We start from the raw sequence: 288358 nt of genomic DNA, 5'->3' as shown, positions 1-288358 counted from the left end.
CATAGTAGTTAAGGGTTAGAGTTGAAGCTGGTTTGGGGGGAGAAATGATGATGGGTTTTATTCTCTCACATTGAGTTTGACTTGCCAGTGGCGTATCTGAGAAGAGGTGTTTAACCACTGGAGACTGCTGAGCAGTCTAGGTCCTAGACACAGATTTGGGACTCAGTACAATTAAGATGAAGCCTCATAGGAGTAGAAACCATCACTCAGAAAAAGAGTGGGAGGTAAGGAAAGATGATTGCACATGAAATTCAGGGGAACTTCAGTGGTAGGCAAAGGGAGAGGAAGAGACCCTAAAGGATTTGAGCAGAAGCAAAACAGGAAGAGAGAAGGGAGCCATGTCCCTAAAACCCAGGGGACTGAGGGTTCAGCAGTGTTGAATGCTGCCAAAGGTCAGGAGGACCAATTTATCAGATTTAGCAACTAAGAAGCCACCTAGCCCGGTGACAGCAATTTCAACTACTTAGTACTGGTACAAATTAGCCCTGAAATTAAATCATAAAGATTATCTCTTGACAAAATTATCAAGAGAAAATAAATGAAGAGTCTGAGAAAGGAAAAGAAGAAATAAAGTATTTAAGAAAAACACTGACATCAAAGATAACGGGGCTGAAATTAATACTTCATAAATGCGAATATTATACTTTTTCTATATAGAGTCTATTTTTTTCTAAATTCAACAGTACTGAATATTAGTCCAGTGCATAGGATCCATTCCTTCAGACAGCCAAGACAATTAAACAACTCACTTAAAGCATATTAACAGGTATTAAGGTAATCACAACTACAAATTGACTGCCTGCTCTGTGCCAGGCGCTGCGCTAGTTGATTCACACAGATTACCTTATTTGACCTCCACTAAAATACTATGTAGTGAATATATAGTAAAGTATAAATCTGTACTTTTTTTTTTCAGATGAGCATATCATGGCTCAGAAAAAGTCACACAACGACACACCATTTCAGGAAGGAGCAAGAAGAGCAAGGGGCTCGGGAAATGGAAGGGGATCGAAGCCGACATGTGTTGAGTGCTTCCTCCGTGAAAGTATTTATTTAAGAATTTTACATACTTTGGCTTATTTAAATCTCACAACAACCTATGTAGAAGAGATGGTAAGGACATGAACTTAAGAGGTTTGATACAGTATCAAAGGTCAAAATTGAGTGAAAAACTTCTTGGTTTTCCAGAGAAGTCCTTCAGAAATCAGAAATAAATTACATATTGCGCTATTTGAAGGTCAGAACAGTCTGAGTTAATGATAAAATAATGCAAAATAACTCCAGGTGCCTTCTAAGACCTTTCTGAAAGACTCCTCTGACTACGAATGAAGAATAACAGAACCACCCCCCCACTCCCGCAGCCCCGCCCCTAGGAAGAGGAAATGCACAGAAGGAGTAGAGTGGCTTCAAGCTCCTCCCCCTGGAAATAAGGTTGGAGGCCAGATGACCTGAAAGTTCCTTCCAGCGTTGAAAGTCGATAGTTCCAAGCACATGGTAGAGTCTGGCAGGTAAAAGGTGTTCAGTAAATGTTTATTGAATTATTTAACTGACACTAAGAAAGACCCTAGCAAAGAATGTTTGGAAAACCGTCCAATTGTCAAAAATGACTGTCCTGCAAGGTTTTCACTCACCTGCTTTGCTCAGCTCCCAGTGCAGTACAAGGTTGCTGGTCCACACTCTCTCCATGCTCTCTCATTCATACATTCATGCCGCAGACAAAAAAAAAAAAAAAAAAATCCTTCTCTAAAATGCAGGTGGTCCAGTTTAGTCAATACTAAAAAGACGATCTGGAAATAATTGAGCATGCTAAGAACAAAAGGAAAGCTTTTGCCTTAAGGACATGGAGGTTCATAATGCCTGATAGAAGACAGGGAAATAGATTATTCTTTATCATGATTCTAAGGACTTGGGTCCTTGGTTTTTAGCTATGGTAAAATAAAATCCTCATATGCTGCTGGTGGAAGTGCTCACTGCTACTGGAGAATGATCTGGCAATTTTTTCATGAGCTTTAGAGTAAATCCAGTCCTTTGACTTTGGAGTTTTGCTTTTAAGAATATAAACAGGAAAAAAACCAGGAAAGTAGGCTGAGCGAAGGAGTATATTGCTCAATCTCTGGATTATAGGGCCTGTATTCTAATGCTTACTAGTTGTGGAATCTGAGCTACTTAATCTTTCAGTGCCTTGGGTTCTTCATCTGCAAAATGGAGATGATAATAGTCCCTGCATTATGGAGTTGTTAAGAGGATTAATTGAGTTATTACATGTGATATTCTTTACGAACATTTTCTCATTTATTCCTCATAAAAACTCCACGAGGAATGCAAGAAAAGTATTGGCCTGACCTCATCAATACAAAGCACTCATTTAATTGTAGGCTCGCTTTTATTATTACTACATACATTACAAAGACACAAAGATGTTCATCACAATATTATTTATAATAATACAAATTTGTCAAAAATTAAATATTCAACAATAAGAAAATGGTTAAATATTTCCATATGACAAAACAAGCAGCTATTTAAAATGTTTCTAAAGAGAAGTTAATGAAATGGGGGAAATTCAGCAAATGTTAAGTGAAAAGATAGGCCATGAATTTGTATGTATAGTATTACCCCAGTTTCGACATCACATTGTAGTGGATAATGCAGTCTTCGCCAAAATCCCTTCTTTGGAGCACAGATCCCTCCCCAGCTGCTCGGAATATCTCTGCTGATAGCTCACAGCTGCATCCCTCACTGGGAATTGTTCTCAGCCCTAGGAAACAGGCTCCAAAATTAGCCCCCTCCAGGGGGCCAATGACTTGCTGATGTAGGGATACAAAAGAGCACCCACTTATCTTAATTTGGAACCACTCTGAAAGGCCAACCCAGCTTCAGCTCCCCCCACATCGTCAGCTAAGTCTCAGTTGCAACTGCATCTGGAGTCAGATTCTCCCTCTGCATGGTTCCCCCTCACTTCTTACAGGGTGTCTCCAGGGAGAACTCACCCAATAAACATTCAGTCTTCCGCTCTCCTCCCAGAGAACCCAAACTAAGATATTTTACAATGATATATTATGAGGGAATATCTCTGCGTGACGAAATTCCCGGATTTCCAAATGCTTTATAATAAGTCTATACTGCTTATCTCATACTCGACTTTTCCTTTAAGAATATGTAATATTTTAATTTAATCGATATCACTAATAAGTGATGAGCTTCAGTTAAATATATTTATGCACACATTCAAGTATATAATGCCTTGACCTTGCTATCAACATGGTTGATTCATATGTTCCAAGGATGCTGCTGCAGCTTAAAACGTAACTCCATTCTCTTTGAGAACTGTCTTTATACCCAGTGCTATTTGCTAGTCTCTCTCTCTCTCTCTCTCTCTCTCTCTCTCTCTCTCTCTCTCTCTCACACACACACACACACACGCGTGCGCGCACACCCCAGACGCATAGCTTTATAACAGTACATTGGTGTTTTATTTTTATTAAACTTGTCCATCTGCCCACTCACCCCACTGTTCACACAGATTTGATTCTGAACACCACAGAAGGACTCAAAACATCCAATTCTTCCTCAAAGGGTTAAGATTTTTTTCTTCATTGAGGATATTCAAAAGAATCTGCCAGAAACTCTGATAGCAGTTTCAAAAGAAGAGGTCTTAAAACATCCTGAGTGATGATACATAATTGGAATAAGTACTCAGCCATCTATAGAGTAGCTGCTTGGAGAAGACAATGCTTCAAATGTATCAGCTTTAAGTTTTTGTTTAAAAGAAAATCTAACACATAAGTTTTATGTTCAACATAATCCTCTAGTTCTAATGCTGCAGGTTGTCTATCAACAGCTTATGTTAAAAAACAATAATAAAACTTTAAAAGTATCTGAGTCAGGCTTTGTACTTGCAGGTACAGCCCATCTATTCCTGTGAATAAATGGAAAGTTGTTGTAATGAAGCCAGAAAAAGCCATCAAGATTCATAGAAACCGAAGATGAAAGAAAGAAGCGTGTGGAAAACTCTCAAACGGTATAGACTACGATCAGATAAGTGTTACTACAACCAATACATGGGGAAAGAACGAGCAAAGCTTTTGGCTCTACATTTTTGTATCATCAGTTTTACTCTCATGAAGATGTATAATGTTCTTGAATCAGTAGCAATCTGATATTTTCCACCAGAAACATCGTTACAGTCTGATATAATATAAGACATCCAAGCAAAAAGACTCCATAGTTGGAGGGTAGATACTGCGTGAAGTCTAGGGAAATAGCTTGTTTTTTTAAATAATAGTCTTTCTAGTGATCCCAATTCTGGGAATCTATCTCAAGAAAATAATCAGACTAGTAGGAAAATCTTCATGTACAAAGATGTCATCACAATGTTATAATTTATTTATAATGACAGTTGGAATAATTTAAATGCTCAGCACTGTGAAAATGGTTGAGTAAATTACCACATTTAACAAATGTTTCCGAAGAGTTTAGAGTTTATAATGATAAGGAAAAATATTAGTCATAGTGTGGAATGAACAAAGCAGGATATATGGTTTTATGTCTGATGCAATGCTAACTACAAACACATACTATGTAAACAGTAAAAACCAAATAGAAAAAACAACAATATGTCATCAACCAGTAGATGCGTTAGAGTAGTGAGATTGTACATGACTTTTTTCCCTTCTAACTTGTTTGCATGTTACTGACTTCCTATAATGGAACAAAAATTATAAACTTTACATTATAAAAATAGAAGGAAGAGGAGGAGAAAGAAAGTAGCTATTGCTTCACTCTGGTTTCTGAGGGGATGGGGTAAAATAAAGCTGAGGGATCATTTAAGCCAGGCACTGGGGCTACTAAGATAGAGGGCAGAAATCCAGCGATGTAAGAAATAGACCTAAAAGAACATGACAAAATAGGGTGAAGCTGTAACCACAGTGAGAATTCGTGTAGGATAATATTTTTTAAATGTTAGCCAATGTAATTTTATTGTCTTTATCTTCACCAAACCCTTCTTGCATTCAGTCAGCTGTGTATCCTGAGACACTTGTTCAGAAAGTTGGGAAAACCATGAGTCTGTTCTTGGCTTCAGTTTCACAGCCCATAGCCTCTGAGGAGCTAGAAGAATTTGGAGCACGAAGTAAGGGGGAGATTTGCTGCCCCTCCAGATTAGAAAGTATCGCACAGACTAGGATGAAGGGGAGAGTTGGAGAGGAAGCTAGGAGAGGTCGGACACACTGGTGGGTCTCTAGCAGTGGGTCCTGCAGCCCAGCCACCTCCTCTGACTGTGTGGGAATGGTAGGGGAAAGGGGCGCATATACCTTCACAGGCAGAGTGGTTCCAAAATAAAGTTATCCTCATTTCACAGGTGTAAGGCTGTCCCCATGCACCAAAGGAGAGTACACTTGCAGTGCAGAGACATCCAGCTCAGTGCATAAGCAGCCTGGCCACAAGGTAACGTCCCAAGTTTCCAGTCTAATGTGGCCTCGTGATTTCTGGCAGGAATCAGTTAAGCAGGAACAGAAGCCCCAAGCTGCTGACGTGAAGAGGAGCATTTTATGGTTTAAAGGAGGAAGTGTCATAGCATCCATTTTTCTGCCCCTTCAAATAATTCATTTTTTAGTCTGTCCCTTAATCAGGCAGTGAGTCTTCCTGACAAAGAGCAGATTATAACCTTCTGTTCATGGTATGGCTATAGTGCAGTATACAAAAACAAAAACTGATGGGTAAAAGGGGTAAAAGGAAATAGAGACATATGGTTAACGGCTTGGCCTTGGAGTCCAACTGACATCCCAGAATCCCAGATCTGCACTTATTTATTGTCTTTATAAGTCACATAACCTCTGTGTGGCAGAAACTAGCTAGATACTCGCTGAAACCATTTTCCCTTCTTCCTGGTATGTAACAAGACTATATTTCTCAGCCCCTTTGCATTTAGATGAGGCCACGTAATTGATTCCTGGCCTTGGAGTTTGAGCAGAAGGGATCTACCGTTTCTATGCCTGGACTCTAAACCTTTCTATTTGATCCTCAACATTGTCTTTTTTTTCTTATCATCTGCCACCAGATTCAAAGGACCTACTTGAAGGTTATGACACGCAAGAGGATGGTGGCACCTTCATATAAAAGAAGCCTGAATCCCTGAAAAATTGTGTGCAGTAAACACCCTTAACCACCTAACTACATGGACAGTAACGTAAGCAAAAAAATAAGGCTTTGCATAATACAGTAGTTATTTCATTCTATTTAGTATGTTGCATGCCTCAGCTTCCTCATCCATGGCAAAAATTAAATGAGTTACTTAAAGTATTAGAGCAATGTCTGCCACACAGTAAGTACTAAGTAAATAGTGGCTCTGCTATTATTGTGGCTGATATTGTCATTGCTATTGCTGAGGCCAAGAATACAGAGATAGAATTCTAACAGGCAGGAGATTTTTTGCAGCAGATAGTAGGGGGAAGTAAAACTTCTATAAATATCAACTGATACAGGCTGCATATAAAGTGAAATTTGAGTAATCACATTTTCAGGGACAGAATAATTTGCAAATAGTAAGAAAGACCCCAAAACAAGGAAGTGACTGATTCCCAAGCAGTCAGAGTAAGTTAGAGACTAGTGTCAGATTCAGAAAGAGGTCATCAGAAGCAGGGAGAAGAGGAATCTGGATGAGCCACACTGGGCAATGGTTCTCAGCAGTTCCTCAGGGAAGAGGAAGTGGCCATTGTCATCAAAATTCCACCCTCTAATGATATAACAGCAAAGTTATACACAATAGAATATATATAATTCTTTCTTAATAGTGTATCAGTCATCCTTACTGATTCCTTTATTGTTTCCCTGCAGTTCTCAGTTAGGAGACTCTTTGGGGGGATGCCATAGAGACGCACCCCTTCCTGCAGTTTAGAGTCAATTCTGGTAAATAAAATGACTCTTCTTTCTCAAACGTTGCTTTGACAGCTCTTCCGAGCTGTGTGTGCAATGCATTCTGCTGGCGTCTAAAACTTTCCCTGGTCAATCTTGTCCATTTTTTATTCATTCAAATAACACTTACTGAGCAGCTACTCTGTGCCAGGCACTCTGATAGCTAGTGAACATATAGCAATAGCAAAACAAATACAGCCCCAGCCCTTCTGTTTCCTACAACCCAATGCAGGAAAATAGAAAGCAACAGGTGAACAAAAATATATGTAAAATCAAATATGCAAAAAGTGCTCTGAAAGTGAAAAAAGAAAAAAATGAGGGAAAACATGATGTTCCCTAATGAGGAAGAACAAGAGGGACTCCATTTAGAGAGAACGCCCAGGAAAACCTGCCAAGGAGATGGTACTATTAGCCCTGTCTCCTCAACAGACAGTAAATGCCTTTAGACAGGGATTCCCACAGTATTTGGCAATGTCCTCATGCATAATAAGTGCTGATTAAATTCACCGATGAGCCTTTTCCTCTTCTAGAGAGAGCATCGGCCTAAATCTGAGTTTTGACCTTTCTTCTTCTGCCCATCTTTTGCTTTCCCTTTCACCAGCAGTGCCAGCTTCAAGGAGATGACCATATTTTTCTACTTTCTTATCCTCCTCTAAGATTTGCCCCAGCGGCCTCTCAGGCAGGCCTGATTGTTCTGTTTTCAAAAGAGATAGGGGGTGTTTGGGAATAATCTCAACTCCCATTTCTTGCACATCCATCTATAATGGTGGTTCAAACATTCCAGGATGGTTTTCAGGACTGTCTCCTCTTCAGAAGCACTGTCTATAGCTTAATCTTTTTTATCTACTCTCTTAAAATAATGAAATACAACAGTTGGAGTCATTATTAAACGGAAAAAATCAAACAGTAATAATACTCCAGAGACACTAGAAGTATTATGAAAAGGAAGTGTTTAAGTGGAAAATACCCAGCTTTGGAAATAAAACTGCAGGCATCAGGACTTAAGTATGAAACCTAGTTAAGGGATGTGAGAAATGGTAGGAAGCTCTTTTGCCATTGAGTCAAGTCTCTGGCAAATGATCCTTGATGAATCTAAATTTGCACTGGGATTTGAAACTTTCCATGCTGTTGTATTTCATCAGCTGCTTTGAGTTACTTTTAAAGAAACACGTTTTTAATGAGAATTTTTTGACAAAGAATGCAGTGCAGATGTAATTCTTTGGAACAATTATTTTCTTTGTTGATGGTGTTCTTTTTTTCACAGTACCCACTTGCAATTAAATAAAACTATAATTAAAATTAAATTCACTTGACATTACTGTCCCATCAGTCACCTCCAGAGAGTCTTCAAATCCCATTGTTCAAAGAATGCCTTACCATAAAAGCAATGTGCCTACAACAGAAGGTCTTATATTTTTCTAATTTTGAGTCATAAATTGGTAATATGCAGGGAACTTTTAAGTGATTTGAAAATTCTCACAATGAAATAAAAATCCAAGGCTATAGAACATAGTATAGTTTAACTTTCTTGGCTTGGGGTAAAGGGAAGAAGGGGAGAGATTAGGGTTTTTGTTTTGGGTTTTTCTTTACATTTTTATGCAAATTACAAACACATTGAAGAATTTAGTGACATATATAGGACAGACATAGACCGACACACTTCCTGCAGTGCAGACATGAAACATGCAGTCTAATTTAGCCGTGACATAAGTGTACCTTCCTGAGTCTTTCTCTAACTGAGACAGGGTGTGTTAACTCATCAACTGAGTCTTTGAAGCTTCTTGAAGTGATTCAAGAATGGCCTCCCCTTCCCCATTACTTCTTCCTCTCCCCATTTACTCCTCCTCCTCTAGCATTCCGCACTTTTCTAAAAGGCACGTCATCCTTCCAACAACACAAGCAAGCAACTTTCAGAAGTAACTCAGACCGCTTCTTTTCTTGTGCCACCTGAGCCATTCATCTGTAATGTCTTTCTCATCTGCTCCCTTCTTGTCCACCTTTTGTTACTACACTGTCCTCTCATTGTCATTCATCATTTCTCCTGATTTCTGTTCCCTCCTTACTCTCGTCCTCACAACACATTGCTTCCAAGTCAATATTTCTAAGTGCAGCTGAAGAATCACTCTCTTGTTAATGAAACTCTGATGCCCATTTTTCCTGCCTGGGGGAATTTGCAGGATTTACTTTTAATTTACCTTATAACATGCATCTTCCTCTTTCCCTTCCCCTTAGCACTCCAGTCAAATTGAGTTGTCCTAGTTTTCTGTATAGACAGCACACTTGACCCTCCCCACATCTTCAATCACACTATTTTCTCCACCAGGACTGCCATTCCTCTCATGTCTACACATCCAAATCCTGTCCATCCTTCAAGTCCCAAATTGAGCAAAGTTGCTTCATGAACTGGGCCTCGAAGAATGACTGCACGTGCCATTGGAATCCTAAAGTATTCAGAAAATTCCTGGCGCTGACTTGTATCACATTCAAGCCTTCTCTTCTCTACTAAGCTGAAATTAGAAATATTTTCCTAATATGCTCACTCCCTACAATTAATTCTCAACTTTTGTTCTATTGCTTTTTCTTTATCGAAAAATTGAGTGGCATGATCATCATAAACAATTCTGAGGTGTAAGTGGTGGAGATGGGGAAATAGTCTACCCAGCATTATTTGTAGATAGTCCCTCATGCCTTGAAAGCATTAGAGAAAACCTCTTTGAAGGGACAGAAGATCACCAAGGGATAGAAGATGAGACCTCAGACCTGCCAGCAAACCTTAAATCCTCAAGCTTTAGACATTCTCAGCTTGCACCAAGAAATTCCTACAGATTTCCTACAAAAATCCCACACATTGGCTTCTAGGCAAATTAGATTCCACTGCCGACCTAAAGGTGGACTTCCCATATTATCAGTGTTTCGCACCAGGTCCTTTAGTCGCAAGAACTTTTAAGCTAACACATATAAAAGGTTGCTATGATGAGAATATATAGGGATCTCACAGAAACCCAAAACAGGATACCATAGCACATCCTGGTGCTTTGTGAGAACTACAGCTTGGGAACCATCAGAAACTAAGGTCACTTTATTTTTTAAAATTCCTCTGCTTTTCCTAGTGCATCTTTTCTTTTCCTCCATTTTTGCCATTTGTTGTCCTCTGCTTCCTCAGAGTCTTTCCTCCCTCATAATTTTAATTTGTATTTGGCTCTCTAAGACTTCTTTTGCCCCAACTTAACCTGTGATCTTCATGTCCATTTCCTAACTGGCTCAGTCTCTCAATACCCCAGTTCTGCCTTACTGGGAGAACAATGCGATTCACCCAAAAACATTTTAAGCAAGGTCACTGACTAGCCGAAGTTAGGTGCCCACCCAGCCTGTTATATACATATGTGATGAGGCAGTGGTAATGGGGACAAATGACATAATAGCTATGACCACTTCCCATGAGAAGCTTCTCCTCTTAGAAAAGAGCTGTGGTGAGAGCTGGCAATGAGACCCTTCGCTGCTTCAATGAACAAGAGTGCTGCTGCCTACGGATCATATTAGAGTTTCCTACCTCTTCCTTCATCAAGCATATTTTGGGGTAGCGAGAACACCCCGAATACTCTTTCACAATTTGAGAACCTAGTCTATTGGCTCATCACCAAAGCCTTAAAATGTTTTAGCCTGTTAACTCACACTGTAGTGAAACACTAAGAAATGTCTTTACAATCCCATGCTCATGGAAAGATGGTTCACTTTCCATGACTCTGTGGAATACTTAAAAAAAAAAAAAATCTCCCCCACACATAATTCATTAGCCTTCCATTTAGTTAGATGTACCTGGTGGAAATAATTGTGAGCATAGGAGATAATTGGGCACATTTGCTTAACAGTGTTCACAAGAAAAGCATTTACTTACAGCCATTAGAAAGCCCAAGACTTAGTTTTTAATTTAGCATTAAGGGAAATTGCCAAATATGAAACATTTCAAAATTAAATCCCCTACTTAAAACAAACAAACAAACAAACAAATAACTAAATAAAAATGGGGAGGGGGAAAGAGAAGGTACATTGGAGAGAATCTTAATGAAATCAGCCCCTGCGTGCCCTTTTGGCATGTCAAACTGGCAAGGAGAAAACCTGTGATGTCTGCACCTGGTTATTTAGTTGGTAAAGAGCCAGGGTCATGATTTCTATACTGTTGGCTTCATCTTGTTCAATGGCTACAGCATGTACCTGGCACCCTGGCCAGGAAACTAGCTCTGCAGGAACATTATTCTCTTTGGGGATCAGTTAGGTTTTGGGAGAGTGATGAAAATTTATTGCCATGACTGAAAAAAAAAACAACTAGAAAAGCAGACATCAGCCCGTTCATCTTGCCAACCTTACTGGCAGGAGACATCCTATCATTTCTCAGGGTCTTGATGATCATCTTGCTCGGAAAACCTAGGAGGAAAAGATGACAGTGACCTTTCTCAATTAGGAAATGCATTCATTTCATTAAGTCAAAGAGGAAAACATTGACCTTCTGAATAAAGGTCAAAAGAATTTGATTAAAATTCAACATTGATACTTAATTTTTAAAAAATAGCTCAATAATCTGGAAATAGATGAAACAAAAATGTATAATTTAAACAAGATATGTCTATATAAAACCAACAACAAATTTATGCATGGTGAAAAAATGAGTCCTCAAGCCCGATCCTATCTGATCTCGGAAGCTAAGCAGGGTCGGGCCTGATTAGTACTTGGATGGGAGACCACCTAGGAAGCCAGGTGCTGTAGTCATAAAATAAAATATAAGGGATTATAAACTGACAAGGTCCTTTCTATCTGTGAGGTCAACCAAGGGTTGCCTCGCCTAAAAAAAAAAGAAAAAGAAAAAGAAAAATGACTCCTGTTAACAGAAGAAATAAAACAAACATTCCCTCTTACCATGAGCAATTGACATGTTCTGGAATTTCCAGTCAATGAAATAAGACAATGGAAAGAAAAGTGAGCTGTAGCTTTTGGTAAGGAGGTAAAATTGTTGTTTGCATATAATGTCATTGTTTATCTAAAAAACATGAAACAATTAATTAACAAACAGCCTAAAACACAGAATTTAATACAGCAGGAAGTTACAAAATAGGCATTTAATTTTTTCTAAATACAACAGCAATTATATCGGAATTGGATCAAGATGATAGACTGAACACAGATGACTGTGGAGCCTCCCACCCACATTTTTGTAACATAACAAGGATAAACCCAATGAGCACTGGAAAAAATGGAGGAAAATCTATTTAGTGACTAGAAATCATGAGTAATTCTTTGAGAGTAGAAACATACACAAGAGAAAAAAAAAAAACTGTAAAGAGTAGAACAGAACACAAGAACCTCAACTCAGATTGAATAAACACAAATTGCAGAGGGGCCTTGGCTCAATCAATACACGATTAATAGTTCATAGGCAAATTTCACTTATGAACTAATACAAAGAGAGTATTTGAAAATTTAATCCAGTAGAATATTAGAATAGTATTATGACCAAACAGAATGTATTCTATATTCTATGTAGAACATATTCCTGAAATTCACTACAATAATAGATTAAAGGAAAATCAGAGTTTTAATAGACTTTAAAAAGCATTTAGTAAAATTTTAAAACATATTCCAATTTAGAAAGAAAAAAAACCTTAGAAAAGGAATAAAAGGAAATTTCTTTAACTTAACAAAGATTATAACGGTATATAGTGGAAGCCTGTAGAAAGCACTATATTGATGCAGAAATACTGAAATAATTCTCATTAAATCAAAAAATAGCAGAAAATATACTATCATGGCAATTATTAAATATTTTACCAGTACTAACAAATTAAATAACAACAAAATTAAAGAAACATAAATATGGGAAAGAAAAAGACATATAATCATTATTTGCAGATAATATAATTGTTTACATAAAACCTAGGGGAATAAACTAAGAAGTTTCTGGAACTCATATGAAAGTAGATAAACACTAGTGTAAAATCAATACACAAAAATTAACATTATTTCCAATCACCTGTAAAAATCGTTTAGAAAATTAAAAGAAAAAGGACGCTATTCTAACAGCAGCAAACACTGAAAATCCCAACAGGAAACATTGAAGAATTACATGAATAAGATTAAAAAAAAAACTTAAATGAAGAGAAATATACCATTGTTTTAAATGAAAACATACAATATTTTTAAAAAGTTAATCAAAATTTCAACAAAAACTTTTCTGGACTATGACAGACTGATTCTAAATTTCATATGAAAAAAAAAATGAATGAGAAGCCAAAACATTTTTTTAAATAACAGTAAGGAGTAACCTAACAAGCACTAAAAAACTAAGGGAAAAGATGCTAGTATTAGCCCATGAATAGAGAGAAGGCTTACTGAAACAAAACATTCAAAAATGCTATGTGTAGACGGGAATTTAAAATATTATAGAGGTAGTATTTCTGATCATTGGAGAAAGAATAGTATGATATTATAAAAAAAAAAAACAGGTATTCATTAGATTGCTACCACGTACCATACTAAAAATAAATTCCAGTTAAAGAACAAAATATTTAAAAACAAAATTTAAGTTCACAAAGCAGAAAGTATCTTTTTATAATATTATAAATGTTCACTGTGGGACAGAAAACCCAGAAGCTGAAAACAATATTTGATTGTATAAAAAATTTAACATGTATATATTAATAGCATAACAATGTTAAAAAATATTCAATAGACTGAGAGAATATATGGCTAACAATACTTTATTATTTATAATTCAGAAAAAGCAATTACAAATAAGTAGAGAAAAGATAGATAACTCACTTGAAAATAAGCACAATATTTGAACAAGCAGCCACATAAAAAATACAAATGGACAATAAACATTGATATTTACTTAACCACACTAAGAGTCAGAACAAAGCGACTTAAAAAATATATATATATATATTTTTTTGCCTAAGATAGAAAGAACTAAAATGATTAATAACATCCAATATTAGCAAAGCTATAAAGAAACCTTATTACTGGAAGTAAAATTTTAAAACCATGAAAAAACCTTTTGCAGAGCAATTTGGAAACGTGAGTAGCATTTCCACAATTTGTGAAAACACAAGGAAGCTTAGATAAAGATTTTAAATGAATTTTTCTATTATGATTATTGTAGTACATCCATTTGATAGACTCAAGCCCTCTGACTTCATGGGCACTGTACTTTCCCATTCTTCACTGCTGGAAATGGATAGAGTTCACCCAAGCCCAGGGAGTCAATTTTTTTAGCTTCCATCGCTGAGAGTCCAGGATCTAAGAGGCACAGAGAAGAATAAGAGCAGAATTCACCACCCCCACCACTGCTGAGATTCAGCAGCAGTTTAAATATTCCAAGAGTCAGATCAGAGGGCCTGTACCAACCAGATGGCCTCAACATAAACACCACTATGACCGGATAGTTATGTCCACCCTACTTTCAGTGGATGGCAAGAAATTGGAAAGTGAAGTGAAGAGCTGCACTGTTTATTGAAATTCCTGGCTGTGAATGCAACTCAATTTAATAAACATTTACCTAGACACTACATGGGGACACATGGTCGAGGAAGACACAGTTGGTGATGTCTAGGAATTTATGTCTTTGTTTCCATTTTATGCTTTAGATACTTACTAATAATTATGAGTCCCTGGGCAAAAGCTAGTTACTCCAAACTAGTGTTTCTCAGTGTAAGGTCCTGGGACCAGTAGCATCAGCCTCTCCTAGAAGCTTGTCAGAAATGCAGATCCTCAGGCCCCACTCCAAACCTACTGAATCAGAATCTCTTGGGGTGGGGTCCTCCAGGTGATTCTGATGTGCATTTATGTTTGAGACCCATCACTCACAACTCTATGTTAAGCATTAAGCAATGCCTGTATTACTTTCATTGTAAAAATTTTGCTTAAGATCACTTATGAATACCAAAAAAACTACAATATAATTTTTATATGCTATTTGATTATAAAGTGGTAGGACGCATTTTGCACATAGGGCTTCTGGAAACATCTCACTGTCATAGAACTGTCTTATATGGAATGTTCCTGTAGCTAAAACATATTCATTTACTACTAAATCAATGCATGGTTATTTCCTGAGCTCCTGTGATTTATCTGACACTATAGATAATGTTGCAATGAACAAGTTTATGCATGTAGCATTTTTATCCCTGAATGAATTCCATGGGATAAATTTTTAAGCATGGGATAACTGTATAGGGAATAAAAATTAGGAACATCTTTATAGCTCTTGATCCATGTTGCCATGCTGCTTTCCAGATGGGTTTGTCCTCAAATGATGCCAGCTGTCTTGTGAATGTAAATTTCATCACCAACTTCCTCACACAGAGCATGATCATTCCATTTTTATGTGTTTAAAATGTTGCTTCTAGGCTGCTCTCTATTCTACTTTTTTTGTTTTCTAATGAGGCCATAGATTTTTCCCATGTGTTTCTTGAATATTCACATTGCCTTTTGTGTGACTCATCTGTGGATGGTTTATGGTTATTAGAGATATCAGTGCAGAAAATATTCACTTGAGAAGTTCCTACTAGATTCTGGGAACAGACTTGTGTTCAGGCATATGGAAATGTGGAATTAAGCATTTAAAAGGTAAGAAATCCCTCACCTGAGCCATTGATAGAACTTCCATAAAAATATCTTTCAGAGTTTTTTCCAGGGCTGCTTCTAGTCCATATGGAGTCTGTGAGAATTAGAAAAAGAAAAAAGAAAAAAAAAATGTTTCTTCCTGGGGTTATTGGGCTTGGGGCTTGAGGAACAGAGAGTTTTGGTCTCCATTCGCCTCTAGCCCAGGTGTCCTTGAACAGTAAACAGTAAATCTACTTGCCCTTATCCTACTGCTCTGAGTCTGTCACTCTAAGTTCCTATGCAGAACTCCTGATTTTCTGAAAACCAGAACAAAGCAGAGGGAATCCTGTCATTTCCCCATTTCTATGGCCTACGTTGCTTTCGTGGTGGCTTCAGGTTTCAGGGTGGCCCCACAACTTCTGGTTGTCTTTTTTGTGGCTTGGAAAGAAGCCCTGTGCTTAAACAAGTTGGACACTAATAAAGACTTAGAAGTCAGAGGGCATATCTTGCCTGGGCTCTTGAAATAAGTGCTATGTGTCACTGTGTCCTATTAGTGAGAAGGGAGAGCATATTGCTCAGATCATATCTGTATAGTCTAAGGAGGCTCCCTGCAGCTTTCCTTCCTGTCCACTGTGGTATGTTCAAAGAACTCTGAATCTCTACCTCGCCTGGTTCCTGACCACTGACTCCTCACTAATTCAACTTATTCTTCCAAATGTTGACACTCATTTATACCATCAGCCAAACAAGCTCAAGCCTTTCCTAGTTTAAAAGAAAAATCCTTTCTTCCATTCAGCCGCTCCCTCTAGCTACTGCCCTTTCTCCTTCCCTTGAAAGCTAAACTTCCAAAGGGATCCCATACAAAAGCCTTCTTCTCCACCTCCCACTCATTACTCACTCTGCATAATCTGGCCTCCAACCCAGCAATTTCTCTAGAACTGTTCTCATCATGGATATTTGCTTAACTCTTTAAGTGCCAAGCACAAGTGGCATTTTTCAGTTCGTATTCAAATTAGCCTAGATAAAATATTGATCCTTGAAACTCTCTCCTCAGATTTCTTGATCTCATCAAGAGAGTGAATATGCTCCATAAAGACAGGGGTCTGTCTTATTTTATTAATGTGTCTCAAGTCCCCAGAACGAGGTTTGGTCTATAATAAGCTCTCAATAAATATTTGCTGAGTTAATTTTTCTTTCCTGGTTCTCCTCCTGCTTATCTGGACATACTCTCTCAGAGTTTTCCACCTGAGTCCTCAGCTTATATTTGGATATAACTTGGAGTGAAAAATCTAGAGTGCTGTATATGCAAAAACTCTATCAGCTAATTAAAATATATATCATTACAAGAATAAAATCCCGGAATAATTAACAATAATTGTGAAAGCTGTCTATTTCATGCATAAAAATAGTTTAATAAGGAAATTATTATATAAACATAAACAGTATGTTTACTAAGTATCTCTATTAAGAATATAATGTCCTTTGAATAAAAAAAGTTTATAAAATGTTAAAGAATAATACAGGTCAAAATAGTAAAGATATCATGATTATAGTGTTTGTGGCATTTCTTGGTATACTGGCATTCATGGAAATAAATAAAATTACTTTTAAGAACTATATTTAATGCTCAGTTATTCAATTGTACTAGGCCATGAGTCTTTCAAGAAAAAGTCCTATTTGAGAATCCTTTCATGTCTTGTGAGGATAAATTAAAAGGAAAATGTCACCTTTGCCACCTCCAACTTTCACAGGCAGGAGATTCTCTAAAATCTGGACACAACAACAATCAGTTATCTTTGGTGCAAACACAATAGAGAATATAAAGGAAATAAAGTAAAGAAGGAAGTATTAGAGAACAATGGGGTACCCCAAAATGTCTTGCTTCCCTGCTGACGTCATCTGAAAGTGAATAGCAGTTCAATATTGTAAATGTGCAGAAGCCTTACAATAGAAGTCCAGGAAGAAATAGCACTGGGAATAAAGTTTCTGTGCTAGAATATCAAAGTTTTCAAGTTTGACCACTCAGTTTCAAGTAACCAAATAGTAATAACAATTGCGATGCAAAATACAAATTAAAATTTATTCTTATATGCCAGAATTCCATTCTGTGATAGTATGTTAGTTTTGGCCAAATACTGATCCTAACACTAAGCCATTCCACAATGTTATCTATTTATAAGCCCTCTTTCTCTAAAAACTCCTTAAATATTGATGTCTCTATGAGAAACACAGTCAAGAAAGAGAAGTATTAAGTAATATTGCAATCATCAAAAAGCAGATCGTGGGACAAAATAAATAACCCGTTTTCTTTAGCAAATAAATGTAAACCTTAAAAAAAAAAGAGTGAACCCACAGATTGAGATCTAATAATGACATCAACTACTTGTAATATATACACCTTAGTGGGTTCATTACTCAGAAAAAAATTGTAAAATAAAGATATATATATATATAAAGATATATATATAAAGATATATATATAAAATATATATAATATATATATATTTCCTTGACTATTATATATATATATATATAATAGTCAAGGAAATTTGACTATATATATATATATATATATATATATAATAGTCAAGGAAATTTGAATGTTGACTGGATATTTGACTCTATTAAGAAAGCACCGGTAACTTTTTAGGCATGAAAATGGCATGAGTCCTTTTTTTTTCAGAGATATCAAAAAAACATTTATCAATAAAATAATACAATGTTGGGGATTTATTTCAAAACAATCTAGGCAGTAGGGAATGGGTAGGGGTATAGACAAAACAAAATTAGCTATATGTGCTAAGGTAACCAGCCCCTAATACGGCTCCAATAACCCCCACCTCTTGGTATTCATATTCTTGAGTAATCTCCTCCCACATGGAATAGCGTTGACCTTGTATAGCCACAGATATGTGGAAATGAAGGTATTTGACTTCCAAGAATAGGTCACAATATAGTTCTTGCCTTGTTATCTCTCTAAGATCACTCATTTTAGGAGAAGCCACTTCATTACCTGTCATGAAGACAATTGAGCAACTCTGTAGAAAGATCTACATGAAGAAAACTAAGACCTCCTGCCGACAACCAGCCTTGACTTGCCAGGCACGTGAGGGAGCCATCTTAGAAACAGATCTTCAAGCCGCAGTCAGGCCTTCAGATGGCCATGATTCCAGTCTAAGCCAGATCCACACAGCTAAGCAACTCCTGGATTTATGACTCACTAAAAAAAAAAATACAAGAATAAATGTTTATTGCATTAAGTCTCAAAGTTTTAGGGTAATTTGTTATACACAATAGATAGCTAGTTAAAGTGAAATTATTGAAGTATGGTGAGGGGTCCTCAAGGAGTTCATTATACCACTCTTTCAATCTTATACATGTTTGAAATTTTATAATAAAAATCTTAAGGCCAATATTAAAATATAGAATATTAGGATTTCATAGAAGTCCATTGTCTATCCTATTCTCGACATGTTTTTATGCTTAATGATTTCATACTGTCATCATTCTTACCATCTCCCAAATATTTATCTAAATCCCAGAGTTCTGAACTAAGCCATATTCATGGAGCTAACATTTATGACAAATCTAACATCTTAAAAAAAAAAAAATCTCTTCTCTCAAACCTGCTCTTCTAATGGTATGTCCTATTGTCACAAATGTCAAGTTGTTGTTACCCAAGTCAGACACCTGAAAGCCATGCTGGACCTGGTCTTTTCTCTCTTGGCATACCATTTTCCGGGTCTTGTTTGTTTCATGCTCTAAATAGTTATTTATTAGATTCCCCCCTCCTCTTTCGTTATTCCTACTTCCACCGTTCCTAGCTAATACTTTTATTTTCTCACACCAATCTCTTATCTCACTCTGTATTATTAGGGTAAGCTAACCTATAGTAATCAACCCAAATGTACAATAATTCAACATCATAAATGTTTATTTCTGGCTCATGTAACAGTTCAGGGTATGTTTCAAGACAGTAGGGAGGCCTATAGTGATGGCAGAACTAGTATCTTCATGACCTGGTTTTGAAGGTCTCAACCCAGTCAGCTAGGAGGGGGAAGCGTGTAAAACCTAGCACATGTGAGGTTTTAATAAGCCTGTAGCACAATTCACTTTTGCACACATTCCGTAGAGAGGAATAAGGATACATGGCCACACCTAAGGGCGAGAGGGACTGAGAACTGTGGTCCCCGTGTGCCCCCAGTCAGACAAAGGACATTCTGGAAAACAGCTGCTGTTCTTTGCCAAATATCTTTCATGTTCAATCCTTCACATTGCTACTAGAGTGATTCACCATAGAACTTAAGTAATATTTGTGGAGCGAGCGGCAGTTATGAAGAGTGTCCTCGAAATTCTTCAATGGCTTCCCATCGATTATAGGGTAAAAATGGTAACTTCTTATCATTGTATCAAGGCCCCTGTTGCTCTGCTCCTGATACCTTCCCACCTCGTTTCATGTCATTCTTTCCCTCTCACTCTAGTATTCGACTAGACTGGACCATTTGCCATTGCCTAAATAATCCACGTTCTTTCATGTGTTATGTCTTTACACATTTTTCTTCTCTCTGTTTCACCCATAAACTCTGACTCATCCCTCAAGCCTCAGTTCGAGTCACTTCCTCTAGGAAACCTTCACAAGTGCCCACCGCCACTTCCACTGCCTCTCCCCTCCCCCATAGAATTAGAGGCTAGCTTCTCCTTCAGCTCTTTAGCACCTTGCACTAACCTCTATTCAGTAATTATCACTTTACCTTGTTATTCTGTGCTCGCATAACCCTGTCTCTCCTCCAGGAAGTAAGGCGGTTAATGAGGAAAGCAGTAGGTATGCTATCTATTCTCTCTCTATTATTAAAGGGGCAGCAACCATTCAGGCAGTTTTAACATTCTCCATTTCAAGTTCCACTAGCCCATACAAGTTTAGCCAGAAATAAAAATCAACACAATAGCAGAAACATTCTTCCTCCTGTTGAGTAAATGGCATAACCACCATCACTCTCAGTTATTATATATATAATAGTAACTTTGTATTACTATATATAAAGTAGTAACTTCATATTAATATATATATAATCTTTGAGGATATGAATGGCTCCCACAGGCAGGTGGTCAAATGAAACACAGCAAGCAGAAAGGCCAAGAAAGAGGGGCCCTCCATAGGGGCTTATACAGAAGAGGCAGAAAATTCTTCTAAACTGACCCTGACCTCTGACCTTTTTCACTAAGATCAACCAGTATTTCATTAAAAAATTTTAGCCACAAAATAGGGCATTCTTTTCTTGTGATTCACATTACCCAGAAGCCTCTGGTTCCCAGAGTTTGAGTAGTAGCTTTCAAAGATGATAATATTTGCCAACAATCCCTAGGACTATTTTATATTTCCTGAAACAAAAAGGGGATTATTTTGTCCATATTTTTCATTTCTACAGGATTTTGCATATATTAGTTCTTCCTCTGGCATTATAGCAATATGTTTCTGTTAAAATATGAGAATTATGCTATTGTCTTTTAAACATCAGTTGTCCTTTAAGGTTGACAATCTCCCTGACATTCTGATAAACATCTTACTCAGCATGTGGATACTAATTTCTCATTCATTATGAGGAATACTGGTCACAGGCAGGCAGAAGTAAATACTTGAGAAATTGATTTTTACCAACTTCCCATAATTACCTGCTCGATTCTATACGACTGCATTGTCACTCCAAGCAATAACCTTTCAAACTATGCAGAAAAAAATATCACTGTGATTATTGTTGAGCTAATTGTATCAAATCACTCTCCGTTGACAACATTTTCTTTTTTCTTCTCTGGCATGTTTTCATCCATTTTCATAACCCAGGAGGGTGCTTTATCATACTTCCTCTTGTCCATGGATTAGTATGTCTACATTCTAGCTTTCCTTTAAGGTCCAGTTTAAATACCAACACCTCCTCTATGAAACTTCGATGAGGCTATCTTGAATCATCTATCTGTCCTGTACAGTACCTATCTTAACTCTCCCATTGCATTACAAAGTACTTAATTTAAAAAATGCACATGTTCTTACTACGTTATCCTTTTTTTTTTCATTCTTTTTTTTTTTTTTTTTGAATATGTTATCCTTAAAGTACCAATGGGAGTATTGGATTACAGATGATTCTCATCAAGTGTTCATTGAATGAACACATTTTTTTTCTTTGATATAAATTGCTATCTTAGTGAATTGTTACTTTAAAGGTTTTAGTGAATAATTAAGAGAGATTTGGGGTAAGATTTTTATACGTTTTTGTACAGTATTTGGTATATATAATATAATCTAAGTTTCGCTCAGGGAGTCACCTTCGTTGCCCTTCATCGCTAGAATGTGAATGATCTTCACTTTCATAAGGGCAGAGACGAGGTCTATTGTTTTCCTCTAAGCCCTGGTGCCTGGTATGCCGTAAGTACGCAAATACATATACAACAAATCCATCCTTCGAGGTCCACTTCAATTTCTTTCAAAAGCTTTTCAAACCAGCCCTGGATTCATTTATGCCTGATGCTATATGATTGTGTGTAATATATATTTATACATACATACATACATAATCTATGTGCATATATTTTCTTTGAATAATTCAACATAGCAATCATCCAAAGAAAGTATTATTATCCCGGTTTTATAGATGAGACAACCGAGGGTCAGAGGCCTTTAAGTAATCAGATGACAGACGGATTGTCAGTGCTCGAATTCTAATTCGAAGACGCTTAACTCCACAGGGCTCTTTTTACTACACCACAGTATCTCTTGTAATTTCGAGGCTTGACATTTTCTTCACTTTCCAAAATCAACTGCATAGTAATATAAGCCTTCTAGAGTTAGCATTAATGTTAATATCCATGTTCCTTTGCGATCTATTTTTCTTTCTGTTCTTTACTTCACGGTATGCTCTGCTCATGAAAACATTCTGACAATGATGAGAGCTTTCATTCTAGTTGTGTTCTGACGTGGCTTCCTTTTCTATATATAAGCTAATAGTGTATTTTTCTTGGATATCTCTCAATTCTTGTAGTTTAATAAAGCTTTCCAAAACACACTGAAGTTTTACGTGCATGTTTGTGTTTTTTTTTTTTTTAATCTTGGTGCACACTTCCCACTTCCTCCTGCTAATCACATCGCTCTTATGATGGTCTATCTTTTATCTAATAATTTTTCACTTTACCATAAATTAGCTAGTTCTTTTCTCCATTTTTTAATTATACAAGCAATACATCTTCATTGTAGAAATGTTAGAAAAATACATATAAATAAAAGGAAAATATTAATAATTGGAAATCCCACTACCCAGAGAAAACTCTATTACTACAACAGTCTCTGTATTGTTTTATTTTTATTTATATAAATATATTTGTATAGATGTATACAGATTTTTAAAAATAAAATTACATTATACACAAGAGTTATTTTTAATTAAAATTTTGTCATTTAATGTTTCATAGATATTAAAAAGAAGAGTTTATTTTTTTGCAAAGAATAAAATCTATAATATATTTAAATAAATTTGTTAAGTTTGAGATGCGTTTAAAAATAGACAAGATTGAGACTCTAAGGAGAAATCTGGGATAGAAATATAAATTTGGGAGTCATCAGGATACTGACGATATTTAACATCACATGAGTGAATTAGAGCACCTTGGGTAAAAGTGTAGATACTGTACATATCAGTACACTGTTGACAAAAGCAGAGAGTAATATTTATTTAGTCCAGTGATGCAAATACTTAATAGTAATATAACTAAAAACCATGACATAACTGTACCAGAAAGATCGGAAAAAGATAAGAATTAAGGGATGGAGGGCATGCAAACAAATGGCATCTACCAAAATCAAAAGTCAATCTCTAAAATTAAAAAATAAAAAGATTGATATATTATTTAGAAACACGGAGGTAAATACCAGACCAGGTAATTGACCCAAATAGTGTACCTGGGTTCATCTTGAGTTTCCTTACTGATTCTGGGCACCCCTTAAACTTCCTCTTAGATCAAGCTGGAAGGTTGATAATACATGTCTTCATAAGCATTCCAAAAGAAGTCTACAGAAGGCTGGAGAGAACTGAAGCCAGAGTCTACCCGGGGTCTGTTGGGCTGGGGGAATTTGAGTTTGTTGTTTGACTTCTATATTTCATTCTCTGTCACAGGAAGGCAATTTTCCATGTTTAGCTTATTGTTCGGCTTGGTAGCCACACTTGGTACATCCACTTATTTGGAACAGTCTCTCATTCTCTTGCTGAGAAAGTATGCATTTATACCACTCCTGTTTGGGAAAGTCCTTATCTGCCTTGATGTGAAGCCCTATGTTACTAAAAAGATGAATCAAAGTAAATTCCCAGCTTGCCTTTCACTGCTATAATCTGTGCTTCATATTCTTATTACAGCTACATCTCCCACCCTCACTCTTAGCCTTGATCACTGTAACTTAAGAGGTGCCAATAGGGTTTCCAACATTTTTCCTTTCTTCTCTGTCGCTTCAATTTGTCCCTATTGCACCATACCTAATAGAAATTCTTTGAATTTTGCGGAATTTCATTGGCACTATTCCCTGGTTTTGAAACAAATTAGTTGGAGTATTTTGTTTTTGTTTCTTTAATGCCTCTTGGCCATTTACAATTCTGAGAAAAACTTCAGAAACTTATACATAAGCTATGATCTTTCCCAGAAGTTTGTGGCAACTGGCAAGGTTTCTTGATTCTCCTAAATTTGCTTAATTCATATCTAAATATTCTTGTAAAATGTGTTAAATATAGATCTTTTCAAATTCACAGCCCAAACAAGACTTATATTTTAATGTATACTAGGTCACACTACCTGGTCCTGTATTGACTCAGGAATCATAGCAGAATTAAAAGATGGGCAGGAAAACAGTAAAGCAGACACTTAAAGTCATCCCTGAAGAACAGATGATCAGGAAAGTACAACAAGAAGGCGTATTGGATTATAAAATCTAACAGCATAAACTTCAGATGAGGTGGAGATGTGAGGGGTGTGTGTGTGTGTGTGTGTGTGTGTGTGTGTGTGTGTGTGTGTTCTTTTGGACAAGAGGGGTAACAACGAAGAGCAAGATCCCTACATATTCCATTACCCCACCCTACCAAACCTTGAGTTACCTAAAATGTAAAAGTAAAACCAGCTTCCACTTGGGAGGGCTACAGGGGAAGCGGTGCGTTTTGGGGTCAGCCAGATATCAGTTATAGAGTACTAATCATAGTGAATATCATGAAATAGAAGAAATCACTCAAATAGTTTGTTGATGTAGAAGAAGGAAGAAGAAGGAGGTTAGAATCCTGGAGAACACTGACGTCGAAATCTTATGCCTACTTTATAATTATTTTGTATTAAAACAACACATGTACCTAATTTAAAAATTCATATAAAACTAAAAGGTTTATAATGACAAAGAGCAGAGTTCTACCTGTACCCCTCTCCATGCGGTGGCCCTGCACTCCAAAGGCAGTCTCAAATCCACTCTCAACTATTCTTGTTTTCCTTGATATTTACCCTTTCATATTTAACTGAACATTATTTTTCAAAGCCGTTATTCATCAACTTTAGGTTTTAGGTATTAGCTATTGACTTCCTATTTTGGTGGATGAGAACTTAGCTCTGCCATAACATCACCTTTCTCCTCACCCTACCACTCCACCCCAACCAACATCCCAACGATTTGGCATAAAATCACTAATCGGTGTTTACATTATAATAATGTATGATAATGCTTCTAAAGAACCAAACAGTCCTTTGTAATCATGCATCCTGTCTTGTTCGACCCTTCATTTTTCCTAGAGTTGATAATTATCCCATATTTTTATTTGTTTAATTTTCAATGTACCTCTAACACTCTAACATGTTTTTCCTAATATTCCCCAACATATCTGTCACCTATCTAATGAAAACTTTTTGCATACACGCAAACTCATCGATTCCATTTTTCCTCCCTGAAGATCTTTTTCCTGAGGACTCCACGTTTCTGCTTCAATCTTGATTAGTTTTTCTCTAGGCCTGCTACATAGCTTTTATTTTTAGAACTTCCCTCTGCTGTTCTCCCTCCCCTTTCCCAGATCCCATGTCTTCCTCTTTCTTGGTTTACTTCTGCATTTTGCTAGAACATACCTTCCCAAGAAAGGTTGCATAGGAAATAAGTTTTCTTAATCTTTAAATATCTGAAAATTTGTATATTCTACCTTTATACCGATTGATAATTTGATGAGTTCTAGAATATTTCTAAATTGATATATTATTTTACATATGTGATTTTGAATATGCATTTGTAACTAAATTTACATTGTAAAAGTTACAAATAGAAAAATGACTGCATGAGATGAACAAGGAAGTAGAAACAAGGGTAGATTTTCTTTTAACTTGATTTTAAAAAGAGAGAGGAGAGTGATAACTAAATAATAACTAAATAGAATGAAAGATAGAGAAGGCTTTCTTTTTCCCCCTCTCTTTACTAAAAAAAGCAAGGATTTATGAATATAGACTCTAGAAATAAGAGTAAATGTTGAAAATAAGCAAAAGAGATAATCCAATAAAACATGATCTTGGTCCTTGAAAAGAGAACAAGAGCACAGTAGAAAAGTTAGCTTTAAATAAGAGGAGAAATATTTTTCCTTTAAAATATTTTTCCTTTAAAGTTAGCTTTAAATAAGAGGAAAAATATTTTTCCTTTAAAATCAGATTGAAGGAGGGAAGAAGCAGCTTGGTTGATGATAGAGATAAGGATAGGAGGTTGAAGCAGTTCATGCAGTAGGATAACCTTACTTTTTCTATTCATTAGGAGAGTAATTAGATTCTGAGAGAGCGAAAAGAGGAGGCAGAAGGGATGAACTGAGCAGGGCAATGAAGGTCTGGGGGATGGGAGAGAGCTGGACAGGGAAGTTTATTAATAGGTTTGCCCAAAAGTTCTGGCTTACAAAAATTATCACTATTCACCATCCAGTCCTAAGTTTTAGACTCCTCAGAGTCAGATAATAGGCATGTGAGATAAACACTTTACTTCCCCTTTCCATGTTGCCAGGATGGTCAGGGTCAAGTTTGGATGGGAAATGCAGAAATACAGAAAGAACACCTTGGATTGCTTTGCACCTAGCTGGTCTTTACTGAATATGAAGTTTCTGCTTCCCCCAAAATTGCTCTCCCACGAGAAGATCAGGTTCCTAAGGGTGTCCAGGCGGTGTACAAATCCACTTTAATCACAAGCACTATGGAATTGCTTCTAAAACGTGCTGCACAGGTGGCGACAGAGGCAAGGAAGTGAGAACATGTTTAACAACTTGTTTACAGGCAAGATATTTTTAAAGGGTGTTTTGTTGTTGTGTGTAGTTTTCCCTTGCAAGATGTAATTTACACAATAGCATTGCCAAACACATTTAGTAGCATGTTATGCTCCTAGGGAAATCTACTGTACTCTATTCAAATTTACACATGTAAAACTCATGTTTCACATATGGAGAAACTGAGGCATAGAGTGGATAAATAAGGTCACAGAGCTAGGGAACAATAACATTGAGAATCAAACTGGTGGCCTAACCTGATCCAAAGCCTGAACCCTAAGCCATCATCTGCTTTACCTGAAATACATACGTTATTTGGTACACTCATTCATTCACTCAATTAATACATAGTGAACAATTCTTGGCTTGAATAAAGGAAGGAGAGAGAAAGTCCCCCATGCCCTACATCGGGCATTCCTCTCAGTCCTTTCCCTCACCCCCACTGACAAATCCTGGGAGCAAAGCCAACGTAGCCTTGGCATTCATCTGGACGCAGACTGAGAACACAATATAGACCAAATGCATAGGAAATGGAGTCTTCTGTGAGGCCCTCTTGTCAAAGCTGTGGCTTACTTACCTCCACTTATGTACATCAAAAGGTAAAATTAAAAATAAAATTAAGTTGTTATTCAGGTTATTCTTTGTTGGAAACTCTTAGCTGGAACAGTACTGTCCAGTAGAAATATAATACAAGCCACATATATAATTTTAAATTCTTCAATAGCCATATATTTTAAAATGTACAAAGATACATGTGAAATTAATTTTAAAATAATTTAACCCATTCTACCTCAAAATTATCATTTTAACATGTAATCAATATAAAAATTATTGATGAGATATTTCACATTCTTTTTCATTCTAAGTCTTCAATATCGGGTATGTAATTTATAATTACAGCACGTCTCAATTTAGACTAGTCACATTTCATGCACTCAATAGCCACCTGGGACTAGTGGCTACAATATTAGAAAGCACAGAGCTAGAAAGTTACTTATTGTGAGGCAAACTCGGCCTCTCCAAACTTCCACTCATGAACTCTGGTTATGCTCCACGGAGTGAGAAAGTACAACTACATCTCTTTCAGGGACCTTGGCTTGTGTGATATTATGAAATATAGGTCGAGAATTGAAGTAACTTGCCTAAGGTCATCCATTAAGTCAATGGTAAAGCCAGGATGAGCACTCAGATGTTCTAACTCCTATGCTATGCTCTTCCCATAATGCCACGCTACTCTCTCTCACAAGGCAGACTTCAAATATTTTACATTCGAAAATACCCTTGTGCTTCTGTTTTCAAGGCAAACCCTTTTAGTATTCCTCATATGTGCCTCTCAGACCTGCTGGTTGCCTAACACCGCACTTTACATATGGCAAGTACCCTATAAATGATTTTTAATCAAATGAGTTTGTGTAGTTTGTATAAACAGTACCCATACAAATGATTATTCAGTTGTCTTTGTATAGTTATTCAAACATTTCAGTACATACACGATGTAAAGCATTGTGTCAGATGATCATAAAGGAAAAATGAACCTTGAGATGACCTACCTAGCCTTCATGACATATGGCAATTGCTGAATTACTTTTTAATGTTCTTAAACTACCTGGTACAGGACATCATGTAGTCTTTTTCTGGGAGTCAGTGTTAAACATATTGGCCTTCGTTACCCAGAATATATCCTTTTGGAGAATTAAGGCAATCTTTTCTCATTTCTCTATGTCTGAACTTTCTCCTATTTCCCCTAATTTATCATATAGATCATTATTACTGATTCTGAGATATCATTCTCAAGTGCCTTCAGCACATTGAAAATTAATTTGTTTGGACCTTTTAAGTAAATGTTCTCTTACTTGCTTCTTCCCTATTGAAGCTTGTGTACCAGTGATCGTCAAAGTGTGGCTCTTGTGGAACATTGAGACCCTTTCAGGAAAACAACTACAAATATTTGTTGTTAGTAATAAAATTCAAACTTTTAAGTAAAAATTAATATTTGTAAAAACTTGTATCTGCTGCTAGAAACTTGACAGCTTCCCAATATTTAAAAACTTTTCCATGCAGCTCAGGGTAATACTAACAAATGTGATTTTTTTTTAACATTGTATAATGAAATATGTCAACATTTGGAAGATCTACACAAGTCAAGGAACCAATATTTTCCAAATAACCCATGTGTGATGTTGCAAAATCATGCATGGGTAGAAAACTCATTCAAAGAACAAGATAAACCAACTCAATGAACCCAAGATAAAACAGAATACAAAAAGTTCATTGAGGGTTTCCAATTCCACATTCCAACTAATCTTTAAGAAATTACAACTTGATGAGTTTGGTAGTATCAAATAATATTACCTACAATTATCTGAAAAGGCTGTTAAAACACATCCCTTTTCTAACTGCATATCTGTACAACACCATATTTTCTTCATATACTACAACCAAAACAACATGCCACGACAGATTAAATGCGGAAGTATATGTGAAAATTCACTGTTTTCTATTAAGCCAAGTGTTAAAGAGATATGAAAAAAACGTTAAAAAGCCACCCAAATCACTAAAGTTTCTGTTTTGGAAAGTATAGTTTTTTTGTTTATTAAAAATGTTATTTATGTTATACCCTTTCCAGTTTGAAGACTACGCTCTTTCAAGAAGATGAAAAGTCTCATTCAGTTGTCACAGGAAGTAACATATATAACGCAGTAGTACATGGCTCAGGCTTGGCAATCAGATTGCCAAGATGGGTTTAAGTTCTGGCTCTACCACTTATTAGTTTTGCTATGTTCAACAATTATTCAACCTTTCTATGCCTCAATTCCTCACATATCAGATAGATATTGTACTTCCTACCTTATGAGAATTAAATGGCAACACTTGTTAAACTCTTAAATCCAGAATTATCATTGCCACTACAAGAATGTATATTACCTTTAAGAATAATGTGGTGCTAACATAACAATAAGAGGTATTCTAAAATAATGAATTTCTCTTCTTTCATCAGAAAGTCATTTCTCCAAATATAATACCAGCTTAGTTTTTCTCCAAACTCAACTCAATGATTTCTCACAACATATTTCTTGGTACTAGAAGTACTAAACATTGTATTTTTTTTCTGTTATAAAATTGAAAAGCATGCATTACGCTTACATGAAAGGTTGATTTTCGTATGGCATATCTCTAATAACATTACATTTGAGCTGGATTGCAAAGGCTGAATCAAAAAGTTAACATGAGCAGGTAAACAAAGCAATGATCAGGCACTGACTTTGAGAATGAGCTTGGTAATCACCTAGTGATGTCTGTTATGTTTCGAAATTGCTTTTACTACAGGCACACAACTTAATGAACCCAATCAGAAAATTTTCTTCAACAATGCATACCTCACCTTGGATATTATAAATCACAGAGCATTTGAAATATATTTTTACATATTAAGCCTGTATAAAACACTGTAATAGAAAATCCTCATAATCATCATGGTTGGATCTATGATAATGCTAATTCTTTACTCAATGTAATTAACAAACGGCAGAAACCTCATGAGTATCTGAGGGAGCCATATGAATGTACTTGGACTAATACCTTATTAGGGTTCCCTATAGCTAATTATAATCAAATGTGTTTTGATTGTCAAAGCCTCATCCTGTTTTGACTTTAAAGTCATCATTAAAGTTGGACATTTATTAATCATAAAGTTTGCTGACTCTTTTCTGTCATCTCTATTTTTCTATTGCCTATGCATGGATTTTTATTTTAAATTTCAGATATCATACTCTTTGTTATAAAATTTCCATGTCATTCTTTTTTATAATTTCTGTTTCTCTGCTGATAACTTCTGTTTTCATTCAATTCAAGTGTATTTACCTTCATCTCATGAAGTATAATTATAATAACTACTTTTACGTTTGATAATTCTGCATCTAGGTTATCTCTTGTTTTTTTCTTTGTGAATTAGTCACATTTTCCTAGTTCTTCCTAGTTAAGTAATTTTGGATACAGAATTGTATCAATTCTGGGTCTCGTTAAAATTTTCTGGGAAATATTTGGGGTTTTTTGTTTGTTTTTTCCTTTAAGGAGGCAATCAACCCAGTCAATCTCAGGCTTCAAGTTCTATCTCATCTTCTCTGAGTAGTGGTTATAGTCCATTTCATTTTCTAGGGCTTTGCTATGTTTCTTTGAGTCTGTCCTGTGCATGCCTGCTCAGGAGTAAGCCCAGGACTTGGGGAAGTTTATACACAGAATTAGAGGATCCCTCTTGTCAGCTCTTTCCTCTTCATTCTCACCAAACCCCTCTTCTCTGGCCCACAGGAAACTTTTTCTGGTTCTTCTGGCCAGAAAGCTGGACTTCTCTCAGGGTTTCAGTTATTTATGTTCTCTACCGCTATGTAGCTGCACAAGTGGAGCCCATCCTTGAGGCAAAACCATAAGTGAAAAGAGAAAAAAATGGGGAACATCCTCATACGTTTTTTCAAGTTTTGACTCTTTTTCATGATCTACCTGCTTCTGTTTACATTTCAGAGTTCTTAGGCACTTGCTTTTTGTATTTGGTCCAGATTTTTAGTTGTCATCGGCAAAAGAACCTGGCTTGAGTGGCTTTATTCCACTTTGGCTAGAATCAGAGTTCCCCTGCCTACTTCATGTTTTATCTTCCACCACTCTCCCATCACTTAACTGTGCTCTAGCCTTTTCTTCGGATGGTTTACTAAATGGCCAACTTTATTCCAATATCATGCCATTGCACTTGCTCTCTCCTCTGTGTAAAATCTGTTTCCCCATTCTAAAATGTAAATGCTATGACCTTTTCTGACTTCTACATTACTGTAATTCCAACTGGACATGATAGGTAGACAAAAACATACTTGCTGGGTGGCTGGTTGGCCTGCTTAACTAAGAACCAATTGCTTAAAATTGGGTATTCTAGTTCAAGCAAAAATAAAGTACAAGTTTATTCAATGAATTTAACTAAACTAGCAAAGAAAAGCGTTCTCATGCTAAGTCTTAATATAAACATATGTGCCAACATGTTATCATCTTACCTGTCAAGAACTTTGCAAGGCACATAGAGTCGTTTGTTTTCTCTTTTATAGCTTGAACAATCGTTAAATACTTCTCTTTGATTTCATTTTGCAGGATTTATACCTCATACTAAAGTTTGCTTTTCTTCTGTCACTAACAACGAATACCCATATTACTTCATTACTCATTAATTGTTTAGGCTTTTGTTTTTTTGTTAGCTTTGTAAATTTGATTCTGTTTAAGAGGTAGCAGACTGCCCTGGGTTCAAATCCAGTTCTCTACTTACTAGTTGTTGAGATATGGGTAATTTAAGTACTCTTGCAGTTTTTGTGCATTAGATAAAATCACCTACGTTGAAGGAGGTAGGTAAAGCATGTGAAATGTCTATCACAGAGTCTAGCACAAACTGCAGGCTCAAAAACAATTGTTTTTATTACTTTCCTATCCTTCTAGTATTGAGTTAGCTTGAGCTCTCCCAATGCTTCTTTTCTTACTCCAGCTTTCTCTGTGCACTCCTTTATTTTTATCTCTAGGTAGCTAAATGATCACAGAATTTTTATGAATCTTAATTATGGGTCTTCAGGTTTTCTGACGTAGAACTATTTAATTTTCTTGAGAAAGATTCAAGTTGCTTGAGGTTTTCAAACACCTCCTACCCAAGATTTTACCTCAGTAAATCATGTTCATAGTGTTTTTTTTAATAGAAACAATGACTTCAGTCTTCTCCAAGGACAGCTAAACACATGGTGTCACTGAGTCTAGCAAAAGAGAAATTTTACTTTACGTCTACTCTTTTACTGTAGACAAAAGTTATTTTACCTTTCATTAATTTAATATACAGTAATATTAATCCTAAGAAGCTCACACATTATTCTTATGAATTACGATGACTGTACACAGTAAACAAAGTATTAGCTAATTAATTACTTAAAGAATAGAGTTTCCTTGTTGAGAATTAACAATCTAAAATGTTGGACTTTCTTGCCAATAATATCATCAGGAAATATCAACAATCTAAAATGTTGGACTTTCTTGCCAATAATATCATCAGGAAATAAAACTGAAAAGTTTGCTAATTTTCACATCTACTCGTGAAATTTAAGTACGTTTCTCTTCCTCATACATAAGAATTAGAAAATTAAGAGATCTTTAATTAAAAAAAAAAAACATTAAAATTGAAGAGAAGCATAAACACGACTCTAATTTGCTAATATTTCCTCCAATTTGCATGTTACAAAGTGTTCTAATGTCAGTTAATTGAATTAGTTAGCTCTCTACAAGTTTTACTACATAGATAGTATTGTCATACTTAAGAGAGCATTTTACAGATTATATTTTTGATAAGTGTCATTATAAGTACAGGTCACATCTAACTGTGAATACTAAATAAAAAAATAATTTTTTTCTAAGTGTCAGGTATTTTGAGAAAACACTACAGTAAAAACGTGGCTTATTCCTTTAAAAATTAGATGTGAGGCTCATTTATCAATGTTTAAAGGAGCAATCACAATACTATTGGAAAATACTTTCAAATTCCAATGAGGTAGGTTCAGGAGACACTCCCAGTAACCCTTAGGCCAAGAACAAAAGAAATATACAATATTTGTTTCTAACTTTACATGACAATTTTTGTCACATTAGGGAAATTCACTGAGCTACCTTAAAGTCTTCCTAAAGCCAAGTAAAATTATTTTTAAAAAAGCTTCATTAAACTTAGAAAAAAAAAATGCAAGATTGCCAAGGAAAATGACTATCTTAAAGTTAAGAACTAAAAGAAAAGCTAATAGTTAACATTTCTTTCAAAATTTCACGCCCAATTATATGTACCTGCCCTGATGGGAGGAAGAAACTGATTACTAGTAAATATCAATTAATAATGTCCTGATATATAGTTGTAAATTTCTTATATCGAATTAATTAAATTGTACTATTTTCTTTTGATCACAAAGTTGAACATCTTATATCTTAAAACAAGGTAGAAGAGAGGAGTCCCTCTTTCAAAAAAAAATATTTCTTTTACTATTTAGATATTGGTACTTTTCCAGAGATTTTTGCTTATGAGTTAAGAATTAAAACATACAGCAGTAGGTCATAAATTTCACCCTCTCTTGTTTTTCAAATAACTCAAAATTTATAACTTGTTTCCCATTAATAAATCATAAATGACATTTCCTTTCAGCTTTACAGAAATATTTAAGGCCATAATAGAACTTTAACTTCTACTGAAAAGCAATATCAAGTATTTTCAAAACACAAAGACATACTAAGATTGTTATAAAAACTAAAAAAAAATGAACTTAACTCTGAGGAGAAATAGACTGTTTATATAGATTTCACCAACCCATTTAGAAAAAAGATTTAGAACATTGTGACTATTTTGAGTGCTATTCTTAATAATTCCTCCTAGATAGTCCCAATAATAATCTTATAAAGTCAGGAATTAATATAGAGTTGTAAAAGGTGAGAATAAAATTTTATAAAGGATAATGTGTTTCTTGCTGATTGAAAAGATGAAAGAATTCGAGCAACACTGTTTCAGGGGCCCGTTTAATTCTCACCTGCCCAGTGAGGCCTGTTCCAACTACCCTACTCAACACTGCAATCTCTCGACTTTGCAAACTTGATCTTCCTTACCCTCTTCCATATTTTCTCCCCCATAGCACACATTACCTTATGTATGTATATTATCATCTATTATCCTTCACTAGAATGTAAGCTCCTGGCCAAGGATCTGTCATTTACCCAGTTGTATCCTAGGCATCTAGGATAGAGCCCGACATATATAAATAACTTTTGGGTAATGTGTAATTTGGTTTCTTTATTATATCATGTTGTTTACAGATGTCACTTTTTCTTTTGCTTCATTCTTATCTTCCTGTTGGTTGCTCAAGAAATCCTTCCCTGATTCTTCCAAAGCATTGTCAGATATAATTAATCATGCTATGGCAACAAACTGTTCCAAAATCTGTGTAAATTAATATAATTGTTTCTTGCTCATGCTAAAGTCTAACACATTCAATGTGGGGGAAAGAAGAATTTGAGGGACTATGCTCCACATATACCCAGGCTGACAGAGCTGTATTATCTAGAACATGTAGTCTTTAGTCATTCCAGTAGGGAAAAAGAGAAGCTAGGAGGATGGTACAAGGAATTTTTAGTGCCTTTACTTGAAAATGCACTTTAACTTTCACTGCTATTTCATCGGAATAAACTAGTTATAGTGGTCCCATTTAACCTCAAGGGGATAGAAATTTAAGGGAGCATATGGAATGTTTGGTGACAATGACTGTAATACATGCATAATTGACAGCATGTATCAGTTTATAATTATTTTAATGAAGTCCATTTTCTTTACTAGAGTGGAAACTCCTCAAAAGCAAGAGGTGTCTGTTTTGGTCATTAATATATTTCAAGCATCTGTTATATATAGCAGGGACTTGAGGAACACTTATTGAAGAAAAAGTTTAAAACCAATTATTCAAAATAGTTATCCTTTTTAAGTTTTTAGAGAAGTGCTCCCCATAGGAAAACATTTCTATTTTTAGGTTCATCAGCAGCCAAATGGAATTTAATATAAACATTTCCAATACGCCAATTTTGGCTAAATGCAAATCTCTGAAAATAACTCATTAATGGACACATCAAAATGTTACCAACGGATTCATTACTATCCAAGACTCATTGCTTTATGTTAAAGGTCATCTGGGGTTAACATTTTCATTAAATAAACTGTGAAATTCCAGGGAAGTTTGCCTGAATCAAACTATTTTAATATCTAAAGGCAAAGTCTAGCACTCTCAAAAATCTAATTCTCCTCCCCCTTCCCCCACAACACACTTACAAACTGCCCATTATGGCAATTTAATGATAAAAGAAAATAGAAACTGAAAGGGGATTTGTAAACATGGGTTATCATTTGGACAACTGTAGAGAGTAGGCAGAAAATCATAAAGGTGCACATAAGTAAAAGCCAATAAATGATAGGCTACAGAGAGCCATGCCTAAACATTTTAAGAATTTTCACTACAGTAAACAGATTTCACGAACTGAAACAGGAGGCCATGACAAGTCTTGCTCTATTCCACACAAACAAAATCTCTAACCATTTTAAGGACAGATGAAAATTCACATGCAACAAAGGAGATATAACTTATTTTTAATTAAAAAAATATAAATCCTTGTTAAACATTTCATTTAAAAATATGCTTTATTTTAAAATGTGTTAATGCTCAAAGATGGCAGTTGACTTCACTCATATGTAAAAAATATTCTTAAAATATCAATACATTGGTTTATAAGTTATGTACTGCCCTCTGGCTAAATCGTCACCAAAATTCTCAAATAACTGTCAAGAGTTGTATGTTCTTAGCCCATCATTATGCTAAACATGGTAAGTTCCAGAGCTAAAGGTAAAACATTTATGAAATATTACTTTTTATGTGATGGAAGTCACATGAGCACAAATTTAAAGACAACTAAGTGATAAACCAGCAGTAGTTTTTTGTTTTGTTTTGTTTTTGATGTTAAACTCACTCTAAACTAATCAACTGGGAATTATAAAGTGAAAATCTCATCCTTCTTTTCCAACCTGTAAGAGAAATAAAAAGGTGAACTACTAATAGTGTTTCTCACATTGTTTAACTAACATGTAATTCCAAAATACAAATGTTTAAAATGCTGTTTGAAGAGAAATATCTACAATTTTAAGCTTTCCTATGCTAAGTAAATGTAATTGTTTTATTTACTTAGACATATATTATTTTGATGCCAACAGTATTTAAACCCATGACTAACCCACTTATTTGGAAAGGGCTCTCAATAACTACAGTTGGCATCTGTAGCATTATAAAGAAATCAAATCGCTGTCCACTTTCTGCACGACAGAAATACTAAGCTTGAAAGCTTTGAGAGTATGCACAGTGCAAAATTCCTTTTTAAAGAAAATATATACATGAATACTGAAAAAAATGATTGTACAGTCACTAAATTATTAAGAATGGCTGTTTCCAGGTGATGGGATTACGAGTGATTATTTTGTTATGGGAAAGTATTCTCAAAATTACTTAAGAACCAAAGTTTCACTGCCATGAAACTATTTTGTCCTTACTGTCCTCACATGACAAACTTTTAAAGTTACCAACCAATGTGAATTTGTCAGCGTGGCTACCTACATTCTGATATACTTCTAAGAAAAAGCTCTAAAATGATGGAAAGATAGCAAGATCATGGCCATAAAATAATAAATTTGCTATAAAATTGAAAACTAGTAAGCAATTTAATCATTAGGCTTCCTAAAATCAGTCCCTAACATCTCATCGTCAAAAGTTTTAAAATATATATATATATTTATTTATTTAGCTAGTTTTTAGGTACTATCCTTATACCAGTTTAGACTAAATATTTTTTCCTTTCATAAACATTTCCCTCTGGACTAGTAAGAACACTGCTAACCAAAACTTATACTTAAGCCATTTAAGACTAAGTTTTAGACGTGTGTTTAATTATCTGGAAATAAAAGAACAAAAAAGTTTCACGTTAGCAGCAAATTAGCTAGATTTAAGGGTCTTGATTTTTTTGTATGTCTTCCGAAGCCTGCATGATTAACACTGGTGATTTTTAAATTCTCAGTGGAAATGGTGATGGCATTCACTTATCCAAGCTAGCTCAAATTAAAATGTAGTAAGAACATGAATAAAAACAAAATTGCCAGTAAATTCCTATTTTTCAGAAATTACCAAGATCAAAATAATTTTAAACTCGTTTTCGACCACAATTAAAAACATGTATACACTTTTCATACTTATGTTATTATAGCATTCACATTTACTTTTAAAAAGCCACAAGAAAATGTAAACTTGAAATAACATTAAATTCCACTGTTATATAAATGGTCTACTTTATTTTTAAAACATTTGTACAGCTACACTTTCACTTATTATCTTCCTATGCTTTGTTGAAAGGATATGCCTTAGTCTTTAAACTTTTAATATTAGAAGTAACAAGGTTGAATTCAAGTATACAAAGTCCTCTAAACTATTCTGAAATATCAAAATTTAAATGGCACAAGTCACAATGAGTATATGAAACTTCTCATATGTTGACAGCAGACTACAGAATCATAAAGAATGGAAAAGCCACAAAATTGAAATCTGAAGTATCAAATCCATTCTGGTGAATCATCTTTAGACATTTGGGTTAGTTTAAAAAAATGCACAATTTTTCAAGAATCTAGAATGCTATGTAATATGCCTGGTACAATTTATTAAGCATTGGTTAAAGTCCTAAAGAGTGCCTTTTTCAAAAGTGAGCAGACTGATACTCTATTCCCAAGCTGATAAAGGCCCACGTTTTTATAATTGTAGGCTTTGAAGGACAGCAAGAAAAAAAAAGCATAGACAATATTAAAATATTTGGCTGCCCATTATTTAAAATTTCAGCAAATTTAAACAAGTTGAATGATAAATACTCTCATTTAATAAAACACCCACACAATGACAAGAATGAGACTTTAATCAGTTTTAAGTGGAGTTTATAACACTAAGAGATAAAGGGTTGTTAACAAACACAATAACAAATGGACATCTGATTGGTATGAGGCATTATCCTGTACACATATTTTTTTTTTGTGTATCCTCAGTGCATAGCATTTACACACAGAGCCACTGCTGCACAGCACAAGAGTATCTGAAGAGGCTGAATCAGAGTAAGGCTGTTTAACAGACTGAAATTTTTTAGTATATATAGTCTATATGAAAACAGATTGAACTTTTGAACTGGCAGGGTAGAAGGCAACTCTGCCAAACACTGCAGTTAAAGCCCCCACTTTAGTGCACAGTTCCACCCCTTCCATCTGCATGCATGACACATTAACAGTATTTAAAGGTAAACGAGGCACTTTGTGGCAACCACAGCCATCGTTATGAACATATTGCACAAATTTTCTAGAACTAAACAAGTAACTTGTACCCTACTTTTATTTTTTAAAGCTGAAACATTTGATGCTGCCGGTAAACTCCACTTAAGTTTACAACCTGTGCCACAGCAAAGAATGGTGATGCTATTTATTCAACTACCCTTTAATAATTATGGCAAAAAATGTTCAAGAGGAGCTACAGAGGACTTGGGATGGTACAGGGCCCAATTGTAAGCTTTCTTAAAAGTGATGCCTTCAAGTAACTTCAGACATGTAAGCGGCTGCACATCCAAAAAGTCTAAGAAAACATTCCAGAAACTCAGAGAGATTACCTACAGGATTCATTTCAGGCTAATTATGAATACTGTCATAAATAAAGTTTTACTTAGGACTCGAAAACTTTCAGTCATAGCAATTCTTGTCAAATTCTATGGGGATGGTAACTGAAATAAAGGATAGTAGTATGTATAATATATATTTATATATATAATATATATATAATGCCATTTTTCCATTTCCAATGACTACACCATAAAATGTAAGCAAGGCTTCTCAAAAATATTGTAACATTCAAAATCAAAACCCTCATTCAGACCTTCACATTCCAAAGGAAAAATAACAGTGCAAAAGCCCATTACAATGTCATTACTTATGACCTGGCCCTCCATGTTACATATTGGAACAATACAAGTTATGTTTTAATATACTGTGCCCAAAACTGTAACAAATGACTATTAATAACTATCTTTAATACGTGAATAGTTGATTTTAATTTTAGTCAACAAATTTCAGCTTTTATGAAAGACAAGGTGGCATATAAATTTCATTGGTGAGATCTGAGGAATAGTTGTCTTTAACTTTACTAATTTATGAGCAGTCAATCAATTCTCTACATATCAATGCTTAAATATAAATGTGTAAATCCTAAGAGCATTGTTAAAAATATTTTATTTGTTGAATGAAACTGACGAGGTATGGAAAACATGTCAACATTATTTACTAAGAATATTTCAGATGAAGTTGTGCCTAACCTATTTACCACCAAACTCTTTAAATGCTGCTCAAATAGGTCCTATGCAATCTGTATTTGTAAATTAACTAGGTCAGACCACAGCTAGTGAACAATTTCAGCACCAATAAGTTATTGAAAATTAGATTTTACACCATTATAAGAAACAAATTGGCCAGAGAGTCAAATGTTTCAAGGTCAAGGTATAATTTGAAAGACACCAAATTTCTGGGAAAAAAAATTCTTTTTAATAATATCTTCACATTAACTCTACAATAGTAGTTGTACTCTGCTTAAAAATCATATGCAGTCTGGGCATAGCAAATATATGATATTTAAGAAGTGAAACTGAAGCCCTAGTCTTAACTCTAGTACTAAAAAGAAATAATTCAACACTGCACATTAAAAAAAAAAAATCTATTCTTTCAATAGCAAATTGATAAAAGCATTATGTGGGACAATTTCTACTGAAAAAGTAAATGCCTTATTATTTGTGCAGTGTTGAAAATTTACTGCAAGTCTAATTTCCTTTTTAACACAAATAATGTCCTTTTAAATATAAACATTATATGTATTCGGTATTCAAGTAAAATTCCCTAACAGTTAATGACATTTAAAAAATGTGCAAAACTGCAAAACTCATTGTAATAGAATGTGTAAGGTCAAAAGGGTGGAACGGCTGACAGCTATTGGGTTGAGTAAGTGCATCATAAATCTTTAAAGAAAAAAAACTGCTTACTGTAGAATCTCAAATTGAAATTTCCTGTGCAGCATTACAAAATATTTTAAGTTTAATGAGAAAAAAAGAAGCTTGTAGGCAGCACATGAAGCATCCACAGCAGGTATATGATTGAAAACTAATAAAATATGTGTAAGTTGTTGACTGATGTAGGTACTAATAGCATCTGACTTTTAGCACTGGCCTTGATTACAAAGGAGATGGAGCAGTCATTACAATTGAGAAAACATATTTAATAAATCATTGTCAATTTTTATAATATTTCAAGCCCATTCTTTGTTGATAGCCTCCACATTTATATGGTTAAGTCATTGTTGCTGTGTTTCTTATCTATGACCACATTATTTTATATCCCTTCATTTGTGGATTCTTAAGATGTTGTGGAAGGTTCATTCCTGTACCCCAATACAGATTCACTCCCTCTAGCTGCCTTTTCTAGCACCAATATGCTTAAAAAAAAATAAAATGCACAAACAACAAGCAGTGACAGCGGCCAATTCCTCAATATCCAGATTAATAACTGTAGCATGCTAAAGAAAGGTGCATGTAAATAGCTGGAGATGGTATATGGTCCAGAGTCCAGCATAAAATATATTCCTTTCTGAGCATTCCCTCCATTCCCCTAACCCAAATACATGCATTAGAATGTAGCGAAACCCTTTAGAAACTCCTCCAGCCAACTGCAAACTTATCTGTTGCCACAAGTGCAAAGGGGTAGGATGTGAACCTGTATATCATCACAAAGGTCTTTAACCATTTCAGTTGGTGACAGAACACAAAATGAGAAATTCCTACGTATACACATCAGTCTGTCTCCACTTTTTATAAAACTGGAATAAAATGGGAAAGTGCCATCTTTATTTATCCTAATTGAATTTTAAATGTCCTTTTGACACAAAAAGGTATATACATAACACAGCTACACAACCTTTTTTCAACTGGACAACAAGTGTCAAAACCCTGTGGATGTATAGGGTAAAACAGATTGGTCAGGAAAAGAGAATTGTTCCTATAACTGGTAATCTGACACAATGTCCTATTGCCATTAAAAAAAAAGGTCCATTTTCAGTTTATTCAAGTTTGTTTTCATGGTATTTTATCCCTCTTGATAGAAAAAAAAAATTCAGACTTTTGTAATTTGTGTATGCTGATCTTCATCAAAAGGTTCATTCTCTGGATCAGAGTCAGTGGTGTCAGAATATCTATAATGATCAGGTTCATTGTCACTAACATCTGGTGTTACAGAAGTTGAACTGCTAGCCTCTGGATTTGATGGCTCTTCTACTGTTTTTGTGAAGTACAGCTTTACCTATAGAAAAAAAGAGAAAGTTTAAATGGAAAATCCATAAATCTGACTAATCTTAAATTACTTAGCATAGACACACACACACACACACGTTTAGCATTTGTTTTAAGTATACTATGACAAACATGATTGTTAAAAAGCAGCTACCTTTTAAAACCCCCTTCTTAAGATTTCCTACATTGTCTTGTTATATAATGAAAAGATAAATTAGAATATTAATACATTTTTTAAAAAGCAAAAGTTCCAAGCATTAACTAAATATACAGAAGAAATAGGGGCTGAAGTTTATCAATAGTTCATATATTTTCAATTACAAAATTCAATTCATAAATAGTTGTGTTCCAAAAGAATGTTCACTTACTACCTATCTGAAACCGAATATATTTTCTGATACAAACAATACTAAACAAATACAAATGCTATACTACATGAAATACTATTAATAATGATATTTAGGATCCCAAAAGCCCTAAAAACTTCACCTGAAGGGAAGAAAAAGAAGAAAGTTAACATCATACAGTGGTCTAAACAGTGGACCAAGGGCCTTCACAGGCTTAGCTAAAATAATTGTCAAAACAGCTCAACAAGGCAGGTAACTCCATTTTAAAGAAAAGGAAACTAAGGCCCAGAAAGGTTAGGAAACTTGCTTAAGGCCACATACCTAGTAGGTAGTTGTGGAATTCAAATCAGATCTGATTTAAAATCCCTTGTTCATGCTATTATATCTACAGTCCCTGCCCCCTTATCCAAAAGTCATTATCAATTCTTCTTATATCCAACACCTACTCCATTAGTATATCCTTCTAGTCCTACTTTCAAAATACCATAAACAGCTGACCCTAGAATAACGCAGGGTCCAGTTGATCCTGGAACAAAGCCCCACACAGTCAAAAATCTATGTATAAAACTTTTGATTTCCCAAGTACTTAACAATAGCTGTTCCCTGGTATCTGTGGAGGACTGTTCAAGGAACCCCTGGTGAATACCAAAATCTGTGGATGTTCAAGTCTCTTAAACACAGGATACAAAGAGCTGACTACATATGTACTGAAAAACCACCCACATGTAAGTGGACCTTTGCAGTTTGCTCAGGAATCAACCGTATACCTAATCTGACAGGTTCTCATTACCCTTCACTGCCCCTACTCTAGTCCAAGCAACCACCATTTCTCATTTGAACTAAAGCACTGTAACAGCCTCTTAACTAATCTCCCAGCTTCCATTCTTATCTTCTCCCTACTTCGCTCTCAAGTCTAAATTTTAAAGGAGTGGACAGAGTGAACTTTTAAAGACAAAATCCAAACTACATCTTTCCTATGCTGAAAACATTCTAATGTCCTCACACTTGGACTGGTGTGCTTTAGTCAAAATAACTTCCTATCTACCACTCTTCATTCTTGTCTCAGAGCTTTTCCAACTGTTCTTCCCTCTTTTTCCAGATATTTGTATTGCTCACTCTTTCCATTTAGTTCTCTAAATAAATGTCACCTGCTTGGCGAGGCCATCTCTAACCATCCAGGTAAAAAACACACCAAGATCATTATCCTGTCTCTGCTTTATTTTTTCATAGCACTTACTATTATATATTGTATTTGTTTACTGATAATTAAAATAGTTTTTATTCGTAATCACAAATATAAAGCCTCTTGTAATGTTGAAATCGAAAACAATAAAACTAATGGAAGTCACACTAAAAGCTAGTGATCAAGAAAAATGCAGACATGGAGATAAGAAAGGAAATGGAAACCTCTGGGTTCTAAAGGACACTTGTTAACACTTAAATATAAGATCTAAAGGTACTTAATATTGGATCTATTTTCACTTAAAACATATAGCCCACCCCCCTCTATTTTTATTATTACTGGTAATATACTTATAAGCTATGGTTAGGTATGTTGCGTTATAAAAATGTAATGAAGCAAAAAAGAGAGAATTTTTAAAAAGAGAAAGGAGAAGGGTATGGTGAAAGCAAGGAAGCAAATCAAGCAGAGCAAGAAATAAGAAAAGGGGAAAAAAATTGCAACCCTCCAGTCAGATTTTTAAACCTGAAGAAATCTTACCTACACACAGAAACAGAAACATGTACACATGCGATGTGAGTGCACACACATGAAATTAAAACGAACTAAATCATTCCATAATGGGGAAAACAGAGTTTTTAGAAAGGCAATAATAGGGAGGATAATCAGAGAAGACCTTCTAGACCACATGAAATTGAAGCTAACGCTAGAATATGAGAAAGGTATTCATACGAAGGGTATGGGAAAGGCTGAGGGTGAAGAGGTACAGGGAGAAGGAAAAGAATTGGAAAGACCAGAGGGAGAAGTGCTTAGCATTCTGAAGAAACGAAGAGACCAGTATGGGTGAATCTCAGGGAATAGGGAGAGAATGTGGCTAGAGTTGATATAGAAGATAAGCCTGTGCTAAATTATGCAGGTCTTTGTAGGTCATATTAAAACCAAAAAATCTTTAAAAAGTATAAACAGAATGATACAATCAAGTCTATTTTTAAGAACATCCTGAGGAGCTGAGAATAAATTGGATGGGTATGAAAGTAAAACCAGTGAGAACATTCGATATGAATCATCCTCAAAAGACTTACTTCTCGTCCACCTCTTTCTGCCCCCATTTCAAATTCATTTCCTACTTAACTTTCCTCCCCAATGCCTGCCCCAAATTTCACATAACTACAACAAAGAATAAAGAAAGGAAAATTCAACTTTCATGACTTTTGTACATCTGGAATTTCATTAGAAACTTTCAGATTGCTGCTATATAAATATTACTTCTAAATAATACTTAATTTAAAAATTAGTTAAGCAAGTCCTTCACCACCTATATACCTAGAATAAAACACACACACACAGTCACCCACCAACTCCTCAAAATGTTTTTAACTGACCTTAAAATTTGGAGAAAAGTATCGATTTGCCTTGTCTTTATTTGCTTTGTCCAGATCATTTTTTGTTAAAGTGAGTACTAGATATTCCTTGTCATTATCTGCACGCTCTATACTGCAAATACTATCAATTTCTTGATCACATAGACTTCCATTTTCTACTTTTTCTGAGGTTTCCTCTGGTCCTGGTATGAAGAATGTATTTACCCAAAAATGAAACATTTTGTCCTAAAAAATAAAAATAACATTTAAAATATTTTAATAAAAAAAAAATGTTACCTATAATTAAACATCTGCCACAAAAAGTCAACAAAATAAGCCATGTATAATTTGATATTGTGAATAAAGGTAAACACAAAGACTAATACTTGGCAATCTGTTGGTTATCTGTTGCATCTAATTCACATGTGATTTTTTCTTTTATTCAAATATTAAACGAAAAATGTAATTCCACAAGTTCTCACATAACTTACTTTTGTTTTAAAACTTTAAGAAAAAAATCTCCTTTCTAGTCTAACATTAGCTTTAAAATGTTTTGAGTTTTGATGTATTGAGTTTGTATGTATGTATGTATGTATTTAAAAATTCAGAGATGGATTTAATTGTTTCAACAAGCTATTACAAAATTTATTTTAATGGAAGTTTTTGAATGTCAGTACAATTTCTTGATGTACCAAGACATACATTTTTACTGCTACAGCAATACGAGAATTAAGCGGCTCTAGCTTATTAAATGATATGTTCGAAAGTATTCATAATAAGATATGGGGGGAAATAGTAAGTATTTCTGACTTTACATTATAAACACCTATTTTTAAGGAATCATTTCTACTAATAAAATTAGGTCTTGTTTATCAAAAACATCAGAAGTTCATCACTTCAAATCTTGTCTTGACCAAACAAAGAAAACGTTTTCTCTGTTAAATAGAATTTGGTCTGTATAGATCATATGACACCTTATCCTAGGGAAGACGTTAAGACCCTTAAGGAGCTTATATCTTAAATGTCTTTTAACAGTACCTAGCAAAGCAAGCTTATATATGTCTTTTTAAAAATACTTATTAATTTTAATTATTTTATCAAAGTCACTGAATTAGTAACTACACATATATTTTACCTAGAGTCAGAAGAAAATAAGCTAGTAATATTTTAATTTCCAAAAATATGTATTCCATATATATACTGAGTATAGTAAAACTTTAATCAATGTTTTTGTTTAAATCATAGCAAACAGAAAGGAAAATCACATAAAATAGAAATATATGTAAAGTAATCTAAGACATACAAATATAAGTATTTATTCTAACCTTCAATTTTACATGTGTTAAGGCAATGTACAGATGGCAATAACTGAAATGATAAGAATTAGTACACTCCTAAAGGTATAGGGAAATAATGATTCAGGTACCTCTTTTTAAAAGCAATATATAAAATTTTATGTGTACCAGGCTTACAACGAATAGAAGAAAACTAGTTACTCTAATTTTAGAACATTTGCTAACATTTCTTGGACTACTGAAAAATAATTTTTCAAAGTTATTGAGACATTTATACAGAACAGGTAGGAAATGGGTTTCTGGTGAAAAAAAAATCGGTTTAACATTTTGTGATTTTTCTAGCTACTTGGATTCTATATAGAGGAAATTACAGTTCTTCTAATAAGTCGAAGTAGAGTTTAAAATTTTTGTATTAAATGAACCTTGTTTTCTTTCAAAAATAAAAGCTAAAAATCAGGAAAACTAAGCCAATCCTATTACTGAGAATGTCTAAAGATTGGCAGCATGCTATCTAGTATGTTTAACGAGGCAGTAACAACATAACAAAAGCTAGTGTTTTTGTTCACTATCACCTAAAAATTTTGTACATTAGGTTCATCTAAAATATTCACTTAATAGTTTAAAACAAGATTGTTTTAAAATGAGCTCTTGCATTTTCTAAATATAGCTCAGTAAGATGCAAACTTCACTAACTTTTCTAAACCTACATATTTAAATACCACACTTTTTCATTCTTTAATTACTTCCTCTTCATACCTATATCTTTCCTAGCTAAAAAGTGAAATACTCAGTAAACTATCTGAGGAAGCTAAATATAGAATAACCTAGTCAGAAGAAACATAAACCAAAATGGGGAAAGGTGTTTTGTGCCATCACACAAGACAATGAAACAGATCTTATACATATAGATCAAAGTTTTTTGAAACTCATAGTCCCATGCTAACTTCTCAGTTAATCATCCCTTCTAAGAGGATTATAATTGATTTCATAGAGTATGTATACAACCTTTAATTTTACAAAATTTCTTTACATAAACCAATTTAAAAAAAATTCATCTCAAATTACAGTGCTGTATGACCTTTCCCTTCTAATAGGATTATTGACCATCATAATGGCTCATCAATGTAAAAATCTAATAGAAAACCAATTATAATTCATTAGATATCAGTCATAAAATATACCTTTAATCTCTCCTTACTGACTGATTTCTGCTTAACTAATTACTTTAAGGAAAAGATCTGAGGTTACTATTCAAGGTATGGCCATTTTGGATATTATTCCCAATAATAGTAAAGTGCAAACCTTTTTAAGCATCTTGTTCTGTTTGTGGAAGAATTCTACTTTGATGTCGCCACACACAGGCAATGGCTGAGGGAACTCAAAGTACATGAACTTGTCTTCCCGTCGTGTGGGTCCTGAATTGGAGGAATATATCTTCACCTTTAGCTGGCAGACCACAAAATGAGGATCTGCATGGTTAAATACATGTAAGTATCACTTCACATGGTTAAATACATGTAAGTATCACTTCTTTAACTGTCAAACTGTCAAAAACTATTTTAACAATTAATATTAGCAATATATACAAAATAGTAATTCTGCTTTTGTAACCCTGATCTAAAACAAATCAATGGAAATCACTTAGGATGAAAATATAATCAATACAAGATTTTCCCTAATTTGAACCTTCAACATAAGGTTCTATTATTAGTATGAAAGTCAATTCTATTTCATAAATAAGTTCTAAGATTAGACTTCTAGCAATACTGTAACATAAAAACTTTAACATTAATATGATGTTAAAAATCTAAGTATTTTAAGCATTGAAATGCTAAAACAATTTTTTGGCACATCTATGAACTGCAAAAAAGGTAGCTTTTAAAACAGTTATTTGCTGTAGTTACTTTAAAGTCTCTACTGTGTAACAAAATCCACAAAATACAAATTACACATTCACAAGAAGAAAATATCTATAACAAAGTTAAACTGAATTCTACAAACACAAGTCTCAATATTTTTAAAAATATTAACCAACTTTATCTATAGCTCAAATTTTATTTTTAAAGGTACAGAAAGCCACCATGAGAAACAGGAAGAAAGAGATTTGAAATGTCTGCAAAAAAAAAAAAAAAAAAAAAAGGCAACAAGCCTCAAGTACAAATTGCAGCGCTACCCCCACACCTCCCCCCAAAAATCATACTCCTTATTTTAGCTTTGGCCTATATCTGTTTTAAAATAACTGGTAAAATATGATCTCTCAAAATGTATCATGCTTATATATTAGCAATGTAACCAAAAAGTAGTAAAATGTGCAAGAGAAGGATTACATGTTTTATTTTTTAAGTCGACTCATAAATACATTTATACCTAATGACATCAGTGGTGGAAATTAATTTAAAGGCATGTTTAAGATCCTAGGACTTTAAAAACTTTAAATTACCTAAATAATTTGACAAAGTATAATTAATTTGTAGTACACTGAGTTCAAAAACAAGAGTTCTTTCAAAAGAAAGTGATTAACCTTAGCAGAGTTAGAAGTAGGTCCTGAAGGAAACATGCCAAGGCAATCAAGAAATAAAAACAAGCTTGCATAAAGTACATGAGGAATATATATATAATACACACACACACACACACACTCTCTCTCTCTCTCTCTCTCACACACACACACAAAGTTCTCAACACCAGCATCCTTAAAGATAAAAAAAGGATCACATCCTTTACTAATGTGACCAACAACTGAGCAACAACTAAGAACAAGGCAAAAAGCTTATCCAAACTAAATGAATTTTCCAATTTAATAAACACCTACTGTCTCATCTATGAAATATCTAAAGCAATACAGCAATTACATAATAAATAGTAGATTTGATAAAAGCATGTGGGGTTATTCTAATATGAATTTGTGTGGCATATATCACGAGGAAAAGACTCTTTAAAAAAGGGAAATATTACACTAACAATCTGTTAATCATTTTCACTTCCTTGATTAAAGATTCAAAGTACAATGAGCCATTTTACAAGATAAAGATTATGTGATACCAAAAATTTTACTGGGAAGTCTGACTTGAAGAAACAAACAAACAAGGTATGATTTTGAAGCTGTGATAAAAATCAATCAGAATGAAAATGCTTTGTAATGTGGTATTAATTCAAACTGCAATTATTCAGAATCTGATGATCTTGATTTTAGAACTTTAAAAAGCAAATTAGCTATGTAAGCCAGATTTCAATTTAACTACATCAAAAATGTGTGTCTTCAAGAATTTTAGAATTATATAAATAATCCATAAGCTAATATAAATCAGTGTTACTTAGGATTTCCCTCAAACTAAACAAAAAGTTTTAATAAAAATGGAAAAGATTTCCTCAAATCATTAAATAATTTTCTTTACAATATGAATTTCACATTTTGGATAAGACAAGTCCAACATCAGTATGGTTCTGTTCACATGTAAGACATAATTCTGACATATATTCTTTGATATGACCGACCATGTTCTAAAGATACCTAGTACAAAAAATGAGAATTAAGTTTTCTTAGTTATATGCATCCTGAGATAGTTCTGAGACAGTGATCATCTTTTATTAACATTTTTAACCCTTTACGATGTATAGAATTAAGTAACTTTTTCGTTATTTAGAAATATTAAGACAATAATCAAATAAGTTGTTAACCACTGACAACTTTGCAGAAGATACATTACTTTCACAAGTTTCATTTTCTTCACTGATTCTTCTTATTCCTTCTGAAACCAAACTGTTGCAACAACTCTTGTCTCAGTCCTCACCCTGCTTCCCTCTGAGCTTTCTCATCTCACAGTTTCACACCGCATTCACATGAAAGGCTTAACTATGATGCCCCTTTTCTGATGCTTCCCATAATATCTGATATAACTCTCACCCAAAGATTCAAACTCATACTTTCAAGTACTCACTGAATAGCTCCATGTAAATAGCTCACCGCACCTGATTTAAAACATGTTTAAAACCAAAATATCAATATTCATGTCTCCAAATCTCAATTTGATTCACTTTTCTTTCCTCCCTTTTCTGTGAATTAGTTGCCTGATCAGGATCGAAACCTTGACAAAATCTTCAGATAAAATAACAAAAGAAAAACTCATCTAATCCCATTTGATCGCCTTAGCAAAGAACATCTGACACAGACCAAGTCAAATAACTGGTTTCCTTTCCACCATTTTTCCCGTCTTGCAATCATCACTTTCTTCACATCTGTACTTAAAAGACAGCTTAAGTCTCCCGTATTATCAGTGACACATACTATTTATCAAATCAAGTCTGATACCTTCATTTGGGGTCCTCTGACAGTCAGCTACACATTCCACTCTATTCTATTCTCTGTCTCTACATTTCTTGTCCGGCTCATATTCTTCTGTTATGCTGAGTTATTTCCTATAATATCTCCCTCTGTTTTAATGCCAATCTAAACTGCATGCTTTCCCCAGAGTTCAATAAAGAGCTGGACTTCCTTCATGAAACTATTTGACAGTACCTCAAAACTTTTTCTTTTTCTGAACATACCATTTATAATTTATACGTACGACATATTTAATTACATATTACTTATATATAGCTTCACTACATGGTATTAAATCGCAGTGCACAGACAATTAGTAAAGATTAAAACGGTATCAGTAGTCAGTTTAAATGTAATACTGAGACCAAAACAAAAACAAAACAACACAACGTTTAAATGTAGGCAAGCAGAACAATCAATGAGATTTTTACTAAAGGCCAACATGAAAAAACTTATACAAGATTGCTGAACTGAATGTTCTCTTTTCCTAATATTTTATATCTTTCTTTTGGCTCTTATACCGATAGCTATACTATAGGAAGAGCATAAGTTTTTTTTTTCCTTTTTCCTTTCCTCCATGAATCTGTTAAGTTCCATGTCAATCACCTCTGACAGGCAAGTGCCTTGCACGCAGCAGTTTTTAAAATTGTACTGAGATGATGAAAGCATTAGGTCTCTTAGAAGCCTTTATTAATGCTACATTAATAAATCTGTGGTCACTGATAAAGCTGCTTTGGTCTAAGAATACAGGAAATATCTGATGAAGGTGATCACATATATCTGATAAAGATAAACATCATGATATTAACTATCTAGGAATAAATTAGTTTAGTGATAGAAATATTTTTAAATTACATAAATATTTCCAAGAAGCAAAACTTAAAGCTAAAACTAAAACCACTAATGAGTTGCAAAATATCACTGAAAAGTTATTAGAGGTATTAAAAGAAATAATGTAGTGGTATCTTATCTAGAAACTACAATATTGCCCTCTAAATACATGCATCTAAATTCAGGTTTTCTCTGATACTCCACACTTGGACTCAACCCTATTTAGTCAATATACTTCAGCTTGTTGCATGTCCTATCATTTTTTCCTTTTCTTTTTATTGTCCCCGTCACCATTACTATCAACATCTATCTAGTCTTCCTAGATATAAAGGAATTGGTCCCTATCTGGCCCCAGTAAACTGATGATATCCACTGCTACTCTCAAACTAGATCTGATGGAACAGGTATTTCGGTCATCTGGTCAGAATTTAGGCTGCATTTAGTAGTTGCAACACATAATATTTCTTTCATAAATATAATTTGGCTTCGAAGACATTAAAACCCATTGCTCTTGACTTTCTTAGCCTAATGCACTGAACAACTAAGCTAATTAATTCATCTGGATGCTTCAAATATATATATATACTCCTGCATAAACTTTATGTGTGGTCAATTTCTTTCTAGACTTTTATATAAACCTCCAAATACGTTAAGAAGAGTGTTCCTACACGTGGAAGAATGAAAACTTAGAGCACTTACTGCAAGTTCCGCCACTGAACATTGGAATAGTTTCAAACATCATCTTGTGAAACAACAGTGCCACTGGTCTATAGTCCAGATGATTCTTTAACAGGTAGCTATAATAATACACATAGCGTCTCTGACTGGGAATAGTTACTCCCTGGTGAACAGAAAAAAAGAAAAGCCAAATTCAAAAGAAAAGTTCCATTATAGTTATTTCACTAAATTGTTAAGGTAGTTGGGTTGTACCCATTGAAAAACATGTATACATTAGAAATTTGATCTTTAATGATTAATATTTAAATCAAATTCAATAATAGAGTAAGTCAGAGCACCAACATTACAAAGGAAAATATGAGAATAATTTTTTCCCTTAAAATACAATTATCATAACACCATAATACCCCCATTTATTCAATGATCACAATGCTCTGATCCATGAACGCAACAAGCAAAGGCCACTACATATCCAAAATAATTGTCAGAGGCCTCTGCACTACCGCTGTGCTCTTTACATGTAGGGTTACCCACAAGGATTTAAAGACTCTGATTATTAAACATACAATTCCTCACAAACTTAGTTACCTATTTTCCAGGGAAAAGCATATCAGAATAAGCAAACTAGATAAAGGCATATTGCCTTTAAGAGGCAAAAACAACAGCAGCAAAAAGTAATGCTGGCCTTAGAGCACAACAAAAACAGGAGTATGTGGCTGACATAAATGTATGCAATAGTCCACTAACACAGGTACTTAGAGATGTCCCTGATCTACACACACCTCTCTGTGAAGAAATCAGAAAATACATGCTTAAAAAATTTAAGTATTATAAAATATAATACTAAAAATATATATACATAATTCATGTGGTATTTAAAAGGTGACCTTGACTTATCTAAAAATTTCTTATGTGTGCAGAAATGCATTAACTAATGATGCTGAATAAATGAGGTATTAAGGCATTTATCTAAGGTTTCTTTTCCTATTATACAATTTAACTTCAGAATAATTCAAGCATTTAACCTAGAAATATAAGGCAAATAATACCATTAAGAAATCTGACAGTGAAAGTGACTTGCAGAAAACTTAAAAGTATACTCAAGAGAAAAAAGAATTTGCAATATTTCTTTAAGTTATTATTGGAATCTAAATCTCCCAGTGTTAAAGACTCTGAATACAAATACTTTTCTTCCCTTTAGTGAAAAGTACAAAGTACATTTATGTAAATTTCAAGACAGGTATGTTGAATGACAGGTATGTACGTATTCGCTGAAGTAGTCTCAGTATGTTTTTAAAGGGTTAGCATGATTTTTTTATTAAAGACCATTTAAAAATATAGTAATGTCAGAAAGTAGAGAAAAGCCATTTTAAATCAAGATAAATGATTTAAAATTTGGCAATGGTCTAAAGACCTCACAATCATAAGATTTGGATTTGAATGCTAATGGTCAAAACACAAATAAAAATAAGATGTACCCCACTTTCTTCAGAAGATTCTTATCAGGCTCAAACACTAACTGCAGTTACACAAAAGCACACTAAAACCACAAAATATTACATAAATCCTAATTAATAGTTTTAGAAATTTTACTCATATTTAAGGAATAATTTTGGAATTGTTGGCATTTTAGTTCTGTGTGTTTTCTTACTGTTAAATTATTAACATAAAAATATCATTAAAGTTTAAAAAGTATTTACACTTAAAATGGTTTGCTATACAAAATTATTTAATGCCACTTCAGTCAATAATTTAACATTCATACTTACCAAGATAAAATACAGAATTGCAAAGAAGGTTGGGGAATATAGCAGATGGAAGATGGATGGGTGAGAGTGAATCTTTTTGAACCATAAAAATTTATTATCTAGTCTAAAAATTAAGTAAAATTTTTGAAGAATTAACCCAATGGAAGTCTATAAGAAGATAAAAGTTATTTTGGGAAGTTTAGTGAAATGCTATTTGTCTCTTAATCTCCACTCTTGATATAAGTTTGTATTCAAGAATCAAAAGGTTTTCAAAGCTTCAATTTTTTTCTCAAGCAGCAAATGACTGGTAGCATATCTATAATGCAGGGTTATGCACCTAGCTAATCCTTACCAGAGTAAGAATATATAAATCTACTAGCTGTCTACACTGGATGAAGAATTTATATGTAAGTACAAGCTGAACCAAAATTACGGGCACAATTCAAAAAAACTCTGAAAAGCCACAACTGTAAATTTAATTCATTTAGTATTTTACTATCATATTATGCTTAGACTTTCTATGATCTCAAATTCAATGTGTCCAGATTAAAGAGAATAAAAAGTTGGAGAGTCGAAATATGTAAGGACCAGACCTTAATGTCCTCCTCACTCTTCTCTCTCATAGCCACAATGCACTTATTAGTATTTAATTAATATAATGAATCATGCTGTAATCTAGGATTTGAAATAAGTAAAGCCTCCACACTAAATCCACAATATAATTTATAACACTTCAAATATATATTTCCTGAATGTATAAACTGAAAACAATGTTTTATGTGTTTTACTTACAGTATCTTGAATATGAAGATTTAATTAAAAATATGTATATCTTTTTAAGAATCTAAGATATCCACATTTTCCTAATCCTTCAAAAATTTGTTTTATACATATGAAAAGAGAGCTGACCTTTAAAGCTCCTTGAGATTAAAAAAACTACATGTTTTCAAAATTTCCATTTTCATTTAAATCAAGACTAATAAAAATCTGTTTTATTTTCTAACCAAGAACTTTTTAAGCTAAACTGGTCTATATATATATATTCCGAAAGTACAGTTCAACTCACTAATGACTTTCGCTTTTCATTCTAATTGTAAAGAAAATTACTTATATTCTTGAAACCTTTTTTTCTCAAATACACCTTTCAAAACATTCTGATTTTAGCTAAACTTAGCATTCTTCGGATTGACTTTGCACCATATTCCTGGGCATCTCAAAAAGCAGCTGCTGCTTCTTTAATTCCCTTATGTTCACAGACCAGGAGGGAGGACTCAAGAAGATATAGTCAGCCCTCCATAATCATGAATACAGGACTTGAGGATACAGAGGCCTGACTAAGGGACCTGAGCATTTGAGGATTTTAGTATCACAGGGGTTTATAAAACTAATCCCCCATGGATACCAAGAGACAACTGCATTTGGTGTTACTCCCACTATCCCTTTCCAGTCCATTTTTCTACCTCCTTTACTCACTCTCACCTATCCCAAATCTCTATGATTCACTAACTCTTTCTTTTGGTATGTACTTATTAAACTCTTGGATATAATGATTTTAGCACTTTGCTCACCCCGCCTCTCTGCCCTGTCTCAGATCATTCTCAATGAATTCAACTCCTGCTTCACCAGGAACCCTGAAGTCGTTCAATGTTAGCACTCTTAAAATTCTCTTCTCTCATCTTAAAAAATTTTAATTCCTGTTATTTTATATAAGTGTCTCTTCACATTTACCTAAGTTCCGTTTTGGCAAGTGCTCTACTAAATTACCTCCTCTCTGGCATTTGCCTTTATTTTCCCCACCTGCTCTCTCCTCCTAATAAGAAGCTCAGGTGAGCCTTTTACTTTACTCCAAACAAGCCAAAAATTCAAAGACAAAAACCCCACATTCTCACTATATCTTGTATCTCTCTTAAACTATCATCCTCCTCTATATATAAACTCTTGAGAAGCCTCTACTCCTTACCTCATAGAAATCTGTTATTATGGGGCTGATTTCTTAATAGTCATCAATGATCATCGCCTACTATTTTCTTAGTCCGGGCCTTTTTTTGCTGCCATTTTGAAAATCCCCTGCTTCTGTCATAGGATATACTCTCTAAAGCTTTTCTCCTATCCTTACTGGCTATGTTTTCTTGTCCCTAAATGTAGTTATATCTCAAAAATTTGACCTTAACTATTCCTTCTTTATGTCAATCCTACCTATTGCAGTTTAATTATCTATCTTAGACATTAATTCCAAAACCTGTGTCTCTCAATATGGCTTTATTCCCAACTCCCAGTCCAGAATTTCCAACACTTGGCTGGACATTTCTAGCTGGAAATCTCAGAAGCACTTAAAACATAACATATCCAAAAATTGAAGCTTTCATATTCTTGCATGGACCAACTTCTGTCAACAATACTCACTACTGTCTCCAGCACGTGAGCCTGAAACCTCTTCTAATATCACTGCCACCGTTGCCCTTACCTCAATCCTTCGCATTATTCTAAAAGCTTTCATAAATATATAATTTAATACTCATCAAGTGGGTATCATTGGTAATACTGGTGAGGTCATACATCTTGTAAGTAATGAAACTGGATTTCATCCTAGCACTCCAGAGTTTACACTCAAATGCTACACTGTTATGCCGCCTTCTCCCTGCTAGAATGAAAGAATCTGAGAACAGCAGTGACATAAAGAGAGCTACAGAAAAGAAAAGTGAGGAGAATCCTTGCAGTATGGCAAGGGTCTGAGCAGAGTGGAGGCAGAGATTGCTATGTCACTCAGCACAACAACTACCTGTTGTGTGTAGACACACACGCACACACGCACGCACGCACACACACACACAGTACACACAAAATGGAAGACAAACCAGAGGTTAAGCTTATTTAAAATATTCATTTTTGATTCCTATTCATCTATTAAGATGTTAAAATCCAGATTTTGACTCTGGAATACCTCTCAAAATACCAGTTTGGGTTTTCTGTGGCCATTCTACTTCACTCACCCCCTGCAATTTTGTAACAGCCAAATAATTATCAGCTTTTGATCTATCCTCCAATCTATTATTTATACCACTTGGATTAATTCTACAAAAGTATGAGATTAATCACATCACAGTTAATTCAAAATGTTAAATGGTTTCCCAGAGTCTACCCAAATAAGAACAATTTTTTAAACATGGTAATTCCATCACAACATAAAAACACAGCCCAACCTCTTTTTCCACTCTTACCTCTCACAACCCCTTTGTGTGTACTCTTACTTTTGGCTAAACTGTAGTATTCGATTTCTACTATATTGTACTTTCTGTTTTTTTAAACATGCCATCTCTATCAGATTAAGGTAGAAGGACTACCGAAGCAGTCATCTGGGAAGTTTTACATATTTCTCACCTCTGGACCAATTTAGATATTATAATTATTTGAAGCTTCTAGGTCTGATAGCAGCCACATAAAATGCAATTCAGACAAGGTACTTGAGGGCTTCTACACATATTCATTTTCATTCTTGGATGGTCTATTCAGATTTTGTATTTCATCTTCAAGCATTTAAGAAAACAACTGAAAATTGCCCATTTACTGCTGAAATTTTCAAATTCATTAGCATCGGCTTGAATGTTTTTAATTTCATCTCTGCACTATAGTTATAGCTCCTTTCTCAAATTTAACATCTAATTTTTGTTTTCCGTCTCTATACTTTTTCCCTTGATTGGCTTTAAAAGAGATGTATTGATTTTATTGGCATTTTCATATGTGTTTAGATTTATTACTTGTTATGATTTACCATTTACTAATGTACACATTTATATTTTCATCTTTATTAATCTCTCTCCTGTTATCTTAATAATCTCTAATATGAATTTGTATTTCTTCATTGACCCAAAATTATTTAAGTGGTTTAAAATTTTCAAATGGTTGATTTAGTTTGATTACACTTAAAAAAAAAAATCTCGTTTTATTGAATTGTAATTAAGAAATGGGTTTCATAAATTTCTACTTGGAGGTGAGATTTTCTTTGTGGTTGGCCTAATAAGCTATTAATCTTGGTTACTATTTTATGGATGATGAAAAATATATATATTATGAGCTATATTTTAGATCTTAATTTGTAACTTCTTGATCTTAAAGTATATTAAAGATTCCTATTACAGTTGCTTTTCTATTAACTTTTTCCCCATTTATTCTAGTTTTTGCTTAATGTATTTTGATGTTATGCTTAACTCAGAATTCTTCTAAATCTTCATCATGGACTGTAACTTACATTGATATAAAATTACTTTCTTGATCCAGTTTTATGCACTTTGGCTGTAAATGTACTCTGATACTAATATCCTGTCATCTACATTTGAAATTTACATTTGCCTGATATATCTTAAATGAACTATTTATTTTTTTAACCTGAGTTGTTTTATGTAAATCTCTTGTATATGATTAATCTCTTAAAAATCAAAGATTTAAAAGTATAGGTTATATACATCTTTCAAACCTAGAATAGTCATAATACTGCTGGACCAGAATACTACCGAGAAACCAATCACAACAGAAGATATGTAATGTACTGTTCATAATCTGTGCATCAATACTCTCAGATCACCTTCTCTAAGATAAATTCACAATCTAGATTCCTTAGTTAAAAAAGTAATTTTCTACTTCAGTAAACTTCACCAACACTTCTCAACTGAGAAATAATGTAGATTGTTTTTACATAATAGTTTTTGCTTAAAGCTTGAAAATCCATATTTCAGAATGATCTCAACACAATTATTAACAAAGAAAGAAAGAAATATGGCTCTTAGAAATGGCTATTATTACAGTGACAACAAATAATAGTAGTTGTATATTAAGTTACGTGCCATTTTACATGTATCCCTAACACTACTGTAACTTTACAAGATAAATACCGTCGTCTTTATTTTAAGGATAAAAAAACAGTCCCATAATTATCCTGTTCAAAACCAGGATCTGAACCTCAATGTGAATCTGACCCCAAAACTTTTTACTCCCGTGTCCTGGGGTTTTACTAACAGCACATCTACTAATTATGTGATCTAAAATAAGACCTCTTTGAGCTCTTATTTTTCCTATCTATGAAGAATCTCCAAAGTTTAGAGTGTTATAGCACTTCAATTCTATGAAACTAATAAAAGCAATGTATTAAATAATGGTATATGAATCATATTGAGAATATGAAGCAGATAACTGGTATTTTTCTCTCCACACAGCTTCCTTTTGGAAAGCTATCATTCCCCCTGTGGTTTGGTGGGGGAAGCTATTCTCCAGCTTCAGATATATGCCCCAAGTCTCTGGCCAGAATGTTTGGTTGAGGGATGGGTACATGCCCTAATCCACGTAAATCAGAACCCAATCTAGGAATTTCTGCACGAACTATAGCTCTCTTCCAATTGTGGTTGCCAAAGCAGAGAGAATACTTTGCCATTACATTACAGAGAGTCTACATGAAAATAAAGTATATAAAGACAGAAAGAAGAGAGTTGAGAAACATTCTTAACATTTGTTAAGCATATAGATCCAGGCCAGAGCTTTTCTAGGGTTATATAAGCCAATAAACATCTCCTTTAGTTTAAGCTATTTTACATTGGGTTTCTGTGTCTGAAAACTGAAAGATTTCTAACATTATAATACAGCTGCTTTTTTTCTTTTTCCTTTTTTAAGTTTCTATTCCTACTTCAAGGATCAAAATAATAGAGAAAAATAATTTGGGCAGGGAAACAGTACAGTAGATGGAATACTAGATTTGAGGTTAGAAGGTTATACCTTTATGCAAGGTGTAAAATCTTACAATTTTGTAAATATAGAGATTGGATCAAAGGCTTACATACTGTGTATTAGAGGTACACAATTTAGTCTATAAGAATTAAAAGTCAGAAAAAATAAAATGTTGAGTTTTTTAAAGTTGGAAAAAAGATAATTATAGCTTATTTTGTTTTAAATAAAGAGAAAATGAGAAAATTTCATTAGGTTACTAACATGGGGTAAACTTAGTAAATAGGTTAGAAAAAAAGTAATCTGATTACACATGATATGACAAAAATTCGTTCCTCAGAGAAAGTAGAAAATTCCATTTTCTTGGGATCACTTAGAATAAAGTTAGTATTTATTATTACTAGAAGATTTAAGTCTCCATTAAAGATAAGCTAATAAACTCACAGTGATCATAATATATAGGAACTTTATTTCTAATAGTTGCTTTGAAAAGAAATCAAAAGCTCAAATGTTTTTCCTAAAAGTTTAATCAAAGAAAATAAATGTTAATATTTACATTACCTGCCACTATCTGGAAGGGGAAAGGCAAGGAAGAGAGAGGATTAGCAGACATTCTGGGTAAGTTTATCATGCAATAAAAGTTTGCCTCTTTAAATACAGAAAATATGGAAATATTTCCAAAATTCATAATTACCAGCACTCATAGGATGTTTTAACTCTTTATTCACACCCTACAATAAATATTATGACTTATGGATTATAATTCTGAAACTAAGTACAAATGCAGATAGTGTGAGGCATAGGACTAACTGGGAACTAACCCTAGGAGTTGCTACCTTGTACCATGCTTTCACGTGAGGGTAGCCAGTGGAATAACTATTGGCAACTTGTTTTGGAATAATTTGCTACAAGCTCATCGAGCAAAAGGATAAAACAGCAAAGAAGTGTGACATAGTTGCCTTCTTATAAATTATTGAATAAAAGATAAGAGTCTTCCTTCCCTCAAGAAGTTAGCTCACACTCAGAAAACATTTCATTTTTCTTTATAGAAGGTATCAGTTTTCTTTGACTTCTACAAAACATTCAAAACCTGACATATTATTTGGGTATTACTAACACAATGGCACATTTTATGATAAGCTGGCACCCACTACTCTGCAATCTAATTTGCACCAAGTCTGCTGAGAAAATGTCAAGTCTGCACTAGATTATTCTGAGGAGAGTCTCTGCAAAGTCTACAAATTCTTCACCGAAACATGACAACTGGCTCCTCTTTCTTCAAACAAGGGAGAGGGGGAGAAAGGGATGAGGGAGAGGAAGAGAAAGAGAAGAAACTTTCTGCTCCTATATGTCACCAGAACAAAATTTTCTTCAGCCTAATTTTTCTCTATAATTAAAATTAAGGATACTAGCAAAATAACATAAAAGATAGTTTAAATAAAATTAATCGCACGAACTGAAAATCGATAAAATGTATGTAATCTCCTATAATGGGTCATAATTAGAAAGATGTAATTATATAACCTAAAAGGAAATACTGGCAAGAGGATAAATCCATTAGCAGATATATCAAAAATAAAACTACTTTGGATAATCAATTATATTTATTACAAGACACTTTACCAGAAAAATTCCATAGTGATATAATAACAGTGCTACCATGCTCAGCTACATTTTCTTATTTATGATGAGCTCAGTTACAATCTTTAAAGGTTAAAAATACATTATTTCTCTAGTACTCCAACCATTAAGTAAACATGTAATATATTTGAATGTTTTTAACTACTTAAATCAGGGGCCATTAAGTGCCCTAGCATCTGTAAAGAAGGTATAAACTGAGGAGACTTCAAAATAGGCCAATTCAATCAGCATGACATGACCTTTCAGGAGAGACCGACCCCGCACAGATTAATTCTGAGCTCTCAAAATTATTTTGCAGTTCTAGGGTTTGTGGACTTAATAGTGTAGAAAGAAGAACAACAGTGTGCCTGGGGACTCAAATTTTACTCTGAATGCTGTCATTAATGGGATAATCTTATCGAAGCACTTCATCCTTCTCGGCCTCAGTTATATCATCTATAAAATGAGAAACATTTCGTGGGGGGGGGGGGAGAGAATCACATGCCTTTTATCCACTGTGTATCTAGCTTTTTAATGCTGTTTCAACCAAAAATGCAAATGACATGATTTAATAAAATATAGCTTCGTCAACAGCATCTGTTCATAAATTTCTCTTGGCCTTTTTAAATAAACACAGAGATAAAAGGTAGGAGCACATTAGGATACTCCTTTAGACCCTGTGAATAATTCATCCAAAAGATGGTCTTGATATATTAATCAGTCATAAGCTAAACACAGATCTCAATGATTTGATTCCAAGATACTAAAAGTGGTCAATTTTGGCTAAATTACTTAACTATGAATCTTAATACCATGTAACAGTTAAACATAACAATTTTACTGAGTACATCCTTAACAGTTACGTACAAACTTCATCTTCTAGCACATCACCTTTTACTTGGGGAGAGTCCAACCTGCACAAGGATAAAGAACATGCTGTGCCTACAGTAGTTCTGATGATGTAGGTACTACTATGTTCTGCCACATGACACTACAACTTTACACTTATTCTCTTCCTATCATTTCACTCTGGCCCCTATTTCACAATCCCATGAGGCCTGCCATTTCATCGAATCTCTCCCCGTCTCTACAGAGAAACAGAATTGACACAATTACCACCAGATTGTAATGACTAAAATATCTCAAACTAACGAATTAAAATATGTCCTCACTTTTTGATTACGGAGACTTCTCTCGGGTCTAAGTTACACTAGAAACAGAGAAATTAAAGCATAATAAAGTTTAGGTATACTTGGGTTTTACTTTTTTATTCCTGGCTGTGATAGGATGGAATATCCCAAGTACTTCTTATATGGTTAGTTCTTACTATCAGAAACATTTAATCAACTCTTCTGAAGAAATACCTACATCAGATAGGGTTTATATGCCTATGTGTAGGGGCGAGTGGGTGTGTATAAGAGGGAGGAACAGGGGGAAAAACAGAGAACATGTGGGAGCACAGCTTAGTCAGAAAAGGCTAGACCATTATAAAACCTTTATGTGTTCCCAACTCAAAATCCCTGTAAAGCACTCTACAAGGCTGTTGGCTGTAATGCCAAACAAGTCACACAGTTGAATGTGGCGAAGACAAATACCTTAGAGATGGTCAAACACATTTGTAGCTTACAAGAAAAAAGTACAACTGTTGCAGTTTCTCTATCAATTTTATCCATTCCAAAGGAAAAAAAAAAAAAAAAAACTGACATTTTTTTCTACAACTATGAAGCAGGTCATCAGAGGATTGGAAATACCATTTTCCTTCTGCATATGACTTCTCAGCTTAGCCAGCCAATAGTTTTCATCAAATATGTGCATGGTGACACAATCAAATAATAATTCCTATTGCAGAATCCTTTTTGGAAACTTTAAGGGACACTAACATTTAAAAAATGGTGAAATTTCTTTGCCAACAACAACAACAACAACGAAACACTTCTAAAGAAATTTCGGTGGTCTATAGACAGTGTATCTTAATGCCTGAAGAAACATCTGGTTTTCCTGCTTTGGTAAAGACAGAAGTTCATGTCACTGAGATTCAGTGCTTTGTTCATTAGCATGCACTGCAGTGCAAGACCCTACTTACTATCGATACTAAGGGAAATCTTATCTAAAGTATTCTACTGCTTCATGAGCCCTGAATAACAGCCTATGCACAGGGATTTGTCATGAAAAATCTACTGTTGTGAATGCTGTCTAAGTCACAAATGCCAAGACTTTCAATCAGGGGCGTCTCAAGAGGTGTCATCAAGAAGTGGGAGCAACTATGATATTCTTTGATGTATAAGTTCACTGGCCTTCAGAAGACAAATTCTACAGCCAGGATTTTAACAGCCATTAACTAGATATAATATGAACTCATTTATAAAGTTTAAGTCTTCAATCTTAAAACTAAAATGTTTTTTGTTAACCAATGTCACCATAATAAAAATTAAAAAAGAAAAAAAACTAAAATGTGGAGTCATAATCTTTCATTTTTAACATAGCATTAGGTCAGGATCAAGCCAAAGATGACCTCATTAGCTAAAGAAAAAAAAAAAAGACGCAACATAAATTTATCTTAAAAGTCTTATTAGAGAACTCTTATTTCTTGACATAAGCCTATTTCTCATCTGGCAAAAGAATCTACAGATTCCATTTGCTCCTTCATTCTTTTGTGAGATAGGATTTTCAGCACTCATTTTCACCAAAAACAAAGTAAAAATTGATTGCATATCAAAGATGATATAAAGGTTGCTAAGACAATGGAATAGTTTTAACATGTTATTTAAAAACTAAATAATAGTAGCTCTTTCATTAAAATTTACCACGCAGCAGAACTAAATTAGATGGTTAAATTGTACCATCTAAATTTATTCATCATTCTAAAGAAGTAGGCACTGACTTTTGCATGAAAAAAAAAAAAGACAATTCTTATGAAGGTTTTTTTACATTCTGTTGAAAATGTTTACAATGCAATTAAAAACTTTAAGAACAATTTTATCTTCTTGTACATGATGTATTTTTATGAAAATATGTATAGCTTTCATCATATTTTTTAAAGTATGTAACATAAATAGTTTAAGAGCCTCTTGCTTAAATCTAGTGATCTGGCTCCGTACCACATACACAATTTTTCTATTTTTCTCTTTTTACCTGATTTCTTTCCCACCAACAAAATGTCTGCCAATCATTAACCTCATTTTAAATTTCTACCACTGCTTCTGCAACTATATTTTAATTTGACCATTTCTATATAGTTTTCTTCCCATTCAGTTTCTTTTCCCATGCTTCACTGCCTTTATTCACTTAAGTGTTAAACAATTCATTTTCTGTATTTTTAATCAGCAAAAGTAATTGTTTCCCTCTAGATGACGAAAGGATGAACCAAAGTAACTATCTCAGGTCCTCTGCTCTGGAACTCATACCAGTGCTATCAACAGAGGGTGCATCCCATATATATAACAGTAAGGCAATCGATCACAATCAACAGTCACCACAATCATTCACTAACATAAGATTCAATTTTTTAAACCATCAATAAGTACTTTGACATCCTAGATAGAATTCAAAAAAAGACACAAAGACAAATAAAACAAGAAACAAGGAAGGAGTAAAGGAAATTGGAATCAATGTGGCTGCCCAGTTCGAAATGATGGATATGATCACTTATGTTTCTGTTTTGAAGTTGAATTAAAAAAAAAAAAAATGAGATTAAACTGAAAGAGAATCTTCTTGACTATAAAAATTATTAAAACTAGAATAAATTTCTCACATAAGTTATGATGCCTCCCTTAAAAGAGTTCTTTAAATGAGTTTTTCCATCTATCTGGAATGGTTTGGGTTTTTCCTTCTTGGAGGCAAAGAAAATTATGAAATTGCTGTAAGAAATGTAAACATGTTTTGCCATACTTACCATCCAAAGAAATGAATCTCTTAAAAATTACTGTAAAAGTTCTTCCAAGAGTTCAATTTCTGCTTTCGAATGTACTATACAAATAAAATGTCACTAAATTTCTACATAGTCTTTACTCTTCTGAATAAGAAGAAACTTTAACTAATCTTAACTACATATATTACTATTCATATCAAAGAATAATCTTTATGTATTATAAAAGTAAAGATGCTACTTTACTAAGTAATAGCAGCCAAGTTATTATCCAAAGACATTTTATTCTCAATCGAGCTTCAGAAATATCAAGCTTATTTCTGATAAATATGCTGACTTTTAAAATGTTTTGTTAAGTATTTTATAAGACCAAATATGCAATATAGTTAATAGGTAAGATATGCTAGCATGACATAAAAATGTTAGCACGAACAGAAAAAGTTAATCAGCCATTTGCTCATATAAAAGTTAAGATAGTAACTGATTTAAATATTTAGAATAAAAAAATAATGGTTACCAACTTTCTTTCTAAAAATCTGTTTTCCATTAAATTCTTAGATCTAGGAGGAGGAAAGAAAAACATCAAATATAACCTACCTTTTTGTCTCTGGTCCTTACTTCCCCATAGAAATCTAGGGCCTCTTGTGCCTTTAAAAATTTGCCCCGATGTAACAAATATGCACAAATCATTACACCAGTTCGTCCCTTTCCAGCTTTACAGTGAATTGCTGCAACATGATTGTCATCTTCACTTAGCCATTGGTCAAGATCTTCACAAAAGGGTTTGATAAGTTCTAGCTGTGGTGGATTATGGTCTTCAAAAGGATACTGTGCAACTGTGGTAAAAAGATAATCTCAGAATAAGAGGAAAATCACTTCTGAATTGTTTATTAAAAGTAAGTTAACTTTAGAAATGCTGCATATAAGCTCAACAGATGTTTAAAAGAAAAACTGAATTTCAGAGAAAAATCAAATTATTGTCTGCAAATTTTCAAATTTTTGAACAGAAATAGCCTCTCATTAAGACATGGAGGCCACATATTTTTTCCCCATACTTTATGAAGGAGGAAACTTTGCTCTGGATGGAGAGGTAGCACAGGTTATAACATATCAAAATGAAATGTCACACAAGCCTCTTGTCAGGACTCTCAATGAATTTACTAATAAAAGGGGTAATAACACTTGTAATATTGCATCACCATAAAACATATTGAAAAGAAAGCATAGATTACTAATAAATCAACAATGGAAAAAACTGCATTTAACATTTCATATATCAAAAATGCTAATATGCTATTTCTTGCAAATGTTATTGTTGTATACACATGACTTCAAAAGGCATTTACAAAAGAACTGAAAAAATTACTTATAAAAAGTATACAACTGTAGTAAAGTTTATCAAATGAAGTTTCAGGTCTTTTCATATAAGTTATTAAGAACCCCAAACTTCTCCATTCCCTATGATTAGAGTTGAGGTTTTGAAAATTGGTCCAGAAATAGGATTTTACATATATCACTGTTAAATTTTATCTTAATAGTCTCTGCCTCAGTTCCACTCTATTAAGGTCCTAAAAATTCTGACAAGCTAATTATCCTCTGTGTCATCTAAATATATAAAACATATGTCTTATATTTTCAATCAAGTCATTCATAATGTGGTATAGGACACAATCAATTTAAGCCCTTTGCTATGACAGGAGAGCTCTTCTGATAGACAATGGCTAATATTAAAGGGAGTCGTCAGCAGGACAGTTTTCACTTAGACCATCTTCATTTCCAGTGGCACAGAAAAACATCTATAAAAACGTGTTAAACAACTATTTAAAGCAGGATAAACCTTGAATAAAACACGGTTTGCTTAATAAGCAGTAGCCTAAATTCACTCAAAAAGAAACATTCTTAGTGAATCTATACTGACTTTCATTCTTAGTGCTTCTGAATTCTCAAACCATCTGTTTGAAAGTCCATCCTAGATTTTCAGGCGGGATCAATGGCAAATACATTAATCTGTAGGTCATGGCGCCAACTTTCTATGAACAGCATATGCCAAATTTCTCAACTCTCCAGTGGTTCAAGGGGTTCCACGAATACAAATCAAAGCTTTTGTGGGCTCTGAGATAAAACTAACTATGCTTGAACAATATCCTATTTAAAACAGTTCCCTGTTCTCACCTATCAGGCTCCTCTTATCCATATTTGGTTATATACCCTTTTTCACCTTTTAAGTCACGCTCCTTCTGCTTTCTCCCCATAATCTCTTACTATTGCATCAAATGCTTTAAAAAGTAGATATAATCCTTCTTTATTCTATTGTTCATCTAGGAATTTTTCCTAATTCTGAGTCCGTTCTGCAATTTAGTTTCCCTAACGTTATTGGCAGGTTTCTATGGAACCTGCTTCCTGAAACGTGACAGCAAAATTATATTTTTCAAATATTCTAAGACCATCTTTAAGATAAACATTTATCACACTTAATAATCGAGATTATTCATTATTGCTATGACAGTAAGACTTAGTTTTCAGTTATATAACACAATACAATATTTTTATATACCTACCTCTGCAGTTAAATTTGGCAGTATCATAATGTCTTTCAGCACATCTAAAAGAAAAGTTTAAATGTGATATGAAGTTATCTTTTACAATTGGGAAAAAAAATAATAGTAACAAACATTTTCTGAAAACCTTTCTAATTCACCATGTATTATGCTAAGTGTTTGATATTATTTCTTTTAATCCTAAGAATCCTATGAAGTAGGTTTTATTTATTATCCCCATTTTACAATTAAGGAAACCAAAGCCTTATGTTAAGTGTATGCGATTAGAACTTATGCATTTGCTTATACAACTTGTGATGCAACTAATATATAACTCTGCAAATTCAGCAGCACCTATACCCTCAAATTTCCTTTATGGAAATTCTACATGCTAACAGAATTTAATAACTAACTACTTTCAATATTATCTTTACCTCATAGTTAGCATATAGTTTTCTTACACTATTATCTTTAAAAATATGTTGAAAATAGTGAAATTATAAGAGCAAAGAAAAAGTAAAGAAAGATACTAAATGGTGCTAATCTACTCAGATACAACATTTACTAAACTTTAAAGCCAGACCTTTCCCTCTTTAGATAAGCTAAAGGTCATCTTTTCAATAATCTCTCAGGTTACAAATTTTAATTAATGTCTTAATGAGAGTAACAAACAAAATCAATACAGAATATTAAAATGTTGACTTAGCACTACATAGAGCATGCTAAAATTTGTCTTTTGAAAAGAGACACATTTGTTATCATGCAATGCCTTATTCGTGATTAAGAAGCCATGATATCATGTTTATAAACATGAGAAACAACAGCCTAGGAAAGAGATTCCATATATCGGTTTGTGGCCAGCAGCATCCTGGTAACTCTAACCACTAACCAAACCAGATTTTAAAAAATTATTTAAAATAAAAACATTTTAAAACAAAAAAAAGTCCATTGCCCCTTAATCCACAATTCTAAAATCCCCAAAGTTTGAAACATTTAACATTTTTTCTTAAATTTATGGCAAACTCAATTGCAACAGAACTCGATTCTAATTCAGGAGATTGTACGTAGTCTTTAATAAATACACTTGGGTACTGTTCCAAACCCCACTGGAGTGTTATAATACAAGAATGTGCTTCCATGGTTCCCTTTCTGAAAACTTAAAAATTCTGAATGCTGAAACATGACTGGCCCCAAAAGTTTCAAATAATTATCAACCTATATTTATGTTTAGAAATCCTGAAAACATCTGTATAGTTCCTCTACTTTAAAGAGTTTTACAGTCAAAGCCACATGATGATTAAACTAATTAAAACAAACTGCAATTCACTAATTTCTAATTTGTCAGACCTGAAACAAATCAACTTTCATTATTACTGCTCAGAACAAAGCTTTTCCATTTTAGCATATTATAACTTAGTATGAGTTGCTAGAAAGAAAATTTATTCAGTAATGATATATGCACATATACGCATCCTTGCTGAATAATTTCATACTCACTAATATAAAAAAAAAAACCATGACAGGTAGAAAAAAGAGGACTGGTGAAGAAAATAATCACATTATATATTTTCTTTGGTACAGGATAAAGAAGCAACCTGGTCAATAGTGAAAAATCCATAATGAAATATTTTATAAGGAATCATGTAAAGACAGAGGTTAGGAGCTAAGGGGGTTAGGTATAGGCTAGGAACGAATTCTAAGAAACTGATCTCATGACAATACAATAATAAACATTTTGAGTTTTATGTAGATTCAGTTCTCTAAAATTCCTATGCTTTCTCAGGAACTCAAAATGTTTCCTTTGACAAATAGTGCTTAAGACTACTTTCATAAACTGATTCTCCAATACTACTGTTAAGAGGAGGAAATGGAAGGTAAGTAGAAATAGTGAGCTACAAAATATCCACTAGATGTACACACCCTACAAAGGAGTTTTCATGTTTTCTGATTCATCCTCACCACCATATAATAATAAATATTATCTCCATTTTATATATGAAAAAGCTTAGATTCAGAAGAGCGTGGAAAAACTTGCTCCAAACTATAATATGCAACATGTAAATTAAAGAGCCAGGACTGAATGAAGCTCTTATACCTCTGATTACAAGTCAAACTTTTTCTAGCATTGTTTCATACTGTCACTAATAATAAAAAACCAAAAACGGTTTTAAAAACAAAAACTATAACAAAATTTAGTCAAAGCCACCCTTCCTATAAGAACAACACTTGGCACAACAGAACTGACAGATAGTGATAAGGAAAACACAATAAAGTTATGAAAATCTCTGCAGGTATGGATAGGGAATGTATGAGAACATATCCTGGGACCAGTAGTGATGAAAGTGATCTGGGGAGGGGCTGACAGAGTAAGAATAAAGATTCTCTTCTTAATTAAAACCTTCTCTGATACCTGCGTGCATGTATACACAATGTTTCTTATAAATTTTTTGCAGTATGTTATTAAGTCTCTCAACAAACCATAATTGAAGGTATAGAAGTAATAGCAGATGGGATTTAACTAAGACAAGGTTAGACAGATTTAACCATTTATACTTTATAATTAAAACTGAACTTGGATTTTTTAAAATCATCATCTCATATTGGCTTATATAAGACGAGAAATGAAAGCAGCATTGAAAGAGTTTTTATATAGTAGACAGAAAGTGAAGAAAGAGGTTACGATTAATAGGAAAAGTTTCCAGTGAAGTGAGATTTGCCATGGAATCAGCTAGGCATGCAGTTTCTTTTTTATTTTTGACAATGAATTTATCCTTATCTCACAAAAGAAAACTTAATAGGTAAAAATTAACAACAGCTAAATTTTTACCACAAAATGATGGAGAGTTGTATGTCAAACAGAATATACAATAAAATACAGTATCCAGTGAACATTTAAGTTCCTCAAAGGCAAGAACTATATTATGCCTTTATTCACTATCTTCCCCACTTCACCTCTTATCTCCACCAGAGTATAAATTATACAGAGGAACATACAAAAATAAAATACATTTGCACAAAACAAACTGAGTAATTTACTAGTACCAGTATACTAATAAGCTAATTTTATCTGTTTTTCAAATAACTTACTGAATGCCTGTTATATAGAGATATAAACAGATTCACTTACTGGAAAGCCTACATTAAAAACTCTTCTTCATCCATATATGTTATAACTGCCATGACAAGTTTAATACACTATTAAATACAGGTATGTCTAATGCAAATATTTTAAGATCTTTCAATTTATATATGTTTGCAAAGATATATAGCACATGTAATTAATATCTTAAAAATAAAAGAAATAAAATAGAAACATCTGCTGCTTGTCAGACTCATTTAACCAGAGCCAAATCAGAGTAGAAAGAAGGTGAAGATTAAAAAACGGACATGAGAAATCAAAACATACTACAACTTGGTAGTTCTATAAACTTCTGAAGTAAAATTTGAGGAGGTTAAAAAAACAAATGAACAAACAAAATGAAAATGGGAAGATTGGCATAAAGAGTGGACGGTCTGCTACAGTAAGTACCTGTGTGACCTTGTTCAACTCACTTAACTTCTCTAGGCCTCAGATTCCCCATCTGTAAAATGAGAAGGTTGGACTAAATGTTCTCTTTCAGGTACTTTCCAGTTCTGAAAACCTATGATTCCACTAAATGAGTAGAGAAGGGGAGTTAAAATATATGCACCAAAAGTTACTCTCAACTAATAATGAGTCAGTCCATTAACTTGGGAGTTCAATGTTTAGAAATTTAAAAAAAAAAAAAAAAAAAAATGGGTAGTCAAGTTCCCAGGCTAGTTTCAATGCCAACTTTAACCATAATAATGTAAGTGACCTACAATACTGACAGTAAGCCTAAATCCTAATCCGTAAGCAGGAAGCCTCTGCATACAGGAATGAAAAGAATTTCCTTCCCTTTCTCTGGATATAACATTAAACTTGCATAAAATTTTGAAAACAGCAGAATTTGTCCTTAGTATCTTTCTACTTTCCTTCTGGGACTCTTTTTAAATGCCCAATCCTGAAAATCTAAGCCTGAAGTAATTTGTTTTATGAACTCCGGCTTTTGACAGTTCTTGTCCTGGTTGTTGGTTTTTATTTTATTTTTATTTTTTTTAAACTTAATGTCTAAATCCAGTTGTTCAAGAAGTACAAAGCTTTGTGGTTTTTATTTGCCTCTGCAGAAACACCCTGGCATCTGAAACCAGGCTTGCTGTAGGAAAAATTAATCAGGAAAAGAGGAAGATAATATGCACAGGTCATTTGTAAGCTTGGGCCCACTAACCTAAGTGTCTACAGCACCTTTTACTTTCCTTCGCCTTTTTATCTATTTCTACCACAGCATGCATGCAATACTCCCCCCACCCATAATCTGACCATAATGAATTTTCTGCTATAGTCTGAACACTTATGCCAACAATCTTCTTACACGCCATTCTCTCTTGTCTTCAATGCCATTCCCCTCCTACTAGGTCTGCGGGTCAACCTCTACTGATTCTTTTCATACCAGCTCAAATATCCTTTTTTTGTGTGTGACACCTTCCCTTTGGGGTATCATTACTGTTTCCACTGTTCTCTACACAGCTCTCTTCTATACAATAATTCTCTTTTCTGCAGTACTTTGTTTACCTCTCACATTACACTATAAATTACCTGAGGACTAGAACTATACCATATTCACCTCTGTACTGACATGTTTTATAATGTCTAACATGTGCTAAGCACAAGATAAATGTACGCTTCTTTGTGAATCTGAGGAAAATAGTTAAAACTCACTAGAGAAACAATATTGGTGTCTACTTCACCCTCAGGTCTTCTGAGGTCTTATTAGAACAGAAAGATCACTAAGTTAAAGATTTAAAAGCAATATCTCAAAAGCCAACAAGGCACAGACATTCTTTCCTACTTTTTGGTAAAGATTTAAATGTCACTGAAGGTAGCAAAGAATCTTGTTCTTACATTTGATAAATAAAACTCTACAGAAATTATAACAGCGGCTTAGTATAAATTTAATTAAAACTCTTCCTGTTGCATAATTTATCAATATCACATGGAGAAAATAAAAACCAGGTAGAAAAATAACACATTTTGTATTCCATCTTCTAAAAATTAGGAAACGACCAATATTGGGGAAAAGAAAAAATAGTCTTCAAGGGCAAAAATAGTTAAACATTTTCTTCCCATTTTTCTTTTGTTCCTTTTTTTCCATTTCATGTCTCTACCCACCAAGTCAAAAGAAAAAACAAAAGGTTAAAGATAAGGTCAGCTATCTGCATCAATCAGGCAATACTTACATCCCTGCCCCAGACAAGGGTAACCACCCAATTCAACAATTTTAGTTAACTTATTCATGTTATATACAGTTAAGAAATACCCTAATAGCTGTTTTAACCAATTGACCTAGAGACACAGAATAAACAAAATTATATCCATTCTGGAGCATATCACCATAGATGTCATTAATGCTTTCACAGAACCTCTGCTGTGAATTACACTTCAAGTTACCATATGGTTATGGGCTCAAAGATGGGCTAGATGCCAAGGCATTTAAAGCCAATCAGGTAACATGAATGTGGGCCAACATTGGTTTACCTCATCACTACACTTTCTAAATGACCTAACAATGCTCTCAATCAGACTTCTTGAACTAATTGTTTTAGGAATACAATTCTGTTCAAATATATCTTTAACTCTACCTCATTTTAACAAGGAAATAACTTTCACTTAATAGTTATTTTAGAAGTATTTGGAAGCATACAAATAAGAAAACATACTTACAGATTGTATATCTTGTAATGGTTTTTATGCTTTGAATCCAAAAACCTTAAAACAAAACAAACAAACAAAAAGCCACCATTAACAAAAATGAGCTAACATTTGAAATAACATTAATACTATTGAGAAAAACCAAAAGACAGATTCAATTTTTCCTAGTCTCAAATATCATTTAAGAAAAATAAAGAAACTCCAATAAATGTTCCCTCTATGAGTTTAAACTAGTAATCATGTCATTCTTAAATAATTATTACATTACACAGATTTATACAATCTGAAGTAAAGCCAGAGCTTTTCATAGAATGAGTATTTTCATCTTTTCTCTTCAGCCTCACATGAGGTTGAGTATTAAGAAACAACTTCTTTAAAAGGCAGTTTTAGTATTTAGCTAAAGTTCACCTAGCAGCTCATAGATTTGCGAGAAAGTCACATGCAATCAAATATCTTAAAAATAACCCTGAAGTCAGCCATCATTTTCTTTCAAACTAAAAACTTGTGATATTTAAATATATAAATAGTAACTATTAACTCTGTACAAAGTTTAAGTATTTACACAAACATATTCTCATTTGATGCTCACAAACGTCACATTTTACAGATGAGCAAAACAGAACTCAAAGAAATAACAGGACTTGCCCAAGGTCATACAGCTACTAAGTCAAAGAATCAAGACCAAAGATTTATCCCTCAAAACAATTAGTTAAGAAACCACACAACAATTACAGCCAACACCACCATGTACTATATGCCAGTTACTACTTTAAGTACTTTATGTACATAGATTTATTTAATCTTATAAGGTAAGTTAATAGAAGAGTCAGAAAAGTAAGGCTGAACAAATAGAATAAATAAAATAAGACAAACTGAAAACAGAAGGGAAGATTTCTAAAAATTTAAAGTTCATAGGCTCAACATATGAATATGAGGAGTTCCAGAGAAAAGAATAGAAAACACAGAAGAAAATTCAAGAAAAATAGCCAAAACTGAAGGATATGAATTTCCAAATTGAAAAGGACACAATGACTATCCAGCAAAAATGATGAAAATAGGCCTAAATAAAGGCATACCTATCGTAGTGAAATTTCTAAATACTGGTAAGATAAACATAAGACCCTAGAAGCTGCCTGAGAGAAACAGGTTTCATAAAAAGAATCTGAATTATGACATCACCCTTCTTAATGGCAACACTAGTAGCTAAGAACAATTGGGCAAAACTTTCTGACTATAAGGGAAAATTATTCCATTCCAAGACAGACTATATAAATCGAGTGTAAATATATAATAAAGGTATTTTAAAATAAACAAAGTCTCAAATTTTGCTTCCCATATACTCTTGGGAATATATATGAGGAAGGTATCAGAAGGTGTGCTTCACTTAAAAAAGGGTGGGGAACCATGAAAGAAAATGAGTTCCAGGAACTAAAGAATCTAACTCATGAGAAGGGAAAATAGAGTTTCCAGAATGGTGAAGGAACATCTCAGGCAGACAGCTTAGAGAACAACTAATCCATATTAGGGCAGGCCGGAAAACTCCTGGAGAAAAGAAATTTAATACCAAATGTGCTCAAAAATGTTGAGAGATTTATAAAACTGAGGGCAAGTGTAGAGATGAATTAGTTAAGAACAGAGAAACTAAAAATTTAAAAAGGGGGAGGGGCTGGTAGGAGATGAATTATAAATCCAGGGAAAAGAAAATGCAGGGAAAATCAGTCATAATATACCACATCACTTAACTGTGAATGGCATTTATCTAGTCAATCATATAAAAACCTAACACAAATATAACCAAAATTGCAACATAATTACTGGCAGGAAGGAGAAAGGGGGAGGAAGAAGTCTGAATATATGTGTGTGGTTGGGGTAGGGGGAAAAAAAAGCATCCATAAACTTGGATGTGAACAATTAACTATGTTACACAATAATACAAGAAGTACTTGTAAATATGTCACTAATTGAAATGATATATTTTTATGTCATACTGCAGTTGCAGGTATTTAAATATTTACAATCAACACTTCAAAATTGTCATTAGACCTGCCAAAGTTTTTTCTAAACATGTTAATAACTATATTATTATATCAGATATTTGGTTTTAAAGTATTTTCATAAATACTATAATCAAAACCAGTATTTGTAATCCTATGAATTTTATTTTATGGATTTAAAGTCACTCTCAGAAGAGGTCCATAAACTTTACCAGACTGCCAAAAAGTTACATGGCATAAAATAGGATTTAAGAACTCTTGCCAAGGGCAGAGAGAAACAAAGAAGTATTTTCTTTCTTGCTATGATGGTTGTTAATAAACCCTGTAGAACTATTTAATTCTAGTATTTCATTTGTACAAATTTTTTTTAATGAAAATATTTAAAGTATGAGTCACTTTTTATAATTCATTTTTAAAATTTATTTTCTTAAGTATTTATTTTTCAATTACAATTGACATATATTAGTTTCAAGTGTACTACATAGTGATTACACATTTATATAACTTACGAAGTGATCACTCCAATAAATCTAGTGTCCATCTGACAACATACATGGTTGTAACAATATTAATTGACTATATTCCCTATGCTGAACTTTACATCCCTGTGACAGTTTTTATAACTGGCAATTTGCACATCTTAATCCCTTCCCCTTTTTCACGAATCCCCCTTCCATCTGGTAACCATGAAAATGTTCTCTGTTACCTGAGTTTGTTTCTGCTTTGTTTGTTTATTTATTTTGTTTATAGAGTACACACATAAGTGAAATCATATGTACTTGTCTGACTTATTTCACTCAGCATAATACCCTCCAGGTCCATCTATGTTTGTCACAAACAGCAAGATTTCATTCTTGTTTATGCCTGAATATTCCATTGTGTATATGTACCACTTCTTTATCTGTTCTGTGTATCAATGGGCACTTACACTGTTATTGTAAATAATGAACATAAAATGAATGTAGAGATGCTTATGTCTTTTCAAATTAGTTTGTGTTTCTTTGGATAAATATCAGAAAATGAAATTTCTGAGTCTTTGTTTTAAAATCTATTTTGTCTGATATAAGTATTGCTACCCCAGCTTTTTCTTCATTTCCATTTGCATAAAATTTCTTTCCATCCCTTTACTTTCGGCCCAAGTGTCTTTCAATCTGAAGTGCGTCTCTAATAAGCAGTATATGCCTTACTCTTGTGTTCTTATCTGTTTGACTACCCTATGTCTTTTGATTGGTATATTTAATCTATTAACATTTAAAGTAATTGTTGACAGATATGAATTTATATTTTTGATCCTTTTTTCCCTTTATTCTTAAAGATGTCCCTTTAACATCTTGTAATACTGCTTTGGCAGTGATGAACTCCTTCAGCTTTTTCTTGTCTGGGAAGCTCTTTATCACGTCTTCAATTCTAAATGATAGCCTTACTGGGTAGAGTAATCTTGTTCGTAGGTCCTTCATGCCAATCCCTTCTGGCCTGCAAAGTTTCTTTTGAGAAATCAGCTGACAGTCTTATGGGAGCTCTCTTGGAGTTAAGTTTTTTTTTGTCTTGCTGCTTTTAAGATTCTCTTTGTCTTTAACCTCTGGCATTTTAATTACATGTCTTGACGTGTATCTCTTTGTGTTCCTTTTTTGGGACTCTGAGCTTCCTGAACTTGTATGTCTCCTTCCTTTGACAGGTTAGGAAAGTTTTCAATCATTACTTCTTTAAATAGGTTTCCAATTACTTGCTTTCTTTTCTTTTCTGGTACCTCTATGGTATGAATATTGGCACTCTTGACGTTGTCCCAAAGGCCCCTTAAACTATACCCATCTTTCTTTTGCTGTTCTGATTGCATGGTTTCTGCTAACTTGTCTTCCAAATCACTGATTCAATTCTCTGCTTTCTCTAATCTACTGCTGATTACCTCTAATGTATCATTCCATTTCAGCTACTGTATTCTTCATTTCTGACTGGTTATGTTTCCTATCTCTTTTGCCGAACATCCTTATAACCAGTGTCTCAAACTTTTCATGTTGTACATTACTTGCCTCCATTTTGTTTAGTTCTTTTTCTAGAGCTCTGTTCTGTTCTTTAATTTGGGATATACTTCTTTATCTCATTTCGGCTGCCTCCTGTGTTTATTTCTATGTACTAGGTAGATCTGTGATGTCTCTCAGTCTTGGTAGAGTGGCCTTAGGTAGTCCTTAGGTGTCCTGTGGACCCCAGTGGCACAGTCTCCCTGTTGACCTGAACCAGGTGCTCTAGGTGTGTCCCTTGGGGTGGGGGGAGGCTATGTGTGCCCTCCTATTGTAGTTGAGCCTTGATTGCTTTTGTAACTTCAATGGGAGGGACTGACCCTACAATGTAAATGTGAGCAGAAAAGAATGGTATTTTGGAGATTAATCATTAATTTAAATGCCTGCTAAAATAAAATTCAGGTATTACAGAAAGTTAACAATCAAGAACCCTTAAGGAAAGTAACAATCCAGACTCTCTAAAACATATCATCCACAACAGTCAACATACAATTAAAATTCCCTAGACATGCTAAACAGAAAAACATGACCCAAGTGGAGGGGAAAAAAAAAATAGTCAATAGAAATGGACTCCAAGACAAACCAAATGTTAGAATTAGCAGACATGGACTTTAAAGTAGTTACTATAAATAAATACAAGAATGTAAAGGAAAATAGTTACAGTAAGTGAAAAACTGAGAAGTCTCAGCAAGGATACAGAAACTGTAAAAGACAGAAATTCAAGGTCTCAAAAGTCAATATCTAAAAAAGAAAAATCTGCTACATGGTCTTAGCAGAAGATTGAAGACTGCACAAGAAAGATGAGGCAGATTCTATTTTCCAAGAATGACTGCATCACCCATCCTACATGCTCTTCATACGACATAACATTAACTGTTTTCCCATCAAGTGGTGGAGTCTATGGTTCCACCTCCTTGAACTTGGGCACACGTTTGTGATTTGCCTCAACCAACAGAGTATGGCAGAGGTGACATTAAGTGATTTCTAAAGCTAGTTCATAAAGATGCCATGCACTTCCACCTTGGACTCTGGATCTTCACTCTTGGCACTAAACTGCCATGCTATGAGAAAGGCTAAACTAGTCTATAGGGAGAGACCACTTAGAAAGGCTAAGTACAGGGATTCTGGACAACAACTCAAATGAAGACTCAGATAATAGCCAGCATTTACCAAACATGAGTGAAAACACCTTCAATGATTCAACCCCCAACTTCCTAACTCAGCTCTAGTCACTGAGTCTTCCTAACGAAAGTCTGAGACACATGAAGCAGAGACAAGTCACTTCCACGATGCCTGTCTAAATTCCTGACTCACTGAATATATGTGTGTGTATGTGTGTGTATATCCTCTAAAACACACACACACTCATAGAGGCATAGCTAAAAATTCAATAGAAGAATTAAAATGGAATACCCAAAAATATTCATTAACTCTAAAGAGGAAAGAAAAAGAGGAATGAGCATGAATGAATGGAGTGAATATCAGACAACTAAACATAAATAGAAAGATGGTAGACTTAAACAAAACATATCAATAATTAAATATAAATGAACTAACACTCCAATTAAGAAAGTCAGTGATTACAAAGCAACTTCAAAACTGACCTTCATATTCTTTTATGAAATGTAGTACATTTTATATGTTTACATATACTTCTATATAAATTGGAGCACTCTACAAGCAAACTAATATACTACGCAATATTCAACTCTAAAAATGACATAAATCAAATATAAAACTCAATCTGGCTGCTCTATGCATTAATATCATGCCACTGAACTCACTCTAAGAGAAAGAGTAGTTACAAGATAAGCTTTATACTGACTCTGAAAAGGCCTCAGAAATTCAGTCATTACTTTGGTGAAGTTACTGTGGTAACTGATCCTCTACCTTTTTAGACCTCATCCTGTCAGTGCACTGAGTTGTGCTTTTCTTAAGGGACAAATTCAAACTCCTATCATATGACTGATTTATAAATATCTTAATAACTATTATTATGGCCATATATTTACTTGAAAATCCCAATTGCCACAAGAACTAAATTATTCATATCTTTATGACCTATTCAATATCTCACCACAAGCAGACCTCTGAGGAGTGAAATCAGAATGCTGCTGATTAAATTAAATGTGGAATCAAACAAGAGAAGTTAGTTAAATGAGGCGATTTTTACCAGACTATGACATTTTGATATTTCCATCTCCACAACAGGAATGGTCTTGCCAAAAATAACTGACGTTCAGTGGCTAAGGCTTTCTTTCTCTTGGCTGTGTTTTTTCCATGTTTCAATAGCTAATCAATCCTTCTTTCCAATGAAGGGCTTTATGTAGACAAACTAGATATATTCCACTGAATTAAATCTAAATCTTACTGTAAAGGGCCTAGAGTTGTTCTGTTTCTCAAAGGTGAATTGGTCTATCTTTGCTTGGTGTCAGTATATACTGATGCTACTACAGTTTATATTTTTAGAGCATTGTATCATTTTCAATTATTTGGGGGATTGATATTCATCTAACAAATGTTTATTGAGCACCTGCTATGTGGCAAGTACTACTGTAGATACAGCAGTAATAAAACTGAAAGCACTCACAAACACAATCATAACAACAAATGCTGGCAGCTTGAGAGAAACTCTAAGTAGCAAACCCCTTTTTTTAAGGTATCCAGTTCAGAAAACAGCCTGAGAACATTGGACAGCTCCTACTAATCCAAAAATAGGTGGAGGGAAAAAATTAGCATCTGAAAAGAAAGCAAAATAATTCCTTATCCGCTACATTTTTCTGTAGCTAATTCACTATTTGGTAACCATATTTATTTTCTCTGTTGTATTCATGTTAAATCAACATTAGCTCTTAGAATCCTAATATTATACTTATTGTTGCTACTGCTACTACTAAAAACATGAAATTGGATCATTTTTCTTTTTAATATTCACATCATCTCTGCCTTAACACCATCAACATGTACAAGCACCAAATATTCTAGTCCTTAACTATTTTCTCCTCGTCATCTTCAGGTTGTCAGAATTAATATTGATTATATAGTCAATAGAAGAAAAGTATCTGGTTGAAAACATACTTTTTTTTTGAAAATGTACTTTTAATTAACACTTGCTTGAACAGTACTGCTTTCTCCTACATTACCTCAAGTTAAAGAGAAAAGCAAAATTAAAGCTTAATACTAAATTCTGATCAAAGATAGTGATCCTCAGGACTACAGAAAATCTCTCTTTTAAACAGGTATAAAACTAGAAGGAAGAGAAATAAACAGTGGAGAAAGTGACCCACTGAAAAAAATGGAAGCTATTAAAAATAATATGTATAAGAAACTGCCAAACATTTCTCCAAAGAACTTGTATCATTTTCACTTTACCAATGTGGGTGAGAGTTCCAATTCATCTACGTCTTTCCCAACCCTTTAGCCCTTTAAGCTTTAGCCATCACAGGAACTATAAAACAGCATCTCACTGAGTTTTCATTTTCATTTCCCCGATGGCTGACTTTTAATCTTTTCATATGCTTATTGATCATTTATATCTTTTTTTGTAAAGCTTCTGTTCATATCTTTTGCATTTTCTTTAAGGGGGAGTGTCTTCATGAATTTGTAGGAGCATCTTTATACTTTGTTTAATTCAAGTCCTTCATCAGATATATGCATTGTGAATGTTTCTCCCAGGCTGTGGTTGCCTTTTCATTTCATTAATGTTGTCTTTCAAGGAAAGAAAATTTTAAATACTGATGATGTATTTTTTCCTATACAGCTAATTTTATATGTACTGTATATGAAATTTTGACTAAACCAAAGATCATAAAGATTTTCTGTGTTTTTACCTAGAAATTTTATAGTTTTACATTTTACTTTAACATTTCTATCCATAATTCATTTTAAGTTAATTTTTGTCTGTTATGAGAAGCATAAGTCAAGATTCATTTTATTTTCCACATTGACATTTAGTTGTTTCAGCATCATTTGCTAATAAGAGTATCCCTTCCTCAATAAATTATCTTGGTACCTTTGTCAAAAAGTGTATATGTGTTTTTCTGGAATCGCTATGCTGTTCCACTGATCTATTATCATATGAACTGGCAATTTTACTCATAGGTACTTAACTTACAGAAATGAAAATATATGTCCACAAAACTCTTGCACATGAATGTTCATAGCAACTCTGCTCATAACAGATGTCCATCAGAGGTAAATGAATAAATTATATCATCTATACAATGAAATACTTGGCAAAAAAAGATTACTGATACAAGTAATGACAGGGATGAATTTCAAACATATTATGCTAGGAGAAGCCAAACACAAAAGAGTAAATACTATATGACTGCATTTATATGAAATTCCAGTACAGGCAAAACTTATGTATAGCAAGAGAAAGTAGATTTAGAGATTGCCTGAAACCGGAGTTGGGGACTGATTACAAAGGAGCAAGAGGAAATTTTTTATGGTAATACAAATGTTCTAAATCTTGATTTGGGTGATGTTTACATGGGTATATATATGCCCATTATATTTGGCATATACATATATATGGCATATATGTTATAACTCACTGAACTGTACACTTAAAATGGGTACATTTTACTGCATATAAATTATACCTCAATAAAGTTTAAGAGCAACATGATTATAACAATTTGTTAAAAGCAACCCATCTCAAAGAATCTCAAATTTCCTCTGATTAATACTAGAAAAAGCAGCAGAAGAGCACATCATCTTTACAAATTAGAGCTTTTTAGAATGAAAAGCAAAATGGCACTGTCTAGAAGAGCACTTTCTAATAGAGCTTTCCACAATGATGAAAATGTTCTATATCTGTGCTTTCAAAAACAGTAGCCACTAGCCACATGTAGCTATTGAGCATATGAAATATGACTAGTACAAATAAGAATGAAAGAGTAAATTTATTTTTTTATCCCTATTTATCTCTTAGACCTCGGCTATTGGGTAGCCGAAGTCTAAGAGATAAATAGAGATAAAAAAATCCACTGGAACACAATATATAAGCCTCTTAGTAAGGTAATAGAAACAAGTATATTTTTGGAAAAAGAGAATAAAATTGAAACAGAGGAAAGATACAGTAATAACTGGGGACTTCACAACTGTAAAAATATCTACTGAAAAACTATTTTCAACTATATGCAGTTTTCTAATAAATTCTTGATAAGCCAGATTAATTTTCTTTTATCAGTAGATTAATAAAGAAGAGAACTATAACTCTGGATGTATTTCTAACTAAGAATGAAGAACAGGTTTGAGTGGAAATGCCAGGAAACAGGGAGAAAGTGTTCATATAATTTTAGAGTTCACGTCAGACAAGAGAGGAAATACTGGCACAGTCAGATATGATACAGATCAGCAAAACGGATTTCAAAAGCTTCATTTAAATAACAGGCTCTGAATTCATAACTCAAAAGTGAAAAAGGAAAAAGCTATAGACTTTAAAAAAATAAAATTTGTATAAACAATTACAAATAATCTACAAAACAGGAAAAACAAAAATTATCTAAGAAGACCAGTCAACAGAGCTACAGAAAATTTACCTACAAAGTTCAGATTAAAAAGATATAACACCACAGGAAAAAAGGAAATAATCCCAGATGAACACAAAAGAGTAGTACATATAAAGGAGCATAAAAAATGGTAAGGACAAAAGAAAAGGCTTGGTGTGGGGATAGGTTTAGACCAAAAGAACAATAAATAAGGTAGAATTCCACAAATTAGCTGTATAATGCTAGAGGCAGAAATAAAGCAGGAACTCCTAAATTCCCTTTTCATTTCCATCTCCCATGTCCAACACAATGCTGATCTGATTCAATAACTCAAAGAGTGTGAGTACATGACATTTCTCTAGATTAAAAGCACTTTCTAAATTGCTATTTAAGCAAGGCTGTTTCATATTTCTTAACAGCCAGCAACAGAAAAATCATTGATATTTCATGATAACACACATCAGTAAAGCAGATAGTAAGCAATCAATAATTCAGAACAGGTAATTCGCCAGACTCTTTTTACCACTTCATCTGAATCTTGCAGTCATAAAATTAAAATGGCAAGAGAGGCAGGGCATTATAAAACTGTCTGAATAAAGAGTATCACTAATTTCCTTTTTTTCCAAAGAGTTCATAAAAGTAATTAAAGAAAAATAAATGAAAGAAATAAGTAAGTTGAAGATAGGGTCAGTACACACCTACAAATCAAAGAAAAATATGTAAGGCTAATTAATAAACACCACAAACTTGCTTATCCCACAATTAATCAAAAATAAAATTATAACAAAACGCAAAAAGTTTAAGTTTGATAATATTGTTTGCCAAGGTTGTAAGAAGGTAACAATACTGTGTCTTATGTATTGATAGGAATATTAAATACCATTTTTTAGTGTAAAAGTTTAAACCATGGACCCACTGGTCCTAGCAACTCCACTGCTAAGAATTTACCTTAAGGATACACTTGCAAAAAACACCAGATACACAAATGAAAAAGTTTATTAGAGCACTTTTTTTTAATAGCCATAAACTGGAACAACCTAAATATGTATCAGTGGTAACTGTTTTTTTATGGTATCATCATAAAATGGACTAAAAACAGCCAGTTGTCTATGGCCATGCTACCCTGAACAAGCCTGATCCCATCTGATCTCGGAAGCTAAGCAGGGTCAGGCCTGGTTAGTACTTAGATGGGAGACCACCTAGGAAGACCAGGAGCTGTAGGCGTAAAAAATGAATAAAAAATAAAAAAATAAGGGATTGTAAGTTGACAAGGTATTTGCAATCTGTGAGGTCGACCAAGGGCTGCCTCGCCTTAAAAAAAAAAAAAAAAAGAGAGCCAATAAAAGAATTATATCTCCTTGCTGATACAGAAAAGTCCTGAGTATGTTAAGCAAAGAAAGAGCAAGTAGAACAATATGCAGTATGTTCATTACCATTTGTTTTTCTTAAAAATGGGGTAAAGATGAAAGCAATTTTTAAAAAAAATATATGAAACTTTTAACTGTAGATACCTATGGGAAGAAAACCTGAGGATAGAAAGTATAAAGTAGGAGAAAATTTTAAGAGATACTGTCATCTTGAGGTTGCTAAGCCCTCAAAACCATTCCAATTTTAACAGAATTTCAAGAGGTAAGAAGAAAAAACTCCCCTCCCGACCTTTCTCTCATCACGTGTGCAGGCCTAGACCAATTCGGTCCTGCTGCTCTGGACACTGAATCCTCTGTAGTGAGAACAAGGTGCAGAGGAGCCAGAGATTATTCAGAGACAACTCCAAAGGGGTTGAAAGTTTATGAGCTAGTCACAAATATCCAGTCATGGCAGCAATACCTGGGACAGCAAGTGTCCAGGAATCAATGTCAAAAGCAGAGACTATTCTTATGTAACTTCATGACCATGTCTTGCTTCCCTTAGCTTCTACAATATTCAAAGCCTGGTTCTCTAGCTATAAACTATGAGCTATCAAATATTTTTCAAAAAAATTCTTTTCTTATTAAGTTAGACTTACTTTTGGTCATGTGCAACCAAGAACTCTGATTTCTTTCTTTTACAGTATTTTTCCATAGGTTTTGCGGGGGAGGGGGGCGCAGGGGAATTCTTTTTTTATTTTTTACTGTGTTGGTTTTTTTCATGAGGGCTGGTGAAATCATACTTTTATTTGTGCTCCCTTTAATATTTGAACTTTACCATTTCTTATCTAGCACTCTGGGCAATAGTGAAACTAGCGAGAAAATAAACAATCTATTTAAAAGAAAATATCACAGCATTTTTAAAAGGGGGGGAGGGTAAATTCTCTCAAAGAACTTGAATATTACTTAGAGAAACATTCACTATGGCTACCCCTCCCACTTCCTCTTCTTTCCTCCCAAGGATTTCATGCCCACAACTGGCTCATTGCCTTCCTTATAAATTTGATACAATGGAAAGGCGGAAAAAAGCAAGAAAACAGCATTTCCAAAGGGAAATGAGAAAATTTAACTGTAGATACTTGGAAAGTAGAGACAAAAACTTAGACAAGAGCAGAAAGGTAATATCCACAAAACCTGAAAAATCTAAAATACAAATCTTTCTAATACAACTATACCTTACTTAAAATAATTTCAATATATTAAAATCTGAATTTATTAAAGACAATTGTGAGAATGAACAGTCTCCATTTTTTGTCTTTACTTTCTACTAAATAAGCTGCCAAAGTGCATTTTAAAATTATTTTTTGTCAAAATAATATATAAACATATGTATTTCAAAAGATATGAAAGTATGTAATAAAAAATTAGTGGAGGGAAGATGGCAGAGCAGGAAGCACCAGGAATCCACCTCCGGATCTAGACAAAAACTGTATGGGCATGACCTATCTGATTAACTATTTTAAAACCCTGGAGTCTTTAAAAGCTTGCAGCTTCCAAGGGAAGGCTTAGGCAGTAAGTCATAGTTAATTTCAGCTCATTTCAACTTTAAATGTGGTCGGCCACTCCCCACCTAGCTTCCCCCTCACCCTTCCAACCATCCCCCACATCTGCAGGAGCCAGGGCACCAGCTTGTGGGACTCTGTACCCTAAGTCTCAGGGATTTGTGTTCTGATTCTTAACTTCTGCTTCTGCTTACAGATGTGCAGGCTATAATCCCCACTGACTGAAAGAGCATCCAGAGGATTTTTAGATCCAGAGCCTGTTTTTTTTTTTTCCTTAAATTTTCCCCCCTTTTCCTCTTTTGAGAACCAGACACAAGAAACATGATTTCTATGTACAGGTATTTGTTTGAATGTAAGTTTTCAATTCCTTTGAGTAAATACCCAAAGGGGTGCAATTTCTTGAGTGTATGGAGCATATTTACTCTTCTAAGAAACCACCAACTATCTTCCAAAGTGGATGTATCATTTTACATGCTGTGGATTTTTTATATACTGCCATATTGTACTGGAGCAGAGTACAGGAATCATACTAAATGGCATTCTTAGAAAAGTCAAAACTATAGAGACAGTAAAAGCATCAGTGGTTGCCAGAGGCTGGGGAAAGCCAAGGATGAACAGGAGGAGCACAGACCACTTTTAGGCCAGTGAAACTACTCTGTATGATACTATTATGGTGGATACACATCATTATAAATTTGTCCAAAACACAAAATGTATAACATCAAGCGTGAACCCTAATATAAACTATGGACTCTAGACAATAATGATGTGTCAATGTAGGTTCATCAATTATAATAAACATACCACTCAAATGGAGTGCACTGATAATGAAAGAGGCTCTGCATGTGTGGATGTAGGGGGTATATGGGAAATCTCTGTACCTTCTGCTCAATATAGTTGTGAATGCAAAATGGCTCTATAAAAGTCTATTTTAAACACACACACACACACACACACACACACACACACACACACTCCCCACAATATGATAAGCAATGGTAAAAAACAAAGTTTTTCTGCTAAGGTCAACAATGAGACAGAAGTCCTATTTTCATCCCTTCTATTCAACATGGTACTAAACATTCAAGCCAGAGCAATTAGGCAAGAAGAAGGAAAAAAGACATCCAAATTGGAAAGAAGTAAAATTATCTCTAGATGACATGATCATATATGTAGAAAACCACACACACATATATGCACACACACATTAACATGCAAATCATTTGCATTCTATACACTAAACAATGAATGATCAAAAAAGGAAAATTAAGAAAACAATTATATTTAGAATAGCATCAAAAAGAGTAAAATATTATGAATTAACTTAACCAAGGAGGTAAAATACTTGCACACAGAAAACTACAAAACACTGTTGAAAGAAATTAAAGACCTAAAAAATAGAAAAACACTCTATATTCATGGATTAGAAGACTTGATATTGTTAAGATTTCAATACCACTCAATGTAATCTACAGATTAATGCAATTTCTATCAAAAACTCATCTTTCTTTTTTTCAGAAATACAAATTCCACTTTTAAATTCATGTGGACTCTCAAAAAACCAAAACAATCTTGAAATGGAAGAACAAATTTGTAGGACTCACAACTCCTGATTTCAAAATTTGCTATAAAGCTACAAAGTGTGGCTGATACTGACTGGCACACAGACATATACCAACAGAACAAAATAGAACACTCAGAAATAAATCCTTTTACATGTGGTCTAATGACTTTTGACAAATGTGCTAAGACCATTTAATGGGGAAAGAACAGTCTTTTTGACAAATGGTGCTGCTGGACCCTTTTCTTACACCACATATAAAAATTAATTCAAAATGAATCAAAGGCCTAAATGACAGACATGTAAGTTTCCAAACATAGAGGAAAAACTTCATGACATTGGATTTAGCAATGATTTCTTAGATGTAACAGTAAAAGCACAGGCAATAAAAATTAGATAAATAGGACTGCATCAAAATTTAAAACTTTTGTGCATCAAAGTATACTATCAAAGTTAAAAGGACACTCATAGAATGAGAGAATATACTTGCAAATCACATATCTGGTAAGAAATTAATATCTAGAATATATAAAGAATTCTTAAAACCCAACAACAAAAAGCCAAACTATCCAATCTGTAAACAAGAAAGGGACTTGAAACAGACACTTCTTCAAAGATATATGAAAGAGCAATAAGTACAGGAAAAAATAGTCAATATCACTTAGTATTAGGGAAATAAAAATTAAAATCGCAATGAAACACTTCACACTCATTAAGGCTATTAAAAAAAAGTCCAGAAAATAACAAGGGTTAATGAAGATGTGTTGAAACTGGAACACTCGTGTACTCCTTGGTGGGAATGTAAAATGATACAGTTACTATAAAAAACCATATGGTTGTTCTTCAAAAAATTAAAAAGAATTACCATTTGATCCAGCAATTTCACTTCTGCATGTATACCCAAACAAATTTAAAGGGGCTTAAACATATACTGTTACACCCATGCTTGTATCAGCATTATTTATAATAGCTGAAAGGTAAAAGCAACCAGAGTATTCATCAATGGATGAATAAACAGAACGTGGCATATACATGAAACCCAAGAAAATTCTGACACATACCACAGCATGAACGAAACTTTAAGATATTATACTAAGTGAAATAAGTCACGAAAAGACAAATACTGTATGATTCTACTTATATATAAGGTACTTAGCATAGTCAAAAACATAGTGACAGAAAACAGAACAGTGGTTACCAGGGGCTGGGATGAGGGAGAATGGAGTTACTGTTTAATGGGTATGTTTTAGTATGGAATAAAAAAGTTTTATAAATGGATAGTGGTGATGGATATACAACACTGTGAATGTACTTAATGCCACTAAAGTGTTGTATATCCATCACCACTATCCATTTATATCCAAGAATATCGGTACATCAGAGGAAAAAAACTGCTCATCTCCAGTTCTTTTCATTTTCAAACCAATATTCTTGGGTTCTCTCCTAAAAGCAACCATGCTCAACTACTTGGATTCTTTTTCCTGGTATTTAATTCAGCACCTCTATTTGTTATAATGCTGCTTCTTGTAGATTTATTAATTGCCTACATGTTTTCTGACATGGTAGAGGCATGTTACAAAACCACAAAACCAGTAGTATCTGCAGAAATATATTTCTCTTAATCCCCCTTAAATGGTAGTATCAAAATTTTGGGTTGAATCGATCAATAGAAGTTAGTAACTGCTTCCTATTTCTAATTCACTGATTTTCCTAAGAATCTACTGCATCTTTCCCCCAAATATTTCAATATCTCGACCTTTTTTTCCCCCCCCGAACCTCTCGTTTTCCCTGAACTGGTTGCTCTTCAGCTTGTGGCATAATTGTCATCCTGAGATTTTTCCTTGTCGCTTGAGTTGGATTTTCTCTTTACTGAAGCTCTTTTCTTTCATGGTTTATTCCCTTGTTTTGCTGGAGCAAATCTCCTAGTAATCTACTAAGAAATGTAGCGTGGGTTACATTTTTTTTTTTTTTAGTGTTTTAGTGTTTTCCTACTTTTGCACTTGATTGATAGTTTAGATAGATATAGAACTCTAGGCTGAATGCAGAACTTACGAAGTGCTGTTCTTCCATCTTTAATTCTATTGCTGAGAAATTAGATGCCATGTATATTTTTAATCCTTTCTAATTGATCCTGAAAGCTACTGAAACATTCTCATTATTTTTGCTGTTCTTAATGAAGTTTTATAATAATTTGTCTGTTACTGTCCTCTTTTCATTTACTGTGTTTGATAATATACAGGTCTTTTCAACATGAAGACTCAAATCCTAAAGAAATTTTCTGATATAATAATACCAGAAAAGCTCTTCCTTATTTACCACACTGTGTGGACCAACACCATATTAGACCAAAAAAAGAACAAAAGGCTAGATCAGCGTTTAGTTTCCAGTTTTTTTCCTCTGATGTACCGAATTACATAATTATTAGAGAAATGAGTTTTGGAATCTGGGCTCAATCCTCAACCTCAATATTTGCCAGTTGTGGCACTTGGAAACGTTAACTTCTTTTAAACTATCTATAAAATGGGATAAGTTTACTACAGAGATTTAACACGATGACATGTCAACTGCTTAAACAACAATAACATATGTATGTAAATAAATGTACGATAAATATTACCTATTGCTAAAATATCAAAAGTTGTATTGGTGTAGTAGATAATATAAACATTGTCAAATCCATCAAAATCTGCTATTTGTAAGAAAATGACAGTGGCAAGAGAGGTGGGAGGAAGCCAATGGGTACAGGTGATAATGTTTTAGAACTTTTATAGGTGGTGGTTGCAAAACACTGTGAAGGTGCTAACTGTCACTGAATTGTACACTTTAGAACAGTTAATTTTGCTATGTGATTTTTCGCCTCAATAAAGTAAAAAAAAAAAACAAAAAAGAAAACAGAAGTGATATGAGGAAAGTCAAAAGTTGCTGGAAAGGGAGAACGACACTGATACTTTCCTCTAAATTATTTTGAATAATCTCTAAACATTAAATTCTCTAACTAATCTCCTTCATTTCTCTTTAATAGAATAGGCCATAATGATAATGTTGAGATAACAAACGCTTCCTTTTTTTAACTGAAAATCAGCATACCATTAAGATTGATTAAAAGATCATATAATTAAGAGAAAAATATTTGAAAATTTCTTCAATAAGGAAATGTATAAAACGGAAAAGAAGATGGATTCTTTAAATCTGTGATATAGTTGCTTATATATGGGCAAAAAACTGTTAGTATACAAGACACTGGAAAATGTCTTTTTAAAAAAGTCATTATGTATCTGAAGAGTGAGCTCTAAGTATTTCCTTATAATAAATTTGGGAATCTTGCCACATCTAAAATCCTTCCAATAACAGAGGAGGAAGTAAATTATTTCCTACTAATTTAGACTACAGGAAAATATTGTTACATGCATTTTTTTGCATTTTCAACATTTCCCAAATTGTGTTCTATGAAACACTGTATAGAAAGATTTTATTTAATATACTACAAAAGAAAAGAAATAGACAAGGGGAAGGGAGAGAGGGAAAGAGGAAGAAAAAAAAAAGGTAAGGAAAGCAGCATATTAGAATTTCACTCGGGAGATTTACAGTGCCCTCCCTGGTCATACTAAAGGTTCTGCATTAAGAAGCAAATTCATCTCTATTACACCTACAAATTCCTGATTTATTAGGCACAAAATAATTCTCAAGCTGTGTCTAAACACAGGAAGCATCACTCTGTTAAAGATTGCTTAGATTTATATGAGATAACATATAAATTAGATAACTTCAATATTAGCCTGAGGAATAAGGCTAACACACATCTCAAAGAGTAATCAATTATCTCAATAAAATATTATTTCACATTACCGTCTAGTTAGGGCAAAAGTTTAGTGGCAAGACGGAAGGAGAGAAGGTGATAGATAATAAGAGGAAATGGAGAGAAACAATCTGGGAAGAGTTAGCTCTTCAAACATCCCTTTCATGAGTTGTCTCTGTCCTATCTGTCAATTCTCATTGCTTATTAAACAAAACATTTGCATTTAAGATTATAAAAAGTTTCGCTTGTTTCACTTTTTTCCTCCTCTCCCTTTTTGTTTATTTTTTAAACTTTATTTGTTTATTGATGCTAGCAGGTAACCTGGAAAGGCAAAGTTAAATATTTGTCACAAAACTACTCTGAGTACCTCAAGTGTGAAATTCACATTGCCATAAGAAATCATATCCCAAACAGTTAAATAATGATGAACAATTTAAACATGAAGGTATTTGTAATTTGAGTTTACTTTACTCAAGGCAATGATGTACAACAACAATAGAGTCTGAACTCTGCATAAAAATTTCCTGTTTGGGGGGAAAAAATATAGGAAAAAAATGGAATTAGGAAAAAGATAATATTCTTTAGACATCTCAATGCAGAGGATAAAGGAAAATCCAACTGAAAACAGTTTTGTCAACAAAAAGGTATAAGAAAGTAAAGACATTTTTCAGAGCCATTATCATCTTCAAACCAAAAAGAAACTACTATTGACTATTTTGCTATTATCTCCAATACAATGTAAAGCAATTAAGTAAATCAATCATTTTGGTACTGGAGGCAACCATTCCCTTGGCAAGGTTAATCCTAACAGGCCAATTACTTAGAAATTATTTATTTTTATTTTTGTTCATCAGAAAAACTATACTTTCCTTCTCAGTCACTGTTCATCATTTCTCTCATTAAAAAAAGGGGAATGGGGTGAGCAACTGAAGCGAACAAAGCCTTAGAGGCCATTTATCCCCCAAATTCAAAAAAAAAAGGCAAAACAAAAATCAAGTACAGAACAGCTTTTATATTCAGCTGATAATTCATTTTTTATATGCTATTACCATTACCATTACCAAAGTGTGAAAAAAATCAGTCAGCTACAGCAACCACTGGCTAAATAAATTTCCATACACATAAAACTTTTTTTAGGAATAACAGATTCGAAAAAGTTAAAATCTAGATAAAATAAACTAGATACATTAAAGCAGATAAAATAAACTTCACCTTGGTTACTGATTATAAACTAAAAGTGTGAATCTTAATTAAAAGGAATAAAAGCAGTAGTTATTAAGTCAGAAGATGACAGATCAAAATACTCCCCAGCATAGTATTTTCTTGGTGAAATTATTGCAACCTAATGTCTGATAATCAAATTTATAACTCCAGAAATTGGACTTTATCAATAACCTAAAAGATGATCATTCAGCTTCAGTGACTAACTCAGAAGAGAATAATTCACATTCAGAAGAGAACAATGAAAAAACTAACATGACAGTTTAATTTACCACAAAGATATCTTTACAGTTATCAGAAAATTTATCCTCTACTCAAAAGAGTACTCATTCATACTCTTTCCTAGTACGAGTACCAATATGATTTGGTTGAATTAGTAGTTGGTTAATAGAGAATTATAGTATTATGAAGTAGATGATCTTATGAGATAGCTTGTTTAGGACATAAAGAGGACTGATAAACACTCCTACACATAGCAGAGAATACACATCTGGTGACTGCACTGTTCATTTCCCAGATTCTCCATCTCTCGATTCAAACTTTACTTCCCCCATTCCTTTCTCTTCTATCACCCACTGCAGTTTCTGTTGATGTGTGTCACCAATGACTAAGCCATATCAAACTGTTACTCCCAAGGATCTTTGATGTTAAGTATCCTTCCACTGTGTCCTACCTATGAGAAGGCAAATTCATTTCCCTATTTCCAATTTCTTAAGTAGTACTTCTAACAGCCTTGTGTACCACCTATAACTATAATAGAAACCACAAAAAAAAAGTAGTTTTGGGCTCTTTTGTAGTTTTTGCAGAAACCAAAATTTAATACTGGACACAATATAAACACAACAAAAATCCAAATGGACACAACTAAGTGCTGCAAAAAAAATGTAAATATTCTTTGGTTTAAAGCAAATTTCTAAAAACTAACTACGTATAGCTAGCTCATATAAGAGTGTGTGTGTGTGTTTATGTGTAGGCTTACATACTTAGACAGCTATTATAAAAAGGATTCTACATCTCCGAATAATGCTTTACAAAGTGCTTTACAACTCATAATATGTAATTCTCAAAGCCACCAAACATTTAAATTTGAAGTCTCCAAGAAAGATACTTTACCATCTGAAAAAAGGTAGAGAATAATCCAAAATTTTACTTTTTAAAAGCCATCAAAGTTCCTACTGATGTTTAATTTATTCATCCATATATATTTTTGCTCAGAAATCAAAAAATACATTGACTAATCACAGCAGAGACAAAGTCTCTCAAAAAAAATCATATACTTTTAGGTCAAAATATATTAAAAATTATTTAAGTGAGCCTTTTCAATGTGCTTTCTTCTGAACTGAATGATAATTACACTAAGAAAATTATACAAAATTATAAAAAACAGTTGTTGGGTTTTGGTATGCCCAGCAATTTCTTTCTGGATCTCTTGTACCAAATACTCCTTTAGGTGCTTGGTGTGCTTATGCCCCATTATAAACTGCTCTACATGAAAGTAGATAGTATCTATACCTTAAGATAAATACAATTAAGTGAATAAATGCACTCAAGGGTTTTAAGCCTAATTCTCAACTTTGAAAAAAAAAAAAAGACAAAAAATAAAAAATAGAAATCCCAGTACAATGGATCCAGGCATTAACCTGCTGAGGGGCACTTTATATAGAATCCATGAAATCATATCACATATCCCTGCTTATGTAAAAGATCTGTTGTTATCAAATGAGTTAGCCTATTAAGGTCCATTAGGTACACTAAGCAAAAAAAAAAAAAAAAACTCTGGAGAACAACGTAATGAAAATGAAAATAAAGTTCACATCACAAAGCACATCTTTTTCTGTGGTTTTGAAATCTATTCTAAATAAAAATACAACAGTAATATAATACATCTATATTCAAAATAGAAAATTAAAGAGTTCTTACCTTACTACGTCATCAATATTGTTCCTGTATACACCTTCAAGTCTTTCTGCAGGAAACCCCATAGCAATAATGTTTGGATAAATATCTGAGTACTTAAGTTAAGGAAATATCTGAAATACAAAACAATACGAACTACATGTACACGTTTAAAACATTAACTAATTATAAAAGAAAAAGCTTTCCCCACTACAGCTAAGCCAATAAAAAAATTCAAATGTATTTATTTATAAACCACTACGTGTAATTAAAAGATACACGTAAATACATTAATTCTAAAAAAGATTCTCAAAATGATAATTTGGCAAAATAATTTTCAAATTCCTCTACTTAGTACATTAAAAATGCACCTAAGGTAAAGTTACCTTCTTCATTTATAGTGTACACACACACACACACACACACACACATACACACACACACACACAGAGAAAACGAAAACCTCAGACTTTATAAATACTAAAGTGCTCTGAGATAAAAACCAAAATTCAAAATAAGCTACACAACTTCTAATTTTTCATGGTTATAAAAGGTATCATGGTATAGAGAAAAGCAGATACAATTAAGAGTTAGGATGTCATATTTAAGAGCTGGCTATACCTCTAACCAGTTATATAATTTAGACAAGTCACTTAAACTTTTTAGATTTCAATTTCCTATACCAACCACATGATGATTAGGCTAAGACAACCACTAAGATCTCTTCTCAGTCTTAGTATTTATAACTGAACCAAGTTAAAAACCATTTCCAATCAAGGCAATCAATATTTAATATGCCCATTCTATTCACTTGTTACACACTATAGTGGGAACAAAAACAAACTTCTTCACTCAAGAATTTATATCTAACTATAAAAAAACCAACAACAATGCATTGTGTCCATCATACCAGCTTTAGAGCTCCATCAATCCTCTCTAATCTCATGATTTTCTGACTCGAATCTTTCGAAAGGAGTCAAGCTAATCTGCCTAAAGCCTCTCTTCAATACCATCGCTTAAGTTCACCGCCCATCAATTTGTGGGCTCATTCATCATCCAAATACAATTCAAACTTCACCAAATACAATACAAAATTCGCCAAATCCAGTGCTCTTTTCTAGATCTTATTTCTTTATTTTCTGCTTTATTCTGCTTTATTATTGAGCTGATTTCAGTATTATTTTCAATCCAAAAATAATTATCAAATTATTGAAAGATTTTGATATAATTTAAGAAAATGTTATATGTATACTCTATGTTCCATCCATAACATTACTATGTACTGACTGGACAGATTTACAGAATATTTTGAGAAAAAAATGTGCACAATAGAGTATAAGTTTACTACCATTTGGATGAAAGAAATAAATATTTTACAAAAGAAGTAACATTTTACTTTTGGATAAAAGAAATAATATTTACACATATTTGCTTGAATTTGAACTCCACCCCCAAAAACACACACACAGAGTGATCACTGAGAAACTAATAAAACTGGGTGCTTCATAGAGAAATGAAGGGGAAAGGGAGAAGCGCAGACTGAAAATAGGCAGAAACAAATAAACCTGATATCAAAATAATAAACAGGAGAAAGGAGTTATTTCAAGGGTTATCTACACAATGCAATTTTACTGTATTTCTTTGTAGGAAGTATTCTAAGAATAAAATGAACTACAAAGTAATGTTCAACTTCTTCTGATTGTTTTCGGTAATATCAAGATTGATAATCCTCAAACTTTTTTCTTCATATTGTAGGAAAAAATCAATGCTAATAATTTTAAGATTCGTGATTTAGTAGCGTAACAGAAAAGTTTTCATTATAAAATCAGAAAATCAAGCAAAAATATTAATCAAAAATATCACTATAAACCCAAGTTTAAAAAAATCTGTATTTTCTAGGTCTTTTCACTGAAATGGCTAAAAAGCACATCACCTTAGCAGCAGTAACACTCCTAGAACTCAGATTTCACCTCTAATATCCTGATACACTAAAAGGTACCAAACTCCTTGGTAAAACAGTTGATGCCTGGTCTGGGGCACAAAAGGTACAAGGTGAGTCTGGGATACCTTTCTGTACCAGAGAGCAAGAAAGATGTACAGAGATTAATGATCTATGTCAGACAGAAAAGCTACCATAAAGAACGTCCAATGACTGAAGTTGTGACAACATGACTATCAAAGAAAAAATATAAATGATGGTAAATTAAAATATCCTGAATAAAATTCCTGAGTCTATAATGATACTCAAAAGGAGAAAAAATTAGAACAACAAAAATCCTTTCCATTCATCACCTATTAAACTGGCTCCTGGGATAGTTCTTTACTTTGAAAATTGATAAAGGGGGAAGATTAGTATTTATCCTACTTTTTCAGTAGAAACTATTTCAGGGCAACCAATAGCCCCAATTTGTAAAGTATAGCTCTACTTTATAGAAAAACACTAGTTAATAAATGTAAAAAGATAGAATTAGAAAAATTATACTCTGTAAGCCCTAATAAAATTAATTTAAGCAAGGATCAAGAAATGGTACTAAACCAATAGGTGAGTGGATAAGGAATCAACTTTCTTATAGAACCAAAATACCACCACACAAAATATTTTCTATGTAAGCAGACAAATATAACACTGAGCACTGAGCAGAAAAGACTGCCCTTTCCCAATTCCAGTGGTCAATTTCAGCATCACCAAGTTAGAGATCATATAACTTTTGATGTGCTACAATAAGAAAGACACAGTATCATCTATGATAACCAAGTTATCTTCAACCTGAGAATCCATCAAATGCTTAGATATAAATTTTAATTTACAGAAAACATATGTGATATAACAAGCTAAATGACATGAGAATAAACTGATCAAATTCAAAAGGTCTATAGGACATGACCCAGTCTCTTTTCAAATATCTTCTTTAAAAACCAAATATCATTTCAAAAGCTGGGAGGGGAGAGATGCATAACTATTATTTATTTAGAAAGACTTAAGTGGTCTAACAGGCAAGTTCACAGGTACAATGCTGTGAACTGTTTCAGACAAACCAGACATAAAGGACATTTTTGAGCCAACTAATTAATGTGATCTGGGTATTAGACAAGATGAAAATTTACTGAAATAAATAAGTAGACATCAATGACTAAAAAAATTTTCAAGAGAATGCACAGTGTGATACCATTTTAGTAAAATATGTATATCCATATAGTCACATGTAGACAAAAAGATTACAAACTAAAAGTAGTAATTCTCTAGGTGATGAAAATATTTTTTAAAATCATTTTTGCTTGTTTTGTACTTTCTACAAGGCACCTGCATTGTTTTTATAATAGATTTTTAAAATTATGTTGGCTTTATAATGATCTCCAAGTCTATTTACTAAGTATCATGACAAAATATTGTCTTCTCCTGTATGAATGGAAATCATCTATGTAGTTTTAAAAAATGCTGAATTTCTATACCCCACAAATTATACAATAAGACTTAAATAGCATTTACTATGTGCCAGAAACAATTTTTGCCAAAGAATTCACCCCAAACCTCACAGGTTTCTACTATAAGGATGAAAAATATATATATTAGGATGATTATTTTTAACATCACAAATATTAGCTATCATTTATTATTCTCAAATAAGAAAGTAGACCCACCTAAAAATGTAGCTCTTAGTTAATTATCAAATGTTTTGTGATATTATGTCCATTCATGATGGAAAAACGCAGAAGAGAACGAAGGCTCAAATCAAGGTTATATACAGTAGTATAATTCCTGAAAGTGAATAATCTTTACTTTTAACTCTGTTTTGGAGCACATAATTAGAAAATGGGAAATAACAGTCAAAAAAAAAAAAACAAAAAAACAAAAAAACAAAACAAAAAACCAGGCATCAGTAAAGAACCCAAGCAATAGGGGCAACCCAATCTAGAATTCTTATTTAAAAAATTTTAGTCAAACATATCAATTCAAATCATCCAAGTTTTCCTGATCAATGCAACAGAGAACCATTTTTATTGGAAGAAATAACTATTACTACTCATAAACTTACCTAACCATTAATTGCAATGAGAATGTTAGTAAGATTTTAGCCTTACAGAAAAGCACAGAAGTATAAAGCCCTTTGAAATGCAGTCATTTTAATGAGGACTAAATTCAAATTTATTCTTGCACTATGAATATTAACAAAGTAAATAAATTTGGTTAACTTAAAGTATTTGTCTAGAACTACGTAAATGGGAATGTTATATACTCATTAAAGTAAATTCAATTTGCCTCCTCCCTCCTTCATTTACCTAATTATTCAAATACACATGGAACCATCTATGGTAGGAGCACTGAGAATTTAACTAAGTAAGCAAAGACCACTATACTCAAGGGGTTACTTATTCTATCAGGGAAGACAGACACAGACCTACAACTGTGTCAAAGACCCTATTATGGACATATTAAGATGTTTTAAGAGGTAGAGATAAAGCAATTAATTCTGTAGGGGCAGAGATAAACCTTCCAAAGTAGGTAATATGTTAGATAAGCCTTTAAAAAAGACAGACATCAGTAGACAAAAAAAAAAAAAAAAAAAAAAAAAAAAGGACAACAACAACAACAAAAAAAACAGTAGTTACAACGTTCCAGGCAGAGGATAGAGCAGAGATATGAATATACATAAGAGATTCTGAAAAAAAGTGAGCAGTCCGGTACAGCTCACAAATCTTTATGGAGAAGGCAGCAGGACTGAGAGATTAGGTCTAGTTTTGTAGATGTCATGGCAGGGAGATTCAATTTAATCATATAGATAAGGAGACAAAGGCCTGGATCAACATGGGAGTCTCTTGCTGAGCAACAATCCATTGCCCTGAAATCTCTTGCAGAATAACAAGCAATCCTTCCTTTAAATAGAATCTAGGAATTCAGTCTTAAGGTTTCATTTTCCTCATATTCTCGCTTTTATTCATACTGTTTAAGATTTTACCCAAGACTTTGGCATCCATCATAAGTTACAAAGAACACATGCCAGACAGTAGGCCAAATACATTATTTAATCCTAAAAATCCTATGAAGCAATATTACCATTTCATAGATGAAAAAATTGAGGGTCAAAAAGACTGGGTAATTTGCTCATGGTCCTGAAGCCAGTAAGTAGTAAGCTATGACTCAAATTCATTATATATATAACTCCAAAGCCCAAGCTTTTCATACCACACTGCCTCACAAAAGATTACATTTTTTTAAATTTCAAAGTCATTAAAAAAATATAAAATTTTTAAGAAAGTAGGTCTAAATGAACTAATTAAATATTGAAACGAAAATCTTCTAAAAGACAACACAAAATTCTGACATTTCCAAAACTGATGTCAGCAATCAATGGGTGCTGAATTTTGAGTCAATATTTCTTATGCCAAGTATTATACCAATAAACAAAATCCTTCTAATGTAACTGCTTTGCTTCCTCACATTTTAAAATTTTTGACATGTTTTTAGATAATCCAAACCAAGTAAGACAGAGAAATATGTATAAACATAATACAGAGTAGCCTTAACCTGTACTTACAGGATATACTTTTGAATAAGCGGAGTGTTTAACATGAAATTTTCATCTAATGACTTGTAAGTGTTCAGCATAATTATACTAACTAGGTTATGGAAGGAAGCTGAGTATTTTTGCTCTTCAGTGATCTACTTGCAGTCAATGTGGCACCATGGTTAAGAACATGTCCCTAGATAAACCTAAGCTGTATTGGACTTGAACCCCAATTTCACTTACTGTGTAACCTGGGGCAAGTTAGATACTCTCTCTGTGCTCTAGTTTCCTATCCAGAATACAGCTAATAAAAGCACTTATCATCTAGGATTGTTATAAGGATTAAACAAGTTGATATACAAATAATGCCTAGAACACAGTGATAGTTGTCTATCAACTGAACAATGGTACAGTCCTAGACCATAATACCCACTGTAACTATTTGGCTATTTTTCAACAACATCGACTTATTCAATAACCTAATCTTCCTAAAGGACATCAAAGTCTCAAATAAACTTTAACTCTTTGAAATCTTTACTCTATCAATTTGCCTTTTAAGTATTTAACTTAAGAACATGTATAAAATATTACTCCAAAAGGAAAAAAGAGCCTTCTTTCCCCATAAAATGAATGGTTATTAAAAAAAATGCATACATGGTATTTTTTGATCTTGCCTAGGATGGATAGCCACAATAGCTATAGATACAACAGTCTTTTTCCCCACCTCTGAGGAAATATGTTCAATGTGTTTTGTTTTGAGGTATAATTTACAAACAATAAAATATACAGATTTTAAGTAATTAGTTGATGAGTTTAGATAATTATATGTTATCATTCGGACAGTCTTGAGTCAAGTGCTACACAGTCCCTTCTAATACCATTAAAAAATGATAACTACGTTCTAAAATCTGTCCACGTAAGTCAATTTAACCCATAATATAACTAACTTATTATAAAATAATGTGGCTACTATATGAGCTAAATAAAATTTTATTGACTAAGTACCCATTCATAAAATAAAACACGAAAAATATTTCAAGTTACGTCTAATTAACAAAACAACTTTTAGAAAACCACTTCAGTTGAGATCTGAGTTTATCTTATCTCAAAATTTTATCTGAGCCTGAATTTAACCAGAATTTTCAAAAAGAAAATAACTAAAAATAGCTCCCCAACATTATTTTTCACAAATGTGTCCCTGATATGTAGACTGAATCTTACTTTAAGTAGGATTACTGAAAGTAAAACAAATACTACAAAGTTTTTATAGTATTCTATATATTTTATATTATATTCTTATCCCTAAAAAACTTATAAAACGCAGCGCTAGTATACAAACCAATAACTACTGTTTTTTCTTGCCATAATTATTTCAAGAAAAAATATTTCCATAGAACACATAAGCAACTTTTAAAATTCTAGCTACCTGAAAGTTACAAGAACAACATGAAGCTATAACATACATAGAACATAACTGGCCAAAAAGAAAGTGACATATTTAGAGAGGTAGTGATCAACAAAGCATCAAAAGCAAATCTGAGATTGCCTGGTTCATAAGAGGAACACTGAGCTAAACTAGCAGCAGGAGTGAAAAAAAGAGAGTCAGACTAACAAGAAAAGACAACAAGAATTGAAGCAAATTAACAAATACCAATATTTCGCTATTAATTTCATTTCTGGAGTTTTTCCCCAGTTTCTGTCAGTGATTTAAACCAACACTTAAAACTCAGGAGAGGAAAAGAAATTCAATTGTTGATTCATAAGCTGCCTCAGGTTCACATTTCTCTCAACAAATTAACAAGTTTAAATTTAACAAATACTTTCCAAGCATGTCCCAGTTACATCCATATTATCATCTCTTCTAATCGATTTATGCTTTCAATACTAGCCACTCTCATAGATGTCTACAACTTTCTCATTTAATAAAATATTTTATATTTCTTACTAGATTTTATTTTTCCCTATTAAGTGTGCTAAATATTTGGATCTGGTTTCTAAATTGAAGATTCGTATTGAAGAAAAAAGCAGAAATAGAAGTTACTTGAATTCTCTAGTTGATAAAGTGTTAATTGTTCATAAAGAACAATTTGTCGTAACATATAAGGCATATAATCATCCTGTACATACCAAACTGATGCAGCCTAAAATCTTATTTTCTAAAGTGAAAGGGTGTATAGGTTCAAAAGCTTGACATACAGAAATTTTAAGAGGAAGAATGCTCCCCAAAATGAAGATTTTAAGAATAAAGAAAGAAAGGCCAGATACAACACAGGACACAGGAACATTTAAATATTTACTAGGACCTAAGCCCAGTACTAAGTACTTAATGCATATTGTCTTTAACATAGACTAGAATTTCATTCTCAGTTTCGTAACTTAAAAGCGTATAAAGTTAGGTAAGTTATTCACTATTTCTGGGCCTCAAATATTTTTGTTTTCTTTTTCTGTAAAATAAAAATAACACTTGCTGTAACTCTGTTACTGGCTGCTTCAGGAATCAAATGAGGTATCTGGAAATATCTTTACATCTATAAAACTGAAATGGCTCTATAACTGTAAAAATAAGGGGTTGTTCTTATTTGAGGCTGCATGAGTTAGAACTGTCCTATTGTTTAATTTTAGTTTAAATGTCTCATTATAAGGCAACTCAATATGGTGTTTTTATAAAGAAAAAAATCCCAATAAATTAACTTAAATTCATTTTAGCATAAATTTTAGTTTCCTTTGAACACTTTTTAATTATCTGCTAGTAGTGCCGAACCAGGAAGAAAAAATGACTGCAAAATAATTTATGAACTCTATTTAAGTTTTCTACTCCATAGATTTCAAACGAGCCTCATAACTTTAATCATTTTATATTTTACCAACCCATCTTGACTGAACAGTTTACACATATTTTTTCTTTGAAACAGAAGTTTAGATCTCACTTCTAAATGAAAACTTCTCATTCTTCAAAGGTAATCTCAAGAATTTCTAGTAATTCTCCTACTTGGTAGGAATAAATTACAAATTGGTTCATTTGGCAAGAAATCTACAACCCTTAACAAAGGGCCATGAAATTGTTGTACCTTTTATTCTGGCAATCCTACTCTAACAATGTACTCTAAGAAAACAAACAGAATGTAAACTATATAAAGATATTCACAAGAGTGTTTATAAAAGAAAAAATGAAAATAACCCTAACACATTACCCTAAGCAAAGAATGGTAGATAGCTTGATGAAATATTACCCACATAGCTTTAAAAATGACAAGTACTCACTGACAGATAAAAGTTTGTGAAAAAGAACACAGAACAGTATAAAAACACTGATTACAAGTATGTAATTATGAGCACATGTATGTACATTAATGAACAGGAAGATACTCTCCAGCAACAAACATCTGAAACAGAACATTTTTCCTGTTGAATTGTTTAAATTTAAGAATCGTTTTAAAAGCATTTCAAGTGAGATATAGTCAGATTATACTCAGTTTAAAAAAATATTTTTTCAAGAATCGAGGCAATCTGAAATTTAATTATTTAAATTTAAGCAAATTACAACTACAGAAAAATATCAAGTCTCTGATAATGCTATCAATACTCTTAAATCCGAAGTACAATTCTTTAGCGTATTAGCTGAGGCATTAGTAATCCCCTCAACTAATTTAATCAATTTTTCTTGAGAGTAGTTAATTCTAAATTAATGTATCTATAACTATTCAAGCCTACATCTGTAAACCTCTAAAAATTTAGGTTGCCCAACTAACTGGTTTTAACGAGTGTACCAAACAATTACCTTCTTCCTAGGTCTCTGGATGAATACGATAAGACTGATTTCCTGTTTCAGAACTCTGCTGCTGTTAAAATACACACACCCCTCTCTACCGTTTTGCTCCCACTAAAAAACAATCATACAAAATATGGCTATAACTTATATAACAACTTTCAAAAAGATTATCATTTCAAAACATGCATTAGATATACTTGTCATTATATACTTGCACTAAGCCAAATGCTAACTCTAATTTTCTAGAGCAAAATCATAATAAAGCGTATGAAAAATCGTAAGTTAAAATTATAATATTGATCCAGCATTAGTATAAAGTGCATAAGAGGGTTATCTTTATGCTTTAATCTTTTATTCTGTTAGATTTATAAGTTACTTCTGTACTATCATTCTATTATAAAAGCCATGTTTTTATCATTTATTTTACTAGAAGCGACTATCTAAAACATTAGGTTTTAACTAATCTGATAACTATGCAAAATCTAATAGCTATGCAAAATGCCTTTGAAAAGAGGCATTAACTTTTACATAAAAAAGAGATTCAAACAGTTAAGGTACAGAAGATGCCACGGGATGTGTCAGAAATTTGAGAACAAAGCCTTGTAATACTTAGTGCCAATTCACTCAGAATTATTAGCAAACTGCGTTCTGAGGGGAAAAAAAAAGATTCCAAGATTTCCAACTGCATCGATCTTTTAGATGCAATCATGAGTTAATTTCCTAATATTTAAAAACTACAACACACAAAGGTATTAAGAAAACAATTTTCTAATAAACATGGGTCTCTGGCAGTGGGTTTTCTTTTTCTTATTACGCCAAGACTACAAAATTTTAACATTTACTTCTAACAATCAAATTTACTTTTCAAAGAAAGTGCTGTTAATTTGAACCATTTTAAAGGAGAAAACCTCCAAATAAGCATGTTGCTAGATTGCTTCATTTTATATTTGGCTTTAATATAATAAAATCAAGTATCTCTATTCTATGTCTTAAGCCAGGAAATCATTTGCCTAAATGCAGTATTTTAATCCGGATAAGAACAATATGAACTAGAAATACATGTGGGTTTTGAAATATGAAGGCACACGTAAGGCATTCATTACTACACTGGTAAAACTGTATTACTGATTTTATAATTGCCTTGTTCTAATATTGCAAAATACGATTGATTTCCACTGAAGGTATTTTAATCATTATACCAACTTTATAATCACTTGAATAAGGTTCCTCAAAAAAATCTGAAATTATACATATACGAAGATACTGATTAAAGTTCATATTTTAAAATTTAATAATGTGCAATTTTAAAATGCACTAACAGATATGAGAGTAAGTCTACATTGCTTGGTCTGAACAGAACACGCTTAATTTCAGTCAGCTATCTATAAATGCTTATACGGGAAGAGATACTATTTTCGTATGAATTCAATTATTGCAACTCGGAAAAACACACAATTACTAATCAAAATTAGTTGTGGAATATTCGTATTCAAAGGAGAACATACTTAAAAATTGGGGGCTGAACTGTAAAAAAAAATAACTACTTAAGGAGTCAACTCTTTCAACCAGTAAACAAACTTAAAAATCAAAGTTTAACATACAGAAAGACAAAAATATCAATAGTTAGATGGGATAGGTAGAAATGAAAACAAGGATAAGGAGGACTTTTAAACTTTTAGTATTTGGATAAAAATCTCACCTACATATGTGTCTCACTTATTAAGAGATATAAATTTATGGACACATTTTTTGTTTATCCAAAAATGTTCCAAAAAGGTATCATTCTATTCATGGTCTACAATTCAGGCCTGAACAATTCTATAAACTGAAGGTAGTAAAACAATCTATTTTAATCAGACAGTAATGTGGAATTGACAAATGTTCCTAATACAAAAAATAGAGGCCCTAGACACAAAGTTGCATTTTAGAACATAATCATATCTCAACTATTATATCTGATCATATTACTCATTTGGCATGAAACAAACTTCTCAGTAAAAAAACAATGGCAACATAATAAAAAAAAACAAAGTAGATTAAAGTTAACCAGATCTTATTAAGCCCAATATGCAAGTTTAAAGACTTCCATACAACCTGGCAAGACCAAGTGCTTAAGGGTAAAAAAAAAAAACAAAACAAAACATTAGGTTATATAAATACTTTTGCAGTGTTTCAGAATACAACAGAAAATTTTAAAAAGGGAGACTGGTTTACTAGCATACATATAAGAATTGAGTTATAGAAGAAAAAAGAGAAGAACTATTTAAGGCAAATTTTTAAGGAATACTTATTAAATCAGTTGATTTTTATAATAATGAATTCCTATATATCAACTATTAAGAAGACAAGTTTAAAAATATCAAACTCTTGTATAACTATCTCAAGTTACAACATGTTTCCACTTAAATACCCAATCTTGCAAAAAGTAAATGACTAAAACCCAGATAGATTTTCATTACATAATCTTTAGTTTGCAATCAGTATCTTCGTATTTTAGTAGAAAAATATAAACACCAGCATAACAATTAAATTTCATTTTTGTAAAATTTTAAAAATTTTGCCTGGTCTCTGAAAGTCATAATTAAAAGGCAATTTCAAAAACAGAAGTGTCAAAACCACTTATATCACTAGATTATCTTAACTTTTTCCTATAAGTAACAGATGGCAAGCCTTAGTTCTTGGACACTACACAATAATTACAATCTGTGTGACCTTTTCGGTATTAAAAAGAATCCAAAATAGCCTTAATAACTAGCACCTTAGCAAGTTTTACATTATTACATATAATCTTGATCACACTGGACAGAACCTGATATGCAAAACTGTATCATACTTTCAGAGTATTAAATTTTTAATTTTATATAGATTTCCTACAAAAATAGTCTATGAAAACTATTCAGATGTTAGCTTGCTTCTTGAGTTTTCAAAAAACATACATGCATACACTCATAAAATATTTTTGCCTTGACTATGTTCTGATTAGCACTCAGAAGGTATATACCACATCAAGATCAAAATTTTCTTAAGAACTGAAACAACTTTACCTCATTTGGAAAAACGTTACTCTGACAAGTAATTAAAAAGAATCTGTTTCTTCCTCAATATTTTTTTAATCTAACTAAATGAATTAATAAATTCATTGAGAATTATCGTTTGGTTAATAAGGTTAAAATTATTTCCTTTTTTATAGTATCTGACACTCAAAAATGGTATCTAACAAACTAACATGCAATTTTTGATCACAAAAATTAATTTTAATCATAAATGCAAATACACAGCAAACCATCAATTAATATCACTAATTACAGAGGCAACTATGCAAATATAAACTATATCACTCAAAATATGCTCTAGGGAACAGTAAAATCATGATGAGCCATAACCTTTTCTCATTAAAGACAGGAAAGCAACAGTTACAATTACTTTAACATAAAATGATGTAATAGTTTATTCAAATTATTTTTATATTCACTTTAATTTCAACACAAATATTCCTACAATAGGAAAAAATTTGACAGATTGTGTTTAAATTTCATCTCACTTAAATAAGTAAAATATGCTAAAATTTTAAATATGTAATATGTTCCCTATAAACAAGAAAAAAAGCTTCAAGAATCCAACATTTCAGCTATTCTTTGTGTAACGGATTATGGTTTTGTGAATCAAATGAAAATCTTTCCTAATATTTAGGCCATCTTAAATCCACTCTAAAAAAAAAAAAAACAAACAGCAAATAGCAGGGAAAAAAATATTAGCTAAATACTGGAAATGAATTTAATGTATAAAACTACAGGAAATAAATATTTTTGATGACTTCATTTAAAAATCATCATTTTAAGCAATTATGAGGTTGTGCTTTGGAAATTGTTCAAACACACACACCCCTAATAAGTTCGCTACGATAAATTACATTTTAAAACAGATGCATCTGAACAAACTAGAAGCTATGGAAACAAAGTTTCAGAGAAGTAGGAGGAGTCATGTTTTTAAATTCTCTTTACTTATGCTCTTATTTTAAAAGTTTTCTTCAAGTACAAGCAAGTGGAATTTTTTTATTCATACATTAAAATAAGTCTAATTCAATTTAATTACAGTAATAGATGCTGTTTTTCTTAACAAATTTAATAAAATATCAATATCTCTGAATATCTCTTGTAATTTCAAAAAGAATCATAACTCAGTCAAAACTTAAATTTCATAAGAATTTTTAAAATAAGGTTTGACATTTTATTCTAGTTGCGCGAAGTGAGAAGCAAAGTAAATTGTAAAATCAAGCAAACAAAAAAATCACAGCAAGCAATCTATTCCTAGAACACTTTCGTAATTATGTTTGTCTGCCCTAAACACAAAGCAAAAAAAATTTCAGAATCCACTAAGCTACTCCCTTGGCATCTTCTCATATCTAGACTATTCTAACTCAGTTCCAAACTTTTCCAAAAACTTTACTTTAGTACGAGTTTTTAATTTAGATAAAGCAAGCTCTTTAATTCAACAGCAAATTTAGGGTCTATAAAAGAATGTAACACATGCATCAAAGAATTTTAGAGTCAATTCTACTTTTTCCTCTGGAAAGATATGAGTTTTCATAACTTGTCAAAATTTGCCATTTTACCTCAGCACATTTAACTTCACCATATCTGACTATAACAAAAGCACTTTAGAATAAAGAAGTGTAAGATTAAGGAATGCATTAAACAACAAGAAACAAGTATACCAAGAACAAATTACCTCCCAACAACTACATAAGTAAAGGCAATAAGCTAAGGGTTACTTCAAAAACTGGCAATAAAAAAAAAAAAGTTTATGTTTTTAAATGAAGCATAGCCATCCTATTAGAGTAGTTCTATGTAACATCCTTCTGACTCTCATGCAGTGCATTACACCTGCACATAGTTACTGAAAACATCTTAGCCTTTTTTAACAGAATCTGAAAGCAACAATTTCACATCAGCCTAGTAACACATGAGCCTTCTTCAAATCTTTTTGTTACCAGGGATATCTTTTGTGGACAAAGTTCTTACTATAAATAATACTAGCCTAGCAGCAGTCAGAAAACCTACATGTTAACAGCCTAGCTCCATCATTTATCAGCAATTTCGCCTTAAATTCCACAACCTAAAGTCAAAGGTACTGACTTTCATAGAATATTATACCTATTACATACTAGATGCTTTATACCTCTAACCCAGCGTTTCTCAACCACAGTACTATTGGCAATTTGGACCAGATAATTCTTTGTTGTGGGAGGGGCTGTCCCGTGCACCCTAAGATGTTGAGCAGCATCCCTGGCCTCTACCCACTAGATGCCAATAGCATCCCTGCCCTCTTGACCTGCCAGCTGTGACCACCAAAAATGTCTCAACATTGCCAAATACCCAGACAAGATGAGAGGGGATCATCCTAGTTAGCAATCAATATTCTGAAAATATCTAAGGTATACTTCTAACAAACCTACAAAAACAATCCAACAAGGATTTTTACCACATTACAGATGTAGAAACTAGGGTTCAGGAAGGTTAAGTAGTGTATCTTTTATTATACAACTGATCAAGAAGCTGGGCAAGGATTTAAGCTAGACTTTAGACCTGATTCCCAAATCTATTCTTCTTCCATTCCACTATACCACCTTCCTAAACTCATTGCTTCATTTACAAAATCAGGACATTACAAATCGAATGCAATAATGTGTAAATTCAATTAACCTAAAGGAGATAATGCATAAGGATTTGCTTGATTGGAGACAATGTAATACAATAGTATACAAAGTATGATCCCCAGACCACCAGCATCTGCATCACTATGGGAACTTGTTAAAAACACAAATCCTAGGCCCCAACCCAGACCTAATGAATCAAAAACTCTCAAAGCGGGGCAAGTAATCTATGGTTTAACAAGCCCGCCTTTAGGGACTATTCTGATAGTCCCTAAAGTCTGAGAACCACTGATGTATATAACATGTTCGGAAAAATATTCCACCAGGTGCCCCAAAACCCTGCATCCTTCTTTGGACTCCATCTTCTACCAGCTTTTAACAAGTTACTAATTCTATTGGAGCTACCATTCCTATAGTACCAAAAAAAAAAAAGAAAAAAGAAAGAAAAAGAGGAAGCAATGCTTGCCCTATATCTTAGGTTGTCTCCTTTTTTCTTTGCCAAATCAAATAAACTAATGATTAAGTAAAGGCTTTGTTTATTAAAAAAAAAAAAAAAAAACCTAAACAAATATAAGACATCGCTAACTAACGCATACTCTAGCTTATTCTATTACTTTAATTAAAAATTTTAAAAAGTCCTTCTGATTCAAGTCCTTATTTTTTTATATTTCATAAATAAAAATGTTAAATGAATTTTATGACACAACTAAATTAAGCCTGGCAAAGCAGTTTTCACATTATGAGGGGCGGGAGGGGAGAAACAGAAAAACCCAGGCATCCTATTTTATCTCTTAAAGACTCAGAGTAAATAAAGTAATTCAGAAATACACATTTAAAAAATACCTAGAAATCAAGCTTAGTAACATCCCCAAAACTTCATTTTAAAAGTAGAAAAAACTTTTCAATTCTATTTATTTATCCCCAATCAGTTCAGAGTAACTAGAATACTCAAAAAAAAAAAAAAAAAAAAAGTCTCACTAATTCATGAGGAAAAGAATTTTAAATGGAAAAAAAACTGCATACATTTTAAAACAGTTGTTTATAACTATGATCATGTATGCTATATTTATAAATCACTTTAGGAATACATTCGATTTGAAGAATACCTAATTCAAATCACAATGCATTTCATAATACCTTAAATTATCCTCTTTAAAAGAACAGAAGTATTAAAGATATAAAAAGAATGCAATCCTTGCACTTATTACTAAAGAAGAGAGGACCTTAATGTATTTTAGCATAAAAATCTACAAAAATCAAAGGAAATAAAATTAAAAACTATTCCGAAGGGCTTTAACAATATTAAGTCAACTGTAGTTTGGGGTTGTGATTTAAAGCAAAACATAGGTGCATGTAGCATTAGAGAGACACAGAAAGTGAGAGAGAAAGCATTTTAGACAACTCAATTTTCCCAGACGTCAAAATGCACATTTCAATCTACATCCTAGACTTGGACCAAAATATAGCCAGTTTTACAATACATAACAAAATACGTAAAAGTGACACAATCAGTCACATATATAATTAAACAGGACACCATTCATTCTGCAATGTAAAACAAATAAACAAGCAAAAAATAAACTCACTGAAAATCAAGTGTTTCACTATTGAGGGTACTGTGATACAGCTGGGAGACCAATAAAGGCAAAGAAAAAATAATGAATCCTTGCACCATAACAGTCTTTACTAGGCAGGTCTCAAGCTTATTCCATCCTTCCCCTTATTGGATAAGAATAAATGAAATGAAGAAATCTTTTAGCTCTTTCTTCCCATTTCTAGGGCCTAAAATTTTACTGAGAATGTTGATTAAAAATGAAAATGATACACAGTACAATGGTTTAACACTAATTTCAATTCCAATATTATATTAATGCACTGCCAGAATATATTAAGTGTAAATAGTATTGTAATAAATGCAACTGGCATTCAAAGTTGCATGATTCCCCCAAAATCTGAACTTAAAAAGAAATGCTAAGACCTATACCTTTTTTGATAACCAGTTTACATAATTCTTGTATCATACATTTAAAGTTTTCCTTCATTTTAGGTGATTACTTTTTGTGGCTAATACTGCAAAATATTTAAGTTGAGCTACCTTTAACACTAAAGAAAATTTACTATTATAACAAATTTTTATTCTAAAACTTCTACTTTAATATGCCATAATAGGCAGTTTTCATCTTACCTTAGTATTTTAAAGCAAATACTTTTTAACTTCTTTGGTTAATAGTATGAGGAAGCAGAGCTTTACATTCTATTTATGATGAAACAGCAAAATCAGAGACATGTCATACTCAGAGCTCCTAAAGGAATGCCCCTATTTTAAAAAATACCCAGAACCTGAATCAATTAAAATTCTAACATGTCCAAAACTGAGGAAATTCAGTTATAATCGCTGCTCCTCCCATAAATGAAAAAAATTTCTCATACGTTGGTAATCTGAAATTATAATTTTTAAAAGGAACAGTTACCATTTAAGTATTTATAATATGGCAGGTACTATGCTGACTTATCTCTTTATTCTTCAAGAAAAACTTTACATAGGTGGCTACCATTATCTCCGTTTTACAGGTAAGACAGATTAAGAGAGTTAATTAACCTACTCGAAGTCATCCAGCTACTTAAGGGCAGAACCAGGATTTTCACACAGGTAGCCTGGCTCCAGAGCACACTGCCACCCTAAAATCTAAAATGAAACAATGTATACACCATCTGTAGATAAAACTAATATTCGATATTTTAATGTAATTTAAAGTAGATTTAACCTCATTTGAAAATTCTAAAATAGTATCCACCAAGGTAATCTCTTCTTTAAAGAGAAAAAAAGTTCATTTTCAGGAAATATTATGGTTCTTTGTTAATTTTTTATTTTTTACACACATTCACTGTGAATCTAACATAAGCGTTTGAATATTGTGTATAGTCTTCTTTCCACACTACATAAAGATTAAGAATCTTCTGTTGGCAGGTACAGCCACAGTATCCATTTGTCAATATTCTCAACATTACCACCAAGTGTACACCTAATAAACTGAAGTTATCCACCCATCTCTTCAATGACAACTGTTGGAAATAAAGATAATCTGCCTTAACAATACTTGAACAAAATTAAAACCTCCCGTTCAAAATTCATTCACCACTAAATTATGTTCATTCTTCTTATAGTAATAGTTTTCCAACAGCATTTTTTATTCCAGTGCAAACTATTTTTAAAGAACCAAATTGCTAATACCTTTTCTCTAACCAATGAAAAAAGTTTGAAAAATTAGGGGATGGGTAGATGAGAAATCATTTTGTTATTAATCTATCATATAAAAGTAGCTTTTATAAAAGAATTTAATTTTCAACAGGGTAGCTAGTGAAATAGATCCTACAACCTGCCAGAGACAAAGTCTTCAATGACCACTTTAATTTTTACATTAGTAATGCATATATTCAACATTTAAAAAGAGATTTATTATTCACAAACCAAAACACTTTGACCACCTAGCAAATACGGCCTATATTAAAGAAATAAAGATATGTTTGCTCAATAAAATCCTTATCAACATAAGGTTATTCAGTCTAACCTCAAAATTATGGATATCTCTGATAAGCGCACTAATTTCAAAGCAACCAGATAGAAAGCAATTATAAAACAAAACTGAGTATTTACCAAAACCATTACTGACCCCAAACATCTTAAATCATTATCCTTAGAATGAATCCTAACACCTTTCCTTAATAAATTCAGGCCACAAAAGAATTCTCCAATACTGACTTTTCTTAAAATCAAGTTTATCTAACAGAAAAAGAGAAAGAGAAGAAAAGAAAAGGTGAATAAGAATGAGGGTTCAATAAAATAGAAATAAAAATTCAGAACTAATCTTCTCTACAGGAAAAAAATATACCAAATAAATGTCTATACTATCATTAATAACGTATCTTCTGGAAGGTAAATCCTTATAGTATAGCCAAGGCCTCACATTTCGAGTAACTGAAAAACTGTCATGTGCATGCACGCTTCTAAATTTCTGGTTACAAACTCCAATTTCACATACATTAACATAAAAACACTTCCTATTCTTTTGTCTTACTAAAAAGGCTGAAGTAAAAATTTTAAAATAGAGTATTTACTTAGTGTGAATTAATGTTGAAACTTTGTAAACTGATTTTCCCATAATAAATATTCCTGCATCAAAAGTCACTGAAGTGATTACTTAAGCGCCTTAAAAATTATTAAAAAGTATTAGGCTTATCATCAAACAAAAATACCAATGGGGCAAATCTCAAAATAAGAACACTTGAAAATAAGAACTGAAGACTTCACTTCCAAAAAGTAAGAAATTTTGTAACATTAATATGTGTTCTGCAGAAGCAAGCACAGAATTTTGTAACATTAAGAGGTTTGTATACTGTGTTTATTAGGAAAAAGCAGATATATTGTTCCATACAAAAATTAAAATATTGCAAATTACTTTTCTCATGTTAAAATTCTAAAAAGTAATATACACAAATGCATCTTTCCCTATCTTTCTAAAACTGAATTTAAAACTAACGTGGTGAATTTCATATTTTATTTTACAATGCTTATTCTTAGTATTTGAGTATAAGCAATGTAAATCTGCATTAATGACAGTAATACTGTGCAAATATTTACAATGAACAGCAATAAAATTCCTTTTTCCTTACATTAAGTCATATAAACTATAAATTACTCCCTTTTCATATGAGCTTTATTCTTGAATAAGCTTTATGAAAATGAAGTCTGTAAATTATCACACAGCATAGCCCAGTCATATTGTACAGGAAAGAAACAGAACTTAGTATATATACATAACAGTGTAAAACAAAAATTGTGAGTAGAATTTTTAAAAAGCCTCAAAGTATGGTCGTTTCAGTTATTACTAATCTTAAAAAAATACAGTTAATTTCAATAGTCACCATATTCTGTACGTTAAAAATATTCCCTTTGAAGGTTTATAACAAACTTATCGAACAATAAAAATACAACAGAAGTCTAACGTTTCTATGAAATCTACAGACACTAGATATTTTATAGCCTCATGTTCAGCACTGCTTTCCAAACTAACATCAAAAATAAAACCTTACCAAAAAAGTATTTTTAGAATTCAATCTTGCAAAAATCTTTTACAACCGAATTATGGTCCTCAATTTTCCTTTGAGAAATCATCTCATTATTAATTAATCTATCATATAAAAGTTGCTTTTATAAAAGAATTTAATTTTCAACAGGGTAGCTACTGAAATAGATCTTACAACCTGCCAGAGACAAAGTCTTCAATGGCCACTTTAATTTTTTTCCCCAACAATAAACACTACACACTAAAGTGAAACCAAGCAAACCAAAGTGCTTTGGTGTACCAAAATTATTGGAAATGTAACGATCAAAAAAAAAAAAGGCAACACTTCACAGACTTTTTCCTAAGTGATTTTTTCGTATCAACATTTGGCTCAATAAAACCACAACTCTAGAAATTAAGTGTTATTAGTCATCTGATGCAATATTTGATACTGCTTTCTATGCATACCATAACAAAAAATACAGTTTTAAAGAAAGTTTTAAGTCACATAAATTTCACATATAGAGGTACACATACTCTAAAACAAAAGGAGAAATAGTCAACCACCTCACTAATCCCATATAAGAACCTTGTAGAATTGTAGTCTTATAACCCTGATAATTTTAAATCAAATGGGTAATAAAAATCGCATGAACATACTTTGATTACTAAAAGCAATCTGCCTACCAAAGACATTCTAGAAATTTTTTTGAATAGACTTTAAAAAAAAATTAAATATTTCATTAATTTGTTCTTATATATCTAGATGACTGTCAATACATACCTATAGTGCACTACTTTTGAAATGTTACAAATGATTAATTCCCCATAATTAATTATCTTGTAGGCAAGCAAGTCAAGTTCAGCCTTAGTAAAGTTTTTCAATTAATGTAATCTCCAAAATTTCCAATTATTTTTTCTATTGTTGTTTTTAACTTAGAAACTGTTATATTTTATGGGCTGTAAAGCTATTTCTTTGGAAATTTTTATCGTCATTTCAAAATAAAAAACTTGGGGAAAATTAACTGTGCACATTTATGTGCAACCCCATAATCCAAAGGAATAAAGCCTCTTCAATAAGAAAACATTTTCTTAAAAAAAAAAACTTCCCCACAATTTTTAGCATGTACACGTTGGTGTTAGCGTCACTCAATCTTAAGCAAAATAGTTACTAATATTTGCTAAGAAATAATATTTATGAATATTAACATTTAGGCAATTACATAATTTTAACTAAATATTAAACTGCTACAATTTACACTACCAAAATTTTGGCCTTAATAAAACGCTTCAGTCACCTCAGATCAATAATTTGATTGTTTTTCATGCCTTATATACTAGCCTACGAGTAACCCTTCAATTCCTGTAATACTTTCCATTCTGCAAAAAGGAGGGCTCTATCCCCATCCTTGATCAAAACTAGTTTATTATATCTGAAACTGCAAAGATTTAATGCCTTTCAATAACCACTATCTTTTGAAGTACAAAGGCCTTTTAGACAACCAAAACTATACACCATTAAAATTTCTTGGGTTTCTGTCTTATTTGACAAGCTGACTCAGTAAATTTAAACACTGCATGAAAAAGCTAACATATCTACAATCTGAAGTTGGAATAATCCACTCCTGCCAGCACTTCTGGTTATTAGACAGTAAATTATACTAGACATGTTACACAAGTCAGAGTAAATTTAAGGGATATCCAAAGATGTCAGAGGACCTGAAACTTAAATCATGTAAGCAGCAATTCTGGCATCACAAAACTTAAATTTCAATGAGAACTGAAGTTTAATCTCTGCAAACACCATTTGCTACAATCAATCCCTTGAACCTACACATTATCATCTGGGATCAAAACCCACTCAATCTCCATTCTATTACGTGTGGCAAGGGCAATGAATGTAAAATGCTACCTTGAACTGCGAATTTCATACCCTATCCTACATCACTCCATCAGGAGAGAAAAAAGCAAATTTAACAAAGATAAGAGCGCCTTATGAGGTACAGTATGACACTATTGATTTCAACCAACAGAACTTTTAAATGCAGGTCGAAGTTGTAATTAACTTAGTTTAAGAATACAAACCATACTTTTGTCCTCAAATGAGCATCATAAATGCTTAAAATGATTCTACTTCTAAAATTATGCAAATCAGCTCACAACTCACATTTTAAAAGAATCTATCAATGCAACCCAGGAAACTAAGAACAATCACTGCAAGATTCTGATGCAATATGCGTACGTGAAGCGCTAATTTTCATTTTAATCTGATCTGTACCCTTGATCTAGGGCCTAAAGCCAAGATTTAATGGAAATATGCTCAACCTCAAAGCATCTATTTTTCTGTTCATTTAGGAGACAGGATTACCGAGCTCACTAATCCACTAACAGCGTACTGTATCCTGTATTAACGGACAATAGCCCCTAGGAAGAGACCCTATACAAGCTAAGAAACCAATCGGTGCCTTGACACTTGCAACCAGGCAAGAGTTCCCTCTAGCCGAACACACCCTACGTTAAATGCATTCAAGAGACACAAAATGTATATAATCTAGCAATTAGACCAGGGTTAAATGTTATAGTCACCCAAACTATGGAAATTTTTCGCATCCGTCTACTCCCACGTTCTAAGAGAGTGACAGAAAGGCAAAGGAGCTGCCGCAGAAATGGATACAGGTCAAGTCTAAGTCGAATCCATCCTCTTGATATCTCCTTTTGTTTCTGCTAACGATCTCTTTGATGATGGCTGTCATGTCTGGGAGCCTGTGGCTGAAGAAAAAGGAGGAGAGAGATGGCAGAAGCTGCTGGTGGCGGGGCTTCTTCTGCAGGATGGAAATGGCTTTGGACTTGGCGATAGCTGATGCCCCTCGCTCTGCTGCCGCTTGGCTCTGGACCGCAGCCGGGTAATGGCTGCTGCGGCGGCTGCTGGATGGTTGCAGCGACTGGGCCTGCTTCTCCTCACCAGCCAGAGGCCTGGCAGCGGCGGCAGCGGAATGGGGAGAAGACGAATAATCCTCGGAACGGCTGCCTCCTCCGGCGGCCTCCGGAGCCCGGGCCAAGGGGGGTGCGGCGGCGGCGGAGGGGAGGTTTAAAACCGGCCCGGGTCCCTGGATGTGCCGCCGCCGCCGCCGCCGCCGTGTTGGAGGCAGTAGAAGGGGAGAGACCAACTCTCCGGCGTTCCCAGTTCTGGAAATGGTGACAGGCGACTCCGACCCCCTCCTCGGAGCTGCAGCCGCTGCGGCTGCCGCCGCCGCTTCTCCCCCCCGCTCCAGGAGCGGGAGGTGCCGCCGCCGCCGCGCCTCAGCCGGCTCCCGCCTGAGCCCACGGCTTCCACCTTCCCTCTCAGAAGCCGAGGAAGAGGGTGCTGTACGGTTAGAAAAGAAAATGAAGAGGAGACGAGGAACGCCGCCGCTGCCGCCGCCGCCGCCGGCCGGCCGGCTCCCGGAGGGCGCTGCCCCCGCGGCTGCTCACAGGCGCTGAGAGGGGCTCTGGGCCGCGGCCGCCGCCGTCTCTCATCTCCCTCGCCTGAGCCCGGCCTCGCCTCACAGCGGCTCAACTCTCAAACTTCCATCATGGCTGCAGCTTCCGAGAGGAGAGAACTGAGCGCAGCCGCGTCCCAGCGTCCGATCATGTATCCTGCCGCAGTGCACAAAGAGTTCCGCCACATCACCGTCCGCCGGACTGCCCGCCCCCTCCGCCACCGCGCGGGGAGCCCGAGTGCCTAGGGAGTCCGAGGGGAGGCGGGAGGCGGACGCGACCGCGCTGGGGGAAGGACAGGGTAGGGCAAGGGAGGTAGGGAGGGGCCGAAGCGGAGTTCGGGTGCGAGCGCCGAGCCCCCAACCTGCAGGCGCCACTGAGCATGCCCAGTGTGACTGTCCGGGGCTCGCTCGGACTTGTTCCGAGGCGCCCGCAAGTAGCTGCACTTGCCGCGGCTGTTTGTGCAGCAACGCAAGACAGGAGGAACGAGCTAAGTCTTGGTCCATGCCCAGAAACCCAGCCGGAGGCAGGGTAGACTGTTGGGAGGGAGGAGGGCTGAAGATGAAAGCTGAGGCGGGTGCATTGAGCGGTGTCACTGACGCGAGTCTGGGAGTACCTGTGCACAGGTGCAAAGGACCGGATGACTGCACTGGTCACTGTACAAGGAAACCCAGGAACGATCCCTATAGTGAGGACACCCCTGCCTTTGCCCCCAGATTTCCCCAACATGGCCTGCAGCCTCATTTTCCTTTTACACCGCTGTCGGATCACAACCGTTCGCAGGTATTTGACTGCAGCAGCCTTTCCGAGAAAACCCACCTCCCGTCCCCTCCCTCCTCGTGTCCTCAAGGTGTCAGTCTTAGCACAAAGAACAACCCCCTATTGTGTCTCCAGTGTGTATCACCTCATCCGGCTCTTTCACCGCCCCACCTCCCGCTTCCCCGGCAAGTCGGCTCATTTGCCCTAAAAAATGAAAGCTCCCAGCTGAGCACGCTGTGAGCGCACGGCCCCGGAATTTCTGTGTCCTAAAGGACAACTGTCCAGGTGGACTGAAAGCAGATCTCCAGGGTTGATGCACCCCGCGGCCCTTTGCATTGCCCCCTGAAGGGATGGGCATTTCCCCCACTCCGGGCTCCAGTTGGGTTCACCGCATTGAACTCAAGCTCGGTCCCTAGAGGCTACCTCGCCCCGCCCCATTTGAGCAGTTATGAAAACCCGGAAGGGTGGATCGCCCCAGAGCCAGGATCCGCGCTCCCCCGAGCGGGCGGTACAAGCTGGAGGCCGGGTTGCTGGGCCGGAGTGTAAAGTACGGGACGGTAGGAAACTGCAGCCCCTGCGAGTGGGCGGGGTCGAGGAGACTTAGGAGGGTTTAAGAGGCGGTGGAGGGATACACAGGCCACAGTCGGAACTACTTTCAGGAGGAGGTCACGTGTGTTCCTAGTTGGGGAACTTTCCAAATTCCCACTGCTCTATAATAGCTGGGAAAGCGAGCTTACTTTTCCCGGGGTATTCCCGTTTTGTGCGGGCAGCAGGACCCTAGGGCCTCCCGGGTCGCGGCGTAAAAACTGGCTCAGAGGAGCGACCCGCCAGAGTGCTATCGCCTGGGGAGCTGGTTACACAAGCACCTACATCCAAGCACGTGCCCCCGCCTCCTCGCACCGCTGGCCACCGCCACTGATTTCTTGCATACGGCGGAGCGAGACTTCCCAAGCGGTCCCAACCTTCGCCTGCTACACAGAGCAAGCTAAACTGCCGAGACCTGAAACTCCCAGAACTGAATTGGCTAACACTGCACGTTCCCAACCGTGGTAGAAGGGGTTTGGCCTGGGGAGCGGAGGTCTGGCTCCTCTCCCTTGCTAATGTCCTTTTCCTTGGGGCGAACCTTTCTCGTACTGTGCTCGTGAGGCAAAAGGTATCTCCTGCAGCAGCCGACTGCTTGAATTCACCGATGTTGCATCAAACTTCCAGTCACTATCCCTGAGCTGGTGAACCTGCCCCACCTATTGTAAACTTAGCCAAGTGACTTATCTTGTCGGAGAACCTAGTCAATGGCCGTCAGCCCAGAATAAACCTGTCAAGTAGGCTTAAAGCCCCGATTAGTTGACCTATCCCCGTGAGAGACCTAGTTCAGAAATGCCAAGAACTGGAGCGCTTTTACCCCGACATTGATCAGCTGCAAAGCGAGTTGTCCACCTTCTGCTCAGAGAAAACATCAATAACACTAATCTAGGAATTTCTTCCTTTTCTTTTCCGTGGGAAGTAGAACTCAAGGAGATAATGGGAGTCCAAAAGTACGAGTTGAGACGTAGGTTAAGGCACTGGATCGTTTTTAGATCTGGAAGAATAAGGATCAATTTACATGTGTGACAATAATTGAGACTTAGTGCCTAGAAAAGTCTAAAGAGAATTTACTCAGTGTATGAGACAGAAGATTATACATGAGCACATCATAGTTGCAGGCAGCCCCTGAAGACTAGAAACCCCTAGAGACCCAGCTTAGAAGCACGGGCCATTACCTAACTCCAAAACTAATTAAACCAGAGATATTTACAGTATTCTTAAGAGATCTCTGAGGCTCCATAAAACTTGGCATTTATATACAACATTCTTTTAAGATAGCTCTGTAAGAGTTAGCAACCTGCCGAAACTTCAATATTGTTATTTATTGGAAGGAAGCTGTTTTTGTGTATGGTCCTGGTCACTCTGGGGGAGGCGAGGGCCACAAGTGGAAAGTGAAATGGAGAGCAACCTGGAAAGAATAGGAGAAAGGCCTACTCTTACTTTGCATTTCAAAGATGAAAATCCTGTCCACACAGCCTAGTGTGAGCCAGAGACTTCTTTATTTTACAAACAAGTAAAGATAAGGAGTCCCTGATGTCTAAGTGTTCCACTAGTTTACATGGTAAGAACTTGAGCTGTGCTTAATTGAGTATCAACTACCGCTTGGTGGGGAAAGGCAAAGTGAAGATGAAGTTAAATGAAGGGAAGTGGATTGGGAAGGGTAAAATGTCCGTTTATTTCTCAGGTAGCTGAGCTTCTCCCCAGAGCCCCTCTTACAAGCATGCCCTACTGTACCCCTCCCCCAGAGCCTACTCTACGTAAGGATTACTCTTTCAGCATCGGAGAAGTTCTGAAATCTACTTCCTGGGAAGAAAATGGGTTCATTTATGCCCTGTTGGTGATAGGCACAAGGAGAGAGGAACCTTTTCAATTCCCAAGGCAGAGTTATTCTGGAGTAAAGAGGGCACGCATCACCAGCACTAAAGTGCTAGAATATGAGCCTGGCCCACAAGCACTTCCATCAGCTGAAGAAAGAAAATGGAAAATAGTTCTGCTGCTACTCTAAATATTAGGTCCCTCTACTTTTCTCTAGTGATGAATGAAAGGATCACCAATGTTGGCAGATATTTGGCCAGCCTGACAGCAATATTGGGTGGTTATTAAGAGTTGCTGAATAAAAACCTCTTCCTCTTCCCAGGGTTTAGTAGGTTCCTGAAGGCAATCCCTTTTCATATTTTGTTTTTCTTCGCTTTTTCCTTCTACCCAAGAGACCTCTATACCCAGTGATAGAGCTTAAACCTCTAAATAGCTGACCCTATCTAATGGACAGAAAGGTTTTTTGTTGTTGTTGTTTTGTTTTGTTTTAAGTTAATTTTTCAAGTTCAATGGCAAATATCTGCTGTACAGATAATACAGTATACATTGGTTTCCAAGCACTTCAGTTCTTTACCTGTCTGGATTCAGAACACCCTAGGGAGAAACAGAAGCTTGTAACAATGGGAGAATTATATAAAGCTTCAGGGAGACTAACTATATGGAATAATTAGGGAACATGACAAACCAGCTTTAGTTATAGTTTCAAACAACTGATTCCAAAACTATTGTTACTATACCCAAAAGAATGTCCAAAGGGAAAAAAAAATTTTTTTTTTTTGATAAGTGAAATGACCAGCAACTTGATGTGGGTGATATAAATAGCTGATGTAATCTTTTGTAGGTCCTGCTGCTAACATGTCTTTGTTGAACTTTGAACACTATAGTGCCTTTTTCATCTCCCACAAGCAAACTTTCAAATAGAGATCTAAATCAATGATTTCAATTTTTAAGTAATCCTCTATTTGTAATCTGTTTAATCACTATTTTCCAAATAATATAGAATAGAAAAATATAGCAATTATAGATCTGACTTTAAACCACCCCAATTCTTCCAATGGTCCAAAGGCTTTCCCCTTATTTCATTTATCCTAATTACAATTATTGGTGTACTTTTTATTTCACCAGAAGGCATTGCTATGGAGCATACAAATAACTATACTCTATAAGAGAAGTTTCCGTTATTGTCCACGACCTCTTCCTATCCTAAATCTCCCCTGGAGCTATTTCAGATGGTACTTGTGTGTTCTTTCACATCTCAGAAATTATCACTGTGAGAAATAAAGGTTAGGTTGGGTGTTCCTGGGAGAACAACAGAGCAGACCAGGCACTTGCTGTGTTCAAGTGGCATTCAGAAATTGTGACTTGGACTAGAGAGTGATAGAAAAGAAAAGACCTAACATGACAAGATAGCTTTGACTGTTTTAGTTTTCAACCTATCATTGGTTATTGGATATTCTACTTTGGCCCCCTTAATACTAACTCTAACTCTAACCTCTAGCCCAATGGAACATATATTTTGCTTATTAGCTCTTCCAGTAAAAGAAAAAATATAATTTCTATATACCAGCATTTATCAGGTGCTTTACAGAGTGGCCCTCATTTGCCTAGAAGGTGAAGCAAGAGTTCCCAAGCTGTTCACAACTTTCGTCTGCTACACGGAGCAAGTGAAACTGCTGAGACCTAAGACTCCTAGCTCTGAATCGGTTAACACTATGCATTCCCAACCGTGGAAGAAGGGGTTGGGCCTTCTGTGTACAGGAGGGAAGTTGTTAATAAATTAAGGTTGACCATCGCCTCACTCCTTCGAACCTTCCTCTTTATAACATCCTTCTGGTGTATGAGACATCACTTTTTCTGACAACAAAGAGTACCTTTTTGAAAGAAAAAGTTCACAAGACAACTTAGTTTGAAGTACCTTTTTTTGTCTGTCTTCTTGATGGTGCTGGGTCTTACCTCCAATCATTCATTTAATGATTTAATCAACAAAACATTTGCGTGTCTATATGTGCAGTACTATGTTAAGCTCTGTGAACAAAGCAATGACTATGGCATATAAGATCCAGCTTTTATGAAATTAAGTCTCTCTGTTTTGTAACCTCTTCACAGCCTTAAAGTTAAAGAATAGAAAATATCCTTAAGTTTGATAACTGTTTCAATTATCTATTGCTGCATAATAGACCCTATAAACTTAGTGGCTTAAAAGAACCACCATCATTTATTTTCTCACAATTCTGCAATTTGGGAAGGGCACAGCTGGGTAGTTTTTCTGTTCCCCCACGATATCGGCTGGGATCAGACATGTGATTGCATTCAGCTATGAGTTTGGTGGGGGTCGGAATGTCCAAGAGGGCTTCACCCACATGTCCAGCACCTCATCTGGGGGAACTGAAATGTCTGGGGACCTCCCTCTCTTCATTTGATTGCTCATCATTTAATAGTCCACCCCAAGCTTCTTTACATAGTGACTGGTTCCCAAGGGAAGAAGGCAGAAACTACAAGGTCTCTTAAAGCCGGGGTTTGGAAGTCTCAGAACATCATTTTCACTATATTCTCGTGGCCAAAGCAAGTCACAAGGCCAGCCCAGATCCAAGGGGAAAGGAAAGAGACTCTACTTCTTAATAGGAGGAGTGGCTGTGATGGGAGAAATTTTAGCAATCATATTTGGAAACACTCTATTATAATCCACCCACTGGCCACAAAAATTCACACATACACATCCACACACAGACATGTAAAATACACTTGCTTCCTCCCCCAAATTATCATTCTGTATAGCACTGGCTCTAAGGCCCTGGATCTAGTAACATACATGAGGCCCAGGAGGGGATGAGGTGTTTCAGATGTTGCTCCTCTTCATCTGGAGACCTGTGAGCTAAAAAGGCAAGTTACGTACACAACATACAATGCTGAAACCAAGCATAAGATTACCGCAACAGACACTCCTGTTCAAAAGTGGGGAAAATGGAAGGCACTTTGCAGGCACTAGTCCATAGCATCCTCAAGCCAAAAACAGTCATTTCGACTCTAGGGATTTAGTTCTCCATTAGGGTCTGATTCCTCTCCCTCAGAGCAGTTCCCTAATCCAGTGTTCGTGACTCTCAGTCTGGGGTCCAGGGTATCACCTCTGAGTTAATCTTCCTTTTCCGTAGGAAACTGCCTGCCCTTTACAATTGAATAGCTCCCTCAGATTCCTTCCTGTCCATATAACTTTGGGTGCCCAAAGGCTTTTTTGTTTTCATTTTGAATTATCTCCTTCTTCTTTAGTCCAAGCTGGTGGAGGTTTTATCTATAAAATTCTCTTTAAAATTTTGCAGGTTCTCTGACTCTTATTGGAGTTCACTCCTTGCCCACAAAACATCTTTAATTCTTTGAAAACCTCTACGTTGGACCTTGTTGAGTACCCTCTTTCCCTAAATCAACTGTCTCTGCTAAATCTACTCTTCACTTGCACTATTTAATGACTTTTGCTGCTTAAAGAAAATTTCCTCCAGAAATAATCACATAGTACCACAGTATTACCACCATTAACATGGTGAGGGACTACTTTACGATCTAAGAAAACTCAAAGATTCCCTATTTCGCCAATCCCATTTTGCAAATGAAGAAACTAAAGCCCAAATGGTTTACATGTGCAAATTACATAGCTATTCAGTGAAGGATCCTAGATTGGAGCCTGGGAAATTTCTTGATATTCCTTCAGTGAATAAAGATGGGAAGAAAACCTCACTGTTATAGGAACCTAAACGAGCTAGAAAAAAATCAACTTGAGATAGCTTTTAATGATATTTTCAAGCCTTGGACAGGGGTGAATGAAGGGAACAAGATGAACTGCCTAGGTGGAGACAATAAATAGGGATGAGTAGACAATACCACTGATGGTGCTCACACTCTGCCCTTAACTGAAATTAGACCCTGAGATTTAGGGCCTTTAAGATCAAAAATAAAAACGTGAATTGCTGCATGTTGTAAATTTGCTTCTCCTCAGTTCCTAAGATTATATGGACAATATCTTCCAAACAAGGATGTAAAAGATGCAGCTGTTATATGTGGCCTGAAAAAAAAAAAAAAAACTCAAAGGGACCACACTTCTGAAATGAAGGTTATGCCAAAAGCGACTGGGAATAGAAAGGAACACTGCCACCTACTGAAGAGTTGGTGTCAATAAAAATGGTGCCATGCATAGATACAGCATTTTCTACAGTGCTCAAAATCAGTTAATCTGTTTGCAGTCTGAGCAGGTCAGTGCAGAAAATTTAATTCTAGAATTCATCAAGCCAATTTGTGCTGGACAAAGGTTAGTTTATCTCTGGTGTAAAGGTGGTAGAGACCTGTATCCCTGCTTCCCTTTCTTCTACAAAGTTATGCCTATTACCTGTGAATGTTTTCCCTAAACCTAAATCCCAAAATAATAAAATATACTTGATTAAGACTAGATGAAAGTGATATGAGAAGAAAAAAAAAACAATACAAAGAAGTTTATTCATGTAATAACATCCACATAGTTAAAAATTCCCAGTGACTCGCCACTATCCTTCCCCAGGTAAATGTATTTTTTTTTTCCTTTTATTCTTTCCATTTCTTCCTCATCTATTCATATACAAATATACATACACACAAAAGACAATTGCAAGAGATGGCAGGTAGAAAGTTGCTGATCCTTTGTGTAAAACCTCAGTCTCTCCTCTCTGCTATGGTCTGAATGTTTGCATCCGCCTGAGCCCAGCCCCAATTCTTATGTTGAAACTTAACTCCCAAGGTGGTGGTTTTAGGAGATGGGGCCTTTGGGAGGTGATTAAATCCTCGAGATAGAACTCTCATGAATGGGATTAGCACCTTTAGAAAAGAGCCTGGTAGCGCTTCCTTTCCCTTCCCCCACAACATATGAGGTTACCTCTAGAAGGACACCATTTATGAACCAGGAAGCAGGCTCTCACTTGACACAGAAACTGATGATGTGGGCACCCTGATGTCAGACTTTCAGCCTCCAAAACTGTGAGAAATAAGTTCCCATCGTTTATATGCCACCTAGTCTGTGGTATAGCGTGATATCAACTTGAATAGACTAAGACATTTTCTTCCACCTATCCTACTCTCCTTTCTTCTGTTCTCTTTCTTGCCATTCGCTTTCTTCTTATCCCAATTTTCCTCCTCCGCCTCTATGTTTCAAGATTCTCCTCATTAATATAAAAGAAACTGATATGGCTAGGAGACTAGGTAGGAAGGTGACATTTACAGGACTGTCAAGTTACATAGTTCCAAGGCACAATTCACATTGTACATGATGCCATTGCTTCACACTTTTTGATTTTGTAACTACATGAATATAATATCTTTAATTTGATTTGTTAAAACCTAACCTTAGTGGTCCAATGGTGGGCCATTGTTTAATTCCACGGTTCCACTTAATTACAGACTAAAGTAGTTCTGGACCCTACCCACTTGTTTCTTATTAACAATGTCTTAGGATTAATAAAATAAGTTCAAAAGATACTCTCATCATGATTTAGATTTCTCCATCTTGTAGGAACATCAAAAAGAATACCATAGAAAAACCTAACATTGTTAGACCTGGCTTAGAAGAGAAATTATATCTTTTCTAAATATAATAGATGAAGAGTTCTGTTTTATGGATTTTTGCTACTCATTTATAATGAAATGTGTTGCATTTCACATATGATGTATGTACAGGTTTTACATTTCAGGAAACCCTAGAGGCAAAGGTCTATTAGCAAAGGTCATAGTAATTAAAAATTAATTTAGGACTATATCAAATCATTAATATAGATTTCTTGAAGCTGGAGAACTGGGAGAAAGCTAGTGGATAGAAACAGCCTATTTTCTAAAGTGGGAGAGACCCTGCATTTACTTAGTTCTTAGCCAAAGTCTTATCCGAAGTTCCTTTCCTGGACATAGCACCTTGGTCTCCACTGCCTCCCAAAGTGCAGACCCAGGACATTGGCTGCTATAGCTCATGGGACCTTTTCCTATATCACCTGTTAAAGTGAGTAGGAGGGAGGCCTTAATTAAGATGTGCCTTGTTATTAATGTGTTCTTGTGGACTTGCCAATATAAAATGTTATATTATTAGTCTTTATAATGATTTTTTAAAAAATAACTTGTAACTGTAAAATAGGATCATCTGCATTTCAAATCCTGTTTATTTCACAATGTTGAGGCACTTGTCCTATTAACCAGTTAACTTTTTCTTATGATTTGAGTTTGGTATACTATATCATCTCAGGCTTTAAAGTACAATTCTCTTGCCTGAGAATGGTCATTATTCTATTTTTGAAATGTAGTGTCCTTTTCAACTGTATCCAGAAATTTGCAAACCAGATTATTTTTTCCCCCTAAGAATGAGCTACCTTCACAGCTTACTTACCCCGGTAGCTTTCTTGGCCTGGGTTTGCTATCTAACTTCCAGTTATCCCAAACGGCACATAATATTCCTAATAATCTTCTCCATGAGACATCTGTTTATTTTGCAATTAACAGAGGGTAAAGGAGTCCTTAATGGCATTTTTGCTTCAAGGCACAGAATGTAAACCAAGTACAGTGCTGTCTTTGTACCATCTCGGTTGATGTAGACTATGAATGCCCTTTAAAGAAAGAAAGTCGTGAATAAAAATACTTCCAGAGGTTGTCACAAAGAAAATTATAGAAGGTTGTTGTCTCATAGAACTTTGGTGGCTTACTACACACTGGTCACCAGTTATTTGAATGAAATGACCATGGGATTTTCCGAAAGTTAGGAAACTCTGATGACTCACATAGATGGACACTTGGACGGACTTCTGAGTCCCTGAGAGGAACAGCAATGTCCTCAGTGGTGTGGGATCAGTGAAACAGCCACATGGCTCAGGAGACTCAACACTAGCAATTCCACTTGACTATAAACCTCATAGCAGTGAGTTTCAAACTAGAGAATTGAGGCTCTCAGAAAGTGTTAATTCCAGATCTTTAACCTCTGTATCTACTCCCTCCTATATCTGATTTACCCGAGAACCAGTGTAGTGAGTGACCCTCTTAGGTTCTAGTCCCCAACTCCCCTTTTGCAGTAGCCCTTTCTCTTATTTTAAAAGAGAAGGATGTACCTGTCGCCATCTGGATGCTAAAACAATGTACTGCCCAAAGTGTAAAAACCTGCAAGGGGCTAAAGAGACAACCTGAAATAATGACATTGGTGTTGAGAAGCTGAACGATCCTGCTAACAGCCCTTTTGAAAGTTAAGATTGTTTAACATTACTTGTTTTCTAGTAAATTGAAGGAAGATTTGATTCAAATGGTCTACTGATAAATCATTAAAAATAAGATTACTAAGAGATGTGTAGCATATAATTTGGAAAGCTTTCAAATAAATGAGTGACATCACTAAAACAATTCCTTCCAATTGTCATCTACTTACTTACACAAACAATATTCCTCTGTTTACAGTATGCAAGCAAAAACTAGGGTTAAACTGATGCTGAACCTGTCTCCTACCAGAAATAAGTAAAATTCATTTATGATATACAAACCAAATTTTTAAAAGCAGCATTGATTTCTTTAAGTTAAATACTTATCAACATTTAAAAATATTTAACTGATCAATTCTTAACTAAAGATAACTAAAATTAATGATTAAAAGTCAGAAGAATTTTTAACAGGAGTATTATTGTCAATGGAATTTTACATAATTTAATTTAAATTTCTATATAAAATTTGTAGCAGCAAAATATGATAGAGTGATCAATAAAAGATATTCACACATAATTTATAATATACATTTAGATAAAAATCTATGGCAGAAGTGAAAAAAATTCAAGTCTAAAGAGAAAAAGGAGTGATGTAAAATTTCCCACTGTGAGAGAAGAGATGTTCTGTTATTAATGTTTTGATGGATAATGGTATCGAATCACTATGGTATTTATATTCAATTGGATGCATTTAAGAATTCCACTTTGACATTAACTTCTTGGCAACTACTTAAATTTATGATGAAAAATTTTAATTCTAGAATTTTCCAAATTGTGGGGTAAGCTAATGAAAAAGTTTAAAGACCACAACTCTACTGGAACTTTCATACATATATAAGAATGTTTATGGCAACATTATTTAAAATAGGAAAAGTTAGAAAGAACCTAAATGTCCATCCATATGAATAAAGAAAGTGTGATGTTTTCATATGATGAAATATTATACATCATGTGAAAAGGAATAAATTAGATTAGTTTATCGATATGGAAATACCTCAAGATTTATCAGATCCTAGTTAAATCTGATCTTCACAATTACAGTAGGCTTGTCTTTCTCTCATATCCCATCCTCTCACAACAAAGAAAGCAGTCCAGGAAGCTCTGTGAAGTCCATAGGCTGTGTGACATCATTCAAACCTTGTCCCTGAAGCAGAGGACTTCGAATGGGTGTGTAACATGATCATATCACAGTTATGAATGTTCCACAATTGCTTGAGGCATCTTAATGACTACCCCCACTGGGGGTGGAAGGGAAATTAAAAGGACCAAAGGACCAACAAGAAGGAAAAGGATTTCCTCATCTTTTTAAAATTTCTACCTGCCTAGAATGAGCAAGTAAGGTATTTATTTACTTTATAGGAAGAATGAATAGAGGAAATATTAGTGATCTAGCAAATATCTACTGGTGAAATAAACAGAAAGGGACTCAGCAATAAATTAATTCTATGATAAAATCACAGTTCAGGAGTTCGTTTCTATTGGACAGCAAAATCCATAGTGCCTAGTAATGACCCAATATAAAATTAGTGATAACATAAAATGGAAAGGTAATAAGTGCAATAATGATAATGACTACTGATATTTATTATCATTAACATTTGTTGATAACATTTAGAAATGTATAGGATCAATAAAGTACATAAGGTTTTATGAAGACCCCTAGCATGTTTATATTTTCTCTTCTAGGTCTCTGTAAATATGTTTCTATAAAGACAGCCTGGGTAAGCTCTATGAATATTACTGATTATATACTACTGTCGAACTAATGTTTGACAGACATGATTTACAGAAATACATCTCATGTACTTCTTACAATATGAACCTATACTGCTTCTCTACCTCAAGAACCGAAATCATCTCTTTCATATAACAACTGAGGCTTTATTATCATTTCTACAATTTTCCACCTTCAGGAATTTTTTCCCTAAGTTTCCCATTATTCTGTAAGCAGAGCAGACCATCTGAACAGTTCACCAGATGGGCTCGTATAGGTCCAAACCTCCATGGTGAAGCAACCTTCATACAAGTACCTCCACCAAAGGGAGAAAGTAAATGTTATCTGATTGATTCTGTTCATTGACCCTCATAATGTATATGTGAAAAGAGGATGCAGGGTTATAGCCCTGGACATCAAATTAAATAGATTACCATCTGTTGATAAATATTTCCAACATTTCGCTGTATTAAATACTTTCCTGTTACTCGATTTTTTCTTTGGAGCACAAACTGAAACATCTCTTGAGTCAAACACTCTAGGTGTTAGTTTACAAGAAATACAACCGTTTTTGCTTCCCTATACACTATTCCTCCACTACCTTACCCTGAAATGAAGGATGCTTAACTATATATATTAAGATCATAAATTCCTTGAGAGGCTATTTAGCATGGAGGCTAAAAGTATCATTTCTGGAGCCAGATTGTCTGCTTTCAAATTTTGCTCTTCCACTTATCAGTTGTAAGATCTTTGGCAAGTTATTTAATCTTTCCATCTCCCAATGTCCCCATTTGTAAAATAAGAATAATAATAGTACCTATCTCAAAGAGTTGTTGTGGGGATTAAATGAGGATTATATCATTTAGATCTTATTTAATTACACTTTCCTTGTTGCCATCTTTGATACCTTCCATGTTGTTTGACATATGGTAAGTTTTCAGTAAATGCCAAATGAATGCTGAATAACTATCAGGTGCAAAATTGAAGATGATAGGAAAATTCTCCCAGTCTTTCAAGATGTTCCCAATAAATGGTAGTTTTTGAATTATTTTATGTATTTTTTTGATATAATCTTACATCATACCACTGTTTCAGTTAGACTTTAAATGAGCTGCATTAGCCTCTGAGTCACTCTAGAGTCAAGGCTTGGTAAAGAAATGGTCCAATCATATTGACCAATCACATGCTTCTCTTAAGTCACATGTCCAACATTATGACATGAGCAAGAATGAATACAACCTCTTTTTCCTACCTACTCAAAGTTCTCTGGGGGCCAGGTTCAGGAAATGTCACCTCCCCCATGGACAAGTAGCTTTCTGGATAATGTCTCCCACAAACTAGAAGGATGCTGGTCCCAGCAGAACTGTGCAAAGAGCAAACAATTTCAGGCTTCCCGAGAACCAGCCTCATTCACAATTGTCAGAAGGTACAGCTACACTAAGAATCTGAACTTCATCGAGACTCCCTAGTGTAAGCCCTGACGACTCCTAACTATATCTCAGTCTTCACTTCAGTGAAGCTCTTCCCATTTCCCACTGAAAGTTTTTGGAAGTTAAAAAAATTCTTGTGTAAACCTCTATACTTCCCAAAATGCCCGGCAGTTCTTTTTACATATCAGATAGACACTCATTTAAGTATTTATAAACTCAATGACTAAAAGACTACATACTTTTTCAAATACATACTTAAATATACAAATATAACATCAGCTGGATATAATATAATCCTTAGATAATAATATTCATATATTATATGTATATTAATGTATCGTAGTATATTATCCTTATATTTCTCTACTTTGGTATGAGATATTCTTTAAAAAGACTTTAATCACTATTTCCATCTTTTGTTTCCCGAAGGGAACATCCACAGTGAAAATGTCAGGCTTCATTAATATTCTGTGTCCTAAAGGAGGAAAAAAGGTCTATGAAGCCTTTGTAATTACAAAGCAAACACAGTAATGTACCTTCTCTTCATTTGCAGCATAAATAACCAAAATTTCCCAGAAGGTAGACGCCTAACTTTATGTGAGGCTAACTTTTTCAAACCAGTTTTGATGTAATTATCATTTATAATATTTTCCTTTTTAATTTTCTCTAAGATGGAAGTAGCCAAATCACAACTAAGGCTTAATTTCACAAATTATTCTTATTAACTCTGGAACAATGTGATGCTTTAATAAGATTCTAGTGTGGGAGAGGAATTACTCATTCCAGAATATGTAATAACCTTTTTATTCTCAAGCGAGCCAAGCAGAGTTAAACTATATCTTCTGCCCAACAGTGGCAGAGCTAAAGTATGGCTTTGAGGAGAAGGACAATATGGAAAGGTGGAACAGTAAAGGGAACAGAGCATACGTACAAGGAAGAGATGGAAGACTGAGGTGGATAAAGGGAAGGCACTCCCCTCAAGGATCAGCAGCAGCTTTAAATTCTGTTCCACTGATTAATCCAAGTTCATAGATGTAAAAAACTATGAAGAGGGGAAAAAGAACAAGGGATTAATGAGACTGAAAATATTAGTCGAGGAAAGGAAAAAAAGAAGTCCATCTAATGAAGAGCAAGAGAGCATAACATGAAATTGCCTTAGGTACCAAAGCTCACTAATCTATTCTAGAGTCTTTGGCCTATTTGAGACAATAGCCTAGTTCCAGCCTAGTTCCACTCCAGTTATATGGACTTGTCCTTCATTTTGATGGTCACGAATTACTACTGTTTTGTTTATTTTCATATATGAATTTATTTAAAACATCTGCAAAAGATAATGAACTCTTTTATATTCCTTCTACTCAATTATATTTATTCAGCATTACTCTCATTTTTTATAATTATCATGCTGTAAGTGAAAGAAATAGATCGTGGACTTCTAACCATGTTCTTTGAATTAAGCCTCTCAAAGATGAAAAATAAAAAGAATTGGTCCAAACAATCTCAATCACTTAGCCTTGAGATTATTTAAGTAAAACATTAAGTAAATTTAGTCAAGCAGACCAAATAATCAAGCATTAAATTAATTCAAAATATAAACATATCAAAATATATATTTGAGGTATTATAACTAAAAATAAAATAATTATTTGGATCTCTAAAGCTACCAGCCTAGATTGGGGGGACTTTTTTTCTGTCTGGATATTCAGCTAAGTATAAATTATTAATGAATCTTGCAGAAAATATGTTCAAATAGAACTATGGGGAAAAGTTGTGATTGAAGGAAAGTGTGACACAATATGTAAGGCCATGAATTTTTTCATGAATATTTTGGCAATTGTCTTAGTTCAGGCTGCCACAACAAAATACCATCGACTTAGTAGCTTAAGCAACAGAAATTTGTTTTCTAATAGTTCCAGAGGGTCTCAAGTCCAAGATAAAGGTGCTGGCTAATTTGGTTCCTAGTAAGCTCTCTCTTACTGCCTTCAGATAGCCACCTTCTCGCTGTGTCCTCATATGGCAGAGAGGGAGAGAGAGAGAGTGAGTGAGTACTCTGGTGTCTCTTCTTATAAGAACATTAATTCCACCATGAGGACCCCATTTTCATGACCTCATCTAATCTTAGTTACCTCCCAAAGGCCCCTTCTCCAAATACTATCTTTTGGGGATTAGGACTTTAACATATGAATTCGGAAGGGATACTAACATTCAGTCCATAACAGCAATTAAAACATGATATATTATTTCAATTTTGAATAAGACGATGTAAGCGCACTACATCTTGTCTTTCTCACTGAATGTAACTGTAAATGCTGGACAGAACACATGGAACAGCAATTTGAGGACTCTGGAAGGTAAATAGTAGCAGATGGACTGGGGAAGAAGACCAGAATTCAAAACACCACTGAATCAACAGTGAGTTTTCTATTTTGTTTTTTTACTCGACCAGAATCCCCTGGTCTAGACTTAAGGCAGCCTGAAATTCAGAATGGGTACCAGGGCACAGACAGGGAAGGCTCCAAGAGAAGCCTCTCAGTTCTGACTCAAGGAGCAGAAAAAGCATCTCTTAATATTCAGAAAAGTCTGACAGGTTTTGTTCTTTTATTTTTCTCTAGCGCCCCAAGCCCCAAGAAATCCTGGTAAGAAGTGGCGATGACAGCACTAGCAGTGGGGTCCCACAGGCACCAAAAACTCTGAGGGAGGGGAAAGTTCCTCTACAAAGAAGCTGTGGTCCCAAAAGGGTGAGCAGAACACTAGTTGCATTATTTCTCTCTATCCTTTCACTTCTTGGCTGTGGACATGGCACAGTCCCAGAAAGTACACAGCAGAGCAGGATACCTAAAACACTGGCTTCCTGGCTGTAGGTCTAAAAGAAGTCCAAAGAACCACAAGGTATCAGAGATCATGGAGATGGAGGAACTCAGGAAAGTAAAAGATAAAGTTGATTCTAAACTCCTTACAGGAGAACAATTCAAATAATTAAAGATTTCTCATCAGAAGCCATAGCGGGTAGGTGGGGTGAAGTGGAACAATTTAAAGTGCTGGAAAAGAAAAACAAAACCACAAAACAAAACAAAACAAAACAAAACAAAACCCTGTCAATCTAGAGTTCTAAATCCAGCAAAAATATCTTTCATGAATGAAGTTGAAATAAACAAAGTTTCAGGGAGAGAAAACAAAGAAAATTCGTTGCCAACAGACCTAATCCAAAGAGTTACTAAAGGAAGTTCCTTTGACAGAAAGGAAATTATACCATAAGGAAACTTGGAACATCAGGAATAAAGGAAGAACAACAGAAATGGAGAACATCTGGGTAAATATAATAGACCATTCTCCTGAGTTCCTTAAAATACATTTCCTGTTTGAAAGAAAAATGATGACATTATCTGATGGAGTTTTCAGTATGTAAATGTAATGCACAAGACAATTTGTCTTGTGTATTACAATATAATGAGGTGAGGGTAAAGGAGTCTAAATATGAGAAGATTTTTATATTCCACTCAAAGTGGTAGATTATGAAAAATTAAATATTTACATTTTTAATCCCAAGAGCAAACATTAAAACTTTTCATATAAACATATAGTCAAAAACACAGTGGATAAAATAAAATTCTAATAAAATATTGAAATGTCCAAACACAGTCAGGAAGGAGAAAACAGAGAAATGAAAGGGAAAAATAATAAAAGAAACCTAAATAAATAAATAAATAAAATGGTCAACCTATATCCAAATACAATAATAATTACACTAAATGGAAATAGTCTAATATACCAATTAAAACACACAAATTGGTAGAATGGATACAAAGAATGTGATCAAGCTACGTGCTGTCTACAAAAAACTCAATTTGAACATATTAATATAGGTATGTTAAAATTTTTAAATGGAAGAAGATATGCCATATGAACGCTAATTAAAACAAAGCAAGAGTACCTATAATAGTATCAGACAAAGTAAACTTCAGAGCAAAGAAAATCACCAATGATAAATAAGAACACTACAAAATGCAGGAATCAAAAACTGATAGAACTGAAAGGAGAAATACATAAATACATAATTCTATTTGGAGACAACAACGCTCCTCTCTCAGTAATGAATGGAACTAATAAATAGAAAATCAGCAAGGACATAGAAGAACTAAATAATACGTCAACCCAACTAGACCCAATAGATATGTTTAAATTACTCCATCTAACAATAGCAGAATATATATTATCTTAAACGTGAATGGAACATTCACCAAGACAGACAATATCCTGGATCATAATACTAGTCATAAAAATGTGAAGGAATTTAAATCCTATAAATTATGTTCTTCAATAATAATGGAATTAAATTAGGACTAAATAAGAAAATAAATAAATAAAATAAAATCTCCAATTATTTGTAACTAACACACTTCTAATTAATCCATGAGTCAGGGAAAATGTCAAAAGAGAAATTTAAGAATCTTCTAAACTGAATGGAAATTAAAACACAACATATCAAAATTTGTGAGATTCAGCTAAAGTAGTGGTTAGGGGGAAATTCATAGCATTAAAAGTTTATATTAAAATAGAAGAAAGTTCTCAAATCACTGATCTTTAAAAAACTTTTTAAAAAGAGAAAAATCCAAATCAAGCAGAAGAAAACAATAAAAAAAACTGAGCAGAAATGAATAAAAACGGAAAATTAATAGCGAAAACTCAATACAATGAAAAACTGGTTCTTTGAAATTAAATTCATAAACATCAATAAAATTTATATATCTTAACAAAGAAAAGATAAATTATTAATATCAGGGATGAAAGAGAGGATATCACTACAGACTCTGTAGACATTAAAAGGAAAATAAGGGAATACTATGAACAACTCTACATGCATAAATATGAAAACCTTGGTGAAATGAACTAATTCCTTGGGAAAAAATACGAAACTCATCAAGGATGAATAGATGACCTGAAAAATTCGATATCCATAAAGAAATTGAATTTATAGTTAAAAGCCTTAAGAAAATTTTTTCCACACCTAGGTGGTTACAATGTATAATATATTAAACATTTAAAGATGAAATGATACCAGTTCTACACAAATCTTTCCAGAAAATAGAAGAGAAGGGAACAATTCTCAACTCATTTTTATAAAACCCTGATACCAAAACCAGACAGTACAAGAAAACCATAGGTTAATATCTCTCATATAAACATTAATACAAAGATAAAATCTTAGCAAATTGTACCCAAAAGTATTTTAAAAACACTATAACCAAGTAGGGCTTATCCTGAAAAGGCAGGCTGCTTCAATATTTGAAAAATCAATGTGATTCACTGTATTAATAGATAAGAAAAACTACATAATCATATCAATTGATGCAGAAATAACATTTAAAAAATTCAACATCTGTTCAAGATTTTTAAAAAGTTGTCAGATAACTAAGATAGAAAGGAACTTCCTCACCCTCAAAGAGGTCATGTACAAAAAGCCAACATCTAGTATCATACTTACTGGTGAGAGACTGAATGTTTTCCTTCTAATATCAGGGTTAAGGTAAGGATATCCTCTCTCAGCATTGTTATTTGACATTATACTAGAATTCCTAGCTAGTATTATAAGGCAGGAATAAGAGATAAAAGGCATACATATTGCAAAGGAAGAAATAAAAATGTCCCTATTTGCAGATGACATGATTGAAACCAAAAGAAGTGATCAAAAAAACTCATCTTGAATTAAGCAAAGTCATAGGACATAGGGTAAAAACAAAAATAATTTTATATCTGTATACCAGTGATGAACAACTGAAACTGATGTTTTAAAAACAATACCATTTACATGAGCTCCAAAGATATCGAAATAGGAATAAATTTAACAAAACATGAATAAGATCTCTATGGTGAAATTTACAAAACACTAACAAAGAAATAAAAGAATCTAAATAAATGGAAAGACAGGAGAAGGAGAAAAAAATGGCATTGGTGATAGAGGCTCTGTTCATCCCTCTGACGACCAAATCAAAGTTGTCACAGAAACAAGGAGCAGCAGCAAGGAAAAATCGCCTGGGATCTAGATGAACAAGCTATACAACTAAGGAGAAATCCAGGAAAGCACCCTGCAATAGCAGAAGGTAGGACAGGGTAAGGACATGGGGCTGCCCAGTCTCGAGCAACTGAGTGAGATGAAACTGCGGCAGCAGCAGAGGCACACGCCTCTTAAAGGAGCCACATCCACGCAAGCGAATTTTCACCATAACGAACTTGCTGGATCTGAGCACCAGTGCCCATTAGGCTGCACACAGGGTCACCAGGGCCTTACAGGGAGACATTGTTGGAGTGAGGGCCGAAGCGAGATTCACTTGGTACAGAAGTGCTGGTGGTAACCATCGTTCCTTGTTGAGCCCTCCCCGCTACCAGTGCGCAGGACACAGTGCTACCAAGTCCTGATGTCATCAAACTGAATAACAGAGGTCCCTCTGCCCAGAGGATTCCCTGAAACCCCGCCTACCCCAACTCGGCCCCACTCAAGCCACATCCAGGTGTATCCTCAGCGAGTCAGTTGCTCCTTGCTGAGACTCACACTGGTGGAGGCAACTGGCCTTGTTTCTGGCTTGGCCTTTTGAGGCAACTATAAGCACAGCATCTGTGGATTGCTTGCTGAATCTTAATAGGTGGCCCTGGAGGAGTAGAGGCTTGAACTAAATTTGGCCTGCAGCTGAACCCCTCTCAGGACTCTGCCTCTGGGCACCTACTTCACAAATCCACACTAATAAGACTAGGAGACTTAGGAGCATTGCTTAGTACATATAAATAGACACAGAAAGGCAGCCAAAATGGGAAGACAAAGAATCAGGTCCCACATGACAAAACAGAACAGAGATCCAGATATAATGGAGTCAAGTAATCTAACAGATGCAGAGTTCAAAACACTAGTTATAAAGATGTTCATTGAACTTTTGGGGAGTGTAGAGAACTCCAACGAAGAGATAAAAATGGAAATGGAAATTATAAAAGGGACCCAGTCTGAAATGGAGAATACATTATCTAAGATGAGAAGTATATTAAGTGGAATAAACAAAGTGAATAAAGAAGAAGATCAAATGCCCTGTTTAGAGGACAGGAAAGCCTATCAGGACACTCCATCAGAATGGCAAGAAAAAAGATGCCAAGACTACAAAAATAATTTGAGGAGGATATAGGACACTATTAAGGCTCCAAATATTCGTCCAACTGGCCTAAATGAAGAAAATCAAGATCCTGAACAGCTATTTAAAGAAATAATGATGGAAAACTTCCCTAACCTGGTGAAGGAAATATACATACAACCCCAGGAAGCTCAAAGAATTCCAAAAATCAGGGACCCAAAGAGGCCCACACTAAGACATCATAATTAAAATGCCAAAGTTTAAATACAAAGAAAAAAATTTTAAAGCAGCAAAAGAAAAACAAATAATTACATATAAGGCAACACCCATACAACTGGCAGCTGATTTCTCAAAAGAGATTATGCAGGACAGAAGGGTTTGGCAAAACATATTCGACAGGATGAAGACCCAGGATATACAACCAAGAATAATTTATCCAGCAAAGCTATTATTTAGAGTTAAAGGACAGATAAAGAGCTTCCCAGACTAAAATAAACTAAAGGAATTTATCACCACCAAGCATGAACTACAGGAAATGTTGGAGGAACTTCTTTAAGAAGAAAAGACATGTATCAAAAACAGGAATAAAAAATGGTAACGACTACATTCCTATCAATAAGTGCCTTAAATAGAAAAGAATTAAGCGCTCCAACCAAAAGATGGAGTGGCTGAAAGGATAAGAAAATAAGACCCCTGTATATGAAAAGGAAGAGAATGGAAAAAGATATTGCTTTGATGAACCTAGAAAGTATTTAAGTCAGACAGAGAAATATAAACACTATATGATTTCACTTTTATGCGGAATTTAAGGAACAAAAAGAACAAACAAATCAAAAACAGACTCACAAATATAGTGGACAATTTGGTGTCAGACAGAGGGGAGGGGAGTTTGAGGGGCTGGGAGAATGGGGTGAAGAGTTAATGAAGTACAAATTAGTAGCTGATTCATGGTCATGGGGATGGGGAGCACAACATAAGGAATGCAATTAGCATTGGCTAGGTGGGGGGTCAGGGGAGGGAGGGAGCATTTGGGGGGATCATTTTACTAACTATATTAGATGTCTAACCAATGTACTATATACTTAAAACTAATTAAAATTTAAAAAAAAAATAAATGATCAAAAAAATTAAAAAATAAATGGAAAGACATATTGTGTTCAAGAACAAGAAGATTCAACTCCCTAAATTCCAGAAGTTTTGTAGATACAGGCAAGCTGATTCTAAAATTAACATAGAAATTCAAAGGAACTAGAAAAGCCAAAATAAGTTTGAAAAAGTAGAATTGGAGGAATCACTCTACCAGAATTTTAAACTGGATTAACCAAGACAGTGTAGTAGTAATAAAAGTACAGTCACTTAAATCAGTGGAACTGAACAGGACAGCCCAGAAAAACAGATCCAAACAAATATGGCCAACTGATTTTTAAGAAAGGTCTAAAGAATAGTCTTTTTGACAAATGATGTTGGACTCATTGAACGTTTGTATACTTAAAAATTAACTTCAACCTAAATCTCATACAGTCAACAAAAATTAACTCAAAATGTATCATAGATTTAAATGTAAAATATAAAACTATAAAACTTTTAGAAGAAACCTTTGGAGAAAATCTTCTCTCTTCAGGCAAAGAGTTCTTACATGCAACACCAAAAACATGATCCATAAAAGAAAAAAGTTGATAAGTTGGACTTGGTTATAATTTAAAACTTTTCAAAAGATACTGGCAAGAGAATAAAAAGTTAAGTTATAGACTATAAGAAAATATTTGCAAATCAAATAATGACAAACGCTCATTCCTAAAATATAAAAGAATTCTCACAACTCGAATAAGAAAACAAACAACCCAGTTTTAAAATAAACAAAGGACTTGAACAGACATTTCACCAAAGTAGAATGGCAAATAAGCTTACGAAAAGATGTTAATTTAGTATCACTAGTCATTAGGGAAATGCCAATTAAAATCACACAAAAAAATATCTATTAGAATACCTAAAATAAAAAATACTGGTATTAAGATCTGGTGAGCATGTAGAACAAATGAAATGTTCATATATCTTTGTGGAAATGCAAATGGTACAGCCATTGTGGAAAACAGTCTGGCAGTTGCTAATTAATTTAAAAATACTCTTATCATATGACCTAGCAATCCCACTCACTCTTGAGTATTTATTTTAAGGAAGTGAAAACTTCTGTTTACACAAAAACCTACATGAATGCTTATAGCAGTTCTATTCATAATTATCGAAAACTGAAAACCTAAATGGCCTTCAGCGAGTGAATGGACAAACTGTGGTACATCCCTACATTGCAATACTACTCAATAATAAAATGAACTATTCACATATGCAACATCTTGGATGAATCTCAAGGGCATGCTAAGTAAAAGTAGCTGGTCTGAAAACTTTACATACTGTATTAATTAATTTATATGACATTCTAATAAAGACAAAACTATAGTGATGGAGAACATATTCTTGTTTGCCAGGGCTTGAGGAGGTAACTACAAAGAAGTAATACTGGGGAGTTTTTAAGGATAATGGAATTGTTATATATCTTGATTGTGGTAGTGGTTATCTGAATCTATTGTATAAAAATTAATAGAACCGTATACACATGCACATATGTACTACACAATTTTACCACATGTTAATTAAAAAGTAAAACTAAAATATGTATGGATGTTTTAATATTTGAAAATAATTTTTATCTGAATAAGTACTTACTAGAAGATCAAAATTCAGAGGCATTCATCAATTCCTTCTCAATCGTATAGTTGAAATATGAAAGGAAACATTATTAGAAACCTAGCCTTGCTTAGACTGGGGCTAGATATTGCTTCCAGTCAACATTTTGTTGAAATAAGCTTACTGGATAATTATGATCACAACAATCATTATGTTTGTCCCAGGTCTTTTACATGCATTATCTTCAACTCTCTCACCAACTCTCTATTGTAGTCACTATTGAGGAAACTAAGGCTCAGAAAGGTTAAATAAATTGCCCCAAACACACAGCTACTAAGTAGCAAAGCTGTGATTTGATCCAGGTCCTTTAATTCCACAACATATATACTTTCTACAATTCCACCCTGCTTTTGGTTAAAGATTCAATGACATTTAATATTCCTTTCAATCCTGAGAGAGTGTGACTCTATGAAATTATACTTTCTTAGACATATATAGATTGTCTCTAACCAATTCTATAACACTAGAGAAGGTATCTTTATCCAGGAAAAAGATGCAAGTGTCTCTCCTTTCTCACTGTTGGTTTGTTACTTCTGTGAGAGAGATGAGTTCCAAAATAACACACCACCTAGTATGTCAAGACATAATGAAATTAACAATAAATTGAACTATGCAGAACAGGTATGGAATTTCTTCTGAATTTATTTCCTAGAGAGGAAGATTTATTCAAAAAGAGGTAAAATGTTTTTTTCTCTTATAAAAGTAGCAAAATACTTTTTCTTTAAGGCAGCAAGTGAATACATAAGTTGTGGAGAGAAACTTTATTGGCTATCTCACAATTAAAACACGATTCATGAGAATATGTGAGTGTTTTCAGAATTTGTTACTATAATCTCTCACTATGTCGGAGGGTGATGGTTACATTCATAAAAAGTGTTATGTTAGACAAAACCTTCATTGGCAAGTTCAAGGTTTCACAGAAAATAGGAAATAAACAACAAAATTGCTAATAAGCAGAAAAGAATCATTTCCCTCATTTGTTCACAAGCTCATTTTTCTGAAAACTATGATCTGCTGTGGAAGATGGGGTTTATTTTATATTAACCCTGCTTCTTTTTGTAAAGTTCTTGATGCAACCCTTTCTATATTGATAATTAATGCTTTCTTGCATTTGCTTTCTCACTGGTATCATTTTTGCAAGCCTTGGCAGCATTCTTAGAAGCCATCTGGTCTTAGTAGAAAAGAAGGACATGGTTTTTGTGGGCTGGGTCTCCTACTGTTACTCTCCAATTGTCATATATGGAAAGGGTAGAGAATAGCAGACCTCTTTTCTCTCGACCATCTGATTATAAGATTGGGGTAGGGGTGGAGATAATTGATGGTAAGGATAACTAGTTAAGTTCTTTGGGATCACAGAGTTTAAAATTTAGGCATACAAATATGAAACCACATTGTAAAAAAACTGTGACTGGTAAAATGATAATTGACAAGGGATTACTTCACAAATCTTGTTAGAAATCTTCATAACCTCTTAATATTTTATAGTCCCAAACCTAGAGTTCAAATTTAGCATTCCTTTGTTGGATTCCAAAAGGAGAAAAAATTCAAACAAAAGTTCTCCCGCACTCTGGTTAGAACGAACAATTATAGATTCATGGAATTAAGAAGTTGGTAAAATTATTCCAATTTTAGAGGAGGAAATCCAGAAAGGCTTTCTAACATGTGACATGTCACAGAGCTGGCCTTCTCATTTAGTACTGTCTTAATTTAAAATTTCTCAATACTGTACTCAATATTGCATCTTTGATGCTTCAATCTTTTTTGACAGTCTGTGCTTGTTCTTCACCTACCTCACACTCTGTAGTTGGCAACAATTGTCTGTGTTGGGTACAGAAACAGAATTTGGGAATGATCAATAAAATAAAGTGTCATGGACCCTACCTTCCTATGGAATGAGAAGGAAGTCTTGTCCCCTTGCAGGGATTTTTAGTTGTCTTCTGTTGCTGGCCTCTGAGTGTGGGTTCTTGTGCTGGAGATCCTTATGACTCAATCAATTGAAAAAACATGTTTATTCACTTCCTCCTTCCTCCCATTTCCCCCCACCCTCCAAAATTTCCCAAAAACGATCACTGTATTTTAGGGCTTTAGACACTATCCACTTAAACTGTTTCCCTGCTTACTCCAAGAGTCCCAAGGAAAGTGGGGGGGGGGGGGGGAGTGGAGTTTCCTTGAATACTAGCCTACAAGGATAATATGATAATAAACTACAAAAAGTCACTTTATCTAGCATAAATAGAATCGAATGATGGATGAATTGAAATGTGGAAAGTGGAACACTGTCCAGTCAGAGATTTGAGAATAGCTAGACTGAATTCTAATGCTGCTTTTAGCAGGTTAAGAATCATTAGCATTCTCCAGTCTTTTGCAAAATACCATAGAGAAAGAACACATTGTTGAGGAGTCAACCTCTTTGTCTCCTTTCTTTGGCCCCTTTTCTGATTCCTCATTTACCTGAGAACTCAGGAAACATAAAGAAATGAGTGTAGGGCATGCCTCTGACACTGGGCCTTATTCAGGCATTCAAAGGTCTCAGAATGGTTCTGTTATTTAAAGTTAATAAGCAAGAGACTAGAAAGTGGAAAGGTTTGTAAAACTCTATCACGTATACTATTGTGAAGTTGAATGGAACTTTGAGCACTGCCAACTTAGCATACTTGATTTGTTTCCTGCACTTCTGTAACTCAAGTTACAAGCTTGGCTTTTTTTTCTTACCCCTTTGTTTTGTTCTTCTGGGTCCAGAAACACTGACAACAAAAAGGTAAGGAGAGTGATTTTAATGTTAGCTTGCTTGTGTACAACTGCTGGGCCTCTCTAAGGTGAAAAAAGGTCTAGTAGATATTTCGTTCTTAAACATCTAAAATCAGCAAGTTTTGCCTTTGCCTTTGGAAGCCATGTACTCAGTCTCTGAATAAGATATATCATGTCTTTTGCTCAATAAAACTCCTCTATCTTGTGAGCATTTCCATGACTTGCACATAGTAAATACTTTCAAAAATGTATTGTGCCTAAATGAATCAAATGTTATGTGAGGATTTGCAGCTCTGATGTTACTATAGTCCTCGAGGGCAATAAGAAAGTTGTAGTTTACGAAGAAAAGATAAGCCATGCGATCTATCGACCTCTAAAAGCTCAAATCTGGTTTAGCATCTCATTTTCACCCATTGAACTAATTTCTTTCTTTTGTGTAAAACTCACTTAGCACCCTAGGTAAAGAAGTTTTTCCTAAACAAATAATAAATAGGCATGGACTCTAGGATAAACCTCTAGATTAAAAAAAAAATCAATAGTTCTATAAGGACTTACATTTTTACAAGATGTTTTAGACTTCAGAATTCCATAAAACCAAAGGCTATAACCTCAATAAATGACTTATTAGACAAATGAGAGCAACAGCCAATATTAATGATGATCTTCAGTGAACTATCCAGATAGTTATACTCATAAATTGATCAATATTTTAAACTTAATTGTATGGGGCTTATAAGAATAGAATCTTATAGGTTTTATACAACTATCATTGAGTGAGACTCAGCCAGAAGGATGTAATAGAAATGAGAATGAGAGAACCAAGAGGTCAAAGACACAGGCATGGCTTCTTTGCAAGTCAGAGAAGACAAACATTCCCAGACAAGATACCATGGTTGAAAACTTAAGAGGTGAAGTCCTCATGCAAACACTTAAGGAGATATGAAGGAATCTCCGTCCTTACAGACTTCTTGAAGTGAGAGAATATCACTTCACAGTATTAAGAAAATATCATCAGAGTTGTTACAATGGCATGTAACAATGGTTTATCCAGCACTTGTTACAAGTCAGACATAGAGCTCAGCACTTTACATGCATTGTCTCATCAACTCTCAACGCAACTCCATGGCATATGTACTGTTATTGTTCCCATATTAAAGACGAGGAAATTGAGGCTTAGAGAGTTTAATAACTTGTCCAAAGTCATAGTTTAGTAAATAACAGATCTTACATTGAAACTCACATCTATTTGGCTGCAATGTCCATGTTTTTAAACCCTGTGAATTGGTCTCCGGTGGGGAAACATCGGGAACAACCTGTAATGACAAGGCAATAACGTAATTGTGGTCAGTAAAATGGTTTGATTCTACATGTCTTATCTTCCTCTTTTTCCCTGCCCTCATCACATTAAATCTATAGGAATGGGTCCTGAAAAGCCCCATTAGCTATGTCAGATTTGGGGACAAAAATCAGTTAACTAAAACATTTGTTAAGATCTTCCTATGTCATAGGAATTCTCTTTTATCAAGAATTTCACATCTGATAGAATACAGAAATTTAAACACCAATTATAATTCTGTGAGATGAGTACTATGCTGTTGCTAAGTATAGTCAATTATGGGGGCTAAAAGAATGGACACACATTTTAGTGTACATGTGTTTAGAAAATAACATCTCAAATTTTTCTTGTCCAGTTTGGTTTTACTTATGCTTAGAAGTTACAAGTTATTCTGACTAACAGAGAAATGGGAGGAAAGATTTTTATTCAATCTTAATTTTTAAAATGTTAAGCCCCAGCACACATTACTTTCCATATACTTTCAAGGGCATTTTTCTAGAATCAGGTAAATGAGAGCAGGCAAGTGACCTACTTACTTACAGCAAAAAATGCTCCAGGTTATAAAGGATGGGAAGCCAAGTGCATCCTGGAAACCACAGCATCTGGTCTTGTTTTCTGCTTCATCTATCAATCTGCTGTTACAGGAATTGAGAATTAATGTGTCAACTACAGTACTCTTTCTTCTATTTTGGCTGATGAATTCATATCTTTGTTATCCTAGTCAATCTCTCTCATCTCTTCTATTAAAAAAAAAAACATTTGGGCATTTATAAAGGCCCCAAATGATTCCTAGGGAGATTACTCTTTCATCTATGCCTTAAAACTTTACTAAAGAGTGTATAGTAAGGTCAGACATCTTCCCAAGCAACTCCGTTTTTATCAATCCTGATTTTACAGATTGTATCACTTGAATAGTTTATTTTCAGTACTGTATTAAAACTAAACAACAAAATATTGCAGATTTAAAATAAATGTCTTTCTGTAAAATGTTTATTGGTAGCATAAGAAGTTAAAGAAAGTACAACTGACAGTAGTGCTTGAGAAAAATAATTATGTAGCAATGTAAGGTTTTGTGGATTTGTGCTACCCTGATAACATGAGAAAATTACATACTCATTTTAACATACATTCATTTTAAATTATGTGTAAAGTTTAAAACATAAAAGCATGAAAAGTAGATTTACAATTGTATGCTCTTTGAACTTTGCTGTTGAGTCTTTTAGCTCTCTGTGCTTTATATAGAATGGAGCTATCAATTCATCTTTCCACTCCTTTGAATTTGTTGAAATTTTAGTTTCCCATTATTTTTGTCTTGATATCATCGTATTCTTTCTAGTGAAGTTTCAAGCACTTAATCTTGGCTTTTCTCAGTGCTTTCATGACTTCAGGTACAGCTACATATTCTTGCTTTACTTTTCTTTCTCCTCCCATTCTATTTAACTTGTCAAAATAATAATTAAGATTATTCTTTTCTGATGAAATATTTTAAAAAGAACCAAGGTTACAAAGTGACTATTATACTGGCATAATTACTGCTATATAATTTTATCTATTTGTTGAAGTTTTACTCTTTCTAAATCACTGTCAAGTGAATCATTTCTAATGAGTAATGAATAGGGTCAGGTTTACTATATTAACTTATCTAAAAATTTCAGGTTTGTTTTTCCTTTTAAAAATATTCTATTCTGAATCTAGTCATAAGCTGCCTTGCTTTGATTTCTAGTTGTATCCCAGCTTAATAGGCTCTTGGGGCTGGGGCAGTAGAGATTTTTGTAAAAATACATCTAAAATTATGACTGACTAGGGTAGAATTTTTCAAAGTATGGTACAAAAGTACCTCTATCCAAATCATCTCGGATGTTTATTCAAAATGCAAATTCCTAGGCCAAAACCTAGAGCAATTAAATGGGACTATCTAAGGCTGGGACCTGGGAATCTGCATTTTGCCAAGTGGTCCGAGTCTATAGACTCACAGTGAAATTTGAGAATCCTTCATCTAAGGAACCCCTCCCTGTACCTTCAGGGTCCAGTGCATTGATTGACCCTGGCTGCAGAGCAAACTAAATGCACCCCCATCCAACTAACAAAAAGAAAGGTGATTTTAGTTCTATGTATGGAGAACTGCCATAAACTGTTTTAAGAGTCAATGGTTAATAAAGGAAAGACTTTCTACAATAAATAATTATTTTTAATATCTTGAGTCTAACAATCACAGAGGTCCAGAAAGTCTTAAAAAAAAAAATCTGTTGTTATAATATTACACATAATGAATTACTTATTGAGCCCCTACTGTGGGCCAAATATGGTGTTTTGTGCTGCCAGGGATTATATAAAGCTATCCTGGGATGAAAAGCATATGTTCACTCTGTTCTATTCTAAAAGAACCTACCTGATTTAGTGGTTGATGGAAATGAACATGTATGGTATGTGGGAAGGCAGTAATTTGATGTTTTAGGGCCCAGGTGTAGGATGCCTCCTAAGGATTTGCTAAATGAAAATTAGGCCCAAAAAGTACAGGTATAGGTCCTTGGTTTATAGCCAAACCACTGGAAAAGGAATGAGCAGCAACATTTATTTGGAGGCATGTAAACTTCATGGTCAGTCATGATTAATTTATGATTAATTTATCCCATAATTTCTTTTTTTTGTACAATCATACCCCATTATCAGGCAGGTGAATTCAGATTAGCTTCAAATTGTATTGGAGTTCCACCTCACTCTAGAACTCATTTAGAGTGTCCCTAGTAGGGTAACCTGCTCATCTCAGGTTTACCTGAGACTTTTTCTATTTTAGCACTTAAAGCCCTATGTTTCAGAAACTCCTTTAATGTCAGACTAGGTAGGTTGATCATGCTAGTCCTTAGAATAACGCCAGTGAAGTTCTTAGTTGACCCAGTTTCACTCAGTGAATGATGGCAATCCATTACCATCTTGAATTTCCCAGCTCCTTTTACTTACCAAATTACCCTAATGGGCCACAAAACCTAAAATTCTTTCCTTCAGTAACTTCTACCTTTTAACTCTGACAAGGCATGTTTCCATGAGCAATGACTCAGACTGAGGATAATCCCAGGGGTCCAGGAGAGGATCCCCAATCCTGGGGCAGCAGATGGGTGGTCCATGGCCTGTTAGGAACCAGGCTGTACAGCAGGAGGCCTTCAAGAGAGGGTAGCTTCATCTGTATTTGCAGCCATTCCCCAGCACTGGTATCACCTCAGCTTCACCTCAGCTCATCAGGCATTAGATTCTCATAGGAGCACAGGTGCGTGGTGCCGAAAAGGTTGGGGACCGCTGCAGTAGAATATCTTCTAAGACTTCTAAGACAGCTAGCTGTACACATGGCTTGTATTTTTTTTTTTTTTTTGTAAATATTATCCAGGCCTCGTAATCGTCCTGTTCTTCTCGGTTCTATTTCCCTCTCTAAATAATCGGTCTAGTTCTCCCAAAAGTAGTTTCATATCATTTTTTTTTAAAATACATATTATGAATGTAGACACACACATATAGACCAAAAAGCATGGATGTAAAACATGAACCACTTACAGTATTAAATTCCATTCTGATTCTTGTCAACGACTCGTTTTATTAAACATTTACCCATTTACTCTTTAAAGCCTTATGATTTTGTCATTTCATGGTCTTACCTCCTTCACCTAGATTTTAAAATTTAATAGTATTAAATTACTATCTCAAAGAGAATACGTAAAGAGTAGGGTTTGAATTAGATCAAGTTTCCTGTAACATTTTGCCACTTATTAGATGCATGAATTTAGGAGAGTTAATCTCTCTGAGCTTTAAAATTTGCTCATCTATAAGAAAATAATGGCTACTTTACAGGATCTTTTTTTGAGGTCTTTAGATTACGGATGTGAAACACGTAAAAAGTATGTTGCCTGATACATAGTAGACATTCAATAAACTGTAGCTATTATCCTCACTACAGTATCACGAGCTTGTAACAAAGGCAGAATTCATTAAAATTCAACAGATTGCGGAATTTAAGCTATCAAAGGTGATGCCGAAAGCAAAGGCGCAAAATGCTTTCCTGAGGAGGGCAGGGAGAGGAACTGCCTCATTACTTGTCTCACCGCCTCTATCTGAAGGAAGTGATGCTGCTTTTATCTGGGGGCAGTGTCTAAAGTCCTCTCGCCCCCTGGCAATGTGTTCAGGAGCCTCTGGCTTTCAGTTTGTTCCCTTGGGACCTCTTGTGTCACGTCTCTCATTCTGAAAAGGGGAAGGGGTAAAGGAAAAGGGAAGTCACCGAAATGCAAAACCTGTGACTGGATGCCCTTTTCTGTCCTTACTACTGGGCCTGCCTGGGTGGGCTGCAGAGTCGTTTCGTTGTAAGATTTTCAGGCGCTACCCCCAGGTGTTTGTCAGTGCAGATATGGGGGAGGAGGGTGAGCTCGCCCCAGAAACTGAAAAGCAGATGGTGAGGGGTGCGGGGTGACCAAGCGCGTCAGCGCTTTGGCTAAAGGACAGAAGAGCAGCATGCGGGTTTGCACGGGGGGGGGGGGGGGGATAGGAAGATGAGGGGCGCGAGTAAGGACCTAGCAGGAGTCAGGGAAGAACTTCTTTGCCGGGTATACAGAGCACTTCTTTGCACTCCGAAGAAGGTTCCCGGATTTGTTAGTCTAGTTCCCAGAGCTCGCGAGCAGGGCAGGGACGTTATATGACATGCGCCTTCCCTAATTCCATATCTGAGACTCAGTAGCTGAGCTCAGGGCCTTCGCAAATGCCGCAGGCAGATGCACCGGCTTCGCGGAAAGCTTCAGTACGGCTGATGACAGGTTAAGTATCTGGTCAGTGACCTCCTCGCGGTACAACCTCGCGACCCAACCTCCCCACCATTTCTGAAAGCAGGAAACGCTCTCCTTCCTCGCCGACAGCCGGAAACACGCCCCCTTCCTCGCCGACAGCCGCGGGTTGCGCATGCTCCGAGCTGAGGGGCGGGGCGCGGCTCCCACCGGAAGCATTCTCTCCTAGAGGCCGTATCCTTCCGTGTGAGGCTGGCTAAGGGCTCCCGCTGCCGCTGATTGTGCACCGGGGTGAGTAGCGAGTTCCTGCCGGGCTTCGTGGGACGGGCGCGGGATCCCGCTGAGCTCCTTTAGTACCCCGCTCGGAACTAGGAAGCCCAGCAGGAAAAGTCACCTCCCCTTCCTCCCACGCCCCACTTCATTGCCGCCCCCCAACTACCCCAGCCCTTGGTATCTAGCGGATTAACCTCCAAGGGCGTCCCGGCCCTCGCTTGGCTTCCGGCCCGGCATAGGCCTTTAGCGCTGCCCTCAAGAGTTATACCATTTCCTACAGGGAATCTCTGCAGGCAGTCGGGTTACTGCTTGGGCGTGAGGTCGCCCCAGGCGACATCAAAATCAGGATCCTGGGCAAAGGCGGCCAGAATGAGCCGAGTCTGATGGTTGCACAGGCACCGCAACCACCAAGTGCAAAAGCGGAGGTGGTTCTTCAGGCCTGGGCACACTTTTGCAGAGGATTGTGATGTTAATTATAATCTGTCCTTTTATGTGAGGATTGGTAGTCTTTCATTGTCATAGGCTGTGTGTATAGAACCTTGATGTATGCGAAATTGTAAAACACTGCAGTGATTCAGGAAAGAGAAACTATTGTATGATGTTATACTCTTGGTCTTCAACCTGTCAATAAATTGTTCATTGACGAGGTAGTACGATGTCAAAGTTTTCTACCCTGAAGTGGAGAACTTTTTAAAATGAAATGATATGGCATCATATAACTAACAACTCAGAATTACAGTTTTGCGGTATTTCTTAGCTGTACACAGCACCACCTATGTTTATGTACATAAATGTGTGGTCATTTTATTGATTCTAATGTTTATACAAGATTGAAATACACTCGCTACTGTTAAATGCATATGCAGCTTTTATTGTATATTCTGCTGTAATGGTATTGTTACCATGATGGCCTCGCATTGCAGGTATACCAGTGTCATATGAATGATAGATGAGCGTATGATAAAGTGTATATAGAGTTACAAGTTTCACTTAGAAGTTTCAGTTTCATTTTAGGATTTTAAGGTCATTTTAAAAGATGGACTACTGTTTTAAAAGTAGGTCTAGAGCACTGTGTTACCATTAATAATTTAAGTGTAGGAAAATATATAGTTAACAGGTTTTGTGTCGTCATATTTTTTATAGGATTAAAATTGATAACTGGAATGCAGTTATAACCACCTTAGTTGTTCATGTAGTTCAGGGAACATCCAGTAGATGGCAGTTTTATCACCACTAACCCAAACTTTAAATAAATGAAAATGTTTTACTCGAATAGCCCTAGTTTTCACAGATTCAGTTAATAAAACTCTTATTTTGCTGCTGTTTTATTTTCATCAGTAAATACTATCCCCACATTATACCACACATTCCAACTGCATTTTCACATTTACTCTTGGAATAAAGGCTAGAGAAGTGAAACTCACATCCTGTAAGAAGTGGAATATTGTTAACCCATTTTTAGGAATTCAGGCTGATGGGAGAAAGCACTCTTTAACGTGTTACATGAGGAGAGATTTTAATTAGGTAGTGTTTCCTCCCTAGTTCCATTTAAAAAATACATACTTAATATGTACTATGCATTCATTGAGTGAAGTAATTATATCTTAGCCATTATTGTATACCCAGTATATAATCAGCATTATATATACATGTTTAATAAGTGCTTTATTGTGTGAATTCAATCACTTAATATTCCTGGGTCACAGTTTCTCTACCTGAAATGAAGGCTTTCAATTATTTAGTTAAGTTTAAATTAAATAATGTTCTATTGTGAAGTAAATGACTTCTAGTAATAGAGAAATAAAATCAATGGAACCCTTGATTTTTCTTTGGAAATTGTTCAAAAGTCTGGCTGCAGTTCTGCAGGAATGATTGAATGGGAGGTGTTTCTGCAGTTTCATTATACCTGTTGACCAAAAAATTACTGAATAGCTTCTCTTTTGTATATGACAGTTATAAAAATGTATAAGATGTAAACAAGGATTTAAACTCTAGTTGGATAGAATAGATATCACATAAATTCAATAATAGGGCCAATAAAAAAATATAGAGGATTAATATGGCCCAAAAGCCTTCAGTGGAGCATGTGAAGTTTTTGAAGTTTGGGTAGAATTTGACTAAACCTAGATGAATGAGGAGAAATGGCCCATCCAGGGTACCAGGCACATTTGCTGGAGGAAAAATACATGTGACATTTTCAGATTCTACTGACTCCAGCTTTTGAGAGTTCTTACTGAGAAGTGTTGAGAAGTAAAAATGCTTAAAAGTCATTCTTTGGGGCTAGATTAGGATAGTTGAATGGTTGGGAATCCTGTGAATAAAGGGAAAGATTTGGGGTCTTTTTTTTAGGGAGGAGTATATACTCTTGAATGGAGGGGAGGTGTCTTAAGAGGAATTTAAAAATTGTTGGAGCTATTCCTGAGGTAGGGATGTAAAGAGGATCTTTGAGTAGTAGTAAAAAGAGAAACAATAATTTTAGAGCTGGAATGACCATAGATATTAATCTATGCAGTACCTAAATTTTACCTTTTACTGAGCCATCTGTATAAATTCTTATGAGTGAAAAATATATATTCTTTTTTCCCCCATGTCATTCAGCACAGTTTGTGCTATAAGAGTATAAAAGCATTATTGGAAGCTGAGATCCTATCTCACAAAATGTGAGTCTTGTCATCCCCAACAAGCATATTCTTCTGGATAGTCGTTACCTTTAATGAGGGCGTGCATGCTTCCTGTAAGCCTAACTGTGATTAATGTAGCTGCTCAGGGGTATATCTAAAAGTAGGCACGTTGCCTTCTTTTCCCTCTCCATCTTGGGTGCAGGCTGTATTCTTGTGGTTCAACAATTTTTGAAGATTCTGTTGCTTCAGATTTATCTGGGTTGTTGGAAACAATAGCATGGCTCAAAACATTTAATGTCACATATTAAGAAAACGGCATGTTTAAGTTTAAACAGGCCTCAAAAACCTTTAAAAGTGTATTTGAGGAAAAAGTGACAGTTCACGGTCTGAATTTCACTTATAATTACCTGGTTTACATTACACTTAATGGAAGAAATTCTTACCATCACATAAGTAAAGTATTTCATTATTGGGCTGCCTTTCTTTGGGTTAGTGATATAGTGATTTTCTAGACTCTAAAATAGTTATTTTAAAACTCTTTGAAGAGTAAATATCTTAAAATGTTTATTGTACTTTTCAAATAGAATTATTCTATATTTAATGAGCTTTTAAGAAAGTTTATTAAAAATTTTAATAACTCTCAGTTTCTAATCTGTTCTTTCAGCTTCCAAGGGGAGCTTAAAATGTGTTTACTTAACATGTAAAAACCCATTCCTCCGTAAACATGTTGATTTTGATCAGAAGTTAGTTTTTGTTGCTTAATTTAAGGTATTTATCAGTCTTTCACTTTAAATGAATCTAGTTATTACCTAGTGACATTTCTGTTTGTTTTTTAAGGTTAACAATCAAGATGGTACATGCTGAAGCCTTTTCTCGTCCTTTGAGTCGGAATGAAGTTGTTGGTTTAATTTTCCGTTTGACAATATTTGGTGCAGTAACATACTTTACAATCAAATGGATGGTAGATGCAATTGATCCAACCAGAAAGCAAAAAGTAGAAGCTCAGAAACAGGTATGATTAAAATGTTTCAAGATCATTTTTCTTATACTAGTAAATATTTTCCCATAAAATGAAGGATGTAATAGAATGATAAGTTAGTGAGAAGTTCTGTAAGACCCACATGAAAATGTTTTTCTGTCATATTTAATTTCATTTTTCCTAAAAAATATTTGTTTCTCAAATCCTTTTGACTGTTTAAGCAACCTAGAAGAAAAAATGATGAATAAAATTATTATAGTGTTTCGTTGTGAGCATCCTCATTAGACTTTGTCAGCTTATAAATGAAGGAATCTAGGTAAAATTTTTCAATAGATTAAACAAAATTTGTCTTCAGTAATGATATACATTTTGCTTTGTTTGACATTTGAAATGTAGATAATACTGACAAGCTGTCAGTCTTAGATATGCCACTAATTTCTAATTAAGGGATTGCTGAAAAATCTTACTGTTAATATAAATTTTAGTTTTATTTTTTCAGCTACCGCCTCTTGAGGTCATTTCCTTATTTGTTTTGGTTTCTGTTCTTTAAAAAACAAAAGCCTTCAAGGAGTCTTTCAAATTTTTCTTACTGTTTCAGGGTGAGAGATATTTATAGTCATGGATTTTCTGTGAGTTGTGACTGATACATTCAGTAAACATTTATTGAACTCCTAACAAATGTTTTGTGCAAAGAATAAAAGGTGAATAAATCTTATTCTTTCAAATGCAATAGGCCAGTATGAGAAATTGGAATGTAAAGAAATGACTGCTTTATAGTGCTCTGCATAGCTCTTAAATCAGTGAAAACCATGGTTTCATAAATACTACTTACTCTATATACCTGAAAAGCAATTTGGACAGCTGTTTGTTCCCTGAATTTCATTATAATGGACTCAAGGTCTAGATTATATTATTATGTCAGGCAATTCGTAACTCTCTAAGAAGTTTGACCTGTGTAGTATTTTTAAAAAATGAATTTGAATATATCCATGTGTCAACCTAAGTGCAACATTAAGTTCGAGGTTAAAATATTGATGTTCAATTATTTTTAAAAATTTTTTTAAGTAGATGTATGACTTTTAAACAGAATTTTGTCATTTACTTTCTTGGCTTAGGAGCACCTGTAACTCAGATATGAAAGCCATGTAGAAAGCCAGTTTAGAAACTGGCACGTAGGGCAAGTTTATGGGAAGACGACATTCGATTTGGGCATCTTACCCAATAACTTTTAGAATACATATGATAAAATCAAAAGAAAAACACATAATTGCACTAACCCTAAAAGAGACAACCATATCTGCATATCTAGAAAAGGATATTTTCTAGAATTTTAACATGTTTGTGATAAGGGGTTATACCTAATATATAAAGATAATTACTCCAATTCTTTGCTATTTTCTATTTAAATGCATTTTTAAAGCTTTTTATCAGTGGTATTCTCTACTGGAAATTGGAGTACATTAGCTGTGAACTCAGTAAAAAGTTTTTAACCTATGTTTAAATAGGTTGTCTCTGTTTTTTTGATGTTAACTTGTTACTGCCATCTCTAACTTTCTAAAATTCTTCTTCCAAAAGAATAATCAATTATATACATTTTAGAACTTGAATGAAATGAGTCTTTATTTTCTCTTGCTCCTTTTCTTTATTTCCTCCTTCCCTAGTCAAGGCAAAAATATTAGTTTACAATTTTTTACCTCACTTAATTTTTAAAATTATACTTCACATGGAGAAAAAAATGAAATAGCATGAAAGGATAAAACAATACTGTGAACAGTTGAAAAGACAGGTATACAGTAAAATGTATATTTCCCTCCCACCTCTGACTCCTCTCAGCCCCAGACCACCATTTTCCCCTCTGTGGAATCAACTATTTGAAGAGACCCACTTTAAATGACAAGCAGATGTTGACGACTAGAAAATATAATCACTGTTAAGCTATAAACTGAAACCAATGCATGAATATAAACTATTTTTAGAGTAGTCCAATTACAATTTTATTTTTCTAGTTAAAATATTTTGGAAATGGGCTTGTTTAAAGGCGTCAAAACTAGACAGTTGTATAACTTATTCTTGGAACGCAGTTTGGTCGCGGTATGGTATTTTGGGGTGCTTTCTTTTCATTTGTTTGTTAAACTCCGTTCTGCTATCCCAAATGAGGAACATGTTTCAGTAGAACATGAACTTTGAAATGACACAAATCAGGGTTTTAGTTCTGGTAATGCCAATTTCTAGCTGTGTATTCTTGGCTGTTCTGATTCCTTTGATCCTTGAGTTCCTCATCTGAGAAATGAGAATAGTAATAGCTACTTTTTAGGATGATTTGAAGGATTGATTGTAAAGTAAAAGTACCCAGCATAGTGCCCTGCATGTGGTAGATGCTCAATAAACATTAATTTCTTTTCTCTCTCCTGTCAATGCTATTAATGCAACCTGAAGACATTGTTAAAGGGACTACTGTTGTGGGAAAAAGATTCTAGGTAAACTTGACTATAACATTTTCTGTCTCTATAAAGTATACAACATAGTAATTTTTTTTTTTTTTTCAGGAAACCCCAGTTGTAGATAAAGGTTGTTATTATTTAAAGCAAGAGGCGATTTTGGCCTAGACTAAAATTTTAAGGGGGGAGGAGGGAGGGTTTCACAACTCAGCATTAATGATATTTGAAGCCAGATTATTGGAGGGGGGATGGATAGGATCGGGGACAGGTTATCCTGTGCCTTGTAGAATGTTTAGTAGCATTGCTCTCTCTGCCGACTAGATACCAGTAGTACCATTCCCATCACCCAAGTGGTGGCAACCAAAAACATTTCCAGACTTTGCTAAATGTTCCCTGGGGACCAAAATCACTCCTGGTTGAGAACCACTGTTTTAGAGCATGGCCTAAAAAGAACGCGGGTGGGATGACTTCACATTTATAGAAGCATAATGAAAAAGCAGAGTTAAATTAATGTTATTACGGATAGTAAAGTAGGATCCCTTTCATAGCTGGCACATAAAAGATTTAAAGACAGTAAAAGAGATGATATTTATAAGAGATGAAAGGACCTGGGAAAGGCAACTTTATCCATTGACTCAGTAATTTTACAGGGGGGTGGCTAAATAGGAAAAATGTTGTAGCTCATAGTACTTTTTAAAAAATGCTGTATACTACAGTATGATCAACACACATTTATCTTACTCCTTCAGCCAGTCTTTAACTATAATGCCGTGATGTGAATTTCCTTTTAGAACAGCAAAGCCCTTGACAGACAGCAAGTTCTTATATAAAAGTATTTTAGGAAAATGTAACAACAAAAATTTAGGTAAACATGATTTACCAGAGTACCTTCACTTCTAAAAATATTCACTTAATTGAAATTCGAATATGTTATCTATAGATTTTAAAGACTCTTTAGTGGTCAAGAACTCCCATCTTATACTTGGGGAAACCTAGATAACATGTGAAGTGGTTAGGTTATGGGTTCTAGAGCTGGACTGCCTGGAAGGCAAATTACTTAATCTTAGCTAAGCTTCAGACTCTTTTTTTGATGAGGGAAAATTGTGCTTGCCTCATAGGATCACTCTAAGGATTCAGGGAGTTAATCCATTTATAGTATTTTGGCATAATATTTGGCACACTTAGTAAATGTATATCATCATTTTTATTTGAATTGAAAGCTTTGTTGTATTGTTAAGAGCACATAATTTTAAGGCTAGTTTTGCCCAGTTCTAAAAAATATATGCAGTGTACTTCTAATTTAGAATTATTTTTATTATAGCTGGTTTTCTAACCCTGGGACTTGACTTTGACTTTAAAAGGGACAGCATTTCAGAACAATTTGAAATTAGATATGAACACCTATTGTAGATACCAGAGTAATTTTTAAAACTTAGGCGACAATTTTCATTGTTAATTTAAGGAAAGAAATTCCAGTCATCCATTTCTTCATGTCCTTAACCTCCTTGGTCTTCATCTTGAGTTTTCACCTGCACCTATCTTGGTCATCCTACTTGGAAAGAGAAGTCAAGTTGGACCCTAGAGTCTCACTGGCTCAATATGAAGCTATACAGACACACACACGCGCGCGCGCACACACACACACACATACATGATTGAAAAAAAAATATATATATATATCTTCAATCATGTACCCTGTTTTCTCACTTCCCCTCATTTCCTGTGAGTTGGTTTAAATCACCCTGGTTTCTGTGGAATAGACCCTCAATTTTTTTTTTTCCCCCTTAGGGCTTACAGTGGGGAACGATGAGAACAAGGGGCCTAGAATATCCCTGGAAAATTCTTTTTTAGACTTCATGGATATTTGTTTTGAACTGACAGTATCTAAATCTCAAACTAAAGGAGGTTGTTTTTTTTCTTTCTAGGCGGAGAAATTAATGAAGCAAATTGGTGTGAAAAATGTAAAGCTTTCAGAATATGAAATGAGTATTGCTGCTCATCTCGTAGACCCTCTTAACATGCATGTATGTATCATTAAACTTTTAAGAGTTTTTTTTCTCGTTTAGCATTTTGTTCCAAGGTTCCCGAAGACTACAGCCAGGTTTGATGATTCTCTAGGAAGAGTCACAAGATTCAGCATAGTAGTTAGTACTCATGGATGTGATTTATTATAGCAAAAGGATACATACAAGACAAAATCAACAAGGAAAGAGGGTCATGGTTTGAAGTCTGGAGGAGATCAGGCATAAGCTTCTAAAAGTCTTCACCCAGTGAAGTCATGGATGTACTTGATTCCTCCAGAAACAAGTTAAGGAAGCTTATTAGAGACTCCATGCCCAGGATTTCAGTTGGTCCTGCTCATGTAGACTTTGTCTTCCTAACATCTACCAAAATTATTGACTCCAGAAGGAAAACAGGTATCCACCTCAAGTCATGTTGTTTGCACAAACAATTTAAGCACAACAACCTGTCCTTATCAGAGAATGGTGGGAATGCTCCCGAAATCTAAGTTCTTGTGCTTTAGCCAGGGGCCAGTGTCGTAAGCAGGCCTTTCTGAGGATAATAGTCTCAGGCCTGCTATGTTAACTTATTTTTATGCACATTTGTTTAGTTAAATTTGTGCTTTTATGTATTTACCTTTGTGGCATATAAAATGTACTTTAGATTTTCATGATAGGATATGATAGATAATGCAAGATTCCAAATCCCAGTTTTTCCATTCATGGCTTTGGCAAATTATTTCCTCTTTGAGTCTTAGTTCGCTGGTATATAGGACAGTGTCCTACAGCAAGTAGGATAATGTCATACTTGCTCTACCTACTTAAAAAGGGTTATTTTGAGGACCAGATTAATGTAATTTATAAACTCTAAAATCCCTTGTGAATATTTTCTAACAACAGGTATTAATAAATTAATAAAATGAAATATGATATCCCTATCCCCAAATCTAGAAAATAAAAATCTATAGTGTCTTTTAGTATCTGTGTGCAAAGTGACATACCCCCTCCCCCCCCGAATTAATCCTCTGTTTGAATTTGGTTTATAAATTTATAGTGGTACTTTTTGAGGCCTTACTCATTTACTTCTGAGTAAAACTGTACTGATAGACTCAGCTTTTTGTTATAACTATAGGGAAAGTAGATGATGATTATTTTTTTAGATCCGGCTGTGGTTTTTGGTTTTTCACCTTTTTTTCAAAGTTGTTAAGAAAGTAAATCTGTTGTAAATATTGCTTCTGACTGACCCCACCTTTAGCCCATTTACTCTGCCTGATTAGAGCTAGGTGGTTTGGTGGTTTTTTTGGGGGAGGGGGGATCTTTTTCAGTTTAATTCCAAAAAAAAATTTTTAAGTTGAGTGCGAATGCTTTAAAACACACAAGTTGTGTCTGTTTTCAAAGTATTTACCCCTGTTTACTATTTATAAAGATAAAAATTTTAACATAGTTTTACTTTAGATTAATACAATTCAGAAGTCCAGTTTGGTGAGTATAGACCTTATTTCTAAATTAATTTCCTATTATGTTTGACAGCATCATATATGAATTAGGCACACTTCTGGTGAGCTTTTCTTCATCAACCAATACTGGATTATCTGAGCTGGTTCTCAATCTTCTTGGCAGAGTATTTTTTCCTCTTAAATGAACTGAATTCAGCTTACTAGGACCCTGCAGAGTTTTGAGTACTGGACCTAGTGCTTTTTTTTTTTTAATACTAGACAGCTATTTTTTTATAGTTTCATAGTAGTTTAATAATTTCATTATTGCTGTGAAAATACATTAACATAATTTTGATCTTTTATTATCTATGATTCAATTATCAGATTAAGATTTGCCATTTTGGGGGGACTTTTTTACTGACGTGAGTATACATCAGTTGTACAATTCATGTTGACCTTATCTTTCTCCAGGTTACTTGGAGTGATATAGCAGGTTTAGATGATGTCATTACAGATCTGAAAGACACAGTCATTTTACCAATCAAAAAGAAACATCTATTTGAAAATTCCAGGCTTCTGCAGCCTCCAAAAGGTATGCCAAAGTTTATATTTGCTTCAGCATTAAAAATCTTGGAAACATTGAAACTTCCTATCGTAGAACAGGTGTTTTTAAAGTTGGATTTTCAAGAGAATGCTGAGATCCAGTAAATTGTCTTATAAATAATAGTTTTAAAATAAGTGCTCATTCTTCGTCTTCCCAAATTTAGAAAATTTTTCCCCTATTAGTTTCCCACTGCAAAATAATTCCTTTATTTCAAATTCATTTATTTACTTCCAAATAAAAGATAATTTGGGAAATCAAAGTTAAAAAAAAATCCAAAATCACAATATAGATTTTTTTGTTTTCAAGATAAGACTTCTTTTTGTATTTTTCACAATTCTAATGATTTTTTTCCCTCTTAATTATTTTCACTTTACTTTTAGTGCAGTGATTTTTTTTTTTTTAAACAGGAAATACTGAATTACAGGTGAAGTAAAAATTAAATAATACTTATTTTTAAGGGAACCTTTTTCTTATTCCTAATCAGTAATCACTTCGAAGCCTTGGAACTCACAAATTGAAAATGCTTATAACTGCGTTCTTAAATGTAATACTTTTATTCCTGTTCATTCAAATATTAATCATGTTCAAGACTTATTAAAGATGTTTCAACTGGACAAGTTTGATTTGTGTTGCTAGTCAAGACTGAAATTATTAGGCACATGCATTTTTCAAAAATAGGATATTTAGAAATATCAAAATAGCATTATGTATAAATTGTACTTGCTTATAATCTTACTAATTTTGCATTAAAGTACATTAATTTATGTTTAAAAGGTAATTAAAGCTGGCACCTGTACATTTTTATGAACTAATTTTTGTTTCTGATAAAGAGGATGACAGTTATCACCAAAAATGTCATGTTCTTTTCATTAACTAAAACAACAAAGCTGATTATTATATATTTATTATATTTATTTTTGTTTTCTGAAACAATAAAGCTTTTTTTCGCTTACCAAAAAGTCAGTTTATTGATTTTTTAATTATTTTTTTCCCCAAAGAAAATTTCGAATGATTTATCTGAGCCCAGATCAAAGGAGAAAGGTATTAACTTACTTAACACAGTTCTATAATATTTGTAAATTCAGGAAACTAAAATGTTTTTTTTCATATGCTATAGGGAAAGCTCTTGTTTTCATCAGCAATGTCTTAGTCCAGGTAGTTGGGTGACTTCACCAGTTGTACTTGGTTTAAGGCCCCAATTAGCACAGCAGATACCAAATTATGACAGGATACTTCTACAGTTAGGTATACATCTACCATTAATTTGAAAACTAGAGGTAGTTCCTATGTGTATTTTAAATTTTTAGTTATATGAGTATCTCCTGATTATTAATTACTATTTGAGCTTTCTCAGCTTTGCATTTTTAGAAAATTTTTCTATCAAGAACAAAAGTTTGAAAAATCATTGGGTTTTCTTTTTGACCTACATCTAAAAAATTGGATATTAGTTACAGAAGTGGAGTATAAAATCAGTTGCATACCACACTTTTTCCATTTTTGAACTGGAAGTAGGTTATCTAGGTTAGAGTCATTGCTTTATTGCCAGCTTTGTTATCCTTAGATAGTTCATTTCTGTCAAAGCTGAAAGTGATCACTGTTTCTTAGACTTCAAAACAATAATTTGAGAATGACATTGTTATGTATTATCCTTGCAGCATGTGAAATCATATTAATAAGGTGAAATAAAGATATAAAGTTGGAGCGATCACGCCACTAATTGGTTATAAGAACATGCCATAAAATATTAATGATTATATTTAAAAAGTAACCCTTATCTCCCCAAAACATTAAAAAATTTCTAACAGTTAAAATTCTATTTGAATACTATATGCTTCTGTAAACTCTGAATTTTGTCATTATTTCGACACATAAGTTTTATGTTTGTGAATTTCATCAAATTTCTTGCTTTGGTGCAGCCTTAAAAGTGTAAATAACCTAAAATAAATATTTTGAAAAATTTATTTTTCTGAGGACATAAGGCCTACATTCCCCTTCTTGAGTACTTACTACTAAGTAGATTTAATTTTTACAGAAATTTATTTTTCCACCACTTGGACAAATTTTTTATTAAAGCTTGAAAGTCAGTAAACTAGTCAAAAACGAAAGAAAAGTTGATTACTGATGAGATAATATAGTTCTCACTAATGAGGACTATCTCCAATTTGGATCTTTTTGTCCCAATACTTCTTTTCTTCCTCATCGTACATGTTTTATTTGCATGTAGTACTTAGGAAGTAAAGCTCTTACCAAAATCATCTGTCTTAAAAAGGGGTTTGAATTTTTAAGCCTCTGCAAAGGACAAAATAATAACCACATTTTTATTTTGTTGAATAATTATAGAAGTGTCAGACTAAGCTCAAAAAACTAGTTAAAAAGGTGCAAAACTAATAATTACAGGCAAATGTCTCACATTCACTTGCAGAACCAACCATTTATCACCCTTCATAAATATAAACACTGTGTAGTCCACTTCAATAAACAATATAGAAAAGGTGCCACTTTCAAATAATCATATTGCTAGAATCACTGAATACACATCAGATGAGACACCATGAATCTTAGTGAAACTTAGCATACATAGAGAAATGAGGATAAAACAGTTGAATGAGTAATTATAAAGCTAACACTTATGTAACTACAGCCCAGTCAAAAAGTAACCACTGCCTGCTCTTCATGTACACCTTATCTATCACAGCTAGAAGACTGTAAAATCCAAAAGCTTTCATTGCATGTTGAATCTTCAGATATTAGTAAATAATTGCTCGATTAATACACTAATTATAATCCCTGAATAGAAACAATTGGAAAAAGTTAATCCTGCTAAGAAGTACCAAAACTAAACTATTAGGAATAAGATATTCAAAGCGGTAAATAAATACTTTGAAACAAATATGACATTCATAAATTTATGAAGTGATGGTGTAAATACAATATATGTATTTACTGCAAGATCAACCAAATATGAGGACTTTTGCAAGAATAGTTCTAAAAACCCTGAGATTCAAGTAATGTGCAAATAAAAGTTTGCTAGTAGGTCTGAATTCTATATGAAGTTATACGATTAATATGATAATAATAATAATTCCCAGTTTCTGCAGTCATTCCACATGTTTTCAGCTTTATTTGAATTAAATGGCATTAGACTACTCTGTATTGTTCATGAGACTTCCAAAATAAAGTCAGTAGAGGCTTCAAATGATAACTGACTTAGTGAAGTTTTTGGCACCTAAATGAACTTAAATAAAAATTGCAAAGACTGCTTGAAAATATTAACACGTATTGGTAAAGTTTATGGATTTAAATTTTAAAATCAGCTTTAAAAATGGTGTAAAATGATTAAACTTGAGTTGAATCTTAAAGAATTCTTAAGATCACTAGAAAAATCTGTGTTTTTGAGGAAAAATTTGAACATTATTCGAAGTTCTCTGTGCAAAAAAAAATTGTTAGGTTTATGGAATCAAGCTCCAGTTTATAACTTTTAAAAAAAATGAAAATTGAGGCTTTTATATAAAATATTCTTCCTCCATTATGTTTTATATTTTATTTTTACTACATATTTTGGATACTCCAAATCCTTTTCGTTTTACTCCAGCATACTGTCTATATAAGTATTGTCATTCTTTAAGTTCCATCGTGTGAAAAAAGTTGAGAAGCTGAATTAAGCAAATATTTAAAGAAGTCTGAAATTTGTAGTTTTCGTTGGGCCTGTCTGTAGATGATTTATAGGCTACCATAAATTTACCATAATTTTAGTGTTATATTGGGTTAAAAAATGTTATCATTTTAGTTGAAAAACAGTTGGTGATGATTCCCAAAATGCACAAGATCCCAACCCGTTTCGATCCTTTCTGTATAAAAGAAGTACCTTAAATTGTATTTAGAGCAAACTGCTATCAGTGGAGACTATGGGTTAATAATAGTTTTATTTCTTGGAAATTAAAACAGGAGTGACTGGTCATTTCTGTTCCTTTTAAAAAGAGATCATGATTTGGTTGGAAAAAGGCACATGTCCTTTTCGCTAAAACTTAAGGCTCTGAGCAGCAGCAGAATAGTGTTTGCTACATTCTGTTTTGAAGAAGTTGATTTTCTCTGTGCTATTCATCAGCGAGCTATAGTGTTCTGTTAGCTTGTGAAAGTGGAGCATATTAAATGATTTTATTTGTCAACCATTTGATCGAGTATTGTGAGTTTGGATGTCAAAATGATTGCCTTAATATCCTGAACTGGACCTTTTCATGAAGGGTGGAGACACAGGGTGCTATAATCCTAAAAGCATGTTGTCACTGACACAGAATGTAGACCATGGCTTCTTCCTTTTCTACTATTAAAAAAGATTAGTAAAAACAAGCAAACATTGGGAAAAGTTTTAGTGTGGTCAGAATTAGTATTATGTCGATTATCATGTAAACTAAAGCAAATATCATATTCTCTTAAAGGAAATAATAAAATAACATGTTAATTTCCAGGTGTTCTTCTCTATGGACCTCCAGGCTGTGGTAAAACATTGATTGCCAAGGCTACAGCCAAAGAAGCAGGCTGTCGATTTATTAACCTTCAACCTTCAACACTGACAGATAAGTGGTATGGAGAATCTCAGAAATTAGCTGCTGCTGTTTTTTCTCTTGCCATAAAGCTGCAGCCTTCCATCATCTTTATAGATGAAATAGGTATGCCATGTTTTTTGTGGGAATATTTTAAAGTGCCATTTTTAAGGGTGGTATTTAGAGACCAGATTGAGTTTTAACATTTTCGAGGCCAAATTAATAAAACAAAAGAGATAATCAACATCCTTACATGCTATGTATAATTTTTCTGTTGCAGAACTAGTCTGTTCATTGTCCTACGTGATAGTTTTTGCTGTATTTTCCTTCACATTGTTCATATTTGTTTTCACTCATTACTGTGTAGTTTCCCTACATTCTCTAAAATTGATCTTTTCAGACATTATTATTAATTTTTGCCAGTTTAAAGAACATGAATTATCTCACTCTTGTTTTAATTTGGGATTCCTTGCTTACTAGTAACTTTGAGCATCTTTTAACATGTTGTTTAGTCATTTAGGTCTCCTTGCTTGTAAATCATCAGGAGGGGTCATTATTTGCATTTTTCTTGGTAATCCTTTGTTGATGTTTATTATAATTGCAAATATTTTCTTAATTGTATTTTCAATTAGAGTTGACATTCAGTATTTTATATTAGTTTCAGGTGTACCTCATAATGGTTAGACATTTATATAATTTATAGAGTGATCCCCCCAATTAGTCTAGTACCCATCTGGCACTACATATGGTTATTACAGTATTATTGACTATATTCCCTATGCTATGCTTCACACTCCTGTGACTGTTTTGTAACTAACAGTTTGTACTTCTTAATACCTTCACCTTTTTACTCAATCCCCAACCACCCTCTCATCTGGGATTTACCAGTTCGTTCCCTGTATCTATGAGTCTGTTTCCATATTGTTTGTTGGTTTATTTTATTCTTTAGATTCCACATATAAATGAATTCATGTGGTTTTTGTCATTCAATCTCATTTACTTCATTTAGCATAATACCCTCTAGGTCCATCCATGTGGTTGCAAATGGTGATTTCTTTCTTTCCTTTTTTTTAATGGGTGAGTAATATTCCATTGTATATTTGTACCACTTCTTTATCCATGTGTTTATTGATGGGCACTGAGCTTGTAAATAGTACTGTAGTGAATGTAGAGGTACATCTAGCTTTTTGAATTGGTGCTTTCATTTTCTTTAGATAAATATCCAGAAGTGCAATTGCTGGATCATAAAGTATCTATTTTTAATTTTTTGAGGAACCTCCCAACTGTTTTTTGTAGGGGCTGTACCAATTTGCAGTCTCACTAACAGTGCATGAGGGTTCCCTTTTCTCCACATCCTCAACAGCACTTGTTGTTTTTTGATTTATTATTATGAGGTGATATCTCATTGTGGTTTCAGTTTGTATTTCTCTGATGATCAATGTCATTGAGCATCTTACATGTCTATTGACCATCTGTATGTCCTCTGAAGAAATGCCTATTCAAGTGCTCTGACCATTTTTAATAGGGTTGTTTGGTTTTTTTGGTGTCGAGTTGTATGAGTTTTTTGTAAACTTTGGATATAACCTTTTATTAGATGTCTCATTCAGTAGGTTGTCTTTTTGTTTTGTTGATGGGTTCCTTTGCTGTGCAAAGCAAATATTTTCTAGACTGGCTTGTCTTTATACTTATGATAGTTTATTTTACAGAGATGTAAATTTAAATGTAGTTATATTTATCAGTCTTTTTCCTTTATCAAATAACCTTTTTTTGTGTCTGGTTTATAAATCTCTTCACTACCCTTATAAATATTCCCCTTTTGTAAATATATAGCATGAAGTAGGAATCTAATTTCATTTTTTTCCTCATGGACAACCAACTTACAAAACAGATCACCTTTCCCTATCTATATGTCTTGACTTTTTTACTAGTGGACTCTTTCTATATGTTATGGATCATCAGTATTTTTGTTCTGTTCCTAGTACAATAAGTTATACATATATAATAAAGCTATAGTACTTAAAAATATAATTTTGCATTAATTATACTTTTTAAATTATATGTAATATGATGGGCTGTATAGAAATACAGAGAAAGATCTTGATAATATAGTACTTTATTTATTTGCCTTGTGTATCTTAACAGTTTACTCCAACTATTTAGGTTTTTTTGGTGTACATTTTGCACTAAAGAATATAGCTGAGTTTTTTGAAATTTTAATCCAAGCCTCTTTAAACGAGAGGTATGATCAGCTTGCCTTTATTTTGATAACTGTTTAGATTTCTACCACATAATCGTGTGCTTTTTATTTACCAATCTAGAGAATGTTTTTTGCTTTTTTAATTTTCTTTTCCCAGGTATGGGTTTAGAAGTTATAAAAGTCTAGACTAATTATTTCTGCCTTCCTCCCAAATAATATAGGGACATTAGAACTCTTGAATACTAATTATTCCTTTCACCTCTTACTGGTAGTGCTTGTTTAGAGACCTATATTTGCCAGTTTTTTCCCTCACTGTTGCTTCTCGTGCTTGCCTTTTCTGGGGATTTAATTTCTGTCTTACTCAAGTCTGTTGAAGTTCTTTCAGCAAAGATCATGAATTCTGTCTTTCTGTAAAAATGTGTTAATTCTTCCTTCACTCCGAAATGATACAGAATTATTTTTCTTCAGCAGTTTAGCCACAAGTCTATTGTCTTCCATTCTTTCTTGTTGCTTTTGAGAATTCTGCTTATAGCCAAATATTTCTTTGTGAGTAAGCTGTCTTTTCTTTTAGTATTGTTTTGATCTTATTCTGCTGTTTGGTTAGTCTTTCTAGGTCTGTATTTATTTTTATTTATCCTCCTAAGACTGTGGTTTTTAATTTGAGGATTTGTGGCTTTTGTTAATCTGGAAAATTTCTCAACTACTACATATCTTTGAATGTTACAAGGCTTTTATTTTATTATGCAAAAAAACCCCATATTCTTCAGCTCTCCTCTTAATTTTGAGTCATTTCCACAGTTTTATCCTTAATTCTCTACCATATTTCATCTGTTTTGTTTTGTTTTCTACATTTTAACATCCCTGAAATTGGGATAACATGTTATTATTTAATCGGCAGAGTTTTTCTCTTTTAACATCATAATTTAATTGGCAGCATTTTAAGGTTTTTTTGTGTTGGTACATAAAGTAATGATGCAACTCAAAAATCAATCTTGGGTGACTTATCAGAAGCATATTTTTTGGTTGGTTCGAATCTCAAAACCATTGGGTTTGTACTCTATTGATTATATTTGAAATTTAGATGTTTCGTCCAGTTTTTTTTTTCAATTTATCTTTTTCTACCATAGCTTGCTCTTTTCTTAGAATTTCAATCCCTTTTATGTCTTCAAAATTTTAAACATAGTATTTTTATATAGTTTTTTTTTTTTTGAGTGTTCTGTTGTCAGAAATTCTGATTCTCCTTGTTAACTCTCTTTCATAGTAATTTTTTTGTGTGTCATTTCTAACAATAGATGACTTATGGCGCGTTTGTTATATGAGAATTTTATACTGCAGAAGATCCAGAGTAGTTTTTCTGTTTTCCACTTAGAGCCTCTGGGGTCTAATCATTCAGAACCAATTTTTATGATAATATCTCAACTGAGATGTTCTTAGACTGAATGTCAGTACAAATTTAGACTTCAAACCTGAGAGAAAGCCCTGTGGTCTTGGTTTTTTATTCGTCAGGGTTATATATTTCTCCCCAGAGCCCAGGCCAAGACAAACAACATAAGCTTTCTTAACTCCCTATAATGGTGAGCAGGATTTTTTTTTCTGGGCTGCACTTTCTATGACTTATACATCCTTTTGAGCATCTTGGCTTCAGTATGGATATTAACTCCAAAGCAGAACCTCTGATGCTACACATGCAAACCTGTTGTGTATAGAAACAGTGGCATAATTTCTTTGAGATCTCACCACTCTTATTTTTATTTTCTTTATTTCCTTAACTCTGGGATTTTTTTTTTCTTTCTTGCAATTTCACATATTAACCATTTTTATTCAGTTACAAAACTTTATTTTTTTAGAACAACTTTAAGTTTATAGAAAAATTGAGCAGAAAGTTAAAGGTTCCCATATACCCCACTACAGTTTTTCTCTTATTATTAATACTTTGCATTAGTGGGATATATTTGTTAGTGATTTGTTAATAGTAATTTGTCAATGATCATTACTGAACCAGTATTGATGCATTTTGATAACGAAAGTTGTAGTTTACATTAAGGGTCATTCTTTGTCATGTATCTACCATTACAATGTCATGCAGAATAGAATCACCAGTGTAAAAATTCCCTGTGTTCCACCTGTTCATTCCTCCTTCCCTCCCAAACTTCTGGCAGCCACTGATCTTTTTACTGTCTCTAGTTTTGTCTTTTACATAATGTCATATAGTTAGGATCATACAATATGTAGCCTTTCAAGACTGGCTTCTTTCACTTAACAATATGCATTTAAGATTCCTCCATGTCTTTGCAGGTTTTCGTAGCTCATTTCTTTTTATTGCTGAATAATATTCCATTATATGGTTGTACACAGTTTATCTGTTTAAGGGCATCTAGATTGCTCCCGCTTTGGGGTAATTATGAATAAAGCTGCTAACAACAGCAATATGCAGTAAGTTTTCAACTCAGTCGGATAAATATCTAGGAGCACAATTTCTGAATCTTATGCTAAGACTGTATTTGGCTTTGTAGTAAACTATCAAACTGTCTTCCAAAGTGACTATACCATTTTGCAGTTTCACCAGCAATAAATGAGAGGTCCTATTGCTCTGCATCCTCTGCAGCACTTGCTTTTATCAGTTTTTTGAATTTTAGCTACTTTAATAAGTTTGTAAGTGCCTTGTTGTTGTTTTAATTTGCATTTCCCTAATGACATATGTTGTTGAGCATCTTTTCATACGTTTATTTTTCATCTGTATGTCTTTTATGGTAAGAGAAGGTGTCCGTTTAGATCTTTTGCCCGTTTTTTAATTGGGCTGTTTTCTTGTTGAATTTTAAGAGGGTTTTTTTTGTGTATTTTGAATACAAGTTCTTTATCAAATATGTGTTTCGTAAATATTTTCCCCCAGTTTGTGGTTTGCCTTTTCTCTTAACAGTGTCTTTCACAGGGCAGGATTCTTAATTTTAATAAAGACCAGCTAACTCATTTTTTCTTTGGTGTTTGTTTTTGGTGTTGTGTGTAAAAACTTAACACCAAACCCAAGGTCACCTAGATTTTCTCCTAGATTCTCTTATACAAGTTTTATGGTTTGTTTTACATTTAGATCTGTGATCCATTTTGAGTTAATTTTTGTGAAAGTTAAAGGTCTGTGTAAAGGTCTTTTATTTTTTTTTATTTTTTTATTTTTTTGCATATGGACAAATATTCAGTTGTTCCAGCACCATTTATCAGCTATGAATTAACTTTTTACAAAAATATTTTCCCTAGTGGCTCCGTAGTACAGTAGTTAGAATGTCTGCTTTACGCTTAGAAGGTCCTGGGTTTGCACCCCAGGTAGAGCCATGGACCAGGCTCTGGGTGCTCCAGGCTCCGGGTACACAGGTGTGTGCCACAAGCGTGTGGGAAGAGATGCTTCGCCTTCAGAGATCCAGTTCTTAAGGGGTAATGGCAACATCCATAGGTCAGGAGTGGAGTGGTGGAGAATTAAAGAGAGGGAAAAAATATATTCTTTCAACTTTTTTGTTAGTATTTATATATGTCTTTCTATCCTTTTCAACATTCAGAGCCCTTATGTTTAAGTATGCATCTTGCAAGCAGCACACAGTGCTGTTATTTTTTAAATCCAGTCTTATATTTTACTTGTGTAATTGGATACTCTAAACCATTTACATTTAATGTAATTACTAATATGGTTAGGTTTTTAATATATCCAGCATTTAAAAAATGTTCATATTATTTTAAACAGCCATCTTATCAGAACCATTTCTAAGTAATGAAGATGATTTAGGAATAATTTATATAAAACTATGGTGTATAAGCAGGTAGCTGAACTTAAACAATTTATCTTTTTTAAAAAAAGCAATTTTAAAATGACTAGATTTTTCCACATGCAAAATAAATGGGTTAGTTTGATACATAGTCCAACAGTGGAACAGATTACACAAACCTAGAACTCTATAAGAAAATCCAGGATACATGTTTGCCATCACAAGACTATCGTGTCATGATGTATTCTGCTATAATTTCTTTTTTAAAATGCCTTTTAAAAGCTTGAACCCAGCACATGACAAAGCATTTTGTGCCACTTTCATGTGTGATTGACAGACTTCAAGTTCTAGTTTCAATGCTGAAATGTGAAAGTGACTCAGAAATTCCAGTTATTTGAAGGAATATCAGCCAGAACATTTGAATTGAGGTTCTACTAGAAAATCTAGGATTTATTTTTACTGTCTTTTTTTTATTCTTAGGATATACCACCTTTCAGTCTTTTCATTTTAGAAGGAACATGTCTTTTTAAAAGCATTTTGTATTCAGATGTAGACAAAATAATTCAAAAGAGAAAATTAAAGTTGTCCTTAAGTCTGTTGCTGAGAGATAACCAAAGTTATTAGCATTTGAGTTTTTACCATGTATAACATATATGGACATGCGTATTAGCGAGTGTGTTTCAAACTATTTTCTGTCCTGCATTTTCCCACTTAATAGTGTTTTGACATTTTCCATTGTCATTTTTATTTATTACTAGGAAAAGTGTGTGAGGAAAAGGATGTATGACACCATAATTAAGAACACAAAAGATACAGATAATATGGAAATTTAGGGCCAGAGCACACAGATTTTCGTTCAAGACACTACTTGATCCTTTTCTAGCCTCTTAGTACCAACTCCTTTACTTTTTTTTTTTTCCTCTTTAATTCCCTCACACACACTTCCACCCACTTCCCTCACTTCCACCCCGACCTATGGACCTTGCCGTTTCCCCTCAAGAACTGGATCTCCTAAGGCGGGGTATCTCTTCCTACATGCTCATGGCATGCACTCTGGGCCTGGCGCCCCCAGGGCCTGGCACTCTCGGAGCACTGTGGGGAGAGGGAGGGCTGGCGCACGTGGGTCATGGTCCGTGGCTACACCTGGGGGACGAACCCAGAACCTTCTGCATGTAAAGCAGATGTGCTAATCACTACACTATGGAACCCCACCCCCTCCTTTACTTTTTTATGTGTACATTGGTATGAAAGTGTTCTTAGGAAAGAAATGAAGATCGTGAATTAATTGTTTTTCAATTTGCACAATAATTTGTCAAAATCATTATATTAGAAAAATGTGTGGAAAGGTATAGTTGAACCCTTTTGCTTGTAGTTGTTCAGTTGTCAGCTTTTGGTTAAAGAGTAAATAAATTTGAAGAGTAAATAAATCACTATTGATTTCTAAGATTAAGGACTTTTCCTTCTAGACTCCTTTCTACGAAACCGTTCAAGTTCTGACCATGAAGCCACAGCCATGATGAAAGCTCAGTTTATGAGTCTCTGGGATGGATTGGATACTGATCACAGCTGCCAGGTATTTGAAAGAAACCTGCCTAAGACTTGTATTGCGATAGTGGTGGTGTTAATAGGAGAATTTTGGCTTTTTTACAAAAGTCTTTTTCATAATTATCTTTAAATGATGGAGATCTGAAAGAATACGGTTTGTTTTGAGGTCTTCCTGTTTAACAAAGTGTTTATAGATGGCCTCAGTATCTGAAACTAGTGTAACAGAAAAGAAAAAAACAGGGCGAAGCCTCTGCTTGGAATCTATATCAAGGAAGAGGAATGACTTGTGGTTCTGGCTACCTGTTTCTTTGGCTTTTACCATAAATTACTGCAGTCTTTACTCTCATTTCTTATGTCACTTATTTTTATTAGATGCTGAAACTTACACTTTCCCACTTCCTGTCAATCACACCTTCTTTTAAGATCCCAATTTTATATAAAACATTCATCTGTTCTAGTCTTTGTCCCTTCCTCCTCTAAGGCTGTGAAAACTAAGGTCCCTTGATAAGCCACCAAAGAGAAAGCTGCTAGATTGTTCAACTTACCTCTTTGGGTTCCCATTTTCACTTAATTTTTCACCTCTGAATATTCTATACTTTTTTTCCAATTACAGTTGGCATTCAGTATTAAATTTCAGGAGTAGTAGTTAGACATCTATAGAATTTACAAAGTGATCCCCCCAGTTAGTCTAGTACTCACCTGGCACTATACGTAGTTATTAAAATATTAACGATGTTGTCTGTGCTGTACTTTACATCTCTGTGACTATTTTGTAACTACCAATTTATATTTAATCCTTTCATCTTTTCGCCCAGTCCCTCATATAGCAATCACCAGTTTGTTGTCTGTATCTATGAGCCTGTTTCTGTTTGTTCATTTTTGTTGTTGTTTAGATTCCACAAATAAGTGAGACTATATGATATTTGTCTTTCTCTGAATTATTTCACTTAGCATATTACCTTCTAGGCCATATTTGTCAGATCAATGATGTGTTTTAAAAGTAAAGTTAAAAAAAGAGTATCTGGCATGTTATTTTTATGCCATATTGCTAGAAATGCAAGTTCTAGAACCATTTTTCTTTTTTTTTTCATGAATCACCTCTTTGTATCTCTTTGAAAAGTTTTGCAAAAGTTAACAATAGTCTTTTGTTTTAACTTTATTGTGTATTTTCTATTTTGTAATCTCTTTGCCCTTTTTAAAAAACATAATATGTATAGAATCATATCTTCCATCACTTCTAAAAAGTTATGTCTTCAAATATTGTTTCTTGTCCATTCCCTATGTGCTCTCTTTGTGGAGTGCCAATTAGATAAACCTTATTTATATTTCATGTGTTTTAACTTTTTATATTTTTTCTCTTTTTATCAAATATTCTGAGTAATTTCTTTACCTCTTTTTTTTTTTTCAATTTGTCAATTCTAAGTTCACTTGGATGTCTTCTGCTATTTAACTCTTTTGTTGAGTTTATTCTTTCAGTTAGTAAAATTTTCAGTTCTAAAAATTCTTCTAGATTTTTTTTTTTTTCAAGTTTGCCATGTCACTTTTCATGAGCTCTTGCCCATCAACTCATGTTTCCAATTAGATTAGAAATCCAGAGCCCTGGCATCAAACTAGCTGTGTGACCTTGGCCAAATTATGTAATCATTCTATCTGAATAGAGGAAATAATAACTATAAAAAGGGAAGGATAATATCCACCTCAAAGTTATTGTAGGATTTTAAGGAATTTATCAGAGTGAAATGCTTATAACAGTGCCTCATATATTTTCTACATAAATATTTGCCATGTGATTTTTAAAATTTCTCCTTTATTCCTTTAAGTATATTAACATAGTTATTTTATAGTCTGTATTCAGTAATTCTAGCATGACTATTTGTACATCTGGTTCTGTTTGTTTGAGTTTATGGTAGCTCTTTCCTTGTGTTTTGTAATTTCATGGGGGGAAAGATCATCTTTGGTTGAACTTTATATGCCAACTTTTGGAACCTTTGTTGAAGGTTTGTTGATCCAAGAGGATTTTGTATTTGTCCTTTGCCATATTTTTTTCTCCAACACAAATAGGTAAATTCAGGTTATTTTATGTATGTTAGCTCAGATCCGTGTAAGCTGAATTTGAACCATGAAATCTCAGGGAATTTATATGGGTGTTTATGTGTTTATATGTCTTTCCAAGAACCAAGGCTTGACTCTACTGAATAGGTTTTCTAATATTTCACTTTTCTAAAACTATGATACTCATGAGTCCCAGCTTTATATAGGTGGTCTTTCATCAGGTCTCTGCTCTGTAATGTGTCCAGTGCATACCCCACTCTAAGCCCTGTATATTATATGTCTACATGGTATATGGTCAGCTTCTACCCTTATTTACCTCCCTTATTATGCATAGGCCTTCCTCCTGTCCTCAGCTTAATTCCTTTACTTTTTTGCAGATTTGTCAATTAATTTCTTTGAGTTTTCTAATACTCCATTATTTGTGTGTGTTTTGTAGCCAGAGGAGTAAAGGACCTCCTATGTCTACTACATTCCCATAAATCAAAAATAGCAAACATATTATTCTCAAAAAGAAAATTAAGCCACATGCCCTCATTCTACATCATCTTTATGAAAATATAGCTTCATTATGAGGGAAAGTTGCCTTTAATGTTTGTTGGATGATTAGAGAAAAAAGCACAACATAGATAAATTGAGGTGACATTAAGAAGCAATTTTTATTAATAATTACTTCTAATACATCTATTCAATGGGAATAGTTTACAGGTTTCCCAAAACTAATATCCTCCTAAGCAACAGTATTTAAATAGCTTAAACAACAGATTACTAATAAAATACTTAGTATTCTTAGTATTACTAAGAAAATACTTAGTTTCAAAGACCAAGGAAATAGTGACAGTTGGGTGAAGTATATACTTCAGGGCCACTTCATTCGGAGCCCCATATCATGACTCTGAGACAGTACATTTCAGAACTGAGTTTTCAGAACCAGAGTTTTATGCTAATAGTACTTACTGTTTTCATTATGGCAAATTGGTTTTCATTAAACTCTAGCAACTGTTTTCTTTTTACCTTCTTTGTGTGGTGTGGGGGTTAAAATTGATATCATTGATTTGAATAATAACTTCAGACATATTCTTCTTTCATATGAACCAGTTAGCTTTTCTCTAAAATTGTCTATTATATGGCTATGGATGAAGCCCAGTACTACAGTTAGTATGTCTGATATGGCCATACAGGAAACAAAAACAGTTCAATGGTCCAAGTAAACCTATCACCACTACTGGAAGTTAACCGATGACATATTTTTCATCTTGACAGACATGAAACCAAAGATAACAATATATTTAAGATATTCATTGACGTAAAGTTTTGAGACATGAATTTAGATCTAATTATTTTAAATGTGAAATGATAAAAAAAATTATCTTCATACTTTGTCTTAAAATTTTTTTGAAGTCTTAACTAATACCTAAAAGATACATTAATTTTGTTACTTAACTAAATAATTAGTTACTTCCCATTTTTAATTTTATCTCATTTACACTAAACAGTCATATATATGCAAAGGTTGTTTAAAATTTGCTTCTTTAAGTGAAACTACAAGTAGTTTCATGCGTTCTTGATTTTTCACCATGACTATTATCGCCCTATATTTTATTCATTAGACCATGTTATGCTAAATTTATTTGGATTTCTTGATCCTAATTTTTAGGATTTCATCTTCTATACTGAGTTTCTTCGTTTTGTTTTAGGCAATTTGTTTGCCTAAAAAGTTTCTCAAAATACAACCCATTTTTCAGTTTTTTTCAGGTACTGCCTCAACCACAAAGCCTTTTATGATTCTCTAGCACCTAATATGGTCAGCCTTCAACACCCTTCCATATCACTTTCAATCTGTTTTAACACTTTAAATATACTCTATCTCAAAATGTATTTATTTATAGTCATCCTTTATACAGTTAGTTCATTTGATCAATTTAAGACTTTGTTTTATATTTGATTGATAGAAATTTTCCTTATTAACTTCATAGAGTTGTAGCAAATCATTAATAAAACTAGGTAAAAGCATTAATATTTGATGTTTAGGACCAGTTAACCAAAAACACGAAATTACATTAATATTGTGGAACTAACATTTCTCCAATTTATATTTGTATTTGTAGTTTTATTATTTCCCTCTAGGTGGCAACCTCTCACAGCTTATTGAAAGTAATTTGGCTCTTGAGTATCATTCAATATAAAAATAGGTATAGAATATAAGATTTAATGGATCTTTAAATATGTTCTTAAGGTAGATTTCAGATTATTTCAGAAATCTAATACCCCTTTGCCTGAAATAAAATAATATTAAAGAAATAAAAGTTTCCATTAGAATACCAGTACATTTCATTTTGAATCACAGTGTGTGCTATTATTGGGTTATAGAGAAATATCATCAGTAATGGTAATATCGGAGCCTTTTAGAAATTTAACTTATTTGGTATATACTTATCTTTATTCATGTTGATTTTTCATCTCTCTGCCTTTATAAATTAGTGACTGATACAGAAGTTGGCAGGGTCACTGGCAATTTTTAAAAAATTCTACCCAGCATTTTGATTTTTACTTTTATTTTGTTGCCCTTCTTTAAAGTTGGATTGCTTAAGGTTTTATAAGCATTGAAAAGATGTCATCTGCAGTGCCGACGTATGCCATGAGATGAAGATGTGTGAAATCTAGAGGGAAAAGTACATATCTGTTACTATTACCAATGTCCTCAGCCTTTCGGGGAATGATTCTCTCCTAAATATTTTTATTAAGGTACTTGAAGTATCCCCCCATATATACTCCCAAGTTATAAAATAAATGGCTTTCAGTTATTTAGTGTATAACCATTGAACAACTGTATTTTGCAAAATACAACAGATTTTTTTAAATCTTTATAATTTTTCAGTAACTGAACAGTATGCTATTTTAATTACTAGCACTCCAGTGAAATAGATCAGTGTGCCAGCTTTGTATTATCTATTTAGAATTAACTTTGATTTATATCTACAAATATTTGAATAATATGTACTGGATTAATGCCAGATTTGTTATCGCAGATTTAGTTCAAACACCACTTAACCTTCTGTATTTTCTAAGCCCTAGTAATAACATCCAAAAAGGAGTGTCGTGAGTGGATTTAATACCTTTGTTTTCTTTTTGTATTTAGGTTATAGTGATGGGAGCTACTAATCGTCCTCAGGATCTCGACTCAGCTATAATGAGAAGAATGCCTACAAGATTTCATATCAACCAGCCTGTAGGTGGTTTTGACTGATATTATGAACCCTTAAATATTCACTTTTTTTTAGGTCTTTACTGTGGGGTTTCAAGAAGGGGACGATTTTTTTTTTTTTTTTAATAAGACATCATTTATGATAGGCAGGGAAGGAATAGGGCAACAATCCCCATTAATTCTTTGTTCTTTCTACTTCTTTTCTTTTTCTTTCTTTCTTTCCCTTCCTTCCTTCCTTCCTTCCTTCCTTCCTTCCTTCCTTCCTTCCTTCCTTCCTTCCTTTCTTCCTTCCTTCCTTCCCTTCCTTCCCTCTCTTCCCTTCCTTCCCTTTTCTCTCTCTCTCTCTCTTTCCTCCCCTCCCCTCCCCTCCTTTCCTCTCCCTTCCCCTCCCCTCTCTTTTCTTTTCTTTCTTTCCTAAGGTCTGTATTATTTGCTTCTCTTCAAAATTTATGATTACCTCAAGTTTGCCTAGACACTTTAGTGATTTTTTTTTAGAATGTGGCAAGTTCTCTATGGAAGACAGAAGAAATCTAAATTATAGTTTTGGTTTAACATAGGCTGAAATTAGGAGGATTGGGGTTAAAGAATTGTTCTGTTCAGAAGCCTGACAGGAAAAACAACTGAGATTTATTTAATTGTTTGCAGTTGTAGTCTGTGCTTTTCCTCTGACAGTATTAGAGATTAACCAATAGCTAAGATATTAACTCTTTAATTTAATGTGAATGAGGGTAGTGTTGAACCAGTACTGTTTTCTCTCTAGCATTCTTTTTTGTTACGAAGTACCTTCAAGTAGATGATTACAATTTATTTATACTCTATAATTTTTGCCCCAAATGCTCAGAACTTGAATTTTCTCTGCCTTTAGATAAAAGACAAAAGAAAAAAAACAGGGTTAGTAATAGATGTGTGCTATACAATCAGCATGTGGCAGAACTTTTAAGTGTCGTTTCTATTTTTGAAATAAATATATTATTATAATTACTTTATAACCTGGCTAAAAATCATTTGTCCTATATTATATTCTGCAACTTACCAGATCAGTCTGGCCGGAAACATAATTTCCTAAAGGTCGATGGTTGTAGCCTCTATAAAATTACTCTGATCAACTATTTGCTATAACTACAACCTCTGGTCCCTCTGTGGATATGCACATAGTTATCTGCCCTATTAGAAAATTTACCTGACAAATCAATGAAGAGATTTTCTTAACTTGATGTATAAAATTTATTTAGCGTGACTACTATTTATTGAGCATTATTAATATGTGGTAGATACCTGGTAGGCCCTGGTGAATGGAACATGGCCCCTATCCTCAAAGAACCCTGTTGCAGGGTAATAAGACAATAAACAATGTGAAATGTACTTTTCAAAGGTATATTTAAAGAACTGTTCGAGCCTAATATGATGATGAAAACTAGTAATTTTTTCTGAGGATTTGGTGAAATTTATACAGTTCAGGTGAGCTTTGAAAGATGGTAAGAATTTGATAGGCAGATGAGGCAAGGAAAGGCTTTTCTGCCAGAATGAACAAAGGCAAGAAGGTGTGGAAGCTCATATTTAATGGTGATTTCTGGACTACTTCCATTAGGGCGCCAGGGAAAACATATGGAAATGAGACTGGAAAGGTAGCCTGCTGCCACGTTTAGATGAACTTCCCATACTTCACACAAGAATTTTGACTTTATTTTGTTAGCAAGGCATCAGAACATTTTAAAAGAAAATTAATTTTAAGAAAATTAGTGATTCTGAAGACTAAGATTACGTTGAGAGTCTCTGCTTGTAGTCCAATAGAGAACAATGCAGTAGAATAGAACATAGGATATATAGCATGGAAAAATAGCCTTTATTTAAAGTTGTAAGTTTAGTATACTAATTTTTGACGTTATCAAAATGAGTTGTACTAGTTAACAAATTTGTTATAAATTTGTATGCTATCATGTAGAAACTGGTTTGTAACCCTCCTTTCATTCTATTTTTAGTGAATACACACACACTTTATGGGGTAATTTTTGGTTGCATAATTATATGACATCAAAGTATGTGATTAACTTTATCTTAAAATTCCTCTCCAAGTTAAATATTTATTAACAAAAGTAGTTATTAGTGATCACAGAACATACCAAATTAACCTTCATGCTTAACACACTTGAACAGAAACAGCAGGGTTTGAGGGTTTTGTTTTGTTTTTCAGGTCATTTTATTTGATACTTCTTATAACCAGCTCGGTTTTTTCAATGGTTGTGGGAATGGGGATGAGTTCAGCCATAATAATTCTTAAAAGCATTTATACTTACCATATGTAAGATATTTTATAAAAGCTTCTATTCTCTGGTATAATATGAAGCATCACGAGGTGGGGAACATACAAACATGTGAACAAATATGTTATCAACACTAAATAAAAATTCACTAATTAAATTAGTGAACATGGAAGTTATATGTTGAAATGGAGGAACCAAAGAGGCATTTTTGCCATCTCTTTAATTACTGGTAAAAATTGTATGGCACTGATGTTTTCAGAATTTTCTAAATGAAGGAAAGGAGATTTGCAGAGCTGTGGAAGAAAGACATTGGTAGAGGAAAGTCATAGGTATTCATCTACTCATACAAGAAATATTTAAAGGTATGTGATCTCCTAGACTTTGTGCTAGGCACTGAGGATTCAGAATAAGAAGTAGTTCAGTAGGACAACCATGAATGTTTACTCTCTGGAGGCTAGAATCTAATTTCCATGACCTTTGTCAGAGTTTCTGTTATTCCCTAGAGGTATTTTCAGATAGTTTACAAGAGATGGAAGGAGTACTAGGAAAACTAGTTGATCTTACGTTTTTAAAAATAGTAATTGGAAATTATCCTGCTTTTAGGCTCTAAAACAAAGAGAAGCAATCCTGAAACTCATCTTGAAAAATGAAAATGTAAGTAGAAAATTATAATTTTCCCCATCCTATTAACATTTATTAATTCATTCTAGAAATGAAAATGGAACCTGAGAATAATGTAGCTTTGAACTTGATGTACATTATTGTAAAACTCTTGCCTGCTCATCTAACTCAATAACTGTGGTATACTCGAACTAATTAAAGACAATCTTTTTAAAAAGCCATGTTTTCATGTCTACAGATTAAAATCCCCTGATATTTTTCAGACTGTTTCCCAATTATATATATATTTTTGTACAAAAGCAAGAGTTTTTCAACTTCAATATTTTCGAAGTGTGGAATTTAGATTTAAAAGGTATGGTAATCAAAATCTTCAATAATTTTTGCATTTAAGTTTTTTCTAAATAGGTGATACAGTCACATGTTGCAAAATTAAAATATATTAAACAGTTTACGGGAAAAAGCCTCAGTGTCCCCCTGTGTTTCATCTGTATCGTTTCAGATGGCATTATGCCTGTACAAGCAAATTAAAATATACTATTATTTCTCTCTCCTTTCCTACAAAACCATGTTAATAAACTCCCTATTCATTGCTTTTTTCACTTATCTTTGAAATCTTTCTGTGTTAGCATATAGTTAGTTTCCTTGTTCTGCGTCCCCTTTTTTCTTCACACCGTGTTAAGATTCCATTGTATGGATACACCGTAGTTTATTTAATTGGTGCCATTTTGAAGGACATCCTGGTTGATTTTGGTCTTTTACTGTTATTTAATGCTGCACTGAATAACCTTGTACATTTGTCATTTCACACTTGTACAGAAGTGTTAGTGTGGTGAATTTTCCAGAAGAGGAATTGCTAATATTTATAATTTTGCCAATTGTCCATGCTCAGTTTACTCTTTTACCAGCAATATTAGAGTGCCTTTTTCCCTATAGCCTTGCCAACAATGTTGTGGAATTCTATGCCAACATGACAGGTAGAAAATGGTATCTCATTATAGTTTTAATTTACATTTTTTCAGGATTAAATGAGCATTATATGTTTGAGAGCCACTTGAATTTTTTCTGTGAAAAACCTATTGATATTCTTTGCCCATTTTTCTTTTGCAGTGTTCTTTTTCTTATAGATTTGTAGGAACTCAGATGTATTAGGGAGATTTGTCTTTAGTCTACATGATTTGAAAATATTTTTCCCAGTTTGTCTTTTATTTTACTGGGAGTTTTTTTGTTGTTGTTGTTTTTAATCTCTTTATGGCTTCTGGGCTTTGAATCTAAATTAAGAAGGCCTTTCCACTCCCATAGTTATAAGAGAATTTTCCGTATTTTCCAACTCTTGCCACTTTTTCTACCAAAACTGTAATTAGATATATTTTAATAACATGGTATTTTCTTTCCTATCCTAAACTTCATACTTAAACTCACCATTTGAACTTGCTATCTAAACTAAGAAACCAGAGATTTTCATAGCGAAGGATACTTGTGTTTAGATGGTTTTCCTCCTTTTTTGAATCACCATCAATCCCACGGTTAATTCTGCTCCATACATGTCTACTTCTCCATCTCCCATGTTTTCCCATCATGTCTCATCTGTAAATATTTTAGTTTTTTCTCTAAAAGACAGAATTTTTCATTTTAATCCAACCTCATTCCCTTTCTTACTATTAACAAAAAATTGACTGTATTTCATTATTATCATTAAATATCCAGTTTGTTTTTAAAAAAAAAGTCCTTTAAGTATAAAAAGAAGTAAAATAAAATTTCAACCTTATACAAAGGAGTAGTTAACAAGCATGGACCTTGTAGACAGATCTGAGGGCCCCACATTCTGGCTTGACTATTCCTTGCTGCGTGACTTCGGACAGATGTTGCTTAGCATCTCTGTGCCTCATTTTTCTCACTTGGAAATCAGAGATAATGCCAACAATCTAATAGAATCATTTTGATAATGTAAATTAAATGATATATGTAGAATGCTATAGTACCATGCAACTGTACACCCAATGGTAAATAAAATAAGTGCACATAAATTAGTGCTGTTCTTCCAAGCTATTTTAGAAGTTCGTCAATTTATTCCAGTATTGCTCTCACTATCCAAAAACCTTTTTTAACTTAAGAATTGCCTTCATAGTTGCCTATTGAAAACAGTTCTCATTATGTCATGGTATGTCTCATAGCTATTACCTTAAAAAAAGGAATTCTTTTAGAGTGTTTGCTATGTGTCACGAATTGTTATGTGCCAAGAGTTGTTCCAGGGTCAACTGTACATTGTTTTATTTAATCCTCGATTCATGTAAGGAGTCCTGTTTTACAGTTGAGGAAACTGAAACCTAGAAAAGTTCTATAATAAATTGTCCAGGCTCACATAGCAAAGTGGTGATGGAGTCTTTCACTTAACTGTTATGGTATGCTATCTGTATAAATTAATTTTGCTCTCCCAGTGGCTATAATCTTCTCCTTTTCTCATAATTATTTTGTTCATCTGTGTGACTTTATTATCCTGTCATGCACAAGATTTGTGAATATAATGTGGCCCTGCAAAGGAGTGGTCAAAAGATAGGGTGGAGGTGTTGTTTTAGGGAAGAAGGCTAATTTTTAACATCTCAGAGTATAATTTGAATATCTTTTAAAGAGTTTTTCAAATGTATGAAATATTTAAAACATATACAAGTAATCTTATCTTCACCACCCAGATTTAACAGGTGATCTTCTCATATTTGGCTTTGCATCTCCCTCTGATCACCTTCATTGGTAGCCTTCTGTCCTGAAGTTGGTAGTGTGTGTATCAGTTCCAGTGATAGATGGATAGATATGTAATAGTGTAGCTGTGTGTTATTTTTACTTGTTCAATGTTACAAACAGGGAAATTAGATCCTTCTATGTGTCTGATTTCACATGTATATTTACGAGTTCCTCAGAAACAGAAAAGTATAAACTCCGAGAAAGAGAAATAGACAAGTTTGACTGTGATTAGATTGAGCATTTCCAGAAGTGTAAGGTAACATGAACAAAGTGAAAAACAAGCTGCTGGGAAAACATTTACAACCTTTTACTAACACCAAGGACTAATATCCAAATTATATAAAATTACTATATTCAGTTGTGTCAAGTTTATGTGTGTACATTATTCGGTCACAGGTACCAACTACAGCCAGCTCTAGGACCTTATTGTCTGATACATTAGTATTTGAGACATATGTTTAAAATCTTCCAATATTAATTGTGGATTTGTCCATTTCTCAGTGAAATTATGTTAGTTTTGCTATGTATATTTTGAGGCCATGTTATTAAATGTATACCAGTGTAGAATTGTTATATTTTTCTGATGAATTATTTTTTATCATTATATAATGATATCTATTTCAGATTATGTATTTTGAGTAAAAAAACCTATTGATCTGATATAAATAGAGCTACATTAGCCCTCTTTTGGTTAATTTTTGCATTCAATATCCTTTTTCAGGCTTTTACTTTGAACTTTTGGTATTTTTCCTTTGAAATGTAACACTGGCATGTTTTATTTTCCTTTTCTACAGGATGTGACTCTTACAAACCTCAAATAGCTACATTTTGTTTTTTTATACAGTCTAATCCGATCTTTCACCAGACTAGTTTACTCTGTTTGCATTTGTGGTGATTACTCATAAATTTGTCTCTCATTCTTTCTTATTTTAGTGATTTCCACGTATGATGCTTTTTCTTCACATAACCACACCCTTTCGCACTGTTTTTTTTTCTCTTGTATTCTTTATCCCTTTATTCCCCCTTTCCTCTACTAGTTTAGAAGTTACACATTCTCTGTTAGTGGTATCCTTAAAATTTTTTAACATATATATACACCTAAAGTCCAAGTTAATAATATGTCTACACTATTTACAGTGCTATAATTTTAAGACTTAAGACTTCTTTAACGTAGATGTCCCCTCTGTATTACATGTTCTTGTTCTCTAGAATATTAGTTTTATATGGTTTCTCTACCTCCAAATTAAATTATTGTTATTGCTCTTTACATATTGAAACATATTTAGATTTATCTATATGCTTACCAATTTCTTTTTGCATATCACCTCTACTTCACACCCTACCTTCTGGGTTCACTTTCCTTTTTATCAGAGATAAAAAGATGTGATTCATGTTTATTTAACCCCCACATTTAGGAATTAGAACACTGTCATGTGAAGTCACAGTGGCAGAGCTAACAATAGACCTCCACGTCCTCTCACTTCCATGCCTCTTTGTCCTTGTGTAAAGTTGTTGTTCTTACTTAAATACTGGGTCTTTCACAAAAATGGACTGGAATTTAGTAATTTTAAAAGTGGCATTTCATATCAATGGGGGAAAGTAAATGTTAAGACAAATGGTTAGCTAAATGTGGGGGAAATCCAGGAAGACCTTTATCTAATACATGGTGTTCAACTCCTGGCTCTGGTGCATAATATTGGGCCATTTATTTCCAGGTCTCATTATTATCTGAAAATGAAAATGTTTTGTATTTGTTTTTTAAAGCATGTTTTATATTTGTTTAAGGTGGATAGGCATGTGGATCTGCTAGAAGTTGCCCAGGAAACTGATGGGTTTTCAGGAAGTGATCTAAAAGAGATGTGTCGAGATGCTGCCCTCCTCTGTGTCAGGGAATATGTTAATTCTGCATCAGAAGAAAGGTAAGTGTTTATAGAGTTGATCTCTAATATTTATCAAACCCTTTTAAGAGCATTTAGGTTAGTTTCTTTTATTTTGCTTTACACTTCCAACTCCACTTATAGAATAAAAAGTAAATTGGAATTAACAATCCCCTCAACTTTATTTATTGTCCTTTTTCTAATTCATTCTGAAAATGAATTTGGGGGAGGTCTTAAAGAGAGTCCAGTATGAAGACAAAGAAATATAAGTTAAATTTCTGCTGAAAATTCGTGGACTTTGTCACAGAAAGCTTATAGAAACTTAGGTTTGCTCCTATTACTAGGAAAACAGGGTTTTCTAGTACTCTTGGATTGCTTTACATCTTAAATTCTTAAGTTTCATTTCATATGGACATGAGTGCCCTTTCTTCTAGAAATTTTACAACTAAATGGAGGAGCCTAGCTTGGGATTAGACTTTAGCTTGTTAATAATACTTTATTTATAAAACAAATCATTTGTCATTGCAGCATACGTCACTTGAAACCAATTTCAAAGTATGATGAGCTTGAGACAACAATTTTTTACCAATCTTATTCCAGCAAAGATACAGGAATAACAGCCCTGATGAATCATGTCCCTTGAGGGACATAGTGGGATTTTTTTTTTCTCATTATTAAATTGGGGCGGGGGGGGGCACTTAGATTAATTGTTTTTTATTAATAGCAGAGAATTTTGAGTTCATCAAAAGCTAAACACTTAATGAATTTGTAGGAATCCTGCTTTTTAATTCTAGTTTTCATGAGAATAATGTTTGACTTTTTGATTGGAATTATTCCTGTTTTGGTAAACTGACACCTTTATATAACATTTTCACTTTAGGTAATATTCTGTACTTATATTTTTAGTGTGAAGTACTTGATTTTAGTTACCACAGCAATGATGTTTATAGCCAGACATTTTAGCTTCCTGCCTCTTAGCTGTCAGTGCTTTTAAAAAATCACCTAGTACTTGTATATGCATAGATAATTCCTAAAAGAATTCACATGAAGCTTTTAATTGTGGTTGTCTTTGGGATCGTGGGTGGGAAAGAGGTTTTATTTTTTAATCATGGCAAGATATTTTAGGGAGGTATATTGTAAAGTTATTTGACTTGGTGGTTTTGTTTGCAATTTAGCCATGATGAAGATGAAATTCGGCCTGTTCAACAACAGGACCTGCAACGGGCAATTGAAAAGATGAAGAAATCAAAGGACGCAGCATTTCAGAATGTTTTAACACATGTTTGTTTAGATTAAGAGTAAAGGTCATTTGTACAGGTGAGTGTGACCTGGTTCAGAGTGCCCCGTTATCATTAGTGGAAATAGAATGGAAGGAGGAGTGTTCTTTAAACAGTGAGGGAGTTGAATGACCCTGGTTTTATACTCTGAATTCTAAGTTATTGAGATATAGTTGTTATATAAATGGTATTACTACTTGTCAGAAATCATGAGGAGGAACAGTTTAATCCAGCCTGAGTGCGGGTGACTGTGTTTGACCTCTTTAGCCATATGTTGCAGCCTTATAGGATCTAAGCTGGTCTTAAAAATAACAGATGATTCATTGAGTCATTAGTGAGAAAAAGGGATGTTGTTAAGTGCTGGTTTCTAGATATGTGTGTTTGTGTATGTGTATTAAATGTATATATTCACACATTTTATATTGACATTCTGTAGATATGTTTGAATACAGAAACATTTTTTTACCCCAACTGCTGAATCAAAAAGTACCAAATAGTATATAGAGAAATTAAGATTGAAGGTTGTGTCTAAAAGGTACAGTGGTTCAGCCATTTTCATTTGTCACTTTCTGCAGCTTTTTTTTAAGTCGAGTATTTCTCTGCATTTGAATAGTTAGCTGTATCTGAATACATAGATGTGGCTCAATTATAATGGTTGTCAGGATTATCAGAAATACTTGTTCAGTAATCAGCATTTTCAGGCAGTTGCATGATCGACACCGATTTCATCTCTTTCTGCAAGCACACCAAGTAGAGACATTTTTTAAATTGATATACGTCAAGTGGATTGAGAGCCTTTCAAAAGAATGGCTTTGACAAACCTCAGTGCCACTCAATATATGTATGTGACTCTTCCTTTCTTCATTTAATGTAACATAGTTCTGTTGTAACCATAGTTTCTTAATGTTATTTAAAAGTTATATGTTTTTTAATTATGGTCAAATATAATTTGGTCATCAAAAATGAAATTATAGTTTAACACAAGTAGCTATAACTAAATGTGCTAAAACTATTCATTTTGTAATTGAAAATTTAAAAGTTTTCTTAGTGTATTATAAATTGTTTGCCAGTTAGTAAAAATATACACATCAAAATTCCCATATCGTATTTGTAGTCATTTTAATGCCAAATGCACTACATGTAGGTGAAACATTTTTGGGGGGTCCAGAATTTTACTACCAGAATTCTGTTATAGGCACTTAAACACACAGTATAAGGGAAATGGCACAATACAATCTTGAGGCACCTTCTGAATCATCAGAAAGATTAAATTATGCTTCATATATTTTTGTTTTTATTGTAGTTCTTTGAAAACTCTCAATCTTTGAGTTATTATATGCATTTCTTTACACTAAGTCTCTCGTTAAAACCTATTGAATAGTTTGTCCCATTGTGCTTTGAATGATGAGTGGGATAGAAATTGTGGGAGAAAACTTTGGATAACAAAAAGCAAGTTTTGAAAATTGTGAGGATGATTGAAAAATTGAATGCAAAACACAAGATACCAAAAAAAATTCCATCTTCATTTTTAATGATTATATTATTCTGTTATTTTATAAATATGTAATAAAGAGGTCCCTCTTAACTGATTTTTCTCTGCTTATGCCTTGGTGGTTTTTCAGTTATGTAAAATTTTCTGGGGTGGTTTTGGTTTGTAAAACTTGCCTTAGAACTGTTTTTATCTTCCTGTGTAGCTTTCACAATTTTACAGTATACATACTAGTATCTAATCATTTTTGTTTTAGTATGAATTTCAGTAATTATTTAAATTTAATCTGATGACATATTGATCAGAAGTAAGGGGTGATGTATCCCTCATGTCCTATCTTTTTATCTACTCTTAAATTCAGAACATCCAATAACAGTAGTTAAATTTATCATGGTTGTCATCATCAAATGAAGTTAGAGAAATACACTAATCCCAGCAACAATGACTCATCTAGGTACCTTAATGCCTTAAAGTAATTGAGGAAACATTATTATTATTATTGTTATTATTATTATCATTATTTGCTTACAGTTTCTGACTGAGAATATTCATCTTCCCTAGGTGATAAATGTGGGGAAAGGCCTTTTCTTCTTGCTTTCTTGCTTCCTTGCTTTCTATTTATATTATAGTCGACATGCAATATTCTCAGTTTCAGGTATACAGCATAAGTTTTCACTATTTATATACCTGATGAATTGATCACCGTCTGTCACTGTAAAAGTTACTACAATAGACTGTATTCCCTATGCTGTACAATACGTCCCTGTAACTTATTTATTTTATAACCAGGACTTTGTAGCTCTTATTCTCCTTTACCTTCTCCGTTCTCACCCACCCCCTCCACCCCCAGCCATCCATTTTGTTCTTTATATCTATGAATCTATCTCTGTTTTGTTTGTTCATTTGTTTTGTTTTTTAGATTGCACATATAAGTGAAATAGTATGGCTTTTGTCTCTTGTTTTACTTATTTCAACTTAGCATAATATCCCGTAGGTCATCTACGTTGTCCTAAATGGCAAGATTTCATTCTTTCTTATGACTGAGTAAAATTCCATTGTATATATGCCACATCTTTATTCATCTACACCTAAGTTGCTTCCATATCTTGGCTCTTGTGAATAATGCTGTAGTGAACATAGGGGTGCACATATTTTTGAATTATTTTTTTGTTTGTTTTCTTCAGATAGATACCTAAAAGTGGAATTGAGGAAACGTTATGCTTTTAAAGAACGTTTAGTGTTACATAATCTATCCTTAGTATGTAGGCATGCATTTTACATATGTAGTTGGACTTAGATTCTAAGGTTATTTCATTTTAGTATCAGTTAAGAGTACTGACGTAGAGTTGGACTGGCCCGAGTTTAAATCCAGGCTCTCCATTAATTAACTGTGTCTTTGGACTAGTTTCCTAAGTTCTTTGAGCTTCATTTTCCCATTTATAAAATGGAGTGACAGTGACACCTACTTTATAGGATCGTGTAATGAAATGTTGCATGAAGGACACAGCAGTGTCGGGCACAATTAAACTGCTCAAATGTTAGTGGTTACATAATTTTATTACATTTACACACTTATGTATGTATTCGTTGTACAGTTTTTGAGCATTATCCATGCCTAAACCATTTCCATGATCCCTGTAAACCTATACTTTAAGGATTGGGATTGACATAATTAGCTCTGTGGTATTTCTCTGAAAGCCTCATTTTTGGAAGACTTCTGATAAGTCTGGTGTGTCTCAATCTTTTCCCAGACCTTTTTTTTAAATAGAGTGTAGTACCTCAATATTTGAATCAATTCAGTGTCTCCTTTATGACTCTCCTTTCTATCTTACTCAACCTTCCTACCTCCAGAGTGACCCAGAACTCACCATGTTATCAAGAGCTGGGTGGTATAATATACATATTCTATGTGGGCCATAATAATCTAACACCAGTAGCTATAACTACTACTAGGTTTGGTATTAGATTAGGCTGTCTCAAGCCTTGCGTGTACCTCTATAAAAATGGCAGCATTCCTCATTGGTAAGAATTTTTTAACTGGACTTATGTTGTTTGCGGAAAAATGTTATAACTTTCTTCTCGATAAAGAAAATAAATTGGATGATATATGTGTTTTCGAATTCTCTTTTTAGCTTCTCTTAAAGTCAATATCAGAATATTGAATAGACTTCTGATATGCTGGGCTTATATCCTGCATGACAAACTTCAGCACCAACCAGAAGCCTCTAATAAAGCCATAAGACCATTTTATTTCAGCTGACAGAAATTGTTAGATTTCATTATTAACTTTGTTGTCATTTAGTCATCAAAGGTAGAGTTCCATAATCATTTCAAAAGTTAAAGCTCTCTTTACATGTATAGGTAAAAATTCTAAGGCATCATATTCATGAAATTATGTTGAGAAGATGTGTACCACAGATGCCAGATGTAAATGAGATCGAAACTAAAAGAAATCAGTTAGCAATGGGAATAAAAACAAAATATCCTCAGTAACACGTGTGTAAATTTTACACTAGTAATACTAACAGCGCATAATGGTCTTTGCTAAAACACTGAACTGGGAGTATATTTTTGTGATTGTCTAATATGTATAGTTATAAATCTACTTGAGAACACTTTTAGATATAATCTTTTGTGCTTTGAAATACAGCTTCAGTGAATGTTAATGCTGGTGTGGACATCAAGGACACAGGTTTATGAATCGTGACAGCTCAGTTTTAAAAGTAGAGCCAAACATATTGAGATAATTATTGACATGCAAAACTCGGAGCTAAGAGTAGAACACAGTGGAACACACTAGCTTCCAGAAATTCTAAGAATAACCAAGATTCTCAAATAGGATGTGATAATAGATCATCCAGAGAAACAAAGTCCTTTGCAGATATCTGAGGGGGATGAGCATCACCTGCTGGGCCACAGTGTCATGAAGAGCACCAGTTAGGGTTCTGTTGCAAGCAAGCAACTCTAGATGACCTGAGCAATGAAGAATTTGGGAAGCTCATGAGATCAAAGGAAAGCTAGAGAATTGGAGTTAGGATAGAAAGCTCCAGAAATTTATTAGGAATTGCTTAAGACTCTTGCTTTTATACTTCCACTAGATTAAGTGAACTTTCAGTTGTTTATCTTTAACTTATCCCATTCCAGATTCAAAATCCTAGAAGTGAGTGTGCAAACCCAGGTCAGAAATCACCCCCTGGCAGTCCAGGAGCTTTGCGAGAATGACCGACCCTCCAGGAACTCCTTTGGCTTAAATGGTTTGAGAACAAGTATCTGAATTACTGATTCATCAAGACTAAATGCAAAAGGAGAGCTATATTTCACCCACAGGAACCTGAGTATTGCGGGGAAGGTAGCTGGACAAACAAAAAAATGAAAAATGACCAGCTATAACTCAAGTAGGCATGCTGGCAGTTTGAGCAACACACAGTACCGTTTGTAAGGACAGACCTTCAGGGACTGCTTGGTCCAGTCTCATATGCTGTTGATGATGGAGTACTCCTTGGCAGGCGCCCTTTTTTAGCTAGTTGATCACTTTTTAACTTGTAATTTATTTTGTTCTAGGTAGTGAGCGGGTAGAAAAAAGAACAGTGGAGATTAAAGCATAACGTTGGTTTTGGTTTTATTTTCAGGGAATGCAAGCCCTTTCCACTGATAGGCAGTTAGGGTGAAGGACTGATCATTCCCCTTTCTTCTAGAGTCTAGTTAGGCTGGCCCTGGGCTGTTGCTTTAATACAATGGAGTTGACTGGGCTTAGCCTAACCCTGTAATTAGCTAGGAGGAAATATTTGTGTTGCAAGTTTATAAGTTTGTGGTTCTTTGTATTCAATTCTGACAGGGTTCTGGCATCCAATCACCATGAGAATGCACAAGACTTCCAGCCCCTCTTCTGTCATTTTCTCTGCAAAATCCAGGGAAAGGGGATTTTCTGGCCTGGCAGTTTGTTTTTAAATGTGTTTCCAGGTTTCAGTCACTATTGTCTGAGTGTTGACTGAATTCTCATCCCTGCAGGATCTCTCTGTCTAGGCAGGCCTGCTCTTTCCTGTGTTACATCCAGTCTCAGGAGTCTACCCCTGATATTAAAAACAAAAAAAAAAATACAGAGGTTCTCTGCTCACCTCTGAAGGGCTTATTTCTCCTTGGAAGGAAACTCATGAAGAATTCCTTGCATCCACTGCTCTTTCCTAGGTTCATAGAAAAGTACTATTTTAATTTTGTCTGGATTTTTCTTGTTACTATGGGAGTGAAGATCTTTCTCACCTTCCTACATCCTAGCAGAAGAAATTGTGCAGGTATTTATTGTAAGTCATGTAAAGTTAATTTTCAACTTTATAGGTTTCAATCCTAGCTGTGGAACTTTTATTTTATACATACACACACATACAGAGAGAGGGAGGGAGAGATCACATGCGCAATGCTGCTTTGGGCAAAATCTCTTTTCTTCTGTGGGCACCAGTTTCCTTTTCCGTAAATATGAATCATAGTATAACTTTAAAAATCTTATGAAAATGTTTTGGAAGCTAGGAAGTGAATATGGCTGTAGGTTGTCAGGCCCTTAGGCAAGTCATCTCTGATCCTGGATCCACATCTCCTTATGTGCACAATAATGGAAATACTAAATTAAATGTGCTTGTCACTAAACAGCACACTGGCAATAGTGGCACTGGTGATAGAAGTAGGACCCTTAGCAGTCCTGACCTGATCATCAGAACTTCTAAAACTGGGTGGATTCCTTAGCTACCTGAGAGGTGTCAGCCTTGATAAATGGATTTGTTATTTCCTTGGCTCTCAGAGCTGTAGCTTTTTCTTCGGTTGTTTACCTTGAATATCCAAAGATCTGGTACTTTATATAATTCTTTTTATGATTTGAGAATAGGATGGGGGATACCATCTCTGTAGTGGTTGATGAGATTGATTTCTTCCATAAATGTAGGTTCTTAGTGAATACACTACTGCTAGGTCAACGTTGTAGTTGTTTACATGAAATAGTCCATTATTATTTCAACCTGTGCCGAGCTGAACTTTACCTTTGAACCATTTATGGAAAGCAGGCTTATATAATAAATAGAAATCCAGATATTTCTTTACCTGTACCTTTTTATAATATAGTTTATAAGAATTTCACATATTTTAGTAAAATAGGTTCAGAGCAAGTTTAAGCTTCTGAAACAAACCACTTGTATTTAAGAACTTTACCAAATAAAGTATGATATTAAAGTGTGATATTAATGATGCCAGCAATTACAGATACATATGACATTAAAAGAGCTGTGCCCATCAATTTTTTGTTTATATATTTGAAGATAATAAAACTATTATTTTTTAAAACATTCTGTAATTTAGATTTATTACTAAGTGAGACTGGCTTCCCCTCTAATCCAAATTAGGAGGTCTATGGAAAGAGTAGTAGACTTGGGAAGGTAGGGGAAGATATCTCGGTTACAAAAGAGAAACCATTGAACAATTACTGAGGCTCACCTATGAACACTTGTTTCTCAGTTCGTCAGGACTTCCTTCTATCCACCACTCTTTGCTAGCCGTATAGAAAAGCATTTTTATTTTGTCTAGGTTTTTCTGCATCAAACTAAAAAAATGTTCAAACTCTAGCCAGTGACTCATTAATTTTTAGTAATAATTTCAATATAATAACAATATAAGCAAAAAAATTTGGTAGTTCTTTAGAGTGTATATTAGTAAATTGCTTATATATCACTTTCATTATTTGGTGAATGAATATAATGAGTGGCCCAATACATAATAGTTAATATTGACCAAAGAATTAAATGCATACTGGGGCAAGAAATATCTATACAGCTAATTGTTGATTTATGCATTTTTGGTAATGGAGATATGCTTAAATAATAGAAATCTGTATCATTCAAAAACTCATAGGCAAAGGCTGCACTATTGTTTCATCAAACCTTTAGACATAAAGAACAGTTGATTGGTCTGGTGATCATCTAATTTCCTGATGACCTACCTATCAGGAAAGTATAATGAAGATCAGTGCTAGACCTAATAGAAAGGAGAAAGATGAAGAGAAAGGAGGAAAAAAAACAAAAATGAATTTGCTGTTCTCACGTAGCCAAGATTCATTTCTTGCAGGGAATATGGGTTGAAAAGAAATCTTGTGGCCTGATATAAGTGTTGATAATATTTATAAGTCTACCATTTTCTGACTGAATGATTTATGTATGGCTTTCCAGGATATTTGCACACTGTCTGTACAATTTGGCATACTCCCTCAGTACCACTTCTATCCATGTATTTAAACATTTTCTGCCCTAATTTGCCCTACTAATTGTCACGAGGGGCCAGCAAGTAAGAATCTGGGGAGAAAGAGGGAGGGGCAACAAGTAGTAGCTTTGAGTTGGCTATCACACTAGTTTTATTTGGAGTGAGAACCTGTAGCAAAAATGTTCATTAAGCCTTCAGGACAGAAGGGAGGCAGGGACTCCAGGAAAACCCAAACTGCAGGCCTGTTTCAAGGTCACTGAAAGTATGGGTGGAAACAGGTATCTTTTCTGCATATAAAAGCAGCAACCACTGAGGTTAGCAGAGGTGTGGGAGTTGAAAAATAAACAAAACCATACACACAACTACTTCCAACCCTGCTGGTTAAACTCCTTGGGAGCACTTGAAAAAAAAGGAAGCAAGTTAGAAAAAAAGAAAAAAGAAAGGTCAGATCCTCACACAGTGAAATGCAGGGGAGAGGTCCCTGAGGAACCTAGTCACCTCCAAAAATATCACTATAGTACTTGGCTGAGACCATGTGTCATTCACATTTAGAGGACAGTTTTTAAAATGAGCAAACAGCCTCTTAATTATGGGCTAAAAGGGTTGCTGCTGTTCCTTTCCAATTACATGGAGTAACAAAGCCCTCAACAGTCATGTGGTCAGCCCACACCTAGTGTTATAGACAGAAAAGACTCAGCCTTCATTTTGAGAAATTTATTAAAATGAGAACAAGCATCATTTGTACATACAAATAGTCATTTGCACTGTTTGGTACTAGAGCAAAAGAGTAGTTTTAAATATATTAAAAAATCACAAAACATTGGTTAAGGCACTACATCCTGTCTCATGTTTTTAATATTCTGTTTTTTAAAAATAATTAGTATCTCTGATTAAATGAATGTAGGCACTATACTATTAAAGACAAGTATAGTTTGCTGTGGCTATTGTGTATTATTCTCAAAAGAACTTTTCATTAGCTAAAATCAGCATTTAAAAAAAACTGAGAATATTTTAAAAATCACAGTTTTCTTTCTAGCTTAAGTCATCTTCCAGAGAGACCTATGTACAAAAGGTACTGTTTTTTCATATCTCCCTTAGCACAAAGAATTATGCATAAAGTACAAAAAGATTGCCTCTCAGGAAGTAAAGCCATCAGAAGTTGGATGTTTCAGAACAGCATGAGTCTTTGGAAAAAGTATTTTTCTCAACTACAATAAAATCAGCTAAGTTTAGAAAACTCTAAACTCTTGGATCTTTCAGCATCCAAGAAGGGTGCTTTTTAAGTGTCCTCTGTTCAGGGAGCTTCATTAAGCATTTTGGGGAATTACACTTGGCTCCTGTGTTGTAGACAGGGCACCAGATTGGGAGTCATGTGGCCTGGGTGCTTGTTTCGTGCCACTAGTACTTCCTAAACATATCGATTTTATGTTTTTGTTACACTCACTGCTCAGCAGCTCACAAAACATGTGCTTGTGCATCATCTAAGTTTGGTCACCTGTCACATGAAAGGGTTGCATTTGATGTTTTCTGTGGTCTTTTTCAGTTCTAGCAGCTCGCTAATCTGATGATATGAATGGTTTTTGGTTATAGCTGATGCTACTGCAGTCAGTAGGCACAGCCTCTTCGTATGATGCAATGACCATAGCGAAGAGGAGAAAAATTAACTTTCTATGACATTGCCAGATTGGTTGAGCCCTGAGTGCTGATCTTTAATCAAAGCACTCTACGCTGTTCAAAAATCACCATTTAACTGGAGTTATATTATTCACAGAAATGCATTAAGACTTCTCTCATTAGACGACATAACTTTCATGGCAGATGTAGGTTGCATAGATAGAATTCTGAGATTAAATTCACATTTTCACACATTTGGTTTCTCCAGTCAGGTCATCCTTCGGCATACAAGAAGGAGGTTGAGCAGTAAGGCTGTATACAGATGGGCATGAGGTGAAATATTAGGAAGATTCTTGTTTTGAGTCTCACTTCATTTGGGGTGAGATTTTTTTTTTTTTTGGTCAGTTGTACAGAAGAGGCTGCTCTTCTGATTTATTTTACTACTGGTATGTGACATTGGGAGAGTGCAGGTTGGCAAGACTTAGGCTGGAAAATATGCTTTACTTTTTGGCAAGAAAACTAAACACATGGTCAAAGCTTTAAGAAATTTGGGACCTACCTGCTCAGATGCAGCAGAGAATACAGATAATTTCATTCTGAAATGATAACAGTATTGCTTTTACCTGCTAAGATTTGGTCTTCAGTTTGACTATTTTATGTGTATACTGAAGTTGACTTTAAACTTTAGACATAATTTTTACCTCATTATAAAACAGTAAAATCAGTCACTGAGAAACAATTTGGATACAAAGCATCTAATTACAAAAATAGAAAAGGAATCAAAGAGCATGTCAGAAAGTCAGAAAGAAACTCTGGAGCTAAGGGCATTTAGTTGTTTTTCTCCAGAGACCTATAATAATCTGTCAGGACTTTCCACGCTTTGGGAGCCATGAAGCCATCTGGGGGATTTTCTCCTTCCCGAGCCAGCTTTCTCATACGAGTTCCTGAGATGAAGTCAAACTCGTTGTGCCTGTCACAAGGTAGCAACAAAGAATTCTGTGTAGGTAAGTAACATCCAGCTTAAAGATACCCAGGTTATGGGTTCTTAGACCACATTTTTCCTTCTGTGAAATGCTGCCTCTTCTAAAATGGCAATTTGCTAAATCCGCAGTTCAGTAAAGGAACTTGCAGAAGAAGGGAAAATAATGACAGCTATCCATTCAATATTTACTGTGTACCTGATCTATTCATGGGAAGTAACTTCTTTGCCCCTTGTACTTCTTTGAGTTCTGAGCATGGCAAGTGAGCCATAAATACTCATTAAAATCTTCTTCTGAGTTGACTTCCTTTCACTTAATATGCTAGGCACTCAGTTCATGCTCAAGGAATGTACGTTAAAAAATATTTTATGGACCATCTTCTATATGCAAGTGGCTGTGCTATAGCTTTAGGGAACACAAAATGTGTAAGACCAGATCTTGGCCTTCAAGGGACTCCCATTCCAATTCGGAACATGTGGGGATGCCCTGGAGAATTTTTGAAAGAACCAAAATTTGCCTCAACATTCCAATTGTACAGATGTTGATTAAAGAATTTTCCTCTGAAAACATACCTTTTTGGATCATAGAAGTCCATGGCTTTTTTGGCTTTGTTGTAGGCAGCCACTCGGAATGGAATGATTTCCACGGAAGTGAGGCCAGGGGCCATGCTCAAGACCTTGCCTCCATGAGTGGGTTCATACAGATCTTTCTTGGTCTCAGGGTGGGGTATTCCTGCAGGGTCCCGGCCCACAATGTAGAAATTAGCCCCTGCAATCATCCGGGACCTGCAGTGCCACTGGACCTAGGGAACATCACATAAGGGACGTTGCTGGTCATCACTGGACAATTCTGCAGGTTCCTATTACAGAAACACCTTTATTCTGCTTTAAAAGTAATTCAATAATGGGAGCCAACTAATAATTGCAAGAAAGTCAGTGAGGTGTCTATGACTGCAAGCTCTTATTCGACTGCTTGGTCATATTGGGTAGGACAGAGCTTTAAAGATAAGAATTCCCCCTCTTAGAACCTGGGGTTGTATTTCCTCTTCTCTCCAAACAGGCTAGCAGACCAGGAACACTCAGATCTTACTGTTCTCCAGAACTGTGTGAATTTCACTTACCAGTCCTTCCCTATTCAGAATAAATCAGTTTAAGGAAATTACAAACTCCATTATCTCTTATCTGAATGCTAATAATGAGCTAATTACCTTTCATATGCAGACATTGATTCCAATTCAACACAGCATTGGGATTTCAAAATGAATTGTCCTCTTAAAGCTCAGATAGAAATACAGGGGATGGAGAGGAAAGCTCAGGGCCTTGGAACTTTGATCTGGTTGAAGAGAATTAATTTATTAAACTCAGTTTGGGGTATTCCAAAGGGTTGAGACCCCTTCAATTCATACTTCTGCAACCTTGTTCAGATCCATATACTGGTGCAGTGGGACAAAGAGAGTCTCTGTTTGATGGGCTCACTGTGTGATGAAAGGGACACGTTAAGCTTTTAAAGATAGATGCCGTGAGCTTATGATGTAGTTCGCAGAGCATAGAGAAGCACTTAAAATAACTGGAACTTCAGAAAGTGAATAGGTTAGGTGCAACTTGCCCTAAACCCAGTTACATTGCCCTGTCTACCTCATTTCACACGCCAGCTTCCATATTCTCGAAGGCAGTGTATAACAAGTTTGATTTGGCATTTCTAGCATTTTGATAAGCACTAAATGGAAACATAATTAAGTTGGATAAAGAAGAGAGACTAGAAGATTTCAGAATCTGCTCATGACAAAGACCTCAGAGACTCATTTGCTCTTCTAAGTAAAATCTGAGCCTGCACTTCTGAGTCCCATCACCCAAGTCAGGGAATGGCTCACCTCTGTGGGCCCAGCATATAACATGGGAGATGGGAAGACAGCAACAATGGTTGACTTGGGATCCAGGACCCCTTCCTCAAGCACAGCTGCATGCTGCTTCATCCGCCAGTCCAAGGGCACATCGTCGTCCTTGGTCCAGCCACCCAATGGGTGGAGCAGGAGGACCGGGTGCTTGTAGCCCCTCTCCAGGAGCCGGCGGCGGGTGTCCTGCATCAACAGAGCATGGCCGTTGTGCACAGGATTGCGCAGCTGGAAGGCAAACACCGCATCTGGGAAAGGAAAACATAAAAGCCAATGTCAAAGAAATGGCTGTGTGGCTTGACTGCAAGAACTGAAAGACACAGCTATGTTTATTGTGCAATGCATTCATATATCCACTTGCTTTTGATCAGCAGCTGGAGAATCCAGCAGGATCTTTAGGGGTGTTATTCCAAAGGTACCAACCAATGTCAGACTGCTTAGACAGCAACAGGACACAGAGGCAGGAAGCCCTAGAGGGTGAGGCTGACTCAAAAATGAAAACATTTGTGGCCAGGACCTTGCCTGCAAACCACGGCTCAGGCAGGGGCCCACATTCATCAGCCTTGTAGTACCCTGCTCCAGTCTCACTTCTCCAGGGGGGTGAATATGATGAACATTTTCTGGGATCCACAATCAAAAGACATAAAAAATATTTCATCTTCACTTTAAGGAAATTTTTCAAAACTACTACACTGAATGATGGACTTCCGAGAGTCTTCATTTTTCCTTCTGGTTATGAAATAATGTATATCTATTATGGAAAACTTGGGAAATATATAAAAGCTCAAAATAGAATATAAAAATCACCTGTAATCCTATTGTTAATTTTTCTTTTTCTTTTTCAAAATATGTAAAGTGAAAATTTTCCCTCCCCTTGGTCCAACTCCATCCCTGAGATGTTGCTGCTGTCATCAGAGACATTTCTTCTATATATAGACATAGGGTTTTAAAAACAATTATTACATTTTACTCCGTTTTTCCAAATTATGTGTATTGTTCTGCAGTTTGTTTTTTCACTTAATAAAATACTTTGGATTTCTTGATGTCAGTGCATATATTTTACTGCTTCATCGTATCCAGTATAAGGATATAGTTCAACTTTATAAACTATTTCTATATCAATAGGAGATGTTTCTAGCTTTTTAAAATAAACACGCTCTTCCTGATATCCTTAATTCTGTAATCAGAGGGTGGTAAGGATTAATATAACGAATGCATTAGAGCCAGCCTGCATACCAGCATTCATTGCTTTACATTTCTGTTTGAGCTCTAGAGGTGTCAGGCGGTACTGGTCCAACCCATCGTTCCACTTTATTCTCTCCAGCACCCGAAGGTCTCCACCAACCAACCAATCCCCACTTTCCATCACCATCTGGAAAGACAATTATTAAAAGTTGTCAGTGATTAGTATCAATTTCTGTGTATCTGGAAAATTTTCTTTCTGGACTAAGCCTGGGTTACTGTTGAAGAACTGCATTTCTTCAGCATTTCTAGCATGGTGTTTATCAAACTTATTGGTCTCAACCCCTTTATGCGCAAAAAAAAATTATCAAGAACCCCCAAAGAGTTTTTGTTTATGTGAGTTATATCTGTCATTTTTCCTAATAGAAATTAAAACCATGTCTTTTGTCAAGGAGGGCTGTCATGACATGGGGCAAGGACAAGTATAGAAAGAGAAGGAGGGGTTGGCTGCAGGCCAAGAGCCAACTCTCCACACTCCACTATATTGTGGCGTCGAACCAAGATGTCTAAATTTGAACCTGGCCTTCCAGATTGTTATCAAGACATCGTTGTCAAAGTGGAAAGACAGAAATATCTTAAGTTTATTAGTTAGATATGTAACTTTTAAAGATGGTATGTGGGCTTCAGTTTGTATTCCTTCTCTGGGACCCACAAATAATAAGTGTGAGACTGGTGTGAAGAATGGTCAAAGTAATGAAAAAAGACCATGACAGTTTTGGACGAAAGGAGAAAAGGTTAGCATTACCCTTGACAAGGATGGAAGAGGCCCTCGGGTCTGACAAAAGACATGGTTGAGGCATTGCCACCTACTTTGTGGCATCTAACCGTGGTGTTTACATTGTACACCTTAAACTTACACAATGCTATATGTCAATTATATCTCAGTAAACCTATAGAAAACATGACAACCTTTTTTTTTTCTATAAACTTAAATGTGTTCCATATGATGTTGCCATGTAGTCATTTAAACCTGGACCCAGTCTTATTCCTCAGAATGATTTCAACAGCCCTTTCTCTGATCAGATTCCATAACATGGCCACCTGAAATGTCAGCAGAGGAGAGGGAGGCAAGGGTAGGGAGAGACAGCTGATTGATTTCAAACACCTAGTCAGAGGACACCAAGGTGGCGATAGTGTGCCTCTGGTTCCCAGTCCTTGTCACAGCCAGATATTAGGGTATATAATGGCTTGCTATTCCATAGGGGTTCAGGGAATGGGAAGAGGGGGGTAGAATAGAGCCATAGTTCTCAGCAGTGGGTGATTTTGCCTCTCTTGGTGACATTTGACAATCTCTAAAGACAATTTTGATTGTCATGACTGGGGCGGAGGAGGGTGTGCTATTGGCATCTAGTGTGTGGAGGTCAGCGATGCTACTAAATATCTTACATGGGCAGGACAGCCCCCCAGCAAAGAATTCTCCCTCCCAAATGTCAATAGTGCTATGGCTGAGAAACTTGGGGTGGATAGTGGTCATGCAAGCGATTTGGCAATGTTTTCATGGCCCCTTTCCATGCTCAGGAAAATCATTTAACAAGAATGTGGTCCAATACCTATGCCTACACATTTACTTTCTCCTCACTGCTTAGAGTTAGACCATAGATAAAATTTTGAGAGATTTAAAACCCCAAATCCCTGGAGTGCAATAACACATTCTGGATACATGGGGTCCACCCTATACTGGTTCTGTGGGTGAAGCCAACAATATTGAACTTATTTCAGTCACTACCTAGCCTAAAAATGTGTCTGTCTGAAGAGCAATGCTGAAACTTTTTGATATTACTGGGATACAGAGGGGAAAAAGGCATCTCTCCAAGATGGTTTAACTGTCCCTGGAACTGGTTCAGTTATCAGGAAGAGAGGTCCAGTGGCTCTGCCTAATTTCCCAGGGCTTTGCAACATAAAAGTCCCCAACTCCTGCCAAAGATAGGCGAGGGACAGCAAGCTAGAGAGTTTGCAGAAGTGGATACACAGGAATGAAGAACAGGCTTTAAGGTAGAGTCTAGTGATGTATGGAAGGGGAATTGGGCTCGGAGTCAGGGATAAAAGGAATGCGAAAGGAGGAGAGAATGAGCTCAAACACTAGGATGAAGACACTAAGAAATTTAAGGTGAGTCAGCTCAAAGGGCGAGGAGAAGAAAACTTGAAAGAAACAACCTGGAGAGAAAGAGGGGATGTGAAAATCAGAAGAAGAGGAGCAACTGAGGATAGGGAGGTGCAGGGGTCAGATGGAAGGGGGAGAGGAGAGAAGAGAATGAAAAGGAAAGGAAGAAATGGTGGATTCAGGAAAATGAAGTCATGATGAAGGGGTTTAGCAAACAAGAAGAAAAACTAATGTGATACAAATGGATATGAATATTCATTTCTGAATATTCTGTTCATATCCTGAACAGAAAAGAACCTGTAGATCATGTGGACTTCACACCCTGATTCTAGACGAGAAGTCAGTTTTACAGAGGGGAAGTGGCAGAGTTCAAGTGCACATAGCTGTCAGCCTGAACCCAGATCTAGGATTTCTTTAAACCAGGGTCTTCTTCCTACCGCACCCATGCCTCTCATCAGTGGCCTCTGCTGATATTTCAGCATTTCCTCCAGAGGGATCTTCCATTCATCTACCCAGTCAGCACTTATGTACCAGGCCCTGGGCTTGCTGCTGGGGATTTGATGGTGGACAAAACAGATCAAAATGTGGTCCTTGATCTAATGGATTGGCAATCTGAGTGAATCGACAGAAGAGTAAATGGGTAACAATACTGTGCAACGGCTGTGGACAGGACAAGGGCAAAGTACTCTGGGAGGAGAAAGAAGGGGAACCCAGTCAGGCTTATACATCATAGGAGTCAGCCAACTTCTTAAAAGGGAAAGGAGTAACAAATAGGGTGAAGAAGTAGGAAGGGATGGTGTCCTAGGTTGAGGGATGTGCACTAGCATGTGCAAAAGGAAGAGAGGATGATATAGCCTGCCAAGAATGACTGGAGGAGAGAATGTGTTGAGCCGTGGTGCTGAGAGGTGATATGATGACGTCATATCTTTACAAAGAGTTCCTGAATAAAACTTGGACAGTTCACACTAGCTGAAGAATGGAGAAAGGATCACAAAGGAGTAAGGCAAGAGACGGAAGAAATGAAACGTTCTGGCAGAGGTTGGAATAGAAGTGAACAAATTCAAGCAATACCTAAGAGGCAGAAACATCAGGACTTCATGATGGAATCAACAAGGGAAAAGAAGCATGACACCCAGGTTTGGGACATGGCCAACATTTGGATGGTGGAGCTGTCCACTGAGCTAGGGACCACAGGAAAGGGAACAGCCCTGGGGGGAGGTTGCACGTGTTGAGTGTGAGGTGCTTGCCGCATCCATCCAGGTGGAGCCATACAAGTTAGAGCTCTGGATAATTAATGAAGTGGTTCTCAACCTTCAACCTTCATAGCACATTAGAATCACAGGAACTTAAAACTCCCGACACCCAGAACTGACCCCAAGACAAAATTTGTGAGGGTGAGATCCAGTCATGGGTAATTTTTTAAGCTCCCAAGATTATTCTGTTATCTAATTGACCATATGGTCTTCACTGCAGAACTAAAGGGAAGTCATACTCTGTTCTCTGGGTTTCTACATGTGTAAAATGGAAATAATGATTCTTAGCTACTTCACAGGAGCGTTGTGAGAAATAATTACTGTTTGGAAAAGCTTTGAGAGCCAAGGATTAAAGGCATCAGAGCTACTCCAAGTATTTTTACACATTTCACCTGCTCCTCATGATTTCATCTGCCATCACGACGTCACATAGTTTCATATTAGTGACTGGAGAGAGAGGATTGAGATGACTTGAATGGAAAGTCAAGGTGACTTAAGTGAGGAGCTATGCAACAGAGACCATTTCCTTGGTGACTGACCATTTTTCATGCAAAAAAAAAAAAAAATTAAATATTACTGTGAATTTCAAAGTGCTTTAAAAACAATGCATATACCTGAAACTAATATAAAATAATAATAAAAATGAAATTAATAAAAATTTAAAAACCATAATGCGAAGAGTTTCTTTCCCAATAAAATCCATGTGTTGTATGTCTGATAAAGACACCTTCAGCATTCCAAGTGTAGAGTATACAGAGTGAGTGCCTTTCTCTCTCGTTTTCTGTGGCCCATTTCTCATCATTAGCTAGCTCACGGGGAATATTTAACAGAGTCCCACTAATAACCTGATGGTACAGAGTCACTAACTATATTGTCAAGGCCGCAAGCCACACCCACCACTCTCCCTGACTTCTAAGAAATTCTGAACTCCAACTGCCAACACATGTTGCAAGACAAGAGGAAATAATTGCTTAAGAGCTTTCCTTAAGCTTTGTTTCCTTTTCGTGCTAAATATGCGTATGTGGATATTGGGCCCAAAGAGTAGAAATATCTGAGCTGCCATGATTAAAGGCAACTATTCTTTAGGTCACTGTGTCAAGATAAAATCCTAGCCCTACATAATTACGATCAGGAAAGAAATGCAACAGCATAATTAAGGCCCAGAACACAAATCCTCAAATAGCTCTCAATCAGTGTTCAGCAATTTCAAGGACAGCCTACCAGCCTTTTGGAGAAAAACTGTTCAGATGGCTTTGAACTGGATGTGCTTTAAGACTAAAGATGCTTATCTGCAAGTTTGAAACTTGGATCTAATAGATGAAAATCTGCTTTGCTGCCACTTGGCCCGTTGTACCAGAGGCTGCTTGCAGCAGCCTTGAAAAGGCCCTTCCTACTCTTGCAACATTTCACAAGTGGGGAAAATAAAAGAAAACATAAGTTTGCCTGACAGACTTGGATAGATTTATTTAAACATCCATTTTGCAGAGTCTCAGGGCCGAAAGAGACCTTGGAATTATTCTGGGCTTCAAATTGCTCTCTATTTTTATGAACTTTCTGAAAATTAGTTACCCCAGATAGGGAATTTGACAAATCAAATTAACAGTAGATGTCTTCTTCTTCTTCTTCTTTTTTTTTTTAAATTTCAACTCTAATGTGCTAATCTTGGATGAGGGGTGGGTTTTAAACTCACTTTCACATATTTTTATTTATGGGAAATGAATCACATCCAGCAATTCCATAATACCCTTCATTCCCAACCCCTTACCAAAACAACTAGAAATTGAGAAAGAATCTGAGGAGTTTCAGTCTCTTTTGCCCTTAAGCAGGACAGACTTGAAAAGATCATAATCAGATGAACATGTTTTTCAATCTAAAAATATCCACTGATGAAAATGTGGTATCTTTCTGCCCTCTGGAAACTGCCACTATCTGTACCGATTTTTGTTTGCTGAACAGACGTCATTGATTCCCCATCCCGCCCCTCCCTGGCACAAAACATGAACTTTGAGACTCTGCAATGGTTGGTTGAACCCATTCTGTATGAAGAAATTGAATTCCCTTGTGAATTTTCAAGATGAATAAGGCTGCAAAGTCTGGGTTTTGTGCATAGCTACAGCTACCCATGACACTAGACTAAAATTAGCTAGCTAGCTACCTGTCTGGTGGGTTTCCATTTTGCCGAAGGACCGAGACATTACAGGATCCAAGGGCACAAGAGATCATTTAGACTAGCCCTCAAAATAAAGACATTTCTTTGCCCCTTTCTAAAAAGATCTGCCAAGGCAAAGCCTGCAAAACCTCCTTTAGAAATGCATTCTTCCCTCTAACCTGTTTTTCTAAGTCCTCCAGGAAGGAATTAAAAAATACTTATTTTCATCCTAAGTTGAAAGAGATCAAGAAAGCCTTTTCAAAGCTTTTGCAACTTACTTTGATATGGGGATGTTTTGCACATGTTGTGCCCCACACATGGGAACAATGCTCCTCTTTTCTATGTTCGTAGAATTCAGGGTCTTGTAAGATAGCAACCCTCCGTCCACCATGTGTCAGGACAAACTCTCTGCACCCTTCCAGCCGCGTCTTATCATCCACAGAGACAGGCAGTATGATAGGAATGCTCATGTTGATCACTCCATCTGTAGAAAGACCCATGTGTTGCATAAATACGGGATACAAGATGTGCTGCCCTGTACAGATGACTCAAATTGCACAATGTCCCTTCCAAACATCTCCCACAATAGGCATTGAGACCTAAACCCAACATGGTTGCGTGAGCTGCACCAGTTTCTCTAGACTCTGATGAGAAGTCCTTGATGGGCTTCTCAAAACAGGAGACAGGGCATTTGTGAAAGGTGAGCTGAGTTGTAAATCACAGAGGTTGCTTCGGTAATTTGGGGGAACAGGGCGTGCCTCCCTTCTAGATTCCCTTTTTTAAAGCTTATTCCTGACCTCAGTGCAGTAGGAGGTTTAAAGTCTTTAAAACCCCAATTAAAGTTTGGCAAAAAATAAATAAATCAAAACTGAACCTTGTAACAACGTTGGCAAGTCTCTTATTATCTGTTTAGGCTCTAATTGCGCTACCAACACACTGAATTGAAAAAGAAAAAAAAGATCAGACAATATTAACCAACAGAACCCCAAACAAGCTGTCCTCCTAATGTTGTAGGTTTACTGTGGTCCTGGCACAGCATCGCCTTAAATATTTTTTTAAAAAGTTACTTGGGAATCACAAGTCTCGCTAGCTCAGCTACAATTGAGAACCATCAGTCAAAAAACACAGGAGTGAAAAACAACGTTAAATTTATTTACTAAAGCTCATGCATTTTCTTTGGAGAGTGTGTACCTCTCACCTTTATGCTACGTCTCTTACTTTAAAAAGTATTTAAATAAACTAGGTGTTCTACCTTAGTATACAGCACAACACACTGGAAGTTATGGAATGTGTTGTTCAGCAAATTTACATTTTTGGCTGCAAGATATCAAATGACAGCCTGTCCATAAAGGAAGAGGCAGGAAAACTATTTAAAAACAGACATAGAAACTGTGATGGTGAATTTTATGTGTCAACGCAGTACTCAGATATTTTGTCAATTACCTAGATTTCAAACATTTCTCTGAAGCTATTTTTAAATGAGATTAATATTTAAGTCACTAGACTTTTGAGTGAAGCAGATTACCCTCACAGATGTGGAGAGCCTCATCTAGTTGAATACCTTAATAGAAAAAGACTGATCTCCCAGAAAGAAGAGGGCATCCTGCCAGAAGACTGCCTTTGGACTTGAACTGTAACTCTCCCCTGTGTCTGCTGCCAGCCTACCCTACGAATTTTGGACTTGCCAAGCCTCCACAATTGCATAAATCATTTCCTTTAAATCAATCTCTCTCTCCCTCCCTCCCCCTCTCCCTCCCTCTCTCTCTTCTGTTTCTCTGGAGAACCCTCACTAATACGGAAACCAAAATTACAGAGCCATGGGAAGTCCCCTAGTGTGGGGCCAGCCATCCCACTGGGCATCATTACATTAGAACTCAACTTAATAACAGGCATAACTAATGATGTTGGAGTCATTTTTTAGAGTTTCCTTGTGCTTAACATATTTTTTTAATGAATTAAGTTTTTTGTTGTTTTAGAAAGAATATTTTAAAAAATGTTTCTAGATAAAATGGTTAAAAAGTATAGTTGTTTAGTAGTTACCAGAGGTGAAGGTGGAGGTGGGGGGTAGGTGGGGTAAAAGGGGTTAAGTAGGTGGTGACAGAAAGAAATCTAACTGTGGCCGGTGAACATACAATGCAAAATATATATGACTTACTGTTGAATTGTACACTTGAAACTTACTGGATTTTGTTAATCAATGTCACCATAATAAAAAATAAATAAAAATAAAAGGTGTAGTTGTTTTTTAGTTTGGGGCTTAAAAGGATACAGTTTGGCTCCCTGGAAGCATCTAATTTCTTAATGAAGCCAGATAATAGAAGAAATTACATAACTGTTTCTCCCCTTTTGTAATGAATGGTGCTCTAACATTCTAATGAATATGTCAGCCTTTCAGTTGTACTTACAGGCACATATTTAGTATATAATACTAAAGAAAGTTAGGGAGACTTTTGGGGAGTTGTTAAATTCAAGACTCAGAAATAAAAGGAAAGTGAATAAAGAAAACATTGAACTCCAGAGGAAACAAATGCAGTTACTTAGGGATTTGAAGAAATATACCATAGAGTAGTGAGTCTTTTAAACCTAACTTTCAAAATTTGACATTCAGAATGCCTCTGATAGAGTTCCGTTTTGGAGGGCAAAACACTCTAGTAGCTATGAAACCAAAGTCTCCAGGCATCTAAATTTGCACCTATTAAATACTCTCCAAAAGTTACTTGGACAAAAAGAATATCACAGGATATAGAAAGCTACTGCTAGCGTAAAGAAATCGTATCATACAATACTGTAATATGCTCTGGGGACCCTTATAATCCACAAGGAAGACACTACACTGAAAGTAATGGGTTTTGTAATTCAAGTAATTCCTTTGTTTCAAAGTTCATAGGCAATAAAAGGCCAAACCCTGTTCAGAGAACACTAAACTTAAAGGTGTTCTCCCATTTGCTACCTGTCATTCACCTCTGCACTCAGTTTCCTCACTTGAAAAATGAGATTAATAAATGACATATATCCCTGGGTTGATGGGAGAAGTTATACTAACTATAAAGCAGGGGTTCCCAACCAGTGAGTCACGGATCAGTACTGGTCCATGGCCTATTAGGAACCGGGCCGCTCAGCAGGAGGTGAGTGCAGGCCAGTGAGGGAAGCGTCATCTGTATTTGCAGCCACTCCTCAGCACTAGCATCACTGCCTCAGCTCCACTTCAGATCATCAGGCATTTGATTCTCATAGGAGCACCAGTTCCTGGTGCCAAAAAGGTTGGGAAACACTGCCGTAAAGCACGATTACGGTGGAGGTTAATGATAAATGATAAACCCACCGCATAGTCTAATTGAGACAAAGGGAGAGAGGCTAACAATAACACCTTTAAGAATACTGATGACCTAGTTAGAAATCATGCTTTCTGTGATTTGTGGTTTACTGGATACACTCACTGCTCATAAAGAGTGACTTGAGCAAAGTAAAGTAAAACAAAATGTGAAACAAAAGGTGGGCAATGTGCTGAAGGAGCCCTAGCTCTCCCTTAACATGCGCGTGGTGGTGTCTTCCCTCTGTTCTGAGTTCAAATCCAAGGGATACTCCCACTTTCCTGTTACAATTGCCATCTATAAGCCACTAGGTTCCTGCCCAGTGTAAACTCTGATCCACCTACAAGATTGTCAAGATAAGAGAGCTAATCTGTGGGATGTTATGCAAAGGAGTTCTATCAAGTAATAATGCCAACTGATCTCATACACAGGTATAAGCAGATTTACTGTGGTTTCCCTATTTGTATTTTCTAATATAAAAATATATTCAACAGTTTAACTCTGTGCTGAAACATCCTCCATGACATTAAACATTAGCTCAGGCTTTCAGCCTTTTTCTATCATGTGCTTTTAGCTCTGGTGGGAACCGCCTTGGTTATTTTATTGCAGTATATTTCTTTGGAGAAGAGCAGTGTCTGTTTTTTTCGGCCATGGTTAATTAATCCAATACATAACCTCATGTTTGATTGAATAATTTTGCTTCTGTTTTAAATAATTTTCAAGCCTTTGTTTAGACCTTATAGATCTGCTTATCGGCTGTTTGGCGCTGTTTCTATGCAAAAACTAAATTACTTTTTATTATTTACTTAGGCTTTTTTAAGGAAAAACAACAATGATAAAAACAATAACAAAAATAAATGCCATCTTCAGTATTTCACCTTTTCATTCTGGTCCAGCACGGAGGTTTACAGTCACAGTAAGTGTATGTTTATTCTCGGTTCCATAACTATCGATCATTGTACCTTGATATTAAATTCATGCATAATCACACATCACAAACAAATGAAGTACAATCATCCACAATCCAACCAGGTATATCCACTATAAATTGAAGCTAAAATTGATTTATCCTTCAGCAATTAAAAATGTTTTATAACGGCAATAGAAAAAAATTTTCCCAGATTTGTGAAATTAAATAAGGACCAACACTCAGTAGAAGAAATTCAGGGAAAGGATATTAAACTTTTAAAATCTTGAATGTACGAATATAATTTTGAAATGAGTTTACTTTTGTTATCCAAATACAACATTATAAATAACAGCTGCATCTGATCCAAAAATTTCCTGTTATTTGGATTCCAGTCAACAGAAGAATATATAGCATTATTCTATTGTAACTGGTTGGATCATGAACTGTTAGCAATTCTGACTGATTTATTCGGATTATTTTTTTAGGTAGGCTCTTAACCAAGTGTAATTAATATAATTTATCTACTTATAATAATTTAGTAACTTGGAAAGTTAAAGTACATACCAGAAAGGACCATGCCTGGAGAAATATAAACATAATTAAGAAACATGTTTTCAGCTCTCCATAAAAATAATCTTAAAGCAATAATGTCAAAGAACAAATTTCTATTATGAAACTTCACACACAAAACATACAAATATACTGAGCTCTTTGCTACTGCTATTTTTTAAAAAAACAGAGACTATATCATAGCAAAAACCTGATGAAACTAGATTTGTCCTGGATATTATTCAATACAATCCAAAAGCATTATTTCAGATGATTATCTGTTTTAAAAATAATTTTAACATATGTCAGTGGCCCCTTCAACTTTAGAAAGAAGTTGTCTCTTGCAAATCTATGATGATATAACAGTTCCAAACCAGGCTTAGGAAGAAGATATGGAAACAAACTGCTCTAGAACATCGGAGAATCCTGATGTTTAGAGAGGACATGAAAATATTCTCAGTAGAACAAACACAGACACTCGGGCTAGGATAGCCTGGATTTTAATCTAGACTTAAACTGAGTAATTTAGTCTTTCCAATACTAATTTCCTCATATGGACATCTTCATAGTGGTGTATCCAGAATAAATGTGATATCCTGTGTCAAGAGCCATGGTCAGAACACATTAGGTACTGAGTAAATGCTGGCAGTATGTAAGGAAAGTCATCAAGACCTGCCTTGGAAAGTTAGAGCCACAGAAGACTTACCTTTAAATAATCAAGTCTCACAAGGCTGCCATGTCTTGACCCTACATGGGGGCCACCAGTCAAGAACATAAACTTGTTGAATTCCATTTTTAAATTTAGATATGACATTTATGATCAGAGTGACAGCCCCAAACTATATATCCAGTGAGAAATAAAATGCTATAATACATCAATATGAAAGTAGATCTTTAAGTAATATAGGGAGTAACATACTACATAATTATCAGAAACACTAAAAAATTCCTTTTTTTTTTTTCTTTGCTTTTGCCTTTGGACTGAGTAGACTGAGAGGTTTTTTGTTTGTTTGTTTTTTGTTTGTGTGTTTGTTTGTTTGTTTTAATTTAAGGAGAAATGTGAACCTTTGAGAAAATTAAAACCAATAACATTCTTAGGACATAAGGACAGAATAAAAAAATATTGCCTACAGATTATAGGTGAATAAGAAATTTGCAATTATTTAGCTACAGAAATTATTCCACATTTTTGATGGTAAAAACTCAAACTTTCATGAATTGGTTAAAATTAAATGACATCCATATAAATGATATCTTCCTCAACCTTCTGATATATATAAATAATCACTTTTTGGAATTCACCTCTGTCTACTCAGTCCAGAAGCCATCAAGCCAGGCTCTGCCATGAGACTGTCATGGTGTGGTACAGAGCAGTGTTTCCTCCAGATGCCCCCAGGGCTGCTGTCCAGGTGGGAGGAAGGCTGTGTCCACTCCTTCTACAGGGGCAGCTCTGTTTTCATCTATTGCATATATTGCCTCAGATTTCACTGAAATAAAGAGTTATCTGGCTTTAAAAACTTTTTTGATAACCATGTATGTGGTAGGAAGAACCTACTGGAACCTGCCAGGGTTCAGAAGATGAGCTGCACTGTCTGTCTAGGGAGCTCACACCTGTCTTTATCAACACTCTATCACCAGCAGCTAGAACGAACCCTGGCTGATGGACATCTTATCTGTGCTACTTCCAAACTGAGGCACCTATGGGTAAGCCACTTGATCTCTTCAAGACTTCAAGTTCCTGTAATTGTATGCAAGGGGGGAGCGGTTGTTAATACATAAAACATTTACTATTGGACCAAACATTCTTTTAAACTTTCAACATCCCAGTGAGATAGATATTGTTATTAACATGCCTACTTTACAGATGAAGGGACTGAGGCTCAGAGAGTTTAAGTAATTTGCCCAGGTTCATAGCTGACCATTGGCACATGAACAGTTTGGTTCCACAGCCCACATTTTATCCACTATGATATTCTACTTAGGTAGAAGTGGGTGGTATATTATATTCCTGGTATCTATTTTTACTAATTGATTTCAGTAAGAGTTGAGGAGGCTTCTGGAGGGTGCGAGGAATTTTAAACCCTGACTACAACCAGGGTTACATAGGCATGTCCAGTGGACGCCATCTACCCCAGCAGAGAATTCCCACAAGGCAAAAAGGAGTCTTACAGAGAGTCCCAGAAACAGGCCTAGATGTGGGTACAAGTTATGGAAACGCCATGATATCTGTTCTTAACCCCCAACCCCCAACGTAGCCACATTGGTAGCAACAGGAGAATAAAGGGATGTGTACAGATTATAAGAGTTGTCTCACTCAATTCTCTATCTGCTAGAGAGTCCTCAACTGAAGTTAACACAGAGAAAGAGAACATCCTCCTTCCCATTTGAGAAAGAGTACATGAACTGCCCCAGCCCTGCGAATACAAGGACTTGAGTGAATAGGCAGGATCTGCACCTTTGTGGTTATACAGATACACACAGATAGATCCACACAGCAAGTGGTGTGTGGCTGTGGGTCTGATTAGGGAGCACAGAAAATACTCTTTGAGAACTCCCACAAATACCTGTGATTTGGAAAGACCTGGAATTTCTGTATGAGCAGATAGTGCAACTCAAGTATTAATGGGAAAGCGACTTCATTCATATCCCCAGACTGGTGGGCTTGGCAGGGATAGTTATATGGGAAATGGAAACAATAAGTGCCACACCCACCTCATGGTAGTGAGGCCCAAATAAGAAAAGCAATGTGTTTCACAAGTTAAAGAACACCACATAATGAAATTGAAATGATGTGAGAGGGAGGGAGAAAAATTTTGCTTAAATTATCTAGGTGGATTATCTGTGTTAGCTGTTCATCCTTTGGGATCACAGTCACCTTTAAGAATCCATCAAAAGCTATTAACTCTTAACCCGGAAAAATGTCCCCTCTCCCCTTCTTAAAACCCTAACTATTTTGCCTACTCTAGGATTCCTGCCCCACCCCCCACCATGTTCTAAAGTCCTAGACTCTAAGTTAAGAGCCTTGGTTTCCATTAACATTGACTTCTGCCACAAAACCCACCACCCTGGTATTTTTCTTTAAGGAACAAATACTTGTCAAAGGTTATAGCACTGTGTCTGTAATAAGGTCCTCACTTTCGATGTGGCTCACTTTTCTTTTGGCCACAGCCCTGGTTTGGATGCTCATGGTCAACCTCTTCTTGTTCATGGCTGGCTGCTGAATCCAGTGACAGTTACTCAATGCAGCCTGTGTTTAACATGTGTCGAAATTAAGACATCAAAGTAAATGTCAGCCTTTCTTATACAAACAACCTGGTCTACTAACTTCTATTGGAGAGGACATCAGGGAGCAACCTGGTATGGGGCACACTGGAAGTCTCCAGTGTTGAACCCATCACTTTTCGATGGTATAAACCTGAGCAAAATACTTAACCTGAGGTCAGTTTCCCTATCTGAAAGTGGGATAAAATATAGTTGCCTGGTCTACGGCCATGCCACTTTGAACAAGCCTGATCCTGTCTGATCTTGGAAGCTAAGTGGGGTTGGGCCTGGATAGTACTTGGATGGGAGACCACCTAGGAAGACCAGGTGCTGTAGGCGTAAAAAGTAAAAAAGTAAGAAATTATAAGCTGACAAGGTCCTTGCAATCTATGAGGTCAACCAAGGGTTGCCTTGCCTAAAAAAAAAGAAAAAAAAAAAAATATATATATATATAGTTGCCTGTCCTCCAGGGCTTTCACAGCATCTAATGAAATAATACCTGAGAAAATGCCCTGAAAACAGAGAGGCGATGTACAGATAAGCATTATTATTATTAAGGCAAGCTGTAAGTAAATCAAGTGCTTTTTGAAATGTTATTTAATCTGAGAAATGAAGGTCCCAAGCTATGGGGCAGGGCATTATCAACCACAGCTGATAATGGAACAGCTGATAAAGAGGAATTATGGGAGAGGGCTCATTTTGACTACTCTTTTTTAAGCTCTGATTCTGGTTGTATGCCCCATTCCCCAGGCAGGGACACAAGCCCGGAACATGAACATCTTTCCCAAGAAAGAACATTTTATTTGATTTTTCTTCCTAAAAGATTCAAAGCCCTGCTTGACCTGGTGTGACTCTACCACCACCCTGCCCACTTATCAGCCATTCCCCAAAGTCCTGAAACAGATTAATTCTATTTGATAAGCTCAAGCAATTCTAGGAAGGAAATGATATAGAAGGGTCCGGAAGTTTTCCTAATAACACATGCTTTCGACCCTGACCAGATCACTTCTCTAAAGGCTGTTCGGCTTGTGCCCAGAAAGCTGCCTTAATGCTCCCTTGTTAGAGTTTAGTGGATGAAGCTATCTAATACATTTCATGAATATCGACACTTTAGCATCCACCAAGGAAAGCAGCTGCTGCAATACCGCTTCAGTTCACGAAGACTCCTTACTCTAATTAAAGTTCATGCAATAACAGAGCAACCCGAAGTGTGTGGGATACTCTGCAAGTCAGTGACATGTGCTGAGTTCATCTTGGCTGCCCCAGGATGGTCCTCTGACTGTCTCCTGCTTTCTGAGTATCTGGGCCAACAAAGGGCAGATGGAGGTGAAACAGTCTTAATCTTCTCATGGCTTTGTGTGCAAATAAAACTTTCATTTTTCAGTTCCTCGGTTTTAAACAATGAATAATCCTTTGAGGATAACCAGAAACATCCTTAAAATGGAAGCTTATATGTAACAGAATTGGATACATCATAAGTGATCTAAATATTTTCACAATAAGATTTACAAATCAAGAATGAACATTTCTTGTTCCTGTGAAGACTCTGAGAAAGATTTTGTTTCTTTACTAATAGAAAGTAAAAAAACTAACAAAAACTCATACCATCTAGCAGGGTGCCAAAGTGTATAACTTGTAAATACTCCTTCTCTCGCATAAAACCTTTGAGGGGAGTAGCCCAGCCTTCACTCAAAACTTGGACCCACTGAAGATCCAGCTGCAAAACAGGAAAAGCAGGTGAATAATTCCATAAGCTCTGTTTTTCAGCCAATTGGCCCAAAGGCAGTCAGTCCTTCTTTATTCAGCTGACAGGAGAAAAAGACAGAACCTTTTATGTTGTTACTGTTCCCATATGTTATGCTGACTCATGATTGTGGGACCAGATAAGTTTGAGCCTAGAACTTCCCTATAAGGGAGCAGTAAAAAGATTTCAAATTGAATGATTTATTTCAACACTTTAGGCTGTATCTATCCTTACAATGTGCAAGTGTGTTGAACATTCACTGTTCATTTTTTTTCCACAAAAATTCTGGTTTGGTTGAATTTTTCCACCAAATGTACTATTTAGTTGACTGAATTGAGCAAACCAATGATTCTAAGGTAAAAGTCCAAAATTCTTAGCATGATACTAAAAACCCTTTAAGCTCTGGCCCAGGAGGCTCATGTAGGGACTGCCACTTCTTCCCAGTCCCCACTTGGGGACCTAGTCCCAACAGTGCCAGACAATGTGTAGTCTAAACACACAAGTGGTTTCAGGCCTATCCTCCTCCTCACCTGAAATTCCTATTTATTCTTTAAAACCCAACTCCTGGGTCACTGCTCTGAAACCTTTTCTGTTATCCCTAGGACTAAAAACGTAATCACTAGATTATTTAAAGGGTTTGTTTTGTTTTGTTTTGTTTTGTTTTGTTGTTGTTGCTGTTGTTGTTTTTTCTGTACCTCGAAGCCCATTTTGTTATTAGGACTATGACTCCACACTGTAAGTTTAATTATGTTGCTAACTGCCTGGAGCATTGGAGACTTCAAAATTTATTTTGTAGAGTTAGGGTTTCTGTTTATAAATTTGTCATAACTTATCAGAGTATGGAGTCTTCATGAGCTGAAACTGGTTCCCAATTTACTCTGCCTTTTATAAAAATGTCCAAGTTTTTAATGGATAACAAAAAGATACCAATGAAAACATGATCTCCTTGTATAGATCAACTAACACTGATCTATAGAAAGGCCAAGGCATGTGCAGAGCAGTTTGCTGGGGCTGCATCTCATATACTCCAGGCAGTAAAATAAATGCAACTAAATTTGTTCCCCTCTCTCTTCAGACTGGACTCTCCCCAATGAGGGAAGAGCAGGATTTATAGAGTAAAAAAAAAAAGAGTGAGGCATTCAGATCACTTTAGTTCAAGGTTGCCTTTTGTTTTCTTCAAATTCCTTCTAGATTGCTCAAGAAGTGCTTGTATTCTGGACAAACTATTTTCTCTGCAGCTGCCAACAAACAATTACTGCCTATTGCCTGCACTTTGGCCTAAACAAAGGTATGAAAGCGATTATGTAAAACTGTCTATGCAAATCTGGATATTACCTTCCCCTGCTGCCTCTGCACAGGGCAGTGATAAATTGCTCTGTGGCGACTCTTGTTGACATATTTCCTTAGAGAAGAAAATTGGCAAAACGAAGTGTTTTTCTTTATGAATACTGCATTTTCCTTACTTATACCTTCCTTATTATCAAGAGTAACTATAAATGGGTTATAATAACTGATATTAAGCCTAATATTCCTTTGGCCAGTCTGCATCTTCTTACCTTGGTAATTGATAATGAAGGGAGGGCTTCAGCCTCAGCTCGGACTTGATCCAGTTCGTTTTCTGGCACAAAGAGCTCGTGGATGCCTTTGATTATAGTATGGGGCAAAATGTTCTGAAATGAAGCAGAATTGGTAACAATTTGAAATGTCCACTGTGAAAAGAATGCCTCAGTAAACAGATGATCTTTCATGATCTTATTAAATTTTTTTTAAAAGAGAGAGAGAGAAGAAAACCAGTCTACCCACCTGCTCTTGCAGAAGCTCCACTACCTGCTGGACACAATCGCTCACTGAGGACAAGTTGGTTTTAAGCACAAGCTCAGGCATTTCAGGTTTCTCATAATCAGAATCGATGCCTGTAAACCCTGCAAAGCGGAAAAGCGTGAAGCACGTCTGCAGCAACAGGATCACCTTTTGCATCAATAAGGCATACCATGTGATGGAATAAGGTGTTAAATTGAGAATTCAGATTATAACGGAAAAGGTCAAAGGGCTATCCTTGACCTCTGGCCATACCTGAGAAAATATACAGCTGTATTTTCAATATAGAACCCCCAAGTTATCCACAAAATCTGGCTCATTAAGTCCAAGACCCCTGAAGCTGATTCAAATAGAAAAGGAAAACAGGAAGATGGAAAAACTCAGAAACACTCCTCCTACACACATGCTCATATATACTTATCCATTTTAGTTCCCTAAATTTATTGCTTATGGCTGAGGTGATGGTTCTTGAAAAACCTGAGCCCACATCTTAATAAAAGGTGGCTAAAAAGTTGTGTATGCCATATGCAATTTTGGAAAACAGGTTTTGAAATTTCCAACAAATTTCCGGGGACGGATAGGAAGGATCGGTGACATATGTAACCGGCAAAGGTGCCGCTGAGCTGGCTCTCATACCTTTGATCTCCCCAGCGCGGGCACGTTTGTACAGGCCTTTTACATCTCTGCTTTCACAAATGTTTAGAGGCGCATCCACAAATATTTCAAAGAATGGCAGTCCAGCCGATTCATGGATTTTGCGGGCATTCTCACGATCCTGGAAAAAATTACACTTAAGAATGTAAGAAGAGGTTTCACAGTGAAATTCTTCATCGCAAAACATTGTGTGCTCTGAAGATAAACAGCTGTGTATTCCATAGCCTGAAGATAAACAGTAGGGTTTGTGCTCTGCAGAGGCGGCAGGAAACTTGTTCTTCAGAGAAAGTCCAGAAATTCTGCTCTAGTAAACATAGCTCTCTAAAGGACTTTCAGAGAAAACCACAGAAAAGAATCTTTGCTAAAGTTCAGGGCTGGCAATGGGGGAGCATTTCATCCCAAGGATGTGTTCAAAGCACAGAGCATCTGATTTGTAACTCACAAAAATTTCATACAGGAAGAGCAACACTCCACTTTGCAGATTTCAGCATTAAACATATAACCTGATGCTTTGCCAGTGGACTGCTGTTTTCTTCAACGGGTTAAGCATTCTGACTTTTTGGAGAAATGAAATTGCAGAGATTTAGTTTTTCTTGTTTAATTGTTTCTTCCTTTCAGCTCTGGCCAAGTGAACCTTACCATTGTGGAGGGGTTTATGTCAACTGGTGCCCTGGCATCTGGAAATGAAGGGCGGCTCTTTACGTAACCAATATTAAATAGAGGAAATGAAGGAGCAAGTGAGGGAAGGAAGAAAAAGCAGGGGAAATTGAAAGTTTCACATTCCTTTGCAAACTGCTCCCCCCCCCACCCCCTCCACCGCTCCCCACCACCCCGCCCAACTCCTTTTCCTGGCGGTTTGAGAGGCCTGGTGCTGTGTGTGGGAACTGTGTAGAGAGCCAAATCAGTTCACCTTTGCAAAAGGAGAAATGAAGCTGGTAATGCACACCAGACCGGCGTCGGCAAACAGCTTGGCCACCTCAGCAATCCGGCGGATATTTTCTTCTCTGTCTCCGGGAGAGAATCCAAGGTTTTTGTTAAGGCCATGACGGACATTGTCCCCATCTAGGGAGTAGCATGGGATGGCGTGGGAGACCAGGCACTCTTCCAGAGCAAAACTTATCGTCGTTTTTCCAGCACCTGAAAGACCTGTTCAGAACAGGCAAGACAAGACAGGCAGTGACCATGACTGTTAAAAGTGACAAACTGGAACCTGATTCTAATTGCGACCTGATCCTAATTTTTACCTAATTAAAGTGTAAATAAACTCTTATTACAATAATCTGATTGACTTCAAATCAAAACCCTTAAAGTCTAGGAAAAGCATAGTTTACTACAAGTCAAGTACTTGCATTTTTTTCAAATCTTGACATATCTATTTGTCCCTTATTAGGACTAGAGCATAGCCTTTCAAAGCAAGAGAGGTTCATAAATGGGGAGACCTTGTAGATCGACGTATGGTCTTTGTGGCCCGAAGAATGCTTTAAAGATTAGAAAGTTGCACATACAAATCCAGATTTAGGTTTCTCTTAAGAAAACAACAACAAAGGGTCAGTTCTTGGAGGCTGAGAGGCCTACCTCCCTCATGGGTGCCGCTAAATAACCATCTGTCAACAGAGTCATATGCTGTCCTTTTGTTTTCAAGCTTTTTCAAGAATCATTGAAAATGATTCTCAAAGCCTGCAGACAGAGAAGAATCCTGAGCTAGGTTGTGGATGTGTGTAGAGCTGCCATACACTCTTAGATGTTTGAAGGCTTTATGTGAGAACAGAGTTACTATGTGCCTTCTACCATGGTTTCAAAGCACAATGATTGGGAACACACTTTATAATTTCTATGTGAGGGAGAACGTAAGGAGAAAGGGACAGAAATGTAACCTATCAAAATTACTTAAGAGTTCAAAATCTGAACTACGTGGGAAAAGTAGCACTCTAAAACATTTCAGTTGTCCTAAAGATCTCTGAACCTGAAGAATAGTCCAATGTGCCTAACCACTGACAGACAGCACCCAGGTGTGGGAGAGGAAAAGTTAGGAGGAAAGACAAGAAGGTCGAGAGGTTACTACAGAGAAGACAGCAGGCAGAAAGAGGAAAAAGACAAAAAAAAGTAAGTGAAAAGCCAGAAAAAGTAAGCAAAAAGAGGAAAGGAGGCTTGGAACAAAAGGTGGTATATAAAAAGTAAACAAATATTTTCCATATTTTAGTCATATTTTAAAGTTGCACCCTTGGCATGGGATCATTAGAATAAATGGTTACGTGAAGAATGTGTTGGTAATACAGTAAATCGCTGCTGAAGACAATGTCTTTTATGTAACTTTGTCTATCATGTAACTCATTGTCCATTAGCATTTCTGTCTGGTTGTGGGGTAGGAGAAACAGGACTCCTAAGTCTCTGCTATGTTCTCTCCCATCAGAAAATGAGAGAAATAACAGAAATTTCTTTTGATTTTGATTCAGCTCTCAGGAAACCAAGAACTAAATTACAGAACTAGGACACTGGAGCAACACTAATTACATTTATCAAGAGCTATACCATGGACTAGGCACTGGATAGGTGCATATTTACTTTGTTTCATTTAGTTCTGCCTACATCTCTATGAGGCAGATACTGTTATTCCTTAGATAGGTTAATTGGCTTGTCCAAAGTCACATAGTTAACGTAAATGGAGCTGGAACTCGAATCCAAGTCTCTGTATTAGAAATTTTTGGTTTCTTCTGGCTGGCCTGGTCAATATCCTACCTCTATACTAGGAGAATATAAAATAAAGTAGGAAAAGAGTATTTTTTTCAAGAGTAAGAAAAGACAGAGGAAGTACACTCTTCAGTTTTTTTTAACCTTTCTATCAGCTCTTTTTCATTTTTAAAGGGTGTTCCACATTAGAAAAAATGGACTCTGTGTATGTCCCAATTCAAAAGCTGGGCAAATGCATGAAGGCAAACATCTCATGAAGACCTTCACATAACAAGAGAGAAACATTTGGAACACAGCTGTGTTTAACTGCTGCCCATCATGTCTCTCAGGAAGCTGGGGGAAACATTTCAGGAATCATGACAGGTAAATACTGGCTTTTGGAAGACAGCAGGCTCCTTCCTTGCCCACTGCCTATCATCACCCTGGAAGCTGGAAAAAGTTATTGTACAAGGGATGAATGAAACCAGAAAATCAAAGGCAAACGTCATAGGCTCTAGAAAAAAAAAAAAAACTCAAAAAAAAAGAATGAGGCTAATTTAGACTCAGAATTCCAAGAAAAGATGCAAGGCAGGTCCCGCCTGCCATATTCTTTTAGAGTTATCTTCAGGTAAGAATGAATTAGCATTTGTGGACAGATAGTAAAACATAAGTTGATTTCATAATATGGATAAACATATCTTTGCATGTGGGCTCATCTCTATTTGAAATATTATGTCTATAAAATGAACTTAGTTTTCCTCATGAGTCCAGGCTATGTCAGACTTATAGTGCCAGGAATCAACTTCCGTTCCCTTGTACTCAGAATATAAGGTAACAGCCCAGAACTAATTCCAAATTTATCACTAGCCCTGAGCTTTGACATTCATTCTGAGGCTATAAAAACACAAGAAAAGAGAGTTTTGGTTACCACAGTGGGAGTGAGTTATTTCTATACACAAGGGGCAATCCTCAGCTGAAAAGAATAGAAGGAAATCCTTAGTTTTCCTTCTTGCACAGTTTTTTATATATATATACATATATATACACTAAATATATATATATATATATGTATATATATACACTAAATGAAATAGTCTTTCGGAGTGTTAAAATATCAGAAAACAATAAAGAATCTCTAAGCATCCGAAACTTCATGGACAGCTAAATGCTTGATGTCAAATTAGGAAAGCCCCATTCATAACTGCCATTAAATATGTTTTGGCACAAGATTGAGAATTATAAAATTTCTTAGAGCCAAAAGGGAATGTCATCATCGACTTGTCCCATCTTTTCCTGCCAAAGGAGAAAAGTGAGAACTAGAGATGTTCCATGACTTGATCAAAGTCCTACTTCTCGCTGATGGCAATAGAGTTAGGATTAATAGCCAGGCAGCTCTCGGCTTCCTTCTAGTGTTAAACTAAACATGCAATATGTGTAATATGTTACGCTAATTTCTTTAAAATTGTGTTGCACATCAATTTTCCATATCTCCCAATATAACATACCTGTGAGCCACACTGTACACCCTCGGAATCCGCCCCGTGTTCCAACTACCTGCCCTCTCTTATTTCTGCTCACATGGTGGGCCTGATAGACGACATTGGTGGATTTCTGCTGGTCCTCCTACAAAAACAAGATCAAGCACAATGTTTAATAAGATAATAGATATAATATGTATAAATATAACAAAATAATTGATTACCTGCATAGAGCCCAGGAAAGGGGCCAGTCAAGCAGGGAATGGGCAATGTCGGAGGGAACCAAGAGGAAGATTTTGAAAGCTGGGATCAGCTTGGTTAAGTTATCTGAAACCCTTCAAAGCTAGAGGCTCTAATCATCCATCGAGCAAACCTGGTAAGAACCTGAGACTTGGAACAGGTCGGGATATAGTCATAGAATGCAGCAACTTAGATAGCAGTGGTGGCTTTCGCTAGTGAGTTCATATATGGAGACAAATTAGGCTAGTCCGTGAGATAGTCTAGCAATATTTCCTCTGGTGAACAAACCCTCTGAAAATATCCGGAGTCTTTTGTGCCAAGTGTATTTTATAGCTGAAGGATAACATTAATTTCTCTCTATTTTCTTATTAATCATTGCTATTAAATTCAAGAACACTGAGTCTAGATATCAGGCCCAAAAGTCAGTTCATTTGTTCATTCATTGATTATTTCAGTTGCTGTTTAGGTAAATGAGTTCTGACAAGAAACAAATTCTGAGATCTCCTAAATTAAATTACAGCAGGACAGAGAGTACAAGAAAAAGGCAAGAGATCAATGAGTTGAGAGCCACAGGCCAAAACCAACAAAAGACTGCTCACATTCCTGAATATATGTTGGAAGTTTGAATCCACTTCCTGGTAGCTATCTAAAAAAAAAAATGGAAAATGGCCAACCACCAGATGCCACCATATCTTGCTGAGTCATGAACTTTCCAGACTGCTGCCCACAATTGATCCAGAAGTAGTAAATACTTCTTCCTTATGGACTATACACCTATCCTAGAACTGCCTCCACTTCACCTTATCCCCTCCCCATCTATATTTAATGTAAGTTCTTTCAAAATGACTTACATCTTTCTTCCCCAAACCCACTGTATAAAATAGCCCACCTGTTCTAGGACAGCAGACATATTTGTCTTCTTCATCAAGCTCTGTTATGGGTGGTTTAGACTGCATGTCCTAGGACCTGGTCCTTTTCTGACTAGCATATGGCTTAATAAACCCTTTCTTTCAGAAAAGCTTTCAGCCTCGAAGATTTTTGTTTAACAGTATTTACTATGGTGACCATCATGGGCACCGAGAATATAGTACTGTACTAAATGAAGCTGAATCCCTGGCATCGTTTTGGGGGGACATATAGCCCCGAACATCAAGTAACTGGGGCCCTCTCTCCAGAGGTGAGAGAAAATCTCCTACACCTATCTGTATGAAGATATATAAAGAACACCTGCAACTCAATAATAAAAAGACAACCCAATCTTTAAAAATGGGCTAAAGATTTGAACAATCACTTCACGCAGTAAGATACACAAATGGCCAGTAAGCACATGAAGAGGCATTCAATGTCATTGGTCATGAGGGAAATGCAAATTAAAACCAAAATAAGATGCTACTGATAACATCTAATGGCAGAAAGTACTCCACATATTGGTGTAATTTTATTTGGACAAAAAGTGGAAATAACCAAGGGTCAACCAACAGGAAAATAGACAACAAAAATAAACAAAATCCACACCAAAAAACCTCCCATGAAAGCTCAAAGCTGTAGAATACTTATATGACTTATATGATGGACTACCACTCAGCAACAAAATAGGAATAAACTACTGATACAGGCAACATGAACGATAATAAATGAAAATATTATGCTAAGTCAAAGAGGTCTTATACAAAAAAACTACACATGATTTCATTTATATGAAGTTCCCAGACAGGGAAAACTAATTTACTAAGTCAGAACAACAGCTGCTTTGGGGAGTGACAATGTTGTATGTCTTGGTAAGAGTATGAGATTCACAGGTCTTTACACATCCTGTTGGAACTCACTAAACATACACTTAAGATGGGTATTTCACTATATGTACATTTTACCACATGCAAAAAAAAAAAAAAGAGCCATTTTAAAAAGCAAGCAATCAGAATATATGGTGGAATTACATTGTTCAAGACTGAGGCATTTATGGAAAAGGGCTCTGATCCCAGTCACAGCATAATTGCCTTAAGAGGCTGTTCCCACCTGTGCAAATGAATGTCCGCTCACCAGAGCGTAATTTGTCCACAGAGACAGGATTTTTCCTCTTTTTTGGCTGTTTCTTCTCCCTACAGGAAGAGATCCAGAATAAACTCCAGCCTTTGTTAGTCTTCTGTGGAAATTTCGTTATGATCTTGTTAATTGCCTCTCCAACAAGTGCTTGGTTTTCAAAATAGTTCAGAAACCACCAGAAGGAACTACTCTAAAAGTATTTAATAGTTAATCTTTGAACTTTTGGGTTTTATTAGCTTAATCTTAATCATGGGTGTTTACAGATTTTCTATCACTCCAGCAAACAAATTTTTTTCAGGTGCCCAGGTACTGGGCTTTTCTGGTTTAGGATGATATTTTGCTTATTTATCTCATATTTATTCTTGATTTTCTCCAAAAGGCAAACAAATAAAATAGAAGCAGATGTTTTGAATGGTATTTGAACTGCAAAGGGATCAAGCAGCTGAAAACTTCTTTTCCTTTTTTCTCTTCTGAAGAACATATGGTATTCTAAGCTTTGGGGGGGCGGGGAAGTGGCTGTTAGAGAAAGGTTGTCTCTATGGAAAACAAAACACGCTAAAAAAAAAAAAAATTGTCTCCCTGTATGTAGAAACAGAGCACACAGACACCCTGGTATCTCGTTTAACACTCACTTAGCAGGAAGTGGCCTGGAAACCACAAAGTTGGTGACATGCTTCTATTCCAGGTCCCTAAGAAAAATTTTGCAAAAATCCCTACATTCGTCCAGCTCACTGACCCCCAAAAAACTGCCTTCAGTGTGCACAGGAGTAGGGTGATTATAGGTTTTACTGTCAAGCAAACCTGAATTTGAAACCTACTTTGCAGCCTACTTGCTCTGTGACCCTGGACATATTATGAACATTGCTGACTCTCCATTTCTGGCTCTGTAAAATGGAGCTAAGAATAGTTTCTTCACAGGGTTGCTGTAAGGATTAGATAAAATGATTTTCTATGTAAAGTATCAAAGAAAATATATGACACAAGGGAAAATCTTGAATCTGATGAGACCCAGGTAGCATTTAATTTCTAGAGAAATTATAGTAAAATCACTCAAATTTAGACATGTTCTAGGAATTTGGGCCTATTCTAAGGCGAGTCTAGGAAAGTGGGGCTCATGATCAAATCAGACGATGGACAGGACAGCACTTTATATAGGGTGAAGTCACACACACACACACACACACACACACACACACACACAGGCGTTGTTGTTGTTGCTCTTCTGATTATCATTATCTTTGACCCAAAGTCCAGCCAGTAAGTATGCCAATCTGAGGTGCACCAGTTTGAAGCCTCTTCATTCTACCCCAAACTTACTGCTCTCCTGCTGGCTGTCTCAGTCATAAGCCCTTAGTTACCAGCTTGAGAATTGCCTTTGCCCTAGGTTAGCCTATGAACTCTTAGAGTTAGGAGCTCGGCACACAGCCCAGGGTTGCAGTGTATCTCTTTGCCAGGTCCACCCCTCACCCTTTGATGGTGCAGAAAGGGGAGTGCTAAAGAAACTTCTGAGACTCAGGGTGGAGCAGGGTAGGTCATGGCAGACAGCTTCAGCCTTGATTTTGTGTGACTAGAAGAAGTGACATAGAGAAAGGACTTCAGATGATCTCATGGTTGGGTGGGGCATCTCTGGGGCCAAATCTGAGCACGTGTCACAGTGAATAGTATTATGAAAGGGAGAACACTGGAGGAATGAGCAAGCTGGAAACTCTGTGCCAGTAATGAGTTTCCTAATGCTCAAAGGTTTTTTTGATGTGTTTGTAATCTCTTCAGCAAAAAATGAACAAAGTGGATTTGAATTTCCTCTCCTTTCCTGCTTCCTGTGCAGCGCAAACAAATCCACTTTATTTCCCTAATTATGACTCCACTCTGACCCTTTGAACTGGGTTCTCACTGCTGTTGGACTATGGGTTCGTTGCTCTCTTGGTGATTTCCAAACCTTCTTGGCCTTGATGTGCGATTTGAAGATTCATTTAAAGATTTGCTTTCAGAAAGCAGCAACTTCAGTAAGCGCTCTCTTGGGCTCAGAGCAGAAGCTCCACATTCACATGCATTATCTCACTTATTGCAAAATGTGGGTGCTAAGGAGGCCGGGCACTATGACCCATTTACAGATCCAAAAACTACTGGCTGAAGCCTCCTGCCTGAAAGATGCAGGACATGGAGCCAGGCTTGCTGACTTAAATGCAGGTGTTACTCCTGCCCAGGTGTAACACTCAGTTTCTGTTCCCAAGTGTCATAGCTTCCCCATTAAGGACTAAACGAGATCATGTGTGTTAATTAAGGTTTTTGAGACTACACAAAAATGGAAACGATTTTAAAAAATCATTCTCCATTTTCATTACTTAACACGAGTAGCTTAAAATGTTTTATAACCTATCTCTATTTATATTTCTTTCCTTTCAGAGTACTTCTTTGGGGTATATAAACCAAAGTTAAATGATTGCGTATAAAAAGTTACAAACTATTTCAAAAGTCTCATTAAGTATCACCAGTTCATCTTCTGAAAGACAGAGGCAAGTTACCAGGCTACCACAATATACCTTTTTCTAAACATTCCAACGAATTTATTGCATTTGCAATTTAATTATTCTTTCCTCTATATTACTTTGTGCTTATTTAGTTACTAGTAAGAATATGCATTTTTCCATGTAATAAGTTACTTATGACATTTGCTTGTTTGGTCTCCCTTGCTGTTCATTAACTACATTCTGGACAATGACCATATCTACTTTTAAAAATGTATTTTGGCTCTTTTTCCCTATTTTGTATAGTAAAGTTTTTATTAATTATAATATACCTGCTCACTTGCTTTTCTTTTGATATGTACTTTATTATATATCACATAAAATATTATATATAATCTATTATATCATATTAAAAGGTATTTTAAGAATACTTAAAAAGATTCTTATTGTCTTTAATGTCTCCTTATTTGATTATTCATTATAGCTGAGCAAAATATACTCTTCAGGCTTCTATTTTGATATGAAACTGCATTAATTTTGTGATACTTCTGACATTTTGTGTCATAGGGTTATATGGATCAATTTTATTTATTTTCCATAATTATATCCAGTGATCTTAATATATGTTATATGTTATAATTCATTTCTTTATTACTTTAAAAATCTTTTAGTGGTGTGAATCTTAGAATTCTTATGTATTTATAATTTATATTTTCTTATGTGTTTCTACTGAAGCTTTTTATTTTTAGCATGGATACCTATGGTTCTTATAGTTGTTCTGTAATATGTTTTAAAATTTTAAAGATAAAATCTTCTTTTAAATTTTTTTTTCAATTTTAGTTTGTTCTAAAACACATTCTTCCATGGAAATAAAATTATTCAAGTTTTGTTCAGAACATGCAATGCCTCACTATGATTTTCCCTGCTAGTCTCACTCATTCTCAAAGAACTTCAACATTGTAATACAGCAAAAGGAATCATTACCCGAAGATGGTCATAGTAATATTATTTAAGATAGTAAAATCAAAAACAATCAAAATGTCCATCAATTAAATAGATTATGGCACAACCATATGATGAATATGCACATCTATATTTATTGACCTAAAAATATATCATGATATATACCCAAATGAGAAAACAGGTTACAGAGTGAATTAATGTTAATTCCATTTTTAAAAATATATATTTATACGTATAAGGTTACAAAAAAATTTTGGAAAATAAAGGACAAAATGCTAATAGTAATTAATCATCTCGACTGTTAGGTAATTCTAGATAATTATTTTTCTTGTTTCTATATTCTGATTTTTCTATATTAAACTTAGAAATAAGTATATATTTTAAATAATTTGTCAACCAGAAGATGGTGAAGCCAAATGGTTTGATGCTCAAAGGGTAACAGATGTGTGCGAATATAAGCAAGCCACAAGGTACAGTACAACCAACAGAACAATAACCAGATGAAATCAGTAAATTAAAAAACCATTAAACCTGATATCTTGAGAATAAACTTTTGAGAAGACTAGTCCCTCAAAGTCCATAATGAAGTACAATACACTTCTGCGGAAAACCGGGCCGCAGAGCAGGAGGTAAGGGGAAATGGGAGTGAGTGAGTGAAGTTTCATCTGAATTTGTAGCCACACCCCAGTGTTAGCTAGCATCACCACCTCAGCGCCACCTCGGATCATCAGGCATTAGATTCTCATAGGAGCAAAAGTCACTGGTGCCAAAAGGGTTAAGGATCACTGCTTTAAAGTACAGTACATGTCACTTGATTATGGTGGTTGTAAAATCTATAAACTGATGAACAGCAGGAAGGCCACCTTACTCAACTTTGATGCAATCATTACCCACTGGACATTTAAGGTTCAACTCCAATCCTATAGTTACTAGTAGATAAGGAAGTTTCAACTGAAAAATTGTTGCTAACTTCAAAACGGAGAATATGTTTTAAGAAGGAGCTTACTTAGAGGAAAATATTGTAAGGTATCCTCTATAAAAATCACCAGTTTCATAGGGTTATACTTTGTGTTACAAGGGAAATAACCATATAACCAAACAACCATATCAAGTAGCCAGTGACAAAACCCCGGTTGTGAAAATTGAGGCAAATTCCTGATAAGAGCAAATTAAATCATTTGTCAAAAAGCAGTTATTGGACAATACAGAAATGGCCCAAATATGGAATTTATAATTTAAAAGTGTGATTTCATGAAAAAAGTTTTAAGATGAATGTAAAATTTCCTTTAAGACCAAAAATGATAATTTTTACCAATTCCTACCACAGAAGGATTTATTGAATAGGCTAAATCTGTGAATAAGAAAATGATTTAAGGGGAAAACATATCCACAACTAAGTTTTGACTTTTAGAAGCCATCATTATGAAATAAACCACAGACTGATGTCAAATGGACAAGAATTTGAATGCTGTGAAAAAGTGAAAACCAAAAAAAAATATGAAGAGAAGGCATAGTTAGGCATCTTTAAAAAAAAGAAAAAAAGCCAGATGGCTTTGCTTATTAAAATATTTTACAGTATTTTTGTTTTCAAAGCATCCGAAAAACAGGCAAATTGTTGGAAAACCCTGGATGGCAAAATCAGACAGTTTGCACACATTCAGATGTTTGCTAAGGAAAATAAAGAAGCCCCTTTCCTCATGGGATTGTGCCTAGTGTTAGAGGCCCTCTAGATTCGATGAGTCTGGAACAGGATGACAGGAGATTTCATCACAGTACTCAGAACCATGTGCAATTGAAAATGTATGAATCATTTATTTCTGGAATTTTTCCTTTAGTATTTTCAGACTGCGATTAACCTGGGTAACTGAAACCACGGATAAGGGGTCTGGGCCTACTGTAAGAGTTCTGCACTTTTGGTCTTAATTCTGCACATGCCCTAGGAGTCTGCCTGGTTTTCCTTTGACTACAGCCTCTGGGTGAACTCGCTTGTAGCCCCACAAGTCTCTAGTCTCCAGGTGGTACAATTCACTTGACTAATCCCGACACGCCTGGTCCACAGCCTCTCCCAAAGCTCCCAAAGCATAGGCACACTGCTGCTCCTTGGTGCCATCCTGGTCGGGGGTTGGCATTTAGTCTTTAGTCTTGGTCCAGAACCAGTTACTTCAACTGTATCATACTTTCCAACGGAACTTGTTCTGGGTCCTCCTGGCTCATTTTTCACTAACAGCCACATTTCACTCCTCAGACACTCCTGATGCTGTGAACTCCAGCTATGACCTTTGCTTGTCTCTTGACCATGATTTGGAGTCTCCTTCTGGCTACACTGCCCTCTGCTGCTGTGGGTAAACACTTTCCTTAGCCTGGCCTGGGTTTTTGGACCTTATTTCTGAGCACGGCTCCCCATGAACCATGTTCCTTCTGGGCCTCCTCAAGGTTGTATAAAGCATCCATCACATGTTATCTCCCCCTTGGCTCAAATCTCATTAATGATATCCCGTTCTACTGCTTCCTCTTTCAACTGACAATCACATTAATTTTCTAATACACTCTTTAATCATGTAACTTTTATATTCAAAATTTTCGATGGCTCCCTATTAACCACAGAATGAAGTCCTAATTCTTAGCTTGGCATTTAAGGCTGTCCATTAGCTGGCTCCACTGACTCTTTCAATCACATTTTCTATCAGCTTGCAGCAGTTCTGTTCCAAGCAGGAAGTCTACTCAACATTTCCTGAACACAGCTTGCTCATTCCGGCTTTGTACCTTTTCTCACTCAGCTCATCCTACCTGGAATAATTTTTTCATAACCTCCGCCTATCCACATATTGCCTGTTTTTCAAACAGCTTTTCTGATGCTTCTCCCCAAAAGCCCTGTAGCCATTAGATTCTGTGGCACTTGCCTGGATGTTTTAGACTTATGTTTAATGTTTTTACAGACTTAGAGACTTAAGTCTTATGTTTTAGACTTCACGGTCAACCCCGAATGGTGGGGGCCGTAGTTATATAGCTTTGATTTCCCAACAGGGATCAGCTAAGAGGAAATGATATGGATTTTAACATTGGACAGTTTAGAGTCAATTCAAATTCTGGCTCCATTAGAACCTTGAAGAAGTTAAACCTAACCTCCCTAAATCTTACACAATGTAGGATTGTAATTCTTGCTAACTGTCGTAAGGATTAAAAAGAGCTGGAAAATATGGAGCGCGTGGACTTCATTAAATGTTCGGTAAATATTTGCTAAATGAACAATAGAAGTTTAACAGTTTGTTGGCTGACTGAGTGATGTGGATGTCTTTAAACAATCTCTGTTTCTCATCAGCACATATGCTTTTGTATCAGTACTCAGTAAGATTGCATATTTCCAACTTTGGTTACGGGCACCTTTGTGTTATGTGCTGAAGTCTTCTTAAAGTGAGACCTGTTGTGTCCTAAGTCTTCTCACAGATGCCACTACAGAACACAGCCGAAGCAGTCCAAACATTAAAGTAAACAGAGCTCCCATTCACAAATGCATTTGCAAAATATTCTTTAATATCTGTATCAAGGAACTATGTATAACAATTTGTGCTTATAGTTTCTGGTGAGTTTCTCATATTTTTTGAGAATCAATTAAGCTAATGTGACCCAATGCATTTCAGTTAGTGCTGACATCCAAGTCATCATCCAAGTCCAATAAAATATTAAACTGGACACTTAGATAATACACTGCTTGAGTAAGTTAAATGAGCCACATACTCTCTGAGCACACCCTCACATGGATTATTCCACTGTTTTTTCCTCCACAAATATGACATAAGCAATCCAAAATAGCCAACTAAAATGGATATTATTGTGAACTAAAGGAGTCCTTCAGCTTGAAATAGCCTGAAATTACCATTCTGAAAATTTTTACATCAACAAGCTTGCACATGCAAATTACTATGCCGTACACCTGAAGTTGAAAATTGTCAACCGAAACTGAAAAATAAAACATTATTTAAGAAAAGAATATATATGAGAGAGTTCTAGGGTTACTACTATCAGTAGGGAAGGTATAGAATTGACATGATGAATAAAAAGAATGCTTTTTGATGTATAATTTGCAATTTATATGATTCAAGCCTCATCTTCTCAGAATAAATGTAAAATAGAATGGTTGTATTCTTGAAGTCCATAAATCTATAGCCATCATGGCATATTTTTGTTCAATAATGCTTTTCATATTTGTCAGCATTATCTCTACTATTTGGAAATGAATATACTCTTATTAGCAACTTAGTCAATTTATTTGATTTTACTGAGCCTCGGTGTCTTCTTACATATAATGAAAATAGTAACCATATATCACGTGGTTGTTTGGCCTTCCTATTACCAATTTACTGTCCTTGATTAGAAGGCACTGCCTCCCATTCCATTATCAGGAGTGGACCCAGAGAGGCATTTGCCTCTATAAGGAAAAACGATGCAAAGGGCATTTGTGAAAGAGACAGATTAATGTCTTTCTTGAGACTCACTGTCATTATTATTAGGAGTAGAGGACTCTAAACCATTGCAGTATGACTTCTATACCTACCAGTAGGTTCAAACAGATTAATATATTATTGCAGGTAAGTGCTTTTAGATGCCAGGAGTTTCATAGTCTCTAGCACACTTCACTTTCCCCCTTACTACTCTCTTCTGTTCCCAAAGCTTTGCCTATCATCAATATGCTGTAGGCTACCAAACCAAACCTCTATCTTCGGATATCTAAATGCCTAGCACATATGGTCCCCCAGAGCCACTGAAACTCAGTATGATCGAGACAGAATTCATTTTCTTGTCATCACCCCTTGCTCCTCTTCCAATATTCCTCACCACTTGCAATGGCTCATATTTCTCTCCATTATCTAAACCAGGAGTCATCCTACTGCCCCCACCCTCATTTAAAAGAAAATCAATCTATCGCCAAGTCCTGGCAATTTTAGCTAAGAAATGCCCCTGAAACCATCCCACTATTATAATTTAGCTAACCGCTCTTGAGAACCCGTGACATCCTTCCAACTGGACTGCCTGTCTCTATCCCCAGCAGACCATTCTACCCCTTGCCGCACAGTAAAATTCTCTTGCTTAAAACCTCTGATGTTCTGTAAAGCCCATAGACCTCACATTGTGGCCATGACCTCCTTTTTCAGCTTTACCTACTGCCCTTCTTGGCCTTAATTCCATAAATCCATCATAGAAATCCCATATACCTGTCCAGAATCAACTTCCTTCTGTGCTTTCACCCATTCTCCTTATTTAGACTGTCCTCTCTACTTATCTCCTTACTCACTCATGAAGGTGTGACTTACACATTATCATGAGAGGCATTGGCTAATCTTCTCACCGGAAGACAGATTTAGCTTCTTCCTCTGAACCCACAGGATCCTATTTCTGCTAATAATCTCACTTCCCTAATTTACTTAATTGTAAGACTTTCAAGGGGTATTTGTTAAAATATAGATTCCTGGCCCCCTCCCCAAGAGATTCTGATTCAATCTGTCTGGGTTAGGGCTGAAGAAACTGTAGTTTTGTTTTGTTTTGTTTTGTTTTGTTTTGTTTTGTTTTTTAAGTATTTCAAGGGATTTGAATGCTTAGGCAAATCTAGGGAACACTAAACTGTATTAGAGAATTTATGTTAATTATGGTTATTTGTTGACAAGTCTGTCTGCTTCACCAGATTATGAGCTCTGTAGAGTGCTCTACCCGCATTTGTCTTGGAATCCATGTGCCTGGGATATTGGAGGCATTTAAAATATCCTGAATGAATGTTAAACACTTTCACTCAGACTAATCGATCACGCCCATTACAGTTCATAAAATCTGATTAGTTATTCAAGCAGCTATTATAGGCAAAGGTAGAGGGCGAGGTGCTGAAATAGTATTGGAAGAACCATGGCCAAAGTGGATGGACTGGGTAAAAAGAATGCTAAAATTTTTTTTAAAACTCTAGGCCGAAGTATAGATTCAGGGGCAGCTGTCCCTGTTAGTACCGTCAGATGAATTCAACAATATTAACTAAGAATCATGTGCAGAAAGACGGATGCTCTTGCCCCCAACTCCGCCTCCCTGGACTGGATGTATGTTCCCTTGAAGAAGCAGAATAGCATAAGGGTTAAGGCATGAGCACCACGGACAGAGAGATTGGTTGTGCACCCTGGTTCTTCCAGCTGCCAGCTGCCAGCTGCGTGCCATCGAGCAAATTATTTAACCCATTAGTTCCTTCATTTGTAAAACATTTTTCATAACAGTTGCTGCATTACTGAACTCTTATGAGGATTATATGAGAAAAATGTACATAAATAGCCCAGGGCCTGGACAATAGTTAAGCCCTCACTAACTGTTAGCTAGAATAAAAAAAAATAGTTGTTATTAATAATAATTAAATTATGCATTACCAATAAAATAATTATAATAATTAGGTAAATCATAATAGTTAAAATTATTAACAGCCCTGTGCTTCCCTCTGTTCAGTCTTCCTCTGTCATGAAACATGTAGTATAGAAAGAAGTCTAAGGATTTCCCTCAGAACTCGGGGGCATTCTTTTTTATTTCCCAGCTGTGAAAACCTCCTCATGCCCAGCTATTTCTAACTTGGCCCAGAGCAAACAGCACATGGTCCTCTCACCCACGTGGAGAATGCACAGGTGTGTCTGCTGACTAAAACATATGCAAAAATAGCTGCAGTGGTCCATCCCTTACCTGTCATGGAAACTTACAGCCATGCCCAAGACTCACTCACAAAGTACAGCCGAATATAGCACATCTCATCACGTCCATTTCATAGATGGTAAAACTTAGGTTCAAAGATGTGAAGTATTTCATCCAAGGTCTCACAGCCAGTCACTCAGAGCAATTAAAATCCAAAATAAGTTAGTATTAGTCACATTGTCTTTTTATATATGTGAGCTTGTGTTCCTACCTAGGTTATGAGTGTCATAAATCATCATATTCTATACTTCTTTTATCTTTTTGTTTCAAAAAATATTCATAGAGCCAAAGACTGTGCTAGGAGACTTGGGCACAACAGTGAAAGAGATACACACGAGGCCTGTTCTGAGGCTCCAGGTCATGTCTGAGATGAAACATCAAGCAAAAAGCACTCAGAAAATATTAACTGATTGAAATTGTCTGAAACCGTACTGAAAACCTTGTTAGAGTTGCCAGATTCAACAAAATAAAAATGTTATGTTCAGGCAATATTTGGGTCATACTTTTACTAGAAAATTATTTGTTGTTTATCTAAAATTCAAATCCAACTGGACATCTAGTATTTTATCCGGCACCCGAGTAGGGGTTTACTTCCCAGAAAATAAGGCTTAGTCTTGCTTTTATTATGTACACAAGCCATTTGAAAACGAAATATGTTCACCTCTGATCCTCATTCCTTTTTATACTCTATTTACAAAATTCTCTCTTTAGAAAGTCTTTTCAAGGGAATGTCCTTCTTCTCTGATATCGATCAGAGGAGAAAAGATGGCTTAAAGTCTTGGTTCCAAACTATTAGCTGCTAAAAACAACTATATTGTAAGAGAACAGTAGGTGTTACTTCAAGAGACTAAAGTTTTACAATCAGTTCTGAAATTTCAAATATTATAATTTTTGGAAGTTTAGGTAAATATTCAGGCAAGACCTAATACCCTATATTAAGAACTTGCAGCTTTCACACATTACTTTAAAATTAGCATTGAGCAAGTTCATTGGCTAGGGGGTGGCTGAGATGAAACAGAATTGGGGTGTGGGGTGAACAGAGGGTGTGCAGTGTGGCACCAAAATTATATGAAGAGATTGAGGAGAAGAGAAGGCAATTTCGGAATCGAAGGAGACTAAACTCACACATTCCTCAATAGCTACACCCTCCCCCTCTATCAACCAATGAATAAAATCGTGTTTTTGTTGGAAAACTGCCACTCTCCTGGCTGGCAGTTCTCATAGGTTCCATGAGGGAAAGGGGTGTCTGGAAAAAAAAGGATGAAGCTCTACAGGGGAGAGGCTACACATTCAACTTTACTAAAAATGCTTTTAGAAATTTTTTTTTTTTAAATCTACTTGTACATATGTATACCACCAATTTTGTCATTAAAAAATAAAATCGTCCATTTGGATTTGAAGACTGTCAAAATTACGTGTTTTCCAGAGCAAGAAACAAAGCGTATCATTTGCCTTCCTGGGTAGGAAATCTCTAGTCTCTGGGAATGAAACATAGGCCTCCTTAATATGCTCTCTGGTCATCTCACAGTAAAGACCCCACAAACTTCTGCACTGTTCTAAGATGGTCAGGGAAAGATGCAGGAGCAGAGCACCTCATTTCCTACTGACAATGGAATTTGGGAGTGAGAAGCCTGATTTATGCCCCTCCATTTGCATCCAGTGCAAGGCCCAGACCTGATCTCCTGGCAACTTCTTGGTCCTGGGTTGCTGACATACGGCTAGGAAATGGATCTTTCTTTTTAATGTTCATCTGTAGCCCCTACTTGAATGTGTTTCAGGAAGCAACAGGAAGAAAAACGCATTTGCGAACATTTTTTCTAAAAAACATAAAATGTCAGTTGATATTTCTTTTCTTACAAACAGAGAAGGCTCAAATATAAGAAGAAGAATTCCTCAGTACAGGAAAAACAAAAATAAACAAACAAACAAATAAATAAAACAACCTAAAATAGTCCTCAGGTTTTTTCATATTCTGTGTGACAAAAGTAGAGCCTAACTAGTTAAAGCCAAAGATATACTAAAAACTCTTTTCAAAGGAATGCACATGTGAGCTGCTCCCTAAGGACTTAGGCAAATAATGCAAATAAAATAACGCTAAATTCTCCTTTCAAGAGTCAATTCAGCTTTTAAATATGCTTTTGAAATGGGTGCAGGTGCAGCTTGAGCCTACACAAGATTTATCAGCAATTCAGACATGTCAGGTGAACTAATGGGACCCCCTAGCAGAGCCCTTACTCTAAGCACAGTAAAACTGACCTAGGAACAAAACTGTCGTCCTAGGGGAAGGGATGAGGCCATATGTAGCCTGGTGACAGACATGTTTGTCTTCTGGTCCAGCTTCCACAGCCTCCACAATCGAATCCTTTAAAAGGACAAAAGAAAGGCAGAAACAGATCAGAGATTTGCTTCACTAGAGAGCTCAGTTAGGTATTGAGGCATAATAGAGTGAAGGTGGAGAATGTGGGCTCTGTGTCAGGCTACCTGGGGAAAGGGCCTGGCGAGACCACAGTGACCTGTGTAACCTAAAGTAAATAAATTCTAAAGCTGCTCAAAGCCTCAGTTTTCCCATCCACAAAATGGACAAGGTAGTAAGTAGCACCTACCTCACAGGGTTGTTATAAATATTGAAAGACACTCAACTGCCAGTTAATAGTAGTCTGGTAAATAAACCATGGTGTCTTTACAGAAAAGAATAGTACACTACAATGAGAATGAACAAATCACGACGACACACAAGAATGGCTCTTACAAACACAGTGTAGAAAGAGGCCAGACGTGAAAGGAGAATATACTGTATGATTCCATTTATCTAAAACTCAAAAGCAAGCAAAGCAAATAATCTATAGTGTTCAAAGACAAGGTAGTAGACATCCTGAGTTAGTGCACAGTGCATTCAACATGTCACACCATGAACTGGACCTGTCACAAGCACATGTGAGCTGCTCCCTAAGGACTTAAGCAAAGCATTAGTAGGCTGGGAGGAGAGCCTGAGAAACATGGCTTACCTCTGAAAGTACAACTGAAATGATAACACCATCTGCATTTGATCACATACATCATGGCTGCTTTCACAGACTCAGGTAGAGGGAGACTCCTACAACGATTACCAACTTGTGAAGTAAAACTGACAGCTTCTCAGAGGAAAGACTAGGATTTTTTTTTAAAACAGGGTTAATGATGATCAGATTTTAATCTTCATTGATCATGCACTAAAATCATGGTGCAACTCTTTATTTGCTGCATTTTGTAGCCAGCACGTATTGATATAATGTGACTGTAAATGGATCCAAAATGGCTATGCAGGAGGCATACCAATTCCCTACCTTTTTTATACTATGTAGTATATGTGAAATATTCCCTCTGATTAACTGGAAGAAGCTTAAAATAGCTGTAAGCCTGATTCTCTGACCATGTGTTTAAACTCATGAATCCATCTGAAGACAAAATATTTCCAACCACAATTATGCAGGTCAGTCACACAGCAACCTTGCACGCTAATGCAAATTTATACCATAGAGCTGTTTGGTTTTTGTCAAGTGACGGAAACAGAGTGAATGTAGGCAAATTCCCTCAGCCACATGCAAGGCTTGCATTGTTGAACTAATGTGGTGCTGAGCCTAGTTTGCATGTGAGAAGCTACACAATTTGAAAAACTCTACTCTGCCTTCAGAATCTATGGGGAAAGCACAAACTGCATTTCAGGGTTTAAAACCCTCTTTACCCTTTATCCCCAATCCCTGGATGGAGAAGAAAGGCTTCCAGAGGCCTCTTCTTTACTCTCGGCAGAGTCAACTGTCTCAGCAATACCTCCAAACCTCTCAATCTGACCACGTTTCCTCCGTGCTCCTCCTTCTGACTACACCCAGTACCCCCCCCCCAACTTACCTAAGTAGAGGATGCTAAAATTAGAGCATTGCAGACACCCCACTTTAGTGTCCTCTTATCTCCTGATAGCTACGCTGTCAGCAATAGCTTCATTTGGTGCAGACAGTTTGACATTGATGCTGGGGCTATTCTTTATCATTTCGTGCTTGTTTTTAGTAAATATTTTCTTTCATTTTCAAACATCTTTTAAATGCTGTGCTTCATTACTTTTCTTAAACCCAAATATTCTGTGCGATTATATATATATATATGCTTTCCCCTTTAAAGACTTAATCTTCAAGCTCCAACTCAAAAATGGAGAACAACTCCCACTGAGTTAAGGTGGTTTTACGGCCCTAGGAAATCCTCTCAGAGTGTACATTATAAAGATGCCTTGTTTAAATATTAGTTATTAGTTCTGCCAAAGAAAACAAGGGTCTTCTTGGTTCAACTGGAAAAATCAACCGCAAGGCTATGCCTACCTCACAAGCTGTCCCTTTGTTGATTTGTGCCAGCAAGACTAGGGAAGGGGCAGAGAGTTATGTTTTGCTCTTCTGTAGATCTACAGGAAGCGCCAACATAGCAAACCTTAAGCAAACAGACATCATTTATAGACGTGGCTATCAAAATGGAAACCTGGATCAGGAAAGCTGAAGTTTCAGTTTTTGTGTTTCCCTTCCCCTCCCTTCCTCTCCTTTTCCTTCTCTCCCTCTCTCTCTTTCCCACCAACCCTCCCTCTCCCGTTATTTCTTATATTGGACATTTGTTGAACTTGAATAGAAATGTAAACTTGAATTTCTTTGAATCGACCTGTGAAAAATATAATTGAAAAAGCTACGATGTCATTTGAATTTTCCAATATTACACTTTGGTTTTTCTCTGTCATTAAAATGTTGAAGATAAGATTTTATTATAAATAATTCATTCGAGTGCAGCAATGCAGTTGCTTGATGAGTTATGCCAGATGTCATATTAGTTATGATCAATAATAGTAGAGCCAACTCACTTTATCGGAGGCTCTATAAAAATCTGATAGTTTATTGAATGAGAATGAAGTGCCACTCGGGTTCTCATCTAAAATAACCAATTTGATTCATATGAAGGTCAATATACAATGGGAATAAGGAGCTAAACATAAATGTTAAAATCTGGTTGTATCTGCATTTCACAAACTATGTTCTTCAGCTTGTCTCTTACTATAATACCATTTTCTAGCGAGGAAAAAAGCAGGCATCGGTTAAATAAGCTTGAGAAACACTAAAGGGTTACTAACAATGTCAGCTGAACCTTCTGGTATAGTTTCCTTTCCAGTAAAATGACAAAGAAAAACTTATGATAGTAGAAGATTTGCTTTATCTTAATTTTTTAAACAGTTCAGCCTCAGTTTGCCCTATCAAGTATGTTATATACATAATGCTGTATAAATAAGTCCTTGAGAAAGATATCTTTTTGTAATGTGAAAAGTCCCCTATCTTGGTTATTCTATGGCAAAAAAAAAAGATTTAGTTACTATGTTAAGAATTTTGTTTAAAGGGCTCTGACCCTCCCCAACTCCTCACGCTCATGTCTACAACACAATTATTCTGGTCTAATAAAATAAACAACTTTCATTCCATGAAGCCACATCACCTCACATGGCTAAAGAATAGGTTCCCACTGTTCAAAGGTGAAGGGGTTGGGTCTACTTTGGTGGCACCCATTCCATTGGTGTTTGGCAAAAATTTGCCTCCTGTGGAGGCAATTCTGCTTCTAGGTAACTCCTTTGACTCTCAGTGTCCAATTTACACACAAAAGGCCTTAGAACCTTACTTTGTCAAGAAATAGTAAACCCTTACATCTGTATGGAACGCCTTTTGATTTTGAGAATACCTTCTTTCATGCTACTCTTATAATTGAGCTTCACTATCCTATAAGGTATATGTCTTCACTTCAACCTGAGGGTCTGGATGGGTAAATATTAGAGGTCTCCTTTTCCCATGTCATTTTCTAGTCTTTTCCATTTCCTATTCTCCTTTCTTAATTGCTCAAATTATCTGTGAGAATGACATAGATCAACTGGCCTAGAATCATGTCCCTTCTTCCAATGCCTATTTGTATTACCCAAGTACCTAGCTATGCTTTAAAATCCTCCATGTCCATTTTTCATAACTGCTCTAAACTAGAAACAATCTAAATCCCCATCGACTCATGAATGGATGAATAAAATGTGATATAGTCATACAATGGAATACTATTCATCTATAAAAAAGATGAATCTTGAAAACATTATGCTAAGTCAAAAAAGCCGTATACAAAAGATCACATATTTTATGATTCTATTTGTAGGAAATATCCAGAAAAGGAAATATTTACAGACTGAATGTAAACTGCTGGTTTCTCGGGACTATGGGTAGGAATAGGAGTGATTGCAAATGGGCACAAGGGATCTTTTCGATGTGCTGGAAATATTCTAAAATTAGGTTTTGGTAATGATTGCACAATTCTAAATTTACTAGCAATCTTTGAATTATACATTTAAATTGGGTGAATTTTGTGATATGCAAATTACACTTCAATAAAACTGTTTGTAAGACTAGTCCTTCACAACTTCATTCTTCGATGAAAACCTCGAGTTAGCCCATTTCATTCTTTTATTCAGAATCTCTTTGAATTCTTATAGTGGTTCCAAAATATACAATTTTTGTCTATGACCAAGACTACACATAATAATTCATTTTGACTGTAACAGTTATCCTAAATGTGAAAACATCTCATTTGGTAGCTTCATTATTTTGATGAAATTGTGATAAGCATGATTTTAAGAATAATTTCGAAGCTGGGGCTGAGCTGCGTAATGCTGATGAATGCTGAAGTCATGGCTCTAAGAAATATGTGTGGAATACTACTGTACAGCAGGGTTCCCCAACCTCGGCACTGCTGCTGTCCTGGACCTTGTTGCAAGGACTGTCCTGCACACTACAGGATGGTTAGCAGCAATTTCCCTTCCTTGCCACCTCTAGTTGTGACAACCTGAAAATGTCTCTAGACATTACCAAATGTCCCCTGAGGTGCAAAATCACCCCAGTTGGCAATCAATGCTATGCAGTGATGAGAATAAACACATTCTAACCACACACAAACAATATGGACAATATGGATAACTCCACAAATATAACTTGGAGCAAAAGAAGAGTATATAAAATACAATGCCATTTTTATATAAAGTTCAAAATCAGGCAACACTATGTGATGTTTACCTTGGGAGCGAGGGAGTGACTGGAAGGGGCTCCTGGGATTAAGGTGGTAATCTATTTCTTAATCTAGGTGCTAGTTAGACAAGTGTGTTCACTTTATGAAAATTCACTGGGCGGTACACTTAAAGTTTTATATGTGTATATTATACTTTAATCAAAAAGTTAAAAATATAGACCACTACTGCAAAAAAAAGGGGGGGCATTCACGGTGATTGGGGAGCGGCTCAGCACCTTTCTAACGAGACGCTAATTCATTCCCCCCGCAGACCCACCACAGTGCCTTCCGGCCCACCCTGAAATGTAAGACAGAAATCCAGTCTGTTCCAATGACGAATGAAAGCTTGCTTCTGAGGTACTCTGTTATCCAGGTGCCACAGCCAAGAATCCCACACCGCTTCTCCTGCCCCCACCACAGCCCATTTCAATCACACTTTGAAAGTATAGACCTAAAATTGATTTCAGTGTGAAACTAAGGTAAACAAAGCCAAATAAAGTAAGGTTCACTCCAGTGCTAAAGTAATATGGGTCTAATTCTTAAATCTGAAAGTACTCTAAGTGCCCAAGGTAGCAGCTACTGTCAGCTACAGTAGTAGAGAATGAGTCGTGCTCATTTATTCATGTTCTCACTCTCAGTTGGGGCCTCTCTTGACCAAATAACTTGCCCTTGCAGATGGTGAACCAGACATAAGTGTAGAGTTTGTGACCATAATGACTTTTCATCTGGGCAGAGTTAGGTGACTCCAGACCCTGGCCTAATAATCTGACCAATGAGTTCATGCTCTACCCAATTCAGCTAAAAGCTTCAAAGTATGAGGAGTTACAATTAGCCTTAAAACCTCATGTGTGTCTGTGCATGAGTGTTTGTGTGTGTATTTACAAATAAATAGAGACAATTTTCCATGTGTCTCTTGTGTTTCTGTATATCTTGCAAGTGGGGTGCTAACTGCCATTTATTTTAGATTATCTTTCAAGGATGTTTGTATAGTGCAGTGGATAACAGAGACAATGTCTCCCTTCAGAGCAAAAGGCCAGCCTCATTATAAAAGATTCAGCTTCCCTAAGCGTAGAATTCCTCTCCTATAATGCAACTCACAGCTTGTGTGGGTATCCATCTAGATGCATCAAGTCATCCCCCTGGGAGATGGGGGCAAGAGAAACAAACAAACAAACACATGCTAATATTCTTACTGCTTGCTGTGCTATGAGGAAGAAAGCCCTTTGTCTCTGACCTACGTGTCTTATGTCTTCTACCAGCATCCACAAAACTATGGCAAGCTAATTTATTAGATTACAAGTGGGAGAAAAATCTCACTTCACATTTCTTGACTATATATTAGATAGATAGGTAGATAAGTAGTTAGGAAGGTAGGTAGGTAGGTAGATAGATAGATAGATAGATAGACAGACAGACAGATAGATAGACACAGACAGACAGATAGACAGACAGACATAAAGTTTTCTATTTTTGAAAAGTAAATCTGCCCAGTCACTTGGTTCTCTTTGCTAGAGGCAATAATACTATTAGTCTCCCAAGTATCCTTCCAGATAAATATGTGTGTCTTTTTTCTTTTTCTCCCAAATGTTACCAGGCGATAGACACTGTTTTGTACTGTCTTTTTTTTTTTTTTTTTTTTTTTTTTACTTAACAAAATATGTAGGGATACTTCATATTGGTATATTTAGGGGATATCTCATTCTTTTTTAACAGTTGTCAGTTATTCCTTACCATGGATATATTATAATAACAAATAGTACAGAGTATGTACTTAATTTCTCCTATTGATTTTTAGGTTGTTTCCAACCCTTTGTTATAAAATGCTTCCAAGAATATCCTTGCATATACATCATCTTACCCATTTGCAAGATCTTTGTAGAAAAGAGTTCTAGAATTTGAATTGCTAGCTCAAAGAATATGCTTATTTTAATTTTAATTTTGATATTTCCAAACATCTCTATGGAGATTGTACTAATATAAATCTCCACTAGCAATGTATGAGAGTGTTTGCTCCCTCATACCCTTGCCAACACACCATGTTGGCTTAAGTTTTACCTATGCCAATTTGATGGATGAAAAAATAAATTTCATACTTTTAATTTGCCTTTCTTATAATGAATGAGATTGAGCATTTTTCCTATGTTTAAGAGCCATTTGCATTTCTTTTTCTGTGAATTTCATATTTATTTCCCACATTTTTTATTAGATTGCTGATTTTTAAAAATATTGATTTGTAGGAACTCTATGTATTTTGAAAAGCAGCCCTAAGTCTTCTATAAGTTACCAAATTTCCCCCAGGTTGTTACCTTTTGATTTTGTTTTAATTAAAATATATATTTTTTGGCATGTGGTTTAAAAATGTTTTTATATTTGACCATATTTTTGTGTGTGTCATACTTAGAACCAGTTCTAAGATTATAAAATATTCATGTTTTCTTCTTGTAATTTTATGATTTTATTTTTTACATCTTAAATCTTTGCTCCATCAAACTTCTTTTCAAAGTCAATTCTTCAGATATGCATTCAAATACTTAGCTTTATCCGTAAAGCTAAACATAGTTTGTTTGTTTTTTTAAAAGATACTTTTCAAAACTTTGTGATCATATATATATTTTTTAATCTCCATCCTTTGGCATGTAAAGACCTAAGTATTGCTTTAAATATAGAGTGGTTCAAAGTACAATCCACATACATGCATGTAACATGAACCTTATAATGTTATTATCCTATAGAGACATAGTGACTGGTTCTCCAGTGGTAACTTTATGAAAGGATTTTATTCTATAAAATTTCAAAACTATATTGTCTATGAAAATGAAGACAGTTCAGAAGTGGTGCACAGAGCTTCCCTGGAAAGGCAATTCACATAACAGTTCTCTGTGATGGTTCTGTAAAGGGCTGATAAGACAGCTTGGCAAGAATTTTCTTTTCATATCTATCCTAGATACTAGACACCAAGCCATTTGCTCTTTGCCATTTTTGGTTCCAAGGTATCCTGACCTGGTGTAGGTAAAACTTATTTTCCATCCTGAGAGTTGTATAGAATTAAAAAAAAATTTTAAATTTTTAATTTCTTTTAAATTTAGTATATATAGTCACATAGTTGTCAAAATAGTTGTAAACAAATTCACTTCAAAATAAGATGGAAGGAAAAAGAAAGTAAAAGAAAGTTGTCGTCCTAAAGAAATCAACTGTAAATGGGGAAACCCGCTGTTAATTTTAAAATTGTCATTAGCTTCAGTCATTTAATCTTTTTAAGGCTAAATATCTGCATTAAATTCTACTTTTTCAATTTTTTACTGTAATTCAATTGAATAATCTCTGTGGAGATAAGACCTATATAAAACAACATATTATTAATTTTTAAACCTAATGAGTAAATAAAGTTAATCGATATCCATAATCTGATAAACCAAAGCAAGAAATCTATTAGCTTGGGTTGAAAAAGCACAATTATAACTTAATTTTATTCATTCTAAGTAATTTTAGAGGATAGGTATGAAATATATAAATGGACAGCATTTCTGCTCATGAGGTACTTATAGTTTCCTCAGGAATGTAGAATTAAAAGAGAGAGAGCGAGGCTGAATCACTTAATTTATGTGTTGTAGCATTTACAGCACTAGATCTCCCAATGAAAATGAGGTTATACTGTGTTTCACAGCACACGATTAACTTGGTACAATCCCAATAAGAAACCCTTCATTCCAAATATCATTCAGACGTCCCTGAGCTTGTCTGTTTTGAGACAAAATGAAGCACTGGGCCATTGAAATTGGCAAACTTGGGTTGCCTCTACTATTATATCAGCTCGTGAGGTCCTAGAAAATTTACCTCATCTCTCTCTTTTTTTTTATTGTTCTCATCTATGATTTGTAATACTGATAACTACTCATTCTGGGGAGCTGCTAGGAAAATTAATAAGAATTTAGAAATAAGCTTTGATGAACATGATGAAAGAAAGGTACTATGCATACCCAGAGGAACCCTACTGTAATTCAGGGAGGTGGCAATTACCCTCAAGAAAACTCAGCATACGTCAAATCATGTCTCCTAGAAATGTGTAACTATGTTCAGAAGATGCTCTAAACCATACAATTCTAGTGTTCAACTCAGGTGTTAGCAGCCTTTCCGAATGCTAGGCCTGTAAGTGGTTCAGTCTAGGCTGTGTTTGCTACCTGTGTGGATCTTCTTAGACTTTTGCGATTGGTTCTAGTAAAAAGACTGCATATATGACAGAGGCTTCTTGAACCATGGAAGATTAAAATTCTGTGCTGAGCTATGAAATGCCAGTGAAACCTCTGTACACCCAGAGAACAGGCCCGTAGCTTGTGGGGCCTTAGGAACTTGTAACTCATGAATGCTCAACTGTGCAGTGCTCACATAATGAACAAGGCAAGGTCTAGAGTTACATGTAAGTCACTGCAATTATTTCCAAGGACACTTATTCTTGAGTGTATGCATTCACCCACGAGAACACTGAAGCTTTGTATTATTAAGGTGAAATGTTGGGTTCTATTCCAAACACTACTGTTCCTAAAACTGGCCGCAAAGCCTCAACCAAGCTAACATTTATTGCCTTTTAACGGCATTTGCTAAAATCCACATCTTCTAAAGATTATACAACATTCCAAAAAGCTCCTGAGGAAAATTACTTTCAAAGCAACCACATCATCTTTTTAGATTCTTCACTGCATTAATCTGCATCCACAATGATAAAATTAAAATGTATATTTAAATGATCAGAATAATCTTCATTCTGACAGTCTTAGTACCAATTATATCCATTATATAAGTGAAAGGGAAAAAAAAGAACGATAGGAAACATGGCATTCATACTTAGGAGGTAGCCACTTTCAGCTCTGCTACTTACAGTTGTACATTCTAAGGTGAGTTATTTAACCTTGATAAGCCTTACAGTTCTCAACTATAAAATGGGGGATAAGAACATCAACTACTTCATAAGTTATTGTGAGGACGAGGTTAGACACTCTAAGAAAAGTCTCTGAATAAGTGCTTGATCTTTTCCCTTATTTAGAAAACCTAGTTGGATCAACAAGGTACTTTCCTGAACCCTGAGACAGACTTATAATGTCATCAAGAATTAATATTACAGTTTGATGTTTAAAAAACTATTAAGTAACAGCCTTAACACAAAGGAAAAACTAGAAGAAAACAGGTATTTATGATGACCCAGATTTTTCCATTCAATAAGTTGCTAACTATGCAGAGATGACACATCCTTTTGACATTATTTTGTGTCTGAGGTGTCTTGCACTGTGAAGACATATAGATTCTGTGATTTAATTGACATACTGTCACCACCACTCTCTTCATTAAAATAATGTAACCCTTCGCCAGTAAAGGACTTCAGTCTCACACCCTACAATTATACCCAGCCAATGCCACTATTCTTCATGTGAGTGAGGGCTCTGGCCTCTCACACAATAGTCTCCTTAGAATCAGAATTCAGGCCTTCCGGGTGCATAACTCTGAGACTTGGCCTGGGATTGCTAAAAACTTAGACTTCCTGATCTATGATGGTAGAAATGAGCCAACTCCCCAGACATCATGGAGGGTGCCTTTTACAACCTCACAATTTCTAGGCACTCCTCATTGGTCCTCAGTGAAATGGAAGCGTTATCTGGTTACCAATACCGTTAAGCCTTGACTTCCAGTTGGGTCAAATTTTTATTGTGTGAAAAATACATTGGTGGCCTGGATTCCTTTCATCATCTATGAATCGCAATTAAAACTTGACTCATTATTAGCAACTTTAGTGGAAACAAATCATTCTGTTCATGTTGAGGAATACTAACATAGTGGTAAAGCTAAGTGATAAAAACTATTACCCATACTTGTTGAATATGAGAACAAAGAAAATTTATTTTCCAGTCATTCACTTATGCCAACATAAGAAAAGTGTGATGGTGAGAATAGCAGGCATTTGCTACTGTGCGCCATTTACTCTTTTTAAAAAAGTGCTGGGGAATGCCTCTAAATAGAATTCATTATTATTATCTTGAGATATAGTAACAGAAGGAAGCTGCCAAAATATTTTATAAATTAAGCAATAATGCATTACTAGTACCTAATCCAGCTGTGTTTGCTACTTGGCAGTAAGTCTCATTCCCTCTATGAAACAAACAACTTATTAACCATAGAGCAGTTGATAAGATTTTAGCTTCTCCTGTGGGTAACTCCCTAAAGACTTATTTCAGTTAAATGAGTTCCCTTCTGACTATTTGTTCACAAACTTGCTTCATGAGATGGCAAGGATTCAATGAGTTAATGCAGAGGAAATGCCTCATACGTGCTATATGCTGGCAGTAAACAAATCACAACAGAGCAGGAATTTTCTAATAAAACATACTCTAAAAAATAGAAACCTCTGATAAATATGCAAATTCCACAGTTGGAATATTAATGTTTAGGTTTCATCAGATCTCTTCGTATTTCTATGGCTACCTTAAACACAATGAAAGAATGCAAGATATTTCTTCTTTTATTTTTTATTAACTACTCAAAACACTGTGTGTTACAGACCCAATGGCCCAACAACCATACTTAACCATATAATTTAGGAAAAGATTCTCCACTGGGACTCAGTAATTTAGGTAGATTTATCTGGAGGGACCACAGTTATTATAATTGACTTTATGATACTTCACGAACTTAGGAAACAATGTAAATAGATGGATTTAGCAATAAAACTGGAAATTCTGAGACCTACAGCAGGAACTCTTGAGAGTCTTTAGTGTGTAACAACTTGATCTAACTTTCATCTAATATAGCTTTATCTGTATTGCACACTCTGTAATCACTGGAATCTTCTTTTTTGATAAAATGATTAAACCATTTGAGAAGGCTTAAGGAAGAGTGCGTGAGGTTGGGGGCGGGCGTTAAATTCTAAAGAGAAACGGCCTGGCCAGTCTAAAATATTTCTAAATGGTAAAGTTACATTCTCAAACACTCTTCTTTGGTCTGTATTTTCTATCTTCAGAATGTCAAAACAAAATGCTAAAGCTTAATCAGGGTGTAATCGTGACCCGCTGATAACCAACTTGGAAGTATTCTTTTGTTTTTTGTTTTTGTATATGGAAAATATTTCCTAGTACATAAAAGAAGAAACAGAGCTGCGTAGAAAATGGGTAGAGCCTCTTTCAAAGGGCATGTGATAAAGAGAGAAGTGGTAGGGATGAAGTTAGGTGACCAGATGTCCAGCTTAATGGTAGTATCGGTAACTAGCCGGCTGGAAAGATGGCCATGGGCTTTAGCAAAGCCCTTAAACACTGTGTATCAACTGTAATAATATAAAGGGCTTGAAGGTTAGCTCTTAATTTTTCTTCTAGAAGTAAAATAACAGAGTTCTTTTAAAAAAATACATTTTTAAAGTGGGAACAACCTGAATAAAAAGTAAATAACATAAAATTTTAGCTTAGTAGAAAAATAATTTTTTAAACGCATGAGAAATGAATTGAGAATTTTATTCCTTTTGGCCCACTGTTGACTGACTGGGCAGAACGTTGAAAGAATATCAAGGTTGCTGCATGGGGTGTTGCAATTAGAAAAAGTCTGAATGCTATGCTTAGAGTAGACTTAAAGACAGAGTCTGAATGGACTAAAAAAACTATAATTAAAGGATATAAGGCTTTAGTACTTATAGTTAATTATGGCAAGCACAGTTCCTGGATGGGTCATTCAATAAATATGTGTTGAGTAAACAAAGTGAACAAATACACAGGTGAGATCTGACAGAAACTAAAAAGGGAAAGGATTTTAGATATAACAAAATAAGAAGGACAATAAAATAATACACGATGAGACCACTGGCAGAAGACAAAAGTTAATGCAGGATTTTAGCAGTAGACAAATATGAAAACAAAAATCATCGCCAATGTCTTTGGTTGATGATTTTGCTAGAAGTAAACTCTACAAATGATTTTTAAAGCACATACTGGGCATAAATTAAAAAGATAAAAATGTAATTGTAGTTATTAGACTGGATATAGAGGTTCAGTAAATAAAAGTCAACATTTCTTAAATAACAGTAAAGCAGATACTAACTAGATATTTTAAGCAAATATTAAACTAGCTTAGAAATGATCATCTTTAATGATGTAGCTTTTGATAATATTTATATAACTGAGAAAAACCTTATAATGGGGTCACAGGCTATATAAATTTTTATTGAGAAGTTAATATTTTGTATTCAACAAATTGAACTTGTCATGTTTATATTATAGTCATGTTTCCACAGCACCAGGTACAGCAAAATCAACTTCAGCAGTAAATTCGAAATGCAGAAAGAGTTGCTGATAAGATTTTAAAGGAAGTCACACCAGCCAACTGATGGAAGTCATCTTATACTCTATGTGTTATGAGAGGCAAGTTATATTTCAAGTTTTAATACAGTGGCTCTTTTGCAGAGAGAAAAAATATTTCTATCTTGTGGGAACTTTATTCTAAATTAAAAATAATCATTTGGTGATCTAAAAGGCAGGAAAAAAGAAAATAAAGATCGAACTTTTAAAAAATCCCATGTTTATGATCAGCCAGCTAACTTTCCTGAAAAGCTTTACTTAATCTTTATTAGAAGAGAAGCAAAGGGAGCTTAGACACCAGTGTGAGTCTCAGAAAGGGAATGTTCTTGTACTTGATGTTGAGCTTGGGGGCCAAATAGCTTTGGGGGGCTCTGAAAGCAGGGGACACTGGGTGTGATTCTGATCTCAGACAGACCCCAGAGGAAAGGAAGTATGGATAGTACCCAGCATCCCTCAGAGCCCCTCAAATTCCCAGCATGGTCACAGCAGATAGCAGCACGCTGAGAATATGGAGGAAGTGTCAAGGCTCACCGAGTTCCCCACAGAGTTGTACTGCAGCAATGCAGTGACCTCAGGGTCTGCAAGGAGAGCGTGGAAGAAGCAAGGAGAGGTGTTGAAACTGAAGGAGACTTTCAGACAGGAACACACTTGTACTGGACCAACACTAAGGAAGAGATACAGGCTGAGGCTGCCAAGACAAGGTGAGCACCCACACCCCAGGCCTTGGGACTTTGTAAGGAAGATGATTAAATGAAATATTTCTGACTAGCAATCTGACTTAAGTTCACTTGTTCATAAAGTGCTCCCTTTATAAGAATGGTATACGTATATGAAAAGTTAATGGTACATAGGAATCAAGAAGGGGCAGAGATTTTTGTTTCCAGCAATGATGGTCTAGGTTATACACACCAACCTTTCTATGAAAAGAAATTTCAAAAATGCTGATTATAGTATAAAAGAATCTCATTAAAAATATCAAATAGCTGACAAAACAGTAAGAAACTGCTAGGCCAAAATCTGCAGGAAAGTAGGAGCCTAAGAGGTAAGCAAACCGTGGAAGCTTTTATTCGGATAGGGGCAGATGTGAACTGATTTTGACAGCCTCACAGGGGAGGGGAAACAAATCAGAGCCCAGAACCCACCCAAGTGGGGAGAATAAAAAAGCTTTTCTTGCATTAAGCTGAGGCTCCTAAGAGTCACACCCTATGAATAAGTATGAACCAGAATAAACCTACCTCCCACTCTGAGCGACTTGGGGGTGGGGTCTCTAATAAACTGTAGTCACACGCTGGCCCTCCTGTACAAAACTGCAACTCTTTACAACACTTGGGTGGTCTAAAAAACTTGAATGGTAATTTAGGTTAAAATGGTCCCAGACTAGTAATGCCGCCAGGCACCTGGCAGAAACAAAAGGGAATCCTCTGGGGAGAAAAAAAAAAAAGGCCATTCATCCTAAGCCACAAAGAATCCCTACAAGTAATATTTCAGTGGTAATGACAAATAGGCAAAAATAAGCAAGCACACAAAAACAGACAGATAAGAAGGGTAGGGGAGAAATATAAAAAAAAATGTAGATCCTGAAAGTAAATTCATTCTCTGATGAATTCTGTAGCCGTTTATGCAACAGATATTTACTGAGCACCTACTCTGCGCCAGGCTCTATGCCATTTCAGTTGTAATATGAACAAATCACTCAGGGTCTGAAAGGTTAGTTGAGCTGTCATTATTTTGTTTATTTAGCTTTAGTTTCTATTGCCCTGACTTCCGAACACAAGGACTGATGAGTGCCCATCACTATTTAGTGATAGATTTTGAAATAAATAGTAATCTCCAAGGACCAAGATTGACATCATTGATTCCTTTCCCAGATTCTCAGTCCCTACGGTTCCATGTTTGAGTTAAGCCTAATTATCTCCTAAGCAAACCACAGAGCCACATGCATTAACAGAAAAGTGATGAAAGGCAAAGAAAACTATCGCAGAAACACAAAATTCAGAGTTAACTACATTTATATTTAACTGTAAAAGTTCAGACAAATGATCTTGGAAGAATAGTATGAACTGGATATTTTAAGGTAGATCTGGAAACAGTTGAAATCACAGGAAGGGTGGAAAGAAGTTAGTCTGATATTTACTTATACATAGATTGCCTTTCTTGACCAAGATTTTTGGCAAAATCTTGCTATATTTAGGTTACTTTAGTGCATCTACACTAATTATAGTCCTTGTCTTCTATCTAGCTTTCATGATAAGAATTCAGATAATCATCTCTACATTTCTGCATTTGTTTGCTCTGATTAAATATTCTGGTGATTGTCACGCACTGAGCCTTTGGAACCATATGACCTATACTTTCCTATCCTAGCTTACCAAACCATGACAGTATGGTATAATAATAACAATAACAACGATAGCAATAATAATAATAACAGCTACTGCATATAGAATACTTGCTCTGGGCCTGGAACTGTGCAAGACAGGTTTTAGGAATTAATTTATTCTTCACAATTGTAAGGGGTAAGTCACTGTTACCCCCATTTTGTGCTTAAAGTTGGACAGACCTGAATTCAAATCCTGCCCTTCTTCTGGCATTTCTCCTCCCCTAGAGATGACGTTCAGTTTTCTGGGGTGAAGCCTGCTATGGGGATGTAATAAAACAGTGTGGCTGAGTGCATGGCCTCTAGTAAGTGCTTGTTTCGTATTCTTTCTAATGGTTACTCATCATGAAATTCATGTTTTACCTTAGGCAGCATGTTCAAATAGGTAGATAATCTCTTGCATTTATGAAGAATTTTATACTTTCAATACCCCTTCACTTTTCCCCAACCATTGGCTTGCTTAAGCCTTTGGAAAATAATTTAATACCTTAGTTGACTTTTTTAGATTTGTTATCTTCAGAACATAATAACATTGTCGGCCTTGAAAAATGCTAATCCAGGAAATGATGCAAGAAGAAAGGACCAGGCCTTTGCCTTTCTTTCCAGTCCTCTGGAGGCAGTCCACCTCTTTCCTTCTCCTAGGCATCTATGTGTGTGCGTAGTGTGTATGGGGGGTAGCCAGGGTTGGAGCTTAAGTCAAGGGTGGGAAGAAGAAATGTGACATGTAGCTATCCTAGGTTTCCATGGTAGGGATGCCTAGCACAAATGGAATGTGCTACCTTCCCTTATAAACATTTTTTTTTTCTCAAGCTTGCAAGAAAATCATCATATAGTCCCTTATTTCAACCAAAATGATGTACTTACTCTTCTTACAGTGGTCTGGATTAAAAGACTATATTCATCAGAGTGTGGCCAAAAAAAAAAAAAAAAAAAAACATTGGAAAAGATGTATTTACACCAGTATATCATCTGGCACACAGTAGAGGCTCAACAAATATTTGAAATTAGAGCAGTGTGTTCTCTGTTAATAATGAAGATAATAATGCAATGATTTCTCACTTCGAGGATAGCTTCCTAGAGCAGCAAGTTTCACTTGTCAATTGATTGGTTGAGAAGTCGCACAGGTGGATAGATTTTATTTTGGCCTCTGAAGTTTCAAAATACGTTTCAAATTAACATTTAAAGCTTTCATATACATTCACAACTGACTTGCATTACCTGACAGTATCTATCCGGCCATCTGGGAACCTGTGCTGGTGCCTGGATTATAATTGCGTTGGCTAAATAAAAAGTTCAGATGTCCTGTTAGCTATATCAGGTGTTAATTTAATCTTATACAGAACACACACACACACACACACACACACACACACACACACACACCAAACAAAAAATAGAAGGTTTAAAATGTGTGAATACAAAAAACAAATCTTCCGGCCCTCAAATTTCTTACTCTCTGAGAACTGTTCCCACAGTTTGTAAAGCCCTATTCTCAGACCCTCCACTTCATGGGCTCTTGTCGACTAGAGGCATGAAGGGGAAAGACCCCCTCCCCTTCATTAATGATACCTGAAAAAGCCCCTCATCATAACTGGGAAGGAATTCTTGATGCAAGCAGGGAGGAAGAATTAAAACTTTACTGACATCAAAAGGTACTAAGTGCCGCAGTTTGTCATTTAGAAGATACAATTAGGAATTTTGTAAAAATTATTCAAATTAAATAGGCCTAAAACACAAGTGATTTTCACTTGACAGTATTTTAAAATATGTTACAATACTGAGAGTCTTCCCACTTTAAAATCACTCCTATAAAAGGCACGTAGATCCTGACTGGCCATTCTCCCTTTTCAAACTGATATGACCTTCCTCCCCACTTTTCAGACTGGTCCAGTGTGGTCCCCTGAAACCACAGAGCCCCCACTCCCTTCTCCTGCTGCTCAAGCCCACACTTCTAGCCCCTACATGGCCCTTTCACTCTCCTTCCCCAATTCTTATTTTTTTTTCATCTCTCCCTGGCTCACCACAACACACCTCAAAAATATTTCAGGAATAATCGTTATATAATAATAATAATTATAGTAATAATACTATTGTATATTACTAATATATTACATTAATAATACATTACTAATAATAGCAATAAACATTCATTGAGCGCCTACAATGTGCCAAACACAAGTTTAACTATTTGAGAGAGGTCAACCCATTGTGTAACCACCATGATCATCTGAGGCTTGCAGTGTGGTAAAGATGAGTAAGTATTCAGCAGTCAGACTGATGGATGGGAGCGCAACAAGTTTTGCAAATCTGGCCACAAGGCTCTTTCTAACTCTTGCTGCCATATTTAAGGATGCAAAATTTATAGAAGCCCCTATTGCTAAGTGGAAAAGGAACTTCTGTCTTTGGCAGGCCCTCTATTTTCCATAAAGGGGACTGCTCAGATTAATTCTGGACACAACTCAAAACAGTTCCTTACTCCAAGTCAAGGAGTCTCCCATGAGGTGCTTGCCACCCAATATCAGTAGGGAGCTGAATTGCAGCTACAGTTAAATCCTGCCAGTGTAGAAATGCAATTTCCTCCAGTAAGTCTAGATAATTGCAGTTTCCCTCATGAAAGTCTGTCATTAAGTTCACTACAAGGAGGTTCAATGGACAAATTTCCAGTGACTGTCGCTGACGTGTACCCAGCGACCAGACCTAGCAAAACCAGAGTCAGTTCAGCCCGCCATCCGCTCGACTCGCGTGGAGAGCATACAGAAGAAAAAGCGGGTCTGGAAAAGCTCTTGGGGAAGAAGGGAAATTTTCCTATCTCTGGTCCTCTCTCTTGATTGGAACGCACTCTGCAAGCTCCAGAGGTCTATCCCGGGCGTGACCACTCCGAGGAGCGTCGGTTCCTAGGGGCGCGGGCGGAGCAGGACTGGCGGGCGAGGGCAGCCCCGGGAATCCCGGCCGAGCCTCGGGCTCCAGCTTCGCCTCCTCCGCGCCCTCCTCTCCTGCTCCCCGCGCCTTCGCCTCCGCGCCGGGGCTGCTCGCCTCCAGCCGCGGAGCGTGGGTTCCGAGTGCCCCGGGGGGTTCGGCGCCTCGCGGCCGGAGGGGAGGGGAAGGCAGGCGACTGGAAGCCTACCGTCTTCTGCTTCTTGACCCCCGACATGCTGGCTGGCTGCGGCGGTGCCCGGCGCGCTGAAACTTGGAGCCCGGCTCCTGGGAGCAGAGTCGCTCGGACGCACGGATGGCGGTGGCGGCGGCGGTGGCAGCGGCAGTAGCTACTGCGGGACTCCGGGGAAAGAGGTTTAAAAGGGCTCCGCAGACACGTCGCACTTCCCCTGACCAGCCCCCTTCTCCTACTCCTCCTCCCGCCGCGTTCCTCTCCGCCCCGTCGGTTCCGCCAGCAGCGCCCAACCCAGGGTACCCGGCCGCCGCCTGGGCGGGGTCCTACCCAGCTCCCTACTCGCTGAGGCAGCAGGGCCGGCCGGGGTCAGAGGCAGGACTTTGCAGCCCGCGGGCAGACTCGCCGGACGCGCGCGCAGCCGGGGGTCAAATTAGCCCTCTCCTTTCCAGCTCCCAGAGGATCCCAGAGCGCCCCCCACCTCCCATCCCACTCCATGCCTCTTCAAGGAAACCTTTCTTCCGCTGGGACTGGTCAAGGGCAAGGATACTTGAACCCGGCAGACTTGTCGGCAAGGTCCTCAGCAGGCACGGACGCCCAGCTCGCCTTCATTTACAGTGGTAACAGCGACGATTAATATTTACTGGCCCTCACTCAACACCCTGCTGAGCTTTTTCCTTAAGTCCTGGTGCCCTCCGCCCCACCTCGGGGTCCTACATTCTCTTTATTTTACAAATGAGGCTTTCAGATTTTCTCAAGGTTATGTTCCAAGTATGAGGATTCAAAGCGAGCTTTTCAGCCTCGACAGTGCAGACTTTTTAAGCCAGTATCATCATCTGTGATGATAAAATCGCGAGGCGTTGCTTGCTTGCGCATTAAGTGCCAGGCACGGTGCTAAGGGGGCTTATATGCATTCACTCCCTTGGCGTTCATGATACAGATGGGCCAGCTGAGGCACTGCGCCTTCTCACCAAGCCAGCTAAGCATGGCCAGCTCCAGAAAAATGGCCAGTGGTAGCCCAGCGACTTGTTTCAGTCCATCCCCCAAAGTATTCCTATAGTGATTGTTTGTGTTCAGCAACTAGGACGGGCCCTGTGGGAAAAGAGTAAAAGGAGGCCCAACTTGAGAAGGCTTAACAATAGACCTCACTGCTCTAAGGTTTTATCAGAAGAAAGCCCCAGGCTACTCTCTTAAAGAACCCAAAGTCTGGGACCAGCTGAGGTAAGGAGTAGAGAATCTATGATTAGTGACGAGTACCTTGTGAGAAATCACTGGGTCTCATACCCCTTTGTACCTTAACTCCTTACAAAATGCCACAAACCGAGCAATAGGGCAGCATGGGCAAAAGAACGTAAAGATGAACAAAGGCTGCACTGCTCATTCCCACTTCGGTCTTCTTTCTGTGAAAGGGCTGGAGACGTGGTACTCTAAGCAGGGTGAGTGAGCTTTTCTTTCATACCTAATTGTATTTCTAGATGACTGCCAGGTTTCCAGACAGACCCCTGAATCTCTGAGTATTCATTGACTGTTCTTCTCCATGTATATTTACTTTCTTACTCATTTTGAGTAAGCTGCTATCACCCCCTTCAACTGCGAGCAGCTAGAGGGCAAATACTGGGTTCGAGTTTCTGTATTGCACACAAACTAGTACATTTTGAGTTTAAATAGTAATAGCCTATTCTAATCTCATTGGAAAAATCCTTTTGTATTGGTTCTGACCATATCTTGGACCCTGCTGGATCCTGCCCTAAGAGAAAAGGTAAATTAAGTACGGATGGAGAAATAGCCATTTGAATAATTATTGTATTTTTTTTCATATTGCCTTTAAAAACAAACAAAAATGCTGTGCTCTTGAAACAGAAAGAAGGTAAAGACAAATCCCTAGTGCTGCTTCCCTGTATTTTACAGATGGCAATGTAAAACTGGGGCTGATAGAAGGGAGGCCATTTGACCCTTGTCACTAGTTGGGCAAAGTGAGACTCAAACCCAGGTCAGCTGATTCCCTAAATGCTCTGGCCCCTGAATCACTCAGTCTCTAGGTTAACTATTTCAAGACCCTATGATAATTGTTAACTAGATTGTTTATTTTGTTTTAGATTTCAATAATTCTCAACCAGTGCTTTGGAACAGATTTTCTTCTTCTACTTCCAAACACGAGAAATAGGAGGCCTCAGCTCTCTTGGACCTAAGCTGCAATGTTTAAGATCCTTAAACATCACAGATCATCAGTTAATTGTAATTCCACATAGCAACTCACTTAAAAGTAAAATAATTATTATCTCCTCCCCTCCCCCACCAGGTCTTTCTTTTAAAGGTAACGTCTTAAATTCTTTTTCATCTCACTACCCTCTTACTCCTAAGAGACAACATGCCTTCTGAAAAGCTGGAGCAACTAGCAGCTTTGTTTCCGGAGTCCATGATTCCAGTACATCAGAACTAGGAGGAGACTCATTCAGGGGAAGGGAGGAAGGGTTGAGGTCTGTCCTTTCATGTGGATACACACACTCTCCATAACTTTTTCCACAGTGTTCCTTCTAAGACTCCACTATGAGACATGGTGGCCTGCATTGTACCAATTTACAATCTTTGATGCTACTCACAACATTTTCATGAAAGTTTTTGTTTCTTCTTATTTTCTTCTAGGAATTGACTGGGCTTTAATAATGAGGTGGTTATTACTACTTGGTCCATTTATTGCATAGAAAAAATGGAACAGTCAGGTCCCCCAAGTAAACAAGGGAAACACATATACAAAGAATGCCAGTGTTAGTGAGATGTTATGCAGCTCATTTTAGGGGGTCTAACTTGGAGGCACCTCCCTTGGTGGACCATTTCAAAGAAATGCAGCTACATCGCCCCCTAATGGCTGTGATGCATAAGAGACCTGATTGTTGGAAACCCCTTGTATAAAAATATGTGCTGCAGTTAGTTCCCTAGGGTCACGGAGCCAGTAGAGAAAGTCTGCTAGGATCCAAATACTCTTCCCAGGCACAGATACTACCAAGACAAGCAAGATGTGGTCCCTATCTTCAAGAAACTCCAATCTAGTGAAGGAAACACAGACTCTGTCCCCGCCCCACCCCCAACCATTTCAATATCAATACATGACTGGGATAGGCAAAGATGACACATGAATGCCTTAGACATTTCATTTTGACTTAAACAATTTACTTCACTAATATTTGTTGTAAGGCTAGTGGCGTCTGTTGTGGTATAGGTATGCTGATAGGAGTTCCAAAAATCAATCTCATAAAGCATCTTCGACAACTTCCAGTTTGGGATTTTATAAAGTGGAGTTAAAAATTAAGGGCACTTAAACCATCCGAGAGGAGAGTCCTTCAATAGTTTTACATATGCCTTCCCTCTCTTTGTCTGTTCTCTTGCCTACACCTAATTCAACTGTACAATTTTCAGTAGCTTACCTTTCCAAAGCATCCATCTGTTCTCATAGGAAACACAGCTCTTTTTCATTCACAAGTGATTTACTTAAGTCACATGTAACTAAATGACTTAGTTACACTAACAGGCACAACTGGCATAAATAAGTACAACTGGCATAAATAGGGAACAGACACAGTGGATCCTAGGAAGAGTCACCCGCCCCTAGTGGGGGTGCAGAAATGTGTGGGCATTCCAGTGCGCCCTAATCTCAAAGGACATTCAGTTTTCTGTGGGCATTGGTCATTATCTTTTCCAGAAGTGAAGAGCGTGGATTAAACTGGCCAGTCAATTAAAATAAACCATATTGTGGGAGCACAGAGGCAGGACATCCAGTTCAACTTTGGAAGGAGAGGGAATGGAAAGAGATGTCAGATTTTCTTGGGGAAGATGATACAAACTGTAAATTGAAAGAAGGGTAAGGTTTTGCCAGCTCTTCCTTCCCCAAAGTGGGGGTATGAGTACATTTGAAAATTTAAAGGCAGAGAGATGCATGAAATAACCAGGTATGTTCAGAAAATTATAAGCATCTGTATCACGGAACTTAGGAGATATAATAGAAGAATGAGAAAGGTTGTAATAGAGGACGTGCCATGTACAATCAGCAACGTGATTTGGCATGCTTCCTTCACGTTCATAGGAGTGCATTTAGCCATATGGCTGGCCTTCCATTTTTTCATTAGTCATTATGGGACTTCTTGTGTCCAAGGATGAGAAGCCACTGTTCTGATGTGTCCTTGGTCTGGTGATGGAGACGGATATGTACATAAATAATTTCAAGGGAATGTGATAAATGCTGGAATAAATGGATATTCAAAGTAATAGGGAAAATACTCAAAAAACAGCAGTGACTGCTGGACTATGAGGAAATTCCCATGGGTGGTGCTAATTTAACCCGAGTTTCAATGGTAAAACAAAGCTAGATAGAAGGTGATCTGTCCATACGGTATATAGCCCAGGCTGTCTGGCCTGTCGTTCCTAGCTACATGAAGCATTCACTCCCTCCCTACCCGGCCATTCCCTGTTCCTCCAGCCTGAAATGTCCCAGCCTATCACTAAAGACCCAAGTAGAGCAGAGAAAAGCTGCTGACAGCCAGACTGCACAGCAACACTGACCGTCACCCAAAGCCTGCCCGCAGAGTACTTACACTCATGGTCAGTGTAAGCCAGAGGAAAAGCTCACACTCTCAGCTGAAAGTCATCCTCTTCTGCCATTTTCTTGGTGGAATCCTATCCAAAGTTGTGGTTTATCTTTGTATTAGATTAAAAAGAAGTAAAATTATTAGCATATTGAGCATATTATGCAAAATAGAAACGATTAGTATATTTAGGAAAATTCACTCCAAAATTCAACAAACCTCAGTGAAAACAAGTTACATTTGTCAAATGTCAGGCAAGTCAGTTACTTCAGCCAATTATATGGCTGAATTTTCAGCCTTCAACAGGTTCTTTTAAAAGTTTAGCAAGGTGGAAGATAACTTAATCCATGTCATTTAGAGGCTTTAAATTATTAGAAAAATATCCAACTAAACTTAGATTTTTAAGATATTTTACAGGAAGGAGAGAAGGAAGAAGGAAAGAAAGAAGTGGAAATTGTGATACTGTGGTATAGTTGAGAAAATATCACAAAACATATATTCAGAGGAATTGGAGTTATGATTAGAGAAATTTGTCTTTAATATGGGAGAACAGAAACATTCCATTCTGAAATAACTTATACGAGAAATGTGGTGATATAATAAATTGATATTATAATTACTAGAGAATATCGTAGATACCATAAATAAATAGTAAATTTACAAAGAGTTGAAATATAATCTGTTGTGCATAATTTAACTTATTAGTAGGTCCCAAACCTTTTTGAAGGAGATTTTTACAAATTCGGGCGGTAACATCATGGAATAATAAGCAGTAAAAAAAATCGATATAATACCAATCTCTTTCTTTCTCTCTCCATCTCTTTTAGATAAAAGTATAAAATCCGTAATAGCCTCTAACTTATGGGCCTCAGACATCCTGAAAATATTATAAGAGAGTGTTTATGGATACTAAGCATTTTCTGAAAAAATAATAGTTCTACAAACTTGTTATTTTTCAAATGTATTTAGATGCAACAGTAAAGAATAAAATATATATTCATTTAAGATGTTATCAAATTCATTTCCTGATCTTCATATAATATTTTCAATCATCAAATCCTAAAACTACAACTACAGTCACAGGGATAATCTTAGTCTCCTAAAGATTAATGAGTCAATAATCCCATTATAATAAAATCATAAGTATTAGCCAAAATTGTTATATGCACTGGAAAAACAAACTTATGCTTGAACCTAGAAATTCACCTATTTTTAAAATACTGTCTTTATTTGAAAACCCCCATGCACTTTTTTTCTTCACTTTCGGTTTAGAAAGACAATTCTGCTCTAGACAGGGGAAGTTTTTTGGAAGACTCAAAGGTTCTCAAACTTCACTGTATATTATAAACATCTGAAGAGTGACACACCTGGCCAATTAAATAAAAATCTGGGTGTGAATCTCAGGAGTTTCCAACTCTGACTAATCATTAAAATCACACTGGAAGCTTTAAAAAAAAATTTCAGATGCCTGGGCTTCCCCCGTCCCTTTCGATTTATAGATCTACTTTGCAGCCAGGCGGAGAACCTGTTCTAGCTCACTGGCTCTCCCACTCCACTGTGCACAAAATCCCCTGGGGTGCTTGTAAAAACACATTCCTGAATCCCTTGAAATTCCTCTGTGAGATCACTTAGTTCTAATTCTAGCTGAGGGTGTTTAATTAGTCCTTGGTGTTTTTTCTCCCAGATGCTTTTTAAATTATTATTAAAAATTATTAGGGTGATAGTAACAAAGTCACATAAGTTTCAAGTGTACCATTGAACGGCATGTCGTATATATATTGCATTGTGTGTTCACCACTCAGTTAAATTTCAAATTTCCTTCCATCACCAAATAATTGACCCTTTTTACCCCTATTTACCTCCTCTCTCCCCCTTTAGTCTGATAACCACTAATCCACTATCTATGTCCATGAGTCTCTGTTTGTCGTGTTTGTTTGTCGCTCTCAGTTTTATATCCCACATGAGTGATATCATGTGGTTTTCAACTTTTCCTGTTTGATTTATTTTGTTTAGTTAGTATGATTATCTCAAGATCCATTCACGTTGTCGCAAATGACGGTATTTCATCTTTTCTTATGGCTGGGTAATAGTCCATTGTATATATGTACCGCCGCTTCTTTATCCAATCTCCTATCATAGGACACTTCAGTTGTTTCCATGTCTTGGCCATAGTGAATAATGCTACTGTGAACATCAGGGTACAAATATCTTTGCAGATAAATGTGTTCAGGTTTTGGAGGTAAATACCCAGAAGAGGGATTGCTAGGTCATGTGGTAATTCAATTTTTGGTTTATTTGGAATTCTTTCTTTTTCTCTAAAGCTTTTAGGCTTTAAATCCAGAAGACTCTAATTATATTTTCTAGTTTGCATCCTGAGCCAAGAATGGGCTTGAAGATGAGGATGGGGAATTATTATGTGTAAAAATCAGTTAATACTTTAAAAATATTGCCCTACCATACCGTTTTTTTCCTAACATTATTTATTGAATAATTTATCCATCCTTCTATTGATCCATGGTGCTTACTCCATGATGTTAAGTGGCAGGGATCTCCCTTAGGAATTGTTAGTAATCTTTATAACTTCTCCGCAGGGAGCACTTATGAGAAGCAGCTCAATTATAAATTATAACTTGGAACTTTTTTGCCCATTTGTTCTTCCAGACTATTTACTGAATTATTTTATTAAGCTCCATGCCTTGCCTCCTAAAATCATATAGGGCTTCTATTAAATTATTAATAAATAAATTATATATATTAATTTTGGAAGAATTGATATAACATTCAAGTTTTCTTCTCTAGCACATGGTATCTTTATGCAGTTTTCTTGAATCTCATCCATGCACTAAAGTGATTGCTATAGAATTATAAATGAAATTTTCCATCATACTCCTCTTATATCATTCTTGTTTTGGAAGAATGCTGTGGATTATATTTACTTATAGTATATTTGATTAACTTTTAAAACTCAGTTATTCACTTAAGATAATAAAACCACATTCTTCCCCCCACCTCTACCCCCATCAAATGTAATTCAGATTTGAGAACCAGTGACTGAGGAATGGAATCAGAGACTGGTTGCGGGGTCCTTCTGAGTGAAGGGCAAGTTGCTTCCAAGAGTGGTCAGCCTGCATAGGGCTCTTACTTGAAAATGATTTTTTACTAGCTCTCGGATCTATGACACAAGGGTGGGCCAGCTCCATGAAATAGTGGTATACAGGACACAACAAAAGATTCCTAAGGTTGGAGTCAAAAGGTATAGATTCACATCTTTGTCCTGCAGTTCCCTTCTTCTGTACCTTAGGGGTAGGCATGGGGTGCAGGCTGAGTACAGCCCCAAAGCAGCCCCTGACCACTCAAGTCTTTTTTCCAGAATTTTTCTGTTAGAGCTGTGGGAGACCTTTCCCTTCTCAGTTAGGAAGTGTCAGCACTGTATATAAACCCAGAGAGGCTGGTGGCCACCTCTCCTCCCATGTGGAGATTAAGAGAATTTTACAAAAAGTTGGGGAGGAGACCTGTTGTTATCAGATTCTTAGTCTCTTATTTCAAGTTTCCCAGAAACTCAGCTTCCTAGGGCTCTTCCTGTGATCTTGAGTTACCCCAATAACCTTCCAGCAAATACACCTGCTCACTTTGACTAAGATAATTTGACTTAGGTGGCTTCTATTTCAACCATAATAGGCCTGACTTATTTAATAACCACTGTGAAAACTGCATGAAAGGATATATGTGAACTTGCCAGCATGGTATCGAGCAATGCTCAGTAATCTACTGAACTGAATTGAATCAAGCATGATAATTTAGAATTTTATATTTATGAGAGTTCAGGATTTCAAGATTAATGGAAAGTTTTTACTATAATATCTAGACTTATTTCACACCTTTAACTGTATACAATAGAAATGACTTGAATTCCACCAAAATTTAAAGGTGCTCCAAAATTTGGAAAATTTATGAAATTTTCAGTTGATCCCACAAGAAGCTTTCCACTAGCTTCAGAGTTGCCAATTATTGTGGCCTATATTATTTATTGTAGTTTATGTTAAACAACAATTTATTGTAGAGCTAAGCTTTCTTTAAGATATGGTTTTAATGATATTCCATGTGAAATGTTTCTGTTTCTTCTAACTTTGCCTCAGTTCTGCTCATTTTATTTTATTTTATTACAAATGACATCCGTTTCCTCTGCACATGCTCCATCTGACATCACAATAATTTACATCCAATATTTAATTAGGTTGTGAACTAGATTGTTAGTGATGACTTCTATAGAATTGTTCTATTCTGCAAAAATAATGAGAATATGTCATAGATTATTTTCTTTTTACCTTTAAAGAGGAACATATGCCCTTCATCCACCAAGAACGTTGGACACAGAGCTCTTGTTTCTGCATAATATCCAAAATTCATTTCTTCAGCACAAGAGGGTCCATGTTAACTGCTAATGAAATTCTGATTTCTAGTCATCATGGCCAGAAAAGACTTATCTCTCAAACAGAGAAATTATATTTATTTAATCTGTAGCCATCCATGACCTCTAAAGTTAGTGTAGGACTGACCTTGAATAAACTCTGCTCTGAGAAATGTATGCTCAATGTCCCCCTTCAGCTTCAAGTTCCAACTCTAGTTTATGAAGTTCAGGGTGATGGCCTAATGGGAAGTCAAGGACTGGTTCTCCCAATCGGCCACCAAAATGAGATCAATAATGGATTATGGGGCTCAAAGTATGACTTCATCTAAGGAATTCTTGATTTCCATAGACAAAGGCCTGGGGGCTGCTTTGGTGCTTTCAGGAACCACTCAAAGACTAACCTCAGAAAGTTTCCAATTTACTAATAGATTCTATGCCACATTTTACTTATTATCCAGTTGTTTAGACCTGTGAATGGTTTTGAATAGATACAATGCTATACACTGTGTCAGGGTTTGTAGACAAGGCCTGTTCTCACCATTCCCCAGGAGAAAATCTATTTCATCAATGAAACACAGAAATTTGGTACATATGCAATTTTAAAACAGAAGAAAATACTTTCATATAATGAATAAAAATTTTAACAACCCTTCAATTCAGAAATCACTTTTTTCTTAATTTTAATGCTAAGGTTTGAAGAAAAGAGGATTAATTAGTGAAAATGAAGTAGCTAGTAAACTGCAACAAATCTGAAGGCCTTTTTGTGCATTTTGAAGGATTTTAAAAGTTGGTGGTTCTTTATTCTAATTTCATGTTTTGTTTTGTTTTCCTTTGTTTTGTTTTGTTTTGTTGTGTTGTGTTTTGTTTTGGTTTGGTTTAATCAAAAGTGTATCACCAAACAATAGTAAGATACCACTTCATATTGCAAGGGCGTTAATAAAAAAAATCACAAGTGTTGGCAAGGAGATGGGGTAATTGGAACTCTCTCTCGTTGCTGATGTGATTGTGAAAACATGTAGCCACTTTGAAAAACGGTTTAGCATTTCCTCAAATGGTTAGTATGTGACCTGGCAATTCCTCTCATTGGTGTATACCCAAGAAAAATGAAAATAAATGTCCACACAAAAACTTGTACCTGAATGTTCATAGCAACATTACTCATAACAGCCAAAAAACACAAATAATCCAAATGTCCATTAACTGATGAAAAGATAAATAAAATGTGTTATATCTATATAATGGAACATTATTTAACTACAAAAAGAATGAAGTAATGATACCTGCTACAGCGTGGATGAACCTTCAAAATATAATGCTAAGTGAAAGAAGCCAATTATAAAAAACATATTGTATGATTAAATTTATATGAAATGTCCAGAATAGACAAGCCCATAGAGACAGAAAGCTAATGATTTCCAGGGGAAGAGGGGAATGGGAGTGACTGCTAATGGGTATGGGGTTTCTTTGTGAAGCAATGAAAATATCCTAAAATTAGGTAGCAGTGATTACTATAGAACTCTATGATTATACTAACATTGAATTGTGCATCTGATGGAATAAAAATTATATCTCAACAAAGCTTTTATTTTAAAAAAGGCATATCACCATACACTTACCATATGATTCAGCAATACCACTCCCAAGGTTTTATATAAGAAATTAAAACTTATGTTCACAGACAAAAAAATTGTACATGAATGTTTATAGCATTTTTATTTATAATCACCCAAAACTGGAAATAATCTAGGTAATTTTCAACTGGTGAATGGATACAATGGGATAGTATTCAGCAATAAAAAGGAAGAAACTATTGATTCATACAACAACATGGGAGAATCTCAAAAGCATTTTTCTAACTGAAAAAAACCTGACCTAAAAGGCTATACATGTATGATTTCACTTATATGACATTTTGAAAAAGGCAAAACTAAGGGGATCTAAAATAGATCAGTGGTTGTCAGGGGTTGAAGTTTGGAGAAGAGCTTGATTTCTAAAGAGCAGCATAAGGGCATCGGGGGGCAATGGAACTGTTCTGATTGTTCTGTATCATGACCATGGAGGTAGGTACCTGCCTATGCATTTGTCAAACCTACAGAACTGTATACTATAAACAGTAAATTTTACTGAATGTAAACTTTTAAAAATAGCAGTATGTGGATGGAGGACCCAAAATGGAATACACATGATAAAAAATAAACATAAGTGTACTACGAATGAATAAAATGACCATCCTGAAGAGGGTGATAGAGAAAAGGACTAACCTGTTATGTTAGAAAACAGTATTTTTACTGCCTACTGTAAGGCTAAAGATAAAAAGGACTAAATACAAATACTGTACTCCCTTAGTAAATTTGTTTCACATAGGGATACAGGTTAGCAGTTCTGAAACTATTTTATTTGTATATGAGATTTGAACAAATAGGTAAATATGTTGCAGACAAAGGGAACCAGCTTTTTCACTGTCAGTGACAAAAACTTACACATGAGGAGGGAGAAAGCTAGAATGAGCCTGGTGTTATTGAGTTGGAAATAGATATCGGTATGAACTCACAGTTTTTAATACACATACATATAGATAGATATAGAAATACAGATGTGTATATATGAATGTGTTGATATACATGTCTGTATTTCCTAGCTGTGTCCACTGAGAGAGTCTAAGAAGTCAATGTGGAAACTTTGGATCTGACACACCCGGAACTAGATCTTCCCATCGGATTGCTGTGAAGAGAGCCAGGCAACTGCTCCAAATTTGGAGAAGGCAGAAATTTAAATATGAGACACAGAAGAGGAACTCAGTACTGGCCACAGAAGCTGAAAGATGACGAACCCAGAAAAGCCATTAATCAGTTGTCATGAGACAATGGAATCCATGAGTAAGCAGAGCTTTGAGGTAAAGGGGAGAGGCGTGGACACTATAGCAGCAGACACCTAGAAAAACTGCCGCAAGAATGTTGGATTCCCTGGAGCAGGGAGCGAGGGACACCTGGTGCTGAGCTAGCAGAGCTGCTGGGACCCAAAGCCCTACCGTGTCCCTCTCAAAGGGATCCAAGGAGACTTCTCCATCAGCCAGCAGCCTCCTCAGACCAGACACTCTGGTATGTCAGCAAGATGTCCTTTCACGTCGGCCCCAGAAAACACTAATCAGCAGCTTGGGAAGCTGTCTGCTCACCGTCATTGTCGTTTCTGTGGCATAGTACCAGGAGACTTTGCCTGGCTCAGGCTCTCCCTAGGCTCTAGGCTGGAGCAGCTTCTGAAATAAGACGTGAGAGTTTGTGCAATGAACTGAGCGTCTTGGAACCTCTCTGCCCACATCTCTCAGTACCACTAAAACTTCAGAACTTTCCTCAGGAAAGCAACTATTGTTGCCTTTAGCTTCCTGCCGTGTCCTGTGCAAACTTGGGAATGAATGTGTGTAAACTGAGGCCTATGCCTTCAAGCAGGAGGTCACAATTTATAAGTAATATCAAATATTCATACTCTCTATTGTAAATTCCATAGAACCATTTGATTCTCACAGAACGATTTTTTTTTTTTTTTTTGCCAATTCTTGAATTCATAGCCAATTTATGGGGATAATTCAAGCACAGGATCACATCCTAATCTAACTTTTTCCCAATAAACTTATTATCATTAGATCTGATATGTGATCTGCTAGTAAACTATTCCTTAACCTCATACAAATTATATTAATTAAAGTGAAGCCTCTTTCAGCTTTAGCACTATGTATGCCAGAATTTCACTTGTTCATCAATGACCCAAGCAACTTCTTTGCTGAATAATAGCTTTTGAATAGCGGTAGATTTTCCCTTCCCTCTCTTCTTCTCCCCTCCCCGTCCATGCTGTCCTTCCTTCCTTCCTTCCTTCCTTCCTTCCTTCCTTCCTTCCTTCCTTCCTTCCTTCCTTCTTTCCTTCCTTTTCTTTTCTCTCTCTCTTTCTTTGGTACTATTCGCATGGTAACAGCCACAGACAGGATTTATTTTAAGTTTAATCTTCATTATTAACATTTTCCCCATTACTGTCTTAAATCTAGATCAGCAAAGTATGGTCTACATATTTTTGTATGGCCCAAGCTGGGAATGGTTTTTATATTTTTAAATAGTTGAAAATAATCAAAAGAAGAATAATATTTATCATGTGAAAATTATATGAAAATCCAATTGTGGTATACATAAATAAGGTTTTGTTGGAGCCCTGCCACTGTTATTCCTCCGTGCATTATTTAGGGCTACTTTTGCACTATGATGGCAGAGTTGAGTAGTTGCAACAGAGACTATATGGCCTACAAAACCTAAAATATTTATTCTCTGGCACTTAATAGAAAAAGACTCCTGATTTCCGTTCTGGACAATCAACAAAAAAGTAAAACAAGCCTTGATTTGTAACATTTGCCTATTTCTAAGTGCAAACAGGCCCACCAGCCTCAGCCGGGCTTCCAGCCTGGGTCTGTGTTCCTGTCTTCAGTCCATCTGTCACTCCAGGGTGGCTTGAAATTAACATATTACAGTTCTAAAGGGAGGCCTGATGTGGCCCCCTCTCTTCCCCTCAGGGCACTCTAGTAACCATTAGCAATGTATCAGCTCATGTATCTCCCATGCATGAAATTAGCAACAAGTTACTCTTCTTTGCCTATTGGGCAAGCCCTTAACTCAGTTCTAGCTACACCCTTGTGCCTTTAATATTATCCTCATGGTCATTTCAGAAGAACAACCAGTTTTTCTCTTTTTTGAAATATATTTTTATTAAATTTATTGGGGTGACATTGGTTAATAAAATTATATTGGTTTCAAGTGTAATTCCGTAACACATCACCTGTATATTGCATTGTGTGTTCACCACCCAAAGTCAAATCTCTTTCCATCATCATGTATTTACCCTTTACCCTGTCTACCCTCCCCAATACTGCCTTTTCCTCTGGTACTCACCATACTGCTGTCCGTGTCTATGAGTTTCTGTTTGCTTGTCTTGTTTGTTCATTTGTTGCTTTCTGTTTTACATCCTACATATGAGTGAAATCATATGGTTGTTAAGTTTTTCATCTGACTTATTTTGCTTAGCATGATAATCTCAAGATCCATCCATGTTGTCACAAATAATGGCATTTCATCTTTTCTGAGTAGTATTCCGTTGAATATATGTATCACATCTTCTTTACCCAGTCATCTATCAAAAGACAATTTGATTGTTTCCATGTCTTGGACACTGTGAATAATACTGTAATGAACATAGGGGTACATATATCTTTGTAAAGAAATGTTTTCAAATTTTTCCGGTAGATACCCAGAGGAGGGATTGCTGGGTTATGTGGTAATTCTATTCTTAATTTTTTGAGGACCCTCCATACTGTTCCCATAGTGGCTGTACCAATCTACATCCTACCAGCAGTGTATGAGGGTTCCTTTTTTTCCCTATGACCTCTCCAAGACTTGTTATTACTTGTCTTGTCGATAATAGCCTTTTGAACAGGTGTGAGGTGATATCTCATCATGGTTTTTAAAAATTATTATTATTAGTTTCAAGTATACAGTACATTGGTTAGACATTTATACAGTTTATAAAATGATCTCCCTAATTGTTCTTTCTTTCCTCTGGCTCAACGCCTATCTATTACAGTAAAACTAACTGTATTCCGTGTGCCATGCTCCCCATCCCTATGACCATCTGTCAACTACTAATTTGTACTTCTTTAAACTTTCACCCCTTTCATATGTGGTTTTGATTTCCATTTCCTTAATAGCTAGTGAAATTGAGCATCTTCTCATATATCTGTCAGCCATTTGTATGTTTTCTTGGGAGAAATATCTGTTCAGGTCATCTGTCCATTTTTTAAATGGATTGTTTGTTTTGTTGTTGTTGAGTTGTATGAGTTCTTTATATATATTGGATATTAATCTCTTATCAGAGATGCTGTTTGCAAATATCTTCTCCCATGCAGTCAGTTGCCTTTTTGTTTTATTGGTGATTTCTTTTATGTAGAAACTTTTTAGTTTGATACAGTTCCATTCATTTTCTGTGCTTTTACTTCCCTTGCCTTTGGGTTCAAATTCATAAAATTCTCTCTAAGACCAAGGTCCATAAGTGTAGTATCTATGTTTTCTTCTACTTATTTTATTGTTTTAGGTCTTATATTTAGATCTTTGACCCATATAGAGTTAACTTTTGTGTATGGTGTCAAAGATAAAGCAGTCTAGTTTCATAATTTTGTAGATGGCTTTCCAGTTTTCCCAGCACCATTTATTGAAAAGGCTTTCTTTTCTCCATTGCATATTTTTGGCTTTTTTGTTGAAAATAATTTGCCCATATGTATGTGGGTTTATTTCTGAGCTCTCGATTCTGTTTCCTTTGTCTGTGTGGCTGTTTTTCTGCCAATACCATGCTGTTTTGATTATTGTTGCTTTAGAGTATAATTTGACGTCAGGTAGTGTGATACCTCTGTCTTTGTTCTTTTTTCTCAGGATTGCTTTGGCTATTTGGAGTCCTTTGTGGTTACATACAAATATGATTATTTTTTCTATGTTTCTTTAAAAAATGTCATTGGGATTTTGATGGGGATTGCATTAAATCTCTTTATTGCTTTGGGCAAGATGACCATTTTAACTGTATTGATTCTTCCAATCCACGAACATGGAATATGTTTCCATTTCTTTGCATCTTCTTCAATTTCTTTTAATAATGTGTTATAGTTTTCAGTGTATAGGTCCTTCATATCTTTTGTTAAGTTTATTCCTAGGTATTTTATTATTTTTGTTGTTATTACAAAAGGGATTTTTAAAATTTCTTTTGTGAAATTTCATTGTTAGCATGTAGGAGTACAATGGATTTTTGCACACTGATTTCTCATACTGCAACTTTACTGTATTTTTTTTATTGTTTATAATAGTTTTTTGGTGGTGTCTTTAGAGTTTTGTCTATAAAGAATCATGTTATCTGCAAAATGTGCCAAGTTGGTTCTTCATTTCCAATTTGAATGCCTTTTATTTTTTTCTCTTGCTCGATAGCCTTAGCTAAGATTTCCAGTACTATATTGAATAACAGACATCCTTGTCTTGTTCTTTATCTTAGAGGAAAAGCTTTTAGTTTTTCACCATTGAGTATGATATTAGCTGAGGATTTGTCATATATAGCCTTTAGTACACAACCAGGTTTTTTCCAAAGTGAAGATTAGAACACTGATTTTTTTTCTTTATAAAAGAAATATATCACAATCACCTATTTTGAATTATAACCAAAGGTATTTCCTTATTTTTAAGTAGTTGAAAGGAATGGAATTATTTCAAACTTTCAGCATAAACAACTGGCTTACCCTATATTTTGTGCAGACAAACCTTACAGAATAAACAGAAGAGTGAGAGCACTTGTAGGAGTGATAATAACAATATTCCTTCCATCTTAAAGTGTTACTGCATTATGAAGTACGAAGAGGACTTTAACAAAATGAGATCCTGGGACTCCTAAGTCAATTATTAAACACTTTCCATACATATTTACTACTCATTTCTCTTTTCATTTTTGTATGTGAAGTTTTTTTTCTCTTAAAATGAGTCAGTGACATTGGGAACATTTTTTTTCATCAGAAGTAAAAATAAAATGCTAATAAGCTTAACATGTATTACTTGCATCATAGAAAAGGATTTGTGTCTAATAGGAGTTGTAAAATTAAATGATAAGAAAAACCTTAAAAAGATATTCTAATGTGAAGCAATTATTTTAATTCATTTGTCACATGACAAACCTGGCAATGTTGACTTAAGTAGTAGTAGATTCACACAAAATAGAAACATCCTCAGAAATAATAAAATCTTGAGGTTCTCTCAAACTAATAGATACTGCTCTTTTATAGTGAGTTTGGGGGAAAAAATCATCTGCAGGATTCTGTAAACTTTTCCCTGCCTAAAAAAATATTCTCAGACTTAGTCCTAATTCTCTATTCCATTCCTTAATCCACTTAGCCATGGACACCTTTCTTCAAATTAGAATTCTGCTGAGAAAACATTAGCTCAACCTATCCATGTCCTAATGATTGGGTTCTTTTACAAATACAAACTCCCAAGGAAGCACAACAAAGTAAGGTTGAGTTGCTAAGATTAATTTGTTGTTTTAGGCCCAATGCCTAGTTGGCTAAGTCGTGACAATAAAGCTAATACACACAGCACTTAACACTACTCTAAGTGCCTTACATATATTAACTTAGTTAACCTTCACAACGATCTATGAAGCAAGTAATATTGTTCTGTTCATTTTTATAGAAGAGGAAATGAGGCAAAAAGAAGTTAAGTACCAAAGTAAATAGCAAAGCCCAGATTCAAACCCAAAGAGTCTGGCTCCATAGTCCATGTTTGTAACGGCCACGCATGTAACCCCTCCTGTGCCTGTGCATGTAATATTTTTTAAATATGTTCAACAGAATAATGTTCGTTAACTTGGATTTGAAAAGTCGTTCTGCAGAAGTGAAAAGAGGAGCTTAAATGGTTTTTAGACTGTATCGATATATATTAATGCTTTAAAAGAAATTGTTTTATATATATATGTGTATGTGTGTATATAGATAGATAGATAGATAGATAGATAGATAGATAGATAGATAGATAGATAGATATATTTCCAACAATAAGAACTAACTCCCAGCTCCTGAACTATGTTTCCAGACAGAGACCTTGCTAGGGAAGGGAAAGTTGTACTTATTAGCTTTGTTCATACATGTTCATCTGGTGAACTTGAAAAACAACTTATTCTCTTCAGTAGATTTAATGAGTTCATGAATACATATTCATAATGTCAAGTTGCTTAGCAAACCTTTTATTGGAGATAGTGTCTTTGCAGTTATATCTTGAGTCCTATCCAGACTGAATAATCAGAAATTTTATATCAATTGAGTCCAAAGGAAGGAGCTTGACTTCTGTAAACAAATAGGCACGAGAGCATTTTATTGACCAGACTGCTCTCCTTGCTAACTTTCTGAGCTAGGAAAAAGACTAAGCATTATTTTAAAATCCTAAATAAACTCTCTTTATTACTGAATGGGATATTTCTTTAAATAGAGTCCTATAGATCCAACCGAAATTCTGGAAAATGGTAAAATCTTAGTAGACACAAGCCCTTTTTAGCCTCCATGATAGAAGGTTAGGTGATCTGGTCATTTACTTTTACTCCACAGTAACAGGGACTTTGAATCACTAGAACTCCCCTAGCTGACAGAAGGGGGGAGCTGATGAGATGGGGACTTGCTAAGCTTGAGTCTCATGTAACCTCATTGAGTCAAGTGGTCTGCAACATAGTCTTGGCTGTGCTGTCAGAATAAAGCAAGGCATAGAGCAATCTCTTCTTTCTTTTCTTTTTTAAAGCTTTATTGAAATATAATTCACATACCGTAAAATTCACCCAAAGTGTACAGTTTGTTGGGTTTTAGTGTATCCACAGAATTGTCTTGTACATCTATCATCAAAATCAAAGTTAGAATATTTTCATTACTCCCCAAAGAAACCTCATGCTCCTTGGCCATTACTCCACAATTCCCCTATCCTTCAGCCTCTGGTGACCACTAATCTACCTTCTGTCTGTACAGATTTGCCTAGTCTGGATATTTAATATGAATGAATCATACAATATGTGTGGCCTTTTGTGTCTGGCTTCTTTCACTTAGCACACAATTTCAAGGTTCATCCATACTGTAGCATGCATCAGTACTTTATTTCTTTTTATAGCCGATAATATTCCATTGAATGGAAATACCACAATTTCTTTATCCATTTTTGATGGACATTTGGGTTTTTTCTACTTTTTGGCTATTGCGAATAGTGCTGCTATAAACATTCATGTGCGAGTTTCTCCATAGACATATGTTTCCATTCCTCGTGGGTATGTACTAGCTGCGGAACTTCTGGGTCATTTGCTAACTCTATGTTTAACAATTTAAGAAACTGCTAAACTGTTTTCTGAAGTGACTGCTTTGTTTTACATTCCGACCAGCAATGTATGAAGGTCCCAATCCTTCTACATCTTCATCAACACTTATTATTGTAAGTTTTTATTACAGCCATTACAGTGGGTGTGAAGTGGTATCTCATTGTGGTTTTGCTTTGCATTTCTCTGATGGCTGATGATGTTGAACATCTTTTCATGAGTTTATTGGCTATTTGTACACCTTTGTTAGAGAACTTCCTATCTATCACATATTTCTTATTTGCTTCGGTTTCCTCTCTCATGGAGAAGGGTATTGCAACATGACTTTCTATCTCTGGCTTTGTTCACCCTGTTACAACACATGTCCTCTAGCAAATCATGAAAACAGATTTATAAAGCACATAAATCAGCCAGATTACTTGCATTACCAAAGTATCGATTTTAATAGAACTCAAGACTTTAATAAAGATTCAAATAGAGAATTCAAAGTCCATTGTCAATATACTTCTCTTAGGTCTAATAGAATATCCTTATCCCAAGGCCCCATTTGAAACTTCAAGGCATTATTCTTGAGCCTATGACTTAAAACAGAATATCAGAGAAAGCATTCCAAATAGAAAGATCAATGAAATAGAATGGTTACATCATATGACTGAGAGCCTTTCAAATCCTGAATAGGGTGACTGGCTACTAACTTTAAAAGTGAAAGCCCAGGGAAACCCTTTAGTCCTGGGCAAGCCCTGTTGGTTTGTCAACCCAGAGCCATTCTCATTCTCCCAGTTACACAGGCAATAGATTTATAAATGAGGATGCAATGAAGAGCAGAGGCTACACATTTAGGCCTAGCTGGCAGCATGAGCTTGAATTCAGGCCCTGCCACTTATATCTTGGCTTGTGAATTCTGGCGTGCTACTTTATCTCTGTGAGCCTCAGAGAAGTCAGATGAGATACGGTGGGGCCATATCTAACATAGTTTAAGTTCAACCGCATTAGAGATGCAGTTCATATCTGGTCAACGGTAAGCTTGAAAATCCTTCAAATACAAAACCAAGTGTAGTTCCAGTACATGTTTTGGTGTGACCAATGTTGAAGTTAATTCCACCAGATTCTCTAACTCTTCATTAATTACTCTCAACGAATCCCTCACTTTCTTCTATCACCGCTCTTATACCTGCCACGGGGAATAAAGTCTAGCTTTCTGGATCAAACCCTCACAGTGGCTCACGAAGTCTTTTAAAGTTTTCAGTAGACTTATGTTTCTGGTTTCAGGCGCAACTGTGCCTTCTGGCACTTCTTGAAGCATACTCATTTGGTAGGCTAGCAGGGCCATTCCCCGCATTATTTAAATTCCCTTTCTCTTTTGCTAAGGACACATAATGGAATTCTTGCGAGGTAAATGTGCATATGATGTGACTCCACTGTGAAGCAGATAAACCACTTAGCAGAGGGCTGAGTAAGCCTTCAGGAGAAAGAACTTCAGACATCTAAGAAGAGGTCTAAGCCTCCAAAATCTTTTTTTTTTTTTTTGATTGAGGTGGCAGCTCCCAAGTTTCCACTCTCAAGGGAAGTGTGTCAAGAGTTCAGAGCCCAGTTCACAATTCTAGAAGTAGTCCAATTTTGATGACCTTCCCATGGGCGCTGTTCTGGAAGTTCTGCCCAGGTCTGCCCCACTGAGCCCATTATTTCATACACGAATCATAACTGGCATGTCAGAGGTCAGCTGGGTGCCCAGCAGAACAGGCCAATCTGGTTGGATCTAGAGTGTCAGGGTCTGGTCTGGGGAGTAGCAGCGTTCCAAAACTTGAGGTTTGTAATGACCTAAGACTATAATACCCCTCTCCTTGTTATGCAACAAGAATAGGTAGGAATAGAGTGCAAGGACAAAGGTACCATTTACCGGGACAACTAAGGCATTTAGAACTTTACTTGGTACTACAAAGTAGTATCTTGCTAATGCCATCATTTTACATTTTTTTGTTACTTTTATTTTTATTTACTCTTTAGGATATTCAACCGTGACACCTTTTAAGTAAAGGCAAAACTGTTAGCTGAAGCAGAAATCCCTTATTAGTGAGGTAGCAAAAAAAACTGTAACAATTTAAATGCCCATCAGTAAAGGAGTGGTTAAGAAAATTACGGTATATCTTTATATTAGAATACTAAACAGTTATTAAAAAGAATAAGATAGAGCTATCTGTTCTAACATGGGACTCCCTCTGAGACGTATTAAGTGAAAAAAAAAAAACAAACAAGAAGCATATCAAGAACATTAATCCTACCATTTGCAAAAAGGGAGGTAAGTACATATAGGTAAGCTTGTATTTGTATTGCATATCTCTGGAAAGGTATATTAAAAATTATTAGCAGCTGCCTCTGTGAAGGGGAATCAGGGATTGAAGGAAGGCTTGTTTTTCATTGCATGTTCTTTTGTGCCTGTTTGAGTTTTTTTTTTTTAACACGTTACATTAAGCTTAAAAATAATAATAATATGGAAGTCTAATCACTAGGAAACTGAAAAACCCTGCATCTCACCTGTATTAAATTGGAGTGGTGAATAACAGATTTCCCTATTGCTCTTTGTTTTTTCTTTTCTTTTCTGGTAAATCATTAAGTAAAGTAATCCATATGCTGTTGAAAGAAGTGTTCTAACAGTCTTTCGAAGACAAAGTATAGATCAGTTAATGATAGTGCCTGGAGTTACAATAGTGATGCTCATTTCGTATTATCTAATAGAAATTTTCGCTTGACCCTAAGAAAATGAATGTGTAATAAAGGCTGAAGAGGAAGATGACTTCATAAAAACAGTTTCAAATTTCTATTAGTAGCTAAGATTAAGCCAATTATTAGAAAAACTGTGGAAGCCAGAATTTACAGTCAGAGAAAACATGAGTCAGGAAGGTGCCTGTGTGATCAGAATTGGGCGAGATTTTTCTCTAGGGGGGAAAGTAAGTGACAGATTACATCAATCCTTCATTCTACAAGCTTTACTGAGGCCTTACTCGCTTGATGGTAAGGTACAGTGTAAAGTGTTAGAGGTACAGCTGTCTTTTTTCCTTGCCCAGAATCCATTTTCCCCTTTCCTGGTGATAACATGTTGATTTCTCTTTAGGAAACCACTCATTCCCTACTTTTGGTTCGTTTGGTTTCTTCAGGTCAGTCTACCCTTGTACCCTGCCCTCCCCCGACCCTACCACCACCAGCAAACGCAATGACAGGAGGGGTACTCGGTATATTCTAAGCTCCTGGCCACAGTGTTGTGCATGGGACTAAAGAACAGCAATCTGGGACTCCTGCAGAACTATCGAGAGGATGAAGCTGTGAGCATGTGAAGGGCTGTCAGGGACCTGACAAAGAAGCCAACAGAAACAAAAGTAGAGCTGAGAGAGACAGATTCTGGGTACCATCATTTGAATATTGGATCAGGCTATAGCTGAAATAGATCTGGAATTTTTAGTGCTATAACTAATTATGATTTCTTTTCTTTTCTTTTCTTTTCTTTCTTTCTTTCTTTCTTTCGTTCTTTTTCTTTCTTCTTCTTCTCTTTTTTCCTTCCTTCTTCTTCCTTCCTTTCCTTCCTTCCTTCCTTCCTTCCTTCCTTCCTTCCTTCCTTCCTTCCTTCCTTCTTTCCTTCCTTCTTTCCTTCCTTTCTTCCTTCTTTCCTCTCTCTCTCTCTCTCTCTCTCTCTCTCTCTCTCTCTCTCTCTCTTTCTTTTCCCTTAAGTAAGTTTGAGTAATATATTTGTCAACTGAAAACAGAATGTGCCTGACAAACATAGGAGATAAAAAATTGTTCCTTCCTCTAAGGCACCACAGTCCTTTGGGGGAGAGGCAGACACATAACTGAGAATGTTACCTTATGATGGGTGCTATGACAAGGTATGTACCTGGTACCGTGGGAACAGGAAAGGCTCAGATAACGTGATAAGACATTTTAGAGTTGTAAAGGACCTTAGAGGTTATCTGAAATAATTCTCCCATTCAAATAGAGATTCTGAAGCCCAGACTCTTCTAAGAGATGCAAAGTAGCCAAGAATGGTTCTGAACTGTACTCCACCTTCTAGCATAAAAGCAATTTTTAAATAGCATTTTTTTTCCTAATAAGAAAGAATTATGCATATTCATTGTAGGAAATTCAGAAAATATATTAAAGGCCAAAGAATAACGTAAATGTCATCCATAACAGTCACACATCAACCAAAGATATCTACTGTTACAATTTTGGTCAATAACCTTGTAATCTTTTTCTGTGAATTCCTTATTTTTTTTTTAAATGAAATCATACTGTTTCATAATGTGCTTCATAAACTCAACACTACATTATAACATTTACCCATATTATTAGATATTCTTCAAAAAATACTTAATTGACTGCATAATTTATTTACCCAATCTCCTCTTGGATGCTTAGGTTGCTTCCAATTTTTTATTATTATATACAATATAGAGATTAACTCCTTACAGATAAATCTTTGTGGCTATCCTGATTATTTCCTTAAGGCAAATTTCCATCCATGAAATTGTTAGATCTAAGAATTCACATATTTTAAAATGAAAACTCATATTTCAATTTTAAGCCAAATAGGTAAATATTTTACAGTGCACTCTTAGCCTTTACTAGGAGGGGCAAAAATCTCAAGTCGGTTGCATGTAAGAAGCTGTGTGTATTATAATTATAGAGAGTATCTTCCTAATGAGAGGGGGAAGAAATAATTTCACTGAAACAGGAAGCATGTTTTCTGATAGAAGATGGGTATAGATGTACGATGTGTACCTGCTAATGTTTATCATGCTATAAAGTCTAAGCAGTAAGGTATTAGAAGAAAAGTTAGAAGCATGGAGAGAGCTCTTCAATCTTTCCTTCTTTAAAATCATTCATCGCTGCCTGCTCCCAGGGTCACTGACCTCAAGCACAAATAAGATCATGCCAATGTCCTTGCCCAAAACTTTTCATGCCTCCTTACTGTCTCCTGGCTACAATTCTTTATGGAGGCTTTCTAGGCCCTTATGATATGACTCCCAAGCCATATTTTGAGCCATATCTCCCCCTAATCACCTGTCTCAATGCATCTAATGCTGTAGACATGGTCGCGAGTTACGGGAGGACCCCACATGTGATTCACTCTATGCCTTGGCTCACATCGTTCCTGTTTTCAAGAATGGCATTTTCCCCATCTCTGCCTGTTGAAACCTTACCATTTCCAAGGCTCAAATGCCACTTTCTCTGCAAAGGTTTCTGAACTTATCTCAGCATCTCTCTGGTTTAAGTTACAGTTGGCTGTGAGGCGCTAGATGCCCCTGTGGGCTCCTCGAAGTCAGAAACACATCTCACTGAGCTTCCTTCCTCTCATCAACCAGCTCTGTGCCTTGCAGATGTACATCATCAATTAAACATTTGTAGAATAGTATTTTTTTAGGCATTAAATTTATGTGAAATGGCATAAAGTTTACTAAGCTAGCAGGACTGTGTTTAATTGAGTTATTCTCCTTCTTTACGCTATTGGACAGCAGTCCCCCTTATCTGCAGTTTTGCTTTCTGTAGTTTCAGTTACCCATGGTCCACTGCAGTCAAAAAATATTAAATGGAAAATTCCAGAAATAAACAATTCATAAGTTTTAAATTGTGTGTTCTGCTGAGTAGTGCGATGAGACCTCGAGCAATCCTGCTGTCTTGCCCAGGACATGAATCATCCTTTTGACTAATTTATCAATGGCGTCTGTATACACTATCTGCCTGTTAATCACCTAATAATTGTCTCAGCCTTCAGATTCACTACTGCTGTATCACAGTGTTTGTGTTTAAGTAACCTTTATTTTACTTAATAATGTTTCATTCACCTCACTTCATCTCATCACACAAGTATTGATTGTATCATCTCACATCATCACAAGAAGGGTGAATACAATACAACAAAATATTTTGAAAGAGACTACATTCATATAACTTTTATTGCAATATATTTTATACTGTTCTATCTTTTATTAGTTGTTTTTGTTAATCTCTTGTTGTGTGTCTAATTTATAAATTAAAGTTTGTCATAGATATGAATATGTAGGACAAAACAGTATGTATAAGATGCAGTACTATCTCAGGTTCCAGGCATCCACTGGGGTCTTGGAACATGTCCCCCCAGGGAGAAGGGGAGACGACTGTATTAGCCATTCTGTCCTTGATCTCTACCTTCCTAAGCAATCAAAAAGAGGCTTATTCGTGGTAAGTAGAAAGGCATCTGCAATGAACTTCAGCTTGAAATACAGCCTTCCAGAATTTCCTGGCAGTGCAGAATTCCATATTATGCTTAGAGAGAAACTGAATTGAAATGGGACATTATAGTTTATTTCAAAGAAACATGAATAAAGATTGTACTAAAAAAAAATTGGACTAAATAAACACGTTTATGGTTTCCCCTCACGCTCCCCCAACACACACAGAAATCTGTGTGTCAAGTGCAATCCTTCCATTAACAGAACTTCGTGAAATGAATCTCTAGTATACAACTGACAAAACAATTTTGAAAAGGGCTTTAGAACAGCTTGACTTGGTGCTGAGACCTCAGGACGAGATGAACCAAGAGAGCCTTGTCCAACTGCTAAATTGCTTTTTATGCACTTCACTCTGCCAGAAGCCGCTGAAGAATGTCGCTCAGTGTGTTTCATTACACGCTGTGGGTAGCTGGTATGAGTGAGGTCGACATCACATACTTGCCAATAAATAAATCTCCAGTGCATTTCCTAGCCTGTCTCAATATGTTCGATATGCAGAAATGATAGTACATTCAGAATGTATAGGGTTTAAAAAACTAGAGCTGCCATTTGAAACTGTCCTAAAAAGAGTGTCCATCTACATCTCAATGAGAAGCCTGAGAACCTCTTTCACAGATCACTTGTGCTCACCACCTCTTGTGGGTTCAGGCTTTGAGCTGGATGTTGGGATATGGAGAGGGATCACACCTATCACTGTCCTCAGGGAGCTGACAGTGCAGTGGAGAAGACAGACCTCTATAATAAATAACTTAATTCTGTGTAATTGGTGAATTCTGTGTCACACGGTGGTATCAATGAAGAAAGCTGGGGGAACTCTGGGCCTGACCAAATAGAAGAGACTTCACAGACTTCATAAAGCATGCGACATGTGAGCCGGATTTGGAAGGATAAGTGAGACTTTTTAAGTGGACGGGGGACAAAGGGCAGCCCAGGCAGATGGAGAGGTGTGTACAGAGAGGCACAGCAGCATGAACAAACCTGCTTGGTGTAGGGAATCACAAGCGCTTCAGGGAATTACCACGGAAACATTAAGTGGATGGTGGGGAGAGGCAGGAGGCGAGGCTGGTGTGAAAAGGAGGGCTAAGGTTACAAAAGATGCAGCCAGCCAAGATGCAGCCAGCGTGTGGCCCAGGAGCCTCATCTTTGCTCCAACAGTGATGGGGAGCCAGTGAAAGGCCTTAGGCCATTAGTAGCACGGCCAGATTTGTATTTAAAATGCCTCTCTGTGGGAAAGTAACTGTCGCTGTTGGATAGTCTCGATTTGCCCCTGCAGATCCACCTTCTCCTCCTTACTCTGTGCCCCAGGAAGCTGATCTCTGCAGACAGTATCCATGGGCTCCCTTTTCCCCAGCTTGCTTTCATTTGGCAGGCAGTGGCAGGAAGCCAAAGCATAGGAGGAGCAGTTAGGAATTGTGTTATTCTGGGTCCTCCAGAGACAGAACAATAAGATATGTGTGTATATGTAGTTATATATACATATATGTAGGCATGTATGTAATTATATGTATGTAAGCCTACACATGTACATATATGTATGTGTGCATATATATTTGCACTACACACACACACACAAGAGAAAGATTTTAAGGAATAGCCTCACGCAATTCTGGGTGCTGGCAAACCCAAAATGTGCAGAACAGGCCAGCAGGCTGGAGACCAGGGAAGAGCTGTTGCAACTGTGAGTCCGAAGGCAGTCTGAAGGGAGAATACCTTTCTCCTTAGGAGATCACAGTCTTTTTTTCCTCTTATTAATGCCTTCAACTGGTTGGACAAGGCCCACCCACATTATGGGAGTAATCTGCTTTATTTAAAGACAACTGATTAAATGTAAATACCTTCATAGCAACATCAAGACTACTATTTGACTAAAAATTGGGTACTATGGCTACACATAAAATTAACCGTCACAGGTACTTATTGCCTTTGCTCCCTCCCTTCCCAGCTGTGAGTTGGTACTGGCTGCCATCGTTCCTGTTGGCTGACCCTGACCTTCAGCAACAGCTCTGTCTTTGATCTTTAGACACAGGAATGGTAACAGGATCCTGTCGTTGCTAGTCCTTGGCTTCTCTTAACTCTGTCCACAACTTTGTAAATAGTCCCTTCATCAGGCTTTTCTCAATAATAACACTTAATTATTATATATCTCTGCTGTCAGGATTCTGGCAGTGACTCTGTGTCATCGTAGGGTTCATAATATTAAAAACAAAAACAAAATAGAATGTATGACTTAATCAGACACAAATCTTCACTGGACAGTAAACTCTACAAGGACATGTATCCTCATTTTGTTCAGTGGCCTATATGTCTGTTATTCAGTAGATGTTCAATAAATATTAATTAATGAATGAACAAATATATCTTCACCTTTAGAAAAACAAAGTTTAAAAATTTATACAGAAGACATATATGAATCCATGGCTAGAAGTCTCTAAAGAGATTTATATGTTTAACAGAGGTAGATGGTTCTAAAAATGAAAATATTAAAAACTGCGAATAAGTTCAATAAGAATAAAAACAATTTTTTTCATAGTCCTAAAGAAAAAATAATGGCCACATTGGTAGCTTTCTGATGAAAAAATATATTTGAAAGAACACACATAACAGAAATGTAGAAGAGGTGAGATGTGTTGCTTAATTAAGGACAAATCCAAGAACTGACATACCCTTATCTGAAAAGTATCAGGGATACTATAACCAAGATTGTGTGGAAATACTAAAGCGGATAAAAGGTCATGTTAGCACAATGCTGGAACAAGAGAGAGTGCAAGGAAGGGCTAAAGGGTGGGCTGGTGACAGAATCACTCGAGTGCCATTTTGCTGTCCTCTTTCCAACAAGAGTCTTCGAATGAAGTGTGAAGAGCACTCGCTATAAAGAAGGGAATGATGCTCCAGGTGGTCAGGAAAAGTGAGGACACTTGGCCATTTAAAGGAACTCACTCTTTCACCTCCAGACAACCTACAAACCACAGGCTGAAAGAAAATGGCAGATGTGATTCCAGAGATGTTACTGGTTTTCTCTTTTATCTCAGGGGGCTTTAAATACTGTCCCTCTGCCTGGAACAGTATATGAACCTTCTTACCCACCTGACCTTACCAGTTCCTCGGCAGAGATCACATCCCCCCTGGGAAGTCTTTTTGGACCCTCAAGACTGCTGAGTGCCTTCCCACCTGCACTCTTATGTGGTCTTCCTCTGAATGGCCCTCCTGAGGGAAATAATACTGTTATCCCTCCCCTCCGGGCACGGCTAGCTCCAGGCTGTAATCTGGGCAGAGATTGGGTCTTGCTCACTACAGTCTCCCCAGTGCTCAGCCCAGTGCTGATACATCATAGTGATAAGAGCAGCAACCATAATAATTATGCCTAAGGCACTGGCAGATCTCGCTTCACTGCACTTCACTCTATTGCACTTCACAGATGTTACATCTTTTACAAATTACAAGGCAAGACCCTCCACTAGCAAAAAGATTATGACTCACTTTATTACAGTGGTCTGGAACTAAACCTGCAATATCTCTGAGGTACGCCTGTACTGTATTAATTTCCTAAGGCTGTTGTAACAAAATACCACAAACTAGGTAGCTTAAAATAACAGAAATTTCTTTTCACAGTTCTGGAAGCTGCAAGTCTGAAATCGAGGTGTCAGGAGGACCATACTCCTTCTGAAACCTGTAGGGGATCCTCCCTTGTCTCTTCCTAGGTTCTGATGGTACCTGTCAATCCTCGGTGGCCCTTGGATTGCAGCGGTATAACTCCAGTCTCTACCTCTCTCATCACATGGCATTCTCCTTGTGTCCTCACTTAGCATTTTCCTGTCCTTATAAGGACATATTGGATTAGGGCCTGCCCTAAAGACCTCATTTTAACTTAATCACATCTGCAAAGACTCTATTTCCAAATAAGGTCACATTCACAGGTACCAAGGATTAGAACTTTAGTATATCTTTTGGAGGGACACAATTCGACCCAGAACAGTTACACTGAGAGTTTACTCCGGGCAAAGATTTTTCTCAGTGTTTCACATGCATTAACTCATTTAATTCTTGTAACACCTTTGTGAGGTAGGCATGATTACCATGCCCATTAGATAGACAAAAGAATTGAAATAATTTTCCCAAGTCCAAATTTCAAATAAATGTAGGAGGCAGAGCGTTTCCTCTTCCTTTTCCCCAATTCCTCTCTCTCTTTCCTTCTCCTTCCTCTTCTTGAGTAATTAGAAAGCTAATTTGTGGGAATGGCTAAGATAGTGCTCCTCAAACTTTAATATGCCTAACAGATCCCTGGGGATCTTGTTCAAGTGCAGATTCTGGATTCAGTAGGTCTGAGGTAAGAGCAGAGTTTCTGCCTTTCCCACCAGCTCCCATACTTTGATTAGCAAGACCACTTGGTTCCCAGGTACTAGCCATAGCAGATTGACTTGGTCATTTTCAAAATGACCGATTCTGATCTAGCGTATGATCCAGCAATCCCTCTACTGGGTATTTACTCCAAAGACTTGAAAACCCATATCCAAAAAGATATTTGCACATCGATGTTCATAACAGTGGCTAGGACTTGGAAGCAACTGAAGTGTCCTATGATAGATGATTGGATAAAGAAGCTGTGGTACATCTATATAATGGAATATTACTCAATACAGTCATTTGCGCAACATGGATGGACCTCAAGATAATCATGCTAAGTGAAATAAGTCAGACAGAGAAAGTTGAAAATCACATGATATCACTTATATGATATAAACCTAAAAGCGACAAACAAACAGGACACACAAACAGACACTCACGGACATGGACAATAGTAGTTACCAGAGGGTAGAGAGTGGGGGGAGGGGGAAGGAAAATGCGTAAAAGGGGTCAAATATATGGTGACAGAAAGAAATCTAACTATGGGAGGTGGACACAGTATAAATATATGTATATGCCTTACTGTTGTTAAAACATTCAGCTGAAACTTACTGGACTTCATTTACCAATGTCACCATAAAAATAATTAATTAGTTAATTTAAAACAATAATAAAATGACCAATTCTCAGAACTCACATAGAACCTATTAACTCGGTCTCTGGGGTAGGACTTTAGAATTTGTATCTTAAGGAAGGTGATTCTGAAGGGCACCATGATTTGTGAATTACTGGTCTAGACAAACTAAATGTTGATTGGAATTGGCCTGTTACAAAGTCTTTCCTGATCACATTGTAGCTAAGATGAAGACATTTCAGTTAAATAATGGTAATTAGGATATTCGAAATTGGTTGAATAACTATAAAAGTGTTACAAAAAAATATGTCAAGTCAGAGGCAGTCCCTTAAATGAGTGGTCTGACCTTGCCTTACACAAGATCTATATAAGTAACTTACATGGAATCAGAAAAAAATATGCTTATCAGTTTTTGGATGGTAAAAAGCTGGATGTGAAAACTAATGTGTTACTAAAAGAAAATCAAGATTTAATAGGCTGATTCTGAGCAGTGTTCGTAATAAGGTAAAGTCATCCAATCAGGTTTATAAAATGGATTGTAGAAGTAAAGGATGAAGAAAACCTGGCTTGATAATTTTAGTATAAAAAGAACCTAGAGAGTTTAATCACTAATTTAATATAAACCAACAGTAAAATGCAACTACCAAAATACTTCAAGAAATTTTAATCTATATTTCTAATAATATAGAAAGGCAACCAGAATGAAGGAGATGATGGCCTCAGGGTTCCCTCCCTGCCTGGTCAGAGCAGAGCTGGGGTGTCATGTTCCTCTTGGGGAGCCAAGTGTTAAGGGTAGCATTAGATTGTGCCCAGTGGAGAAAGATCAGGTTGTCACAATTTGTAAGTAATGGTTCTGAGAGCACGGATGGAAACAATGGAAACTACCTTGGAATACAGAAGACAAAGGAATACTTGAACTCCATCTAAGAATACTTTCGAGCTTGTCTGAAAGAAAATGACCTGATTCTAAGTAGCTTCAAAGAGGCAGAAGCAGAATCAATGGATAGAAGTTGCAGGGAGGCAATATTTTAGTCAGCATATATGGAAGACATTCTCAGACTTGATCTGATTCAATGATACAATCGGATGCTTGATAAAAGATTCAACTCCATGTTCCTGAAAGTGTTCAAAGAGCCATATCATAGAAAGGAGTCTTTTCGTCGTGTGGAAGGCTGGGCTAGACGGCCTCTGACATGCTTCCCGCTGAAAAGGGTTTAGTGATTTTGATAGAATTAGAAAAAGATGCATTTATATATTATTAACATTTTGCCTCATCTCCTAGAAGGTTTTGTTTTCATTCTTCTTTCTCAAAAATAGAAATTATGTCCAGATTTAACATACTTTTTTAAAGGTGGTTTGGTGTTGCTGAAAATAACATTTTGGCATGAGAAGAATATTCATAGTTTCATTTAATATATTAATTAAGCACCTATTATATATAATAATTAATAACAACAACAGCTAAAGCACATAGTGGTATGTACCAGTCACTGGTCTTAACACATATTAGCCCATTTAATCTTAGCTACAACCTAATAACTATGTGATGGGACTATCTCTATTTTTCAGAAGAGGAAACTGACATTAAACAACTTCCCTGAGGTCACACAGCTAGAGAAGGACAGAGTCAGAATTCAAACCCAGGTAGCCTGGCTCAAGGATTGCCACTATTAACCACTATACTAAACTACCTTTTTATGCTACATTATAAGATAGAGTCTCAGGGCCGACTACCCCTTAGGCACAATTCCTAGAACTGGATGATACTTTTAGAGGCTCACCAAAATGTTTTAGTTTCTTTTAAAATCAGAAGAAAAACAAATGAATGTAGGATGAAGAGATGTTTCACTTTTCCCCCCCTACCAGGAAAAAAAGAAAATTTTAGGGTCTGTGAAAATCCATTTTGGTGGAAGAAGGCTCATTAAGGCAAAATGCTTAGAGCTTGTGAAAGTCAATACGTGGCCCAGACAGTTCTACCGGCAGGAATTTTCAAAAACGCATTTCTTGGAAAAGATGGCATTTTTTTTTTCTCCCTCTCTTTCCCCACACCCTTCCATGTATAATCTCTGCCTTTTTTTTTTTTTTTTTTTTTAAGTAGCCTGCCACCAAGTTCATCTGGAGGCTGGATAGAAAGCTGAGTTCCTTTCAACTTCTATCTACCAGCTGAGAGTATGTGGAGTAACTTGTGATTCTTTTCTTAACAGCTTCAGAAAGGCAACCCAATGGCTAGAATCACACTTTCAAAGAGGTAGTACTTTAACTCTGCCTTGTGATTAAATTGGTGCCCCTCTTTCTTTGAGGTAACATGAGGGGAAGGGAAGTGACTGAGAAGAAATCCAGGTATAGGCAAGAAAGGTACGGAGGCAGGGAGATAGGAGAAATATTAATCCAGCATGGGTGTGGGAAAAGATGAGTGTAGCAGGTCAGAAATGGTTTATTCAACCTCCTTGCTAGAAGAATTAGACCTCTAGAGAGTAGTGGGAGAAGGCAGTTAGGGCAAAAGAGTGCAGAATCCATTTTGTACTGGAGAAGACACTCTTATCCGGAAAGGAAAGCACTTCCATAGAGATTGATGAAAAGAGCCTTGGGGGTTGGAAGGTGTCCAAAATGCTTGTCATGAAAGTAACATTTACCCTGAACTGGTAGGTAACAACACAGATGTAAAAGACTTCCTGGAAAAGGAAATAACATGGGCAAGGAAGAATATCTTCTAGGGAAATCTGATCTATTTATTGTGTAAAAGATTCTAGGAAGAAGATTTGCAGATGTGAAAGACCCTAGAGCATATAGCTAAAAAGCTGTATAGAGGCTGACAACTCAAAGAATTAGAAAAGATGAGGATTTTATACCACAGACTTTAAAAATCTTTCCAAAATTTTGCTGTACTCAGCTTTTCAATTTAATTAGCATACATTCACAGAAATTCCATGGGGGAGGAATGATGCTATTTGAGCTCAACTAACACTAAAGGCGAGTGTTTCTGAAAGAAACATTTTCTTGGTAGTGGTACTTGCTCTTACACTGGAGCAAAAGTGGTCTCTACCTTAGCCCCCCACATTTTGAAGTAACTTTCTTGAAATTTTCTAAGTCTCTTTATGTTGAGGACCTGGACTGGGACCCACTTGGCCTTGTATTTATTTTCTCCTCTATGGAGTGTTATCTGACCTTCTGCCCCATGCCTTTGTAGTCAACCAGATGCCCCTACTGGCTCTGCAACTCATATCTATTGAGTCCTTTCACGAGCCTTTTGTGTCCTGGCTCCAGTTCCAGAAGGGTGGCCTGAATTGCTCCTATCTAGGTTCTTTCATGAGATCACATCGGACTGGACTTAGAACCAACAGAAGAGTGATGGACAACTAAAAAAAAAAAAAAAAAAGATTTTTGATGCCTTTATTGAGAGATAATTCACACACCATATAATTCACCCACTTAAAGTGTACAACGAACACTTGCACGAAATATATTTGCCCTGCATATTGCAGGCACATTCTCACCTATATATCAGGAATATTGAAATGAATGTGCAAATATAGGTAAAACTTGTTATTCCA

At 35.5% G+C, this 288358-nt stretch overlaps 5 protein-coding genes, 2 non-coding genes and 1 pseudogene across 11 annotated transcripts; 6 read left to right on the top strand and 2 right to left on the bottom strand.

The window, feature by feature from the left end:
* Positions 1–38300: 38300 nt before the first annotated feature.
* PTEN (phosphatase and tensin homolog) lies at positions 38301–117676 on the bottom strand. 2 transcript variants are annotated; one of them, XM_016128229.2, is made up of 9 exons: positions 116583–117676; positions 93944–94028; positions 73043–73087; positions 67285–67328; positions 65324–65562; positions 51806–51947; positions 47257–47423; positions 44681–44905; positions 38301–41781 (listed from the first exon to the last, which is right to left on the bottom strand). In XM_016128229.2, the coding sequence occupies exons 1-9, from the start codon at positions 116659–116661 to the stop codon at positions 41596–41598; spliced, it is 1212 nt and encodes a 403-aa protein (XP_015983715.1). In that variant the 5' UTR covers positions 116662–117676; the 3' UTR covers positions 38301–41595. The 2 variants fall into 2 exon arrangements, with proteins under 2 accessions (XP_015983715.1, XP_036079739.1); XM_036223846.1 differs by lacking the exon at positions 73043–73087 and having other exon boundaries at positions 116583–117370.
* On the top strand, positions 83643–83761 carry LOC118604675. The gene has a single exon (XR_004951790.1). It is a non-coding gene; the product is annotated as a 5S ribosomal RNA (ribosomal RNA).
* Positions 117677–118572: 896 nt separating the features above from the next.
* On the top strand, positions 118573–120021 carry KLLN (killin, p53 regulated DNA replication inhibitor). The gene is given in 3 exon segments (XM_016128230.2): positions 118573–118715; positions 118718–118862; positions 118865–120021. Coding segments are annotated over 3 exon segments (537 nt in total). The 5' UTR covers positions 118573–118592; the 3' UTR covers positions 119134–120021.
* A 29767-nt stretch (positions 120022–149788) lies between these two features.
* On the top strand, positions 149789–187126 carry ATAD1 (ATPase family AAA domain containing 1). The gene is made up of 10 exons (XM_016128233.2): positions 149789–149906; positions 153347–153521; positions 157852–157950; positions 159834–159954; positions 164433–164633; positions 171920–172026; positions 177187–177276; positions 180117–180167; positions 184656–184789; positions 185923–187126. The coding sequence occupies exons 2-10, from the start codon at positions 153360–153362 to the stop codon at positions 186041–186043; spliced, it is 1086 nt and encodes a 361-aa protein (XP_015983719.1). The 5' UTR covers positions 149789–149906; positions 153347–153359; the 3' UTR covers positions 186044–187126.
* Positions 187127–194446: 7320 nt separating this feature from the next.
* Positions 194447–255019, bottom strand: PAPSS2 (3'-phosphoadenosine 5'-phosphosulfate synthase 2). Of its 3 annotated transcripts, XM_016128232.2 has the most exons (13): positions 254706–255019; positions 221397–221514; positions 218135–218370; positions 217207–217345; positions 216556–216674; positions 216309–216422; positions 214614–214725; positions 209763–209777; positions 205256–205461; positions 199469–199604; positions 198212–198480; positions 196914–197143; positions 194447–196331 (listed from the first exon to the last, which is right to left on the bottom strand). In XM_016128232.2, the coding sequence occupies exons 1-13, from the start codon at positions 254730–254732 to the stop codon at positions 196190–196192; spliced, it is 1863 nt and encodes a 620-aa protein (XP_015983718.1). In that variant the 5' UTR covers positions 254733–255019; the 3' UTR covers positions 194447–196189. The 3 variants fall into 3 exon arrangements, with proteins under 3 accessions (XP_015983718.1, XP_015983717.1, XP_036079800.1); XM_016128231.2 differs by lacking the exon at positions 209763–209777 and having other exon boundaries at positions 254706–254913; XM_036223907.1 differs by lacking the exons at positions 194447–196331; positions 196914–197143 and adding an exon at positions 197152–197673 and having other exon boundaries at positions 254706–254919.
* Positions 200187–200310, top strand: LOC118604466. Its single transcript, XR_004951768.1, has one exon. It is a non-coding gene; the product is annotated as a U6atac minor spliceosomal RNA (small nuclear RNA).
* LOC118604510 lies at positions 213229–213347 on the top strand (annotated as a pseudogene).
* Positions 254809–266936, top strand: LOC107501765 (ESX-1 secretion-associated protein EspI-like). 2 transcript variants are annotated; one of them, XR_004951671.1, is made up of 2 exons: positions 254809–256123; positions 266311–266936. XR_004951671.1 is itself a non-coding variant. In XM_016128234.2 (2 exons), exons 1-2 carry the CDS (start codon positions 254811–254813, stop codon positions 266321–266323), a joined length of 510 nt encoding a protein of 169 aa, XP_015983720.2. In that variant the 5' UTR covers positions 254809–254810; the 3' UTR covers positions 266324–266936. The 2 variants fall into 2 exon arrangements, 1 of the variants encoding a protein (XP_015983720.2); XM_016128234.2 differs by having other exon boundaries at positions 254809–255307.
* Positions 266937–288358: the final 21422 nt, after the last annotated feature.

The sequence above is a fragment of the Rousettus aegyptiacus genome, unplaced genomic scaffold (assembly GCF_014176215.1).
Source record: "Rousettus aegyptiacus isolate mRouAeg1 unplaced genomic scaffold, mRouAeg1.p scaffold_m13_p_6, whole genome shotgun sequence".
NCBI lineage: Eukaryota > Metazoa > Chordata > Mammalia > Chiroptera > Pteropodidae > Rousettus > Rousettus aegyptiacus.
Note: the sequence above shows the minus strand (reverse complement) of the source record. Positions and strands in the feature narration are given on the sequence as shown.

Bases quoted from the DNA above. Each gene is read 5' to 3' on its own strand.
- LOC107501765 (XM_016128234.2), top strand. From the start codon at position 254,811: ATGGCGGTGGCGGCGGCGGTGGCAGCGGCAGTAGCTACTGCGGGACTC.
- PAPSS2 (XM_016128232.2), bottom strand. From the start codon at position 254,732: ATGTCGGGGGTCAAGAAGCAGAAGACG. The intron at 217,346-218,134 runs GTGAACTGATTT...AATTTTTTCCAG, and splicing joins TCATTTCTCCTTTTGCAAAG to GATCGTGAGAATGCCCGCAA. The intron at 214,726-216,308 runs GTAAGAAGATGC...CCTGTTTTGCAG, and splicing joins CTTCATTATCAATTACCAAG to CTGGATCTTCAGTGGGTCCA.
- PTEN (XM_016128229.2), bottom strand. From the start codon at position 116,661: ATGACAGCCATCATCAAAGAGATCGTTAGCAGAAACAAAAGGAGATAT. The intron at 67,329-73,042 runs GTAAGTATGTTT...CTTTTCTTTTAG, and splicing joins CATTACAAGATATACAATCT to ATGTGCTGAAAGACATTATG. The intron at 44,906-47,256 runs GTTTGCACTTTA...TTTATTTTTTAG, and splicing joins AGAACAAGATGCTTAAAAAG to GACAAAATGTTTCATTTTTG.
- ATAD1 (XM_016128233.2), top strand. From the start codon at position 153,360: ATGGTACATGCTGAAGCCTTTTCTCGTCCTTTGAGTCGGAATGAAGTT. The intron at 172,027-177,186 runs GTATTTGAAAGA...TTTTGTATTTAG, and splicing joins ATACTGATCACAGCTGCCAG to GTTATAGTGATGGGAGCTAC. The intron at 184,790-185,922 runs GTAAGTGTTTAT...TTTGCAATTTAG, and splicing joins AATTCTGCATCAGAAGAAAG to CCATGATGAAGATGAAATTC.